The 284950-nt window shown below is 36.8% G+C and overlaps 3 protein-coding genes, 2 long non-coding RNA genes and 1 pseudogene across 24 annotated transcripts; 1 reads left to right on the top strand and 5 right to left on the bottom strand.

Moving 5' to 3' along the window:
• Nucleotides 1-45099: 45099 nt before the first annotated feature.
• On the bottom strand, nucleotides 45100-49133 carry LOC103101964 (uncharacterized). The gene is made up of 2 exons (XR_001622295.2): nucleotides 48425-49133; nucleotides 45100-46790 (listed from the first exon to the last, which is right to left on the bottom strand). It is a non-coding gene; the product is annotated as an uncharacterized LOC103101964 (long non-coding RNA).
• Nucleotides 49134-51602: 2469 nt separating this feature from the next.
• On the top strand, nucleotides 51603-210333 carry RB1 (RB transcriptional corepressor 1). 4 transcript variants are annotated; one of them, XM_016421935.2, is made up of 28 exons: nucleotides 52728-53094; nucleotides 58454-58580; nucleotides 79613-79728; nucleotides 81536-81655; nucleotides 83972-84010; nucleotides 89756-89823; nucleotides 93637-93747; nucleotides 99532-99680; nucleotides 102025-102102; nucleotides 103181-103279; nucleotides 105688-105797; nucleotides 107112-107189; nucleotides 108141-108228; nucleotides 113583-113699; nucleotides 114957-115013; nucleotides 117739-117770; nucleotides 117855-117931; nucleotides 120441-120637; nucleotides 176667-176788; nucleotides 186904-187049; nucleotides 187637-187782; nucleotides 189971-190075; nucleotides 196758-196871; nucleotides 196956-197119; nucleotides 199890-199920; nucleotides 204760-204902; nucleotides 205602-205651; nucleotides 208456-210333. In XM_016421935.2, the coding sequence occupies exons 1-28, from the start codon at nucleotides 52967-52969 to the stop codon at nucleotides 208527-208529; spliced, it is 2886 nt and encodes a 961-aa protein (XP_016277421.1). In that variant the 5' UTR covers nucleotides 52728-52966; the 3' UTR covers nucleotides 208530-210333. The 4 variants fall into 4 exon arrangements, with proteins under 4 accessions (XP_001368799.1, XP_016277421.1, XP_056650836.1 ...); XM_001368762.4 differs by lacking the exon at nucleotides 103181-103279 and having other exon boundaries at nucleotides 51603-53094; XM_056794858.1 differs by lacking the exon at nucleotides 93637-93747.
• On the bottom strand, nucleotides 81795-104881 carry LOC107649011 (uncharacterized). Its single transcript, XR_001622294.2, has 4 exons — nucleotides 104683-104881; nucleotides 99994-100082; nucleotides 82274-82350; nucleotides 81795-82182 (listed from the first exon to the last, which is right to left on the bottom strand). It is a non-coding gene; the product is annotated as an uncharacterized LOC107649011 (long non-coding RNA).
• LOC103095674 (nuclear transport factor 2-like) lies at nucleotides 108758-112238 on the bottom strand (annotated as a pseudogene).
• On the bottom strand, nucleotides 143508-213698 carry LPAR6 (lysophosphatidic acid receptor 6). Of its 2 annotated transcripts, none has more exons than XM_056794861.1 (2): nucleotides 213307-213698; nucleotides 143508-145121 (listed from the first exon to the last, which is right to left on the bottom strand). In XM_056794861.1, exon 2 carries the CDS (start codon nucleotides 144750-144752, stop codon nucleotides 143712-143714), a length of 1041 nt encoding a protein of 346 aa, XP_056650839.1. In that variant the 5' UTR covers nucleotides 144753-145121; nucleotides 213307-213698; the 3' UTR covers nucleotides 143508-143711. The 2 variants fall into 2 exon arrangements, with proteins under 2 accessions (XP_056650839.1, XP_007495486.1); XM_007495424.3 differs by lacking the exon at nucleotides 213307-213698 and adding an exon at nucleotides 145227-145544.
• Nucleotides 213699-219022: 5324 nt separating this feature from the next.
• On the bottom strand, nucleotides 219023-284174 carry RCBTB2 (RCC1 and BTB domain containing protein 2). Of its 16 annotated transcripts, none has more exons than XM_056794854.1 (15): nucleotides 283851-283976; nucleotides 268848-268956; nucleotides 263885-263949; nucleotides 255199-255357; nucleotides 254576-254726; nucleotides 249549-249715; nucleotides 247837-247995; nucleotides 247132-247239; nucleotides 244124-244266; nucleotides 241423-241613; nucleotides 238592-238718; nucleotides 237416-237555; nucleotides 235881-236011; nucleotides 233570-233619; nucleotides 227282-227312 (listed from the first exon to the last, which is right to left on the bottom strand). In XM_056794854.1, the coding sequence occupies exons 3-15, from the start codon at nucleotides 263924-263926 to the stop codon at nucleotides 227297-227299; spliced, it is 1584 nt and encodes a 527-aa protein (XP_056650832.1). In that variant the 5' UTR covers nucleotides 263927-263949; nucleotides 268848-268956; nucleotides 283851-283976; the 3' UTR covers nucleotides 227282-227296. The 16 variants fall into 16 exon arrangements, with proteins under 16 accessions (XP_056650827.1, XP_056650828.1, XP_056650829.1 ...); XM_056794845.1 differs by lacking the exons at nucleotides 227282-227312; nucleotides 283851-283976 and adding exons at nucleotides 228011-228389; nucleotides 284153-284174; XM_056794842.1 differs by lacking the exon at nucleotides 227282-227312 and adding an exon at nucleotides 228011-228389 and having other exon boundaries at nucleotides 283851-283978.
• Between the last annotated feature and the right edge of the window lie 776 nt (nucleotides 284175-284950).

Below are 284950 nucleotides of genomic sequence, written 5' to 3'. Positions count from 1 at the left end.
ATACCCATATATGCATGTGATGTGATGTCATGTGTTTTGCTTTTGCATTTCTATTCTCATTGTTCTTTCTCTCAGTGTGGATAGCATTCTTTCCCATAAGTCCTTCAGGAGTATCCTGGCCTGTTGCATGCTACTAGTAGCAAAGTCCATTACATTGGATTTTTCCACAGTGTTTTACTTTCTGTGTACAATGTTCTTCTGGTTCTGCTCATTTCATTCTGCATCAGTTCATTGAGGTTTTCCCAATTCATATGGAAAGTCTCCAGGTGATCATTCCTTACAGCACAATAGTATTCCATCATCAAAGGATACCACAATTTGTTCAGCCATTCCCCAGTCAAGGGACACTGTCATTTTCCAATTTTTTGCTACCACAAAGAGTGTGGCTATGAATATTTTTGTACAAACAGTTTTTCATTATCTCTTTGGGGTACAAAACTAGTAGTAGTATGGCTAGATCAAAGGACATGTATTCTTTTAAAGCCCTTTACACATAATTCCAAATTGCCTTCCAGAACAGCTGGATTAATTCACAACTCCACCAGCAATGCATTAGTCTCCTGATTTTGCCTCATCTCCTCCAACATTTATCATTTTCCTTTACTGTCATATTGGCCAATCTGATACGTGTGAGGTGGTACCTCAACATTGTTTTCATTTGCATCTCTCTAATTATGAGAGATTTCAAACACTTTCATATGCTTAATGATAGTTTTTATTTCTTTATCTGAAAGCTGCCTATTCATGTCCCTTGACCATTTGTTAATTGGGGAATAAATGGCTTGATATTTTGTACAATTGACTTAGCTCCTTATAAATTTGAGAAATGAGACCTTTGTCAGAGGTTTTTTTATAAAAATTTTCCCCCAATTTGTTGCTTTCCTTCTAATTTTGGTTGCATTGGTTTTATTTGTACAGAAACTTTTAAATTTAATATAATCAAAATTACTCATTTTACATTTTGTAGGGTATTCTTATCTCCTGCTTGGTCTTAAATTCCTTCCTTTCCCATAAATCTGACAGTTATACTATTCTGTGTTCACCTAATTTATGATTTCATGTAAGTCATTTACCCATTCTGAATTAATTTTGGTATGGGGTGTAAGTTGTTGATCTAAACCTAATTTCTCCCATACTGTTTGCCAACTGCTTTTTGGTGACTTAACAATTTTGAAAAGAACACTTCTTTGTTTAACTGAAGTACTTACTATTGCTTTATTAAAACACAAAAGGTAGATCAAGATAGTCTCTCAGAATTACCCCCTCACTGATGGAAGATTTTGAAAGATAGGACCATTATGATTCTTTTCTGTATTTTTATGTTGCTTTCCTTCAGGAACAAATTTAGAGCCCATCACTTCTTAATGTGCTCATGGGTGACTCCCTTGTAACTCTCTAAGTCTGAAAACAATTACTTTGGGAACGTATTTAGAGGCTCTAAAAGATGATAAGAGAATATAAATCATATCTGCAGAATCCCCAGCTTGGAAACCAAATACAGCCAGAAAGGCTATTTTATCTGACTTCTGACCCTTGCTTCGCTCAGTGTGTGCAATATAGGATTAGTATCAGGCCATCTAATCGTTTTGGAATTGGGAATTTTCAAGGCAGACTACACTCTCATAAAATGTAGAGCATGCTGACCTCTTTTTAACCTTCTGCCCCTTCCAAATTTCCTTCTAAATCTAAAATTCTATGATTCACGGGCAAGCTCCAAAATGAGCAAACCTGATATGAGTTTGGCCTCCTCTTTGCAAATTTAGAAATAAATTTAGAAATTGGCCTACAGGGATTACAAACCATGAGCTCCTCATTTAAGAAACATTATTCTAGTCCATTGTTCCAGTAAGATGGGCAGAATCTTATTCACATCACTCTACATACTTATCCTTGTAGTCATTTCTCTGAGAAAAAATGAGCTGTAGTGAATATTAGGCCAGTCTTGGGGACAGGAAAGCTTGGGGTTCAGGACGGCTTCTGGCACATACCAGCTGTGTGACTGTCAATACGTCACTTTGCCACTCTGCCTCCAGGAACTTTCTCAGTGGGATGGTGGAAGGAGTTTCCACACCAGAAATTCCCCTCTGATTAAAATTATGTCTGACACCAGGAAAATAAAAGCTATTCCAAGACATGAGTTGGTCCAGTTGTGGGTGTTATTAAAGGAAAGAGAAGCAAGTTCAGCCTCGTTCACTTGGTGTTTTGGTTCCATGGTGGTGCTGGGAATGGCACTAATGGGGAAGGCTCCGGTGGGGTCCCCTTGTGAGTCCTATTAGCATGTGAGCCCCATTAACCTCATCAGTTAGATCTCTGTCACCTCCACTACTGTGGCCATCAAACCTGTTATTATATATTCAAGATAAATACTCAGGTTCCATTGACCCAAATCTCTAAATGAATAGTCACTCTGAGATAATGACTTGGTCCTTAGATTCTTTAAGACAAAAGTGCATTATCGCATTTGAGCTTCACAACCTCCCTGTGAGGTACTTGGTGTTATTATCCCATTTGATAGCTGAGAAAACGCGGCCAGCGGGGCTAAGCGATTTGGCCAGATTCACCCAGTTCTGGATGGAGCCCGGGAGTCCCAACCCTGGTGGTCTGCCTCCAGGCCCTGGGTTCTTTCCATCAAGCCGGGAGCATTGTGGGAACTTGGATCCTTCCTGCCTAAATGACTGTGTGACTCTAATGGAGACGTCTCCCTGAGACGCTGGCTTGCAGCACAGAAGCAAGTTCCTGTTGCTTTCCCATGCCCTTAATATGGGAGCCTTTATCCCAAAGGCTGCCAGCTCTCTCCAGCAGTGTAGCAGATGCTGAGGATTCAGAGAGCATTTACAGCGCCCCATATGTGTTTCCAAAATCGTTTTATGTTGCTTATTTTTGCCAGGTCAGGCCTGCCTCTGATGGTCCCCGAGGCTCTTGTAATATGAGCTACAACTTCCCCAACTCCTGTTGTTACCGTTGCCCTTTAGAAAGTTCTCACCTTCTCCCGTCCTTGTGATTCTTTTGCATCATCACAAAATTAATCAATTTAAAGGACAGCTTTACTTTTCTTTGCAGCTCCTAGAATTGCACTTATGTGTGTGTGTATGTAGTAGGCATTCGGTGTAATTTACTCCAAATATAAACCTTGATTACATTTCATTTCAACTACTGCACAGTCATTAACTTATCTGAAAACTTGTCTTTTGAGACTCAAATAGTCTACTGATTCTTTAGATACTTTGGAATGTGAATTAATATTTCTAAGATTTCTGGGGAATAAATAATTCCAATAATTTATAAGGTTTTGTTCATATGAGATTCTGTACAACTACGTATGGGATTTGAAATGCACACCGAGAACTCCTCCTGGCACTCAGACAATCCTGATTGATAGTAGGAGAGATTACCACAAGAAAAAAAAATTCCAATAGATCCCAAATTTGAACATTAAGAAAGATTGATAACCGAAATTTTTCTCATTCCCTCTCTGTCCCTCTCTCCCTCCCTCCCTCCTTCCTTCCCTCCTTCCCTCTTTCATTCCTTCATTTCTTCCTTCCCTCCCTTCTTCCTTCTTTCCTTCCTTCCCTCTTTTCTTCCCCCTTCTCCTTCCCTCCTCTCCTTCCTTCCCTCTTTCATCCCTTCCTTCCTTTCCTCTTTCTTTCCTTCTCTCCCTCCTTCCTTCCTTCTCTCCCTCCCTCCATTCCTCTCTCTCTCCTCCTTTCTTTTCTTCCTTCTTCCCTCCTTCCTTCCCTCCCTCCTTTCTTCTTTCCCTGCTTCCCTCTTTCCTTCCCCCCTTTCTTCTTTCCTTCTCTCCTCCCTTTCCCCTCCCTCTCTCCCTGGCAGAGTCTTTCACAAGTCTGATCTCATTACTAATTGACACTGGACCTTCAACCTGCTCCATTTTTCTGATGTGGGCTAGTCAGAGGCCTGATTAGCTTAGGCGGCTTCTGCTCAGATCTCAGGAGATGAAGCGATCCATCAGCCTTGCTGACGGCGGGGTTTTAGAGGTTTGTGCCACCGAGCCCAATCTTGACAATTTCAGTGTCTGTCTCAGTGGACAGAATTTAGTGGCTTGTGGTTTGATAAATGATTTTATTTTTGCTATCTCCCTGAGATAGAGGCTCTCCCACACAGAAGCCCTTTGATTGATGATTTTATTATAAATTTAGCCATCAAGAGAAGCAAACAAAAGGGATGAGGACTGTGACCCCACTTGATACAAAGATCTCCTGGATGAGGAAACTTTCTGCCAATGAAGTTTGGCACCTCCTTGGCAACTGAGAGAGTTGACAGGAGCACTAAGAGGGTAAGTTACTCGCCTAGGGTCATGCAATAAATATGTGTCTGAGAGGGGGCTCCATTTTTCCTGGCTCCAAGACTGTTTCTCAAACAATTCTGCCATCGTATAAATCACTATCAAGTCTTGACTATTTACATCTTATTAAAAGAAAAAATCTATAGATTTATCAGAATGGCAGTAATAGTTGCTTCTGTATTACTAGATCATTTGCTACACATAGTAGTAAGTTCACCACTAAGCCTGCATACGTTACAGCAAGATTTGTATTAAAGCCAGCTCAGTGCTGTTTGCAAAAACCTTTTTTTTTTTAAACTGTTACTTTCCATCTTGGAATCAAATTTATTGGTGCCAAGACAGAAGAGCTGTAAGGGCTAGGCTAAGGGAATTAAATGACTTGCCCAGGGTTATACTGTCTGAGGTCAAATGTGAACCCAGGACCTCCCAGCTTTAGGTGTGGCTTTGGATCCATTGAGCTACCAAGTTGCCTCCAGTTAACAATAACCTTAAACAGATGTTAATTTTTCTGGCCATTGAAAATGAGTCAATAATAGTGATCCTGCAAGAGTTACTATATAGGAAACTAGGAAAATGCAAGGAGCAAAATACAGTTACTGTCACAGTTGGCTGGCAGAAAATCTGAAGCTTTGCTCTGTGAGCAGATAAGCTATTTGAATATAAAGTTGAGAACAGAATAAGTGAGGAAAGTCATAATTAGTCCTCATCAAGAAGCTGGGACTTGGAGCTGGATGAGATTCCAGAGACCCTGCCACCCATCTCCCTTAAAATCATAGATAAATGAGTGAAGGAATTTCAAGAATTTTTCTCATCCTTTTATTTGGCTGGAGGAAAGCTTATATAGAATTTAAATGACCTAAAATATCAATTGTCCATTTTAGTCATTGATTATTTATTACATGTCATATTGTGCTATCTGGATTACAAAAATGTGGACAGCATGGTCCTTTTCCTCTAGGAGCTTATTATTCAGGAGTTCTTTGCCTGGCCCCATGATCTTTTCCTCTCTTTCCATTTTGATGACTGAATTTCACTGTAATTAGCTTCCTTTGTAATCCCAGGCATTCTATGCAGTTAGAAACCTTCTGAGGAGTCCATAGGTTTCAATAGACTGCCAAGGGGGTCCATGAGACCAAAAAAGACAAAAAATGAAGAACCTCCAGTCTAGATAAATCATACATGCAAAAAATGACAGACATACCTTACTCCAAACATAACTCCCTCAACACTGTGAGCTCCCTTTGCCTGCCCTTTTCCTCATTAGAGCTCTTAGGAAAGAGAAAATCTTCCAACTGGAATGAGTAAGCAGCAGGAGGCAGCAGCAATGGGGAACACCTGTTTTGAGGTCAGTGTGTTTGTGAGGGCAAGATCTCTTGGGATTTGAAGGCACCACTGACTACTACATGTCCAATTACCATTTTCTGATTGGCCGGTGTATTAACGCCTGGGTAGCTGCTATCCATCATTCAGAGGTCAGAAGGGATTTGACTTCTTGTTACCTTCACTGGGTTCTTCCAAAGAGGTTTTTTACATGGGAGGATCCAACTAGAGTGCACTTAGTGACATTGCAAAATAATAATAGAACAAGATTGATTGGGTCTACCTTAGACAGTATTTTTGTACAGTTTAAGGCACTGAAAAAATGTCAAAGGAGTTGAGGTAAATACTAGAGTTGAGAAGTAGAAAAATAAAGGGGGCAGGGAACACTGGAGTGACGAAGGTGAAGGAGGTGGGATCTGTTCAATCTCTAAGGTTGGACATTAACAATTTTGAGGAAACTGTTGAAGGTTGAAAAAAATCCTTAACTCTGGAGAAATCTTTCCTCTCTCTATCCTTGTCAAGCCTAGTGGAAATTAATCCTATTTTTTTCCCATCTTCAGCCAAGTAATATAAAACCAGATGCTTCTATAAGATTTTGCCAAGAACATATCCAACAGTTCAGTAATACTTAGTATAGGCATCCATTACTTCAAAAGAAATGAAGAGCACTCAGTAAGAATCCAACTTATAAATAACCTTTAATCCTATTTTGTATTCTTTAGACTTTTCTTCTCCAAGGGAAGTAACCCCAGTTCCATCAAATTTGCCTTATCACTGCTTTTTTCCACCTCTCATCCAACTTTGCAATCAGTCTGTTTGTTGGACTGCCTGTTAGGGACAAACATATATTCTCCATCTATCCATTCAATAAACATTTATTAAGCCCCTCTTATATGAAAGGCATTTACTCTATCCCTCCACTGCATTCATCCATCTCTGGACCAGGAGGGCAGGAGTGGAATCACTAAAACAGACTCATTCCCTTGTCTTCTCTCCTGTTCTGTTTAGCTTCCACTAATAAGCCCCCACATTTTAAGTAGTTGAGCAAATAAATGCAGGTTACATTTGTGTTTAAATTTTTGCATTTGTTTCCTTTTGCAAGTTTACATTTCTTCATATTTTAAACCCCTACATTTTAATTCTTTCCTTTTATAAATGTAAATTCATTTACATCTAACTTAATATATGGAATATAAACACTGAACCCAGAATTCCATTATTTCATGACAAAAATGGGAGTTCAGATAATGAACACTTACTGAATATTCAATAGATGCAGCTAAGTAGCACAGGAGAGAAAGCACTGGCCCTGGACTCAGAAAGACCTGAGTTCAAATGTAGCCTCAGGTACTTACTAGCTGTGTATTCTGGGGAAGCCACTTCTTTTTCAGTTTTCTCATCTTAAAAATGGGAATTATAAAAGTACTAACATCCTAGTATTATTATGAGGCTCAAATGAGAAAATAATTTTAAAGTGCTTAGCACAATGTCTGGCACATAGGAAGCATATTCATGTTAGCCATTATTATTATTATTCTGACTTTGTAGCTTAATGGTAAGGAAATGAACAAATCTGGCTACATCAGTTAGAATAGGAAGGGCCAGATTCCATTTATCAACTGCTTTGAGTTTCTAAAAAAAAAAACAAAACGGTCGCTAATACAAGATTCTGCCAAGAACACATTTGACAGTTCAAAAGTATTTTGGAATTTTTTTCTATAACCGGCACTCTAAAACCATCTCCTAAATGATGTTCCTAATTACATTCAGATTCCAGGCCAAATCTAAACTCTTGAAGTTGGGGCAGCTGCTTATTTAAATCCCCTCCAAAACATAGACATGAAATGTAGATTATATCCATTGATATCCCTATTCTCTTAATTGTGGTTATCCATTAACCTAATTCTGCTTTGAGTTGAATAGAGATCTATGGAGATACCTCCTTTTTGTTCTCTTCCTCCTCCCTCTCCTGCAGCCCATCCCAATTTTCCCTTCTTCTTTCTTATTTAATTGACATGAGTATACTGAAAAATGTCTTCCCAAAATACCTGTTCAGATGCCATCTTGCCATGGCTATGATCCTGGCGATGACCCTAGAAGGCTATGTCAGGGGAATGAAAGTTGACAGGTTGTACCAATCTGGAAAGGCTTCAAGTCATCCTGGTGATAGATTCAACTTTCTTGGGATCAACCTAGGAGAATACCAAGAGGATTATCATCAAGGTTGACCATTAGGTATTGACTTATTTGGCCTTAAAAATCTATGAACCAAAGAAAAATAAAAAGTCACCCTCAGTCCTAAGTGGCTCTTTTCCACTTGCATAGTATCGGTGATGAACTAGCAGCAGAGGGTGCTAAGAATTATACTGTTTTGGGGTCATCTTCAAACATTTGTTTCACTGGTAACACTCTAAATGTGGACTCTTCATCTGACCGAGGCTACATTTCTTAGAGGTGCTGGAGCACCTCAGTATTGACATTTACACAAATGAAACCAGAAGACAGAAGGAAGTTGAAGCTCAATGGAAGAATGATTTGCTGTTCATGGTGCTGAGCACTCTAAAATGTGGCATCTTTGTCCAATATCCAATGAGTGCACCTATTACTGAAGGACCTGGATCACACTGATACTGACATTCTTGCTATAGATGTAACTAGAAGAAGGAAGTTGAAACTAAATGGAGGGGAGCAGCTCACAGGTATACCTTGAAGAGACAAAGAAAGGAATTATTTGAAAAGATTCCATCAAACCCTCAGAAGCTAAAAGAAGCACTCTTCATGCGGCACTTGGCCATGTATTGCAGTATTAGTGATAAATATTTGCAAAAAGATCACCTCAAAAATGATTTTAGTTCATGCTTCAACATTGGTTGCTAATGACAAGGTGGGAAAGGAATTCCATAAGAATTTGATAAGCCTCTCCTAATCAAACCAGCATGAACTCTGGTAATTTAGTAACCTAAATGCAAAGGTAGGGGAAGGTGAAAATGGGGAGAAATATATGGGAAAGTATGATTTATAACAAAGAAATGAGAAGTCAGAGACATTGATTGCACAGATGCCTCATGCTTCTATATCATAAACATTTTCTTTTATAAAAAAGAATTGATGAGTACCAAATAACAATAAAGCATGAAATAGATTTTATTATAAAGGAATAGACAAGATGATTTGATGTGGGAATTATCACTGAGTTTGCTATTTACGAACAGACAGATCACTGGCTCATCAAAGCTATTATAAAATTTTATCAAAAAGTAAATAATAAGAAAAAAGCATGGAGTGTAATTAAGATGAATGAACTCTGAATTATTTAAACAAGTATTTGAACATTTAAAAAGGGACACGGACAATAGAACTTACATTAATGCCAACTATAAGAATTTAATGCAAAAGTTAAACCAACGTAAATTAGTCATTATGACCAGAAAACCAAAAGAATCCAAAAAGTTCCTTAAGACAACAAATCTCTGACCTCTTTGCCAAAGGAAGAGAGATGGTTGATATAGGAAATGTCAGACTAGAACTTAAACTCTTCTGTAAAATCCTATGAAGAATAATTAGCTATTAAGCATTATTATCTCATAAAGCAGAGAGGAATAATGGTAGATAAAACTAATTTAAAGAAAGATACCTAACTATGTAAAGTCATCCCAAGGGGAAAAAATAAAAACTATACAGAAAAAAATAGAAAAGATTTACAAAGGCCATTTTATTATTATTGTCAATACTGAGCATTTATATAATGCTTTAAGATTTACAGAGTATTTTACAAATATCTCATTTTATTTTCACAACTCTGGAGAGTAGGGACTATTATAATTCCCATTTTACAGATAAGGAAACTAAGGAAGACAGAGGTTAAGTTGGCCTGAATCACCTAGCTAGTGCATATCTAAGACTGGATTTGGACTCAAGACTTCCTGATTCCAGTTCTAGCACTTTATCCAGCATGGAAGTACCACACTTGATCCCTAACAAAACAGTCACCAAGGTGTTTATAGAAGATGTAGAAATGACGCCAAGTAGAATGAAGATAGAAAAGGCAGCCAAATTGGATCAAATATACAGAGAGGAGATCTATGCTGGAGACAACACAATTGTGAAAGTATTCAGGGAAAGATATACAAGTTATCTAAAGGTAAGGAAAGTGCCAAAAACATGAAAAAAGTCTCAGACTTTGTTAATACTGAAAAAGGTGATAGATTCTACTGACATCATCTATCCATTAATTAAGGGTTTCTTCAAAGATGGTAGACTTGTGCAAACAATATTTACCAGTGGATCACATTTTTACAGAATCACAACTGAAAGATATAGAAAATATAATCCTATTGTTCTTCTTGATTTTTTTTAGAAAAACATTTGATTTAATATAGAGACTCTCATTTAACAAGATGCTTTCCATTCATGAGTTAATATACAAATTTCTCTATAGATGACATCCCATAGATCATTTTGTTGAGCAAGGTTTTGAGTCTTAATATTAAGTGCGGCTAACAAGTCTTCTATATAGGATAGATTTTGTTTAAGTTTTTAAAAAATGCAATAAACCCAAATCCATAAGCAATCAAGTAAACTCTCCTTCCCTAGGGGAGTCCTTCAGTACATCACTTAATAGTACTGGCCTGTGCAGACATGTCCCTTCACTCTCTCCCCCAATAAGGGGAAAACATACAGGTTACTAGATAGCCAAGCAACCTTCCTTGCTCTAGTGGGCTTCTGCTTCTCAGGGTGCTTACAAATCAATCCAGACTTACACTACCACTTTGGGGTTGATGGTCCCTTGTGAGGGACAATAGTTAGCTAATGAGTTAACCTACCTACCTAAAAGGTACTATGAATACAAAATTCAACTAGGTTTACTATTTGTTGATTATAAAAAAGCAATTCGCATTACCAGGAAAGAACAACATTTTCCATGTTGTGTTATTTCCTTGTTATGCTATTTTCCTTGTTATTTCCTTGCTCTTTTGTGACCTCAGCATCTTCCAGTTTGAGCCAGTTCCTGGACTTTATCCAGGAAGTCCTTTTGCCATGCCACTCTATGGCTGCCAACTCATACTTCTACCATCTTCTGTAGGAAGCCTTTCCCAACTCCTCTTAATTCTCCTGCCTTTCTTCTCCTAATTATTTCCTATTGACCCTATGTATAGCTCGTTTGTATAGAGTTGTCTGCTTCTTATCTCCTCCTTTAGACTGTGAGCTCCCCAAGGGCAGGGTCTAGTTTTTTGCCTTTTTTTGTATCCCCAACACACAGTAGGGGCTTAATAAATTCTTATTGCCTGGTGGATCTAGGATCTTCTTCCCATTCTTCTGCTTCTTCTGTCTGATATTTTCTCATGGGTAACAGTTTCCTGGCCACTGGTTGTATAGGTTTCTCTCCAGAAAACTGAATTATTGTATGTAGCCCTTCTCCTTTCTGTCTGACCTCAATCTTTATAATGATGATGATGATGATGACTTTAGCTAGCATATGTAGAGTGCTTCAAATTTTGCAAAGTGCTTTTACATATATTATTTTATTTGATCCTCAAAAACAATCTTCATTATCCCTATTTATCAGATGACATATCAAAGCTGAGACATTAAGTGACTTGCCAAGGGTCACATAGCAAGTAAGAATATGAATCAGGGTTAAAACTTAAGTCTTCTTTATTCCAAATCGAGTTAACAGGCTCTGGAGTCTTTGTGTAGTTCCTTTTAAAGGCCATAAGAGGCCAAGGCCAAGAGTGGGTATTTGAGACTACATTTCCATTAAATCTGATCTTGTTAGATTTGGCCCAAATCTTGTCTGTCAAGATCAGAGATTTAGAACTATAAGGGAATTTAGAGGTAATCTAATCCAGTCTTCTCATTTTATAGACTAACAAACAGGTTCAGAGAGATTATTTGCCTATAGTCACACAGTTAATATCAGAGGCATGGTTGGAACTAAAATCTGCCTGATTTAAAATCTGGCACTCTTTCTTTCATACTTTTTTACCATGCTGTCTCTCTCACATCGCTCCATTTTATCCATAAACATAGCATAAAAGGGTCTGTCACATGCCTGACTAAAATTCAAGTATACTATGTCTTTGACAGTCTCTTTATCTCTCATTCTAGTAAATTTATCAAAAGAAGAAAATGAAGTTAATATGGCCTGAGCTGTTTTTGGCAAAACCATTTTTCTCACTTTTTTTAACCCTTACCTTCTGTTTTAGAATTGATATTAAGTATTTGTTGGAAGGTAGAAAAAGGATAAGGGGTAGAAACTGGGATTAAATGATTTGCCCAGGTGCATACAGCAAGAAAGTATCTGATTCTAGATTTGAACCCAGGAACTCCCTTCTCCAGATGCCTAGCTGCCCTAGTCTTTACCACACCTCATGAAACATCTCTGGTTTTCAGCACTCCTGCTGGAGGAGGGATCTCTACTAGAATGCCTCTCTGTTAGGGCTAGGTTGCTTTTTCTTAAATGGAAAATAATTACTTGGTTCAGAGGACTAAAGGCTGAGACTATTGACTACTTCTTGACCTCCTGAATTAAAAAAAAAAGCCAGAAAGAGAACAAAAGCTCCTCCCTGATGCTTGAGCAGAGGACAAAGTATCTGCATTCAGCTGATTCAAGTCAATATTCCTGTCCAATGTCCTTACCCTATTATAGCTAAGTCTCTTTTTTGCTAATGATCAGATCATTTATGAATGTTTCATTTTCTTCCCACATCAAAACTAAGCTATCAAAGGCCTGGCCTGAATCAGGTCTTTCCTACATCTGTTCTTTTTTCTCTTTCTCTGCTTGGAGACCTAGAAGCTCCAGCAGGTAACCAGACAGTTAGGAAATAACACTTATTGGACCTTCTTTGTGTGCCGATTACTAGGAGGTACTGCCCTCAAAGAGTTAATGATGCCAGTGACTGTCTGCTTAAAGAGTATTCACTAACTGAATAAAAAATATCAAATTGGTATTTCAGTCTTTCCAGGAAGCCTTATTCCTTCTAATAGAAGTCAAGGTGTTGGCTGATTTTGGAAGTCATTCCTTTCTAAATTTCAGTAACACAACCTCAACTAAAATCAATCACAGCATATTCAAGATTTGACTGGGAATTTCCTGCCCAGTTTGGAGCTAAGATTTGGGGAAACACACCTTAGACTTCACCTCTCAAAAATGATTGAGGTGATTCTTGCTGGGTAATTTCTGAGAATGAGGTAACTCCCGATTTCTGGCCAGAAATGGTAAATAAGGCACACAGAGTGAGGTTCACTATTGTGAAAATTGGATTTAGCTATTTCCTGATTGTAACAATGAAGATACTTAGTTTAACAAAATCAGGAATGTCTTGGGAACTCTAAATTAAACCACCCTACTTAGACCGTACTTTAGGGGAAGATAAAGTTGTAATCTCCTGATTGAACAATGAAGGTACTTAGTTCTCACCTTATAGTGAAGCTAGAACTTTAAGCTCAATCTATTTTTAGATCTTAATACAAAAAGGTGTTAAGTAACTATAAAGGTTAAATTAATCACAAAAAGGTCAAGTAATTCACAAAAGGTGAACTTAACAAAGAAATGTTAAGTAACTCAAAAGATATAATCAAATCAAAGAAGATGAGAACTAAAAGTATGGGCAGTCCTGGAGAAAAGCCTTTGATATGATTGGTAGACATGAAAATTTAGAGGAGGAGACACCAGGGTGAAAGGTCTATATATTTGGGATTTTTGCTCTCTCCGACACCTTATTGGCGGTGGAGAGTTAGCTGAGAGTAGCAAGCTGAGCCTTCTGGCATCTTAGCATGGCTACAAGCTATTTGTCTGGTTCAGTGGTGAGTTTCTGGCTGAGTTTTCCTCCTTTACTTTCCAATTTTAACCTCTTAGAAGTCTCTAATCTTTTTCTGAGACCTAGAGATGGGGATTTTAAACTCCCCCTTGCATAGTCCAGGAAGGAGAATTCCTATGTCCTCTTTCCTCCTTCTCCTTAAATTTCTTCCTGTAAAATGGAGATTTGAACCCCAGATTTCAATTCCCAGAAGTCCTTGGTAGTTCCCAGAATTCCCCATAATATCACCCTGAGTCCTCACCTGAGTGCGAGAACACAATTTGTATTTAAACTGACTCTCCACCTACTTCGCCCTCTCCCTCTACTTCTGCTTCTAAGCACATGCAGCTCTCTACCTAGCAGGCAAAATGTGTAGAGTAAGTGGTTGTGCCTAGGCATGTGCTTTTCTTATTTTGTATTTTCTTTATTTCTTAATCTTTAATAAACCTCATAAAAATACAATACTTTTAATAGAGAAACTAATTTTAATCTTAACATTCCCTCTATATTAATTAAATTACCATAAATTTCCAGACTGACTTGGGTATTTTATTTGGTGACCAATTAAATCTAGATTTTAGTCACAATGCTAAAATCATCTTTATACTATGAGCAGTAACTGAGAACAATATAAACACTTTTTCACTGTGTAGGTTTGAATTTTGTCCACTGATTTCACCAATGTAAGGAACTTTTGGTATGGAAACTGTTGATGCACATCGGTAACTTTTTTGGAATTCACAGCTTTAGAGAATGGTCAAGAGATTAAATGACACCCAGCTAATTTGTACCAGAGAAAGGACTTCAACCTGCTGTTGCTTATGCCAACGCCATCATCTTTCTAACCTCTGTATCACACTCTCTTGGTAGAGATAAATAATAGAATTTGAGATACATAATAGTAGCATCAAGTCAATCATTCGTATTACCAGTGGATAGCAAGAGAGAATAAGGAAACACCAAAGCTGCAGCTATGTGGGGTAAGTCAGCTCTCCCACTCCCATGTTTCTTGATTCTCAGCTCTTGCAACCCCAGAGGCTACTAAGAATGGACTTCCTGGGTAAAAGGGTTCTATCTTTGGTTGAGTTGAGATTTGATTACACTCCCTAGTTGAAGAGCCCATTTATTTGTAAATTGATTGTCTACCCTAATCTGTATAAGATTCCATATTTCTCTTTTACTGATTGCTGAGATAAATATATTTACTGCTGATTGTTTAGGTAGATAAATGTTGTTAGCTATCCTTGATTATATTTTATAAAACAAGTTTTGGTGAAACAACCTAAAATAACCAGTTTAAGCTATTACCCTTCTATTGCCCATGGATTTAATTACCATTTTCTATATCCATGCTTGTCAAATCTACTCTCCTGCCTCAATCTCTCTGCTATTTTCTGGTCTCACATTTCCAACTGCCTTTCAGATATTTCAAAAGGGATGTTCTAGAGCTATTTAAAATTTAACATGTTCCCCAATTTTTCCCTTTAAGCTCCCTTCCAGACTTACCATCAAGTGCATGACATCTTCCCAGTCCCCAAGAATCACAACCCAGGTGTCATCCTGGACTCCTCCTTGTCTCTCACCCCACCATCTCTTATCTATTGCCAAGGCCTGCTGATTTCACCTTACAAATATGCCCCCCTTCCTTTCTCTGACACTGCCATTGCCCTAGATCAAGCCCTTATCAACCTTACATCTGGACTATTACAACAGCCTACTGGTTGGTCTGCTTGCCTCAAATCTTGCCACTTGGAAGAATGTCCCCATTCTGTCACCAATGTGATCATCATAAAGCACAGGTCTGATTATGTTTCCTCTCTACTCAATAAACTCCAGGGATTCCCTCTCACCTCCAAGATGGAATACAAAATTCTCTATATGGCATTTGGAGTCCTTTATAACCTAGCCCTCCTCCCCTACTTTTTCGGTCTACTTTCACCTTAGTCTTTGAAGTAGCTTATGCCTTTCTCAAACTTGAAAGGGAAAAAAAGCCTCAAGTCCCAGGCAGCAAAATATCCCAATAACAAGAGAACCTAAATGGGTGGGGATGGGAGATATTTATTTCTTAATGGAAATAGAGTTGTAGTTTTGCATATATAAGCTACACATTACACATAAAGCTGGAAAATTCAGATGACAAAATTTCCTTCTCTGATCTCTGTTCTCTATAGGAAAGTATGTCCTACTCCCAGAACCTTGAAATGAATTGAAGTAGAGGATGCCACACACCAAAATGTGAACTTGGAGGAATGGCTTTCATTTCAGTTCTGCTATCTGAACAACCATGGGGCTTCAAAACTGAAAGGCAATTCAAGGCAGTTTTGCTATTCATTAGTATTTCTGAGGAAGGAAGAGATTGTAGTAGAACAGTGGAAAGAGTCATGAATTTACAGTCAGAGGACTCAGGTTCAGATCCTATTTTTACCACTTATCTGGATGACTTTGAGTCAGTCACAACCTTTTTAGCCATCATTCCTCATCAATAAAATGAGGATGTTGTCCTAGATGACCTCTAAGGTCCTTCCTAGCTCTAAATCTATGAACTTATGAGTTTTGGATTTGTCTCTGGATTTCATATTGTCACCGTTCTCAATCACTGTGGTTGAGTGTTAATAAGAACAATTGTTCAATACAGTATTAATCTGTCTGCAGAGCAACAATAGTTTTAAGCATTGGACCAATACTCAGAGATGCTGTTCAGACCTAAAATTAAGTACCAATTATGTTCCTAATAAATTATTATTATGAATTTCAATTGCTTACAAACTTCTTTCCCTAGAACTGTACTGAATTTTAAAATAATCTTTTCATTATTGAGAAGGGTGGATACTTGCTTAAACAGATTCCAAAGAACTTCCGCCCATTGAAAAATACCCTGCCATCAAGTTTCCTACCATTGTGAAAGCTGAGGGCCAGGAGGGTTACTTTGGGTACAGGCAGAAAGCCCTTTGCTAGAATTTTGCTTTTTCTCTAGAGTGATTTTTATTAACTTACTATTCATTATGGAGAAAAGTCAGCACTAAATGAATGATAATTTTTAAAAAATTGAATCTTATAATCCTAAAGGAAAGATAGAGCCCTATTAAAACCCTCTCTTTTTAAAAAGTAAGCTTTTTATAGAAACAGTAATAGAAGAAAGCAAATGTGCAAAATCCATTAGGGAAAATTGAACTAAAATCTTTCAGGATGTTGTTAATTTAGAATGCAAACAATAAAGGTCAGAAATAAATGGCAGGAAACAGCCATTTAGCAATGAGATCTTGAACCATGTTTTGAAGACACAGATGATGTGCTTAACATCTAGTTTCCTACTATGTCTTATAAGGAGCCAACGCAAACATGACTTCTCCATTTCCGACATGAGCAAATTTAATGTTGTATTCCACTTCAGTGGCTCCCTGGCTGCCCTGTGATATATTTTTGGAAGATGATAATGAATGAACAGCTTTGTTATATCCTGCTACTTAGATTATAAGGACCATATTAGGGAAAGAAGGATAGCTGTGTCATCTGCCTTGTTTCTAATTATATTTCTAGGTTATAACAGAGATGCTAGGAATTAAAACTGTTACTCTATCACCATTTTTAGGGCTCCTGAGTGGTTGACAGTGACTTGAAAATAAGCATGCTCCTGTGGGCTAGAGATTTATTAATTGTCACCACATTTATCCTGTCTATTCAAAAAAGATGTGACTGACCCACCATCAATGAGGCATATGTTTCCAGTAGTAATTAATATCACTTATCACCTCTCTGACTCAGAGCCAGGGACATTTATTTTTAGATGTCATAAGATGTGTGTTGGATAGAGGAGAGGAAAGAGACAGAAAAATGAATTAACACAGAGCCCATATTCATTCTAATCCCTCTAGGTTTAGGGAACCACAGAAGCAAAAGTACCGAGGCAGGAAATCTGGATCATTGTTTTGGGGCATAAGTAATTGAAATTGGCCAAAGCATAAAGCATGTAAAGGGAGGTAATGTGAAATAATGATATAAAGGTAGATTATGAAGAATGTTTAATGTTGGTTTCTATTTGGTAAGCATTAGCACAATAGCAATATCACTGACCAAGGAGAGTAGGAAAGGGACCAGGAGCAGCCTCTATGGAGGGACAAATACGTTTTTTATTCAGCATTGATGTGCCAGGAATTATGCTAAGTGCCAGGAATACAAGGACAAAGAGAGAGAGAGAGAGAGAGAGAGAGAGAGAGAGAGAGAGAGAGAGAGAGAGAGAGAGAGAGAGAGAGAGAGAGAGTTGCTGATCTTGAAGAGCTTATATTCTAAAAGGGAAGACAACACATACAGAGGGGTGGATGACCAGGAGAGACTTTGCTTAAGGAAATCACAGAACTGGAAACTTGATCTAGAGCAGAGTCAATTGCTATGTTTCCCCCAGAAGCAATGCTATTATTGATTTGAACTTGTTCCTAGAGCACAAGGAATACAGGGCTAGAGTGAAATGTGGAATGGGGAGGAGGGAAGTATGTGTGAGGAGGCAGGCAGGCAGGCAGACAGAGAGACTAGATGGACTGCTAGATAGATGTGAAGGTAAGCATGGTCTGGACTCTATGGCCAGCTAGATATAGTAGGCTAAATGGACTAGACTGAATTCATTTAGTAACTAATCAAGATGGTTTTGCCCCAGATAGGAAAAGGGGGACAGAGAGGAAGAACAGAGTAGATGGAAATGTACAGCTAGTCACTATGACATTGAATATAATGGGATGAATTCACACATGAGAAGAAAATGAATAGTAGTAAGATGAAAAAAACAAAACAAAACCAGGACCTGACAATGTGTTGTTTATAAGAAACACGCTGAAAAGGAGAGAAACACATAGAGTGAAAGTGAGAGACTGGAGCAGGATCTACTATGTCTTAGCTGATCCAGAGAAGGTGGAGTTAGCAGTGATGATTTCAGACAGAAATGGGGATAAAATGCATATAATTGGAAGGGATGGGCAGGGTAACTATATTATGGGAGGGTAATATTATGGATAAATGAAGCATTATCAGCATTGGATCTGTGTGCACCAAGTATTATAGACTGCATCTAGATTTTTAGAGGAAAAAAACTAAATGAAATAGAGATGGAAATAGACAACAAAGTAATAATAGCAGAGAACTTTAATGTTCCCCTCTCAGAGCCAGACAAATCTAACCAAAAAATAAGAAAGAAGTTAAGGAGACGAATAGAGCCTTACATAAGTTAAATATGATAGATATCTAGAGCCCACACACATCTGCATGAGGGTAGCAGTAGATCTAAGCCTGAGCATACACATAATCCAAACATAGTTTCTGGTGAGATAACAATGGTTTAGGGAGCATAAATATTCTTCAAAAGTCTTACTTTAACATTCAACATACTTTGGATTCCAAATATATTGCATTCCAGAGGGCTTATAGCATTGGAACAAAAGATCCACTGAATATGATCAAATTGTAAAGGCTTGGTTTTGGAAAGCATATGATCCTGGCAACAGATGGTGTCTATTTTCTAAGGAGCAATCTAGCTAAATATAGACTGTGTAATTTATGTTAATTGAGAACCAAATGGGTTAAGTTGGTCAAATGCTGATAAGAACATGGAGAAATAGAGCTAATGTTATATTGTTAGAATGTCTGCGAATTAATTTATTAGAGAACAAGAGCAGTAAAACTGTTCATGCTTATTGATCTAGGGATTCTATTTCTAGAATTAGATTCTAAGGGTGTTACTGAGAAGGTAAAAAGCTGTACATGTGTGAAAATATTCATGGAAGTTTTCTTTTTAATAACAAAATAACTGGAAATAGCACAAATACAATGACTGGGACAAATGGCTGAATAGATTGATATTTGAATATAATGGATTGTATTACATTATTAGAAATGACAAATATTGGAAATATTTTTAAAATAAAGGAAATACAAAAAATGAAAAGGGACTAAAAGAAAATATGACTAATATATGATAATTATATTTCAAAAAATAACCACAAAATCAAGTGAAAAAGTATCAAAGTAAAACAAATCCAAAGGGAATGCAAAAGCAGAGGATGCTTATATTAGCACACATATAAAGTTTACATATTTTTAAACAAATTGTAAACAATGTGAAGCTTGTGGCTTTGCACATAATTTTTAATGCATTTTTATTTAAATGTTATTTGGTGGTGGTTATAGTTAGTAAGCACAACTTTTTTTAAATTGAAAAAATAAAAAAGAGCATATAGTTGCCAAAGAATTAAAAAAATAGAATTGGCCAAAAAGTAAAAAGAGACACAAACATTTACTAAAGAAAAGACCTACTTAGAAAGTGAAATTGGTTAAAGTGGGAGGGAGTACAAAATTCACTGAAGAAAATAACTTCTTAGAAAATAGAATTGGTCAAATGGAAAAAGAGGTATAAACATTCACTGAAGAAAACAATTTGTTAAAAATTAAAATGAGGGGCAGCTAGGTAGCACAGTGGATAGAACCAGAAGGACCTAGGTTCAAATCTAGCCTCAGACTTTTCCTATTTCTGTGACACTGGACAAGTCGTTTAATTCCAGTTGCCTAGCCCTTGTTGCTCTTCTGTCTTAAAATTGATACTAAGGCAGAAGGGTTTAAAAATAATTTTAGAGTTGGGAAAATGGATGCTAATGGCTCTATAAGACATCAAGAAACAACACAACAAAATCAAAAGAATGAAAAAATAGAAAAAAAGTGAAATATTTCAGTGAAAAACAACTAAATTGGAAGAAAAGATCAAGGATAATTTACAAATTATTGACCTACCTAAAAACCATGCTAAAAGAAAGAGCCTACATATCATATTTTTTTTAAATTATCAGAGGATTCTGCCCTGTTACCCTAGAACCAGAAGGTAAAATAGAAATTGAAAGGATACATAAATCATCCCCTTTAAGATCCCAAAATGAAAATTCCCAGGAATGTAGCAAAATTCCAAATTCTCAGGTCAGGGAAAAATATTACAAGTTAATAGATCCTGGAACCAAAACCCAAACTCTCCCTTTCAGTCTTAGACAAATGACCTACTACATTACCTCTCTTTCTCTCTCTCCCTTACCTTCCACTTTAGAATCAATACTATGGATTGGTTCCAAGGCAGAAAAGTGGTAAGGGCTAGGCAATGGGGGTTAAGTGACTTGTCTAAGGACACACAGCTAGGAAGTGTCTGAGACCAGATTTAAACCTAGGACCTCCTGTCTCCAGGCCTGGCCCTCAATCCACTGAGCTACCCAGCTTCCCCCCAACAATGTATGTGTGTTGTTATTATTGTTTTTTACTACAAACACACTTGAAATAGAGACACAGAGTAAAAATAAGGGCTATAGTAGAATCTATTATACTTCACCTGAGAGAGGAAAAAAGTTCGTATATCAATTATGATTTCAGATAAAGCAAACTCAAAAACTGACCTAATTAAAAGAGATAAGTAGAGAAACTACATTTTGCTAAAAAGCATCATAGACAATGAAGTAAACTTATATGAACCAATGATATAGCATCCAGATTCTTAAAGGAAACGTTAAATGAATTACAGGAGGAAACACAATAAAACTATACTGGAGGGGAACCTCAACTTTCCCCTCTTTGTACTATATAAATCTAAACATAAAATAAACAAGAGAGAAGTAAAAGGGATATATAGAATTTTAGAAAACTTAGATAAGATAGACCTCTGGAGAAAATTGAATGGGGATAGGAAGGAATGTTCTTTTTCACAGTTGTACATGGAAATTTCACAAAAACTGATCCTGTATTAGGCCATAAAACCTCACAACCAAATGCAGAAAAATTAGAAATATTAAATGCACTCTTTTCAGATCTTAATGCAATAATAATTACATTCAAAAAAGGCAACAGAAACATAAATGAAAAATTTAGTGGAAATTAAATAATCTAATCCTAAAGAATGAGTGGGTTAAAGAATAAATCATAGAAACAATCAATAATAATTTCATTAAAGAGAAAGACAGCAATAAGAAAACATACAAAAATTTATGGAATACAACTACAGCATTACTTAGGAGAAAATTTAAATGAAATAGAGAAAAAGTAGATCAAGGAATTTTAAAAAATAATGGAAAAAGAGCAAATAAAAACCCCTAATTAAACACCAAATTGAAAATCCCAGGAGAGATTAATAAAACTAAAAGTAAGAAAAATCATTTAAGTAAAACTAGGAGCTAATTTAGATTTTTAAAAATATTTTTCCAATTATATGTAAAAATAATTTTTAACTTTCGTTTTTTACAATTTTGAGTTCTGAATTCTCTCCCTCCCTCTCTCGCTACCCCTCTGATTGAGAAGGCAAACAGTTTGATAAAGGTTATACATAAGTAGTCATGCAAAACACATTTCCATATTAGGTTATGAATGAAAACACAGATCACAAGAAAACCACATAAGAAAAAGAAAGTGAAAAAAAAAGCAAGCTTCAAGCTGCATTAAGATTCCATCAGTTCTTTCTCTAGAGGTGGATAGTATTTTTCATCATTGGTTCTTCAAAATTATCTTGGATCTTTTTATTGCTGAGAATAGCTAAATCATTAATAGTTGATCCTTGCACAATATTGCTCTTACAATATACAATGTTCTCCTGCTTCTGCTCATTATACTTTGAATCACTTCATATAAGTCTTTCTGGGTTTTTCAGAAAGCATCCTGCTTGTCATTACGTATAGCACAATAATATTCCAACACAATCTTATAACCCAATTTGTTCAGTCATTCTCTATTTTATGTACATCCTCTCAATTGCCAGTTTTTTAGCACCACAAAAGAGCTGCTATAAATATTTTTGTACAAATAGTTCCTTCTCCCCACTGCACCCCTTTCAAAAAAATCTCCTTGAGATACATGTCTCATATGCTGGATCAAAGGGTAGACAATTTTGTAGAACCTTGGGCATAGTTCCACATTGCTCCCCAGAATGGTCATATCAGTTCACAACTTCACCAATAATAATACATTAGTGTTCCAACATCTCCTCCAACATTTATCATTTTCCTTGTCATATTAGCCCATCTGGTAGGTGTGAGGTGGAACCTCAGTTGCTTTAATTTACATTTCTCCACTCAACAGTGACTTGGAATATTTTTTCATGTGACTATAGATAATCTGTAAAACCTGTTAGCAGGTCTACAGACTTTGATTATCTGATTTTATTTCTATAATTCCAATGTGCCCAAAGTTGAAATGACAGGAAAAAAGAATCTTGTAGGTTTTCCCCCTACTCTTATAATTTCATCTGCTAAAAGCCTAAATGGGAAATTAGTCCTGCTTACTAGGACAACTGCTTCTTTCCCAGGCATACAGAATTCTTTGTAGCTTTTAAGCAGTTTTTCAGACTGGCTACATTTTCCTTTTCAAAATTATACAATTTACAAAGACACAAAAATACAGACAAAGAGCTAAGATAGACATATACTTGTTAGCCTTAATTTCCTCAATTTTCAATAGTGAAAAGACCCATAATGTGGTCAGAATAAATGAAAAGGAGAGTCCCTGGCTGATTCATACCACATGTTACATAACTCAGTTGCATGCTGTTTATTCATTCCCATAACTATCAGGAACATCCCCTAGTCCTTTGCTGGCAAAATTATATCCAAAGGGAACATATAGGTATCTTATTACTGTTGGAAACCATGTTATGTAGCAACTTCTGAAAACCCTCAACTTAATTTAAATCTGAAACATCCTAATCCTGAGACCACCCCAAATTTGGGGGCAAACTTATTGTAAATCTAAAGCACCCTCCTTTCAGGGGCCACTCCAAATATTGGGGCAAACTTACTCTAAAACTGAAACACCCCATTTCCAGGGGCCATCCCAAATTGCTTTCCAGATGTATAATTTGTATCCTTTTCAGTTGTATCAATTCACAACTTCACCAACGATGTATTAGTATCACAATTTTTCATATACTCTCCTACTTTTGTCACTTTCTTTCTTTTTTTTTTTGTCATATTAGCCAAACTGATCATTGTGAGGTGGTACCTCAGAGTTGTTTTAATTTGTATTTCTCTAATAAAAGTTTCGAGCATTTTTTTCATGTGACTAAAGAAAGTTTTAATTTCTTCATCTGAGAACTGCCTTTTCATATCTCTTGACCATTTATCAACTGAGGAATAACTGCTATTCTTTTAAATTTAACTCCATTGTCTAGATATTAAAGAAATGAGGGCTTTTGTCAGAGACATTGCCTATAAAAACACTTTGCCAGGTTGTTGTTTTCATTCTACTCTTGGTTGCATTAGTTTTGTTTGTGGAAATCCTTTTTAACCTAATGTAGTCAAAATTATCTATTGTGTATCTCATAATGTTTTCTACGTCTTATTTGGTCATAATTCCTCTCTTATCCATGGGTGTGACAGGTACACTATTTTGGGCTCCCCTAATTTGTTTATGGTATCATCCTTTATTTCAAAATTATGTATCCATTTTACTTTGTCTTGGTATATGGTGTGAGATGCTGGTCTATGATTAATTTCATCCCTATTGTTTTCCATCTTTCCTAGCAGTTTTTGTCAAATAGTGAGTTCTTCCAAAAGCCTAGATTTTAGGATTTGTCAGATACTAGGTTATTATGGTCATTTATCACTGTGTATTGGGCACCTTCTCTATTCCATTGTTCTACTATTCACTTTCTCAACCAGTACCAGATGGTTTTGATGGTTGCTTTATAATACAGTTTGAGATCCAGTATGATTAGGTCACCTTGATTCATATTTTTTAATTAATTCCCTTGAAAATTTTGGTCTTATGTTCATCCAGGTGAATTTTATTATTTTTTCTAGCACTATGAAATAATTTTTGGCTAGTTTGGTTTAGATAGAATTCTCATTTTTATTTTGTTGGCCAAGCCTATTCATGAGAATTTAGTGCTTTTCCCATTGTTTAGATATAATTTTATTAATGAGAAAAGTGTTTTGAGATTGAGTTTATATAGTCCCTGGGTTTGTCTTGGCAGTTATTCCCAGTTTTTTATATTGTCTACATTTATTTTGAATGGGATTTCTTTTTCTCTTTTTCTCTCTTTCTTGCTTTTGGGCTGCACTGGTGTAGAAATGAGGATATATGTGGGTTTGTTTTGTATCTTGCAACTTGCTAAAGTTATTGCTTTGATTAGTTCCTTGGATGATTCTCTCTGGAAAGAGTGGTAGCTTTATTTCTTTACTGTCTATTCTAAGTCCTTCAATTTCTTCTTCTCTTATTTTGCTATAGCAAGAATTTAGTACAATATTAAATAGGAGTAGTGGTGAGGGAAACTTGCTTCACTCCTAATCTTATTGGGAAGTGTAAGGGGTAAATTTAGGGGTTTTTGACTGAAATATAAATTTAGTTGGTTGCCAGGGATTAATTCAAATCCCAATAAAAATACTCAAGTCAGTTTGGGATTTTTATGGTGATTTAATTAATATAGAGGGAAGGAATTAAGAAGAAGAGAGAGGAAAAGCGTATAAGATTTCTCCAGGCTAGCCTAAACCAAGTGGGGTTCAGAGACCGTCTAGCCAAGAGGCCTCCTCTGAGATGAGGGGCCTCCTAGGAGGATGGCATTTTTTAGAAAAACTAATTGAAAAAAAAAGAATCAGCCTAAACTCTGTGAGAGTTCAGGGAAAATGCCTCATCTGAACTACGCTACTAAGCTTCTCCCAGTATTGTATCAAGGATGCTCACCGCCAAACCCGTACAATAGCTGCAGCCACACCAAGATGCCAAGACACCCAGGACACAGCCACCAGCACCTCTCTGCCACAAGAGCCAGAGCCACCTCTCTGTGAAAAGAGTCTGGAGAGAGGAAGTGACGTGAAATATATAGACCGTTTTTTACATCACTTCTGCGTCTCATATGTACCAATGGTAGCTTAAGCTTGACTTAGGATAGCCTAGGGGGTCTGTCAGTTGTTTCTGGTTTGTCATTTGCTAACACGTCTGTCATAGGCCATCCTTCTCAACACTTAATCCTTAAGTAGGGGGTGAAGGCATTCCTGTTTTGTTAGACTAAGCAGGGTGGAGTCAATATAAAATTCACAGAAGGTTTCTAGTTTATTCCCATTACTGACAGAGTTTATCGATGGTTTTAGGTAGATGCTATTTATCATTTTTAAAAATGTTCAAATTCATTTCAAAATTTTTAGTATTTTTTAAAATTTTATTAATTTTTTAAAGAATATTTTCCCATGGTTCCATGATTCATGTTCTCTCCTTCCCCTCTTCTCTCTACCTTCCCAGAGATGACAAACAATTCCACTTGTTTATATAGTTTTATTACTCAAAACCTATTTCTATATTATTTATCTTTTAAAAACCACAACCCCAAGTCATATGCCGATGTAACTGAGTGATAAATCATATGTTTTTCTTTTGTGTTTCTACTCCCATAATTCTTTCTCTAGATGTGGATATCATTCTTTTTCATAAGTTCCATGGTATTGCTCTTGATCATTACATTGCTATTGGTAGGAGAGTCTATTATATTTAATTGGTCCATAATGTTTCACTTTCTATGTACAATGTTATGGATCTGCTCATTTCAAGCCACTTGTAAAGGATAATTTTATAGTTGTGACTTAATATCTAAATTAATTATTGGTTATCATGGGATATCCCAAATAATAAAATACCCAAGTCAGCTGGAAATTATGGTGATTTTAATTAATATAGAGAGAAGGAATTAAGAAGAGAGAGGGAGAGGAAAGAGTTAATTTAAACTGCTCCGGCTCAGGCTGAGTCAAGCAGGAGTTAAAGGCCTTAGCCAAGGGGGCCTCCCTTGAGAGCCAAAGGAAAGGGAGTCAGTCTTATCATTCACTATGAGACCGTCTCAAGGAAGCTGTCTGAGGGAGCTCCTCCAGGCTTGAGTTCCAGGATCGAACTGGGCTGCTCACAGGAAGTGATCAGCCAGATCCACCTCTCTGGGGAAAGACACCAAAGAGAGGAAGTGACGTGCCCTATATAGATGGTTTTACATCACTTTCCTGCATCTCATCTGTATCAATGGTAGCTTAGCTTGACAGGACAGCCCAGGGTCTGTCAGCTGTTTCTGCACATGTCTGTTGAAGGCCATCCTCATAAATACTTAATTCTTCAGTATGGGTGCAGACATTCCTGACCTTGTTAGACTAAGTAGGGTGGAGCAATGTATAGTTCACAAGACATTCCTAATTCTGTTCGACCAAGTATCTCCATTGTTGCAATCAGGAAAGAGCTAAATCAAATCTCCTAAAGTATGGTCTGAATAGGGTGGAGTAGTTTTAAAGTTCACACACTTTAGTTCATTGAGGTCTTTCCAGTTCATATGGAAATCAAGCAATTCATCATTTCTTTCAGCACAGTAGTATTCCATCACCATAATATACCACAATTTCTTCTGCCATTTTTCCAATTTTCTGTCACAACAAAAAGTACAGCTATAAATATTTTTGTACAAACAATTTTTAATTTCTTTGGGGTACAAACCCAGTAGTGATATAGCTGGATTAAGGGGCATCTAATCTTTTAAAGCCCTTTGAGCATAATTCCAAATTGCCTTTCAGAATGGTTGGATCAATTCGCAACTCCACCAGCAATGCATTAGTGTCTGATTTTTGCCACATCCCTCCCAACATTTATTATTTTCTTTTACTGTCATATTGGCCAGTCTGCTAGGTTTAAGGTGGTACCTCAGAGTTGTTTTTATTTGCTTTTTTCTAATCAGGAGGAATTTGAAACACTTTTTCATGTGATTGTTTAGAGTTTTGATTTCTTCATCTGAAAACTGTCAATTCATATCATTTGATCATTTGTCAACTGGGGAATGGCTTGATTTTTTTGTAAATTTGAGTTAGTTCCTTATATAGTTGGGAAATTAAACCTTTGTTAAAGAGTTTTTTTATAAAGATTTTTCCCAGTTTGTTGCCTTCCTTCTAATTTTGGTTACATTGTTTTTATTTGTACAAAACCTTTTTAATTTGATGTAATAAAATCATTCATTTAAAATTTTTTAATGTTCTCTATCTCTTCCTTGGTCTTAAATTCCTTCCTTTCCCACAGATCTGACAGATATACTATTCTATGTTGACCTAATTTATTCATGATTTAATACCCTATATTTAAGTCATTTACCCATTTTGAATTTATCTTGGTATAGGCTGTGAGACATTGATCTAGATATGATTTTTCCCATATTGTTTTCCAATTTTCCCAGAAGTTTTTTGTCAAATAATGAGTTTTTGTCCCAAAAGCTGAGATCTTTGGGTTTATCGTATACTATCTTGCTGAAGACATTTACTCCAAGTCTATTCCAATGATCCACCCTCCTGTCTCTTAGCCAGTACCTTGTTTTGATGACCACTGCTTTATAGTACAGTTTAAGATCTGGTACTGCTGAAGCCCACATATTTCACATTTTTTTCCATTATTTCCCTTGATATTCTTGATCTTTTGTTCTTCCAGATGAACGTTGTTACAATTTTTTCTAATTCCATAAAAAATTTTTTTTGGTAGTTTGATAAATATGGCACTGAAAAAGTAAATTAATTTGGGTAGGGTTCTCATTTTCATTATAGCTCCTCCTACCCATGAGCACTTAATGTTTTTCCAATTATTTAGATCCAGTTTTAATTGTGTGAAAAGTATTTTATAGTTGTGATCATATAATTCCTGTGTTTGTCTTGATAGACAGATTCCTAAATATTTCATATTATCTTGAGTGATTTCAAATGGAGTTTCTCTTTTTAACTCCTGCTGTTGAGTTTTGTTGGAAATATATAGACATACTGATGATTTATGTGGGTTTATTTTGTATCCTACAACTTTGCTAAAGTTGTTAATTATTTTCACTAGCTTTTTAGTTGATTCTCTAGGATTCTTTAAGTAGACCATCATATCATCCACGAAGAGTGATAGTTTAGTCTCCTCATTGCCTACTTTAATAGCTTCAAATTCTTTTTCTTCTCTAATTGCTACCACTAGTTTCTAGTGCAATATTAAATAATAGAGGTGATGATGGGCATCCTCACTTCACTCTTGGTCTTATTGGGAAGGCTTTTCTAATTTGTTCCCATTGCAGATGATACTTGCTTTTGTTTTTAAATATATACTGTTAATTATTTTGAGGAGGAGCCTTTCTATTCCTATACTTTCTAGTGTTTTCAATAGGAATGGGTGTTGTGTTTTGTCAAAGGCTTTTCCTGTAACTATTGAGATAATCATGTGATTTCTGTTGGTTTGATTATTGATACAGTTAATTATGCTGATAGTTTTCCTAATATTAAACTATTCTTGCATTCCTGGCATAAATCCCACCTGATCATAATAAATAATCCTTGTGATAACTTGCTGAAGTCTTTTTTGTTAGTATTTTATTTAAGATTTTTGCATCTATGTTCATTAAGGAGATTGGTCTGTAGTTTTCTTTCTCTGTTTTTGGTCTGCCTAGCTTTGGAATCTGTACCATAATTTGTGTCATAAAAAGAATTTGGTAAGGTATTAGGATTTGTTCTTTAAATGTTTAACAGAATTCACTTATGAATCCATCTGACCCTGGGAATTTTTTTAGAAAGTTCCTTGATGGCTTGTTCAATTTCTTTTTCTGAGATGGGATTCTTTAAGTATTCTATTTCCTCTTTTGCTAATCTAGGCAATTTATATTTTTGTAAATATTCACCCATTTCACATAGATTGTCATATTTATTGCCATATAATTGGGCAAAATGGTTCTTAATAATTGCCTTAATATCCTCTTCATTAAGGTGAGATTACCCTTTTCTTCTTTGATACTGTTAAATTTGTTTCTCTTCTTTCTTTTTTTATTCTTTTTATTTTTATTAGATTATTTTTTCCCAAAGTATTAGCTCCTAGTTTTATTTATTAGTTCAATAGTTCTTTTACTTTCAATTTTATTAATTTCTACTTTAATTGTTAGGATTTCCAATTTAGTTTTTATCCGGGGATTTTTAATTCATTCTTTTTCTTATTTTTTAAGTTGCAAGTCTAATTTGTTAATCTCCTCCCTCTCTATTTTGTTGCTATAGGCACTAAGAGATATAAGTTTTTCCCTGAGTACTGATTTGGCTGTTTCCCATTAATTTTGATTTATTGTCTCCTAGTGTCATTCTCTTTAATGAAGTCTGTAATTGTTTCTATGATTTCTGTTTTGATCCACCAGTTTTGAAGAATCAGATTATTTAGTTTCCATTTAATTTTAAATTTGCTTTTCTATGGAACCCTGTTAATTATAATTTTTACAGAATTATGATCTGAAAAAGTTGCATTTATTATTTCTGCTTTTCTGCATTTATTTGTAATATTTCTATACCCTAGTATATGGTTGATCTTTGTATATTACCATGTACTGCTGAGAAAAAAGGTATATTCCTTTTTTATCCCTGTTTAATTTTCTCCAGATACCTATTAACTAATCTTTCTAACATTTCATTCACTTCTCTCACTTCTTTCTTATTTATTTTTTGGTTCAATGTACCTAGTTCTGAAAGGGGAAGGTTGAGATCCCCCACTAGTGTCTGCCTACTTTTCATATTGTTCTCTTCATGAAAGTTGCTTTACTCTCTCTCCTTATTGGTTCTTTCACTCCAGTATTTGTTTTGAGACATTATTTGAAGGTTGGTTGGATAGGATTCTCATCGTAGCCTGAGCTTTCCCTGCTTCTACGCCACCATCATGGCTCTTCCCCTATGCTAATAATTGGGATTCTGGCTTTTAATCCACTCTGCTGTTTTCTTCCATTTGATGGTTGAGTTCATCAAATTCATATTCACAATTATAGTTGCTGTATATTTCCCTCTGTATTATCCCCCCACCCCATTTATTTTGCTCTTTCTCTCCTTTTGGCCTTTCCCTGTTCTTAAATATTTTGCTTCTTAATACCGCCTCACCAGTTTACTCTCCCTTTTGTCTGTTCCACCTTGTATTATTCTAATTCCCCTTCTTACTTCCCTAGAGGGTGAAATAAGTTTCTATAGCTGAAGGAGTGTGGATGTTATTCTCACTTTGGACCAATTCTAATTAGAGTAAGGTTCAAGCATTGCCCACCACTCCCCCATTTCCCCCTTTACTTTATTGACTCTTATGTCCCTCCTCATTTGAGATAATTTACTTCCATCGTCTCTCCTCTTCTCTTTTCCCAGTGTGTTTCTCTTTCTTATCCTTTAATTTTTGTTCTTTGGATATCATCCCATCATCTTCATCTTACTTCCTATATTATGCTCCTATTCACTACCTCAGTTATGATAAAGTTCCTGATTATCTTCTGTATTTTAAGTATCCTAAGTACTATAGGTACTTCAAGTATCTACAGTATCATAGCTATCCTAAATATCTCAGTTATTACCTTCCTGTCTAGTAATGTAATCAGTTTGATTCAATTGATTCCCTTAAGTACCTTAAGTATATTAAGTATCTCTGTTAATATAGATAAGTGTCCTACTTATCAGTTTCTATGTAGGAATGTAATTAATTTAACCCCATTGAGTACCTTAAGTTTTTTCTTTTTTGTTTTTTACCTTTTTATGCTTCTCTGGAGTGTCAAATTTGATGGCTGAATTTTCTTTTCAGCTCTAGTCTTGTTATCAGAAAGCCCTCTAATTCATTAAATGAAATTTCTTCCCCTTGGTATTATCCTCCCTTTGGCTAGAGAGGTGATTCTTAGTTATAGTCCTAGATCCTCTGCCTTCCAGAATATCATATTCCATGCCATTGGTATGCCAGGCCATATTGTCCCCTCTTACCTCAATGAGGTGGGCCCTCCTTGCTATCCCTCTGTTCTGTTCTGGGCCAGAGCACTACTTTACCCTATATTCTGTTTTGTTTCCACCCATCCAGGATTTGTTTTGAGGCATTTGGGTTTTTTTGTTTGTTTGTTTGTTTGTTTTTTGGTGCTCATCTGAAGGTGTTTGCTGAGCTACAAGGATTCCTTACACCACCATCTTAACTCCCAAAAATAGAAGTCCTCAACAAACATCTTAAAGTGCTTCTGTGATGATCCCTTTACTCCAAAGAAATTGTCATTGTTCCAAACTTTACAAGATCATTTTTATGGGGCAGCTGGGTGGCTCAGTGGATTGAAAGTCAGGCCTAGAGATGGGAGGTCCTAGGTTCAAATCTGGCCTCAGACACTTCCCAGCTGTGTGACCCTGGGCAAGTCACTTAACCCCTATTGCCTAGCCCTTACCACTCTTCTGCTTTGGAACCAATACACAGTACTGATTCCAAGATGGAAGGTAAGAATTAAAAAAAAAAACACAAGATAATTTTAATGAAATTTTTTAAAAAGTCATCATTTGAGGGCAGCTATGTGCCTTAATGTGCATAGAGAGCCATATCCTGGGTTCAAATTTGACCTCAGACACTTACTAGCTGTATGACTGGGCAAGTCATTTAACCCCAATTACCCAGCCTTTTATTGCTCTTCTGCCTTAGAACCAATACTTAGCATTGATTCTAAGATTGAAAGTAAGGAGTTTTTCTTTTTGTTTTTTAATGTTGTTTTGTGGGACACAGATTGATTTGGTGCCCTATTCATACTTTTATTAAATGATATGGGATTATTTTGCAAGTCTGCTGCAAATAATTAAAAAATAAAAGTGATAAGATTCTCTTGATCATACTATTTCTGGCATTTAGTTCTATTTTCCCTGTAAAGAAGTAATTTTGTGATATATTAGCCATCACACTTGCAAGAATGAAACAGACCGCCATGGCATAGAATCTGAAAGAATGTGTTTGAATAAGGATTATTGTTGTTGCCAGCAGAGATTTCTGGATAAATGGAGTCAGGACAGGGTGCTTAAGTATCTTCTAAAGTCACAGTGAGTCTCCCCCTGCCAACTGCAAGGGCATAGAGATCTACAACTTCAGATCAGCTGGCAAGGGTGGAGAGTGACAGCTCCTCAGATGGCTAATGGAGGTTGTAATTGTTGTAATACCAGAGATGGGAGGCAACATTCTAAATGGGGTCCCAATACCAAAAGAAGAAAAGAAAAAGAGCTTACCAGGTTTCTCTTTTAAAAATAGAATATGACCTATTTATGATGCACATTAGAAATGTTTCAGCTTTCTCATTCTCAAGTCTTCTAGGTCAGTGATTGGTTAGATGGGAAGGCTACTGCAAAATCAGATCCTCTTTAGATGCAAAATTCTATTATTTATAGTCCTGGAAACTAGGGTGCTACAGGAAAAAAAAAACCCAACAACCTCAAAACCCAAAACTATTTCATTTAAACTGGGTTGAGTGTTACTATAATTTTGGAAATAAGGGGAGATTTTACCAGCAATTTAAGGATATAAGATAAAATATTGATGGGCAATAAAATGCATAGGGAAATAAGAAAACAAATGATTGAAAGATTCTTATGAATTTTCTTTCTTTTAACTTGTTTTTCTCATTAAGAGAAATTTCTCATTAAGAGAAATACTCAGTTAAAAAAGGATAGTAGAGGCTTTGCTCAAGAGTTTACATCTTTCCTTTGATATATTTCCTGGTAATGTGTCAATTTTTTCCCAAAAGTATAGCTTTTATAGTTTCAAGAATTTGAAATAACAGAAATATTCTTACAAATATTATGGAAAATAACATAGGAACTATAAACCAAATGTTTTAAAACACACAGGGTTAGTCTAAGTTTTACTGGCCTAACATTCATACAAAGCAGATTTTTACTTTATAATCAAATCATTTCTCTTTCCTCCCTCTCTCTCCTCCTTCTCCTTCAGTTTCTTTTGCCTCTTCTTCTCCTTAATCCCCTCTCCCTCTCCTTTTCCCCCCTCATTCTCAAAGAATATTGACCTGGGATATCCATCACCTGAAGAATAATAGATGAACAAATTATGGTATTTGAATGTAATTATACTATTACATGGTAAGAAATGACAAAAGTGATAAGTTTGGGACAACTTGAGAACATATATTAAATGATATAGAATGGAGTGAGCAGAACCCAATGAATAATTTATACAATGGCTATAAAATTTTAAAGAAAAATAACCTCAAAAGACTTTAGAAGTTTGAGGAATACAATGCTCAACTGTGATTCCAAAGAACCAGGTATGAAGCATATTACTAATGTCTTTTTTAAAAATCTCTTTCATCTTAGAATCAAAACACAATACTGTGTTTTGGTTTTAAGGCAAAAGAACTATACAATTTAGGCAATGGGAAGTTAAGTGACTTGCCCAGAGTCACACAGCCAGGACTTTCCATCTATAGGCCTGGCTTTCTGACTGTCCATAGATAACCCTCTACTCACTTCTTAAAAGAAAGGTGATGAACTAGGTGTGCAGAATGATATATACACTTTTGGAGAAGGACAATGTTTTCATTTGCTTTGTCTGACTATGCTTATTTATTACAAGAAGTGTTGTTGTTTTTTTAATTTTGGGACTGGGAAGCTTAGGGGGAATGCAAAGAAGAGAAATAATGATAAAATCATTAATGAATAATTTTTAATGCATAGAAGAGAAAAGGAGATTCTGAGGGAAACATAGGCAAAAAGAATATGACCATGATGAATGTGCTATTAAAAATATGATATTAAAATACTTCTGATTTTATATAAAGGAGATTCATGGCTTCATGTAGAATCTTTTTTCTGTTCTTGTTTAGATAAAGAAAAGCTCATTTTTGTTGGTCTTTGCTAAGTTTATAATAACAAAAATCATTTTTTAAAAATTAAAGTGGAACTGATGCAAAGTGAAGTGAGCAAAACCAGAAGAACACTGTACACAATAATAGTAATATTTTATGTGAACAATTATGAATTGTCTAGCTATTCTCAGCAATATAGAGATCCAAGATAATCCCAAAGACTGCTGATGAAAAATACCATCTGCCTCAAGGGAAAGAACTGATAGAACTGAATAAGGTCCAAAACATATTATGTTTAACTTTCTTCTTTTTTTTTTGTTGAAGATCTCTTTCACAAAAAAGACTAATATGGAAAGGTATTTACATGGTTGTACCTATAAAATCTATATTAGATTACTTACTTACCATCTCAGTAAAGTGGGAGGGGAGGAAGAGAATTTGGAATTCACAATTAAAAAAAATTAAATAAAATATAGTTATGCATATAGGTGGTGATGCTTTTTCATAAGACTTGGCTCTGAATAGCTTCATTTTTAAAAAAATCAAATTTCACCTTTGAAGGTAAAGATTTGGCACCATGGAGAATGTTCAAAATCATGTAGAGAAAGATTCCTGAAGATCATTCCAAATGAAGAGTAGCCTCAAGACACTACTGAATTTTTTTTAAACCCTTACCTTCAAGACTGTGTATTGGTTCTAAGGCAGAAGAGTGACAAGGGCTAGGCAATGGGGGTTAAGTGACTTGCCCAGGGTTATGCAGCTAGGAAATGTTTGGGGACTGATTTGAACCCAAGACCTCTGTGTCTGGCTCTCAATCTGCTGAGTGAGTCAGCTGCTTCCTATTAAATTTCTTAGGAAATTAATTTATTTGCCAGAGAAATCCAGTTTTAAAAAAATTTTAAGATGTTGTAGATTCATAGAATAACAAAATTTTAATGACAGAAGGGAGCTCAGACATCAACACTATCTGTGAAAATTGGAGCATTTGTCAGTTTCCAGTCCTAGGATACTTCTTTGATTTTCTGTGATTTTTTGAAGATGCCTGAGAGTAATAATCACACTTTCTAATTCTTTTAGAACAATAAGTTGTAGTTTGTCCAGGGATGATGACATGGCCTTATGAGAAGCTATTAGTTTTTTCTGACCATCTTGTCACTTGTCTTGGTCCCAATTCTCAAGGAATCCCAGAACTGGATGGAACTTAAAACATCAACAAGTTTAATCTGTACTTGAATAGGAATAGCGTTCATAATATCAGGGATATGTAGTCATCTGACTTCTGCTTGAATATCTTAATAGGAATCTAATACCTACAACTTTAGACAGCTCTAATTGTGAGACAATTTTTCCTTGAATTGAACCTCTAAGCAAGTTCCCTCTTCTGTACACATTATATTGTTTTTCCTAACTTGCAGCACCCAAAACTAACCATAATACTCCAGATTTGTTCTGACTTGGGCATTTAATGGAGGCATAATATCCAGAATAAGGTAGGTTCATAGTTCCATGGTACTCTGGCATTGACAGACTACAGTGTATTCAGGATAAAGAAACCAGAATGGTGAAAGAACATGAAAATATATCATTCCAAGATCAGGTGAAGAAACTGGTTTATTCTGGAGAAAAGAAGACAGGGAGAATATGAAAGTTCAGTTCAAGTATTTTCCTATTTTCCCAGTGAAAACCTATTCTTTTTAACCACTGAAATGGACAGAATTTTCAAGATAATAAATTTCTGCTAGGCATAAGAAAGGACTGCCTTACAATCGGAGATAGAATTAGAATGAGATTCCTTGGGAGTCAGCATTTCCCTCATTGGAGGTTTTTGTAAAATGTGGTCGGCCACTCATAGATGATGAAGCATTTATAATGACAAGTACTGTACTAAGTACTGAGGATATATGTAAAAGCAAACAAAATAATGCTATCCTCAAGGAGCTTACATCCTAATAGGGGAAAACAATAGATAAGGGAAAAGCATAGAAGAGAAAGAACAAAATTTGCCAGGAGACATGACAGGGAGAATGCAGGAAGTGGCATAGTAGCCTGCTTCCCAGCCAAATGAAGTTTTATGTGAAGTTCTTATTTAAGTTCAGATTATACTAAATTATATCTGAAGAGCCTTCAAAATCTGTGTGATTCTGTATTACCTGGAATCCAAGATAGGTGAAAAGATGGTCAGAGAGCACATTGCAACCCTTAAAAATTTGAGTAACAAAGCTTGGACAAACTACATTCCCAGGGACCAAAAGAGCTTGAGTGTGTAATTATTTAAATGCTATTGATTATCTTTGAAAAATTAAGAACATGGGGAAAATTCTCCAAAGAATTAGAGATGGACAAACATACCATTTTTTAAAAAGAGGAAACAGATTCTGTAAACTATGGGTAAGAAAATTTGACTTTGACTCTTGGCAAAATTCTAAAGAGTATCATTAAAAAGATGGCTTTTGACAAAGTAGAAGGTAACATGTGAACCCTAAGAGTCAGTATTGATTGGTTCATCAAGAAGTAATAATAAATATAAAATTCAGCAAATACTTATTAAGCTACCTGTTATTTTCAAGGAAGTGTGCTAGTTACTAGGGAACAAAGACAGTTGAGAAAAGTGATGTAGTTCATGATTTCAAGGATCTTACAATTTAATGGGTCTTGGAGACAGAAAGAAATGTGTAGAAAAAAGCTATACTATAAAGGAGAATACTTGAAGTGCAAAGGAGAAATACAGGAAAATATGTCTGAGAAAACTGAAGATAATTTTCTCCTAAATAGGTCAGAAAAGGCTTAATGAAAGAGGTGGCAACTTCTTTGGACTTTTTAATATTTAAAAAATAAGTTTAAATTGATGTCTTTTGTTTTTCTTAATATCATTGTTACCCCCAGCATCTCTCCCCCTCTCTGAGAGCCAGCCCATATAATAATATTTTTTGAAACAACAAAACAAAACAAAAACCAAAAAAAAAAAAAATCAACACAACTAATGTGTATTTTAGGAAACATGTATAATGTGTAATAGCTGTGGACTTCTCATCTCCATGAAGATAGAGGATGTTCTCTCATATCTTTTCATTTGAGTTATGCTTGATTTTGATAATTTTGTTATATTCAAATTTTATTTTTTGTATATGATCGTTCTTCCCATTTACATTATTATAGTTATTGTATATATTGCATTCTTATCTCTGCTTGCTTCACTATCAGTTCATGTAAATCTTTCCCTGCTTTTCTGTATTTGTCACATGTATTATTTCTTACTGCATAGTAATATGGTTATATTCATATATTACAATGTTCAGCTTCCATTTCCAAAATGACTTTGTTTCCTAAAGTGTTTGTGAAGATTGGATTTAGCTATCTCCTGATTGTAACAATGAAGGTACTTAGCTCTTCCTTTATAGTGCAGCTAGAATTATAATTCACAATCTATTTTTAAGATTTTTAATCAACAAAAAGGTGATAACTCAGTATTTTAAGTAGATCTACCCATTTTAACCACAAAAAGATTTTACGTAACTACAAAAGGTGAACTTACTAAAAAAAGATGTTAAGTAAACCAAAAAGATATAATCTAACCAAAGAAGGTGAGAACTAAAGAGTGGAAAGTCCTGGAGAAAAGTGTCTGCTGTGATTGGTAGATGAGGAATTTAGAAGAGGTGACACAAGAGAAAAAGATTTCTTTAAAAAGAAGATGAAAGGCCAGAAGAGGAGAGAGATTTGAGTTGGAGAGGGATCTCTTACTTAAAGTTGGACCTGGAGTAGAGACTGGAAGACAGACACCCAGACTTCTTTTCATTTAGACAGTCATCCTTGGTGAGTGAAAGGCTGACTTAGTGACCCCACCTTTCCACCTCCAGGAAAGGCCCATCATCTTGAGACTCTCTTCCCCTGGCTGGGGCTTAGAAATTTCTAACTGACTCAGAGGAAGCCAGTTTTCTCTCTCTCTCATTCCTTAATATCTTCCCTCTATTGTAAATAAACTACCATAAATTAATTTTACTTTAGTAATTCATTTGGAATTTAGAAATTTAAATTCCTGGAAACCACCTATTATATATTCAGAGTCCAACCACAAATAAAATTAACATGTTGCTATAAATATTTTGGTGTGTATGTGGACTTTCCTTTGATCAGTGCTTTTTTGAGGCATGAGTCCAGTAATAGAATCTCTGGTTCAAAGGGTATGGACATTTTAGTTACTTTATTTGCATAATTTCAAAATGGTTGTACTATTTCATTGCTCCACCAATAATATATTAGTGTATCTATCATTCCTTCAACATTTAGGATTGTTTTGTTGGAGCATCTTTGCCAATTTTCAGGGTATGAGGTGAAACCTCAGGATTTTTTAGATTTTCATTTCTAAAATTAATAGTAACTTAGAACTTTTTATGTGGTTGTGCATATTTTGTAATTTTTTGATAACTGCTCATAACCTTTGACCACTTATCTATTAGGGAATGGCTATTAGTTAAAGCTATATATATTGATATATATATTGATATATATATTTTGTTTATATACTTTACATAACAAAGAATTTATCAGAAATTTATTGGAGAAATTTGATATAATTTTTTTTTCTTTTTGACCACTTCCTTCTTATTCCAAGTGAATTAATTTTGTCTTGTGCAAAATCTTTTCAGTTTCATGCAATCAACATTACCTATTTTATTTTTTGTAATTGTCTCTATCTCTTGTTTGGTTAGGAATATATCTACTCATAGCTTTGAGAGGTGTATGATCTGCTTCTCTTGTAATTTTTTTATAGTATGATCCTTAATATTAAGGCCATGTATTCATTTAGAATATATTTTGGAACATGGTGTAAGTTGTCCTAGACTTTTTAGTTTCTCTAGCAGTTTTTAATCAAATAAGACATTTTTACCTAAGTAATTTGTGTTTTCTATTTTACAAAACACTTAAATTTTTTTAAACATTTACCTTCCATCTTAGAATCAATACTGTGTATTGGTTCCAAGTGTGAATCTTAAAACTGCTCAGACTAGGTACTTGGTCAGGAATGTATTGAGAACTTTAAAATTACTGCACCCTGCTCAGACAGTGCCTTAGGGGAAGATAAAGTTGAAAATTCCTGATTGAACAATGAAAAGTCCCCAACTCATACTTATAGTGAAGCAAAAACCCTAAGCTAGGTGGTCTATTTTTAGATCTAATACAAAAGGGTGCTAAGTACCTATAAAGGTTAAATTAATCACTAAAAGGTCAAGCAACTTACAAAAGGCAAGCTTAACAAATGAGATGTGAAATACTCAGAAGATATAATATACCCAGAGAAGGTGAGAACTAAAGAGTGATGAGAACTAAGAATGGGCAGTCCTGGGAAAAAGTATCTACTGTGATTGGTAGATGTGAAAATTTAGGGGAGGTGACATAAGAGAAAAATCTTTTTAAAAGGAAGCAAAGAAACAAGTTCAGGGCAATTGAATTGAGTTACAATTTGAATTCAGTTTGGAGGCTAATTTCTGTTCAAAGTGGAAGAACCTAGCTTGAAGATGATCTTGTGGTGAGTGATTAAGACTGACTTGCTCTCCCTTAAGGCTCAGGCCTAGGCCATTTGGCCTAGGCCCCTTCTACTATTCTCTCTCTCTCTCTCTCTTCATTTAATTCCTTCATTTATAGTAATTAAAATCTCCATAAAAACCCAGCTGACTTGGGTATTTTCATATTTGGGAATTTTCCCATGGCGACCACTTATTTTTTATTTAAATCAAGACACTAAAAATTATCTTTACAGTTTGGCTGAAACCTTTACAGTTTTGGCAATTCACAGTCTTGGAAACCCACATTTTCATGATTACACAAGGTAGAAAAGCAGTAAGAGCTAGGCAATGGGAATTAAGTGACTCACCCAGGGTTCACACAGCTGGGAAGTGTCTAAGGCCAGATTTAAACCCAGGAACTCCCATCTCTAGGCCTGGTTTTCAAATTATTGAGCCACCTACATGCCCCCTCAAGCATAGCTTGTTGAGTTTTATTGTTTCTGATTCTCTTGTCTAGTATATACCAATGATCTATATCTTTGTCTTTTAATCGATACCGGGTCATTTTGATAACTGCTGGTTTATAATATAATGTAAAGTCTAGAAGTGACTAATATTTTAGATCTTTTGTTTTTCCGAATGAATTTTGTTAATAATGTATGAAATTCTTTAAAGTATCCTCTTGGTCATTTGTTTGGTATCATATTAAAAGTATAAATTAGCTTTGGTAGTATTGTCATTTTTATTATATTGGCATGGCTAGCCAAGAGCATTGAATAGTCTTCCTTTTGATTCTTTATTTCTTTAAGGACCTCTTTGTAATTGAATCTTTACAAGTCTTTTATGTGCTTTGGTAGGTAGAACCCCAAATATTTTGCAGTTATTTGGAATGAAGTTTTTCTTTCTGTTATTGCTTAAGCTGTTATTAATATATATGTATATATATATATATGCTGTTGATTATTGAGGGCTTGTTTTACAGCTTGCAATTTTGTTTAAGTTATTGTCTTAATTAAAATATTTCCTGATTCCCTAGGTAATATTATGTGTCATATTATTATCATCCTATCATTAGTAAATAGGAACAGTTTTATCTTATGTCTTTTAACTTCTTTCTCTTGTCTTATTGCTATTCCTAGCATTTCCAGAACTATATCAAATCACTCCTATATATATTGGGAAAGGTTCTTGTGGATCACCATCGCACCTGATGATTGATTTTAGTTTTAGATAGGTGTTTTTTATGATGTCAAAAAAAGATCCTAATGCATATAGTTTATAGGGGTTTTTTTAAGTTTATTGAATTAATTAATTTAGAATATTTTTCCATGGTTACATGATTCATGTTCTTTCCCTCCACTCCCCCCATAACCAACATGCAATTCCACTGGGTTTTACTTGATCAAGACCTATTTCCATATTATTAATATTTGCACTAGTGTAACTGTTTAGAGTCTACATCCTGAATCATATCCCCATTGACTCATGTGATCAAGCAGGTGTTTTTCATCTGTGTTTCTACTCCCACAGTTCTTCCTCTGAATGTGGATAGTGTTATTTCTTATAAGTCCCTCAGAATTGTCCTAGATTATTGCATTGCTGCTAGTATAGAAGGACATTACATCCCATTGTGCCACAGTGTATCAGTCTCTGTGTATAATGTTCTCCTGGTTATGCTCCTTTTACTCTGAATCAATTCCTGGAGGTTGTTCCAGTTCACATGGAATTGCTCCAGTTCTTTATTCCTTTCAACACAATAGTATTCCATCACCAACAGATACCATAATTTGTTCAGTCATTCCCCAATTGAAGGGCACTCCCTCGCTTTTCAATTTTTTGCTACCACAAAGAGCGAGACTATAAATATTTTTGTACAACTCTTTTTTCTTATTATCTCTTTGGGGTATAAATCCAGTAGTGCGATGGCTAGATCAAAGGGGAGGCAGTCTTTTAGCACCCTTTGGGCATAGTTCCAAATTGCCAACGAGAATGGTTGGATCAATTCACAACTCCACCAGCAATTCATTAATGTCCCTATTTTGCCACAACCCCTACAACATTTATTATTTTCCTTTGCTGTCATGTTAGCCAATCTGTTAGGTGTAAGGTGGTATCTCAGAGTTGTTTTGATTTGCATTTTTCTGATTATATGAGATTTAGAACACTTTTTCATGTGCTTATTAATACTTTGGATTTCTTTATCTGAAAATTGCCTATTCATGTACCTTACCCATTTATTAATTGGGGAATGGCTTGATTTTTTGTACAATTAATTTAGCTCTTTATAAATTTGAATAATTAGACCTTTGCCAGAGGTTTTTGTCATGAAGATTGTTTCCCAATTTGTTGCTTCCCTTCTAATTTTGGTTGCATTGGTTTTGTTTGTACAAAACCTTTTTAATTTAATGTAATCAAAATTATTTATTTTATATTTTGTAATTTTTTCTAACTCTTGCTTGGTATTAAAAATCTTTCCTTTCCCAAAGATCTGATATGTATACTATTCTGTGCTCACCTAATTTACTTATAGTTTCCTTCTTTATATTCATGTCATTCACCCATTCTAAGTTTATCTTGGTATAGGATGTGAGATGTTGATCCAAACCCAATCTCTCCCATAGTGTCTTCCAATTTTCCCACCAGTTTTTATCAAATAGTTGGTTTTTGTCCCAAAAGCTGGGATCTTTGGGTTTATCATAGACTGTTTTACTGAGGTCACTTACCCCAATTCTATTTCACTGATCCTCCTGCTTGATCACATGAGTCAATGGGGATATGATTCAGGATGTAGACTCTAAACAGTTATACTAGTGCAAATATTAATAATATGGAAATAGGTCTTGATCAAATAAAACCCAGTGGAATTGCATGTTGGTTATGGGGGGAGTGAAGGGAAAGAACATGAATCATGTAACCATGGAAAAATATTCTAAATTAATTAATTCAATAAACTTAAAAAAAAACCCTATGAACTACCATACCATATTGTTTTGATGACCATTGCTTTATAGTATAGTTTGAGATATGGTACCGCGAGGCCCCCTTCCTTCACATATTTTTTTTTCCATTATATCCCTGGATATCCTTGATCTTTTGTTCTTCCAAATGAACTTTGTTATGGTTTTTTCTAATTCAGTAAAAAGGTTTTTTGGTAGTTTGATGGGTATGGCACTAAATAAACAAATAAGTTTGTCATTTTTATTATGTTAATTCGTCCAACCCATGAGCAGTTAATGTTTTTCCAATTATTTAGATCTAGTTTTAACTGTGTGAAAAGTGTTTTGTAGTTGTGTTCATATAGTTCCTGTGTTTGTCTTGGCAGATAGAGTCCTAAGTATTTTATACTGTCTAAGGTGATCTTTTTATAAATTTGGTCAATTTCAAACATTATTCCTTAGTTACAAAAATCATTTTCTATTCCTCCCACCCCTTCCCCAACCCCTCCCATAGCCAACATGCAGTTCCACTGGGTATCGCATGTGTTCTTGATCAGAACCCATTTCCATGTTTTTGGTATTTGCACTACGATGTTCATTTAGAGTCTACATCCCCAATCGTATCCCCTTTGACCCATGTCATTAAGCAGTTGTTTTTCTTTAATGTTTTTACTCCCACAGTTTTTCCTCTGAACGTGGATAGTGTTTTTTCTCCTATAACCCTCTGGGTTGTTCAGGATCACTGCATTACCACCAATGGAGGAGTCCATTACATTCAATTGTACCACAGTGTATCAGTCTCTGTGTACAATGTTCTCCTGGTTCTGTTCCTTTTGCTCTGTATCACTTCTTGGAGGTTGTTCCAGTTCCCATGGAATTTCTCCACTTTATTATTCCTTTGAGCACAATAATATTCCATCACCAACATATACCACAATTTGTTCAGCCATACCCCAGTTGAAGGGCATCCCCTCATTTTCCAATTTTTTGCCACCACAAAGAGCACAGCTGTGAATATTCTTGTACGTCTTTTTCCTTATTATTTCTTTGGGGTACAAACCCAGCAGTGCTATGGCTGGATCAAAGGGCAGACAGTCTTTTAGTACCCTTTGGGCATAGTTCCAAATTGCCCTCCAGAATGGTTGGATCAATTCATAACTCCAACAGCAATGAATTAATGTCCTGACTTTGCCACATCCCTTCCAGCATTCATTACTTTCCATAGCTGTCATGTTAGCCAATCTGCTGGGTGTGAGGTGGTACCTTAGAGTTGTTTTGATTTGCATCTCTCTGATTATTAGATAAGGTGATTTTAAATGGGATTTCTCTTTCAAATTCTTGTTGCTGAGATGTGTTGGAGATACATAGAAATGCTGATGACTTATGTGGGTTTATTTTGTATCCTACAACTTTGCTAAGGTTGGTGATTATTTCCACTAGCTTTTTAGTTGATTCCTCTAGGATTTTTTAAGTAGACCATCATATCATGTGCAAAGAGTGATAGCTTGGTCTCCTCATTGCCTATATTAATACCTTCAATTTCTTTTTCTTCTAGAATTGCTATAGCTAGTGTTTCTAGTACAATGTTAAATAATAGAGGTGATAATGGGCATTCTTGTTTCACTCCTGATTTTATTGGGAATGCTTCCAATTTATCCCCATTGCAGATGATGTTTGCTGATAGTTTTAGATATATACTGTTTATTATTTTTAGGAACAGCCCTTCTATTCCTATACTTCCTAGTGTTTTCAATAAGAATGAGCATTGTATTTTGTCAAAAGCTTTTTCTGCATCTATTGAGATAATCATGTAATTTCTATTGGTTTGGTTGTTGATATGGTCAATTATGTGAATTGTTTTCCTAAAATTAAACCATCCTTGCATTCCTGGTATAAATTCCACCTGTTCATAGTGAATACTCTTCATGATCACTAGCTGGAGTCTTTTTGCTAGTATTATATTTAAGTTTTTAACATCTATGTTCATTAAAGAGATTGGTCTGTAGTTTTCTTTCTCTGTTTTTGACCTGTCTGGCTTTGGAATCAGTACCATATTTGTGTCATATTTGTTTCATAAAAAGAATTTGGTAGAACTCCTTCTTTGCTTATTTTGTTGAATAGTTTGTATTGTATTGAGGTTAGTTGTTCTTTAAATATTTGACAGGATTCACTTGTGAATCCATTAGGCCCTGGGGATTTTTCTTAGGGAGTTCTCTAATGGCTTATTCAATTTCTTTTTCTGATGTGGGATTATTTAAGTATTCTATTTCTCCTTCTGTTAATCTAGGCAATTTATGTTTTTGTAAATAATCATCCACATCACCTTGATTGCCATATTTATTGCCATATAATTGGGCAAAATAGTTCTTAATAATTTCCTTAATTTCATCTTCATTAGAGGTGAGGTTGCCCTTTTCATCTTTGATACTGTTAATTTGGTTTTCTTCTTTAATTTGTAGGGTTTTAAGCATAAAAGAGTTCAGTATTTTGTTAAAGGCTTTTCTGTGTCTATTTAGATAATTGTGTGGTTCTAATCCTTTAAAGAAAGGGATGGACTTCATCAAATGTATGTGTGAGTTTAGGGGTAGAAGGATCCCATTCTAGGCACCGTTGATAGTATGATTAAAGGCATGTCTATAACAGAGGGAAGGACAAGAATGGGTGTTGGAAATTAATTGAGTTTATATGTTTTGAAAAGAACAAAATTGTTTTTAACATCTTTGACCTAATTTAGGGACAAGAAGGGAGAGGGAGAAAGAAGAGAGGGAAGATAAAGGTGAGAAGAGAAAGAGAAACAGAGAGAGTCTGTATCTTCTTTTTTTTTTTTTTGACACAAGTGATTCCCCAAGCCATATCTACTGCCTTCTGTGTTAGTTTTTTTCTTCCCTCTAAGTTTTTTTTTCTATCATAGTTTTTGTCCTTTCCAGTCCCTCTTATCATTGCAATGAATAAGGCTGTAAGATGTTTCAAAACCTTATCTGAGAAGTATGTACTGTCTATACATACTTATTAGTCTACATTAAATAATAGTTTGTGGCCCAGGGCTTCTTTTTTCTCATCTGTTTATTTTATATATTCTGATGGGAAATGTCTTGCAAAGGAGAGTTCATTTGCCTCACCTTGTGAGTTAATTGACCTCTCCTTCCCATGATTTTTCATAACAATAAATGACATTTATCCTAAATTTGTGAACTGTGGCTCCTTTTACCACAACACCCAGTGATACGCTTGGGGAAACAAACCCCCAAAAGATCAAAGACAAAGGGGAAAGTTCTGTATTTGGAAAAATATTATCAGGCACACTTTTTTGTGGTAGCAAAAAGTTGGAAATAAAGTAGGTGCCAATTCAGCTTGGACAAATTGTAGTATATGAATACAATGAAATAGTATAGGTACTTTAAAAAATAAAAAATTTAGGAAAACTTGGTAAGAATTATAGGAAGTAATACAAAGTGAAGAAAACTGAACTAACAGAACAATATAAACACTAACTACTGTAAACTGAAGAGAAAAAAATGACAAGAGACATCATAACACAGCTCATGGTAACTTTGGAAGACTGCAATCAGTTAGGAAGTTATTAAAATAGTCAAGGCCAGAAAAAATTAGGGCCTAAACTAGGATAGCTGCAGTGGGATTAGAAAGGAGAATTTATATGAAAAATAATGTTCTGTTATCATTTAGAGGACTTGACAGATGGGGTATAACGGACAATGAAGTGTCAGATAAGCTAGGTAACTATGACAAATTTTTTTTTGACTGATCACAAGATCATGGAAATGACACGGATTCAGTACAGCTCAATTTCAGTCAAGCATTGGTCATCTTGGCTGATTTAAACGATGGAATCCACCCTTGAAAACAGCCAATGTATAGCTTCCCCACACCTGGGTAAATTGTAGGGCCTTGAAAGAGTGCATTGTAGATGCCTAGGCACCCCCTCGTGAGCTTCCCCCTGCCCAGCTGTAGGTGGCAGTAAAGGGCAAGGCAAACAAGCCTCCCCTCCCCTCAGCCAGCTCTGTTAGCAACAAGGGGCTCCTCTTCCTCCAATCTGCTCTCAGAGGCAAAGCCTTTCCTCCAATCATCTCAGCTCCCAGAAGATGCCGAGTCTTCTTTCCTTCAGCTCATCGGGGAGGCAGGGCAGGCTCTAAGCTTTCCTCTCAACTCCCAGTTCTGTGGCTTTTTTTTTTTTAAATAAGCCATCTGCCCAGCAAGACTCAGCTGAGCTTAGCTGTCTTCAAGCATCAGGGGAAAAGTCTCCGTTCTACTTCTGTCTTCACTCTGCTGCTTCTGCTTTCTTGGCATCTGCCTTCTTCACTTCTTTGGTATTCTCCAACTTCTTCTGACGTTACTCTGCAAGAAAACAAGGTCTCCTTTGGTGAAGTGACTCACCTCTTGGTTAGGACAAGAAACAAAAATTCCCATTTTTATCAGACCTGCCACAAATAGACACTATATAATTGTCTCATAGTCATCAAAATGTTCCAGTTGTCTGGCTTTCCCAGATATCCACCCCAAAGTTCTTATAATAGATTTATGTAAATTCACTGCTGGGAAGTAAGACCTTTTGGCCATCTGTGCTTTCTGTAGTTTTTCTCTGAGGGCTTTTCCCCCTCAGTTCCTCATATAACTGTATCCATCCCACCCCACCCCCATATTTTCACTGAGTAGCTGCTTTCTTGAGGGTCCTTGTTTAACTGTTTCTTCCCCCTTCCACAAAAAGCAATAGCAACACACACACACTTGTGTGTACAACTCGAAGTTTCTAAGTTACAAATGTTAAGGCAATCTGCATCAGTGGTGGAAATTTCCATAAGAGCAAATCTTTCTACCTGTTAAGTCATAGGTCAAAACCAAACACAGCCCTGCTATAGCTAAAGAAATCTATATATGTAATATAATAGAAATTGCATGGTACAGTAGATAGGGGGCTATCACTGGGTTGGGAGAACCTATGTTCAAGTCCTATCTCTGATAAAAGCTAGTTTGGTGACCATGCACAAGAACAAGTCACCCTATTGAAACCTAGATAAATATCTAAGAAAATAAGCTTCCCCCCGAAATTTCCTCTCTACTTTGGCAGCAAAACTTTGTAGACCAGAATTCTCCATATCAATGAAGTCACTGGGCTGGACTAAAAATGTACACTTATGTAATAGACACACATATGTAAAGAGACAGACAGCATGGATAGGATAGAGTTCTAGCCTTTGAGCTAGAAAGTGCTGGATTCAAATTCTACTTTTGACAGATATATACTGGTTATATGAGCCTGGGCAAATTACTTAAACTCTCAGTCCTCTGGGTAATTCTCTAAGACTGTAAGTTGTAAAGAAGGGGCCAATTGGCATAAATATTTATTTGGAAGTTCAGATCCAAAGCATATATGTGTTCATCAATATCTGTGTGTGTCTGTGTGTGCTTTGAAAGGTTAAAAGAGCAAGCCACTTGAAGCTGGAGACCATGCCAGAATTTTCCAGAAGCTGGAGAGTGAGGAATGAAGTATGGGACAATCTTCTGAACCAGTCCTGCATCATACAGACTCATATACATCAGCCATGTGAAAGTGGGTTTGGAGGAAGCATGCTATATAGAGACAACATTAAGTCTGAATTCATTTTCCTCAACGACCAATATGGGGCAAAATATTTGTATTTCTGTTCTTACCATATATTTGTAGTCAATATCCCTTCATAAAAAATAATTGGTGTTAATTGGTTAAATGAGACTGGGGTTCTTCCAAATTCCCCTTATATCCAATGCCTTCCTTCCTTTTGTTAATTTTGTCCCATTTATCTTGAATATGGCTTGCTCTGTATATATGTTTTCATGTTAGTTTCTCCATTAGATTGTAAGCTCCTTGAAAGCAGAGACTGTCTTTTGCTTCTTTTTGTATCCTCAGCACTTAGCACAGTGCCTAGCACATAGTAAACAATTGATAATGGTTTATTGATTGATTGGTGGCTAACTTTGGGGGAGTAACATACCTGAATATGGGTTCAAGTCCACAGTATTGAAGAAGAGAACTTCATACTTTCTATAGGGAGAAAGAACTGTAAATACTTTCTTATACTTCTCTTAAAAGCTAGGAATATAACCATGCATTACCCTAAAAGGGGAAAAGCCTTAATAAGTCATTGTCTCTTAGCTCACTCAATTGACCTTTATATACATGCAACTGCAATTAGACTACAACTTCATTGAGGTAAAATATTTTTTAATCTTCTGAACTCTGATTTTCTAGCATAGCACTGGCAATACTGTAGATATATTGTATAATAATGATGATGGCTAGCATTTACATACTGCTTAAAAGTTTGGAAAGTGTTTTAAAGTGTGAGCTCAGTTGATCTTTACAACAACCCTGTGAGATATCAATTAGTCAATAAGCATTAATTAAGCATTTCATATATCCATTTATAGATGGAAATCTCAGGAAAAGCCTCCTGCTGAAAACGAAATTTTAGCTGAGGCTAGAAGCAAGTCAGAGAAGCTGCACAGAGATATGGGTGCTATTATTATCTCTATTTTACTGATGAGGAACCGAAAGCTCTGAAAGGTTGTGAGTTGCTCAAAGTCATGCAGCTCATTAGTGACTGAGACTAGATAAGACCACAGGGCTTTCTGACCCAGAGTACAATTCTTTATGCATTGAAAAAATCAGAATGTAACTCAAAGGGCAACATGGGAATTAGAACTCAGATTTCTTGACTCCTAAGCCAGTGCTCATCCTAGTATGACATGCTATATGTAGACTGGTTAGCTGAGTTGTGATCTATAAAATATGCAGCCTAGTTTGTGATTTCCTTCCAGTATGGAAACTTATTCCACTAACACCTCTGCAACCTATAGTCTAAGGTTGTCTGGGTACATAGGAAGGTTTCATGATTCACTGAATTATCCAAATAGGACTTGAACCTAGGTCTTTCTGACTAAAAAGAATAGTAAAAAGCTAGACTTTAATATGTATGTCTATAGAAATGGGAGTAATATATAATAAGGCAGGAAAGGCAAGTTGTAGAAGGGTTGTGAATATCTTTAAATATCATTATCCATTATCCTTTATTTACTACTTAGTGCCAGGCCACATCATGATCAAATCCCAGGACTGGGTTTTCTCCTCCACCCTGGCAGCCCAGCAACTTTTATTCTTATGTCTATAGAATGAGTTGCTCAAGGAATTAAAATTCTAAAAAAAGGGCGGGGAAAGAGAAACTAATGAAGCAGTCACCAAGAATAAGCAGAAAAGGACAGGAGATCTTGGCAAAACAGTAGGGAAAAAAAGATATTAACTTCCTTAAAAAAGAAATTTTGCCCTCAAGTAGACTTTCAGAACAAAGATAACATCCTTCATTCTCCAGAAACTACCAGTAAAATGTTCCTTGGATTTAAGGCAATAAATACTTTTGATGAAGTTGGGTGCTCAGAGCATAGCTACTACAGGGGGTTGGAACATTGCTTTCCTAAAAGCTCACAAGCCCCTACTAGTTTATTTCCCTACCATTGTTGTTATTTGATAGAAATATGTTAATAGTCAGAACCCTCAGGGAATTATGGGAAAGTACTCATGGAATATGCTGAGATTCTAATAAAACTTGCTTAGTGTTGGCAATGACAAGTCACAAATATAATGAAAAAACTTACCTTCTGAGTCGTAGGTTAAAGTCTCAGTTCTGTTGCTAGTTCTATGACCATGGGAAAGTCATTTAACCTCTGTTTTAACCTCTGTGGTCTTATTTCCTTATTTGTATAATGAATATAATACTAAGACAATTTACCTTACAGAACAGAAGTGAGACAAGTGCAGAAAGCTATATCTACAGGATTATTTCAATTTATGCCCATAGTATATGTTCTGGAGCTAATATCCCAACTCACATTCACACTGACAAGGTTGGGTGCTCAGCACATGCCTATACATTTAGGATGCTAAGGGTAACCCTGCAGGAACGGGGGGAGAAGGTTTGTTTTCCTAATGCTTTAGTTAACAAGCCCCTACTAGGTGTTTTCCTGTTATTATTATCAGTTAATATGAATTAATCAGCCAGACTTAATTAGGTGTCAGAATGAAGTATTTTACAAAGTGCCCCCCAAGATCTATGATACACTTCTCCACAAGTATAAAGATAGCTTAGTAGAAAGTGGTCTCAAGCTTAGAGCACCTACAATGGAGTCCTCATTGCTCCTGGAAATTCTTCTCTGCATGATAATACTCCAGGTAGCAGATGCCTTTTCTGATGGCCTTTTTAAAGAGCCAGGAAACCACATTCAATCTGTCTTTGGCTCCAGATGCAGAAATTACCATCAGCTGATCCTGGGGTGGTGAAAGGATACCAATGGGAAGTCCTTTGGACTTCTGGAGTTCATGAGATTTTTCCTCCAATCAGTCAAGGGTGGGGAAAGAATAGAAGACCAAGACTAATTAATATCCAGGCCCAGGGTTCTGCTCCTTTCTTTCTCCTCTCCTCTCCTTTCTTTTTTCATCTGATGACTACAAGAGCTATTTGTTGGTGGCAATTCTAATATGATTAACTAGAACTTTTTCCCAGAAGTGAAATATCAAGGGGCCAATGAATAGGGGTAGTAGAAGTGAAAGGTAAGATGAAGCAGGATGAAAAAAGAATGAGTTGATACTATTGGTTGCTGGAGGGTAGAAAGTATAGAGAGGAAGGACAATGACAGGACTGAATTTTCTAGTAGGAAAGGAAATCAAAATTCATCTAGTTCTATCCCATTCAGAAAACTTAGTGGTTAAATGACTTGCCAAAGGTCACACAATTTGGGCTATTTAGTAATTGTCAAGTTTTGAATTTTGGTTTCAGTCTCAATCCAGTGCACTTTTCACTACACTACACTGCCTCTCCAAAACCAGTCAGTGGTTTCTTATGTATTCCAGGAATAAATCCAAAGTCCTCAGGCTGGAGTTTATGGACTATCTATTTCTGCTAGGCCACGCACTGTTCCTATAAAACATTCAGACATTCCCACTATGCTTCCACAAAGTATCTTCTTTCCCCTTCTCCAACTAAATAAGTCCTACCTTTCAGGACCATGTAAAACCCTACTTCCTTCATAAGAAAATCCATGGCAACAGTTCTCTTTGATTTTTTACAACAGTTATTAGTCAGTTCTAACTCATTCTGGTACAGTACAAGGAAGTGAATTATTAATTTGTTTAATATGTCTTAGAATCATAGATTTAGAGCAGTAAGGACCAAGCATAAACCGTGAAAAAAAGGAGGGGGGGAGTTGCTCCAGGTACTGGGGTGGTTAAGTATCAAACTCAGGATTTGTCCAAACTACAAATCCTGAAAGGTTTTTGTATGAAAGTACTACCTCTTAGACCTCTCTCTGCACTCCTTTAAGTATTACTCAATTCAGGTGGAAGAAAGTGAAGGTTGTGTGCTGAGAAAGATTATGGCATCACTGATTCCTGGACCTAAGGCAGAAAGAGACATTAGGTTATCCAACCCCCAACCTCTTGTTTTACAGTTAAGGAAACTGAGGTGAGAAAGATGAATTTATTTCTCTAAGATCCCAGAAGTAGTAAGCATCAGAAGTGGAATTTGAACCTAAGATCTCAGAATCCTGGCATCGCTTTGCTTCCTAATAAAATAAATAGCTAACATTTATATAGCCCATACTGTGCCTGACATTGTGCTTAACGCTTTACAATTAATAATAATAAAAGTTAACATAATATTTACTATATGTCAAGCACTGTGCTAAGTAGTTTACAATTAATGATAAAAGTTAACACATATAGCACTAGCTATGAACTTTACAATTATTGTTTCATTTGAGACAACAGCCTTAAGAGGTAGATCCAAGTATTATCCCCATTTTACAGTTGAGGAAACAATGGTAGAGATGAAGTGACTTGCCCTGAGTCACACAGCCAGGATATGAGGCTGAAAATGGTGGTGAAGGAGAGGGTATCCCTCACAAGTTCATAGTCTCGGGTTCAGGACACGCATCCTGGGAAGGGCACTGGCATTGCAGATAACCAGATCCAAGGACCTCCCCGCCGGGTCAAGTGAAGCTCGGAGCTGGCTACTGGGGCTCAAGGCAGGCTGCCAGATCCATTCTCTCTGTCCCGCCGGGTAACTCAGCAGGGGACAGGACCGAAAGCCCATTAGGCACGGGGAGGGATGCGAGTCCGGCTAGCCGCAGACGGCAGACGTGGCCCCACCCTCCTCTTTCCCGGGCACCTTCTCTTTCGGTCTCCCCGGCTCAGCTAGCGGGCCCGGGAACTTGGCAAGACTTAATGCGCAGGAACGGAAGTGACGTTTTCCCGCGGTTGAGCGGGGAGCTTTTGGTGCCGGGCTAGGGGTAGAGGAGTGGGTGGAGACTTGGTTCTCCGGGTTGTTGGGTTATTTTCGGGGGAACGTTTAAAGTTTTCTAACGGGAGCCGAGAGAGGACTAGAGGAGTGTGGTGCGGCGCGTTCACGAGGAAAGAGCGCGTGTGCGCGTGCTCCCCTTCTCCCCTTGCCTCCCACCCCATCATCGCCCCTGCCCATCAGTCAGTCATGCCGCCCAAAGCCCCTCGGAAACCGGCTGCTTCGACCCCGGAGCCGCCGCCGCCACCGCCTTCCCCTCCCCCTCGCGAGGAGGAACCGGAGCCAGACAGTGGCCCAGGGGAGCTGCAACTTGTCAGGTGAGAGAATTAGGGCCTGAGCGACTCAGGGAAGGGGGGAGCCCATTGGACGCCGCGGCGTACAGGGAGGGGCCGGCTCCTCGGCGGCGCAGCACCCCGGGCCCGATGGGGGGCAGGCACCCAGAGGCGGTGGCCCTCCTCCACCCGCCCCCGGCCCGGCTGACAGCTGCGAACGTGGGTCTTCGGGCCACGGGAACAGGGTTTCTTGGGGGCTGACTTGGCCCCAGGTTGACAGGTGGGTGGGGCGGGCCAGGGTCCTGGGGAGAAGAAGTGACAGGTGGTGGCTTCTCTCCCTTTCCAGTTGTTGAGGAGAGGAAGACTACTAGGGTGGGTGAGGACGGTAACTGTACTTGGAGATCTCCGAGTGAAACTATGCTTAGTCGGGGAAAGAGAGACTTGTTTCCTCGCTAGAGTTGCCCAGGATTCTGTTGTTATTCAGTATGTTGGAGTTCGCTGATTTTGGGGGTCCGAGGCAATGCAACCTGATTTGATACTTCAAAAAACAAAAGAAAACACAACTCACAAACCTACATACAAATCGTGTATTTAACGCCTGGGTGTGTATATCATAACTTGCCACTTCCTGTATAATAAAGCTAATTTTTAAAAAAAGTATTGGTTCCTGTTTTGCAGGAGCTTACAGTGTGTGTGTGTGTGTGTACAGAGGGGGACAATTACTGTTGGAATTGAGGGCACAGTCATTTAATTGACTGCAGAGAATGAAGGTTCACACTTTTATAGTATTACAAAAACTGCGAAGAGACTGTGAGAAATGAACCCTGTCTGGTGTGTATTACAATGCTTTAAGATGTTTAGGAGGGAAATATAAAATTATTTGTGGTGATTTTGTAAGAAAATATCCTATTAACAGAATTTTCTTACTAGGTGCATTTTAAAAACCCTTGTGAAACACTTGCAATAATGTAATTTTCAGGGCAAGCACTTAAAAATAATGCTGGCAAGGATTGCCCTATTGATTTGGTCTTTATTTTTGTTTCCTTCCACAAATTTAGATGCAGCTTGTCCTTGTGTGTAGGTCTGCATCAGCATGTGAAAAATGATTTTGATTTTAAGTTCCTTGTGGGTAGAGACACTAATGTCCCATATCCTTAGTATAGTTTTGTAGAATGTTTAATAATGTCTTACTGATACTCACATGGAGTTGTTTACTTAGTGAAATCTTTATGTGAGCAACCCTAGTGGATACAGTAGAATATAACAGGGTCATATTTAGTATGTTACAACTTCTTAGTTGTTTTTTTCTTTGTATTTTTTCTTTATGATTGAGATTGAAAAGCCTATACTTAGTATTTTTATTCTTCAGTAAATCATCCAATAAACATTAATTCAGCACCAAACACTGTGCTATTATGCACTTGGAATACAAGAAAAGCAAAAGACAACCCCAGACTTCAAGGACCTCACCATCTAATGGGGAGAAAGCATGCAAATAGCTATGTACAAACAAGATCTACTTAGAATGGATTGGTGATAGTCAAGTGAAGTAAAGCACCAGTCTTAAAAGGGAATTGGGAAAAGCTTTTTTACAGAAGGTGGGAGGGATTTTGGCTAGGACTTGAAGGAAGCCAGGATTTGTTTTCATTTGAGGTTACAGCTTTGCTGAAGCACAATGGATGCTAATATATATATATATATATAGTTTTAAAAAACCACAGTATACAGTTATCATTGGGTCCTATGATGGAGTTAATATTTCGTTTATTTTTAATGGACTTAAATGTATGATCTTATACCCCAATTAAAAATATAAGAAGAAAGAATACAAGAAGGCAGATTTCAGGTTGTGATGTAACACAAAATGCCTTTCTTTATTTAGCTAGTCAAGCAGTTCTAGTGCTGTTCCTAACACTAGTAATTCCTATTTGTCATGGGCAGACAGCATACAATACAAAGGCACTACAAAAACTGCTGGGAGAACCAGAAAGCAGTTAGCAAAAAATTGGTTTTTAGACTAACAGCTTGCATCACATGCCACAATAAGATCAAGATGGAAAATGACTAAATATAAAAGTTCAGACAATAATAAAAATGAATAAAAGGAGATTATTTATCTTTCAGGAGAATACTTACCAACAAGTTATAGAAGAGATTACAAAAAATAAATGGAAGACTTCAGTTACATGAAATTAAAAACCTTTTGCACAAACAAAATCAGTGTATTTAGAATAAGATGGGAAATTGTCCTTTGGGGGAAAATCTTTGCATCAAATATTTTCTAAGCTACATAGAGAGTTATTTCGCAGTGTTTAAGTTGTGAAAGGATATGAACTAAAGATTCTCAAAAGAGGTACAAAATATTAATGACTATATTTAAGTTGCTCTGAATTAATAAAAGAGAAATCATTCAGAAAGCATTTTAGTAAGTTTGTTCATTATTATATGTGAGACATTATGCTAAGTACTGAAGAGAGGCAAAAGTGAAACACAAATGTAATTCAAAATAACTCTTGACATTTTACTTTCTGCCCAGTAAATTGTAAAAGATGAGAATGTATTGAAAGAAATTTGAGAAGAAGGTACTACACTATTGCTGGATCTGGGAATTGATCTGTTTATCACAGAAAACAATTTGTAATTATGCTAAGAAAGTGACTAAAAAGAAAGTGACTAAAAAAAGGAAAGTGACATAACCTTTGACCTAGAGATCCTGATGAAAGCATGTATCCTAAGGAGTAAAAGATAGATTGGATTACATATACCAGAATACTCATAGACGTACTTTTTTTGGTAGCAGAGAACTGAAAACCAAAGTCGATTCTCATCATAGCAAAACAAAGTATGAAAGTGATGGGATAGTAATACTTTATAAAAAGAGGCCAATATGAATCATTCAGAAGTAAACAGAACTGGAAGAAAACATGTGCAATAATTACAATAAAATGAAACAACTCTATGTAATTATATTCACTAAGCCTACCTACTGAGAATTCTACCCCTTCTTTGAAAAGGGGGGTAGAATGTTGCATAAACTGTTAGACACAATTAATGTGCTGGTTGATTTTGTTTAATTCCTTTTTTCCTTTTTAAAATTAATTACTAAATATCTGAAAAATTTTTATTATGTGCCAAGCATGTGAGAAAGGAATGCCTTTCAGGGTAGTGGGGAAGGGAGGAATATTTTGGAAATAATATATGCATCAAAAAAAATTTCTGTAATAATAAAAAGCTATCTTAAAAGCAATGCTTTTTGAGTGCCTTAAGAATTGATTGAGAATAAACAAGGTAATCACAAGCATCCAAGATGTAATTGTGAAATGGCTAAAAAGAATAGAACCTTTTTTCTCCCTATAAACTTATATTCTTTGAAAAGAATGAGAATGACAATAATAGTCTTGCTTTAAAGGATTCCTTCATATTTCAAGCCATTCAAAATTCAGTTTACCTTTATTCCTACTAATGTCATTATAATGGATAATTAAACTCTAAAATAGTTCTTTTTTTAACTTTAAAATTTCTTTTCAATTAAATGTAGAAACAGTTTTTGACAATTGTTACTTGACATTTTGTGATTCAGATTTTCTTCCTCCTTCCCCCACAAGGCATATAGTTTGATATAGATTTTAAGTGTTATCATATAATTATATTTCCATATTCCACATGCTGTGAAAGAAGCTACATATAAAATTTTTTAAAACTCGCGAAGGAAATAAAGTAAAAAATTACATGCTTTGATTTGCAGTCAGATCCTTAACAGTTCCTTCTTTGGCATTTTTCATCAGGAGTACCTTGAGGTTATTATCTTGGAACCTTGCTTTAAAGATAATAGTTTAATCCTTCATATTCAATTATCATACAGTATTTCTGTTTCTATATAAATTGTTCTTCTGGTTCTGCTCACTTAACTTTGCCTTAGTTCATATAAGTCTTTCCAGGTTTTTCTGAATTCATCTTGTTCATACGTTCCTTATGGAGCAATAGTATTCCATTACAACCATATATCACAACTTGTTCAACCATTCTCCATTTGATGGGCATCTCCTCAGTGTCCAGTTCATTGCCCCTACAAAAAGAGCTGCTAAGAATATTTTCGTACAAGTAGGTTCTTTATCCTTTCTCAGAACTCTTTGGGATACAGACCTCTTAGTGGTATTCTTGGATCAAAGGGTATGCATAGTTTTATGGCCCTTTAGTCATGGTTCATATTATAATTCAGGAGTTCTTAAACTGAGTTCTGCAAACTTGTTTTTTAAAAAATATATATTTTGATAGAAGTATTTAAACATAATTGGTTTCCCATATATAATTCTATATATTTTGTGAATTTAAATAAAAACATTCTTCTGAGATGGGATCCCTGGATTTTACCAGACTGTCAAGGAAGATTCTATGACACAAAAAAGTTAAGAACCCTAAAGTTAAAAACCCTAACTCTAAAGTTATCCACCCAAATGAAGCAGGTCTATTCTAACCATAGAGGGAAAATTTACTTTGAGACATAGTTCTGTGCCTTGACTCAGCTACATGAGCTGGCAGGGTCTCATTCTACTCCAGCAGCTTTGGTTTTGTCCTTGATACTAGAATACTGACTCAGATGAGTTAATTGGAGAAAAACTACCCTTCATTGTTAAGTAATCAAGTATTTTGACATGGATTTGAATCAGTCAGCAACAATATTTTAGCCATAGCTAGATTTGTACAAACACTTTAAAGGTTCCAGAGTATATTATTTATATATATATATATATATATGTATATATATATATATATATATCACACACACATACACATACATATACATATGTGTGTATGTATATATAAGTACAAGTAAATAAATGAAATAGAACAAATTGAGGGGAAAATAGAGTGATGAATGTAGCTTTGCAATACATATTAATTGGTCAAGTAAAAGCCCAAAAGTAGATTAATAGTATATTGCTCATTGAAGCATATGTACTTTTAAGTGAAAATTTTAAAATGAAATGGATTCTGTGTTGACAAATCACTCAAAGCTTGATTATAGTAATATTACTTGTAGTCTTTTTTCTTATTTCATCTTTGCTTCCCAAAATACTTCTTTTCTCAATGATGCTATTTGGTTATCTTAATACCTATATTGATGAACCATGCCAACAACTTTGCAGCATTGTAATATGTGATAAAGGAAAGATCAAAGAAAAAGAATGAAAATAAATGATATAACATTAAAATGCTTTTGTAAACCTTAAAGCATCATATAAATGCTATTATAGTATTATACAAAGCACAATTTTTTAGATAGTAGGAATGAAATTAATAATACTTATTTTATTTTTCAGTTTGTCAGTAGTTGTCTGAAAGAAATGCTTTATTTTATCATTAGTTTATTTCTCTGTGCCTTTTATATACTTATTTCTTTCAGGCTTGAATTTGAAGAAACAGAAGACCCTGATTTTACTACATTATGTCAGAAACTGAAGTTACCAAATCGGGTCAGGAAAGAGGCATGGGAGAATTGGGAAAAAGTTTCTTCTATGGATGGAGTTTTGGTGAGCATATTTCTCTTAATTTTAAGATTTTTTAAAAATCTGGTCACATATGTTGAATATAATGTTTTCTTTAGTGAGATGATAGGTGTTTCTAGCCTGTAGTGGAGAAAGTCCATAAAATAAGTCCTAAAAATTGGTACTTTTTTCTTTTCTTTTGACTATAATACCATAAAGAAGTGTTATTTTGTGTTCTGGGTTCTTTTGAAGGTACTGTTTTTAGGGTAATTAAAAATAATTTGTTGCTTTTTTTACATGTCACCAATTCCTATATAAAAACAAATTAATCTATAGCATTCTAAAGAATGGACCATATATGAAAATTAATTGCTAAAAGAAAAGTAATAGAATATGGGATGTTCCAAAATTCCATGTTAGACTTTTGGGAATGTGATCTTAGTATTATCAATAATAATTTCCAGTAAATGACTACATATTGCCACCTTTTGAACACTTTGTTTTAAAATTAGGTGTTCTCTGCAATTTTTATCAAGGAATTTTATCTCTTCTGCTCTAAAAGTTATAAATATCTAATGTTGGGGAACTGAGGAAAGGCTCTTGTGGTTCAGAAGTTATAGATGATCCCAGATCAAAAATACTTATTTGTACATTAGTCATTTGGAAGTAGTAAATAGTGTTTTTTATTCCCAGGATAACTTTCAAAAATCTGTTTAAAACGGTATGGATGAACCTTTTCTTTTTTTAAGTAGTCAACAAAAAATAAACACAGTGAAATCTTGTGTTCTTTTTAATTGTTAGTTGTATGATTGCTCTGTTATGGATTTCTTCTTACCTATCTGACCATCCTTTCTCAGTCTTCCTTATAGGGTCATTATCTATCTCCTTTCTATAGACATATGTGACTCTATCCCTTTGGTTCTGTCCTAAAATTCTCTTAGACTAGCCATGTTGTTAGAATGCTAAATGTATATTTGCCTAAAAGACTAGTTTATGGAGAACTCGTACAAGGGAAGTGTTTGAAGGTAGTCAGAAGAAGTGATACTCTCAAGGTCTCCCTGAAAACCTTTAGTATTGATTGTGACACATGGGAGACACTGGCAAAGGACTGTCCAGCATGTATGCCTATATCAAAGAAGGTGTTATGTTCTTTGAGCAATACAGATTTGCAATAACTCAAAAGAAATGTGAAATGCACAAATTTAGAGACATCTCCATCCTAAATCTTCTTATGGGCTATTTGTGCCTAACCTGTGGTAGTCTTCTAAGCTCATATTGGTCTGATCAGCCACAGTAGAGCATACTGTACACTGACCCTGATATAATGATGTCATTTTGGTCCTCTTCAAGTATGAAAGACAACAACCAACTAATCAATCCCCTGTAGATATGTGGCTCTATCTCTAGGGCCCTATTTTGGGACCTCTTGCCTCTCTCTTAACACTCTATGAAAAACCAAAACCAAAAAACAACAACAAACAAACAAACAGAAAAAACACTTTCCATGACCTCATCCATGCCCTAGGGTTCAACTATCTGCTTATGCAAATAGACTCCCAAATCCACATTTCCAGCTCTCCTCACTCTCCCAGTTCCAGTTTCATATCTCCATCTATCTTTTGAACATTTCAAATTCAGCATGTCCAAAACCAAACCCCCAAACCCATTTCTATTTCTGCCAGGCAGTAAATAAACATTTATTAATTAAGTTCTTATGTGCCAGGTATTATTGTGAAGATGCAAAGAAAGGTAAGAGACAGTCCCTTCTCATGAGCTCACAACCTAATGGAAGAGACAATAATAACTTATGTACAAACAAGTTACATACAGAATAAATTGGAAATAATTCACAGAGAGAAGGCACTAGAATTAAGACAGATCATGAATGGCTTCCTGTAAAAGATGGGATTTTAGTTGGAACCTAAGGAAACCCAGAGTATTCAAGGATAGGGGAATAACTAAGTGCCTAGAGTCTTTAGATGGAGTGTCTAGTTTGAGAAATAGCTTCCCCCCAAAAAGTGAAGGAAGGTGGCCTAGCAGTACCGGGTCTTAAAATGTACTGTAAAGCAATAATCATCAAAACAGCTCAGAACCACTTAAGAAATAGAATGATAGATCAGTGGAATCATTTAGAAACACAATATAGAGGGGTAAATGACCTTAGCAGCCTAGTGTTTGAAAAAACAGCTTTTGGGATAAGAACTCACTGTTTAAGAAAAAACTGGCAAAACTGGAAAACAGTATGATAGAAGCTAGGTGTAGACCAATATCTCATACCCTATATTAAGATAAAGTCAAAATGAGTATATAATTTAGATATAAAGAGTGATACCACAAACAAATTAGGGGGGAAATGGAATAAATCTGTCATATCTTTGAAGAAGGGAAGAATTTATGACCAAATAAGAGATAGAGAATATATTATAAGATGTAAATTAACAATTTTGATTTTATTAAATTAAAAAGCTTTTGTACAAACAAAATTAATATAAATGAGAATAGACAGGAAATAAATTAGAAAAAAATTTATAACAAATTTCTCTGATAAAGGTCTCATTTCTCAAATTTATAGAGAACTAAGTCAAATTTATAAGAATACAAGCCATTTCCCAATTGACAAATGGTCAAAGGGTATGAACAAGCAATTTTCAGGTGAAGAAATCAAAGCCATCAATAATCATATGAAAAAAAATGTTCTAAATCACTCTTGATAAGAGAAATGCAAATTAAAACAACACTGAGGTACCACCTCACACCTATCAGATTGGTCAATATGACAGTAAAGGAAAGTGATAAATGTTGGAGAATGTGTGGCAAAATTGGGGCACTAATGCATTGTTGGTGGAGTTGTGAACTGATCCAACCACTCTGGAGGGCAATTTGGAATGATGCCCAAAGAGCTATAAATTTGTGCATATCCTTTGATTCTGTAATTCCACTACTCAGTCTGTATCCCAAAAAGCTAATTTAAAAAGGGGGGGGGGAACCCACTTGTACAAAAAATATCTATAGTAACTCTTTTTGTGGGTAGTAAAGCATTAGAAACTAAGGGGATGTCCATTGATTGGGGCATGGCTGAACAAATTGTGGTACATGTTGGTGATGGAATACTAGTGTGCTATAAGAAATGATAAGCAAGATGATTTCAGAAAAGTCTGGAAAGATCTGCAGAATTGGGAGAACATTGTATACAGTAGCAATAATATTGTATGATGATCAACTGTGAAAACTTTGCTATTCTCAGCAAATGGTTAATCCTGAAAGATATGATAGGGAATGCTATCCACCTCCAGAGAAAGAACTTTTGGAGTCAGATTTGGGGATTTTGATTTTGTATAATTAATTGTGTGCTTATAATAATGACCAATATGGAAGTGTGTTTTGTATGATGATAAAAATGAAATTTTAAAAATAGTCAAAGAGCCTGAGCAAACAGATATGTAGGAGAACTGAAAGAAAGTAGTGTCTTAAAAACCTACAGAGAAGAGAGTCTTGGAAAGAAGGTGACTGATAGTGATTTTCTTAATCATCTTTTTCTACCCTGGTTCAAAAACATTTTAAATTTTGTCTAGGAGTTTGGCATGCTGTATTTCATATATCAAAATTGTGTTGCCTTCGGCATGAATTTCTTCTGATTTTTGCTTGGTTTAGTCAAGCTGCTCTTTCTGTTTCTTCTTTGTTGTCATTAAATCATGTCCAAATGTTGCCATTTCACCATTAGATATAGAGATATCTAATAGATAGAGATAGATAGGGAAGATAGACGGATAGAGAAAATAGGGAAGTTTTGACACATTTTTCATTTTTTATCTGTTGACTTTTTCAGGTTTCATTCTTAAATACTCTTGAGGTGACTTAGCTTAATGGGGGTCTTGCCAGCCTATAAATTTATTTCCCTTTTGCAATTTCTCACCATTTAACTAATTCATAATCTTTCACCATCCTTGGGCAAATCTCTATTTCTCTGGAGTCTCAGTTTTCTCTCATCTGTCAAATGAAGAGATTTGATTATATAACCTATAAAATCTTTTCCAATTCAAAATCTATGATCTGATGGAACTTGACATTTCTTAGGCAGGTTTATATCATAAGCTGATGTTTCCTTTGTATGCTATATCTTACTACTTAGCAAGAAAAAATATTTGCTTGGCCGATGCAGTTTTTATTTTCATTTGACTTCCTTGAAGTGATTTGATTTATGTAAGTTAAACTTCAGTTGAGGTTTAAATTGGTTTAAACGTAACTCATAGATTTTTATTTTTTATTTTAATAATAAATTTCCATCTAGGTTTTCCCAAGTTATATGATCCAAACCATCTCCCTCTCTTTCTCCCCCTTCCCCAAACCAGCAAGCAGTTTAATCTGGGTTATAAATGTATTATCACATAAAACACTTCCATATTATTCATTTTTGTAAGTGAATAATCTTATAAAACCAAAATCCTAAACACATGCCCAAATAAACAAGTGATAAGTCATATCTTTTCATTTGCATTCCTACTCCAACAGTTCTTTCTCTGGAGAAGGATAGCATTCTTTTTAATAAATCCCTCAGAATTGTCCAGGATCATTGTATTGCTGTTAGTAGCAAAGGCTTTCACATTTGATCATTCCACAATATTGCTGTTACTATGTACAATTTTTTTCTGTTTCTGCTTATTTCACTCTGTATCAGTTCATGTTGATCTTTCCAGTTCCTTTTGAAATCATCCTTTTCATCATTCCTTATAGCACAGTAGTATCCCATCACCACCATATACCATAATTTGGTCAGACATTCCCCAATTGAGGGACATCCCTTTAGTTTCCAATTCTTTGCCACTACAAAAAGCACAGCAATAAATATTTTTGTATAAATAGGCCCTTTCCCTTAACTCATAGTTTTTATATTAATGGTAATTTCTTATGAACATTTTATTTTTGAGGAACTCTTCCTTACAAATGGCTGCTGTTCTACCCTTACCACAAATCTTGCCATCTGGTGGCTTTAGATGGGAATTGTATGCTGGTTTACCAGAGGAGCTATTGCTTGGGGCGACTCTGCTTCCTTTAAAGCCATGGTCACTGCTTGTAGACCCTTCATCCCTTTATCTTCTTAGAGTCCGATCCAGAGACTCTTATCATTCTGGAAACTGGGAGGAAGGAAAACTTTTGTTCTTTTATAGGGTGTGCATAATTTTGTGGAATGTAGAAGTATTCTTTGACTAGAAGTGTGACCGTGCGCAGTCATGTAAAATATATTCCCATTAGTAAAAAACATGAAAAAAATATGCTTCAAGCTGCATCCACATCTTCATTAGTTCTTTCTTTGGAGGTAGATAGCATTTTTCAAAGTTGTCTAGGATTTTTGTATTGTTGAAAATAGCTAAGTTGTTCATAGTTAGTCATCATACAATACAGCTGCTGCTGTCTACCCTGTTCTCCTGGTTCTGCCCACTTCACTTCACCTTAGTTCATGTAAGTCTTTCTAAGTTTTTCTGAAACCATTCTGCTCATTGTTTTTAGTAGCACAATAATATTCCATCACAATCATACTCCTCAACTTGTTTATCCATTCCCCAATTGATGGGTAACCCCTAATTTTCCAATATTTATATTTTATGATAAAGCATATTCCTTTATGAGATCAGAATGTAGTGATATATTAAATAACACCATTTAGCTTGTGTTCCCTTTTTGCCTTATCTAAATATGTACATTTTAGAATCACATAGGAGATTGGAAAATATGTACATTTTAGAATCACATAGGAGATTGGAAGGGTTTTTTAAATAAGCCCTTACCTTCTGTATTAGAATCAATATGGTGTATTGGTTCTAAGGTAGAAGAGTGTTATGGGCTAGGCAATGGGGGTTAAGTGATTTGCCCAGGGTCACACAGCTATGATGTGTCTGAGGTCATATTTGAACCCAGGACCTCTTGTTTCTAGGCCTGGCTCTCCCCCAGAATAGAAACTAACTCTCTCTCCTTCTCTCTCTCTCTCCTTCTCTCTCTCTCTCTCTCTCTCTCTCTCTCTCTCTCTCTCTCTCTCTCTCTCTCTCTCTCTCTCTCTCTCTCCCCTCTCTTCCTCTTGCTCCCTCTCTCTCCCTCTTGCTCCCTCTCTCTCTCCCTTCCTCTTCCCCCTCTCCCCCTCCCCCCTCTCTCTCCCTCTCTCCCTCCCCCCCTCTATCTCCCTCTCTCTCCCTCTCTCCCCCTCTTCCTCTCCCTCTCCCCTAGCAAAGGTCCTAAACAAAGCTCATTGGATTGAACTGAAATGTCTGGAAAGGTACATTCAAGTTAAGCCTGACTATGAAGAACTTTAAATGCTAAGCCCAATATTTTGTGTATTTTATCCTAGAGGCAATAAGAGAACCACTGGAGCTTCTTGAGCAAGGAAGTAACATGTTTAGACTTTTGCTTAAGGAATATCTGTTGTCCATGGCACTTTTTCCCTCTAGCCTGTCATAACCTCCACAAATAATAATAGCTAACATTTATGTAATGCTTACTGTGTGCCAGGCACTATTCTAAGTGTTTTACAAATACTTTTTCATTTGATTCTTACAACAGCCCTGGAAGGTTGGTACTATTTTCATCCCCATTTTATAGATGAGGAAATGGAAACAGACAGAGAGAGATTAAGTAACTTGTCAAAACACCAGATTATAAACAGCTAGTAGTGTCAGATCATATTTGAACTCAGGTCTTCCTAACTCCATGCCCAACATTTCTATCCATTACCCCACCTAACTGTCTCTTAGGAAATATTTTGACCCTGTGGGAAAGTAACTCTATTAAAACAAATAGCTTCATAGCTCTTGCATTTACTTTTGGCTTGAGAATTGCCAGGCAGATAAACAATAAGAGCAAAGCTGAGTAGGATTTATTTTGAAATGAGAAAATATTATATATTGATAATCAAGAGCATTTTATACACCAGGTTTGTTGCATTTTGTAGATTAGATATCTAAAATACATTATTGTGATATAATTAGAAAAAACACTATCATTAGACATTATCTAGAAAACACTTAATATAGGAAAAAAATGTCCAAGAATCACAGATTTAGAGCTGGGACCTTAGAGAACATTTAATCCAACTCTTATTTTACAAATAACAAATAGACCCAGAGAGATCAAGTGACTTCCCCAGTGTCATACAAGTTAATAAATGATAAAAATAGTATTTGAATAAAAGTGCCTTTTCCACTGAACTATACTCTCCATTCAAGAAAAGTATCAGTTTTATTTTTTAGTAACCTGCTGCAAGGATAAATGACCCTATTCTCCAACAGGGCTTGATGCAGTTATTTAAAATGAGAAATTTTTAAAAGGGTGGTTCAGAGAAGATTGTCTGTCACTGGCCTAAAATCAACATGATTTTTATTTCAAGAATAATTAACTTCTAACCAAGAACAGAATTCAACCATTCTTGCTGATTCACTTATTGTACCAGAGATCCAATGCTTTGCACACGTTCTGATACGACAGTATTCCCAGTTAGTTGCCACAAAATGACTGAAGTACATTATAACTCCATGATGCAGAAGACATGCTTTAGGGTTCCACTGAAATCCAAGTTTGAATGATATATCATAGCTGAAAACAGCAAATCAAACAAAAAAACCCCCATTAATTGAATATGTAATTTGTGTTCCTTTTTTACTAGATGCTGTCAGGAGTTTAAATAAGTATAAGTTGCAACAATCTCCTAGGGCAGGCAAAAGATAAATAGACAAACTGCTAAATAACAATATCAGATCTATCATAATGCTGTGTTTATTAACTGCCAAATGAGTGGAACAGACAATAAACTCTATCTGATGAGGGTGAAATCAGTTTATGTAGGAGAGGTCAGGGTAGGCTTATAGAGGAAAAGATACAAGATGGACCTTAATTGAGAAATGAGGAGAGTGGTATTCTAGGTAGGGAAAACTGCATGATAAATGTAGAGAGAATGAAACAGTTCTAGGAAATTAATGGGAAACAAGGCAAATTGGTAAGCAGATAGTAGTAAGAGCCTCAGCTAGGATAGTCATAGTAAGAATTGGGGCAGGGAGTGCATAGCAAATTTTTCAAAGGAACCATCAGTAGGAAATTGTAAATCTTGAAATCTCTCAGACTGGTGAAAGTTAAAAATTTCCCCATCAGGGAATTCTTAATTGGAACAAATTCCCTACTGGAAACATTTCCCATTTTGATGTGAGAATTCGCCAGGATCAGAAATGGGAGGACCTCTACTCCACCCGTTAAGACTGCTTTAGGGGAGAAAACTCCTTGCTAAACAATGAAAGTACTTGGATCCATGCTTATGGTGGGGCAAGGAGTTCTTTGAGCCAGGCCTGTTTTTAGAATTGATACAATGAGATGCTAGGTACCTAAAAGGGTAGGGCAAGTTTTCTCTTGATGAGACTAGTTGACTCAGCTGTGTTTTCTCTCTTCAGACTTACTGAGGATCTTGGTCGACTTAGCAGGAATTTAGATGGGCAGTCCTTTGGAAAGCGTCTACAGTGATTGGTAGATGTAGGGACTTAGGGGAGGTGACATGGGAGAAAAACCCCTATATAAGAAAAAGCAGAATCTCTTGAGAGATAGATAGATCCTTTAGGAGGAATTCCTTTTGGAGGATCTCTGATGAGGACCGCTTGGGAAGAATCTCTTGAGAGAGGCTCTAGAGAAGGGAAGCTCTTGGAGGACAATCTCTAAGGAGGTCTCTCTGGAGCTCCTCTGAGGGGACTCTGTCCCTCTGGAGGCTTTGGAGAGAGGCCTTTTGGAACAGTCTCTGGCTGGAAGGCTCTCTGGTGAAGTCAGCTGAGATGGAGCTGGCCTGGTGTTACTAGAATCCTTGTTTAGTCAGACCTTGTGGTGAGTGTTAAAAAACTGATTTCTCTCTTAAGACTCAGGTCTAGGCCATATTGGCTTGAGGCCCTTCATTCTTATTCCTTTCTTACTCTCTCTCTCTTTCTTTGATTACTCATTGTATTGTTAATTAAAATCTCTATAAAACCCAATTGACTTGGGTATTTGAATAATTGGGAATATTTCCCTGGCGACCACCTTATATTTGATTTAAAAACCAAGACACTGTAGTGAAACATATTTTTTGCAGTCAAATTTACTCACCCTCCCTTATATCTATCACAATTTATATCTTCCACTATTTTAATCACTACAGTTTAAGACCTCAACCATTTTAAATCTCACAAAATTAGCCAGGCAGCTAGGTATCACAGTGGATAGAGCAACAGGTCTGAAGTTGGGAGTTCAGATTTGTTCCCAGACACTTCCAAACTATTCCCTAGACAAGTCACTTAACCCCAATTACCTAGCCCTTACTACTCTTCTGCTTTGGAATTGATACTAGGACAGAAGGGAAGGATTTTAGACAATAAAATAAAATAGGACTTTAGCCTGATTGGATATGAGGGCTCTGTGAGCAATTAAAAGATGAAAATTCCTCATCTGTAAAAAACAAAGGCATGAATCTCTTTAAGTTCCCTTCCAGCTCTGACATTCTAAGCAAAGATTCAGTATAGTTTCAACTTGTCCTTTAGGTATTTTCTGAATCTGAACTAGCCTCAAAGTCAAAACACCAGACTATAAACACTTAACCTAAATTTTTTAGACATTGTACATTAATAGGGACCCTCATGATAGCCTGAAGTCTGACAGCCCATTATAAACTCTTGGTAGAAGAGCCAGTTATTAACAGTTTGAGAATATGATTGTAATCAGCTCATACAAATATACCCAAAATCAAATTCTAGTTTTGCTATATTAACTCTTTTGAAGTTAATTTATCATGCTTGCTTGCTTGCTTTGCCTTTGGTATTAGAGGGAACCATCTTCATCAGTATGACTATAACCATAGGGATGATAGGTCTCATCCAGCTAAATCCTATCCAGTCCTACCCTTTCATTTTATAGAAAAGGAAACTGAAGTCTAGAGAAGTTAAGTGATTAGTCTAAGGTGACCCAAGTAATTCCTGTTCTGTAGTGCTTGGTATTCTGGATCTGAGTCCTGTTTGAAACCAGCTATTTAAGACTTAAATTACATATTAATTAATCAATAATCATTTACTGAGTGCCTACCATGTAGAAGACACAATCCTAGGTCCTGGGAATAGAAACACAAAGATTGAAGTAATTACTGTTCTCATGGAACTTTTATGTTCTCATAACAAACAGCCCTGTTTCTCTTTCTCTACCTTTTTATCTTACCAGCAGCTGCCTTTGTTAAAAAATGAGGTGACCTATTTCAGCTATTTGACTTATCTTTTGTTTTCTGATGTTCTCATCCTCACTACATTTTTGATGACCAGTAGTCATTTAGAAAATATGACATGAAATAAGTTTGAACAGCCAAAAGTTACAGTATAAGCAATTTTAATTGATGTTGGAGAGAGCATACTCAAGTGTGTACTCTTATCTACCATGCTGCATATTTACCTGGAATTGCTGAATTTATACAAAGCTGACGAGAGAAATTGAGAATACTTGCCAATAAAATCAGGAAAATATTAAAAACCTAAACTATTAATCCAAAATAATACAGTTCAAAGGGTTCTGATTTTACTTCATCTCTAAAATTTGGAGGTTGGACTAGATAAACTCTAAGGACCCTTCTAGTTTTAGGACTATGATTTTGTACTCCTATGAAGTATTATTCAGTCACATTGTCTAAAATTCCAATTAGACTGTATTCTTCTTCTTCCCATCCCATTATCTCCCCTCTCTTGTCTCTTTTGGTCACATTTCAAGGTGTACTACTCAAAAAGGGGATGTGGTAGAAAAGAAGAGAGCACAACTTTGTGTTCTTTGGGATGTGCTTTTGCCTGCTCCCAGGCTTGCTTCTGGACATTTCCCTTGCATACTAAATGTATGAGAAGAAAAAAATACCATATTTCTGTCTCCTACTTCAATGTAAATAGAAATGAGCCTGCTAAGAATGTATCGGAAATTCTCCCTTTTCCTTAGGTAGGGAAAATCTAGGAGTCAAAGCACATTCTTGCTCCCTCCATACCTATAAAAAATATGCTTCTATTTTAGAAGGAATTAAATCCTCTGATAAACTTGTATTAAGGGCCTATAACTCAATCATTTTTTTTTTTATGTTCCAGTCTTTTGGTTTGATCTGTATCAGGACTTCCTGTCCTAGAAACTCTTTGCCCACTGAGGCAGTGGCTTCAGACATTGTGAGAAGCTAAAGTGGCATAACTTGGGGCCCACTGATGTGTGTGTGTAAGAAGCAAAACTTGAATTCAGGTTTTCCTTCATTGCCAACCTATCTACTCTGCCATGGTACCTCATGACAGTTTTAATGGCTATGAGATTGTATAGTTTGTATACTCCAACATGATCACTTGTTAATTTTTTTTGTAAACCTTTCCTTCCATCTTAGAATATCAATTCTTAGAAGAAGGTAGGGTAGGGACTAGGAAATTAAAGTTAAATGACTTGTCCAGGACCATACAGCTAGAAAGTGTCTAAGTCTAGATTTAAACCCACATCCTCCCAACTTTAGGCCTTGTTCTCTTTTCACTATATGCCCTATCTGTCTCTTCACCTAATTTTAAGTGGATCTAATATTAAATGCATCTATTGAATGATTTCTACTCATTTATATATGCTATTGGCATAACCACTGGTAACTAATTTTTAAATATCATGAATGAACTTAAATTTTTTGAAAATTTGTGTTCTGTGATAGAAAAAGCATTCCTCCATTTTCATATGATGAATTCCAACTCCTTTCTCATATTAAAAAAATTCCAAAATCCCAAAGCATATTTTGATAGCTTTATTTTCATATGCCAAAGTGGATGTTTTTTATCAGGTAATTTAAGCAAATCTGATATTTTACCACTTGGTGGTGCTCCATGACAAATGAGTATATAGTAGAAGAAGTAGTAAGTAGTCACTAATTTGGGAGCATTGTTAATGTAGTTAATATGTACATAGCTCCATAGTCCATTTAGCTGATATTTTATTTTTTAAACAATTTTTATAGGTTTTATTTTTATAATATTTCTATTTCCTGTTATATACTCCCCCCCTTTGCCTTCCCAGAAAATAATCCCTTATAGCAAAAAACCATAAGATAATACAATTCAGCAAAACTAACCAACATATTGAAAAAGCTGACATTGCATATAATGTTCCACATTCATAGTCTCATATCTGCAAAAGAAGGGGAGGAAGCTTTTCCTATCTATTCTTTTTGCTCAGGTTTAGTCACTATAATTTTTTTAAATTAGATTTTATTTCTTTATCAGCAATAATCCAACTTCTCCTACTCCTAATGGAAAATGAAAGAATACTAAACAGGTATAGTCAAACAAAATAAGCAATTGTTTTTTCCACGTGGGTCATATCTAAAAGAAAAATACACAAAAGTATATGTGTGTACATATATGCATATACATATATATTTGTTTCATTCTGTACTTGTGAGTTCTTCTGTTCTCAATGAGGAAGCAGGTATTATGTTTCATCTTTAGTCCTTTGGAGTCATGGTTAGTCATTACAGTGATCAGAGTTCTAAGCCTTTCACATTTGTTTGTCTTTTTAGGATTGTGTTTTTGTATAAATTGTTCCCCTCATGCTATTAATTCGCTCTGTTCATACACATTTCCCCAGGTTTCTCTGAAGCTATCCTCATATCATTTCCTATAGCACAATAGAATTCTATCACATTTATATACCATAATTTATTCATCTATTCCCCAACTGATGGACATCCCCTTAGATTCCAATTAATTGCCATCTTAAAAAGAGCCATGTCTATATTTTTACATATTTACTTAGCATTTGTTTTGTATAGAATTCATCCTTCCCTTAATCTACCCTTGCTGTAATTCTCCCTTCTCCCTTTCCCCTCCTCTCTCAATATAGGATGAAATTAATTTTCGTATCCAACTCTGTCTACATTCTTTGACTAGTTCAGATGAAAGTGAGGTTCAAGTGTTATCTACTACCTCTAAACCCCACCTCCTCCATGTTTGTCTAGATATCCATGTGTTCTTTATTATGTGAGAGAATTTCCCATAACTTTCTTTCCCATTATTCCCCCCTCTCATCCCTATGTATTCCCCTGCCTCTCCTTTACCAGTCTTCTTTTAAGATTTTCAAGACATAACAGAGCTGCTACAGGATCTTCAGTCTAATAAAATTCCTTCTATGACCACCAATGATGATAGGTTTAAAAGGGACATATGCATCATCTCATATAAGAATATAAGCAATTTATCATTGTATATAGTCCTTTATCATTGGTCATTGATATTTACTTTTTTATATTTCTTTTAACTCCTATGCTTGAAATTCAGAGTTTCTCTGCAGCTCTGGTCTTTTTATTAGGAATGCTAGGAAATCCTCTATTTCATCAAAGATCTATTTTTTTCCCTGTAGCATTATACTGAGTTTTGCTGGTTGAGTTATTCTTGGCTCTAAGCCTATAGTTTTTTTTTTAAACCCTTACCTTCCATCTTGGAGTCAATACTGTGTATTGGCTCCAAGGCAGAAGAGTGGTAAGGGCTAGGCAATGGGGGTTAAGTGACTTGCCCAGGATCACACAGTTGGGAAGTGTCTGAGGCCAGGTTTGAACCTTGGACCTCTTGTCTCTAGACCTGGCTCTCAATCCACTGAGCTACCCAGCTGCCCCCTTGGAATTTCTTTAAGGATGTGATTGATGAAGTCTTACTCTTTCTACTTTGCTGTCTGGTTCTAAGAGTTCTAGGAAATTTTCTTTTCAGATTTCTTGAGTTAAAATGTCTGGCCCCATTTTTTTTAGCCATGACATTCATATAGCTCAGTGATTCTTAAGTTTTTCTCCTTGATCAATTTTGCAGATAAATTGTTTTTCCTGAGATACTTTATATTTTTTCTATTTTTTTAAAGAGTTTTGACTTTTGTTTTCGCATTTCTTATTGTCTCATGGCATCATTAGCTTCTATTTGGTCCATCCCATTTTTTTTAAACCTTACCTTCCATCTTAGAATCAATTCTGTGTATTGTTCTAAGGCAGAAGGGGGAAATGGGGGTTAAGTGACTTGCCCAGGGTCACACAGCTAGGAAGTGTCTGAGACCAGTTTTAAACCTAGGACCTCCCATCTCTAGACCTGGCTTTCAATTCACTGAGCCACCTAACTGACCCTCCCATCCTAATTTTCAGGAAGTTTGATACTTGGACAGTTTTGTATCTTTCATGCCAAACTGTTAATACCTTTTCAAGTTCTTTCTTCTATAGTCCTCATTTCTTTTAGAATTTTTTCCTCATTTCACTCATAAAAACATTTTAAACTAAAAAAAAATACTCTTCCTTTATGTTCCCTAAGAATTCTAGTTGACTTTGTGCTTAAACTATGGGTGGTTTTTGTTTGTTTGTTTATTTTTTAAGATTTTGTTTATAGATATGTTCTCTTCCAAGTTTGTGTCTTAAGTTTTCCTAACCCCATAATAGCTTTTTGTCATAGAATTCTTTTTTGTTTGCTTGTACTTCCAGCCTTTCTAATTTCATACTTAAAGTCTGGGCTTCTGCTATCTCTATAGGGAAGGTCTAGGCTGCTCTGGCAAAGCTCTTTCTTGAGCTCTCAGGGACAACTTAGAGACCTGCAAAGCTTTCAGTATTCTCAAAGAGGTCTGATCCAGAACAAAATCTGATTATTTTCTCCCTGGTCTGAGCTCTTAAGTTCTTGACCTGGGTTTAGGTCTGAGCTTTAAGTAGGCTGCTACTAGCCTTAGCCACCACTGGAAAACTGTAGTTTCAGAGTGACAGAACTGTATGCTCCCCTTTATTCTGGGATTCCTGCCATTCCTCTGCAGCCTTCAGTTTGAGCTAAAAGTTGGAACTGAGACCCTGCTCTGTTCCTAGGGTCTGAGCTATTACCTTTGATATTTATTTCTTAACTTTCTTCTTGCTGAGTACATAGGCTAGGGCCTGCAACTGTTCTTCATCTGAGAATGCTACCTCTAGGTATAATTCCTCTTTTCATTCTGTCCTAGATTTGTGACCTGAAGCTTGTTGAATAGCATAGTTTTTAGTTGGCAAACTCTTCCCACATCCTGTACAGCATAGCAGACTTTTTTCTGGTGCACAACCTCTTCTTGTACTAAAGTGCTCTGGCCAGACCCTATTCACAGACCTCTCTGTCTGAGATGGAAAAATGATTGTTTTTATTTTATTTTTCTTAGGTTTCCCTACTAGTATTGTGTCTGATACATTTTCTAGATCTGTTCATAGGAGTTTGTGGGGAATGCAGGGGTAGAAGTAGGGCAAGGAATATTGCTGTATTTCTTACTATTGCTCTGCCTTGTCATTATAATTTTGAAAAAATTCAGTTTTGATTGCTTTATTCTTGTTCTTTCCATTTTCATTTTTGTAATTTTATGCAGGTATCCCTTTCACATCATGGGGGTTTTGGAGCCCATCTGGAAAATATGTTTACATTTTTTGGCTTTCATGTTCTCTTTAAAAATTAACTTTTTACTTATTTTAACTTTAAAAAAGAAATTGTGCATATTTATGGTATTAAAAGATAAAGTATATTGATATTATACAATACTATAAATATATTTTATGCATTTCTGAGTTCCTAACCTTTTTTTCTTTCTGTTGGTCTTTATGTGTGTTCTGTGGCTTCTGCAAAACTCCCCCCAAAATCCCATTTAACTTCTTATGCTGATCCCCAATACATCAAAACTGCTATGGGGGAAGTTGTGATATAGAAGGGATACCTGTGTATTGTTTTCCTAATTTTGTTTACTTCACTTTCCTTCGATTCACTTAGTTCCACAATTCTGATTATTTCTTAGAGTATAGTAGAATTCTATTTTTCTGTTCTCCAGTTTGTTTAGCCATTTCCCACTTCCAACAAAGACATCTGTTTTACATGGGACTTTTATTTTTATTTTTGAATTCCTAGTGTGATGAATCAGAGGATATGGACATTTTAGTCACTTTCTTCAAATAGTTGAAGAGTGGTAGTCCCATTCACAGTTCCACAATAGTTATTTATAATGCCTCTTTTCCTACCATCCCACCAACACTTACTCTGCCATTTTTTTTGTCTCTTCCATTTTGTTGAATATGAGGTCAGTCATTCAGTCAACACGCATTTATTAAGCAGTTACTATGTGACATGCATTATTCTAAGCATTGGGAATAATAAAGAGAGGGGGGAACCAAGGCAACCTCTTTCATGAGATGTGTTTTGAGCTGTCTTGAAGCAAGCCAGGGAAGCAAGAGGAGAAATTTTGATTGCAGAGGCTTAAGAAGACAGTGAAATGAAAAGAAGTAGAGCCATCAAGGATAGATGACTTTCTCAAGGAATTTAGACATGAAGAGAAGGAAGGACACTGGATAATAACTGTTGAATACTGTACAATCAACAGGGTTTTTTTTTTACTTTTTTTTTTAGAATGAGGAAGAAATTGGTATAGTATAGACAGCAGAGAAGTAGCCAATAGATTGGGGGGGGGGGCAGGAATGAAGATAAGTGTAAGAATGTGTATAATAATGCAATCTCCTGGAGAAGTAGGTACAAATTGGGATCCAAGGCTCATAGGAGTTGACTTTAACAAGAAGACAGTTCATTTCTTCATCAGATACTAGAATGAAAGAGAAGATAGTGAGGAAAGATGTCTGAGTAATTTTAGTTGAGGTAGAGAGGAAAAGAGGAAGCTCTTCACAAGTGACTTCAGGTGTTTTTTTTTTGTCAAGTAAGAGGCAAGATTCTTAACAAAGAGCATATGCTGTGGTACACTTGAGGTGAAATAATGTTTAGAATAGCCAATGGGGAGAGTGGAATAGCAAATTGATTAGGAAATCATGGAATGCCTTACTGCAATGAAAACCAAGTTAAAATTGTCAATATAGTTTGTGTGCTTTAGTATTTTTTTTTTCAGCTCTATTAACTGACAACGAATTGGAGCAAAGTAGTCAGATGGTGGGCATAATCCAGGGTTGAGGTTTGGCAAGACATACTGATAGGATTAGGTAGCAAGGAATTTGTGAGAAGATAGCTTTCGCCTACTTTTCCAGCTTTATTTTTTTTTATTGCTTCCCATTATTCATTTTATGTTCCATTCCAAATGGGCTATTGAACCAGATATATTGTATCATGCTTTTCATATCTTTAAACAGGGATTCCATAGTATACTTCCTTCTCATCTATGACTGTCAAAATTCCTTTTTTTCCTTGAATGCTTAGCACAGATTTCCTCTATGAATCCTTCCTTGATTCCCTTTCTACTATATAGCCAAAATTCTTCTTTGCCTTCTCAAATTTTCTTATTGTATTTTGTCATAATCTTTTCTTTATCATCATTACTCTGTAGCTTGCCATATACTTATCTGTTTACTGATCATTTTTCTCCTAATAGAATCTATGGTTTTTGTGGGACTGTTATTTTTCATTTTTGTGTAACAAGTAGCTTGCTCAGTGTCTTTGCATGTAGTTGCATTTAGAAAATTTTTTTAAAAATTGAATAGTTTCAAGTGGTTAAATATAACAAGTTATATCTGGATAAAAATATGCTTATTTGGAAAGTGGCATAAAATGAACAAGAAGCAACAACTTTATAGAAAATAAGCATTTCTTAAATTTTATGTGCAAATAAATAAGTGAAAGAAAGTTTCACAAATATGGGAACTTTATAACATTCATTATTTTGTAGAAAACATTGTCATGTAATTAACTGATCTTTGGAATACAAACTACCTTTTTTAAATGGGGTATCTCTGAGGCAGATATAAATTTTAGCTTTACATACTGATCTGGGTAGTCATGGGTGTGTGTGTGTGTGTGTGTGTGTGTGTGTGTGTGTGTGTATGATAGCGCATTAATAGCAGAAGTATAGTCTTTTTCTTTCAGAATAATCATTTTGTCTTATGTGGAAAATTTCAGGCTAACAATTGCAATATAAGCCTTAGTTCTTTGATCTCTATCTAATGTTCTATTTAGGTTGGCCTCTCAAAAATGAGGATGACAGATCCCTGTTTTGGTTCATAGAATAAGAGAATAGATTGGAAAGAAAGCATCTACCTTGAAAACTAAACATCCCAAATTGCATTTCTTAATTCACTAAAAATATTTTGTTTCTCTGCAACTTACATGTTATCTATAAAGCTGATTTTCTTTTTGTTATAGGAAGACAGTATGGGTTATTATAAAAATCGCTAATTGAGAATTGCAGTAAGAGCTGAGTTCAAAACCCACTTCTAACACTTAATAGTTGTTTGATAGTTCCATTAATCTCATTGAACTCATTTTTTTCATCTCTAAAATGGAAATGATAATTCCTGAATTACCTACCTTACAAGATTGCTATGAGGATCAAATAAGATAATACATATAAAGTGTTTTGTAAGCTTTAGAGTTGTATATAATTATCTGCTAATGATATTTATTATTTGTTACAATGGAGGATTAGAAAAGAGGAACTTAATATTTTTATATAGACACATTTTTCAGGTAGGGAACAGAATTGTATAAGCTTTAATTTGATCTATTTTTCTATTTTAAATCAGTTGATAATTAGAAAAATAAATATGACAGCACAAAACAACTTTTTAAATCTTCTTGTCACATAATTTTGTATACTCACAAAACCTGAAGTCATAGGCATAGCCAGTGTTACAAATAGGGAATTAAGATAGTGTAATTTTATAGGTGTTGTAAACATCCCTCTGCTCAGTTACCCCTTCTGGAGGGAGGAGAATTATATTCAGAATGGAAAAAACAAAACAAAACATCTTAAATCATTCATTATTAGCCCTCACATCATGAGAATTGGGTTTTTTTTTAGGTTGCTTTCTATAGCATTACTAGTGAAAGAGTCTTTTTAAAGGAATAAATTAGAGAATAAATTAGTTATTTTAAAGCAATGTTAGTTTTTGTTTTTATATCACTTTTATTTTCATATGTGAAACAAGTTTTGATTAGATGAATCTACTGAAACATCTCTGAGTAGCCAAAAAACAGCATATCATTAAGTACCCAATAGATGGGCAGTGAGGGTGGGGTGGGAAGAAAAGGGTGGTTAGTATTGCACAAAGGGTGGAGAAGGAGCACTGTAAGGCAAGTGTTTACCTGAATATAAGAGTTTTCCAACTAGTACTATCCTTGATTACGTCTTTTCAAAGAAAAACCTGTTTCAAAGCATACTGACAAAAAAGCCAGTTAGAGGGCAGTCCCCTTTGGCATAAGAGTATACATACAAAACAAATGCATTCAACCCACACACTTCAAATCACCACATCCCAAAGTTCACTCTGGATCTTCTGGTGCAGCTTGTGGTCTATGGAGGCATCTTCATGGTGTCTTCTCCAAACAGTTCACTTTCTGCATTTGGAGAGGTAGCATGTTTCTTAACCTAAAATTACTCTCAAAAGGAATTTAAACTTTGCAATTTAAAATAATAATATTTTTACAAAAGCTAACATTTTCCTCTCACCTTTGCCAAATTTGGTTGCATTTAATGGTCATATTTGTTATTGTTCAGTCGTTTTGGTTGTGTCCAATTCTATATGACTTCATTTAGACAAGGATACTTGAATGTTTTGCCATTCCCTTTTCCAGCTCATTTTGTAGATGAGGAAACCGAGGTAAAAAGGGTTAAGTGACTTGCTCAAGGACTCACAGTAAAGTGCCTGAGCATAGGTTAAATTTAGAAAGAGGTCTTCCTTACTTTAGACGTGGTGTTCTATCCACTATACTATCTTGTTGTCCAGGAATATATCTAGTGATAAATAAAGCATTTGCTGTCATATTTAGAGGAAGAGACAATTTAGTGCTAATTATATTTGGAGTCAGAAGACTTGAATTTGAATTAGGGCTGAATTATTTACTAGTTGTGTGATGATTTATACACACCATCTTCTCTGAGCCTGAAATTCCTTCTTTTAATAATAGTATAATACTTGTACTGTGTTATTATGAGGATCAAGTGAGGTAATGTTTGAATAATCACTAATGCTTATATAATACTTTAGGATTTACAAAGCTCTTTATATCGATAAGTCTTATGTATTATTAGCATGGGGCAGGTAAGCATATAGTGGATAAAATGCTTGACTGCAGTCAAGAAGAGTTAGAAAGATCTGAATTAAAATATGACCGCACATACTCAGTAACTGTTTACCTTGGACAAGTCTCTTAACCTTATTTGCCTTGGTTTCCTCCTCTATAAAATTAAAATAATCTGGAGGAAAAAGTGGCAAACTGGTCTAGTACCTTTGCCAAGAAAACCCCAAATGGGATCACAAAGAGACTAAAATGACTAAAGTAACAACAAACAACAATTATTAGTATTATTTTACTGTTTTGGAAACTGAGGTTAGTGATTTGCCTTGAAGGTAAATAAGCCGTAGCTTGATTTTAAAAGTAGGTCTTCTGACTTCTAATATACCATGATGCTTTGTAGTCTTAAAGCAATACTACTACGTGGTGATATTACTAAATCTTTTTTCTTTGTAGATTTGTAGCTATTTAAAAATATTTGATTATTTGTATGGTATTCAAGTGTAGATAATTTATGCATAACTTCATTAAAATTGAATTATTGGTTAATGTTTTTAAAATGCATACTTTTTCTTATTTTTCATTTGCAAAACTAGTGGTTTCCTACTTAAAATTTTTGTTAATTTGTTTGCTTTTGCATTTTTCATATATTATAGATTAGATAAAATAGTTTTTTTTAATGAATTTTGGACTAGTTCAAAAAAATTCAAAATTAGATCAGAGAATGGGCTTGATTTCGGACAATGTATGAATTATGAATGTTCACATTTTGATGTTGACTATGACTGACACTGGATCATTTAATCAGACATTTACATCAAATATATGATCACATAATTTTCCATATTTTTATGATTGAATCTTTCTAATAATTTTGTTTTTAAAAAGTCAACTACTCTAGCAAAAAAACCAAATCACTTCAGTGTAGTATATGTGTGATTCATTGAGTCATGAAAATAGATGTTTAAGATTTCTTATTTTGATATTCTGAAAAAATAATCACTTTTATATCTATTTCTATTATAGTACTTCTAATTGGAGTATATTTAATTGATGAATTCTGTTTTTCTTCCATAGGAATATGATATTCAAAAGAAAAAGGAATTATGGGGAATCTGTATATTCACTGCAGCCATAGACCTGGATGAGATGCCATTCACCTTTACTGAGCTTCAGAAAAACATAGATATAAGGTACATTTTGTGATATCAGTTGAAATATTTGTCAAAGTAAACTGCAACATATAACTCATTTTTACTATATAAGTAAGAAACCAAACTGGGTAATAGTCTTTTACTAAGAAAATTCAAGTTGAGGGGCATCTGGGAAGCTTAGTGGATTGAGAGCCAGGCCTAGAGACAGAAGGTCCTATGTTCTTATCTGACCTAAGACACTTCCCAGCTGTGTGACCTTGGACAAATCATTTGACCCCCATTCTGCCTTAGAACCAGTACACAGTATTGATTCTAAGATGGAAGGTAAGGATTTAAAAAAAGAAAATTTTAAAAAAGCAAAAAGAAAATGCAACTTTGAAGAAAACCCATATGGTCCATGAAATCCTATTTTTTTAAATGAGCCTTAGATTACCACCTGATTTTAGATCATCTTTGTTTTCAGTGAAGTCTTGGATTTTAGAACAATTTCATATTTGATATGAATTGTTCAGACATACTTTTGGGTTAATCTAATTATTCAGTTTGTATCAGATTGATGATCCAGCTTTGTACTTGTTTTAGTTAAATAAAACAGTTGAAAATTCTACAATTCGAGGTAAGATTTTTGTTGTATTATTACTTACTAATCAAAGTTTATTGGTAGGAGTATTGTCTTTATTGGTATAAAATACAATCCTTTTATCTATTAGCAGTCTTCATGATTTACTATGGCCAAAATAATTGATCACCTGTGGCCAACTTTCTGTTGTCGATCTTCTTTGTTTAATTTGGAAATCCTCAGATGACAGATGTACATAGCTGGGCCCATTTTGATACTTTTAGCTTGAGGATCTGCCAAATATGGACTTTAATGACATAGTCTTTGAAAATGTATTTACATACTTTGAGGTATCAGTAGGATTTTTCATAGACCTTATAATGTGAGAAAATGGCTTCAATATATTTAACTAATTTATTAAATTAAATATAATTTACCAAATATTTTATAAGTCATTGTTTTAGTTTTGTTAATTAAAATAACCAGTTATAATTTTTTCCTGGTATAGCTTCACAACTAATATAAACATGTAACAGTTTGTGTATTCCAAGAGAATCCCTGTGGTCTAGTGGATAGAAAACTGGACCTGGAGCTTGGAAGACCTGGGTAAATGTCCAATCACTGACATAGACTGATCATGTGCCCTGGGAAAAGCCCTTACTCTCTCAGAGGTTGAGACATCTCTAAGGATAGATGTATATTTGGAGAGGCTAACTTGACTGGAGTTACCTTTTCTGGTGAAATCACCCCCTCTATCATGTTGTAAAAATGAAATGTGCATGTGAATTGTAAAAAAAAAAAGAAAGAAAGAAAAAAATATATATTAAGGTTATAGCAGATAACAAGAAATCAATTGGTATAAATGGGGGGGAGGGGAGTACTAACTTGAGCCCCTAAGTAGTGACCTAAAAAAATTAAATCTATTTTGTCAAACAATGAAATTAGGAGAATTTGATTTTGACTGGCTCAGCCCAACCTCTTCCATTATACCCAACTAATATTTTAAATAGTGAAACTATTTAGGACTTGAATTTTTTATTTCCTATAATGATCTGTTTTATTGATAACTATATTCCCTCACCCTATCAAATATGTAAAGAAAGCTATCTTACGATTTTTCTTCAAGGTCCAAATGATAACTACTGCAAAGGAATATAACTGACTTGTTTAGTAAAATTATAGCACACATTGTTTCAGACTGAAATGCTTTTACTTAAAAATAAACTACTACATTTTAGGACTATACTTAACATGTTAACTTAATTTTTCAAATTCTTTTCTTTGTAGTGTGCATAAATTTTATCATTTGCTAAGAGAAATTGATACCAGTACTAAAGTTGACAGTACTGTTTCCAGACTAATGAAGAAATATGATGTTTTATTTGCACTCTACGACAAACTGGAAAGGTAAAATGAAATTTTTATTTTTAAGAAATAAATCTTAGCTTTTACTATTAATATCTTAATAGTATACAACTTGGTTTAGTTAGCATGTTTTGAATACTTGCTATTTTAAATACTATTTTCTTTTTAGTACAACAAAGATCTTTTGATGTATGGTTTATTGTTAGCTTTTCATATGTTGTTGTGAATAAATGAATATGTTCTCCAGCTGATGCTTCCTTGTGCTCAGCAAATTCCTGTTTCTAAATGGAAAAGTATCATAGAATCTTAATTGTCTGGTCAGAACCATGAATAATCAGAACAAAAGCTGAGGTAAGGAGAGTTTTAGGGGATAGGGTTTATTTTTTATTTGCTCATCTTGTTCTTTCCCCTGTCATAGAATTGAGGAGGCAGTATTGTATCACTTCTCACATTAGAGACAGAAAAAGCAAGCAAAAAGTCATTTCCACATTTGAGTCATTCCTGTTCAGATTCTTGATTCTCTTCTAAATGCCAAAGATTATCTTTTAGTTGTATAAACACTCCTTTACCTGGATGAGGAGGGCACACAAGAGAAAAATAATCCTTTGGTGTTCTAGAGAAAATAACTTTGAGTATGACATTAAAAAAAAGCTCCCTTACCTCCAACTTTACTTCAGAGGTTTACTCTTGTTTTTCTTTCCTCCCCTCTCTTAAAGGCCTCATATATGATTGAAAATCTAAAAGGAAAAGTTTTTTTATTTAAAGTTGGGGGAAAACAAGTAATGAGATTTCTCTATAGCATTGCATATTTGATATCACCAAAACTTTCATATTTTTCATCACATGATCTAAAACTTTTAAATTAAAAAATATAGCAGCATTAAATATTGTACCACCAAGATTAGAATTAAAATTTTCTATTATTTTATTCCTGGAAACCAAGATTTTCAGTTTTCAAAATGTTTAATTTTTGGTGAGAATGAACTGAGGCTTGATCTGGATTTATTGGCCTCACTTTCATTTTGTCCCACTGTTATGGAACTTTCTACTTTCTTGTGATCAAAAGGATTTCAACTTATATATCCTACTTTAATCTTCCTCATTTCCTTTCCCTTATCAACTTCCTAAAGAGGTCTTTATAATTCTCCTTGGGACTATTAAGAAATATGCATATAAGGAAGTATTAAGAAAAAAAACTTTGTGTACTAGCACAATGTTTCTCCATCTCTATAACTTTAGTCTTTAACAACTAATTTCTAAAACTAAATAGGCCACCCATTTACTGAAAGGTATATAAGTTTGTGGGAAAGAAAAGAAACAAGTTAAGATAAAGGAGGAGGACAAAATGAAACCTATAGAGAATAACAAGAGTTTAGAAAGAACAAGATTTTAAGATGGGAAGAGCAATAAATATTGCTTAATATATATGTATTATAGCTAACTCTTGATTATGGACAGTAGTGGTATAGGTAAGCTAAAAGTAATTTACAATTAGATTTGGCATGTATGATATTGAATTTCCCTACCCCTAGTAGCTCAACCTTTTAACATACAAATTCATAGGTACATATATGTGTGTATATATGTACATATATACATACATACACATACACATAATTTCAATAAATAATTTTAGAATTACTCTGGATTATCTGAGCACATTTCAAATAATAGTTTAAAGGAGCAGACCAGAAGCCTGCCAACTGTTTGGGATGCAAAATCTTTAATAAATAATCCATATATACAATTGAGAGCAATTGAGAATTAGTGCCTTGGGGTAGGTTGGGTTAGTAAAAGTGTTTACTTTTCTACAAGACTGAATTTATTCTGCCTCATTTAACTTAGCATTTTCTGAAAAGCTACTGAGAGGATTAATCATTATGTAAACCCTGTTTGTTTCAAAGTGGTGTCTAATGCAACCATGCAAATGATCATAGTACAAGGAGAGTATTAGTGTACTCTAAAATTATGGAAAGAAATGTACATTTAGCTTTCTTTAAATTTTTAAGTACCTTGATATACATTATTATTATCATCATTATTTTGTTCTGAGTATATGATTTCATTGGTGTGGAGAACTCCTGATTTGGGAAAAATTCCTGTCTCTGAACCATAATTTCATTTTTCATTAGGGTGAAATTTCTGAAATTGGAAAAAAATGTTTTATAACTTTTATCTTCCTAAAAATGCATTTTCTTTAAAAAAAATCAAATGCACTTTGTTAATAAAATAACATTTTCTCAATAAAATAATGATGTTAAAGAAGTTTCAAAGATTAATACTAAAAAAAAACCCCAGACTAGAGAATTTTCAGTTTTAAGAAAATCTTAGCCTAAATTATGTATTCTTCCCTTTCAGGACATGTGGACTTATATATGTGGCTCAACCTAGTAGTCCGTAAGTGATTCAGAATGCTATTTTGATTTTTCTTTTTTCTTGTACTAGTCAAGTATATATTGATCCTAATTGTCTCCTTGGTTTAGAGGGTGGGGCTACACTTAAGAGTTCATGGATGATAAAGGTCATCTACCACATCATAAAGATTCTGTGGCTGTGGGCTCTGATATTAATCTTCCATGTGTTATTTGTATGTTAAACAGAATGTAGCAAATGGCTGAGGGCTGTTCATCATTCCAACTTGGAAAAACAGCTTAAATCAATTAATCAGTAAATGTTTATTGAGTTTTTTCACATGTTCAACTGATAAGCAACAGCAGCTATTTTATAAAATCATAGCACATACTTATCAAAAACAAACTAATTTAACCAATCATAATTAAATAAGTTGTTAACACACATGTTACCTAATGGGCATCTGCTGTTTTGGGTTTGAGGAATGGAAGATGGTAGAGTAACTCACACAAAGTTAGTTTTCACTTATATAACCATATTTATATTATATGATTATATTTATGAGAATGGTTATATAAATTAAAGTAATATAAGTCAAGTCTAATTTTTTCTTGGAACCAGTGTTCTAATAATAAAGGATCAGATTATTGGCAAATGAGAATGACTTGATGCCTAGATTTTTATGTAGTACTTATAAAAACTACATTTAACAAATTGTATCAATGCCATATATTTGAAAAAATTTTTAAGTGTATATAAAATATAAATCAATTAAGTAGGCATATATGAAATTAAATCAGGTCAGCATAATAACCAGCTATGTAAAATGTTATATGACATATCAACATATTTACAAAAAGTATTTATCTTTATAATTTTTGCCTTATTTTTCAATAAGAAATTTAGAAGATAAAGCTTCACCTAATCTTTGTAGATTATTGTTTTGTATTGTTTTTTAAGTTTCATTGAAGCCTTTTTTTAAAATCCCACAATCATTTCCATGTACCACCTCACATCCAGCAAGTTGACAAAAATGGAAAGCATTGATTATGTTTTAGGGCATAAACACTTCATCAAAACAAAGAAAGGCAAAAATATTAAACACATCACTTACTGATTACAATGAAATAAAAGTCATAATTTTTTAAAGAATGAGTAATTGGAAACGAATATAATCCCAAAGACCTGGATCAAAGAACAAATTGTAGAAACCATGGAAAATTTCATCAAAGAAAATAATAGTAATGACATTATAATAAATTGCATTCAACTAAAGCTTCTTTGGAGGAAATTTCAATTTTTAAATTCTTTCTTCAGTAAAAGAAAGACACATTGATGAGTTGGGCACACAAGTAAAAAACAGAAACAACAAATTAGAATCTTCAGCTAAGTAACAGCAAAAAAATTATGAAAAGAGGAAATTAATATAGTCTGAAATTAAAAAAAAATTGAATTGATAAATCTAGGAGCTGGTTTTTTTCTTTAAAAACACTAAGAAAATAAACAGCTAGTCAATTTTTTTAAATAGAGGAAAACCAAATTTTATCAGTATCAAAAAGGAAAATTCATAACAATTGAAGAGAAAATTATTATTTTATATAAATGTATAAAATAAATCTATTAAATTTTATTCAATTACATCCCAAAATATGGTAATTTAGGAGAAATAGATGAATACTTCAAAAATATAAAATGTCAAGATGAACAAAAGAAAAAAGTATATTATTTAACATACTAATGGAAAAAATTTGAGCAAGTCATAAATTAACTTTAAAAAAAAAAACAGAACAAAACTCTAGGACTAGATGGATTTTACAAGTGAGTTCTAACATTCAAAAAAACAATTCCAATATTACACAAATTATTTACAAAATAGGAAAAGAAGACATCCTTTCAGTCTCTTTTTGTAATGCAAATATGATATTAATAATTAAATCAGCCATATACTCCTAGTTGACCTGTGCCTCAAAGAGAAGGAAAAGATGAAAAGGTCCTATATATAAATAAATATTAATAGCTTCTCTTTCATAGACTAAAATCTGGAAATTAACAAGGTGTCCTACTTGAAGAATGATTAAACAAATTGCTGTATATGTATAATAAATAATATTGTGCTGTAAGAAATGATGAAATGGACAATTTGAGAGGAAACTTAGGGAGACCTCTATGATCTGATGCAGAGTGAAATGAACAGAAATAGAACATCATTTACATAATGACAATGTTATAAAGAAAAACAACTTTGAATGCCTTTGAATTTTGATCAATGCAGACCTATAGTTCAGAGGCCTAAAGATGAATCATGTCATCCACCTCCTGACAAAGAATTTATGGGTTTAAATTTCAGAATGATACATACATTTTTGGATATGCTCAATGTTAAAAATTGTTTTGCTAGACTATACAAGTTTATAATAAGGATTTTTTAAAACTGTCACATTGGAGAGAGGGGAATGGGATAGAGAACTTTTTAAAAAATTCTAACATAATAAAATACCCCCTTAATTTTTATTTTATTTTGTAATCCTAAATTTTAAAGGTGAAGCTTCATCAGAATCATAACCTTAGGGGAGATTTTTGTTTTGGCATATTTTTTTAGGTCTGTTGATGCCTTCTGTTTTTTATGCCATAGTCATTTCCTTTTGCCACCTCACACTCTACAAGTTGGCAGATAACAAAAGATGAGAACAGGCTTTGGAGAGTCAAGCCACCCTTCTTAATTGGGCTTTGAATTTTCTTCATTTTCTCCTCTAATGCCCCACCCTCTTTCAGATTTCTTTTGTGTATTATCTTCCCTCCTTAGTTTATAAGCTTTTTTTTTTTTTAAGACCAATATTTCACACCATTCACCAAGATAAAATCAAAATGGATACATGACCTAGTTAGAAAGGGAGATATTATAAATTAGAACAACAGGGAAAATATTACCTATCAGATTTGTGGATGAGAAGAATTTATGAATAAACAAGCTAATAACCGTTATAGGACATATAATGGGTCATTTTTTTTTACTTTTAAACATTTTATTTGGTAATTTTCAAACATTATTCATTGGAAACACAGATCATTTTCTTTTCCTCTCCTCCCCCCCTCCCCAACCCACTACCCGTCCCATAGTCAACGCGCGATTCCACTGGGTATCATATGTGTTCTTGATCCAAACCCATTTCCATGTTTTTGGTATTTGCATTAGGGTGTTCATTTAGAATCTCTCCTCAATCATATCCCCTCAACCCCTGTAGTCAAGCAGTTGCCTTTTCTCGGTGTTTTTACTCCCACAGTTTGTCCTCTGCTTGTGGATAGTGTTTTTTCTCCTAGATCCCTGCAGATTGTTCAGGGACATTGCATTGACACTAATGGAGAAGTTCATTACCTTCGATTGTACCACAGTGTATCAGTCTCTGTGTACAATGTTTTCCTGGTTCTGCTCCTTTCACTCTGCATCACTTCCTGGAGGTTGTTCCAGTCTCCATGGAATTCCTCCACTTTATTATTCCTTTTAGTACAATAGTATTCCATCACCAACATATACCACAATTTGTTCAGCCATTCCCCAATTGAAGGGCATCCCCTCATTTTCCAATTTTTGGCCACCACAAAGAGCGCAGCTATGAATATTCTTGTACAAGTCTTTTTCCTTATTATCTCTTTGGGGTACTATGCAGTGCTATGGCTAGATCAAAGGGTAGACAGTCCTTTATCGCCCTTTGGGTGTAGTTCCAAATTGCCCTCCAGAATGGCTGGATCAATTCACAACTCCACCAGCAATGAATTAATGTCCCTACTTTGCCAAGAATATAAGCTTCTTGAGGGATCCCAAGTGTAAACTTATCACAGTATTTGGCACATACTAGATCCTTAATATATGTTTATTGAATGTAATTGAATTGGTTTAGCTATTCTAGATATCAATTTGAAATTAGTCAGTAAAATAGAATTTCCACAGACTTTAATCCAGTGATCCCACTATTGGGTATATATACATACCTACATACAAATATATATTTTCATATACCAAGGAAGTTAAACTAAGTGGATATTCATTAATTGAGGAATGATTGACAAAACAGGAAAAGAATATAGCAGTGTATTATTGCACAATAAAAAATGATACATGAGGATTTCAGAGAAACATGGAAAGATGTGTATGAATCCATGAAGAATGAAATGAGCAGAACAATAAAGAACAAGACATATTCATAAACATTAATTAATTATTTACTTGCTAGGTATTAGATTCTTTGTTATGTGCTGGGGATACAAAAAACAGAGCAAAACATGCTCCCTGGTCTCAAGAATTGTTATGGGCAGTAAAATACATATAAGATGTGTATAGTGTAAATGAGAAGTACTGTCAAAAGGAAGACAAGGGAGAGAGTAAGGAAAGGCCTCTTAAAATGGGATTTTGAGTTTAGCCTTTAGGAAATTTAGAATTGAAGAATCAGGTGAAGGGGGAGTATAGTCCAAGGTTGGGGGAAAACCATCAAAAAGGTATGGAATCAAGAAATGTGTCATGTCATATCATGTGTGTGAAGAACAGGAAGATGGCCAGTATGAAGAATACCTGAATTTAAGATAAGTTTAAGAAGATTGGAAAGTCAGGAATGGGCCAGGTTGTGAAGGACTTTAACTGCCAAAAGATGATCTTATTTTATCCTGGAGCTAATAAAGAATCACTATTTATAGATTAAAGAATTGAATGATCCAAACTATGCTTTATAAAGAGAGATCCCTGGCAACTGAGTTGAGTGTAGAGAAAAAAGGTGAGGAAACCAACTAGAAGGCTATTATAGTAGTTGAAGTTCGATGTGATGAGGACCTGTACCAAGGTGAGGAAGATTGAGGAGAGATGAAAAGGTTTAGAATTGACATTATTTTAAATGAGAAAATGAATCACTTAAGAAGGTATAAAGGAATTGTTTTGCTGCAGTCAGGGTTTAGTAGAGATTATGTTACACAATTTTGTAGTGAACTAGTTAGCATAGTTTCATGATTTTCTTAAGTAGTTTATGAGTAAGAATTAAAACAGTACATGGTAGGAATAAGCAAAGTTTGGGGATCAGCAGGTTGAGATGGGCAATACTATAAGACGGTAGGCACTTACATGTAGAGGATAGTACAGCATTGAAATGGTTCACCAAGGGTACTGGTAGCAGGAGGAGGAAAGTGTAGTAGAAGTGATAGCTTGGGGTTTGGGGTGGGGGACAAAACCAAACCAAACAAAAACAAAAACAAACAACTGAGTAGTGGAGGGATTGGAGGCAATAGTGATGAGCAGGATTAGGCTAGGTAAGGTGAACTCTAAGTAATTGGAAAACTTACAGTTCCAGAGAAAAGATAATGAAATATATCCCTCTCTTTTAGACCTGGAGGCAGAGGGTTCCTTACTGGTTCCTAATAGACTTTGTTAGATATTTGTGCTTAAATCTTCTTGTCATAAGACTGAACTGGGGTAGGGAGAAGGTTTTTCCTCATAGAAATGACTGATGACAAAAGGCTTCAATAAAACTTCTTTTTTAAAAAAATTGCATAAAACCAAGGCAATATTTGAACATTGGATCCTCTTCCCTCCCCCTCTCTTGTGTAATTGTCTGCTAAGACTGAACTTTTGCCATAATACATGACTTCAGTTATCACAGAGTAAATATATATTTGCCACCAAGGACAATAAATGGTTTTCAAATTAATATGCCATATTGCATGCTTCCTACCCCTAGATTTGACTTTATATTATCATTAATACCTTTTATCATAAATTTTTCATTTTTTTTCCTGTGGTCTATTTACTAGGATATCTTCTGAAATAAATTCTATGTTGGTGCTAAAAGTTTCTTGGATCTTGTTTTTGTTGGCTAAAGGTAAATTTATTATATTTATTGAATGAGTTCTATATAAAGTGCCTAAAGAATTCTATAAATGTGAGCTATTATTATTTATCAAATGATTATATCTCATGAATCTCCTGTGCCATCTAGCTCAACCTCTACCTAAACAAGAATACCTTCCAAAACATTCTCAACAAAGGTGTTCAACTTTTGCTTAAGACCTTAATAAAGGAATGTATACTTTCCAAGTTATAATCCATTCTATTTAGATAGCTTCAATCATTAAGAAATTTTTTCCTTATGGCAAGCCCAAATCAACTTCCCTACAATTCCATCCTCTTCCTCAGTCAATTTCTTGTCTTTATAATACTTCAGGATAGCTTCATGTCATCTTTAAGTTTTCTCTTCTCTAGAATAAACATCCCTGGTTCCTTCAACCTCCTCACCACTTAATTGCCTTTTTAGGACATGCTTCAGCTTGTCAACATCCTCCCTAAAATGTGGTGACTCAGGAGTAAACTCAATTCTATAGATGTGTTCTGATTAAGCTAAAGTACAAGTTAACACCTTCTTCTTTCTTGGACTTTTGTTCTTCTTTTAATTCATCTTAGATTGCACTAATGTTTTTTTAGCTGCCATATTATATTTTTGACTCATATTATAACTCGTAGTCCCCCAAAACCCCTAATACTCTTTTAGATGAACTATTATCCAGCCACACACCTCTCGTATCTTATTCTTCTGGAGTTGATTTTTTGAAATCAACTGTAGAACTTAAATTTATTTCTGTCATTTATCCCATTCATTGGTATGGCCTTTTAAATCTTTTTGGACTTAACTCTGGTATCCATTATCTTGATTAACACTCATAGCTTTGTGTCATCTGCAAACTTGATAAGCATGCCATCTATACATTCATCAAAGTCATTGATAAAATCTTCGAATTGCAGTGGATTGAGAAATACCTGGAGTACCAACCTTGACTCCTCCCTACTTGTTGGGATTTAATTTGGCTAGTTACACAGCTAAGGGTACTATTATCTTGGCCTTTAACTCCCCACTAACATAGCATGCAAGACTGTCAGACTTTTTGCTGAAATATAGGTTCATTGTATCTATATGATTCTGTTGATCTAAAAGTCTAGTATCTTTCAAAAGAGGAAATGAGGTTAGTGGGCCTTGATCTTTTCTTCCTTGCTGAGCCAATATGGTGAAGTAGAAAGAACACTGAATTTGGAATCAGGATCTCTGAATTCTAATTCTGGCTCTGCCACTCATTATTTTTGTGACTGGGTTTAACTAAGTCTTGATTAGTGCAAATGACAAATCTTATGAAATAGTAAAATATTTAAAATTGTACCATTCAAAGTTTAAACTATAGTAGTTGATTCTATCCAAGGGAAAATATGCAGTGAAAAATTGAATATTGCGGATACTTACCTGGGCTTACTGTTCATGTCTCCTAAGCATTACTAGCTATATTTAAATTTCCTTTCTCTAGGCCTCTACTTCTTTATTTGTAAAATGAAGGGGCAGAGTTAGTTAATCTCTAAAGTTCTTTCTGGCTTTAAATCCATTATTTTTTGATTCAGTAACTTTTAATGAATTCTGCTTCCATTTCTAAATACTCACAACTGACTCTATTAATATTATTCCATATTTCAAGAAATATTAAACTGACACTTTGTACAGACAACCTTCTCTTCCTGGTGCTTCCCATTTAACTGGGCCAACACTTAAAATTCTCCAGTCTTGCAGTATCTCTCCCATTCACCATGATCTTTAAAAAACAAACAAACAAACAAAAAAGCCTGGCAATGTTTCAGTTATCTTATCTTCCAGTTCTTTCAATACCCTGGGATATAGTTCACTAGGGCTGAGTGATGTGAATCTGTGAAGAAGTTAGACATTTTCTTACTGTCTTCTTACTTATCTTGAATTTCAGTTTCAAGAGAGATCATTCTCCTTGAGAAAAAAAAAAAACAGAAACAAAATTTTAGTTTAGTCTTGCCTGTTCTTCAACGTTAGTGTTATTATTTCCCTATCCATAGTCCAGTAATATCTGGATTAATAGTATTCTCACATGTGGAAACTACACTTTTCTCATTATGTATTTTATTTTTTCTTTGAGCAATTTATGTAGACTTACTTAACTATAAATATCTAGGGCACTTTTTTGTCTGTGGAGCTATCATAAAGACTATCCAGAAGTATGATTTTGGACAAGTTGTTTAACTTCTTTGAGTCTCAATTTCCAAATCCCTAAAATATCACATTCTCCCTTTAATAGAATTGTTATATACAAAATTATTTAGAAATTTTAAAGAACTACTTAATTGTGAGTTTTTCAACTGTCATATATTGACTGATAGTACATCTTAATAGCCAAATTTGGGGTACATTGCAGTATATAGCATTTCCACACTCAGATTTTGAAAGCCTGTTTGAAATATATTTCAGATGCCCCCTGAAAGAGCACATTAGCTGTAAATGTATATGTGATTGCATATATACACAGACCTATGTAGATATGTGAAATATAATTTACCTTTTTACATAATAATAAACGTTCATCTACTGGAGGAGAGATGAGGGAATAATCATTTATATGATGCCTCTTACATGCCAGGCTCTATGCTAAGTGTTTTACAAATATTATCTCCTTTTATCCTTATAATTACTGTGCAAGGTAGGTGCTGTTATCCTCATTTTGCAGTTTAGGAAATGGAGGCAAACAGATATTGTGACTTCCCCAAAGTTACACTGCTATTGAGTGTATTAAGATGAATTTGAACTCGAGTCTTTCTGATACTAGACCCAGCTCTCTATCCCCTGCCCCATCTAGCTGCCTACCTAATAATACTTAATGCAATAAGTTATAACTTTCTGATCTTAATCACTAGACAATTAAAAATGTAAACTTTTATTTTCAGACCCTGAGAAAGTGAGTGTGTATGTGTGTTTGTGTGCATGTATGTGTTTGCATGTAACATATATAGACAGGATATTCCAAAAAGTCTTAGTGCAATTTTAAGCTTTAATAGGTTAAGATTTGCACCAAGGGGCAGCTGGGTGGCTCAGTGGATTGAGAACCAGGCCTAGAGACGGGAGGTCCTAGGTTCAAATCTGGCCTCAGACACTTCCCAGCTGTGTGACCCTGGGCAAGTCACTTGACCCCCATTGCCTAGCCCTTACCACTCTTCTGCCTTGGAGCCAATACACAGTATTGACTCCAAGACGGAAGGTAAGGGTTTTAAAAAAAAAGATTTGCACCAAGATTTTTTGGGATAGTACATAAAAATACTCATACTTATGTAGATGTCCATGTGTCACTCTGTATGCACATATGCATATGTGCATATTTTATAGATTACTCATATATACATAATTCCCATGGAAATATATATAATAAATACACATACTTATATGTCTTATTGTTATCTTAGAATGCAAGCTTTTGGGGTACAGAGGTTATTTTAGTTATTATACTTTTTATGTATAGTTTCCATATATACCATTGGAGACTGCATGATACAAAGGACCTCTGAGTCTGGAATCAGAAGATCTTAATTCAAATCATAATCCTGATACTTGCTACTTACTCTTGTGATCTTGGACAAGTCTCTGTGAACCTCAGTTTCCTTGTCTGTCAAATGAAGGAATTGAAGTAGATGGCTTTAAGGTCTTTTCCAGCTCTAAAACTATGATCTTATAAGTAGATACTTGAAATATATTTTGTCTGTTTTGAAATAAACATTCCTCTGGAGAGTTAATATACTAAATTTTTTACAACTTACTGATCTTTAATCACTAGACAATTTAAAAAGTGAACTTTTTTACTTCTAGGGGAAATATTACAGATGGAAGATGATCTGGTGATTTCATTTCAGTTAATGTTGTGTGTCCTTGACTATTTTATCAAACTCTCACCTCCTGCAGTGCTCAATGAGCCATATAGTAAGTATTCCCTGGATTTATTCATTGTATCTAAGTTCAGTTTACTGAATAGGTAATTTCCTGAATGATTATATCATTTTGTGAAATCTGAAATTCCGACTTCAAATTTTAAAACTTTATTTTATATTTGTATATATAAAATAATGTAATAGTTAATATATTATAATTAGCCTGGTGGAATGGGGCATGATGATACATTTATATAAATAATAACTTATCTGCTTTTTATTAGTGTAGTCGTATGTGACTGAATTTTATTTTTTTCACATTGAAATTTTTTTCTTAGCTTTATTTTATTCCAAAAACAAATTTACACATGTTTTCCAAAGTTACATGATTTGTATTGTCTCCCTCCCCTTTTCCCTGTCCCCTCCTAGAGTGGATAAGCAATTCTACTGGATTATAAATGTATTATCACTCAAAACATATTTCCATATGTGATAATTAAAATGTTTTGGGAGCAAGGGAAATATATAACAATTATGACCGCTGAAATATGTTTTCTACTGTGTCTTGGTTTTATATAAATATAAGATGGTTGCCAGGGAATATATTCCCAATTTATGAATATTCCCAAGCCAACTGGGTTTTATAGAGAAATTTAATTTATAATACAATGATTAATCAATAGAAAAAGAGAGAAAGTAAGAAAAGAATAAGAATGAATAAATCAGTCAGTTGGTTTTATCACTCACCCAAGATCTCTCTAGGTAAGGCTTCTCATGCCAACCTCAGGCTCCACCTTCAAGAGAGCCTCCTTTCAAGAAATGTTTCCAGAGAATTCTCCTCCTGACTCCTCCTGAGTTCTCCTTCCACAGCCTCCTTCAAGACCTCTCCAGGAGCTCTCCCTCCAGGACCTCTCTCCTCTCAGACTCCTTCAGAGCATCCCCCTCAGAGCAAAACCTCCAGGACCTCTCTCCTCTCAGCTCCTTCAGAGCAACCTCCTCCCAGAGCAAAAAACTCTCTCTCTCTCTCCTCAGACCCCGCTATCTTTAAGGAAACCATCTAAGTTCCCTCCCCTCAGTTCTCACATCTACCAATCACTGTTGATGTCCCCCCTGTGCCAATGGTGGCTCTAGTTTAACCCAGGACCACTCAGAGGTCTGTGGCTTTGCACATGTCTGTTGAAGGTCATATTCTCAAATAATTAAATCTTGATCTTCCTAAAGCAGCCCTTCCTAAATCCTGTTACTCTAAGTAGGGTGGAGATTGTATTTTCCAAGACCTGGTTCTGTCATTCCAAGTATCTCTATTGTATCAATTCTAAAATCAATCATGACTCAAAGAACTTCCTGTTCTATGCTTAAGCATAGGTCAAAGCCCTTTCCATTGTTTAGCAAAAGGTTTCTGTCCTAAAGTAGTCTTAAGTAGGGAGGAGAAAGATCCTCCCATGCCAAGGGGTTTCACATTCCAATAGAGTTCTTACTATCAGTAGGAAATTTTTTCCAGTATTAAATTTCCCAATGGGGAAATTTCCAACATTCATAAGTCTAAGAAATTTTAAGGTTTACACATATTATTCATTTTTGTAAGAGAATAATATTATAAAACCCAAACCCCAAATCATAAACCCAAATAAACAAGTGATTAATCATATGTTTTCATCTGCATTTCTATTCCCACAGTTGTTTCTCTAGATGTGGATGGCATTATTTTTCATAAGTCCCTCAGAATTGTCCTGGATCATTGTTTTACTGTTAGTAGCAAAGTCTATCACATTTGATCATGACTGGCTTTTCTGAGTATGAACTATTGTCCTTCACTTTAGTGAGTAATGAAGTTAATATATTTGAATAAAATAATATCCATTCTTAAACATTAAAAACATTTTGACCCAGTTTAAGTTGGATGAAATAAATTTGTATTGTTTTGAAGACATTTGTGAGACTTTCTCCAACTGTATTCAGCAGTTTGTGAGTATGAAAAGAGGAAGTAGCTGGGAGGAGTAATTCAGGACTGAAATATGGCAAGAAGAAAGTAGATTTAAGATATAGAGGCAAGAAATTCAAGAATAGTGTAAAGTTAAAATATCCAACTCTAAGATTGAGGTTGGTGAGAAAGGCAAGTGAAGTCAAAGCTGAAGAAACCACCTGAGAAAGTAATGAGAGGTAGAGAGATTCTCTTAACATATTCTCCATATTTTTTACTATTGTTAGATCTGTAACTCTTTTTTCACAGCCTCACTTTCTTTCTCATATTCTATAGAGAACAAGAATTGTAGAATAAGGCACAAATATACTAAATATATCATAGTTAGTATATTTACTATAATTTAATATGGTGGAGAGATGAAATATTGATTATAGGAAGAAAGGAAAATAAGAGGTTGAATAATAGGAAGTTATGATCAGATAGACTAAATTTCAGACTTTATAATTAGGAAGTGGAACATTTATGGGTAATGGTGAAATCTAATATGTTACTAGACCTATGTATATCTAAAGTAGATCATGGAATTTTAAAAAGCTGAAGAATAGGGAGGTTAGAGACTATCTTGAGGATATTCAGGTTCCCTAATGTAAGGAAAGGAGTTAATGAGGAAATATTGATGGTTAACCAAATCTTTAATTCTTTAAGAAAGAAGGGAGAATGATTTGGGATTCAGTATGTTAGAGTCATCAATATTTGGATTGGGTGGAAAATTTTGACTGAATGTTTTTTAAAAATCCTTACCTTCTGTCTTAGAATCAATACTAAGTATTAGTTCTAAGGCAAAAGAGCAGTAAGGGCTAGGCAATTGGGATTAAGTTATTTGCCCAGGGTCATACAGATAGGAAGTATCTTGAGGCCATATTTGAACTCCATATTTGGACCTCCCATCTCCAGGCTTCAATCCACTGAGCCACATGACTGCCCCAATTAAATGTTTTTCAAAGAGTGATGTAAGTAAAATTGGAATTTGAAAGTGACAGGGAGGAGTAAGGAATATTATGACTCCTTCTTTAGGACCAGTATGAGGGAGTTAAGGGTTGAACTATAGGAGAAGTTTTATAGCCAGTACTAAAGAAGATAGGCAAGAATGCAGTGTTGACAGGGGAACTAGATTTCAGTGAGGACTAGTAAATGGAAGGAATGTGAAAGAAATCGATCCAAGGAGAAATTTGTTCATTCTGGAATGGGCATAGTGGTCAGAATGGGGAGCATGGGAATGGGACATGGGGGAAATAGCATTAAGATGATAGGGATGAAAGAATGGGAGGAAGGGGCTAGAGATAATTTAATTCTAAATAACTCCTTTTCAATTCATAGGTAGAGAAAAAGGAGAAGCCAGTAAGGGTTATAATAGGTGGCAAATAAAGTCCACTATTTCCAGAGGATATTGCAAAGGGGGTTGCACTGTGTTGGGCTGGACCTAGATTGGCCTGACCTTTGACTACAGCTTCTCCTTTACTTTAGTGGCCAGGAGGAAGTAGAGAGGTGGTGATGGTTCTCTTGTCCACTTCCAATCTTCACTTCCCCTCCTCAGCTTCCATGGCCAGCCTTTCTGCTCAATTCACTACAGTATTGATCTACCATGATGGTTCTGTTGGGTATGATTGGTTCTGGGATTGGCTAGCTTGTTGTTGGTCCTGTTCATATTATAGGGTGGCTGGTGGAAAGTATAAGGAAGGGTGGGGGGAGATGGGGATAAGTAGTTCAGTGTTCCCTTCCCTGGCCAAGGACACTGTAAGCTGGACCTGGGCCTAAGTTTGGCCCTCACTTGCCAGCATATATTTTTTACATACTTATTATCTCTTCTATATTCTTTACATACCTAGTATCTCTTCTCCCTAAAGGGAAGAATTGTTTTCTTTTTTACTTGTGTGTAGTACAGTGCCTTGAACATAGGTACTTAACAAATTGATTAATTGATGAAAGATATTACTTGGTAAGACAAGGTAGACATTATTTTTGATTAACACTTTAAGATACTAGATAAGATGTTTCTCCTACTTTAAAACAATACATTTTGTACTAAGCATGTATATAATGTGAATCTACATTGTCATTTGAAGCACAAAAGTTTAATTGTTTTTTAGTTTCTCCAGGATTTTATTTCTTGATTGGATTCTCTTAACATATTCATATTTTTTTAGTATTGTTAGCTCTGTAACTCATTTCATGGACTTTCTTTCTCTTTCTCATATCCTACAGCGAGTCAGTATTAAAGAAGAACAAAGTACAAATATACTTAAGTATATAATATTTAATTAGTTTTATAGTTATAGATTCCTCCTTGTTCTAGCACATGGCTATGAGGATCAATTTATAGAATTGGCATGCCTTAACATATGAATACATATTATATTCATTAAGCCACATTCCACTTTCCTATCTTCATGGTGCTCAAAGATGTCACTCTTCCCTTATTCCTTTCTACATGTCATGCTAACATCAATCTTGGTTGCCCTGCCATAGTTGTTTTTCATTATATGGTCAATAATGCAGGCAACAGCTTATTCTAGTTACTGTTTATACTTAAATTCACATCTCTATCATTTGGCAGCAACTATAATAATTCTTCATTACTATCTCTTTCCTCCTCCCTTCTTTAGTTAATTCCATTTCTGAAATAACTACTCCTCACTCCTTACAATGTAGCCACATCTCCCACAAGCCAGCTATTAATGTAGAAATAAAAAAAGAGCTCCCTTGGCATTCCTAAAGTCACCTGAGATGTTATCAAACTTTTGTGTCCCTAGATCTGAGCTAGTTCTTGCCTAGGCATAAATTAATCCGCCCCATAGCCAGTTGAACCCCTCAACTCCAGTAAATTACATCCATACATCTGTTAGGATATCTCAGTTTCTCACCGGGAGGTTGGCTAACCATGTGATAATTTTGAGGAAGAGACTGTTTCACTAAACTCCAGTGAGGTATGGAGATGTCATGATTACTGTTGGTGGAGGGAAAACTCACACTAGTGAAATCATCTATCTTATGAAAAATACTTTAATTTATACAGGTAGCTACTATGTGTTTTTTTAATTTATCTAAATTGATCTATGTTGCCCAAATTTTAGGCAGTACCACTGAAATGAAATATTTTTCAAAGGAAAAAAAAAACACATAGATTTTAAAGGTCTCATTCAAGTTTATTCAAAGCTATATTTGGTGGGGCAGAAGTGTGGAGTATTTTTGGAGCAATAAAGCATTTTTTTTGTTATACACTTCCTGAAAGGTTATACTCTAGTAATGGATAGAACCCTGAATTCAGTCATGAAGACTTTGGTTCAGATCTGACACTTACGTGCAAGTGTTGTGACTTCAGCAAGTCACTTCACCTGTCTCAGCCTGTCTCCTCTTCAGGAAAATGAACACACTGCCCTTGATGGCCTCTAAGGTTCCTTTGAGTTCCAAATTATGATCCTGTGATCTTACTTTTTAACACTTGGTAAATTCTTATGGATTGTTTTTTATGTTCTTTAAGATAGAAAACCATCTTTAATATGTACACTGCCATACTATAAACTCACTGCCTGAATCATTTTGTAATCCAAATCCTTCCTTTTTTTTCTTTGTCAAACAACCAACTTGAGTATGGGACATTTTATTTGCATAACTTTGCCACTGGTTTAATCTAGGGCTCCCTGGGCTAGATATTGACCAAGGATGCTACTAGTGCCTAACTTGTAAGTTATGGTTAAAATTGGAAATAGCAAGTTTTATTATTGTGAGAAAGAATAGTTTGGAAATAGGACAATGTATCTAACCATCTTTCTGGTATGCTCTGTTATTATGTTAAATACTTCGTTACATAGAATAAGGAATGTATTAACATGTATGGCTATTTTGTTATTACAGAAACAGCAGTGAGTACATCATCTATTAATGGTTCACCTAGAACACCAAGGCGAGGTCAAAATAGGAGTGCACGGATAGCAAGACAACCAGAGACTGACACAAGAGTCATTGAAGTTCTTTGTAAAGAGCATGAATGTAATATAGATGAGGTAATTTTAGATCATTTTCTTTGAAAGTGAAATTGGATCTCCGTGCAAATTTTGGCTTACCATAGTTTTTGTATTATGCCTGTGATACACAAAATTATATTAAACTTTTTTAAAGAATAAATTTTTTTGGCATCTTTGGTTTTTAAATTCAATCCAATAAACATTTATTAAGTATTTACTATGTGCCAGGCACTGTGCTAAACAGTGGCAATACAACTAATTAAAAGAAAGATAATGGAGGAGATAACACACAAAAAGGAGGCAAGAAAGCAGGGTGAATGTGTGGAGGAATGGTACACCAGTAGATGGATACCTGTTTCTGGGGTATCTTGTTCTGTGGAGTTGAGGCCAGGCAGAGCAGCAGATGCAAAGTGCAGTGAGTTGAGAGTCCAGTTCGGTTTTCTATGAAGGAAAATATATAAGGGCCTTGTGTTAAATGTGATGTTCTACCCCTGTAGATTCCCACCTCAGCAAAGGAGAGGGGAAGGAAGTTATCTTCTTTTACTTCCTCTTGGTGGACATAGTTATAATTTTGTAACATTCAGTTTTGATTGATTTGTTGTTCTTTTCAGTTAAAATGTTATGGTCATTGTGTTTTGGGTCTTCTGTGCCCTATCAATGGGCATATACTTTGTTTCTTTACTTTTCTTTTTTTTTTTGAGTGAAGAATCATCAATATTCCAATATTCCCCAGACACAAATGGAGCAAAGTGGTAGATGGTGTTGATATGTGTCTTTTTTTTTTTTACTTTTAAACATTATTTTATTTGGTCATTTTCAAACATGTAAAGATCATTTTCTTTTCCTCCCTCCCCCCACCCCCCAATAGCCGATGTGCGATTCCACTGGGTATCACATGTGTCCTTGGTCCGAACCCATTTCTTTGTTTCTTTTCTGATAACAAAAAATATTCCTATAACTATTTTTTTCTATGTAGAATCTTCCTTTTTTTGTCATTGAATTCTATATGCCAAGTAGTGGAGTCACTGAATAGCCTTCCTGAACATCCTTACTTTTTACCTCTCCCCTCCCTGCCAGCCTCCATAGGAAGTCAGAGACACCCAAACTGAACCACAGGTTAATCCTAACAATCACACAGAAGTTTCTCTTCTGCCACTGAAACTCTTTTACACTCCATACCCCTTTTCATCCTCGAACCTGTTATAGCAGCCATTGATGCAGAAGGGTTTGAGAAGAGTAGAAGATTAATTTATCCATAAATACTTATTAATGTTTACTACCATGTGCCAGATATAAAACAAAAGAAAAAAAAACAACGAATTGCAGTCTAATGGGGAAGACAATATACAAAAGGAAGCTGAAAATTGAGGGCATTTGGTAAAGAAGAGGAGTATGATGAAGTCCAAAAGAGTACAAGGCCAGGGGAAATGAAGAGATGACTGACCTGGTCCCCTTCCTTAAAGGAAGCTTTAGAGTTCCTGGCTCTGCTCTCCAGTCAAAGGGGCAGAGAGGGGTGATGAAGTGTGAGTACCAAGGTTGATTGGTTCTTGCAAGATAGAGATATCCCAAAGATGAGCATCCTTAGCTTTTAAATTAATAAGGTTTTGGGGATAGATTAATTTAAATATGCTTTGCTTAGGCTACTAAATTTATCTATTTTCTGAGCAGACATCAAATGACCAGTGAGGAAAATGGACCAAAAACTTTTTGAGATTGTTGGGGGGAAACTAGTGTAAAAATTAAAAATTTCCAAACATAATTCATATACAAGTTTGGTTGTTGAGAATCAACAATAATTTATTATCATAGTATGAATGAATGACTAAAGCATTTATGAAGTGTCTACTATGTTCAAAGTGTTATGCTAAGCACTGAGGTTACAAATGGAAAAGTCAGGTAATCTTTGCTTTCAGGGAGCTCATGTTCCAATGAGGGAGATAACACACAGGGAAGGTCTCAACTATAAATCAGATGAAAAGGTCCCATGATCCTTAGGGTATAACAGTAAAGAAGATAGTAATGCCTCTGTTATTGTCATTTTTACTGATCAAATCATATCACATTCTAATGTTGAACTCTGACAATGCCAATTACTTTGGTGATAAGACCTTCCTTTTCTGGATTTTTAAAAGTAGCTATGGCTACAGCACCTTTAGGAACAGTTGCCACAGGGTACCACAGGGTAAGCTCTAAGCTTACCACTCCAAGCTCCACTATTTAGTATTAGCTAAAATGTGTATTTATTAACTAAATATGTTGATAGTTATCCTTTGATTCTAGTGTTTCAGATGTTAATATAAATGCTAAAATTGAAGCAAATGAGAAGTGAGTAATTACATTTTTAAAAGTTTTCATGATAATGTTTTAACTTAATTTCTTTCAGGTAAAAAATGTTTATTTAAAAAACTTTCTACCCTTCTTGAAGTCTCTTGGTATTTCAGCTTCTAATGGACTACCAGAGGTAAGCTAAAAGATTTTTTTTTCCAAAATGTGAATATACCCTTGTGATTTATTATAGTTTCCCAAAATTCTTGAATATACTTTGCAATATGTTATAACTTATAGCGAAGTAAGGGAGTTTTATCTGGAGGAATGTTTAATATACATTGTGAAAAAAGCCCTTTTAACTATACGTCATAAATAAGAATTATGCTATGTTTGTAAATTTCCTTGGTATGGGGACAACTAGTCTAAAAAGTAGGAGAACCCTTTGGGATAGATGTTTTGGATGGACTTTGGGATAGAGGTAAATCTCAGGCAGAATTTTGAAGCATGAGCAGGAAGATCTGATTTGGTGGCATTAGTTTTGGGAAGTAGCTTTAGGAGGTGGAAGCAGATAGGCAATCTAGAAAAGTTGTAGAAAGAAGTATTGATTGATGAACACTTAGCTCAACAATGATTTTGAATAAAGTGATAGGGGAAGGAGGGGGAAGTGGAGGGTGGTAGGGTGTGGGTGGGGTTATGGGGTCCAGCGAGTCCTTTGTGGTAATATTGTTACTTACTTTAGAATAACTATTTCCATTAAATTTTTTGAAGGAGAAAGAGGGTTCTGGTAAATTACCTTATGATTTTAAACTTTAATATTTTGGTTATTACAGCTTTATTGTAATTCAGAGCTATATTGAGAATCACAGCCAAAATCATTCTCATTTTGTGGAATGATATTTTTGATTTTATAATTTTGATAATGAAATGTGGAGTATGTAACACATAAAGCAATTTAGGAAGTTATTCTAAATCTTAGGTCAATTGAAGACTATTTATTAAATATAGTCTTTTAATACAATTTATATGTTGAAAACAATGTACTAGTTGTTTTGAAGAAATTTTAGTAGGTAAATAATGATTAAGTTAAACTTTTAATTGATTAGTAAAAGCAGTGGGGAAAGGTGAAGTGAATTACTTGAGGTTGTGGCATAGAATCGTGGGAAAAAGGAAGAGTTAAACTTGTTAGATGGTGATTGATGTGTCTGGGTAATTTTTCCATGTTCAGTTTTAAATTTGTGATTAATAATTGCTATACACAAACTGCTCTACAGATGCGGCAGAGCTTCAGTACAAGTAGTAGCATATCCTCTAGGGAGGCAGGGAAAGGAGAGGAAGTAAGGGAAGGAAGCACAAGTGCCATCCCATCTGAGGTATTGCAATAGTAATAATATCTCTTTGAAGAAACAGATGGCCAAATGTGCTATACATGTTTAATGTATATTTTAAATACTAACATGAATATGGTGATCTAAAAATAATTTTCAGAATGCTACATCATGAATTTTTTGATCCCTTGAATTTCTGAAGCTGATTGATTACATGGGATTTTGCTTATCCCTCCAAATGCCAAGACCTGGAAACATTTCTGAATGTCTGCTTAGCACACTTAAAATGACCATAATTCTCACTTTAGTGACCTTTTTCTTAAGCTTAATTTTTTTAATGTGATTTAAAAGTTTGGTTTAATAAAACTGTCCTTTTTTTCATTTATGTAATTATACATCATGCAGAAAGTAGCATGGATAATGCCATTACTGTGGATGGTAATAAACCTGTAGCTAACTTTATAAACAGAAATGATAGCTTAAATTTTGAAATAAAAATTATTCTAAGGAGATATTTCTGCCACATTTATAAATGTTAAGTTTCCATCTTAAATCAACATGCCACAGCATTTTATTTTTTAATTGCCATAGAATGGAAGAGCTTTACTGGGAAATTACATGAATTGGGAAGAGACAGGTTATTTCTTGTTCCTCTCAAAAAAATATTAGAAACATGTCTAATTCTTAGCACAGGGTCAGGCACTTAGTAGTGCTATATAAATGCTTATTTCCTACCCTTACCTCCACCCTAACTCCCTTAACCATCATCACTTAACTACTTTGGGCTACAGTTTCCTCATCTGCAACATGAAGAAAGATTGGAATCAAAGAGCTGAAAAGATAAAATGAACTTTGATTCTATGATCCTAATCTCAGCTGGGCCTTTAAGGTAGTTAGGCAAACATCATATTCCTCCCTAATGGATTTGCTCTACTATTCTCTATGGCAACTGTTCTAAATTTTCCTAGTCCTCTTCAAACTTTCCATAGTACAAATTCTCATCTCTCAGCTGAGGACCTTGCCTCATATGAGGCCCCCATATATGGGGGAAGATGTGAGAGTACATATGCACTCAAGGATCCCCACACACTTTTCCAGAAAATTGAATCCATTTATTTTCACTCTCTTACTTCCAATTTCTCCCTAACTTCTTCTCAGTTTACTACAATCATGTCCATGTCTCCCCAATTCTTAAAAATCCCTCAATTGATCTTAATCTCCCCACTATATGTCACCTAAACTCTTCAAGAGAATTATCTATACTAGGTGAATCTAGTTTCACTTTCTTCTTATCCTTAGTAACATGACTTCTAACTCAATCATGCAGATGAAACTGCCCTCTCCCCCTCTCCAAAGTTGTTAGTGATCTCTTAATTGCCAAATCTAATGGTGTTTTTGCAGTCCTGATCCTTTTTTACCTGTCTGTAGCACTTAATAGTGTTGGTTACCTTCTCCTGGATACTCATTTTTCTCGCTAGGTTTTCATGATACTTCTTTCTTCTGGTTCTCCTTGATCTGTCCTATCACTCCTTCTCAGTCTCTGTTAATTCTTCTTCCATGTCATTCTTAGTAATTACGGATTTCTCTCAAGGTTTCCCTGGGATACTCTTCATGTTTTGCTTTATAATACTGACTCCATGAGCTCATGATCTTCCATGGGTTCAATTATCATCCAGTACATGTGATTCTCAAGTCTAGATATCCACCCTCGTCTCTCTGAGCTACAATCACACATCTCTATCTGCTTCTTGGACATTTTGAACTGGATGTCCCATAGATATCTTCAAACAGAACTCATTATCTTTCTTCCTCAAAAATTTTCCCTTCTAAGCTTCTCTATTACTACACAGAATCACTGCCATCTCTCTATACACAATACTAGAACCCTAATTTAGGCCTTTATCATTTTTCTCCTACTGTAGTAGTCTTCTAACTTATCTCCATGACTCAAGTCTCTCCTCACTCCAATCTACTCAACAACCATCTCTCTCTTTCAGAGAGGGAAGAAGGGAGGTAGACAGAGACAATATGGATCATATGACCTTGGAAAACTTACATGGAAATTTGTTATTTTAATTAAAAAAAAACAAAAAAGTATATCATTTATAAGAGTTAGGTTATTGAATTCATAGGGTCTTGTTTACTGGATTTTGGCTTTTTTTTTGAGACGAAACAAAAAGCAAAATCTACTGGGATATATATTATTGACTGCCTTCAAGTTAATTAGCTAACATGTCAGCAAAGACTTGCCTAAAAAACTTGGTTATATATTTTAAATATAATTTTTTGCAAGTTATCTTTAGATCAACCATATTTATACTGCATGGATTTCTAATGTATAATATTAAATTAGGTGTACATTTAATTATTGTTAAAATTCTTAAATCTGTGCTTCCATTTTTAATAGTTATAATTCACCTAAAATACTGTTAATTTTCTTCTTTTTTTTTGAGGTTGAAAATCTCTCTAGACAATATGAAGAAATTTACCTTAAAAACAAAGATATGGATGCAAGACTATTTCTGGATCATGATAAAACTCTTCAAGCTGATTCTATTTATAGGTAATATATAACATATATTGCAATTCTGTTTGTGAAAGGCACATATTTAATTTATTGATATTTTTTAGATACCTTAAAAGGGTGACATTAGTAACTCCTAAAGATGACAATATGCTATTTTTATTGGCATATGTTTTAGTAAGCAATTTAGATAGAAATATTATTTATAATAACTTACCCCCAAAAACCCACCCATTAACAGATGTTCCAAAGGAAGGCTGTTGTTATATATATATTTTTTTAACAATTGAAGTCCTCCTTTCCACCTTTCCTCTCCTTTTCATTTATAGGATTATATTAGGCCTAGAGAGAGATGGCTTCTATTTACATAAATCAAACATATCAACAGCTTTCCTTTCATATGTTTTTCAATGTTTGCAGTTTTAGTTTTGTTTTTAGACACTAATGAAAACATTCTTCCTTCTTTTTCCTTCTGTGGTCACTTTTTAAATTTAAAAGCCTCATCAAAGAAAATCAAGTTTTTAAAAATAACAATGTTTAGTATGGAATTCTTGAAAATATTTTGAATATTTGTATATATGATATCTTAAATATTTTTATTTTGTTATCATATTGCACTTTAGCATCTCTGTTCATTTTTATATGAAATTCTATCTCTAATGAGTCTGTGGAATGATATTGTTTTATACTGAGTGCCCCAAAAATCTAGTGCAGTTAAATTTGGAATATCACCCAAGTTAAAACATAATTATTTCTTTGCAAGTTCTCCTATGCCTTAAGTAAGAATGACATCATGATAGAAGATAAGCTTTTATATCTTTTGAACTTCAGTTTGCTTTAATAGTACTATTAGAAAGAAAATAAATCTGATGCTTAATTTTTTTAGAAGATTATTGTTATATCTGCATTTCATGTGCCTAGTGAAATATTTTCTTGACATACACATGTAAATAAAACTACTAAAAATCAGAGATCATAATCCTTTTTTAGGCAGGTTTTTTGTTCATGTTTTATTGATTTGTTAAAAATATCAGTCACTTCTCAATACAGCTTCTTCTTCAACCTCCACTTACACACATCTAGTAGAATCCTTGCAACCACGAGAAAGTTAATCAAAGCAAACTGATGTAGTAAATGTGTCTAATGTTAAATTCAGGCAGATTATTCTTGGGGCCACATGCTATCACTTGCTTTGAGGTCTTCTTTGTATAATTCAGTTAAACAATAAATACAAGATGAATGAAAAAGTTATGTTTTTTTGACCTATATGGAACAACTTGTAAGTTTCAGCACTTCAGTCCTTTTCAGGGCCAAGGACTTTGTGTTAAATAGTGATGTTTTATCCTTTTATAGTTTTGAAGTGGAGAGGACACCAAGGAAAAATCATCCTGATGAAGAGATGCCTTTAATTCCTCCACAGACTCCTGTTAGGTACAGGTCTTCTCTTTTTAAAATTTCTTACTGGTATTCTTTATGTAGTGTTTAATTTTCTTATTGGTGCTTAAATGCTTGTGATATAGTGGAAAATGATGTGAGAATCCAAAGAACTGGTTTATAGGTTACACCTATAAACTTAGGTTGCCAATAAACTTAACTGTATGGCTCAGGACAGGTCACTTAATTTATCCAGCACTATTCTTACTTTTTTAAAACAAAATATTGATGTTTTCTAATGTACCTTCTAGTTAAACATTTTCTTATCCTTTATCAATATGCATTCTTTTACTCAACTGTTCTCCTATCTACAATTTTCAAACTATTTTTAATATACATCGCTAGAATGTTTTAGAGTTCTTAAAGTGTTTGCCATATACATTATCTCAAAAATAGAAACAATATGAAGTAAAATCAAAGCTATGAGGCATTTGAGGGGATCAATTTTAAGTGATAAAAGCTGAAATTATCTAGGATATTAACATTTGCATATTTCCTTATGTATTCATTTTGAAAGTCTCTAGTAAGGGGAATTCTGCCACTAAACTACTTTAATAAAGTAGCTTCTAATCTTTATTGAAAGTTGTTCATGTTTAAATGGTGCCATTTTATGATGCCAGTTAGTTAATTTCCCCAAAAATCAAATGCCTTTATTTTTAAAAATTTAAGTTAAATTTATTTGTGACATAGTTTTATTAATAAACTAATTATGCATTTAGAAATATACTAATGTATATATCTTTGAGATATGGATATCCAAATTATTTATCTTTTAAACAGTGATTATTCATGCAATTCATTGTGGAGTGTGTATTTTAGGAAGCTGATAGAAGAAAAATGGAGACAGTGAGTTTGAATGTCAGGTTTAGTTTGTTAGATAAGTAACTTTTCTTTTCCTTTTACTATTTCTTTAGGTTTTAGCATATTTACTTTTTATTTTTCCTTCAGGGCTGTCATGAATACTATACAACAGTTGGTGATGATACTGAATTCAGCAAGTGATCAACCATCAGAAAATCTTAACTCTTATTTCAATGTAAGATTTCTTTTTTCCTTGAGCCAAAATATATAGAATGGTGGACAGTGCATTCACTCTATTTTGATGGCAGTGTGTGAAGCAACATTTATTTAAGATATTTTATGAAGAAATCTGATCTGGAAGTTAGACCATTAGATATTGAGGATTTTCAAGATTTGTTTGTCACTATTTTTAAATTACTATGTAACATTATTCAAGTCATAGTTAATAAATCCTTAATTTCGAATTAAAGAATATTCCCTAGATAATTAATAATTATTCCCAGATTCCCTGACTATTAAGAACATTCTGACTTTTTTTTTTTGGTTAAGAAAATTTTCATGGTTTTATTGTATAATGAGGCATTGGATCATCTGAACAAATCTAGTGTCTGACTATACACACAGCTTCTGCTTTGTCCTTTGTTTCTTTGGCTTACTAGAGCAACTTGTCAATACATTTTTTTAAAAAAGGCAACTTTTTGTATTACTTAGTCATTCAAAGGCATGTGCTGGTACAACACAAACTTCTCCTGTCAGATGCATCTAATCTAATATCCAAACATCATTCACTCAAACAGTGATGCCGCCACTACCATGGTGTCCATCCACCAAGGCCCTCCAGACTTGTGTATGATATTTGGAGTATTCTGAGGTGGGTGGGAAGAGGAAGTGTGAATAATATTAGGAAGAGGAGAGAGAAGGAAAAATAGCGTGGGTGCCTTGGGAAGAGGAGGTTCAGCTGAAATTGTGCAGCACTAGCCTGAACATGTCATTGGTGCAAACCCAAGCGTCATTGATGTTATTTAGTAGAAATATCTAATAGAATCCCATGATGGGGTCTTCATCAGCCTTTAGCTGTCCCACCACCATACTGAGAAAATAGCTGTCAGGGGTGGGCTGGTGGTCTTGAGCTATGATGCCTTGTTGTATTTTCTGAAATGGAAAGCTAGACAGTTTCTCTATGATGGCTGCTTTGCCTTGGCATTACTGCCCTTCCATGTAAGGAAAGATGCATTAATGTATATTGCTCCTAATTGGGTTCTGTCATTATCAAATATCTGGTAGTAATGTTGCACAAAGCTGGAAACAATCTGCTCCCAAATCGGTTGTCTCCCATTCTGGACCTTCACCTAGCAGCAGAAACTGTAAAATGAAGGGGTTGAATTAGAAGATGTTTAAGCTTCCTTCTGGCTCTTAAGCTCTGTAATTAATATTGGGTTCCTGGGGCTAATGCTGGGGATTGAAGCTAGATAGGTTGGCATGATGGCAGTGGCAGAGGCAGTAGCAACCAAGTGCAGTGCCAGATCAATTGTCCCCCACCCATCCACCTTCCCTCTCAACATTCTGACATTTAATTCACATTTTTTCTTTTTAAAAAACATTTTTAATTTTAAAAAGCCCTTTTTTAAATTACATGTAGAAACAATTTTTTTTAGCTGACATTTTTCAGTTCAGATATTCTCTCCCTCCCTCTCTCCTACCTACTCCCCAAGGTGGTAAATGATCTGATATAGTTTATACCAGTGCTTTCATGTAATACATATTTTCATATTCCCCACATTGTGACAAAAAACACATATCACACATACAATAAAAAACTCAAGAAGGAAATCAAATGAAAGATGGTGTGCTTTGATTTGCAGTCAGATTCCAACAGTTCCTTCTTTGCTTGTAGATGGCAATTTTTTTTCGTGAGTCCTTTGAGGTTATTTTGGGACTTTGTTTTGCTGATAATAGTGTAATCCTTCACAACTGATCATCTTACAATATTTCTGTTACTATATACGCTGTTCTGGTTCTGCTCACTTCATTTTACATCAGTTTATGTGAGCCTTTCTAGATTTTTCTAAATTCTTCAAGTTCATTATTTCCCATTTCACAATAGTATTCCTTTAAGAACCATATACCACAATCAATGGACGGACATCCCCTCAGTTTCCAGCTCTTTGTCATTACAAAAAGAACTGCTCAAAATACTTTTGTACAAGAAGGTCTTCTTTCCCTAACTCTGATCTCTTTGAGATACAGAACTGGAAAGTGATATTGCTGGGTCAGAGAGTATACATAGTATTATGGCTTTTGGGGTGTGGTTCCATATTGCTCCAGAATGGTTATATCAGTTCACAGTTCCACCAGCAGTGTATTAGTATCCCAATTTTCCAACATCCTCTCCAACATTTGTCATTTTTCATTTTGGTTGTATTAGCCAATCTGATAGGTGTGACATGGTATCTCAGACTTGTTTTATTTTTCATTTCTCTAATCAATAGTTATTTGGAGCATTTTTTCATATAACTATATATAATTTTAATTTATTCCCCTGAGAATTGCCTGTTCATATCCTTTGACAATTTATCAATTAGGGAATGTTTTGTGTCCTTATAAATTTGACTCCATTCTCTAATTATTTGAAAAATGGCACCTTTGTCAGAGATAGCACTTGCTATTAAAATTTTTTTTGTTGGAACTTTTTTTATTTCAAAATTTACAAAACCAAATAAAACAAGCATTTACATATACAAAGAAAAACTACAAAAATGAAATCACAAATCTCTTCATGTGTTTTGGGTTCCTTTTCTTCATAATACATAATCAGTTCTGTTCACAAGTGCCCCAGTCCCTCCTCAAATCACCTGGGAGACCAACATGTTCATATAAATTGTTTCATGTTTCAGTTCACTTTCTGGAGATAACATTCATAGTTTATTATTCCAGTATTAATTCTGTACCTGTGTACTGTTGTCCTTGTTCTCCCTTTTCACTGTTCATTATATCTCATGCAGTTCTTCCCAATTTTTTTTAATCAGTCTGCTTGTTGCTTCTCATGGTGCTGTAGTATTCCATTATAATTATATACAACAGTTTGTTTAGCCATTCCCCAGTTGATGGGCATCCCTTCAGTTCCTAGTTTTTTGTCATCACAAAGATAACTGCTATAAATATTTTTGAACATATGGGTTCTTTTCCCTTTTGCCTAATCATTGTGGGAAACAGGTCTGGCAATTCTAAGGGTATACACAATTTTATAATTCTCTGGGTGTAATTCCAAATTCCTCTCCAAAATGGTTGGATTAATTCATACTTCTACTAAGTATTAATATATATTTTTTTCTAGATCCCTCCAACATTTGTCATTTTGACCTTTCTGTCATTCTAGCCAGTCTCATGAGTGTAAGATATCTCAGAGTTGTTTTGGCTTGCATTTGTCTAATCTGTAGTGATTTAGAACATTTTTTCATATAGCTATCTATGGCTTTCATTTCTTTATCTGAAAATCTTTAATATCTTTTGCCCATTTATCAATTGGGGGATGGCTCTTATTCTTATAAATCTGACAAAGTTCTCTACATATTTTAGATATGAGACCTCTATATGAGAGAGGCTGTCTAAATTTTTTTTTCAAATTTTCTGTTTTCCTTCTAATCTTGACAGTATTTGTTTTATTTGTACAAAAATTTTTCAACTTGTTGTACTCAAAATTATCATTTTACATTTCATAATGCTTTCATCTCTTTTTGACTCATAAATTCCTCTCCAATCCATAAATCTGATAGATAGTATGTTCTTTGTTTTTCTAATTTATTTGTGGTATTATTTTATTTCTATTTTAATCTTTTCTTAGTGAGTAGTGCAGGATATTGATTTATACTTAGTTTCTGTCAAACTAGCTTCTAGTTATCCCAGTTGTTATTAATTTTTTAACTCAATAAAATAATTTCATGGTAATTTAATTAGGATATATTAGGTAGGTTTGTCATTTTAATTATATTGGCTCTGCTCATTGATAACAATTATTTCTCTAATCATTTATATATGACTTTGTGTAGAGCATGTTTTATAATTATATTCATGTGCTATGAAAGTTTTTCCCATTTTTGTTTCCCTTCTAATTTTGGTTATATTGGAGTTTTTTGTACAAAACTTTTAAAATTTTATATAATTAAAATTATCCATTTCATTTTTTGTTATGTTCTTTATGTCTTATTTGGTCATAAATTCTTCTCTTACCCTTAAGTCTGACCACATTTTTTCTTAAACTGCCCCAAAAGTATACTGCACTTGTTTTAGCACTATAAATGGAATGTAGATACTTTATTTTATCCTATAAAAAAGTGAATTTTTTTTAAAAACAAAAATTCAATATTAAAGTCTCTTGATCTGATTTTTCTGTTTTGATCTTTGAGATAAATTATATAAAAATATCTGTTTTATTGTTTGATCCCTTCCCCATTTTGTGTTTCTTCTTATTTTTTTGTTAAAACCCTTACCTTCTGTCTTAGAGTCAATACTGTGTATTGGTTCTAAGGCAGAAGAGTGGTAAGGGCTAGGCAATCCAGGGTTACACAGCTAGGAAGTGTCTGAGGTCACATTTGAACCCAGGACCTCTTGTTTCTAGGCCTGGCTCTCAATCCACTGAGCCACCTAGCTGCCCCCCATTTTGTGCTTATTGACAAAGATGATGAAATGGTTAAATGACTCATAAATCCAACAAATATTAAATGCCAACTGTATTCAGCATTTAGAAAAGATACAGCCCTCTACCTTTGTAACCTAATTCCCTCATAACTCATAATTCCCCTCCTTCCTAGTTGTCTTAGACCACTAATTCCCTCATAACTCATAATTCCCCTCCTTCCTAGTTGTCTTAGACCACCCCCTCCTTATTGATCCAGTGTCACTGGCCTCCTTGTTGTTCCTTAGACAGGAAGATACTCCATCTCTGGCCACAGGGCGTTTTCACTGGCTGCCTTTCATTCCTGGAATGTTTTCCCTCATCTCCACCTTCCAGTTTCTCTGGCTTCTTTCAAATCCCACCTAAAATGTCACTTTGTACAGGAAGGATTTCCTAGTCCCTCTTAATTCTAGCACCTTCTCTTGGTTAATTATTTCTTATTTATCCTGTATAGAGTTTGTTCCTATGTACTTTTTTTCACATTGTTTCCCTGATTAGATTGTGAACTCCATGAGGGCAATGACTATCTGTTGCCTTTCTTTGCATCCTCAGCATTTAACAAAGAACCTGGCACATAGAAGTCACTTAATAAATACTTAACTGACTTCCCCTATAGAGCTGAAAAAAATTCTAGATTGGGAAAAGCTACTAAGATAATTTAATTTTCATTTATTTTTGTAGGCTAAAGTACAATTCAGTTAAAAATACTTTCAGTGTCCCAAATCATTTTTGATGGAATTATTGATTTATCAGGTGCTATTTTCTTTATATCCTCTATCATCTAGGTCATTGGTATTATTTAAATTTACTCAATTTACATACTTAGAAATATTACGTAGTTTTTCTAAAAGAGCTTCTTCATCTTCAGAAAGCATGAAAAAAATTGAAGATATTTTTTCTTTTGTTTTCTTTTAAAGAATTGCACAGTCAATCCTAAAGAAAGTATCTTGAAAAGAGTAGAGAATATTGGACGCATCTTTAAAGAAAAATTTGCTGAAGCTGTGGGACAAGGGTGTGCAGAAATTGGGTCACAGGTAACAATGCAATTTGTCTTTTTGTCCTCACTACCTAACAGAATGCCTACCACACTGTAGGTATTTAATAAATGCTTAATGATTAGTTAATACTATCAATATAGCTTATTAATCTATTTTTCTTTTATTAAAGAAGCATAATGTACATATCAAATCTATATCAGATTCTCAAGAAGGAGGGAGCAGTTTGGGGGAGTGAAGAAAAGATAGTGAGGAGGAGCAAAAGAATTTGGAACCCAAAATTTAAAGAAAAAACGAATATTAAGAAACTATATGTGTAACTGGGAAAAATATTTTTTTAAAAATATGTGTAATTTAAAGTAATTCTCAGTTATCTTCCTCTCTTGACCTCTGCTGACTAAAGGCTTTAATCAGGAAATCAGAGAGTTGGAATCCAGTATATTTGTCTGTTTTGGACCTGTGCAGATGTCATAAAAATCTAGGCTATAAGTCAGGAAATTTGAATTCTAGGCATTACTTCAACATTAATTAGTTTTGTGATTGAACATTTCTTAAGTGCACTGAGATTCATTTTCTTCCTTTATCAAATGAGGGTTGCAGTTATACAGGACTGTTTGGTGGAACAAGATACATGCTCTTAAAATCTTTTGGAAAGCATGAAGTGCAATCTGTATGTAAGAGGCCATGATTTCAAAGTTGTGAGATTTGATTATATTTTCTGTCCCTTACTCTTTTTACAAAATAATAATGTTAAATCCTCTGAGGTGGAAACGTATGGTATTTATGTTTACTTTTTAAAATAATGAGATATGCTGTGTGTTTTTCTGTCCCATAATAAACTTGGCTACTCTCAACCAATTCATCTGGTTAAATCATGGTATTAATTAGGGAAAAAAATACACCCAGGTTCAAACTTTATATGTGTTAATTGATTCTGATCTGTTTCATAACCAACACCTGCTCTCCTCATCCTACCCACTTGTTTTGTAAGTGACTACTTGGTAGATTGAGTAAGAGAACAGAAAACTATGAGTACAAATCTACTAATACTAGTGATAGCACAATAAAATATACTCTATTGGTGTTGGGTTCAAAATATAATTTTTGTATATGAAAAACACTGCGTTATTTTTTAGTTTTTTCGGCTTTTTAGCTTTCATGACCAATTGGCAGCTCTGTTTCTGTGAGTGGTCTTCAGTGATTTCCAAAATAAGATTAAGTGCAATCATTTCTGTGTTATTTATGAAGCAGTGGTATCTTATACTTTTTTATGTTTGTGTGTATGTTTTTTAAAAGCGATACAAACTTGGAGTGCGATTATACTACAGAGTAATGGAATCTATGCTCAAATCAGTAAGTAAAAACTAATGTATTAGAATTGAAATCTATGCTATCTGATATTATTCTCTCCTGACGCTGTCTATAATTTACTTGCTGCTCTCTCACCATTCTCAAAAAACTTTTGTTTGCCTTTTTCTCTTTACTTCTGTCATCATACTTAGAGATTTCATCATTCATGATAACACTTCTTCAAAGACATAGTTCTACATAGTTCCCTGATCTGTTTAACTCCCATGACCTCTCTTTTCTCTTTCAGAGACCTAAAAGGTAGACATAGTTACACCTCAACATTTAAGATTGTTCCATTTTCAAGACTGTGAACTTTGAAGTTCTCTTTGAACTTTTGCCTCTCGTGTCACTTAACTTTTCCAAATCTACTTTTGCACCCATACTGTGGTGTTTGGCCTTTTATTCTCTCCTCTCTTACCATCATTGTTCCACTCTTATTGAATGTTAAAGTGCTAATGTGGTTTGTTTGTTTTTTAAAAAGAGCTAATTAAACATTTTATCTCTAGAGAAGTTACTTCTGAGTTACTGGCAAGAATTCAGTTGAGTTCAGCAAGAATAATAAAGTCTTGAAGATCTTACTTTTGGAAAGTTTGGATGAAAGGGAAACATTTTACAGTGACTGGAATATATTAGAATTGTATTTTTGAAGCAATCTAATAACTTACTGATACTCAAAAGTACCAGCTTTTTCTCTCTTCTCTAAGTGAAAATTAAATGATTCTCGAAGAACATCTCTGTATTTTGTTTAGCAGAGAGAATATAGTGTTCCTTAAAAGGCAAATGAACCATGACCCATTTTATGTTGTAAAATAGAAGAATGTGTTACAAGGGAAAGGGGAGAACTTGGACCTGATTAAAATATGAGCCTGTTCCTGAAGAGGTAGAAGCTGGACTTTCTAAGGAACAAGGTGCAAAAAAAGATAATGTGGTATCAGGTAAATAGATCATCCGTGAAAGGTCAGAGGAAGAATAGAACAGTTGATATCTTGCTTAGGAAGTACAACATTTTATTTGTCAGCTTAACATTTGAGAGATCTTCCTGCTGCCTTCCTGGGCATGCACTCAATCACTAAGCATCTATTAAGTGCCTCCTATGTGCCAAGCATTGTGCTGAGTGCTGGGGATAAAAATAAAGTCAAAAACAGTGCAGGATACAGCGGAAAATATTTCTCACCATCTTATTGTACAAAATGACTACTGCCTCTTTTTGGTGGTTCTTCTAAGCATTCATGATATTACTAAAAGGAACCTAGAAATAACTGCTAGGAAATTTAAAATATTAGGTAAGAAACAGAAGACCTTTTGTTATTCAGAAAAATAAGTAGATTTGAGAAGTAAACAAGTGACCAAGAGCATGTTGTCTGAAGGTGTGATTTGGAATTCTGGACCACGTTAAAATAAAAGAACAGCAGATTCCTAGCTAGGGATAGATTTGGAAAATCTAATCAAAAGGAGTTTAAAATGAAAAAGAAGGAGGTAAAAAGCTGCCTTTTGTATATCCATGATGTTAGACACCATGGAAAATAGTTACTATAAAACTAATGTTCTTTGTTTATGGTTGATTCTATATATGGATGGATGGATCCACTATAATCTGCAAAGATTTGACACCATCTACTACCTGGTCCAGACTGAATAGATTTGAGCCTCAGTCCTTCCAAAGGGGTGAGGTGAAGACAAGACTTCTGGTTTTCTTTTCTTATATTTGGTAAATTTCAGTGGCTAGACAAATATATTTGCTTAGAAATCTATCCAATAACGTAAACACATTTCTAAAAATTAACTCATTCTCCTCCCTACAAAAACTGCCTTACTCTTGGTTTCAGAGAGCACTGCCATTGTAATTGTCCCCTAGGTTCTAAGCCTTGAAGTCTTTTTTTAACTCTTCTTTTTCCTTTATCCCACACAATCATTCTCTTGACCTGTTGAGATTTCTCTCATTCATCTCTCTTTATTCTCACTGCAGACACCCTAGTTAAGGCATTCAGTGTCTCTGTAAAAGCCTCCTCACTGGTTATTCTTCTTGTATCTCTTCTCACTAGTCTACCTTTCACAACACTAACTTCTTAGTTTGTTTTTTTAGAACACTACTCCAGTGATGTCACTCTTCTATCCAAAAACATTTACTACTAAAATAGAATATAAGGATCTTATTCTCATTTATAAAGCACATGGCCTTTCGAACCCAATCTAAAGTTTCAACCTTATTGAACTCTACTTCTGTCATACACTCTCTATTGCAGCCAGACTGTACTAATTACTACCCTCTCATTTTTGTCCTGGTCTTTCCAATTGCTATGCCTTTGTCCATAGCATACTCCATCTCTGGAACACACTTTTTCCCCTTTACCCTCTATTCTTAGTCCCTACCCTCTACCCCTTTTGTATCTTTTCCATTGAGACTCAAGTGTCAACTCCCTTAGTTCACCCAGACAGAAGTAATTGTTTCCTCTTCAAAATTCCTATGGTATTTTGTGTAGCCCCCCCCCCCCTTTTTTATCTTATCACAATTTCTCTTGCAATAATTATTTTTGTATTTGTCTAATTTGTTTTTAAACTCTTTTGGACCAAGCAGTACATCTTATTTCATTTTTATATTTTCCTGCCCCTGGCAGAATGCCTTAACTCATAGGTGCTTAATAAATATTTATTAAAATAAATATCATTCAATACTATAGTGTAAAAAATTCCAATTTACATTGTTTTTTTTTTTGTTTGTTTGTTTTAGGAAGAAGAGCGTTTATCTATTCACAACTTCAGGTGATTTTCCTTAACTTTAGTTCAAACTTTCCCCTTTTCTTGTTAAACAAAAAGGAATGTTTTCATCACTTTCTTTTTTTTCAGCAAACTTCTGAATGACAAAATCTTCCATACATCTCTATTGGCTTGTGCTGTCGAGGTTGTAATGGCCACATATGGCAGTAAGTCTAATTTGTAATTATTTTGTTTGTAATTAGTTGTTTCTTATTGACAGGTTAATATTTTAAGCCTATACTTATGAATAATACCTGAATAGAAAATGTATTTAAGAGACTAATGGTCTGAATTATTTAAGTATACTTTGGGCTCCTAAGAACAGGCATGCTGAATTTATGAGTTAGTAGTTTTTTAACTCCTTGAAAGACCTTTGACAATGCAAAGTCTAAAATAACTCAAGTCAAACCAGGCTGTTTGCTTTGGAAGAAGCTCCATGCAGTTTCTGTAGGAGGAGGTAGCCTTCATATGACATGGTAGGAGGCAAAATTCTTCAATATTATCAGTGAAATTAGAATTGTTTTCCAAATTTTTATTATTTTATTCATGCTCTACCTAAGAATGTTTTTCATTCTTTTTTCCTTGCTGATGTCTTTGTAGCTTTTGACATTGTTGATAGCTCCCTCCTTTTAGAACAGGGGTTCCTCATATTTTTTTGTCATATACAATTTTGCTAGTATAGTAAAGTATATTTTCTTTCTCAGAATGTTTTTAAATGCTTTAAATTCACAGGATTACAAAGGAATATAGTTAGTAAAGCATATTTTCTTTCTCAGAATGTCTTTAAATGCTTTAAATTCACAGGATTACAAAGGAATGTAGTTATAACAGTATATTTAAAAAATAATTTCACAAACCCCAAGTTAAGAACCTCTCTTCTAAATAATCTCTTTATTGGGTTTTCATAAACCTAATTTCTCTGACTTTTCTTTTTGCCAGCGTGTTGACTGCTTCTTTTCAGTTTCCTTTGCAGGTTCATCATTCATGTCTCTATCTTCCTTTTTTGAGGGTGTACCTTAGAACTCTTGTCTTGAGCCCTCTTCTCTTTCTATACTTTATTCTTTGTTATCTCAACTCTCAAGAATTCAGTTATCTCTATGCATCTGATCCCTAAATTTATGCCTGGCTCTCATTTCTCTTCTGAGCTCCTGTTCTTCACTGAGTGCCTCTCTACCTAAATGTCCCTTAGACAGTTCAAACTCAACCTATTTAAAAGGAAACTTTTCCATTCCTTTCTTTCTCCTTTTCCTCTGCCACCCTGAATCTCTCTCTCTTCAAATTTTTCTCTTTCTGATGAAGGCACCAATATTTTTCTATTAATGCAGGTTTATATAACCTCAGAGTCATCTTGGTTCTGTGATGTTGTTTACCTTCTTTATCCTCTCTTCTTTCTAACCAGTTGCCAAATATTATTAATTATACTTCCACAGTATATCTTGAATCTGTCAACTTCTCTCTCTCCTCACAATATAACCACCCCATTTTAGACTGTCTTTATCTCTTTCCTAGATTGTTGTAATTATCTTTTTAGTCGTTTCTCTCCATCTAGCTCCCTCCCCTCTCCACTCCATCCACACAATTGTTCAGTTCATCTTCCCAAAGCACATGACCTTGTGACTTGCTTTTCTTTTCCCACTCTCTGAAAAATTACTTTGTGCTTTTTTTTGGGTCCAAGCTTTTTATTTCATTGGTTTAGGGACCTCCAAACAATGAACCTAAGATAGCCAAGTAGTACAGTGCAAAGAAAGCAGGTCTTGGAGTCAGGAAGACTTCTGTTCAATTCAAGTTTAGATACTGTGCCCCTGAGCATGTTACTTCACCTCTGTTTGCCTAAGTTTCCTCACTTGTATGATCCTTCTAGCTCTAAATCCACGTTTTTGTTACACACACACACACACACACACACACACACACACACACTCTTTGTATATACATAGCTCTGTACATGTTATTTCTCCATGGTAATCTCTTATTAGCACATAGCACAGTGCCTGACACGTAGTAGATATCCAACAAATGCTTACTAAATTTGTTTGACAGTTTTGCTGAATTAAATTTTTTTAGTTTATATTATTCAACCAGCCTTATCTTATTTTACTTTTCCTCATGTAGTTCCAGGCAACTTGAACTACTTTGTCTTCCCTTGACCATGTTTTCCTGCATTTGTATCTTTGTTCACATTATTCTTTGTGCCTGGAATGACCTTCTTCCATCTCTGCTTGTTTAAATCCTGTCTATTTCAAATGTGACCTATAGCTAGAAGTGAGCTCTCTCTTCCTTGAGTTCTTATTAACATATTATTTTCCTTTTCTTCTGAAATTGCTTCTCTTTTTCATAATAATTGCATAATGATCTAATCTCTCCTAGGTACTAGATAATGTAATAAACAGCAGATATTTTAATCAATTCTTTGAATGAATTATTCCTAATGAATGAATTGGAATTTTTAGGTGATGGTGCCAAGAAATAACTCAAGGCCTATATATAAGTTTTAGTGATTCTCAAACTTTATTAACACTGGACTCCTAATTTTCACATTTTTATTTTAATAGAATTTTGCTACTTGATTTCCTAGGGCAATAAATAAATACCTTAATCTAGTATAGACTAGGTTTTGAGCCTAAGGTTTATTTTAACAATTCACATATAAATCTAGTTTTTTTCTTTTACTTTTAGGGAATACATACCAGAGCCATGATTCTGGAACAGATTTGTCTTTTCCATGGATTTTGAATGTACTTGATTTAAAAGCATTTGATTTTTACAAAGTGATTGAAAGCTTTATCAAGGCAGAAGCAAGTTTGACAAGGGAAATGATAAAACACTTAGAACGTTGTGAACATCGGATCATGGAATCACTAGCATGGCAATCAGTAAGTACTCAGTTTAAATAGTTAAGATGTTTAAATTTATGAGTGTGTATGAGTGAAACAATACAACTGAGACACTTTAACACTCTTAACCCTTAGAATAAATCTACAATTGCTTGATTAGTATGAATTCAGCATATAATTTAGGGTTATAATAGCTCATGGGGGATTACTGTGAATTCCTTCATACTTTGGCTTCTGAGGGCATCTTGGTTCAAAAAAATGTTTTTATGTATTTTAATACTCAATACAGGTCATGTAAGCATGCCATACTAAATTGAAAAAGAAAAATTTTTATTTAAGTGTTCAAATATGTTTGATTATGTAATAAGACTATCTGATTTGTAATAAATAATGTTTTATTTTGAAATTTCAAAGAATTCTTAATTTTTCAGGAAAATGGCATAAATTTTCAGATTCCTCCTTGTTATAAGAGCTTTTCTTAGTACTTGAATGACTAGAGCAGACACTGGCAATCTTTTTAGATATGACTGTGTCTTATAAGACAAGAAGAAAATTTGGTAGGATTCAGATTAGAAGCTGTTAGAATGCATATTTCTCTAATGTTGAAGATAGTTTAAAAAATCTTTGTACTTAATTATCTTAACTTTGTGAGAAAGCTCCTTTTAAAAAATTAACTAGTTAATTAATTTATTAATTTAGAATATTTTCCCATAGTTACATGATTCACGTTCTTGTGAGAAAGCTCCTTAAGGGAATAAACGACATATTTCACATGGCACATTTATATCTTTAATTATTGATGCCTGAGGAAAAGAAAGAAAAGTCTTTGCAAAATGGAAGGAAGAGAAAAAACAATGGAAAAACAAAGTCACAATGGCAAAAGAGTATATTCTTGGGCTACTATGCCCAGCCTTGACCTCAAATGATTATGAAGGCATAGTAAGTTTCCTGATTTGGAACTCTTTCCTGTGGATATTTTCTTAGAAACAGTATTCTCCTTTTATTACTATAGTGTCTCCTACTTAGTTATGCTGATAACAGCACTTTCAAACCAGTCTTGTTGAATATAAAAACAAATTACAAGTGATGAGAATTTAGATATAGACTTTAAAAAATAGGAAATTAACCTGTAATTTCATTGATAAAAAGAATTTCTGAATGAGAAAATTCTTTGTACTAGTTTACAGGTCAATATCTTTTCTGAAACTTATATAGTCTTAGATATTTGCTTTGACCACTGAGAGATTAAGTGACTAGTATATCAGAGGCAGCACTGAACCCATATCTTCTTGGCTCCAAGGCCAGCTCTCTAAATACTGTATTATTATACTCCTCTCAAAGCTTTAAAGGTGAGTGATTATAGGTATCTAGTTGTGAGCACAACATTAATGTCTATTCAACTTATAACACACGTCTTACTGAATTTCCTTTGTCTCAATGTCCCTGTTCAGTCCCCAAATCCAGCTATACCTAGTTCATGATCCTTTTACTCTGATAGTGTTATCTCTTCTTGAAACTAAGCTTCTCTGCTGTAGCTACAGTAAATGTCTTCTGAGTATTACTATATGACCACATTGAGGATTACTATGCTTAGACAAGTTTAGTTTCCATAGTTACCAATACTGGTTTCTCTTCAGTATCTGCTACTTTAAAAAACCTTCTCTTTCTCTGTGCACTGTCTGTATACCAGATGTCCGAGTTTCTCTTTGATCTCTTATGTTTGCCCATACTTTTTCTCTTTTGAAGAAATTATAGATATTTCATGTTTGCCCATTAAAAATGAACTTTTCTTCTATGACTTGGAAGAGAAAGTTCTTAATCCATACTGCACATAGAGGTGCAAAGTATTAAATGGATTATATGAAATTGAAGTATTTTTGCACAAATAAAGTCAATCAACTAGGACAAAAAAGGAAACAAGCAATTGAGGAAAAAAGACTTTGCTTTCAATATCTCTGATAAAGGACTAATATCTTAAGATATGCAGGGAATTACTAATACCAGTCATTCCCCACTGGATCTGTGGTCAAAAGATATGAATAAACAGTTCTCAAAAAAAGAGTTGCAAACTATTGATAGTGAAATTAAAAACTGCTTCAAATCACTTAATAATTAGAAAAAAGTAGATTTATTGTTGTTATTATTCAGTCCTTTCAATCATGTCTGACTCTTCATGATCCCATTTGTGGTTTTCTTGGCAAATGTACTAGAGTGATTTGTCATTTCCTTCTCTAACTCATTCAGTAATGAGGAAACTAAGTCAAACAAGGTTAAGGGTTAAATGACTTGCCCAGGGGGAGACAATTACTGTCTGAATCTGGATTTGAATTTAGATCTTCCTGATCCAGGCCCAGCACTCCTTCTTTTGTGCCATCTAACTGATCTAAAAATGAATCAGAAAAGTTTTGATGTTTCACACTCATCATGCCTATCAAACTGGCTGAGGATGTGTGGAAATGGTCTGTGTTGGAGTGACTATGGAAAGATAAATGCACTAATGCACTGTTGGTGAGGCTATGAATTGGTCTAATCATTCTGGAAACAAATTTGGAATTATGCTGAGGTGACTAAAATACCTGTACTTCATTGACTAAGAGTTCCCACTGCTAGGCTTTTGCTCCAAGGAACTAAAAAGAGGAGAAGCAAAGATCTCATATAAAACAAAGTATTTATAGCAACATTTTTTTTGGTTTTGTTTTGTTTTTTTGTGGTAGCAAAAATCTGAAAGCAGAATAGATGTCCATTGACTCAACAAAGGAATGACTCAAAAAATTATTGTACAGATTATATTTGAATATTAATAAGAAATTTTGAATATGAAGAATTCAGAGAAGCATTGGCTTATATGAACTGATGCTAGAGTGAAGTAAACAGAACTAGTAATATACATGTTGATTAGAACAATGTAAATAGAACCCCAAAAAGTGAGTGCTAAGTCATTATTTTTAACCTTATTCCCTAAGAAGATGTAAGTGTTCATAAAGAGAAATTTTCCTGTAAATACTACCTTGGCTGCATCTTATAGGTTTTGGTATGTTGTTTTATTGTTATCATTATTTTTATTGAAATTATTGTTTCTAAGATTTTTTTCTCTGACTCATTCTAATTTTAATCTATGTTTCAAAGGTCTTTTACTGAACATAATTTTTATTACATTTTGGTCAGAAAAAGAAATCCTTTCTATTTCTGCTTTTCTGCATTTGTTTGCAAGGTTTTTATGCTCACATGGTCAGTTTTTGTGAAGATATGCAGAGCTGAGAAATAGGCACACACTTTTCTATTCTCATTAATTATTCTCTAGAAGCCTATCATCTCTCACTTTTCAAAAATTCTTTTCATTTCCTTAACTTCCTTCTTGTTTATTTTGCAGTTAAATTTACATAGGTCTGAGAGGGAAGGGGTAAATTGAGGCTCTTTATCACTACAGCTGTACTATTTCCTCTTCTAACTCATTTAACTTTTCCTTTAAGAATTTGGATGCTATGTCTTTTGGTGCAAATATTTCTGATGTTGATATTAATTTATTGTTTATGGCATTTTTAGCAAAATATAATTTCCCTGTTTATCTCTTTTAAATAAGACTGGTTTTGCTTTGGCTTTGCCTGAAATCATGATTCTACTCCTGCCTTTTTTTACTTCAGTTGACCCATAATAGATTTTACTCCAGCTCCTTATTTTAACTCTATATCTCTCTGTTTCAAGTATGTTTCCCAAAAACAATATGTTGTTGGATTCTAGTTTCCAGTCTATTCTACTATGCTTTTTGGTTTTATGAATGAGTTCAGCCTATTTATATTCACAGTTAGGATTGATAACTGTGTATTTATTTTCCTTCCATCCTACTATCTTATCATTTTCTTTTTCATCCTGTCCCCTCCATCTCTTTTGTTTCTGACTACTGCCTCACTTCATTATTCTCTTTCTTATTTTTGACCCCATCCTTCTGAATTTCCCTTAATTTTCCTCCTCCTACTTTTGTTATTTAAGATTAATTTCTATATCTATGAAGTGTGTGTGTATGTGTAATTGTATTCTTCTGTCCTTGAACCAGCTGAGAGAGAATTGCAAGTGTTACCTGCTTGTCTATCCTCCCTCCCTCAAAAGTATAAATTCTTCCTTGTGCATCCCATTTATGTGAGATAATTTCCCCCAAATGTTGTGTGAGTCCAACTGTGAGGCCAGAGTTCTTGAATTCTTTCCTTCTCGCTACTTTCAGTATTTTCTCCTTGATCTGTGAGCTATTGATTTTGGCTATTGTATTTACAGGTTTTCATTTTGGAGTTTTTCTTAGGAGGTAATCAGTGGATTCTTTTGATGTCTATGTTGCCCTTCAGTTCTAAGATCTCTAAGTAGTTTTCCTTTATAATTTCTCAAAATATGATGTCTAGGCTCTTTTTTGTTCAGAGCTTTTAGTACTTCTTAAATTACCTACTTCTCCTCCATCATTTTTCTAAGTCAGTTATTTTTCCTTTGAGATATCTCATGATTTCTTTTTTTTTTTCATTTGGCTTGGTTTTATTATTTCTTGATGTCTCATGGAGTTATTAGTTTTCATTTGACCACTTCTAATTTTTAAGAAGTTATTTTCTTCAGTAAGTTTTATACCTCTTTTTACCAAGCTGTAAATTTTTTTCTTAACTTTGCTGCCTCGTCATTTCCTTTCCCATTTTTTCCCTTCACTGCTCTGTTTAAAAAAAAAATGCTTGTCCCCTTTTAAAAGAAATCTCTTTCTTTAGATCTTCTGGAAATTCTTGTTGGACTTGTGTCCAGTCAGCATTTTTCTTTGAGGCTTGCTTAAACATGTTTTCAGGTCATTGTCTCCTGTGTTTGTCTTGAGCTTTTCTCTCATCACAAAAGCTCATTGTCGTTAGTTCCTTTTTTTTTTGCTCCTTCTCTACCTTACTCCTTGACTTTAGTTTTTCTATTAGTGTTAAACTCTTTTTAGCAGATTGAGAATAAATTGAACTGCTGACTACCCTTTGGTCTTGGTCACCTTTCCTGGTTTTTCCATTATAGACTTATGTGCTGGCCTAATGGTTAGAACTAAGTAACTGTTCTGCTCCTATGCCCAGAGTCATGAGGCTCACTTTCTGGCATTTGTTTTGGGCTTAGTATTCAACTAGGACCCCACCCTTAGTCTTTAGCCTCCTGGGTGTTCTGGATCTGTAACCCAGCACTGTCAGTGTGCAATGGCTGCCAAACAGTACTCATTCTGTTCCCAGCACAAGTTTAAGAGGTCCTTCGGTCTCTTCCTGCCATGATATTCTAACTCAAGGTGCTCAAATGCTCCCTTAACTTTCACTGCTGCCACCATGCCATGCTTGTGACCTACCTCCACCCTAGTTTCTACAGTCCTTTTTATGTGCTCTAAGTTGTTCTCTTCTGAAAACATGACTCATTGTGACTTTTTCTTGACTTTCCTGATAAGAACTTGTTTTCTAGGTTGTCGGGAAGAGGTATATTGGGGAAGTTAGGCAAAAAAAAAAAGATTCTTTTCACTCTGCCTACTTCCTTCCTTTCTTTATAAAAGTAGGGAACCTTTAATAAGGTGTATTTTTAATACTGCCTTTAAGGTTAGATTAGATAATATGTTGGTTAGTTTTATTGAACTGCCTGTAAAACATATTCTTTATTACAAAGGATGGCTCCTTGAATAGGGATTAGAAAAGAAATATATTCAGAAATTAAGGTAATATGAAAGCAAAATATTATCAGTAATTAAAAACTTTTAAATAAACATTAATTACCTAAGTTGTAGGCATTTTATGGTACATATAATGTATATTACATGTGTCTTTAAGCAATAGCTTGATGTAGTGCTTAGAGTCCTATACTTGAAATCAGGAACACTGGGTTCACATTCTGCCTTTGTGACCTTGGAGAAGACCCTTTATTTACTTCTTAGTGCTTCAGGAAACTCCTCACAACTTATTTACTAAGTTGCAGAAGAGATGTCATCTCTATTGGTAAAAGTAGTTTCCCACACTTAAGAAAATCACAGACCTTTTTTATAGTCTAAAGTTCATACAGAAACACATAACATATTAGGATAATTTCTATGAAGAAGGCAGCTATTTATTATGTATATATACTGGAAAGGAAATTCACAAATTCCTGCTCAGATGCCTTTTATTGGCATAGAGGTAAACTTGTATTCTCAAAAAGTATAAAAATAGATAGTAAATTCTTGAAGATTTTGTTATGCTGGAAAGGCTGAGAGTTCAGAACTAATATATTCTTGGAAACTCATGTTATGACCAATTGTCTTTGTGGCTTCCTTCCTCTTCTCTATTGATCTTGACAGAATAATGTAGAGGGTGATAGGGATTACAATTTTTAGACCTACTATAAACAATAAACTAGCTCTTATACTCTAAATTTGATATTGTCCACTGACCAATGAGTAGATATATTATCTAAAGAAATTAATATTTCTCTCATATCTGAGTATAGTTTTCAGTCAATCAATCAATAAGCCTTTATTAAGTATCTATTGCCAGGCAGTGTATTAGGTACTAGGAGTTACAAAAAGAGTGCATTCTATGCATGGGGAAAAGCTATACAAAAGCACAAAATCAGAGATGAAATATCATTTAGGAGAAACAGTAAAAAATTATTTAGCAGATAGATTTCATGAAAGAGAATAACATGCAATTTAGCCTGTAAAGATAAGTTGGAGTATGACGTTGTTAAGGATGTTAAATGTCAAACAGAAGGTTTTTTATTTGTTCTAGCGATGGAAGGTAGCTTGTGGAGTGTGCTTTAGAAATACCACTTTGGCAGCTATGTGAAAGATGATTTTAAAACTACTCCACCCTACTCAGACCGTACTTTAGAAGATTTGATTTAGCTATTTCCTGATTTGTAACAATGGAGATACTTGGTCTAACAGAATCAGGTCTTGGGAACTCTACATTGCTCCACCCTACTTAGTTTAACAAGGTCAGGAATGTCTGCACCCGTACTCAAGGATTAAGTATCAAGAAGATGGCCTTCAACAGACGTGCAGAAATAGCTGACAGACCCCTGGGCTGTCCTAAGTCAAGCTAAGCTAACATTGGTACAGATGAGATGCAGGAAAGTGATGTAAAACCGTCTATATAGGGCACATCACTTCCTCTCTTCGACCTTTTCTGGATGGTAGCGTGCTAAGCATTCTGACATCTTGGCATGGTGGCAACTATTTGGGTTTTGGTGGTGAGTTTACCCTTGAACTAATTCAGGTTCGGGCATCTTGTGTGAGCCCTCTTGGAGTTCAGGCTGATTCTTTCCTATTTACTCTCCAAAACCTTACCTTCCTAAAGCTTCTAATCTTCCCCCTGGCACAAGTCAGGCGGGAGAAATTCTACACCCTTTCCTTCTCCCTTCTTAATTTCTTTCCACTATATTAATTAAATCACCATAAATTTCCAGCTGACTTGGGTATTGGGGGGGGGTGATATCCATGGTGACCAATAATTAATATAGTTTAGGTCACAACGCTAAAATTATCCTTTATAAAGATAACGTTAAGTTTTGAGCCAAGGTAACTGAAAGGTTGGTAATATTCTTAACAGAGAAAGGGAATTTCAGAAGAATGACAGATTTTCAAGGGAAAGATAATGAGTTCTGTTTTAAACATGTTGAGTTTGAGATACTTGTAAAACATACAAATGGAAATAGACAATTGGTAGGGTAAGAGATATACTGCAGAGATTAGGACTAGGGAACAGTTAGGTGGCTCAGTGGATTAAGAGTAAGACCCAGAGACCAGAAGTCCTGGGTTCAAATGTGATCTCAGGTATTTCCTTAACCCTCATTGCCTAGCCTTTACCAGGCTTTTGCCTTGAAACCAATACACAGTACTGATTCTAAGATAAAAGATAAAGCTTGAGAGAGAGAGAGAGAGAGAGAGAGAGACAAGGGCTAGATTTCTGAACATGAGTTATCTTCATAAAATTGATAAAAACCTTACTGAAGAAAATAACTCCTTAAAAATTAAAACTGACCAAATGGAAACTAATGACACTATGAGATATCAAAATATAATAAACCAACTCCAAAGACTGAAAAAATAAAAGTATATGTTAGCTATCTTATAGGGAAAAAAATCGACCTTGAACAAAGCTATCTAACACACACTTAGATGGGTCAGGAGATAAACAATGATCCATCAAGAGTGGAATTAAACAGATAAAAGAAATAATAAGAGAAAGCAGTGTAATGAAAACCTAAAGAGGAGAGAATATCTATGAGAAGAGAGTTGTTAACAGTATCAAATACTATAGAGGCCTTGGGAAAGGATATATCAAAAAAGTATATATAGTCCATACCCTGAAGGAGCTTGCATCTTAATGAATGAGACAAGGTAAAATTAATAAGCATATGCAAGGTGTAAACAAAGTAGCTGGAAGGTAGTCTCTGAGGGAAGGCTATAGTAGTGGAGAGGTGTTTTGGTATCTTCCAAGTATTTCCAAGGAAAAACTGAAGATAAAAAATAGTTGGAAAGTAGTTAGTTAATAAAAGTTAAGGCTACTGTAATAAACTCTTCTCTCCATCAAAGAAAACAAAGGCTATCACCTTTGGACTCTACTGTCATAGACCCCAAAGTACTATATGAGGAAGTAGAAATAGCAGCATACTATTTTATAGATTAAAAAAGGATGCTAGACTAGAGAAATATGCTTATTCTTTAATGGTCTTATAAGAAGGTCTTATATATCCATTTGCCAACAGTTAGCTGAGCTCTGTATTTTCCATCTTGTTTATATTTCTATTGGATTTATCCATTTCTGATACAGAGGCATATAGATACTTGTTATGCACTCTATAGATACTAGTCCAGTATCTGAAATTATGTCTTATATTTGCCTTTCCCTTGTGTACCTAGCTAGCATGTAATTTAATTACTTGCCTGAATCTTGCATGCTTTGTCTTCAATTTTATAGTACATTTATATGAAAAAAATAGGCTACAAGTAGTTCATAATTTTAAATTAAGAGATTCATGGAACAATTTTCCAATTATAGTAGACAACTTAAAATTCTTTAGGTTTCTTGCTGCCTAACTTGTAAACAAAAATCAGAACTTCTTCAATTTTCTTTTGAAATATCACACTTGACAGGAAATGAACACAAAGAGGAGAAAAGCCTCTGGCTCCGAAAAGGATGTCTGGTGTGTGTTTGTGTCCTGGTGTTTCATTAACCTCACATACTTCACATGAAAGCGTTAGTTTTTAACTTTAAAAAGATGTCCAAAACAGTCAAGGTCTCAAGAGAGTAAAATGACTTGAAAGACAGTGATACAGGCACACTTGCTAGTCTTTACATGCTTAAGCACTCTATGTAGTAAAATCCTCACATTTTGTTTAAACAACTAACACTCTCATAAATGAAATAGTGTATTTAATTTTCAAAAGCACATAAAGAATTACATAAAATAATAGTAAGTTGAAAGAAATTGTCTATATGTTGAGAGTCAAGAGTTCTAAGTTCTGGTGTCAGTTTTGAAATTAATGACCAGTATGACCTTTGCAAGATGATCTCTGACAAGATATATCTTCCTACAAACCTGAAGAAATGAATTTTATAATTTTTATAATGCTTTCCTAAGATATATTGCACTTTTATCTTTCTATATTCTGTGAAGTAATGAAACCTTATTTATTATACCTCACTTTTGTGGATACAGTATTGTCATTTTGGAACTTTTGCAATAAACATTTACTCATTTCCCACTAAATATAAACATCCTGTTTCTTCAAGGCCTTACTCAATCTCCACTAGGAACATATTCTTTATAATTTCAACCAATATTACTTCTCTCTTTCTGTAGCACTTATAGTCAAGTATATGGTACTGACAACATAGAAGTCATTCTACCTTGTATTGTCTACTATAGGCACTTAATAAATGCTTGCTTGTTCATTTTCTAATTGTTACATTTGTAAGTCTTGTCTTTTACTAATATCATAATGTACTTGAGGGCTTTGGCCTTGTCATTTTATAATATTTCTGCATACCCTAAAATATGAGGTACAAAATTGGTACTAAAAAAGATTTGGTAAACTGAATTAATATGTAACTCATGTAAATGTAGTTCTGTTTCAGGTGCCATGTATTATCTCAGTATTTGTACATATATATACATATACATATGTGCACATGTACATGAAATGCATTTTGACCATGTTAAATCATTTTTACTTAGGCCTTAAGTTTCTTAAAGAAGTGATTATGTCCTTAACGTTTTTTTCATATTATGTGCTAATAAAAGTCCAATAAATAATGGGGGGGTTTCTCCTTTTAGAAGGCCAATTCTATTTGACCTCTAAAGATAATAGAGTGAGATAGAAAATATGTATTTTTAATATGATGAAATGTAACCCAGTAACTATGATATATTAAAATTACCTGTTCTTTAAAATATGGTAAAAGATAAACCATTAAGCTCATTCTTTGTGATGTTCCTATTAAAATTATATTAGTTGAAGTCCCATAGTATTTAACAATGGTAATTAGTTATTTCAGTGTCAGTATTTAAGATTCAAATCTCTTTGCAAAAAAAAGGTAGATATGAAATTTCTTTAAAAGATTCATTAAATTTTAAAATCTTCCTCTTTTTACTCATGTCTTTCCTGCTATTTTTAATAACATCTGAAGATTCATATTTTCTTTAGCAAATATCTGACTTTAGTGTCATTGCTTATATTCTTAAACATTGTAAAATTAAAATAATATATATTGATGTCATATCTCTTTAAAAATAATTTAATGAAAATGTGTAGTAATCCTAAAAATTAGAACTGTGGCATCCCAGAACTTAGGGCTAAAATAGACTAATTGATCAGTTTCTCCTCTGTTAATTCACTTTATTGAATCTCATTTTGCTTTCTCTTTGATTAGGGTGAGCTTTTCTCACATCTTTTTGTTAATTTTAATGCTTGTTTGACATACTCTTTTTTTCATGACTGTTGACAAGTATTCCTTTTTCCATTTGCTCATTTGAGGTTGTTTCTGGGACAGATGATCAAATTTAAGCTAAAGTACTCTGTACTTTAAACTTGTACTATTGGGTATGAACAGCTTCATCCCTGAATGTAACATTCTATTACTACTGGGAGAAGAGAAATAGGAGATTGTTTTGAGGAAGGAAAAAGCAAGGGTTCAGGGTGCTTAAAATAATCTGCCACTTAATTTCCTGAGTGGTAACAACACCACAGATTGTTGGTAGGAACTAACAGCCTGCATAAACTCATAAAATTTAGATCTGGAAAGCATGTTAGAAATCTAATCTAGCCCTTTTATCCTTTTAGGAAAAGAAGCTAAGGACTAGAGGAGTTAAATGACTTACCCAAAGTCACAAATAGATTCAGAATCTGAATTTATAGTTATATTCTTCACACATTTAGCTTGTGTGAATGAGAATTTAACAAAGTAAAAATGTCTCCAAAAATCACCATTGCTTATTTATTCTAACAGCACAAGATTAGACATTTGAGTTACCATGTGAACAGAAAAGAGCTAGAATTAGGGCAGCTAGGTAGTGCAGTGGAGAGTGCACTAGACCTGGAGTCAAGAAGATTGGAGTTCAAATCTGACCTCAAATACTAGCAGAGTGACCTTGAGCAAGTCTGCTTAAACCTTTTTTGCTGCAGTTCCTCATCTGCAAAATGAACTAGAGAAGGAAATAGCATACTCCCCTTTCTGCCAAGAAAATCGTAAATGGGCTCATGAAGAGCTGGACATGGATGAAACAACTTAATAACACAGAGCAAAGAATAATATCTTCACTATTATTACTTACATTGCAATCAGAAGTAAAATCTCAATAATCTGAATAGAAAGGCATCTAGTTTATCTAAAGATCCTCAAATATATTTCAACAAATGGTTATCCACTGCTAGAAGACCTCCAGTAATGTGGAAGCTACTCCTTTGAATGCATCTCATTACGCTTTTGGACAGCTCTATAATTAGTGACAGTTTTTCCTTATCTAGTGTTTAAATCTACTTGCCTGCAAATTTCATTAAATGTTTCCAGTTCTCTCTTTGGGATCAGTTCAAACAAATATCCACTTTCTCCATGACAGCCTTTCATATATTTCATACATTGTGTGAGTGTGTGTTTATATATCCCAGATATTGGTCTGTGCCATTAAAGTCCTATATATCTGGCTTTGTCCAACTACCTCTGTGAGTCAAAGCCTAATTATTTAAGGACTTCTTGACCTTTTGAGTTGATATACAGAGTCTAGGAGTCAAAGTCTGCCATGTCTTTGAACATCTGGAAGCCATAAAAGTCTAGGGAGAGAAAAGGAGAAATTATAAGAAAGGGTGATTTAAGAATAAGAGAAGTCTACAGTAGTGTGTCCATAGATTTCTAGTATGGAATGAATTTATATAACATGAACTTAAGTACAAACTTTTGTGCTTCTTCAATTCATTAGTGCTTTTTTCTGCCTTGCTTTATATTCTGCATGTACTCCTAGGAGAAAGTAAGTACCTTGAGGGCACGGATCTGTCTTTGTGTTTGTATCCTAGTGCCAAACAGGGATGTTCGAGCTGAATTGAATTGTCCTTATTTTGCAGATAGAAACTGAAGCATGGAGGAGTTAAGTAATTTACCCAGAAATATTGAGTGGCAGAGGATAGATAAATAAACCTTTAGTAAAAGTTTTTGTTTCCTGAAATGCTATTAATTAGAATGCACTATCACTACCTATGTGCACCTAAGTCATAATTTTTCATATAGATGACAGGGCAGTTCTTTGAACTCCTGAAATGACTTCTGAGTCATCACAATTAAATGTTCAGTATAATTTTCATGTTAGTTGAACACTTAATTATATTATTTCTTATTTTCAATTTTGCAAATCTTATCTCTCAAGCAAATTTTCAGCTTCTCAAAGTTAAGCCCTTGTCTTGTGTTTTTTCTGTATCTCCTGCCACATTTATTGTGGCACTAGAATCATAGGGATAGGTTAGAGAAGACTAGACTTGTGAGTTCCATTCTGGGAATTTCAGAAATTCCCAGCAAAGGAAACTCCTACCAATGCTGATGTAGTTGTAGAGAGTTGCCTTAGGCAACATTAGTCTCCAAAACTAGGGCTGCCTAACTCTCTAGAGTTAGGCAGGCAGGCAACGATCATTTATTAAGCACTTACTACTTGCAGGTACTGTGTTAATAAGTGCTGGAGATTCAAAGAAAAGCAGAAGTAGTCCCTGCCTTTAAGGAGCTCATGATCAAAGGGAACAGAAAACATCTAAATAACTAAGTTACGAACAAGATGTATACAAAAAGTGTATAGAAAGAAATCTGAGAGGGGAATGCACTATGGGTACAGCTAGGGGCCTTGGAAAGGGCTTCTGTACAACATGGAATTTGAATTGTAATTTGAAGAGAGCTAGAAAACTAAGATGGAGGTGAGAAGACAGAGCCTTTGGGGCATGGGAGGCAGGGACTGCAATGGCATGGAAATGGAAGGTAGAATATTGTGTGCAAAGAACACCAAGTGGGCCCAGTGTGACACACACACACAGTATGTGGAGAGGAGATACAAACAAGAAGATTGGAAAGATAAGGAAGAGACAGGTTATGAAAAGCTTTAAATACTAAACAGATTTTCTCTTTGATTCTGAAGGTAATGGAGAGCCATTGGAATTCATTGAGCAGGAGAATGACATGAACAGACCTATGCTTTAGAAAAATCATTTTGACAGATTAGTGGAAAATTAATTAAAGTTGTAAGAGACCAATTAGAAGGCTATTGAAATATTGAGAGATGATGCAGGCTTGAATTAGAGTGACAGCTATGTGAGTGGAGAAAAGGGAGTGTGTATGAGAAATGTTGTAAAGGCAAAAATGGCATGATCTGTCAACAGACCTGTTATGTAGGGTGAGGGACAGTGACTAGTTTTGGCAACTTGTGGTGGGGTGGATAGAATCCTGGGCCTGGAATCAGGAAGATATGAATTCAAATATAGCCTTAAACACTAGCTGTGTGAGCCTCAGTTTCCTCAGCTATAAAATGGAGCTAAATATAAATGCTTATTCCCCCCTAATTGAGGATGGCACCAAGGTTGGTATTTTGAGTGTTGCAGCCTATCCTAATAGGTGTGTGCATATTCAAAAGTGTGGGAAAGATAGGTCCAAATCCCATTCTCACTATGATAACCAATCAAGCAAGCGCAGGTGTTAGCAACAATCATTTGAATGACTAGAAGGATGGTGGTATTCTGGAAAATAATGGAAGTCTGAAAGAGGAAAAGGACAGCATGGGGGAGATGGGAGTAAAGGGTGCCATGGATAGGGGTGGGGTAGAATGAGTTCTGTTTTAGACATGTTGTGTTTGAGGTACCCATGGAACTTCCACTTTGAAATGGCCAAAAAGCACTGGGTGATTTATAATGGTTAACTTGGCAGAGAAACTAGGGTTGTTTCGATAGATCTGGGAATCATCTGCATAGAAATGATGATAATAGAGTCCATGAGAGATGATGAAATCACCAGCTAGTATAGATCAACCAGGAGCAAATAGACTCAACTCTAGCCTCCACAAAACTAGCTGCCAACATGATTTTCATAAAGTACAGATATTATTATCTTACTTTGTAAACTCTTGTGACTCCTCTTTAGGACTGTTATTTCATCTTTATGTCATCATTTTAAATTTTTATTTTTATAAGTTTTATAATGTACATAATTGTTAGTATGGTAGTACAAGCATAAACTTATAAATATCGCTAAAATTTTTTTTTACTGTTCAGAATGTATGATCCAAACCACTTTGACACCACTAGCTTAAAGCACCAATAGGTTATGTGACTTTACCAGGACCACCTAGTTAATTATGTCAGAGACAGATTTTGAAAGCAGGGCTTCCTGGCTCTGAGGCAGCTGCTATATCCACTTTATATTTATTCTGTTTCTAGTAGAACACATAGAAGGTGCTTGATGATTGTGTTGCTTCATTGAACTGTGCACTGATTGTTGTGAAAATTGGTGGATATATTTTATCTCAAGCAAAATACTTGGGTAACCAGAATACTCTATTGCTTGACCATGCCAGATAATTGTTCTTGCTTTAAAACACACACCTCTCCTTTTCCGTGTCAAGTCCAACTTAAACTATTTCTAATGTTTGAACCTCAAGCTATTTTTAATGCCTCTTCCTTCAGTAGGCATCTTCCCCTGTTTTAAAAAAAAATTAAAGAAAGAAAAGGAAAGGATGTACCCCCAAAGGAGATCTGGGCTTTTAGTATGGAGAGTATCACACCCCAAAGCCGCAACCCTCTGTAATCTTTCAGAATATTTTGTGACATAACTTTTTTATATTGTCAGAATATACTGTACTGGACAGAGCTAATGAGCCATCTACTCATTCATGTTACACATATCCCCACTCACCTTATACATATACTGCTCTTAACACACACAGAAACTCCACCTTCTCTTGTGTACCTGCCCTTTTAGACATAAGTTGGCAGACGAGGAGTTAAGATATTCAGTATATCAAATGATGGCTTTGAGAATGGTACAAAAAAAAAAACTTGAACCACAAACCATTTTCATACTTATGACATTTAAATATCTTTCCTAGAATATGCATATTTTATAAAAGTCTTACGTGCATTGCCCTAATCACTCTCTTTCTTTCCATGTTTTTCTGTTTCCCTCACTACTTTGTAAATTCCTTGAGAACAGAAATTTTAGACCTTGTTTTACATGTTAGCATTTCTCCCCTATTACTTAATTTATTCAATTTTTACTTTAACTTTCTACGCCCAATTCATTTTGGTAGAACTTTTAGTCTTTGATTCTTTGTTAATATCTTAATGGGGAAATATGGAAGAAAAAGGATGTCCTTTCTTATTTGTTGCCATTCATAAAACATTGGTGCTCACTTTTCATTTGGAGGATTTTATATTGCAGTTCTCAACAAGTCATAACACAACCTGGAAGAAAGGAGGGTTAATTTGTCATTCAAGTTCAGACAAGAAAGAAGATGTCATTTGCAAATTAAAGCTAAGAAGAAGCCAATTGTACCCCAATTAGTGTGGTTTCTTAGTTGGTCTAGTAGAACAAGAAAATATTAACAAATTTGACAAAGCATTTTAATGCTTTTGGGGGGCAGTTTACTTCATAACTACTTAAGTCAATTTATCCTTAAATAAAGTACATCGCTATCTGCCCTTTCAAAACATTTTTTAGAGAAATGAATAAAGCCAAATCTCTTACAAGAACTACAAGTATGTGCAAGTCGAATATGTAGCTTTATTCATATAATAATTTGTTTTTGCCATTTTTCACATTTCTCATACCTGGCCAACTACCAAAGGGTAATTTTAGTGCCTTCCTGTCAGTGCTGATTTTAGTTCAAGATAAGGAATTGTAAAATAGGAAACAGCTGTATTTGTGTTTTTCTTAGACCTTCTAAAATGGGTCAGGCTCTGTTAATCCTGCTACCTTTCTATGATGTCTAGATGGATTATTCAAAAGCCCTGATACGGGCTATCTTCCCAAGATCTAAACTGTGTTAAGAAATCCTTCTAACTCTAACCTAAATGTGCCTTGCTACCTTATTTTAAGTTCATTTCCTCCAAGGAGAATCCAATTATTATAATCTTTCCCAATAACTGTCAAGGTAAGTTATTTGAAGTCTTTCTTTAGACAAAGGTTTAATTTTCTACCATTTTGGTAATTTTAGTTCTCTGAACCTATTTCCTCAGTTGCCTATATCCTGTTTTTCTTTTCATGGATGTCATTAAGGAAAAGATACTCTGATTTTCTTGGTTTATTTAGATAAAAAGTTAGAAAAGCAAAGAAATGAGACTTATCCATTATTGTTTGGTTAATCAGTGGTTGATTGAAATGAATAGAAACAAATGTATGCCTATATCTCTGGTCTATCCATTAGATTTACTTGGGATGAGATAACTTTTGAATTATCCTACTATACTTTGTGAACTATCTTACTATACTTCCTATAATTTGTGAATTTTCTTCATAATAGAAATATTTAACTTATTTGAAGACCACAGAGTTAAAATTAAGGTCTCATCTGATGGAACCATATAATCAACAAGGATCTGTCCCAAAATAAAATTTTATAAGGTTCAGACTGAAATAATTGGAGGTAATCATAGGTAAATGAGTGGCAAGAAGTGTGACAAAGATATAAAAGTAGCATCAGAACATTTAGTAATTATTTATGAGGGATCAATTTTGTTTTTTTCCTGAAGGTAAAAAGTTGTGCTTTATTATTTATGTAAGCACACCACACACATTTTTCCATTTCAGGTTAACACTCAAGTAATAAACTTTTATTCTATAGGAATCTTTATAAGACCATATAATAAAAATAAAAAAATTTTTAAGCAATTTGCTAAACTGGTTATTAGCTATTGGATTTCACATGAGCCACTGTGATAATATTTTTGTGCAATTCTATTAGTGGAATTTCAGCTGTTAATATATGAAAATGCTTTTTTTTTTTTGTTTGCAAGTATTCTATGTAGGATTTATTGTAAAGGCCTTTTATGAATTGACTTTTGTCATTAGGAAAAATCTTTCCTTGATTCTAAATTTTAATTGTACCACTGGAGGGAGTACCTGCATCAATGACACATATATCTTCAAAACATTGATTGCTTCGATCTGTCAAAGAATTAAAAGTAATCATTTGGTAGTTTATTTTTCATCTATCAATGATATACTACTTTTTTGAAATGTTTGATTAGCATACTGAACCCAAGGAATTCTTTTCTAGCTTTCATGTACAAATAATTATAACTAGCACATAACAATTGACCCCTTTTCTCTGAACATACCTCTACCACTCTCCACCCCTAGTATATAATTAGAGAGAAGTTTTGGATCAATCTATCAAACCCCTTGATTCTAATTAAAACTTATATCATCTCTAATTCTTTCAAAGTTATCTATCTTTACTATATTGTTAATATTTAATAAGTTCTATTTCTGTCCACTTCACTCTTCATCAGTTCATATAAATCTTTCTAGGCTTTTCTCTGAAACTATCTTCTTCATTTCTTATAGCACAATAGTATTCTATCATACTTATATACTATAATTTGTTTCTCTCTTCTCCAGTTTATGGGCATCCTCTCAGATACCTATTTTTTTTTACCAGTTCTAAGAGTTAGAAGTAGTTATACATCCTTAGTTAGAATTTGTTCATTTTAGGGATTATTCATCCCTTAATTTAATCCCCTTTTAATTCTCCTTTTTCTCTTTGTTGTTTGGGGAAGGTTTCATATACCTCTTGTGCCAAGCTGTTAATTTAATTCCCTTTCCCATTCTTCTGTAGTTCTCATTTCCTGTTAGCTCTCTATTCTTTTATAAAGCTATTACATGTCTTTCAGGAATTCTAGTTGAATCTGTAGCCAAGTTTCATTTTTCTTTGAGGCTGTCTAAAGAGCAGTTTGTGGTGACTAAAAGCATCTTTATTTTCTTAAGCCCACTGGACATGGAAATTGACTCTCTACAATTTTTATGTAGATTTCCCCATAAGGATAATGTCTGGCACATTTTCTAGATTTGGAGGAACTGTCATTCTAGCATCTTCCACCATTTTGATTTCATCTTCCCATAAAAGCCCCACTGATACTGCTCTTTGAACCTGCTTTTCTATATATATATATATATACTTCTTAGGCCTGCTGTACTACAAAACATCTCCCCAAGCCTAGGATAGCTCTCTCTAAATCTGTGACAGAACTGGGTATAACAGGAGATAAAGTTGCCAGTTATTACACGTTTATGATGCTCATTTGGTCTGGAAGAATAATTTACATTAGTGTACTGACTCAAACTAACATCTTCCCCTTTCAAGTCCAGATAATTCATAATCCAGTAGGCAAGTGTACCAAGATTCCAAAGTAAAGTATCAACTTTCTCTAACCCTGCTGTAGTCCTTTCCCCATATATTTTCATTTGGATATAGGGAAGAAGCCAGGAGAAAGTTAAATTATGGAGGGTCAAGTCTGCATCTCTGCCAATTCCACGGATCCTTTCCTCCCTCCAATTTTGTGGCAAACATCTATGAGTAATTGATTATGGAGGTAAAAAATATAGCTCACTCTCCTCTCCCACTGACCTTTGACACAGTGGAGATTGGGTGGGAAGGGGAAGATCCAGAAAAATTAGGCATTTTCATTTTTTACAGCATTGTAGCTATTTTTCTGCCTCTCCCTGAGCCGTTTTGGAACAATGCCTCCAAAGCCCAGGGACCCAGTACCAAAAGAAAAGAGATCTAAAGTGCATAGATGAGTCTGCCCTTGTTACGTCTCTTCCAGGGGATCCCAGTGGTCTTAAGTTTCTATCCATAAGTACTCTCTCCTTTCTCTATACCCTAGTTGCCTTCTTTGACTTTAATTTTTTTTTACTTTGACTTTTATATAATCTGTTAAGGACTGTAAAATTTAAAAATTATATCTCTAGTAATAAAAATAAATATTATATTTTATGAGGTTTGTTAAATATTAATTAGAAATCAAGGAATAAAGAAGATACAAAGTAATAATTCATGTGCCCATGGCTGATTAGCCAATTCAGAACCCCTGGCTTAGTTTACTTACTACATCATTGTAAAATGGAAGAGGCCAGGTAGGCGTTACTGCCAGATTAAATACTAATTGTGATCTTGCCCAGGTGGAGTCTCGGGTGAGATTATAGGGAATTCTGGGAAGTACCAAGGACTTCTGGAGATTGAAGTCTAGGGTTCAAATCTCCATTTTATAGTACCTAATATTTACCAGGGACTGTCCTAATTTTTTTTTTCTAAATTAAAAAAAAAAAACCTTTTCAAAAATTATTTATATTGCTGACAGCTGTTAAAATTTTGAAAAATAAAATGGGATCCAGGCCCATATTGATCTCCCTTATGGCAGTGTGTAGAATGGGCTCAAGTAAGGAATAAGTGGAGGCAAGACAGAATTAGGGGGGAGTACAGTGATGAGTAGGGCCTAAACAAGTATGGCAATGGTAATAGAAAACTGATCATCAATAAGCATTTATTTTGTGATTTGGTAAAATTGTATTGTCCAAAATTAGAATTTTTCATGAAAAATCTGTCCCTGATTACCATGTGAAATTGAGAATTGGTTATATCTAGATTCTTTAAAATTAGAAAAGCATGTTTTGAAGTTTTAGATCTATGACTTTCATTCTTCAATGAGATGAAGGATCTGATATTTCTCATATTAATATTCTTCTACATTACCTTCAGTTTTGATTATGTCTGGAGAGTGATTAGAAACTTTGTAATTTGTGTTCTAGTATTTTTCTTATGCTTATCTTTATACATTGTCATCAATTTAGTAACATTTATGTTATTAAATATCTGTGACCATATTTTCTTTTTTGAAGGGGAAGAGGGACCAGACTGTGATATGATGGTGGAAGAATCTTGGTCAAAGCAGGCTCCACATTTTGGGGTATTTGAGTGCTTGTGACTCACTAAGGATCTCCCAACCAGTTTGCGCAGAAGTGAGATTTGAATCTCTATGTATTACTGATGAAAAGAGGCCATGCCTCTATCAATTACAATAACAGAATACATTTTCTCAAAGAAATATTAGAAATGGTTTCTCAAAAGCCTAATTTATCTCATAATGAATCTGAAGCATATTTATATTGCTATAATACTTTATAGATTAGTAAATTTTCCTCCCATTTGCCCCTGTGTAGCCTATTCGATTGTAAGATCCCAGTTACTTTTTGTAATATTATTGCTTTTGGGAAATATATTCAAAATTCCAATCCAAGCTAGTTATGACATAGCCTTGATCCAAGTAGGAAGACCTAGTTTCAAGATCCATCTCTGACATCTAAAAGATATACAGGTGAAGGGTATTAAAAAATACTCAGGGCATATAACTTATAATAGCATTATTTTCTTTCATAGTATAAAATTACCAATAGTAAAACTGATTTATTGTTTTATTATGTCTTGATGTCTGGCTAATGTATTATGAAAATGAAATTTACCCAGGGTTTAAAGACTCCAGACTTGAAACCTATCTCATTATCTATAACTCAGTAAATAATTATATAAGATTTTTGACCCAGTTATCTTCTTAGAGCAAAGTTAAATAAAACTTTCTGAATTAAGCTCCAGATACAAGCAATTTATGCCAATTGTTTCATTTTCATCTTTCTAGGGGAAAAGGAGGTCAGTTACCCCAATAATTTTTAAAAATACAGAAAGCACTTCTAAGTCTTCAAGACAAAATATTTTGGTGAATTAAAAGGAGAAAGTATCTTTAAAACAGATCGACTGGTATAGTTTCATAGGTGTTTGTTGTTTTTTAAGACAAAAAACTTGTTTCAAAGGTGTATTTGTTTTCTAATTTTTGTTTCCTGAAACATAGCATTTAGCAATCTTAAACACAGTAATCTGGTTAGTTCCAGAGTTGACCTTATTGGCCAACAAGTTCAACCCAAACTTGAAAAAGAATCTTGACTACTCTCTAGATGACAAATAATATCTAGGCGTCACTTGAAGGCCTCATATGATGGTAGAATTAAATATTTGCCAGTGTAGTTCATTTCATTATTGGATAGAAAACAAGTTATAAGTGCAGTGACACTTCACAGTTAAAGGACCACATTTATCTTCAAAAAGCAAACCCCCCAAAATGACCGTAACATTGCATTTAGAGTTGAAAAAAAAATGTTTAAATATAAATTAGATGTTCTAATCAAATTCCCTTATTTTATAGATGAGGAAACTGAGCCCTAGAAAAATTTTACATAATGAATGAATTGTTCTAGAACAGAGATTAGAATTTAGATCTTAAAAGCTCTTTCCATAGATAGCATCGGCTTGTAAGGTACTTTGGGAAAATGCCTTCATTTGATTTGTTTTGTTCAGAAATCAGGATTTGTACACTAAGGAAAATGATTAACATGTTAGCCAATATAGCACAGCCATATGAACATAGAAGCACTTAGTGATGTTTCCATCCTTCTCACTAGACTGCTTGTCTAGCAGATGTTTGTTTTAGTTATCAAAAATGCTTGGAGAAGCCAGGCTAATAAGTAGCAAGATTTAGAAGTATTTGCAATGTGGTGAATTTATCTCCATAATATAGTAACAATAAAATACTTTGAAAGCTGAGCTTAATAAAGTGTTACAGCATTATATTAAATGTGTATTCATGTAACCAGAAGCTCACTATGTTTTCTATTACCTAAAAAAAGTAAGCAATTTGCTTGAAGTTTTGTTTCAAAAGTCACAGAACAAAACTGAAAGTAACAAAGATTTTAGAAGAATTTTGCTACAGTGACAAGTATCCTTTGTTAGAGGAGCATAAACAGTCTCCCATATGATTGTTTTTCTTATATAAAATATAAATTGTGATGCTAACAAAAGCATCTTTTAAATATTTTGATTTGTGAAGAAATATTTTGTGGATGCTTCCCTGCACCTCCATTTTGGATGCTATTTACTCTTGAATATATTTTCCCCCTTAAGAAACTTTATACCTTATAGTTATTATCAAATTTAAAAATGTTTAATTTGGCCAAAAGAACATTTTAAAACCACATAGCACTTTTTTGTATGTGAAATGAAGATACGGTCATACTATTTTTGACTTCAGTTTTTAGTTCTACAGTTCCTTAATAAGGTTGAACCATAAACAGTTATCATATCTTCATGCAACTATAAATTTTCTGTAAATTTTTTGTTAAAAATATAAATATAAAATATAAATAAATAAGTTCTAATATTATGGTAAGATATTATGAGACATTGTTCTAAGATAATTAAGCCAAATGACTTGTTAAACCCCTTTGGACTTGTATGAATTAAGAATGATTGCTTTCTTGAGGATGTTTTAATTTTAAGAGCAGGTCCTGAAACCAAGATAGCTTAGAAAAAATAGATCATCAAATGCAGAAGCTACCAAGAGTAGAATATACTTTTAATACTTAATACATATTTTCTGTAGTTTTTTTAATGCTAACAACTTTAGATATTTAAAACATTACTTATGTTTTAAATATCTCTATCAACTGGAGAAAATAGTTTATACAAGAAAAATACTTTTCACAGTTGTAGAGGTTCCAGTCCAGATAAGTCCTCGTAGTCTAATATTTCATGTATTTTATATTGTAGATTCGTTATCCAATATTTTACTTTTCAAAGTCTGCAGATTGTGCTGAATAAAATTCTCTGTTCCTTGAATTTCAGAGAATTTGTAATCACTCTTCCTGGCAGACCAGGTCTTCATTTTTATTGAATTTTGAATAGTGTCCGATGTAAAATAGTAAATTATAGGGTCAAAGCAACAGTTTGAAACTGCAATACAGAGAGTAATTGGATACATAGTTCTGACTGCAGCCACCACTGAACAGTTAACAAATGTTTGTGTTCTCATAAGAGAATAGAGTATCAAATTTATGTTATATGGTACAAAGCAGAAACAGAATATGACCAAATGAACAAAAATCATCTTCAAGACCTTCGTTTTGTTTATTTTGCTTCTACCCAGAGTAACTGGCTTATTTAAAGTCTTTAAAACCATACTGGAACAGGTCACATTTAAGATGAGTGGAATAAAAAACCCCACCGTTTCGATGAAAATTACAATCCTTGAGAGATAGGTTTTCCACGTGGCTTCCGGGAAATTTTCAAAGCACCACGCTTCTTCAGTCGAATTGTTGCCCCGGGAGTGGGTAGATCGAAAAAAGACTGCTGGTGCGCTGCCACCTATCACAGTCAGCCACACTGAAAAACAAACGATTTTCGCGTTTTTCTTGGTTCGGATTGTCTTGGAACGAAATGGGTAGAGAATAGCCAAAAAACGATCAACACTGATACAAGTTAAGAACAGGATGCTTCCGTACATATTGGTATAGAATAGCATGACGGAAATTTTGCAAAGTACATCCCCAAAAGGCCAGTTGCGGGTTGCAAAGTAAAAAATCCGGAAGGGCAGAGTAAATACAAAAAGCAAATCCGACAGCGCCAAATTAATCATATACGTGGTTGTTTCGTTCCGCACTTTGAGCGTGCATAAGAAAATGTACATGGCCACACAGTTGGAGATTAGCCCCAGCACAAAAACCATGCTGAACATGCACCCATATAAAGTATACTTAAAGGAGTCATCCGAGTAACAGTGGGAGCTGTTAATGCTTACCATTCTAAAGGTGCTTTCTGTTTACTAGGTAGAATTCCCAGCCGCTGTGGGCTCCTTTTCCTATTCAGATGGTGATCACTTTATAACCTGCGATTTACTTGCAAATGCAAATGATCTTTGGTTGGCCTCATAAGTATTTCCTTTTTCTTGGAAATCTCCAAAAGAAACAAGAAATTGGGCAGTAAAGCTGCAGCGGGGTTCCTCAGTGTGGGGAAAGCATTCTTTTCTTCCAGGAGTTACCACAAAACTCAGGGATCCAGGACTGGCTAGTTGAAAGAACCCTTTTTTTTAGATAGCAAGCGAAGCCATTCTTCAGGAGCATGAATTTCGAGTAAACCGCCTCGGTTTGCCTCGATTGGAAATCTGGTGTTTCTAGAGGCAAAACAAAATTTCAAAGTTCATTTTAGCAAAAAGAAAGTTCAACTGAAAAAGTTACTTACAGCAGGTTTACAACTGAAGTGCTTTAAATATTCTTACTTGGTCTCTTTTGCTTCTTACTCCTTTTAAATCAGTTTTCCTTCTCTAACTCTCTGGCTGGTGGGTCGACCTCAGAAAGTAGAAAGCAAAGGGAGTCAAGAGACCAAATTCCCCAGCCTTGCTTGTTCAGCTGAATTGAGAAGTTTTCTCCAGGCGCCTGCAGCATTGTGTGTGTGTGTGTGTGTGTGTGCAGGCTTTGCTTTCTCAGAACAGCAAAGGAAGGCTTGCTAGGTTTGTAGTATGACATCACAGGAAGAAGAGGCTGGGTTTGGACAAAGACTGGTTTCAGCCACCAGTGTTTGCCTTTTCTTTAATCTGATAGCGTGTCTGCTAAGAATATACCTTGGAGGTTTGCAAATGGTCACTGGCTCCCCTGTGAAGGCAATTCTTTTACATTTTTACTTGCGGAAATGCCTTCTACCGTCCAGGCCTATATTGCCTTTGTGTCTGTTTCTATTGGGGATTTTTTCCCCCTTTTGAGTAATAGTTAAAATTTGGTGAAAAACCAATCTCTCACAATCTCAGCATAAATTTGAGAAGTTAAGTTTAAATCCTGTAGCAGTTTTCATTACATATTTTCATGTTTTCAAATTGAAATGGGCAGTGAACCACTTCATTTTTATTCAGATGTGTCTCTACCAATTCATAGAAAAGCTTAGATTGCTCAATGACTGCAAACATAAAAAAGGTCAAAATTTAAGTTTCGAGCATATCTGTTAGAGATTATCTGTAGTTAATGCCTTTACTTCTGTTTCTCAAGTGTAGATAAAATTCACTGACCAGAGATTGTTGAGATGGAGGCAGTTCCACATTATTGCAATAAGTTTAATGCTGGGAAAGAATTTTCTAATATAGCCTCTTATCACGTTTGAAATAAGGCTCATATTTAGTTTAAAGATGTTATATGAGCTTGTTCACGTACTTTCATCAAAAAAGAACTGAATGCTTGTTAGTAATGGAATTTGTGTTTGTTAACTTTTTAGTTCATAATTTCCCTTCTTTTCTCCATTTTTTGACTTGTTATATTTCCTTTCTTATGAACTGTTATTTGAGAATTTAAAAGGTTTTTTACAATTTTGAAAAAATGTGTGAATGTAGATATATTTGTAGTGGAAAAAAAACATAGAAAGTCTAAAGAGCTCAGATCCAGAAAATAGATGATTTAGGAGAATGCTTTATCTTGAAATGGAGTTTCCTTAGATATTAACATTTTCCATTTTTTCCCCTATTTTTTCTATTCATTTTCCATTTTTTTTTTACTATTAAGAATTGACATTTTTCCATTGCAATTTGGCAGAGTTTTAATTGGGAAAGAAGGGACTTGCATTTTTGGTGAATTTCAAAGGGAATCCTGAAAGATCAGGATCAGATTCTTTTTATGTAAATTAATCAATATTAAAACAAAGTTGATTTCTGGGACATTGTTTATTTTTGGAATACCAATAGACCCTCTTTTTTACCCAGAGACTAAAGTATTACTTAAAACAGTATCTTTAATTGTTTACTAAAATATCCTGCTTCTGTACCATGCTTTTACTTCCTACCTACAGAGTGCTAGTACTGGGATTACTGAAACGAAAAAACAACCTATCTAGGGAGTTTGCAATGGGGATAGGAAGGAGGGTTAACTGTGAACACAGAAAAATAAATACAAAAGTAATTGTGGGGGGAGGTGAGGAGGATCAGTACTTGTCTCCTTTAGGAGGTAGCACTTGAGCCTAGTCCTTTTAGAAATCTGGAAATAGGGGTAGGGAGGCAGCTCATTGGATTGAGAGTACATTCAAATGTGACTTCAGAAGACACTTATTAGCTGTGTCTCCCGGGGAAAGTCACTTAACCACAGTTGACTAGCTCTCACTGAATTAATTAAGTATTAATTCTAAGATGGAAGGTGAGGTTGTTTTTGGTGGTGGTGGTGGTGGTGGTGGTGGTGGTGGTTTAAAGAAAGAAAAGAAAGCTGGAGATCCAAATCCTGAGTAAGGAGAGAGCACATTCCAGGCATGGGGTTTGAATGACCTATACAAGTAATATGGAGATGTGAAATGAATTCTGTGAGGAGCTATAGATAGGCCAATTTGGCTGGAATGTAGAGTACATGAAGGGAAAGCAGTTGTGTGGGATAAACCTGGAGACATAGATTGAATACATATTGTGAAGGACTTGAAATTTCAGAGGAGTTTGTGTCTCTTGGTGGCACACTGGAAGGCTAATTGAAAATATCAGCTTCTAGCAATTTGAAGTTGCTTTACAAATTAGATTATACATGTAGTCAACAAAATAATGGTCTAAACCTCAATGCAAGGCATCACTAGGGATAAAAACAAAAAGAAAAAAAATTCTGCCTTCAAAGAGCTTATATCCTACTGGAGGGATACAACGTGAACACAGACAAAAGTATAAAATAATTTTAAAAGGTGGAGAACACTGTAAACTCTAGCTATCAGGAAGCTTTCCCATAAGCAGTAACATCTGAGGTTGGCCTTAAGGAAAGCTAAGGATTCTAAGAGACAGAAGCCAGAAGAAAATGTATTACATAAATGTGGACTGGTGCAAAGGCATGGAGAAAAGATGGAATGCTAATAAGTTCAGCAAGTAGGCCATTTTGGTTAGAAAATAAAGTTTTTTTAATAATATGAATTCAATTTGGAAAATAATGCTGGAGCCAGACTGTGATGCATTCAAATACAGCATTCAAAAAAGCCTTCAGAGGCAATAGGAGCCATCGCAGATTCAGGGGTCTACCATGTAGATGCCAAAATCATATACATGGCCTTTAAAAAACATATGAGATTTCTTGAACGATGTTTATATCAGCGATTCATTATGGATCTGTATTATCTCTTTGGGCAACCAAGTTACGTTGGTGACAAATATAAGACTAGAAGTCATCTCAAATCCTCATGAAATTCTGTCTAGCTATGGATCTCTCTCACCTTGTATTTGTGCAGTTGATTTTTGAACTTATGTGCAGGACCTGATAATGATACTGATTAAATATCGTAATATGCCAATTTAAAAAATTTTATGCTGCCCTGAAAATCTACCTTATTCAGTGGTGAGGGGATAATAACTTTTTTAAAAAATAATGAGTTGTTTTGAGTATTGGAAGAAAAGCATTAATCAATAAATATTTATTAAGTGCCTACTATGTACAAGACACTGTACTAAATGATAGGGAGAGAAAAAGAGGCAAAAGATAGTCCCTATCCTTGAGTTCACTGGCTAATGAGGAAGACAATATACAAATATATATACACAGTAAGCTATATTCAGATAAATGGAGGATAATTAATAAATAGAAGGCACTGGAATTGAGAATATTTAGGGAAAGGGTTTTAGTTGGGATATAAAGGAACCTCCACAAAGGTCATTAGTTTGGAGTCAGGGAGGGTGAGCATTTCCAGGCATGAGGGACACTAGAGCTAAGAGATGGAGCATCTTGTTTGTGGGACAGCCAAGTGGCCAGTGTCATGTAGTAAGAAAGAAGGTGTTAAAAGATTGGAAATTTAGGTGGGGGCTAGATTATGAAGAGCTTTGAATGCCAAATAGAGTATTTCAGATTTGTTCCTGGAGACAATAGAAAGCCACTGGAGTACTGAGTAGAGAATGACATCATCAGACCTTCCCTTTAGGAAAATTACTTTGGTGGCCGAATGGAGGATGTATTCAAGTGAGGAGGAACTTGAGGCAGGCTGACCTGCTAACAGGTTGCTACCTAATCCAGATGTGAGGTAATGAAGGTTTACGTTAATGGTGATTGTGTCAGAGGGCAGAAGGGGGCACATTTGAGAGATGTTATTAAGGTGAAATTGACAGGCCTTGGTTACAGATTGGCTATAAGAGGTAAGAGATAGTGAGGAGCCATGGATGAAATCTTAGGGTGGCAAGCTTAAATTATTGGGATAATGATATTTTTCTTTACATTAAAAGAGAAGGTAACAGGTGGGAAAGATAGAGTTCAGATTTAGACTTAATGAGTTGAAGATGTCTACGATACAACCTGTTTTAGATAGCCAAAAGGAAGTTGGAGATGTCAGATTTGAAATCTGGGAGCAGGATAGGTAGTTTTGAGAATTCATCATCATAGAGACAATAATTAAATCAACAAACTAATGAAGATCACCAAGTCAAGTTGTATAGAGGGAGAAGAGGGCCTAGGATAGAATTCCAAAAGATACCTATGTTTAGAGGACATGATCTGGAGGAGGATCCAGCAAGGAAGATAGAGAACTAGTAGCATAGGTAGGAGAAGAACCAGGAGAGTGGGATTGCAAAAATCTAGAGAGAAGAGCCTGTCTAGGAAAAGAGAGTGATCAACAGTGTAAAGGCTTCAGAGAATTCAAGGAGAATGAATATTTAAAAAAAAAAGGCCACTGGATTTGACAACTAAGAAATAATTTTTTTTAATATTTTATTTGATCATTTCCAAGCATTATTCATTAAAGACATAGATCATTTTCTTTTCCTCCCCCCCACCCCCCATAGCCGACGCGTAAATCCACTGGGCATTACATGTTTTAAGAAATAATTTATAAGGTTGGAAGCCAGATTGTAAGAGATAAAGTGGAGGCACATAGAATTGGTAGATTTATTATGTTTTGTTAGAATTATCACTTAGTAGAAGGTGATTGAAATGAACATTAAATTGGTGCTTGTCTATATGCCACTTTAAATTATTTTACACATTCTTAAACTTTTCTTAAACTGTCATTCAGCATTTATTAAGTGCCTACTATATCCCAGGCACTATACTCTACTTTGTGCTGAGGATATAAAGAAAAGCAAAAAAAGGAGCTCCCAGTCTAATGTAGGAGACCAGATGCAAACAACTATGTACAAACAAGATATATATAAAATAAAACTGGAAGGTAATCTCAGAGGGAAGGCATAAGATTAAGGACTAGGAAAGACTTTTGTAAAAGGTGAGACTTGATCTAGATTTAATTGTGTGGAAAGCGTTTTTTAGTTTTGTTCATATAATTCCTATGTTTGTCTTGGCAAATAGATCCCTAAATATTTTATATTGCCTAGGGTGATTTAAATGGAATTTCTCTTTCTAACTTTTGCTGATGAGTTGTGTTAGAAATATATAGAAATGCTAATGACTTATGTGGGTTTATTTTGTATCCTGCAACTTTGCTAAAGTTGTTGATTATTTCCACTAGCTTTTTAGTTGATTCTCTAGGAATCTTTAAGTAGACCATCATATCATCCGCAAAGAGTGATAGCTTGGTCTCCTCATTGTCTATTTTAATCCCTTATTTTTCTTCTCTAATTGCTACTGCTAGTGTTTCTAGTACAATGTTAAATAAAAAGGTGATAATGATCATCCTTGCTTCACTCCTGATCTTATTGGGAAGGCTTCTAACATCCCGACTGCAGATGATACTTGCTGATGGTTTTAGATATAGAATGTTTATTATTATTTAGGAAAGGCCCATCTATTCCTATACTCTCTGGTGTTTTCTATAGGAATGAGTGTTGTATTTTGTCAAAGGCTTTTTCTGCAAGTATGGAGATAATCATGTGATTTCTGTTGCTTTGGTTGTTGATATGGTCAATTATGTGAATGGTTTTCCTGATATTGAACCATCCTTGCACTCCATGAATAAATCCCAAAAGGTGAGACTTGAAGCCAGAAAAACCAAGAGGTGGAGAGGAAAAGAAAGAACATTCCAGGCATGCTGGGAAGCCAGTGAAAACACCTGGTGTTTTTCAGGAATGAATAATATAGATTGAGAGGATGTGGTTTCCTGGAAAAGGAATTGGCTTTGTAGTCAGGAGTCACATTACTTATGTGACCTTGGACAAGTTATTTTAACTTTCAGGATTTCTGGTTTTACATCTGTAAAAATGAGGTCATTTAGCTAGGTAACACCAAAAGTTCCTTTTAATATTAAAAGTTCAGTGTTATGTGTACATGTTCTATCCACAGGTTTTATCCCTATAACTATCTTGATGTCTGAGAATTCCATAGTATTTGGAGTGTATGATTAGTTTGTGAACTTTTTATTTTTTTCCTTACAACTTGTACCTCTGTCATATGAGGTCACATGTCACATGAGGAGCTTCCTCTACTAACTGGTATTGGCATTCACTTTTTGCAGTTTAGAGCCACAGAGTGTTGCCAGGGGTTAACTGACTTATCCCCTAATTGCACAGAATTTCATTAGATCCAAGATTTGAACCATGTCTTTCTGACTTCTTAGCCAGCTATCTATCTAAAATTCCATGATGCCTACCTCAAAAATCTACTCTTACTCTACTTTGAATTTTCAAGAATGTCCCATTGGGGAGGCAGCTGGGTAGCTCAGTGGATTGAGAGCCAGGCCTAGAGACGGGAGGTCCTAGGTTCAAATCTGGCCTCAGCCACTTCCTAGCTGTGTGACCCTGGGCAAGTCACTTGACCCCCATTGCCTAACCCTTACCACTCTTCTGCCTTGGAGCCAATACACAGTATTGACTCCAAGACAGAAGGCAAGGGTTTAAAAATAAAAAATTTAAAAAAATTAAAAAAAAAAGAATGTCCCATTGGAATACTTTATTCACATGTAACAATGCCAATGTAATACCAGTCCTGAAAATTCCTACCAAGATGGAAAATCTACTAGTATGGGCCTGATAACAGACAACCAAGGACCAACCTCACTAGCTATAGTAGCAAAATTGGTTACCAGAAAATTGGCTTCCACATGATTAAATTTTGGGGGGACCACAGCAACTCATTAAAATTATCATTTAGAGATGTTGTGATTTATATTGGTGAAAATATTGCCTATGTTGATTTATTTATAATCATGGATCTTTTGAAACAGAAGTGTGTGTAAATATAACTTTAAGGAAACATATTATTCACACAAAGGCTAGAATATTGTCCCTTCTCTTTTTTCTATTAAGGGGCTTCTCTGCTTTACTCTAGGCAGACAATCTGACTGCTTTTAGTCCTGGAGGGTTAGAGGGGGACTCATAAAGAAAGTGAAACTAAGCTTACTTTTTTCACATTGTTCAGGTCATTAACCTCTCCCCACCATCCTGGAAACTCAAGAGAAAAATATACTTGTTTCTTTGGTTATAGTTCACATCTAGAACTTCCCCAAGAAGTAGGACAAAATGAATGTACAATATGAATTAGGTATTGTAATGGTACAGGTATTTATTTCCTACACCTAAAGAGAATGCTAAACGGAGAGCACTGATACACATTGGGCAAAAATAAACTGAAAACAGGATTCACTAATTTAACTTAAAACCACTGTAACAATTTGCTGGTAGACTGAAAGTTAAGCCAAATCAGACCAAAAAAAAAAAAGCATTATAGGAGGGCTAAATAGATATTTTGCCTCTCACCTCAGCTCTATATTATCCAAACATCTAGTACATGTCTGCTGGTAAAACACTTGAGCTTGGACCATTCCTTTCCAAATGCAAAATTTCTCCTATTGCCAAGGAACTCCTTATATTGGATCTAGGAACTCTCAAATGCATATGGTTACATCCAGATTGATCTTGGGATAGATATTTACCCAGTGTTGGGGGGGAAAAAACAATAAGAAGCAGAAAAGGCTGTCAGGAATCCATGAGCAAGCTTGCCAAGTCAGGGTGTGTTCTTTAAGTGTCACATGCTCACAACCTTATGGAGGTTATGGTGGGAGAATAAGACAAGTTACCCCATCTAGTCCTCCCCTTAGGAAGTAAATCAGAATTATTCTAACATTACTCATAGCTGGAAAGGAAGAAATCAAGGGTGAGAGTGTTCCATTTTAAATATCCAGGAAATTATCACTTCTTTTGACCCATAAGAGGACTCTGTCATCGCAAACTTCAAGGCCCTTAGCCTTGTGTCAGATAGATTCATAGCCAGCGTGGGATTGACCATAAGTGGGAAGGGCATTTATGAGCATATTCCATGAAATGCCCCTTATTATACTAAAACAACCACTAAATTGGTATATTGACTTAGAGGCATTCAAAATAAATTAAAGCTTCCTTATACCAGAATGTAACTTTCAATTTATAATAGTCTTAATAGAAGAATAAGAAAGGCTGTTTCAAACATTATTTCTTTGAGTCTTCTTAGGCTACATTTCATCTCAGTTTAAAAGAAACTGTAATAATAAAACCTTTAGAGCCTAAAAAATGAACTTTTTTATTGGCGTAGGTTAAATCAGTTTATTTCATTTAAAAAGTTTTTCTCATGAGAAGAAAAAAGATTTATCGCTTCTTAAACTTTCCTAGCCTGGAATACTTGCTAATGCTACTTAGATGATTTCTTGGTATCCTCTGAAAGTGATTGAGCTCCCTTTATTGGTGACCCAGCCCTTTACTAAGCTTCACAGGGCATGAGTCATTTACCAAAGTTCAAAGAAGGCATAAATTATACTGTATTTACTTTCATTTCAGCACAGAGTTAAGGAGGTATGGTTTGAAGGATTCATGCTGACTATAGTAAAGTGAAATGGGTGGAAAAGGTTGTAAAGAAATGTTAGGCAAAGTGTACAAAAGCAAAAAAATGTGGGTGGGGGTTTTAATATAGGTAAAGGATTTAATATTTCCAGTAAAATTTGTACTTTTTTTGTGAAATGTAAATGAAATCCATACTCTTCATCTTGGCATCTGAAGTTTCCTATAACCTGTTTGTTAGCTAACTTTATGGCCTATTATTGAACCAGAGCTTGCAACTTGAATATTATCTGTCTGTATATTTTATATTCTCATGTCAACAAATTGGACTCTCCTAGATTCTGTCATTTCACATTGCCCTAAAACTATTTCCCATTTTGTCATTGTTGTTGACTCATTATGCTCTGCCCTTTTCTTTCAATAAAATGTCTTCTAGTTCTATACTCTCCATCAAAATATTTGCCAATAGTTTCCACTTAGGGGAAGAGAGTAGAAGGCAATATGGGAAAAGAAGAGATGGTTTAGTGGATACATGTCAACTGACTCCAAATATTGGAAGAACAGTAATTTTGAAGAGTAATCAGATTCCTTTTGCTCGGGCCTTCAACATTCAAGCTATCAATGAAAGCTACTATTGGCTCAACTGAAAGGAAAAATCTCCCCGAATGAGAAGTTTACAAAAGATGAATTGATTAGAAAAGTACTGAGATCCCTGTTACTGGAGAGTTTTTAGAAGAATCTGGTTATTTTAGAAGGAAACTTATGTTTTAGGTATAGATTAGAACAGATAATCTCTGAACTCCTTTAAGTTCTAAAATTCTACTATTTTGGTATTACAAAGAAGCATCTTATCTATAATCTTTTGATTTATAATTTTGTGCAAAAGGGCTGTTTAACCAATCCTTAGCTTTTTCTAGGTTATAGCATATTAAATGACAAGGCAATGATTTATTGAGAGCAAGAGCAAGAAGTAGTATCTGATGAGGTTAGAAAATTGGAATAGAGAAAGAAATCAGAACTATAGAAGTACAACTTGAATCCACTGAATAACTTTCTTACTTAACCTAAATAACCCTGGATTTGATTCTGATAGCACAATAAAACATGGAATCATAGAATAATTTATTATTAGAACTAAAAGATACTTTAGGTATCTAGTTCAACCTCCTTGTTTAATAGCTTAGTAAATTGAGGCCCAGAAATTTTATGATTGGCTAAAGGTTTGAAGGGCAAGTTAGTGACAGAATTGGGCCTAGAACTCCAATTCCCTTACTTTCCAGGTTTTTTTCCATTATCTTTGAAGTGATTTCATATCCTTTTTATAAGATTCTCCCCTCACTACCAAAAGTACTAATTTTTTTCATACCTTAAGACTTAATTTTTCCTATAACTACTCACTTCTTCATTTTCATTTTAGGAAAATTAAATTCTTTCTTAGCTGAAAATTCTTCTTCATTACTTTCTTTTAAAAATTCTTTTTCCTGTTGATATTTTTTCTCTCAATATTTTCAGTTTTCTCCAAACCTTCACTGAGCTGATAACAACAGTATCTTCCTTAAGATTACAAGCATGATCATAAGTTGTTTAAGAATCTTCTAGTGAGGGAAAAGGGCCTATTTTTACAAAAATATTTGTTGCAGCTCTTTTTTGTAGCAAAGAATTAGAAATTAAGGAGTTGTCCATCAATTGGAGAATGGCTGAATAAGTTGTGGTATATGATAGTTAATGGAATACTATTGTGCTATAAGAAGTGATAAGCAGGAGGGCAGCTAGGTGGCTCAGTGGATTGAGAGTCAGGCCCAGAGACGGGAGGTCCAAGGTTCAAATCTGACCTCAAACATTTCCTAGCTGTGTGACCCTGGGCAAGTCACTTAACCCCCATTGCCTAACCCTTACCACTCTTCTGCTTTGGAACCAATACACATTATTGTATAATTATATAATTAATATACATGTACAGTTCTTCTGTGTGTGTATTATAAATTCTGATACTACTTTTCTTGTGTTTATAAATTCACTGTGATTTTATCATTCTTTAAGTTCAGAGTGAGCTTGTACAGAGTGTGCTACCATCAGTTTAATCTAATAAATACTTATTAAATATATGCCTTTGACCTAGTAATTCTTAAATTCTTAAAGTGTTTAACATATTGTTTTACCTGTAGATGCACGATAAATTGGATTTCCAGAAAGTTAAATATAGGAATCTTTGGAAAGAATTTGATAACTGAAAGGAGAGTAGACTGGAGTGGGGAGAAATTGGAAGCAAAGAAATCAATCAGAAACCTATTGCATTAGCCCAGTCATGAGATGATAAGGATTTTCATGACAGGTGGCAAGGAGACATAAAAGGAGAAATGTCAAGTAGGTTAAAAATGACAGAACTTGTCAGCAGATTAGATATTAGGGTCAAAAGTTGATGATGAGTCAAATATAAAACTTTGTAAGCCTGGATGACTAGGAGGAGGATGGAGGTGTCCGTGAGAGTAATAGGGAAGTTGAGAAGGGGAAAGAGATTGAGGGAAAAGATATTATTTCAGTTTTGGATATGTTGAGTTTAAGATAGGAAAAAAAAAAAAGAGTCAGAAGATCCAGTTCTGGTCCTGCCACTAATTAACTTTGTGACCTTAGGCAAGTTATTTCTCTTTTGTGGGCTTCATTTTACTTATCTTTATGATAAGCAGATTGGATAGCATTATCTCTAAGATCCTTTTGAGCTCTGAAAATCTGTGATTCTAATGAAGAAGAGAATCTCCACCATCAATTAGTTATTTCACCATTACATTGTCATCTAAGTCTGGAAATAACTAGTCTTGCTCTAGGTGCTAACAAGTGACACAATTTATTATTCTGTAATTATATAGGTGGGTGTGAGGAGCATGCATTTTGTCTAGTGGAGTTTAAATTCCTTTGAATATAGTTATGATAATGTCAACTAGAAGATGATGATTAAGTTAATTAATGGCTACATCCTCTGTTTACCTAAATTTTAAAACTGCTAACACCCATCCTTGTATTGAAAGGAAAGCTTTTTTGTGTCTTTAAAGCAAAGTTCTTCAAAAGCCTCATTTATAAATAAGTCCTAGAGAGGTCCTAGGTCCTCTCCCAGGTCTTTGGACACTCATCCCATATTAATAAAATCCCATATTAATAAAAAGCACTTACAAATAATTTGTTTCTATGATATGTCCATGTTAACTTGGGTTTTTTAAAGAACCCTTAAAGTATGCTCTTGGCAATAATGAGAGACCAGTTTGTACCCAGCCTTTCCCCTGAGTGTGCTACAAGAGCTTTTCTGACCCTGTACTCTCCCTTCCTAGCCATGTGACCTTGGGCAAGTCAGTTAAAGCCAATTACCTAGTCCTTTCCACTCTTCTGCCTTGAAAGTGATATCAGCTCTAAGACAAAAGATAAGGTTTTTGAAAATAACTCATTTATCTTAAATACCAACTTATATGTTATAAACATGAAATAAATCATATAGTTTTGCTTCAATGATTGATTATAGATTTAGACCTGGAAGGGATCTTAAAGGTCATCTATTTCAAATCTCATTCTACATACAATGAAACTGGGACCCAGAGAAGCTCAGTGATTGCTTACTTACTTAAACACAAGTAGTAACAAAGCTGAGCTTCTAATTTGAGTCCTCTGACTCTTATAGGATCTGTCACTTTTTCCACTGTGCTAACTGAAATACCAATTAAGTTGTTTTTGGTTTATTTTTGTTTCAAGGAGGATGAAGAAAATGCTTTGAAAATTCTGAAACTTCTACTGAAGAACTAGAAATTCTTCCGTTTAGATATTCTTCCAACTCCTCAAATTTTACATGCCCCAACCAAGCAGATCCTCCTCTTCCTCACTCCCAGTAAATCTGTTCCTCCATCTGTCTTTACTATTTTTGTGACACCACAATTCAGTTTACCTGTCTTTATAACCTAGATATCCTATTTCATGAATATTTTTCCTTTGTTCCATATCTAGTCAGTCATAAGAATTTGTGGATTTTAATTCTGCCACATTTCTATAATCTATACTCTATTATCAATATACACGATTACCACCCTAGTATGGGCTTTCATTACCACCTGTGTGGACTATAGAAGTTAGCCTTTTTATAGACATTCTAGCCTCCATCTAATCATTCATGTCACTCTCAGAAATCTTCAGTGGTTTACTAGCTTCCAAATAGAGTTCTCAGCTTGGCATTCAAAAAGTTTTTGCACTGCAGTGCTATCCAACTTTTATAACCTTATTTCTTATGACTTTCTTGCTTAAAATCTATCTCAACTCAAACTTTCTGAACTTGCATTGTGTACTCAGCCTGCTTACCTTTGCTAACAGTGTTCCCTGTGCTTGTAATTCTTTTCTTCTTCATCTTTGCCTGATGAATCTGCCTATCTCTTAAAGGACAGTTCACATGCCAGCTGCTCCAGGAAGTCTTCTCTGATTCCACTTCCCTCCCAAATGATAATGACCTTTTCATTAGTTTTTCACATTCTATTTTATTTTATAATTCTCTAGTATACTTATGTAGCTGTGCAAGTAAGCTATTTGTATTAATGTCTTATTCCCCTAAGAAACTTCCATGCAGTCAGGCAATCGGCTAGCATTTTAAAAAAGCTCACTATGTACTAAAACTGGAAATTAAAATGCAAGAAAAAAATAGTCCCTGCCCTCAAAGGGCTTGCATTCTAATGGGAAGCTGAAAAATTAAGTTTTACAAATTAAGATAACAAAAGATCATAAGTACCTTGGAGATGAGAAGCTTTTTAAACTAAATTTTGTATCTGACACAATAGGCATTTATTATTTTTTACATAGTGTGTATTGTACTATACAAAGTTCTTTCAATGAGAGCTATCCCCTGTTGCCTGTAGGACTTCCTCAAAATATATTATCCCTTGTCAGTGTAGCAAACAACCAGTATCAAAGTCACCATTTTTAAAAACAAATATTATATGATTCTCTACAATCATATGAGTAACTAACCTTCCATTTGCAAATATAATTATAGCCCTTTTGATAAGCAAAAGTTAACTTATAATATATCAATAAGGAAATATTTTAAATGTTAATTTACAGCAAGCCAGAAATTAACTGACAGAAAAAAAAATAGTAGGAAGGAAATCAAGTTAGAGTGAGAGACCAATAAGTATGAACCAGAATAAGTGACTAGGAGTATGGGGACAGGGAAAAGAAAGAAAAAGAACATTTTAATCATAGGAAGAGGTAAAAAGGATTTACTCAGATTTAGCTTAGATTTCAGGGCGTAGAGAGAGAGATTGCTTTTAAGAACCTTTAGATGAAACAACATGGAATAAGCTCTAGTGGCAATTTCTATGGTTGGGTGGTTGAACCAAGTGCCCAACTAGAAAGAAACCCCATGCTTTACTCCCCCTCCCCCAGTTCCTAAGAACTAAGGGTAGTAGCCAATGTGGGAATAAAACAAGTTGGACCTGAGAGCTCAGTTATGTACTTTTAAATTGATAATATGTATATAATTTGTATCCCAAAATTCTTTACACTGTAATAAAGTGATCTTGTATTCTTATGGCTGGGTGAGCATAGGTTCTATAGAAAGAAGTACAGAGGACTTGAAGGGAAAAACTAGTCTCAAGTATATAATAAAAATTTATCCTTTGGATAGAAACCAATGATAAATATGGGGAATATTCTCAGTGAGAAAATTTCTGGTTGTTTCATCACATCATCCTGGAGGGATTTAGAATATATGCCCTATAACTGACCTTGGGAAAATGTGGTTCTTTTTTTTAATCATTAAATACTTGAAAATTTAAATATGTAATATCCAAAGAGCAAGAAATAGATGTATAAGTATAATACAATATTTGCTATTACTATTTCTGATAGCCATGAGATTTGTCAGTATAAAAATTATCCCCTCTTTTCTCAGTTTTATTCCTATGTTCTTTTAATGCACATTTTTAAAAATTGCTTATTAGCTCATCATATAAAGAAGATCATTGAGACAGATTTTCTTTGTTCATAATAAGGACAATCCCAACCCCAACCCCTACATATACCTTGTGTCTACCTCCTTTGAAAAGTTGTCTACATATTTTAATGATTCTTTGGTTCAGAGAATATTTTATTTTGAGCAAATCTTACTTCTTAATATAATGAGGAAAGGTCACAAAAGAAGACTAATTTTTTCCGTTCATGTTGAAAATATTAAAAATGGCAGAAAAAGATTTCTCATTCATATAGTATACTATATGAATATGTATGATAATAGAAATTTTTGGGTGTGTTTCAAATGCTAGTGACATAGACTATGCAATGGAAATTAAAAAGATATTTATGTCTACCAGAGTTGCTTTTTGCACAGCAAATATGTTGCTGCTCTGGTACTTAATAGTATTTTAGGCTTCCTGTGACCAAAGTCCAAGAAAACAATGGCAGTTCCTGCCTTTGTCCTACCCCATTAGTTATTTTGTCTTCCTTTCTATTATTAGTTTTCAAAAGGGACTAGAGATCTATTTTTTATTGAGATAATCAATGGTAAACATTCACTGCCTCCTAAATTCAAAACATTTAGTTAAATGCTGGAGAGATACATAACACATACATACATACATATAATAGCTACATATTATATATGTTATCTGTGATAGGGGTTTACCTCATGGCCAACTTTTCATCTTTCTTTAGAGAAATTTTCATTTATTTAATAGAATTTATCCTGAATTTGCTGACAGTAAAGGCTCTGGTTTACTTCATAAGATTAAATGGTAAAAGAATGAATTGTTTTAGAGATTATACTGACAGTTAATTAGAATAGATAAATACTGACATGAAATAGCTTGCCTAGGTAAAACAGACTATTGCCAAGAAACCAATATTAAAAAAATTTTAAGAAAAAACGATTCAAGTTTTTCTTTTTAAAATTGAGATAGTTAGGCACATTTTTCTTTGTAATTTCTTCAATTACATATTATTTAATTCATAAATTCTTTAATGCTTTGAGCAAGGAAGCATATTACATGTGAACATGCAGCTCAATAGTTTTTCCCTTCTCACTATATCTAAATTATTAAAAAACAAAGAAAAAATGTTTCAATATATGATATAATGAAACCTTTCAGGTTTTATTGTAAACTTGGGACTTTAGCTTACTTTTACTTTTGGAGTAGATATCCTAGAAACTCTTGCCTCTGACCTGAAATCATGTAGCCATTTCCCCTGTTTAATCCTAATCCATTTAATTATTAGCATAAAGACTGTTATCTACTATCCAGACTCCAGTGTGAGTGAAGAACACTAGCTCAGCTGAGGGGAGAGAAACTGATTTCTCTCTCTTCCACTAGGGAAGAAGAATATTTCAAATCACCATTATTAGAAGAAAGGGAAAGAGAAGGTTTAGTGAGGAGACATTTCTGAAGAGGACTGAAGGAGGGAACAAACCCATCTCCCCCTCCTTCTACCTCCTGGGGCAAATAACATCTACTCCTCACATCCTTTGTCTTTAACTGGAGGGGCTCCATTCTCTCTCTCTTTAATACCATCCAATCAACCCCTCCATAACCCCTTAATCTTTCTCTCATAACATTATAACTATATCACACGCTTTAAAACCATCAACTATTTTCTCTGTTCTTTGTCCCTCATTGCCAAGCATCACAAGAGATGCTACAGAAATATGTTAATTTAGTTCACTTCAAATTCATGTTATGCAACCCTTTCTTGACCCTCTGACTGATACAGGGTTTTTAATTCATTTACTCATGTCTTATCAACTCACAAGCAAATTACTTGAATCCTTGACTCTATCTACTTTCTCATTCCCCTTTCAGATGATTTAGTCTCCTATTTAACTGAGAAGATGATATATTTTCAGCATGAATTCCTTCAACCAGCTTCCTTCACATTTGCAAATATCTGTTTCTCTTCATCTGTCCTCTTTCTCTTTTGTCTCAGGACAAGAAAGCCCTTCTTATTGCCAAAATTAACTTCCCTTTCCTTCTATTCTGTCCTACCTTTTCCTGGCCCATCATTTATATCCCGTTTCTCCTTCATCTTTATTATCTCCCTCCTTACTGCCTTCTTTGACTCCTTGCAAACATGTTCAAACTCCAATCCTAGACACACACACAAACAGCAAAAAAAGAAAGTCAAATCTTTCTTTGAGCTACTATCCTATTTCTATCCTTTTTAGAGCTAGACTTCCAGAAATCTCTTCAATCTTTGCTTCTAGTGAGTTCTCTTTTGGATTTGTTAAGTCTGAGATGTCCAAGAACTATCCAGTTGGAAATATCCAATAGGCAATTGGTGATGCGAGACGGGAGCTCGGAAAAATGACTAGGGCTAGACAACTTTATATATCTGAAAGTCATCTGAATAGAAGAAATGATTAAATAAAACAATAAAAGCTGATGAAGGCACCAAGATTGTATAGAAATAGAGAGAGTGGGACTGAAGATAGAATCATAGATAATGCCAACAGTTATGGTATGGGATATAGATGATGATCTAGTAAAGGAGATAGTTCAGACAAATAGGAGGAAAACCAAGAGAGAGCAGTGGCATGAAAACCTACAGGAATATCGGTGATGAGAAAGGCGATCATCACTGAATGAAATGAGGGAAGTCAGGAAAAATGAGAATTGATATAAAGGTCCTTATTGAAATAAAGGTCCTTACCTTTACATTTGCCAGCTAAAAGTTCATTGTTGACTTTGAAGAGAATAGTCTCAGTTGAGTGATTGAGATAAAAAGACAGGCTATGGAAAAGTTGGGTAGGAAAAATAGAGTCAATGAGTATAGATGGCTTTTTCTATGATTTTGGCTTTGAAAGGAGGAAGAAAGTTATATAATGAACTTCAAAGATCTGGGCATATTTATAGGCAGTAATGAAGCTAGATGGCACAGTGGATGGAGATCTGGGCCTCTAGTAAGGTAGGCACATCTTCCTGAATTCAAATCTGGCATCAGATACTAGCTACATAACACTGGACAGGTCCCTTAGCTGTGTTTGCCTCAGTTTCCTCATCTGTAAAATGACCTAGAAAAGGAAATGGCAAACCATTCCAGTATCTATATCTTTGCCAAGAAAACCCCAATTGAGGTCACAAAGAGTTGGACACAACTGAAATGACTGAACAACAATAATGAAAGAACTAGGAGTTAGGGATATGTAGATTATAGAGAGAGAAGATGATCATGAGGACAAACTTATGGAGGGAATAGTATCAGAGTCGTATATAGACAGGGTTGGTCTAGTGAAAAAGACCATTTCTTCCTCAGAAACTAGAATAGGGTGAAGAAAATGGTGAATAATGTACAGTTAAATATAATGTTATTTGGGAGGAAAGAAAGAAGAAGCAGCTGGAAGAATCAGAGAAGACTGATTCAAGATGATACTTGAGCTATAGAATGAAGGAAAGGCAACCTGTGAGGTAAAAGGACTATATTCCATGTAGAGCCACATAGGATATCCAGTACAAAGACCAGAAATGGAAGATGGAGTGTTGTATGAGGAATAGCCAAAAATTCCATTTTGGAGAATTGGAACATGTAAGAAGGGCATAATGTTTAATGAATGATGTGTCAAATCTAGGTGATGAAGGGCTCTAAAAGTTTAATGATGACGACACATGTAAAACCCAGTGGAATTGCGCATCGATTACCAGAGAGGGGTGAGGGGAGGGAAAGAATGTGAATCTTGTAACCATAGAAAAATATTCTAAATTAAATCAAATTTTACAAAAGAAAAAAATAAATTTAAGTTTAATGATGCAGTTTATGTTTTATCCTAGAGATATTAAGAAGTCACTAGAGTTTATTGAATAGGATAGTCATGTGGTTATCTGCACTTAAGGGAAATCATTTTGGAATTAGTGGTAGAGTAATCAGTTAGGAGTTTATTATAATAATGTAGGTGATAAGAGATAGAATGGTATATGTGTGAGTAGAGAGAAGGGATGTGGGGAGGTAGAAATGACAAGATTTGACTAGTGACTGGATATGTGGGCAGAGGGAAAGTAAAGAGATAAAAATAATGCTGAGATCACAAACCTGGGAGACTGAAGGATGATGCATTCAGCAGAAATAGGGGATAGTTTAGAAGAGAGGAGTTTTTAGGGAACAAATGAATTTAGTTTTATACATCCTGAATCTGATATCTACTTTGAAGTATTCCTTAGGCAATTGGTAATGTTGGGTTGAAACTGAAAGAGGGGATTGAGAATAGATATCTGTGATCCATTTTCATAGAGATAACAGTTAAAGACATGAGAGTTAGTGAGGTTGCCAGTGGTGAGAGTATAGAGGGAGAAGAAAAGAAGGCTTAGGACAGAACTTTGTGGGGAGGGAGAGAAATACACACAGAGAAAATAATAAACAAGCAAGGCTCATCAGGCAGGATCAGACAGGTAGGAAGTAAACTAAACTATCAGTGATCAGAAGTAGGAGGAGAACCAGGAGAGAGTAATGTCATGAAAATCCAAATAGAAGAGAGGATCCAGGAGGAAAGGGTAGTCAGTTGTGTTAAATGTAGTATATTGTTTAAAAAGGATGAGAAGTGAGAAAAGACTTAACAGGTTTAACTATCACTATACTGATAATTAACACAAAAATGGAAATTTTTAAAAGATGAGATAAAGATTAAATAATATTTGAATTTGGAGGATAAGGAGTCATGGGAGCTTCTTAAGGATTAACATGGTCAGTGAAACTGGATGCAATATATAGGAGATTTAAGGAGAGACAGTGAAGATAGTCAATTAGGGAAGAGCAAAAGGATTGCTTTTCTACAATAAGGACCTAGTTGGTTCTAGTGAACTAAAATACTAAGTTTGTATGGCTTCCTTTGTTGTTGTTTATCTGCATGTGAATAGGAGCAGAGAATGTAAATTGTGGGTATAATTGAGAATTAGAATTTGGCAAAGTATAAGTCAAGCATTAGGTATAAGGTAGATCAAGAAGGCATGGGATTTGAGAGTAGAGGATAGGGTATAGTTGAACTCATTAATTTTAAAGTTGGAGTGGGAAATGAAGAAAGTTAAGCCAGAACATGGGTGATGACCATATGGAACACTGAGGGATGAAAGGACTGGTCAACACAAGGAGGATGAAGAATAGTTTTGGAGAAGGAATGAAACACAGGTAGAGCTAGAAGGGATAAGAGATTATGGTCAGAGAAATTTCATGGTTTTTGTTCATAGAAATAGAACACTTGTAGGTTGTGATGAGCATATATATCAGCATCACTGCATGTCGCTAAATTGGAATGAAAGTGTAGATAATGATAAAAATCTTTTTTCTGTTTTTTATTATATCCGTACCACCATCAAAAACATTTAAACAAATACATAAAAATGTGCAAAACCACAAACTCCACATTGTTTACAGTTTGTTTAAGAATATGTAAATTATATGTTTGCTAATATAAACATCATCTCCTTTTGAGTTCCCTTTCGATTTGTGGATTTTGATACTTTTTTCTCTTGATTTTATGACTTTTAAAAAATACAGTCATAGTATGTATTTTTCTTCTTCTCTTTTCTATTCTTCATATATTTCCATTGCTTTCTTTATTTTTCCACTATTTGTCATTTCTACATACATTATATAATCCATTACATTCAAATATCACAACTTTTTTAGCCATTTCTTCCAATTATTGCATATGTGTTATTTTGTCATTACAAACAAAGCTTTCACAAATATCATCATAGTACACAGCTTTTTATTCTCTCAATAATGCCCTAATTGCTTTAGCAATATGTTAGGCCTATTTCTCCATGTTCCTATCAGCATTTAATTTGATCAGCTTAACCCATCTGATTCTCAGTGTTTAACATACATTACCAGGGCCGAATTTAAATAGATTGGTCCTTAGGCAGCAGATACAATCTATTACCAGGACCAAACTCTTTCCAAAACCAAGTCTTTCCAGCTTGGTCAGACTCAGTAGAACTTTTGTTCCAATGCCACAACCCTTCAGGAAAGCAGGATTACCTCTGTAATATGATAAGTGTGAAAGTAAGGCTTTTGAAGAATATTTATGCTCTCTAAACCATTGTTGTCCCACCAGAAACTATATTTGGATTATGTGTATGCTCAGGCTTACATCTACTACTAGCTTCATGCAAGTATGTGGAGGTTCTCTAGATATCTATCATATTTAACTATCTAAGATACTATTAATCTTCTTCTTTCTTATTTTTTTTGTTATAGTTATCTAGTTCTTAGAAGGGAAAATTAAAGTTCCCCTGCTATTATAATTTTGTTATCTATTTTCATCTGTATCTCATTACTTTTCCCTTGGAAATTCTGGATTCTATAACACTCGGTACATACAGGTCCAATATTGATAGTGTTTCATTATTCATAGTAACCCAAAACATACTATAGTTACCCTGCTCATCCCTTCCAGTTATTTCCATTTTAGTCCCAACTCTGTTTGAGATCATGACTATTGCTCCAGTCCCTCACCTTCACTCTATATGTGTCACTCTTTTTCAGTGTTTTTCTTGTAAACAATACATTAAAAAACTATTTTTTAGGGGGCAGCTGGGTAGCTCAGTGGATTGAGAGCCAGGCCTGGAGATGGGAGGTCCTAGGTTCAAATCTGGCCTCAGACACTTCCCAGCTATGTGACCCTGGGCAAGTCACTTGACCCCCATTGCCTAGCCCTTACCACTCTTCTTACCACTCTTACACAGTATTGACTCCAAGACGGAAGGTAAGGGTTTTAAAAAAACAAACAAACTATTTTTTATTTTAAAAATATTTTTCCATGTTTCACATGGTATATTTTCTTTTCCTCCCTTCTCCTGAAGCCAACAAGCAGTTCCCCTGGGTTATACAAATGTTACAACTTGATACCTGCCTTATTATTCATTTTTTCAATAGAGCAATCTTTTGAAATCATGTACCCATATAAACAAAAAACTTCTGAAAACATGTTCTAGCACTTATAGCAGATCAAGTTGAAGCTGCCCTGAGCTTATCCTTTTCTCCCTCAATACCTCCCTTCAAGAAACAGGAAACAGCAGGAGTTATTTATGGGAAAAAGCATACTTTTTAATTTGTCCTTCCTTAAAAAAGGCTAAAATAAGGTTTACCTTCTAAACTATTTATTTCAAATGAACAGCTTTATAGTATAAAAATAACTGCAGACTATTCAGCCATGTACAGTTCTTTTGAAATTTTGAGAAGGGAGAGATTTTTATGAGCAGAAAAGCATTGAATACTTGAAGTATAGAAGGAAGTGGAAAGTGGATGTTTGAAACAATAAAAATTTTACTAAACCTTTTTTTACGATGTTTTATTAAATTAATAATTTTGCTTAGAGCTCTATCTACATCTACATGTACCCAGACAATAAATGTTTGCAGAGGTATTTTTGTCCTCTATCTCATTTGAAGGTTACATAACATTAGTCATGAGCATTATATCATATTCATGATATCAAGCTTTGCATAATTTATAAAATATAAAAACTTAAAAACATAATAAAACTAACTTATTATATGCACTATATATAACATAAAAGAATAAAAGAAATTTCATTCCCAGAGAATTTATTTAGATATATCATAGGTTGATGATCCAGCATCAGATTCCAAATTATAGTTCTCAAGTTTCATCACAAGAATAATTACTTGTGGGTATTAATGACATTTTCCTCCAAACAAATTAGCTCTCCATTATGTAGGTACAAGATCAATGGCTATTAGGAGAAAATAGGACATGAGAAGAAAAAATAAATATTAATAATTTTAATGAAAAATTACATAGAATATTTACTTTAGATTTTTTTTCCCCTGATTGGAATCATAATGAGCCAAATTTGTCTTAAGTTTATGAAACAGTCCCTGAGGCAGTGAGGTAATACTGGATTCTGAATCAGAAAGACCTGAATTCAAATACAATGTCATGTAGTTAATAGCAGTGTGACTTTGGACAAGTCATTTAACCCCTGTTTGCCTCTGTTTCTTCCTCTGTAAAAGGGAGATAATAATAGCACCTACTGCCCAGGTTGATTGTGAGTATCAAATGAGATAATAACTGTAAAGAAATTCACAATTTCTGGAGCATAGTAAGTGATATATAAATGTTAGCTATTGTTATTATTAAATCAGAGCTAATTTTTTTTATATTTTGAAAACCTACATTGAATAAACAAATAAGCACTTTTATGGGAGGAAAAGGTTGAAAACAGTGAGAACTTATTGATTGAGGTAGTGAAATTCAATGGAATATTATGCTGTAAGAAATAATGACTATGGGAACTTCTTAGAATATGAACTAATTCAGCAAACATTAAATGCCTACAGTGTGTCAGGCACTGTGCTAAATGCCAGAGATACAAAGAAATGAAAACAGACCTCAAAATCCAATTTCAAGGAGCTCACAGTCCCAGGGGAGACAACACGCAAACAACTATGTACAAACAAAATACATAGAGGAGAAACTAGAGATAATCAACAGAGGAAAGGTACTAGAATTAAGGGGAATCAGGAAAGACTTTTTGTAGAAGGTAGGAATATTGATTGGTATTAAGAATAGTGGCAAATTACTTAAAATAATGAAATAAGTTTTCTTACATTAAGGTCACTAGAGTCAACTCTCAAAAGGCAAATATCAGCAGGTAAAATCTAATTCTTAGATGCAAAATTCTCTTCTTATAACAAGTAAAAGTGAGGAAATGGTTTAGGGGAAAATTAATTTTACTTTGTTCATTTCAGAAAGGGATGTAGTTTTCCTCAGGTGTCTGGGCAAATAAATAATCATTAATATCAATAAATATATATTGAACAACCACAAGAATTATTTGGTTAAATCGTACAAAATGACAGAATTTTAGAAACAGAAGGGTCCCTAATAGCCATCTATCAACTCAACAAATCTGATAAGTAATTATGTATTCTCTGCTTGAAGACAGACCTCTAAGGAAGAGTAACTGCTAGCCCTCCTTCTCCCCTCCCTAGGTATCACAAGCTTTTCCTGGCATCAAACTTAATTTTATTCTTTGCAATTTCCATCCACTGCTCCTGATTTTGTTCTTTGGGGCCAACCACCTCCCCCTTTCCCCAATCCAATATCCTTTTCATATAACCCTTTAAATACTTGAAGACTATACTATTATGATGCTCCTCTTGAGTCTCTTCTTCTCTGGATTAAACATTCCCACTTCCTTCAACTGATCTTAATATGACACAGATTCAAAATTCTTTACCATTTTGGTTGCCCTTTAATTTATGAATGTCATTCTTAAATTGTAGTTCCAGAACTTAACTCCATGTGTTTGACTAGGGCAGAGTGTAGTAGAACTGTCACTTCCTTATTCTTGGAAGCCTCTTAATATGATCTAGTATTACGGTACTTTTCAAGGTTGATACCTTTTTTTGATTCATATCAATGTTAAAGGTCACTAAACCAACATAATCAGAAATCAGAAAAACAGTGTCTAACAGCACTTTTTCCCATTTTCCTTACATATGCATAGACACAGACACGAATATAATAAACATTAATGTTTGTTGAATTTAATTTAACTTAGCAAAAATCCACCACCACCCTTCATATCTTTAGTCTCTCTAACTTCCCTTTAAATACTTTCATCCAGTCATTTCCTCACATAGTGTTTGTTTCTCATGGTATTAGTTCCTCTTATAGTTTTTAGTTCCTTTTTACATTATTAGTCTACACTGATTTTACTTATATACATTCTTTGTCTGCTTCCTTGTATGTTGTTTCACCTACCCAGTTAGCGTAAAATTATATTATTTTTTATTTGTACTTCCCTATAGTGTTTCACATGACGCTCTTTAAATAGCTCATGTCCAACATTGTTGGTGGTAAGTACTAGGGATAAAAAAGAAAGTCCCTGCTCTCAGGGAACGCATAATTGAACTGGGGAAATAACATGCAACCATGTCACAAATATGTTACAGCCAAATACATATTGGGGCTAATCAGCAGAGGAAATGCACTAGAATTAAAGGGGATCAAGAAAGATGTCCTGTACATGGTGTAATAGAGGCTCCTTCACTTAGGATATTTAAGGTAAGGGAAGTGCTGGAACAATATTTAAGGTAAGGGAAGTGCTGGAAAGGTGACACTAGGTAATAAGGTTAGAGGAGAAACTGGGATTCTCACTCCTTCCCCACCCACCACTTCCTGTCCCTTTCTTCAAAGTTCTTAAGCTTTGAAGAGCTTCAAAAGCTCTTCAGTTAACAGCAACTTTCAATAGACTAATTTCACACTATAGTACTTTCAAAAGGGAATTTATTTTAAAGGAAGGAAGTTAGGGAGATGGGATAGGGCAGAGGGAATTTATGGTTTCCCTAATCTATTATAAAGTTCAATATAAGGAAGTAAGGTTGATTTGTCTCTGAGGGGATATTATTAATAAATTGAAAGAGATCGTCAGAGCTATGCCCCAATCTTTTCCAAGGTTAAGTTATTAGCCAAGGTTTCAGAGCAGTCACCCGCTACTAGCTCCTTTCTCTCCCAGTCCAGGAGAGCAGAAGTGAAGTTTCAGATCTTGACTTTAACTGTCTCCCTGACCAAATTCTTCTCTGGAATCTTCCCTTCTCTCCTTGATTGACAGTCCTTCAAGCTTCCATTCCTTGCAACTGCTTGCAAGTCCCTCTGTTGTGGTAATCAATTTCTCACAATGGTGGGATTTTGAGGAATCCAGGAGACAGATGAAAAGAGAGAACATTCCATACATGAGAAAGAGCCAATGAAAATACCTAGTTGAGGGGGATGATGACATATATAGTTCAAAAAGCAGCAGGGGGGCCACTATCACAGAATATAGAGAAGAATTGGGATTATAAGAAGACTAAACAGACTAGTAGAGGGGAATCAGGTTCTAAAGGGCTTTAAATGCCAAAGAGAAGAATTTATATTTGGTTCTAGAAATGATAGGGAGCCACTGTTCTTTAAGTTTATTGAGTAGTAGGAGTGATATGGTCAAACTTATGTTTTAGGAAGATGTTTGACAATTGAATGGAGGATGGACTGAAGTTTAGAGACCAATGAGAAAGCTACTACATATATATTAGTGAGAAATGATGAGAACCTGTATCAGAATGAATTTATTCAATTGTATAATGCAGTATATAGAGGTAATTTGCACAACATCCTAGTAAATTTCTAAAATTTGCTGATGAAATCTTTAATTTGTGTAAAATCCTGAACGCTTATCTTGCCAGTACAAAAACAATTAGTTAAAATGGTGAATTAACTTCTTTTCCTTGTTGGGTCAAAAGGGTTCATTAGAATAGAATATTACAGTATTTAATGTCACTTACTGTATTTTGTTGGGGAGATAAAACTAGGCTGATTAGGGTTTTGTGGATAGATGACATGTTTCTTAAAATACCTATCCCTCTGCCCAAATTTCCTTATATTCCAGCTGCCTAACTAAAGCCCAAGGCTCAGAAGATTTAAATGGACAAGCACATCACACAGCAGCTAAAGATAGAGAACAAGACTGTACTATGTAAAAATTAAATTAAATCTTAATAAAATATTATATTTTAGGGGTTTATTAAATGATCGTTAGAAATCAAGGAATAAAGAGGATACAAAATAAAAACTACATGCTTATGACTGGTTAGCCATTGTCAAAATCCCCACCGTACCATGCCACCATAATTGCTGCATCATGCCAAAAAGGAGGCAGAGCCTCAATGCCCACTCATTTTATCCTCTGTTTACAGGAAATACGTAATGACAGTAAGTCAGTGGGCTCTGGGGATATGTAGTTCTTTTTTTAGAATAACAGATTTTTCAATTATACATTCCCCCAGAGGGCCAAGGAAGACTAGTCTCTCTGATGGGTCTTATAAAGATACCAACTTTGAAATTATAATAATTTGAGGATAAGAGGAAAAGAGAACAAAACCAATAATTGCTAGGCCCCATTAACAAAAAGCCAGTTAGGAGGTAGTCCCCTTTGGCATAAGAATATACATACAAAACAAATGCATTCAACCCCAAACAGTTCAAATCACCACATCCCAAAGTTCACTCTGGATCTTCTGGTGCTGCATGGAGAGGTAGCATGTTTCTTAACCTAAAATTACTCTCAAAAAGAATTTAAACTTTGCAATTTAGAATAATTACACATTCCCTCCTGAAGAGGGTGTTGAAAAACACAGGGATCACTTAGGAATGCATGGCTGAGTTATGCGGTGTATGAATCAATTGGCAAGAGAAATAAAAAATATTTTTAAAAAATCCAAATACAGGAAAGATAACTTCTGGATGAAATACAGACTATCAAAGTCTTATGTGTAAAAATTTTAAGTAAAATAAAATAAACCTATAACAGGTCCTTGAATCAGAGCCCAATTAAAGTGATTTCTATCCCACAAGTCTATAGGACAAAATGCTGTAATATTTCACTTACCCATTGCAGCCAAGACTACATGAAGTTGCCATACTATGAAAGACAGAATAGGGACTAGATTATAGAAGCCAAATTTGAGATACTTGGTAGAATGTGGGACAAGATAGACCTGCCTCTGAAATATATCAAAACAGCCACAACTTCGAACCCAAACAATCTTCAAGTCCTCTTGGCTCAAAATTTCATCAATCCCATTGGGATTGGTTGGTCTCTTTGACCTTGTGCTCAATTGGTACTATGAAGTTTAGCTTTGTGCTTCTTTGGCACTGTGAAATGGCTCTTTTTGTATTCTCTTGTCCTGGAATCAGACAGAATCATTAAGCAAAGTCCCATCATTTTTATAGTTTAAAGCTTTTGGGGTATGTTTTAACATCAGGGCAAATGTATCTTAAACTTATATTACTGCAAAATCAAAAAAGTTAAAGAAAATCTTAATACTGGTGACATGTGCTTCAAATACAAAAAGGAGAGAAAAAATAACACTGAAATAGTATATTGCACATGCAAACAAAAATAATAATAAAAAAGTTTTAAAAATAAAAAATATATAGCTTATAATCATTGACACACTGTGTTAGCTAAGAAAAGGTAGAGTATAAAGGTTTCTCATCAAAAATGAGATCCATTTCCTCTCCAAACCTGGCCATGATCCACTGTGAGTGCAAGTAAATGATTTTCACAAAGTAACAGTTTTTTATAAAGAACAGTAGTAAAGCATGTAGTGCACATTCAAAAACTATCAAAATCCCCAAAGGTATAATAGCCCATTTAATGACAATAGCAAATAAACCCACTATCATATTTTACATGAATCTGCTGTATGACATTTTAAGAAAATGGATACTTGTCACAAGTTTTTCAGGTGTAGAAATGTTTCAAGCTTGGCTGAGATATTTTAAAAAATCTGTTACTGCCATCATTACAAAAATGTGGCAGAGGAGTCTAGAAAAATGAAAACCTCTGTACTGTTTATATTGAGTCTAAAAAAGTATCACCAAGAATCTAGACATCATTCTGGCGAAAGGGTATAGTAGGCTGAGGAGTTATAAATGAGAGATGCCCCTCTTTTGGGAGCCATTCAGGGGTACCATGCCCGGGGATCAACTTCCCAGCTCCTTTGGTATAAGGCTGTAATGTCCCATCAGGAGGTGGGGATTATAATTGTACTTCACTTCAGCTACTAAAATGGACCTTACCTCTTGATACAAATAACTTAGAGGCAGGCAAAATGATCAGAATTGAGAAAAAAAATCTAAAATTCATGTTTGAAGCCCCCTTAAAATCAATTTGAGATATTTAGCTCATTAAATTTTCCAAAGGTTGTTATACAATTGTAACCAATTTTTGATGAAGTCCATCCATCCTCTATGGGACAATTTACAAAATCAAAATAGGGAGAGAAAAAAAAACTGTTTTTTATATGGGCTTATTCAATATTTGTTCAGTATAGTTATAGGAAAAGCAACAGAATGTAAACTGATTCAGTGTAACAGAATAGTATTGAATACATTAATATATGAAATTAAAACAACAAAATTAAATCTTAAAACAATCAGCAAAATACAAGATACAGAGACTTTCATTAAAAAAATGGAGTCTGAAAAAGCTTAAAATTTCATTTAAGGTTACTTTTTCTATCTGTTCAGATTCCTATTGTCAGCGCTCTTGGATCTCCCATTGTGAGGGAGAACATGGGTTTTAGGAATCTCAAGTTGGGCAAGCCCAAATGACAAAGAGTTGCAGGGAGATGAATTTCTCCCCTGAATCTCAGGTAAGATAAGTAAAAAGATCAGTGCACTCATGAAAAAACAGACTAAAGCTGGAAGCTATTTGAAATAGGTAATGCACTGCTCTTTCATAAAATATGCCATGCTTGTAATCAGCTTCCTAATTGGGAGAGTAACTTCCTTCTCCCTGTCTCCCCTGAGGTAAAATGCTAGTTTCCCCAGAGGGAGTTAGGAGGCTAATCATTGCCTAAGGAAAAAGACACCCCAGGTTTTTACCAGTTGGTTTACGATTCTGAAGACAGTGGTAGCTATCAGCAGCCTGGGACCTGGGGCTGAGGCTAGATGAGCGATCTGGGTCGGAGGCCAGAGATCAGGAGCAGAGTTTGGGCCTGGGGCTGGGTGAGTGATCTGGGTCAAGAAGGTCAGGAGTGGATGGCTGGGACAACCCAGGAGGCAGGAGTGAGCAGCAGGAGCAGGGGAAAGAGTAGAAGCAAGCTGCTAGGGTTTAGCAGCAGGAATGAGGGGAATCAGGAGAAGTGGCTTATCTCTTCTCTGATAAGAGTCCCCTGACTAAAAATAGCTCGGTCAGTAAGGAGAGCAAGCAAACGGGCAAAAAGTAGGAAAAGAAAAAGGAAGCAGCTCTGGTAGAGAGTTTTGAGTTTTCTCAGAGTTTGTGAGGGTGGGTGGGTGGGTGGGTGAAAAGCCTTGGCAGGAGAAATGTGGCTTAAAATTTATCTAGGCTATCTTTGAAAAAAAATTGAGTTTTTCTCATCTCTTCTGGTTGCCAGCTGTAAAAATTAAAATTAATCTCAAATAATAAAAATACTCTATTTTAGGAGGTTTATTAAATGATCACTAGAAATCAAGGAATAAAGAGGATACAAAATAAAAACCACATGCTCATGGCTAGTTAGCCATTTTCAAAATCCCCACCTTACCACACCACCATGATTGTTGCATTATGCCAAAGAGAAGGCAGAGCCTGAACACCCACTCACTTTATCCTTTGTCTACAGGAATTATGTAATGACAAGAAGTCAGTGGGCTCTCTGGATGTGTAGTTCTTTTTTAGAGTAACAGATTTTCAATTCTACAACTCACACTTATAGGCAATTGATTGTATTCAGCATATAAATTCTATTCAATGTTTGCTCTTATTGTTTTGTATATATCTTTTCTTTTAAAAAAAAAACCTGTAAATTTCCTAGGGCATGTTGGTAAACCTATGACACATGTGCCAGAAGAGGCTGTTCCCCCTATTCTGTTGTATGCTTCTTTTTTTGTTACCCATAGCAGTTAGCAAATTCCTAGATAAAAAGTAGTTCGTCATTGAATACTTGTAAAAGTGGGACCAACAGTGAAAGCCCAGGGCTGACTTGCCAAATATTGCACTTGTGAAGGATTGTCAACACTGCAGTAACATCATTTAGTCTATATTCTTTTCTCTAGAGCAGGTTAAAATGTTAATGCTTTTGATCAGAGGTCATTACCAAGTCTTTCTCTAAATAAACCTATATTTATATGATCTCAGCCACCCAGGTTTTTAAAATGACTAAATATATCCATGGAAAACAGTTCTATATTATAAAGAATTCGGAGGAATTTGAGAAGACTTGTATGAAAGAATATAGTATGAAGTAAGCAAAAACAGAACAATATACACAGTGACCATGGTCATTTAAAGTAAAACAACAGGATGAGCTAGGTGGCTCAATGGATAGAGAATAAGGCTTAGAGATGGAAGGTTCTGGGTTCAAATTTAGTCTCAGACACTTCCTAGCTGTGTGACTCTGGACAAGTCATTTAACCCCCATTCTACTCTTTTGCCTTGGAACCAGTTCTTAGTATTGATTCTAAAACAGAAGGTAAGGTTTAGAAAATAAATAATGTAAACAAAAATAAAATTCCTCAGAAATGAGTATAAATATTTATATATATATATATAAATGAAGAATATATATCCATCCTCTTTGGAGAAAGCCAGGGAATCTCAAGCTTGGTGGCACATGCCTACGATCTCTGCTTCTGAGGAAGGTACTGCTGAAAGTGATTGTTTGTTCACACTTAAGTCCAGTACTAATGTAGTGGGCTCTTTGGAGTACATTGGAGGGCCACTGAAATGCCTAATTAGGGTCAGAAATACTGAGCATATTAAAGCTTCTTTGCCAGTTACTATTGAGACCTTTATATTTCTAACTTAAGCAAGTGACCCAGTATGGGGGAGGAAGGGAGCAAGGGAAAGGAAGAAAGAGGGAGAGGGAAAAGGAGAAAAAGGGAGAGAACCACAGGTATGGAATAAGAACTATGCAGTCAGAAACAATCTGTGCAGGGTGGTTTTGCTTACCTGTATTTTGTGAAGAATTAGTGAGAAAGAAGTTAGTGTACAGGATATAGACATAAGGAAATAGGGATACTAAGCAGTAATAACTGCCATGGGCCATGTCATATTTAATGGCACAGAGGTTCCATTGAATTTAAAATATCCTAATTATGATTTGATTCTTTCCTATGGTTTCCTTTCCTTGGTGGTTTGCTCTGAACTTTCCCCTTTTTACAATAAACACAAGCAATTGACTCCTAAGTACAGTTTCTGCTGAGTGGTATTTATAGTCTTCATCAAAATGGGAACAATGTTAGACAGATGGTGTATAGAAACTAGCTGCTTTTGGGGAGTAAGATACCTGGGAATTAACACTACTTTTGCAGGTGACTGCTACATGTGATGCTTTACATACTGTCTGGAGACCGCTGCTAGGCTCTTGAAAGAGACTTGGTACTCAGTCGATTTGGTAGTCCAAGTTAATCCAGGTAGTTGACTGGATTTACTCATCCTCAACCCCTAAATAAAGTATAATTTTGTTGTTCAAGAATATTCTATTAATATATTTTGATGTAATGTCATTTTCTTTCATATAGGATTCACCTTTATTTGATCTCATTAAACAATCGAAGGAACGAGAGGGATCAGTTGATCACCTCCTTGAACCTACTTCTACTCTTAATATGCCTCTCCAACATAATCACACTGCTGCAGATCTGTAAGTAAATTATATGTTGGGACATCCATTAATAGGTTCATTAAGAACAAGTTATGCCACACCAATCTGATTTCCTTTTCTTTGATAGTTACATACCTGTATAGATTGGGAAAAGCACCAAAAAACTTATTAGCACAGCAAGGAATACTCTGAGATTTCATGTTATTCTAAAGACAAAGATCGATTAATATTGAATAGTTAATATGGTTCAAAGCATTTGGAACTGGTTGAATAATAGAACCTAAAGTAATGATTTATGGATCAGTGGCATTCCCCAGGGATTTGCCCTGATCTGTTTTGTGTTATTTAACATTTTGATCAATGTTTTGGGCAAAGGCAGCCCTTCTCTTTGGTCATTTTACCTTCCATGGGTGTTTTCAGTCTACTTCATGACAGACCCACATCCTTTTCTAATCATTTATTTTCTGAATCATGTCTATTATGAATTTATTTACATGATATCATAATTGAGAATATACTTAAGCCTACTTATACCCACCCTATAAAATGAGGATTTAGTTGGACTAAATGACATGAGGTCCTTTCTAGCTCTAGAGCTATGATCCTATTCCTTTCTTCACTGATCTATGAGTCACCTACATTTTTGATTCTTTGAATAGTATAGGGTTCCATGTTATATAGCATCCACACAGCTGTTTAGCTTAGAAGAATATTAGTATTCAAAAGTGATGAGCTTTCGTAACAGGTAGTTGCTTAGGATTGATAAAAGTACTATACAGGTTTTCAAATGCAATTTATCTTGTCATTTCTGCTATAAAATGTTGGCCTAGCTCATTTTATAAGCACACATTTATACAAAGTTCATCTATCCAAAATAATACTTAAGATAAATGGATTGATAGCTTTGTATTTCCCATTTCAACTATATGCAATGGTATGAACAATAGGCATTTATCATTCATTTGGTCTTGATATATATTGTTAAGCTGATCTCTTTTGAGTGGACCTAGCTTTTGTTCAGGAGATTCTTTAGTACCCTAGGCCTTGATGCTGTTGGCATAAAGTGCTTTCAGTATCATTTGCAAATAGAAGAATCCAGAAGAACTCATTGTCTATAAAGCATGAACCACAGAGGAAGCTAGGTAACTCCACAGATATAGCATTAGTCCTGGAGTCAAGAACTTATTCTTCAGTTGTTTAAGTTGTGTCTATTCTTTATGACCCCATTTGGAGTTTTTTCTTGGCAAAGACACTGGAGTGGTTTGCCATTTCCTTCTCTCTGGCTCATTTGACAGATGAAGAAAATAAGAGAAACAGGGAAGTGTCTAAAACCAAATTAGAATTCTGGAAGATAAGTCTTGCTGATTTCAGCCTTGATACTCAACCCATTGTACCACCTAGCAGCCTCAAAGACTCTTCATGACCTCAATTGGAGTTTTCTTTAGTAAAGATACTGGAGTAGTTTGACATTACCTTCTCCTCCTCATTTTACAGATAAAGAACTAAGGGAAACGGTAAAGTGACTTGCCCAGAATCACAAAGCTAGTATATATCGGAGGGTGGATTTGAACTCACATCTTCCTGATTCTAGGCCCAGTTCTCTGTCCACTGTGCCACCTAGCTGCCTAGAGGCAAGAAGACCTATATTCAAATTTGACCTTATACACTCCTAGATGTGTGATCCTAGGCAAGTCACTTAATCTCTGTCTAGCTCAATTCCTTCAACTGTAAAATAGGGCTAGAGCCTATCCCCAGCAGAATCTATACCTTAATATCTCCTATTTCCCACAGTTATTGTGGAGACCAAATGAGATATTTGTAAAATGCTTAGTATGGATGTTGGCACATAATAAGTGCTTTATTTATTAATACTTGTGTCTTTTTTTCTTCTTGACTTGGAATCCTCCCCAAAAGGGCTATGAGTAGATTTCAGGTGGTTCATGAATTTGGATGGAAAAAAAAATATCGTCATTCATCTCTATCAGAACAGTAACATTTCTTTCAATTATGAAATTAATTAGGGGGAAAACACTTTTCTAAAAAAGAAGTCCATAGGCTTCACAAGGATACCAAAGGGGTCCTTAACACACACAAAAAAGTTAAATACTCTTGATATGTGAGAAATTCTTCTTTTATTTGGACTTTGCATAGTATAGTATATGACAGAAAAGAATAGCTTTGGCATATGAGATTTCAAATCTCATTTGATATTGATAGAGGTTTATTAGACAAATATATCTCTGAGTTTGCACATATCAAGGAATCTTGAATAATATTAACAAAAGCACAAGACACACTTTGTTAGAGGAGAATTTTTAAGATTAAATTTTGCTCTACCCATTCATGGAGGTAAGAGGTCCACAGGTATTACACATTACCTATTTTTGGACTTTTTCAATATATTGATCAGTTGTGCGGATTTTTTTTCCTCTTAAAATATTATTTTGACTTACGAGAAAGACCACTACCCACATTCAGAGAAAGAACTGTGGGAGTAGAAACACAGAAGAAAAACATATGATTGATCATATGGCTCAATGAGTATATGATTGGGGGTGTTGACTTTGAATTATCACTGTATTGCAAATATTAATGATATGGAAATAGATTTTGAACAATGATACATATAAAACCCAGTAGAATTGCTCATTGGCTCCAGGAGGGGAGAGGAAGTGAACATGAATCATGAAACCAAGGGAAAATATTCTAAGTTAATTAAATAAATAAAATTTTGAAAAGAGAGAAAAAATATTATTTTGTTATAAGAGATGGCTTTGGAGGAGGGGAAGGGAGAGGGAGAGAGATACTTGGGATAACCATGAGGATGTAAGAAGATATCAATAAAAACTTAGATTTTTTTTTTTAAAAAGAATTTTTCTATACCAACTCAGATGCTTTTTTATAATCAGCCAACAACAGATTTCATTTTTATGCTTTTTAGTCAATTGTGTGACTGAAGATGTGATTTATCATAGGAAATAATTTGTGAAAGTCCACTTATTCTCTTGTTATCAAATATAAACCAGTTGCATATTTTGAAAAATAATTCTTGTAAAATTCCTTCGTATGATCTTGGTCTATTCTTCTTAACCTTATTTTCTTAAGTGCCATTTCTCTACATAATATAAACAATTAGGGATTTCACTTTCCTAGGTGATAAAAATAATACCTAGCATTTATATAGCACTTTAAAGTTTACAATTCCCTTTATATATGTTATCCCATTTAATCATTATAGCAAGTGCCCTCAGAACTGTTCAATTTCGCATCTGTTAACTATTCTCCCAAGTTTCATCTATAAATGCTTTTAGAAGGCTTAATTGAGTCTCAGACCACATTTTCTCCAGAGTTTGCTCTTTTGCTTTCTCTTCAATGCTTAATGAGAAAATACTAATAATTTTTTATCATTGTTTTCTTTAACATTTTGGAAATAAGTTTATTTTCTAAATCATGTTTCTTTTTGGATCTCTTGGCCTCTCTTGGCAAATTGATCACATTTCTTTGCTAAAGCAATTATTAGCCTATTTTTGTCCTTTCATTGTGGTGATTGCTTTACATCAGTTGAATTCTGAAGGATAGAAAATAGAAATGATGTCTTTCTCTTTATCCATTTTGAATAGGTCAGATTGGAACTGTTATAATTACATATCATGTCGTTTTTCATTCTTTCAGTTCTATTTTAGTGTCAGTTTTTGAACTGTTTTAATTAGCCAGACATCTAATTGCACACTAACAAATGATGAAGAAATGACCACATCAAGCAATAAACATTTATTAAGCCCCTACTATGTCCCAGGTACCATCCTAAGAGCTGGGAATGCAAAAAAGAATCAAAAGGCAGTACCTGCCCCCAATGACCTTAAAATCAAATGGGAGAGACAACGTACAAAAAAATGGCTATATACAAGATAAATAGGAAATTATTAACATAGGGAAGTCATTGGAATTAGGAGAGGTTGGAAGATTCCTGTAAAAAGTGGTACTTTAGTTGGGAGGAGGTCAGTAGTTGGAACTGAGGAGACAGTGTTCCAGGCATAGCAGATACCTAGAGAAAATGTCTGGAGCCAAGAAATGAAATGTCTTATTTGTGGAACAGCTAAAAGTATTGTCACTGGATCAAAAAGTGCATGTTGAAGAATAAGATGTAAAAAGTCTGGAAAGTTAGAAGGAGGATTTGAATACCAAACAAAAGCATTTTGTATTTGCTCCTGAAGGCAACAGAAAGCATTTTTTTGTAATTGTAAATAATCTGAGTGGAAACTATGTCTGGTTGCTGTAACTGGATACTCTAGCTGCTAGAGAGCTGCTAGTAGGGGGACACCTAAGGCTGCTTAGTTATAATAGAGATAGATGAGAGATACTGAGAGAAGGAGAGATACTGCCACAGGGGAATGCTCTGGGGTTTGCTTATTGATCTCTACTGATGACTAATAGATCAATATATTTCCTAACCTCCTCCTCCCTTCATTCCCTCCCTTCTTCCACCCTCTTCCTCCCAGTTTCTTCTGAAGCTTGTTTCGCCACTCCCCCCTGAGTGAACTATGATATTTATGAGGAAAAGCTTCTTTCTTTCTTTTCTCAGGTAAGGGGTTTATTGGGATAACAGGACAAGGAAACTGAGGTGAGAGGGATGAGGGTTTCCCTAATCTAAAATGAGGATTATGAGGGTTTGGGAAGTCACAGCTGTGACAGGGGGACAGTCAGAGAGATGGAGGATAACTGTTAAGTCTTCTTTTCTTCTTTCAATTCACAAAGCCACCAACGTCTCTCAGCCTAATTTCAGAAGCCTCCCCTCAAGGGTCCTTCAGCCTGGGACAGAAGCTAATAGAATTAGTTCAGCTTCTTCCCCTTTCAGCCAGGCTTGCCTCCCTTGGTCAGCAAAAACCCAGAGCCAAAGTCTCCTCAGTTCATCTCCCCTGGCCACCTCCAACTGCCTCTCCTGGGAACATTCCGTTTGGAATCTTTGTCTTGACTGACAGACAGGTCCCCAACCTTGTTTCTTGCATGACCTGGCTTACAAGTCCTCTCTCTCTTCATGCCTCTTCCACATTAATGTTGGTCAGTTTTCATTTTCTTTGGCCATTTCCCTCTTTTTTTTGAATAAGATACTCATGAAATACATTTGTAAATATTCTGAGTAGCAGTTTTTTATGTATTTCCTTTCTTAATAATTAACTTTACTTTCTAGCATATTTTTTGTCAACTTCCCTATTTTTACCTTCACATTGAAGTTCCAAGGATCTGTGTGTGTATGTAGAAAATTTTCTGTAACATACTTTGCAGAATATGTTGGCACATAAACTATAGTTAGTGGCCTTTTTGCTTATTTTCATCATTAGGACCCCAAAGTGAAATAAAATATCCCATGAAATTCTGTTTCTCTACTTCAAAGAAGGCCTAAGCCATCTTTCTGTTTAACTCCAGCTTCCTTGTCTTGCTAGTTATAACAAACAAGTCAGTTTTGCTATGGTTAAATTCTTTTAGTAATATCTTGACTTCTTGAATGTTCACAGGGATTTTAAATTTAAAGTACCAAGAATTAAATTAATCTTTATAAATAGTATAGAAGCTGTGAAATTTTTAGTATTCTCCTTCCCCTTTTCTATCACTGCCTTCATCACCCAAGCCTGAGAACCATTTTTACTTTGTTGTTGTTTCAATGTGATTTGGCAGCCAAAAAAGGTAATATAACCTTAGTTGCAATAATAGTGTTAAAAATGTAAGTGTGATAAGCTAATTGTAATCTTCCCTATTCATATCTTAATAAATACTTATAGATGGATTTGATAATAAAGTACCTACTTAGTAAAAAAAAAGTACCCACTTAGTACATGCCAGGCACCATGCTAGGTATTTGAGATAAAAGTACAAAAACTGAAATAATCTCTACTTGGAAAAAAAACATATATACTAATGAAGGAAATAAGTACATAACTTATACATAATTCTTCTCTTCCCCTCTATTCTTCTTTTGAGACCATCTAAACATAATAGAATTTTATACCTTAGATTTTCATTCAATTAAATTATAACTTAGATTTTCATTCAATTAAATTCTTTCTAAAATCCTAGTCATGATAAATTTTTGAGGGATTATATGTATTATCTCTACATATAAGAATATAAACAGTCTTTTTTAGTCCTCTATGATTTCTCAACTCATTTTTACATTTCCATGTTCCTGTCACATTCTGTGTTTGACTGTCAAATTTTCTGCTTAGCTGTGGTATTTTCACAATCTTTTATTTAATTAAATATCCTTTGCCTTCTGAAAAATCATATTCCAAATTCTCATTTCTTTATAATGAGCTACTAAATATTATGTGATGCTGACTATGGCACAACAGATCTTGAATTCTTTCTGTCCTGACTGCTTTCAGTATTATCGCCTTCGCTTGACAGTGCTGAATTTTGGTTATGATATTCCTAGGAGTTTTCATTTTGGAGTTTCTTTAAAGAGAATACCACTAGATTCTCTCAATTTATACTTTGTCCTCCAGATTTGGGGGTAATTTTGCTTATTAATTTCTTGAATTATGATATTGGGGGGGTACCCCACCATGGCTTTCAAGTAGTCTAATAATGCTTAAACTATTTCCCCTGATCTATTTTCCAGATCACTTGTTTTTCTTAAGGGATGTCTCACATTTTCTTCTATTTTTTTAATCTTTTGACTTTCTTTTATCACTTCTTGATGTCTCATGGAGTCATTAGCTTCTGTGTGGCCAATTATTTTTAAGGCTATTTTCTTAAGTAAGGTTTTGTACATCTTTTACCAAGTTATAAACTCTCTTTGCTGCTTAGCTCAAGTCACTTTCTTCTTTGTGTCTTCTAAACTTGGGTCTTCAAGAAAAAGTTTCAATGGAGTAGAATAGGTGGGAATTGAGTTTGAAAAGAAAGCCCAGTTAAAAGAGAGAAAATAATTTGCTTTTTTGAAATTTGTGATCTGGGCTTTATTAGCATTTCCTCTTAACCATTCAGGTTACCCAGTGAAATAGAAAAGGTAAACTGAAGAAACTGTTTCTTGTTATTGTAAATAACTATGGCTGTGACTATAGAGAGCTGCTAAGGGAACCTGAAACTGCTTGGTTGTAATGGAGGTAGGAATGAGAGAATGCTGAGGGATGCTAGTACAGGGATGCTGCCACACAGGGAAACTGCTGATACACATGGGAACTGCTCTGGGGAATGTTCTGGGGTTTGCCTACTGATCCCTACTGATGGTTGATGGATCAGTGTATCTTTCTAACCTCCTCCCCCTTCACTCCCTCCCTTCTCCAACCCATTCCTTCCTTCCTGCCTCCCTATCAGCTCCCAGTTCTTCTTTAAGCCTTTGGCTTCTTCCCTCTCCCCTTGACTAAACTATAAAGATACTCTTTTCTTTACATTTTTACAAGTCAAGGGGTTTATTGGGATAACAGGATAACTGGGATAAGAAGGATGAGGATGTCCCTAATCTAAAATGAGGAGGAATTTGAGGGTTTGAGAAAGTAGTCCAGTCACAAACTGTGACTCTAAGACAGTTAGAGAGATGGAGGACAACAGCTGTTTAAAATCTTCTTTCTTCTTCTTCACAAAGTCAGCAAGGTCTCTCAGCTTAACCCCACAGAGAAACAAAGTTCAAAATCTCTCCTTCAGCCTGGCTTTCCTCCAACTTTTGGTCAGTAAAATCTCAGAGAGACAGAATCAGATCCTCCTTTGGTCAAATAACTCAAAGTCAAGCCAAGCCCCCCCAAGGGTCCTTCCTCCAGCTTCAACCCCAGAAAGAAACCAAAGTCCCAAAGTTTCTCCTCTGGTCAGCTTCAACTGCCCAGAGTGACAGATAGACAGCGACAAAGTCAAAGCCAAGTTTTTGTTTCTTCTCTCTGTGGCCAGAAACCCCCAACTGCCACTCCTGGAAACATTCCATTTGGAACCTTCTTCTTGATTGACAGCTAGGTCCCCAGCCTTAGTTCTTGCATCTTGGCTTACAAGTCCTCTCTCTCTCTCTCTCCATGCCTCTATCACACCAGCTTGTGTAAAGATAATTTAGGGTTGTGACTTAAATCTAGATTTAATTGATCGCCAAAGAAAAATCTCAAAATACCCAAGTCAGTCTGGAAATTTATGGTAATTTAATTAATATAGAGGGAAGGAATTTAAGGAGAAGGAGAGAAGAGGATATAGGATTTCTCCTGCCTGGACTGTGCCAGGGGAGTTTAAAATCCCACCTCTAGGTCTCTGAAGATTAGAGGCTTCTAAGAGGATAAAATTGGAAAATAAAGGAGGAAAACTCAGCCAGAAACTCACCACCAAACCAGACAATAGCTTGTAGCCATGCTAAAATACCGAAAGGCCCAGCACGCTGCTGTCAGCCAACTCTTCCATTGCCAAATGTGCCAAAGAGAGGAAGTGACCCAAATATATAGATCTTTCACCCTTGTGTCTCTTCCTCTAAATTTTCACATCTACCAATTACATCAAAGGCTTTTCTCCAGGACTGCCCATACTTTTAGTTCTCATCTTCTTTAATTAGATTATATCTTTAGAGTTAATTAACACTTCTTTGTTAAGTTCACCTTTTGTGAATTACTTAACCTTTTTGTGATTAATTTAACCTTTATAGTTTCTTAGCACCTTTTTGTATTAAGATATTAAAATAGACTTAGTTTAAAGTTCTAGCTTCACTATAAGTTAAGAGTTAAGTACCTTCATTGTTCAATCAGGAGATTACAACTTTATCTTCCCCTAAAGTATGGTCTAAGTAGGGTGGAGTAATTTAAAGTTCCCAAGACATGCCTGATTTTGTTAAACTAAGTATCTTCATTGTTACAATCAGGAAATAGCTAAATTTAATCTTTACACTTGGTAGATTTAGATCTATTATGTAGAAATAAGAAATAATCTCTGAGAAACTTCCATATCAACTTAATTGATACCATAATACATTAGTCACATAAATATTCTGTAATATAGAACAAGGAAAATTGCTTGAAAATGTCAGTCCCCAGATATTTAATGAGTCTCTGATAGGATGGACTAAATAGTAGAGAGAGAGTTAATGAAGCTTCTTGGAAAGGTTAGCTTGAGCATTGCTAAAGCTAAGAGGATGTGGTTCCATGTGTAACTTTATTCTCATTTGTTTATGATAGCATGTAATCATAGCATAATTACTCCCTAAGTTAATGGCAATTTATGAATAGAGAAGAAACTATAGGTTTGAGCAACCTAGTAATGGTAAACAGGTAAATGTTGAGGGAGCAAAGGAAAAAAACCTTTGTTAGATCACCATGGTAATGGTTTCTTTTTCCTTTTTACTAATTTACTTTCCTTTCTAAGAAGTTAAATATGGTACAGAAGCTCACATAAATGTTTAGCACATGCTTCCACATTCTAATTCTTTTTACAGAACTAACACTCATCAGAAAGTGACTCCTCATTGCCCAATATGTGCAATACAAAATATTGGACTAGCCAAAGTTTATAAAGAGAACATATTGATATTCTGATATGTCCCCTACCATGTTTACTACACATACCTGGGTCTAGTTTGTGAAATATTGTTAAATAATATTAATATTATAAGAAATTAGATAAATTAGAATACTAATGATATTTCTTAATATTAATTACTAATATCCATTATTTTATCTCCTTCAGATCCCCCCAACTATACAACTAAGTTGGCTATGTGCTAATATATAGATTTATTTATTTTATCTTGGCTATGAATTATAGCATAATCATGGTTAAAAGTATTTGAAGCTTTTTAATAATATTTTTTAAAAGAAGGCATTTTATTGTTAGAGAAATTAGATAGTACTTTATTTGGTACCAAATAAGTGATTTTTTTTTAAGTTCACACTACTTATTAGGTTTTCAATCAGTGATAATTAGTGGGATTTGAATATAACGTGTGTAGTTTTTTTTCCATAAGAAACTGATATCCAGAATTCATCATATACCATGATAAAAAATGTAACAGTAGAACATGAATGGATTAATTTTCCTATTAGTATTATCCTTTTGAGCTTATGTTTAAATGAGCTATTCAATTGGGCTACTAACAAATGACTAGATGAATGGTGGCTGTGTTTTATTTATGTGAATCACTTCTCAAATGTTCTTTCTTATTAGTATATTTTGAGTTAATTTTATCTTTTGCATATATGTAGGTATCTTTCTCCTGTAAGATCTCCCAAGAAAAAAGGATCAACTGCTCGAATAAATTCTACTTCAAGTGCAGAGCCACAGACAACACCAGCGTCTCAAACTCAGAAGGCACCAAAATCTACCTCCCTTTCACTCTTTTACAAAAAAGGTCCATAGATACTCCATCACCATCATCATCACAGTTTCAAATTTATTGAATATCCACATGATGTATTAGTGTAAAGAGAGTCATGATGGGTTATTTATGTGCAAAGCTTTAAGGTCTTCAGGGGGAAAAGTGGAAACTCCAAATTGGTTTTCTGCCTTTTTAAAAAAGTTGAAATTAAAAAAAAAGAAATCAATTAATCAATAAATACATATACTTATATTTCTGTTAGGGATACACTAAATTTATTAATTTTATTAATGATAGCATAGGACTTTGAGCTAGAAAGATCTGGGTAAAGTCCTGTCTCTGACATTTTAGTAGCCCTGTGACATATATTGATTTTTGAAATTTAATTTAATAAATGCTTGACCCAACAAGTATTACTGAGTTCTGTCCATGTGCTAATTTGTTGTTCTAAGGATGGGAAGATTTGTTTACCAGAAAGTTAACTCTAGAGGAATTGCTATAATTAAATTGAACATCATTGTGGCTTTAAGAATTTAGTGTAAGAAAGAAAATCAGTAGTAAGTCAAAGTTAACAAATAATTTTAATAGACTTTATCCCTTTCCCTTCCTCCAATCACTAGTGTATCGTCTGGCATATCTCCGGCTGAATACCCTATGTTCACGACTTCTGTCAGATCACCCAGAACTGGAGCACATCATTTGGACCCTTTTCCAACACACACTGCAAAATGAGTATGAACTCATGAGGGATAGGCATTTGGACCAGGTAAAAAAATCTCTCAATTAGAAATTTTCTTTTCATCTAATAAAAATTTATTTATTAATCAAGTTATAAATATAGGCTTTAGATTCAAAGGAAAAAATAGATTAATGTAGTAAAACAAAAAATGTTCAGTTGTATACTTATTACTTTTATTTTGCCTTAATTGATGAAAATCAAATATATATTTCAAAAATCAATTTGTAATTACTGAAATGTTTATTTCTTATTTTAAAATATCAGTGATAGCAGAACTCCTTTGTAGTGCTACTTGCTGTTGGGAAATGCTTAATATTATACCATAGTATGGACTAAACTTTACATACATGGAGCACAATATGACTCTCACTGTAGCATAGAGCTTCATAATAGAGTTTTACTTAATTTTATTTCTGTAGGTACCATTTTTAATATTAAATATTCATGAAATATATACTTAAACTGGAAATATTGTCACTTTATTCAGTCTTTGAAAACATTAACTCTTCAAGTTGTTCTTTTCCATAAAATAAAATTAGCATACAGTAAATGAAAGTTTTCGATTCTTTAGAATATTTGTTGATGAAGGGAGATGTCAGTTGTAAAGACATAATAATCAGTGTCCACAGAATAAGTAGCTTTTTACTTTTAAGGATAAAAAAGGATAAAGATTAATGAAAATATATTAGAAAATAAATGAAACCAAAGATAAATATAACTACAAATTTATTTTTAACCAAACTTTACAAAAGGTCTAATTAATCTTAACATACCAAGACCTTGTATGATTATTTCAATTATGTTATCATTGTTTAAGATAGTTTACAGTTCGTTTTAAAATTTCTCAGATTTGGCTAGAGTAAAAGACATAAACAAGATTATTGCAAAAAATATAGGCACTAAGGTGGGGGAAAGATTCATAATTAGCATAAAGCCCTGAAGTCCATAATTAAGAAAGCATGGGTAATTTAAATAACATAATTTCCAAGCTTTATTTTACCTTGTAAGGGTTAAAATAGGGGTTTTGACAAAATAAGAGAGCAGCTTTTAATAATTTATGATTTAATGAGAATATAGTAGAGGTATAAATTAATATTATCCCTTTAAGCCAGAAAAAAAGAAAGCTTCTAGCAGCTTTTAACAATTAATAATTTAGTTTAATTAAAACAGAGATAGTAAAAGAATATAGGAAGATAGAAAAGAAGAAAGAGATTACTAATCTTATACCCTATAAATATACCTAAAATTCCTAATACTACCTCTAAGGACAGCTTCTTCTTGTCTGGCAGACACCAGGCCTAATCTAACCTACTCTGTCTATAAATTATTCACTAACTACCTAACTCCCTAAAATAATAGATAGCTACCACTCATTCACTCCTTCAGTCAGTTTTCTATAGCAGCCCAAATTGTTAGTAGCCAACAGCAGATTCTTGCCTATGAGACAGACCTTCTGCTCTCTAATAGAGCCCAGAGACAAAAAGCCTTAAAGGCTAAAGCCAAAAACGTTCTCAGTAAGCTCAGGCCCACCTTTATATACCAGCAACTAAACGCCAACTCAGAATACCAACAATTAACCCCAACAACCAACTCACACCCAGCAGCCAACTTCCCCACAACTACCAGACCTAACTTGTCAGCAACTGATTCCCCTGTCAGCAATCACAGTCTGCAACTCATGCTCACCCATCAGAGGACTCCCCAGTTCCTACTTCCTGTCACTGTGGGCTGGTTAATCCCTGCACATCTCTATGGTAAGAGGACCTCCAGGTCCCCCGTTAAAGAAATTCTTCTTACAACCTAATAGTTTCAACTACTTTCCCACCTGACTTTTTTGGGGGAGAGGGAAGCAGAATTTTCAAGTAGAAAAATTGACTAAAATAAATTTGGCCTTTTCTTTGGTAAATAATTTGAGAAGCAAAGGTTACACCCCTTTTACGAACCTTATAATTAGTCCTTAAATAATTGAGTTGACCCTGTGTTTCATTGTGGAAGCATATGAAGTAAGTTTTCATAATAAAGGCTTTGAGATGAAGCCAATGATAGTGATGTTTTGAACTTTGTATTCCCTTTATTGAAAGTGATTGTACTATAAGGATATAGATTTCCAGTTCTCTGAGTCAGGTAGGAAGAATGCTGGGCACTTTTTAGACCTGAAAACTATGAAAACTATGAAGTAAAATTCTGATTGTTTTTCCTTTGCTCTTATTAATAGATTATGATGTGTTCCATGTATGGCATATGCAAAGTGAAGAATATAGATCTGAAATTCAAAATCATTGTTACAGCCTACAAGGACCTTACCCATGCCATTCAAGAGGTAGGTAAATTATTTCAGTGTGGTTCTTTAATCCACATAATTTTAATCATTTGATAGACAATTTTATTAGATAAACCCAAAACGTACATATCTGATTACAAATTGATTTTTTTTGTTTTATATGTTGCATTAATTTCTTTTATATTCTTTTTTATTTTTTATTTAATTAATTTTGAATATTTTTTCATTGTTACATGATTCATGTTCTTTCCCTCCCCCCACCCTTACCTCACCATAGCCGATGCACAATTCCACTGGGTTTTACATGTAAAGATAATTTTAACGTTGTGACTTAAAATCTAAATTTAATTTGGTCACCAGAGAAAATCCCAAATAATAAAATACCCAAGTCAGCTGGAAATTTTATGGTGATTTAATTGATATAGTGCTAGTACCGGTCAGGAAGATTAGGAGATCTAGAAAGTAAGGTTTTGAGTGGGAAGTGGGAAGGAATTAGCCTGACCTCCAAAAGGGCTCAGCCAAGATGCTCGAACCTGAATTAGCTCAAGGACAAACTCACTGCCAAACCCAAATAACTGCCACCACTCCAAAATGTCCGAATGCCTAACATGCTGCCAGCCAGAGTCGCCTCTCCGGGGAAAAAGAGTGAAGAGAGCCAGTGATGTGCCTTATATAGACGGTTTTACATCACTTTCCTGTGTCTCATCTGTACCAATCATAGCTTAGCTTCACTTAGGACAGCCCAGGGGTCTGTCCGCTTTTTCTGCACATGTCTGTGGAAGGTCATTTTTCTCAGATACTTAATCCTTGAGTTTGGTGCAGACCTTCCTAATCTTGTTAAACTAAGGAGGGTGAAGAAATGTAGAGTTCCCAAAACCTGATTCTGTTAATCCAAGTATCTCTATTGTTATTGATCAGGAAATAGCTAAATCAGATCTTCTAAAGTACAGTCTGATTAGGGTGGAATAGTTTTAAGATTCACATACATGACAAATTGATTTTTAACCAAACATTCCAAAATGTGTTACATTTTGGATATCCAAAATGTCCATTTAGATCATTTTTATAAATCTAAAAAATGCCACTTAATTTCACATTATTAGATCATTTACTTAACTAAATATGAATCTGGAAAAAACGAAGTGGCATTTAAAGTTTTAAACTAAGTTTTAAAAGTAACAAAAGATTACTACACTATCTTAAGGAAACAGGTATTAAATTTTGTTTAACAGAGTAAAATTTGCTTCAAAAAGTAAGATGTGTATGGGGCAGCGAGGAGTCTCAGTAGAAAGAGAGCCAATCCTGGAGATAGGCGGTCCTGGCTTCAAATGTGGCCTCAGAGACATTTAGCTATGTGACCCTGAACAAATCATTTGTCCCCAATTCCCTATCCTTTTTCCACTCTTCTGTCTTGGAACCAATAGTGTACAATAGTGTACTGATTCTAAGATATAAGATATGGGTTTAAAAAAATAAAAGGTAAGAAATGTGGTTCAGTTATTTTTCTTCCTGTATGAAAAATTTTTTAATCTATATAAATGAAGTCTTATCAGTAAACACTAAAAACTTATTTTTGAAACATAAAAAACCCTGGTCCTCCTTTTTAAAAGTACCCCGATAAATCAAATAAACTTGATGTTTACATTTGGACTCTGGATGATGAAGTTTAAGTGACTGTCATGATGTTTTTTTGCATAGCTCTGACCTCTCTATAGCATAATGATCTACCTTCTGGGATGTGAGCCTTTCTCATCTTTCCGGTCACACCTCTGTGACCAGCCTGGCTGACTGACTTCTTCTATGCTTGCTGTGTAATCTAGATGACATGGCTCTTCATTTTTCCTACTATAGCCATAGTCTATTCCAAGGAGAATTTGAGAATTGGGGTATGCTAGGGTGTTTTTTTTAGACTTTATCTTCTTTGAACCTTTCTCCATTTATTGATTGATCTCTTGATCTTTCCTGATAATCTCTCAGCTTTCAAGTATTGATTGCCTTTCTACCTGATTTGACTGTCCCTTCTTGGTATCCTTTAGTGATATATTTTCCTTCTCCCATTTCCTAACACTCTTTTCTGAATTTTCTCTCAGTATACTTATTTCCTTGACAATTTCATTTATTTCCATAGGTCAGTTCTCCCCTTATTCAGGTGTCTAACAAATCTATATATCCAGTCCTAATCTTTTATCCAATTTCATCAATTCAATTCAACTATTATTAATTGCTACATGCAAGTACTGTGCTAAGCTACAGTGATACAATCAAAAAGGGAAATAGCCCATGCCATTAAGGAATCTACATTACACTATATACTAAATGTGTGATCAGTTGAGGAGGGGAAATTCTTTAAAAGCCCTGGGCATCAAAATAGGCATTATTCTCACAGGAACCTTGTGAAATGATTTAATTTAATAATGTATAATGAGGAAGCTGAGACAATGAAAAGTTAAAACAATTTTATTAAGGCTACATAGCTAATATAAGACAGAATAGGGACTTAAATCAAGCTCTTTCTGACTTCAGTGCAAAGCTGCCCTGCTTCTAACAATTACAATGGTAATATAAGAAATATCACTACAAGTTGTAACAATATTTTAGCATCGACTGAATACCTGGAAGATCGGGATGGATAACAGAAAAATCATAATGTCTAGTGCATACTTGGTGACTATAATTTTTCATTAGAAACTCCAAATATTTAATAAACTAACAAATTACAGGGCCCACCCACCCACCCACTACAAATACAGATCCCAAAGTAGTCTTGAGAATTCAACAAATAAAATGTACTGGAAAGAGAGCATTGTCACAGACAAAATTATTTCCCATAATTGCCCATGTATTTATAACATTGGTCAAAATAAATTTAAGAATGTCTTTTTAATAGATTTAAACTTCCTAAATAATTTTCAAGCCACATGGAATGGAATACTTTTGACAATATATAAATATAGTAGAAGAAATCAGAATAATATGAGAACAGGGTGAGGTACATACACATCATGCCTACCATCCTTTCTGCTCTGGGGGTTGTCACAAAGACTTTTCAGTGAGCCTACAAAAAACTGCCTTTACATCTCAATACTTCTATGTAATTATAAAATGCAGATGTTTTATTTTCTTATACAGTAGTTTGCAGAATATTAAATATTAAAGAATAGTTGGATGTGGGATTACCTAAATATTATTTTTATTTGAAATCCATTTAAAAAGACAAGAACAAGATTAATTATAATTAACATTTAATATTGTGCTTTAGGGTTCACAAAGAATTTTACGTGTTTTCTTGCAATAGCCTTATGAGGTAAATGCTATTATTCCTCATTTTAACATGAGGAAAGATGACTTGCATAGGCCCACACAGCTAGCAAGCATGTGAGACAGGTTTTGAACTCAGCTTTTTCTGGCTCCAAATCTTGTATGCTGTCCATTGTACTGCTTAACTTCCTCTAATAATAATAGTAACCACAACATCCTCAAAATCAAATATATTATCCAAATTGTGGGTCAGAAGGGACTTGGTCGTGGTAGAGGGAACAATTACCAAGTTGGAGAATGCTACGGAGGGTGATACACTGTGATGACTCTGGGTGTCCTGAGACTACTTGTGCTATCTGTGAAAGCCTAGAAGGAACACTGAAGAGATGGCTGTTGGACTTTGGAGACACCACTGTCCTGGCCAGTGTAATGAAACTGTTCTTATGAATCTAAGAGTGTATAGATAATGGCCTAGATTCCAGCTGTCCCTACAGGAAATTACCAAGACCTGCATGATAAAGAAGATAGTGGAATGAATAGTTTTTTGTGTTCTGAGCCCATAAAAAGACAAGATAAATAGAAACAGTTTAGGAAAGTATTTACTAAAACAGGCTACCACAAATGTTAACTAAGAAGGCTGAAGATATAGACTTTGATTGTGGGCCAATCATAATAACATTGGTTACAGTTTTAGTTGAGGGCTTTGTACCACTTTTTGTCAGTAGTCATTCAGCTCCAAGTCATGGCAGCGTGTTGCCTACCTCTACAGGGCAATATTTAAAAATAACTTCAGCCCTAAGCCTAGATTAAATGAAATAAAAAATGTAAATGGGGAGCTTCTAAAATCTGAAGAGGAAAAAGCTGAAAATCCTGAGATGATTAAAAATCTTCACTTAATGCAAATTCCAGAAGTGATCTCTAAGAACAAAATGAAAGGCAAAACCAGTACCAGTATCTCCAAACTCTTGAAAAGGGGATAAACATTCTTGGGCCAGAATTACAAAAGACCTTTTTGAGTCTGAGTGAATAAATTCCAACCAGCAAGACCAATTACATAATAATAGTGTAATCAAAAATGTTGGTGTTTACCATGATTAGTTACAAGATCAAATATAGTCAGCTATTTAGCACTTAAAGCTCTTCTTAAGCTGGTTCCTTCCCACCTTTCCAGCCTTCTTTTACCTGAGTCCTTTCCATACAACTCTACTGCCTGCTTGCTATTCCTCCCACATCATTCAGACTCTCATCCCTGTGCCTCTCCACTCCTCCATGTCTCGAATGCTCTTCCTCCTAGCTGGTGTACCTCTTCCTTTCTCTGGCTTCCTCCAGGACTCTGCTCAAATCCTGCCTTGCTTTCAAGAAGCTCTCATTCTAATAAAGGGAGATGACTCAGATAGGAAGTTTTAGTTTGAGGCCAGATGCAAAGGAGTACTTAAGGTGCAGCAGTAAAATGGTAATGTTTCTTCTTTATTATTCTTTCCCTTGATAAAAGCCATATTCATTTCTGATGTGGAACCATTTCAAGGTGCCAGGGACTTTGGGAACAAGACACTTTTTTTTTCCCTGAATCACCAGTAACTATGACTGCTGAATTGGCAGGGGCTACAGCAGCTGCAAAAACAGTTGCCAGGTCACGTCTCCACAAGAGTTGATTCTCTGGAAGATGGCTTACCGGGGCAAGGCTATAAACAGGGCCAGTTGGGGTGGGGGTGGAGGGATAGGGCACTGTTATTCCCAGGACTCTTGGGTCAGGGGTCCTGATTGCCTCACTGTTTCAACAACATTGGCAGTTGGTGGGGATGTCTGGCCCCTTCTCCACGGGGGTCACTTCCTGGATGATGCCTGTGGGGGGTTGGGCTGAAAGCAGAGTTGGGAGTCTGGAGGTCTGTTGTTATTCCCAGGACTCTTGAGCTTATTTACCCATCAGTGGCAGTTTGTAAGTGCTTAGTGGTAACACTGGGGGCAATGTGAAGTCTACATTCTCCACATGTTAATTCTCCTTGATAGTGACTATAGGATCCATGCTAGAAGCAGGCTGCTGTTCTTGGGACTACTGCTATTCCCAGGGCTCTTGAGCTCATGGCCCCAAGCCTCTCCATTAAGTCTGAATCATTAGTCAAGTGGTGGTGGTGGTTTAGCTCACCCTGAATACCTGCCTTGGGCTTCCTTGCCTGGCATCCTATCCAAATAGCCACACTTCTCACCCACTTTACTCTCTCCTAGGACTCCATTTAACTTCTGTGTAGGCAGGCCTCACATCTGTATATTTAACCTTTCCCCAAGCCTGCTCCTGTCACTCCACCTGATTTCTGGACGTCTCCAACTGGACATTCTTTTGGCATCTCCAGCTCAGTATGTCCCACACTGGGATCACATTAGCCTTTCCCAAATCCTCTATTTCTTTTTATGCTACTGTTCTCTGAGTCACCCAAGTTGGAAACTATCTTGTTTCTAATCTTCATCTCCTATATAAGATCACTGAATAGATCAAATCCTACATCAGTTTACTACCTCTGCGAGCAAATCTCTTAACCTACCTGGACCTCAGTTTCCTCATCTGTACCTCAAGCTCTATGTGATCCTTTGATCTGCTGAATTTGCTTCTATAATATCTCATACCATTGGTCCTCTGTCCTCTATTTATATTCCCTTTCCCAGTTTATGGCCTCAGTACTTCTGACCAAACTATTTTTTTGAATCTCTATTGATTTCCTTATCTGTAACCTTTCCTGTCTCTGATATATCCTTAAATTATTTTCTAACATACTCTTCTTAGGTACAGATCTAACCATGTCTCTCTCCTCAAAAAACTTTCAAAGGTTCTTTTTCACCTATAGAATAAATGCAAATTCCTTTAAAGCCTTCCACATTATATCTCCAGTCTGCCTTTCCCATCTTATTTCACATGATTGTCCTTCCCATCTTATTGCTGTATTTTGGACAAGCTAGATTGCTAACTGTTTTCTTAGCCTCCTAACTCCAAAGTTTGTGTAAGCCATCCCTCATACCTAGAAACATACTCCCTTCCTATCTCTCTCTGCCTGTTGAATGCCTTCTCTTCCTTTAGGGCCTACCTAACTCACAGGGCCTGCCTCCTCTGTGAAGCCTCTCCTAATGCACATGGCTGGTCACAATCTCACCTCAATTTTATATACTTTTTCAAGAGCTTTCCTTGCCTTTATCACATTGTACCTTGTATCAAACTGGTTTGTGTATGTTTATTATTTTCATCTCACTCCCAAGTCCATGAGATTAAAACTTCTTCATAACAGAGATCGGGTAATTTTTATCTTTGCATCCCTACAAGAAATTCTTTGAACATTAGAGGAGCTGTTTAAATATTTGTTGGAAATATTTTTTTTATTTGAAGAGCACATTACACTTTTAAATATTTGAATAATCATATGAATTAGGAGAAAAGAAGATATTGAGGTGAATCTCCAGCATAATTTTTTCTCCACAGACTTTCAAACGTGTTTTGATCAGAGAAGGACAATACGATTCCATCATAGTCTTCTACAATTTGGTCTTCATGCAGAAACTAAAAACGAATATTCTGCAGTACGCTTCCAACAGGGTATGTAGAGAATCTCTTATGTATTTGTGTCACAATTTCTAATTTCAAAAATGTTAAAACTTTTATTTATTTTTCCTGTCATAGCCCCCAACCTTGTCACCGATACCTCATATTCCTCGGAGTCCTTATAAGTTTTCTAGTTCTCCTTTACGTGTTCCTGGAGGGAATATTTATATATCACCTTTGAAGAGCCCATACAAATTTTCAGAAGGCCTACCAACTCCCACAAAAATGACTCCAAGATCAAGGTTAGTACCAGTTTTCTCTTTGAAAGTGGCAAAGAACAATAAATTGAAATTATTTTGATTCAAGATTTAAAAGTCCTTTTAAGAAAAAGCCAGAACCTCTTATCTAAAATTTACCATCCATTTAAGAAAAGTCTTTAGGCTTATGAATAAAAAAGATAATATGTTAAAAAATAAGCCTGCAAATTCCACAATCCCTATCCTTTCCTGCCTTTTTTTAGACACAAAGTTAGGTTCTCAGTTTGGTTTTAAGTCTTTGAAGCACTTTATATTTACTGGAACCCAGATACTCAATGAAGTACAGTTTTGTTTTGTTTTTCATCTTTTAACCATTCTCTCATTTCTTCCAATGTCATGAACACTTTTTGTGGGCCTTGACCACTCTTCCATACTAGAAAAGCAATATCCCATTAAGGGGCTGAGAGTGCGAACTTGTTAGAACACACGATAACAAATTGAGACTTGAAGCTGTTATTTCTAGTTTTCCCATGCTCTCCTTATATTCCCTTGGGTGGGTCTCTACTTCAAAAGCTTGTTGTGCATCAGGAAGCTGATGTTTTTGAAGCTCTTTTAGATGCTCAGATGAAAGGTACAGTGTAACAGCAAATTATTATACTATCATCCACATCAATCACAAATGCTTCTTAGCTTTGATGTCCTCCATTTGCCTTATTACATGGTGTCATAGGCTATTTGAAACTTGTTGTACTTGTGTGTAAAGTAGGAAGATTAACTCAGGAGAAGTATAGTGTTCTGGTCATGTTAGAAGTGACCAGCCAATCAGATTGTACTTAATAGATAGGGAAACAACCAGGGAGGGAAGAAATCTCTTCTCTTTTCTGGTACCAGACACAAAATATTGTGCATGTTAGTGACCTTTTTTACACTTACAAAAAGTAATTTTTGCCACACAAATATGTTATCTTTGATTAAGTAGAGAAATATTTACCAACAGGTACAGAGGAAGACTTTCCAGATGAGGAGTCACAAGACTTAGTTTGAATCGTAGTTCTGTTTGCTACTGACTTTGTGACTTGGAACAAGTAATTTCACTCACTAGTCCTCAGTTTCCTTGTCTCTAGAATGAGAAGACTAGACTAAAAGACTCTCAGTTTAACTTATATCTAAGTTCTTTAAATACCCTCTGTAATTTTAACCTTAAGCAAGACATTCAGCTTCTACCTTAATTTCTACATCTGTGAAGGGTCCTATTTAATATACACAAGTATATTTCCAGGAGGCAGGGAGTAAAAATGGTGATTAATTTTTGTCAAAAATGTTTGTCAAAAAAGAGTTGTTTCTGTTTAAACACTAATTTTTTAGGGCATAATTAATGTGATAGCATTATTCTTTTCTTTTCTTTGTCTATACTAGTATTTTTATATACAGTATATAATTTATTTAGTTAGTTTTCATTTAGCTGCCCTAATAGCATTGATATTTCCTCCCTTATGTTGTAATATATAAAATATAAATATAAAAAATATGAAATAATAGATTTTAGGATGAGGAAGTACCTTCAAAATCACCTGATCCAACTCCCTCAAATTACTTAATGAGACCAGAGTAAATATCTTGTCCAAGGTCACCCAACTAATTAATGTAAAACTTGGGACTAAAACTCAGATCTTCCTGATACCTAGTCCAGTGCCCTTTTTATTTTTATCATACTGTCTTCCTAAAAGACAGGAACTTTGTCTCATTAGTTAGAACCTTATGCAAATTAGTTCTAAGTAAATGATTTTAAATGATGGTAGTGATTCATTCTGTGCTAATGATGGTATCTATTTTGCTTTCCTTGGTAAAATAAAATGTCCACTTAAAGGTCTTCTGAGGGGGGCCTGAGTTACCCACTTCATCTCCCACTACTCTCTCAGGGAGCCTTCTCTGGTAATAATGATTTTTTAAAAAATCAAAATCAAACCCATTGACTCAACTCAACAACATATGCAATATCATGCTGGGTTAGTCTTTCTTTATAGTTTCCCTCATGAGAATGTAGTGCCTTAAGTTTGTCATTCTGATCATGAACCATTTTACTAGTGAAATAAATAGGAAAGTACTGTTTGAAAAAGATACAATAAAGAACTAAAGACCTCTTACCATATTTAGTTTTTATTATAGTTACAATACCTGCTGGAAAGGAACAAGTATATCCCTGAGTACAAAAAACTATAGTTACATATGACTTGATAGAAATAAATGTGGATGATTTATTAAAAGAAATTCTTTTTGTTCTTTGACTCTTTGTTCATATAAAATGTGGTATACTTTTCTTACATTTTTTTCCCATCTCTGTAAATAATTAGCATGATAGATAGTGTTGGCCCTAGAGCCAGAAAAATAACTGAGCATGAATAGCATGAACCGGCAGAGTCTTACCCTTAGTGCCGTTAGGCAAATCTTTTAGCCTGAGACTGTTTCCTCACCTGTTAAGTTAGGATAAATAAGATGTAAGGATCAAATGAGATAATGTATAAGAAATGCTATGCAAACTTTAATGCACTACGTGTTAGCCATTATTATTTTTCATGTCCTTATAAAATAGTAGCTTAAAATAACTACCATTAAAAAAATTAAAGCATCATCATAATATGGAAGGAAATTAGGCACTAGTTTACTTTTATACATAATGAGAATAGCATTTCAGTGATGTAAGAGATAGTCTTCATTTTTATCAATTTAATCTTTAGAATAACATGTACATATTTAAATGTCATTTTTTGTATATGTTCTTAAGCTAATTAACTTGTGTTTCATTTTATCTTAACAGAATATTGGTTTCAATTGGTGAATCATTTGGCGTGAGTATTTTATTTGCATAAAATTGTATTTTTCTTTTAAAATGGTAAATTCAATTTTAATTTTAAATTTTAAATTCTCCTATAACCTGAGCAAAAAAGTTCAAGATTTTGCTGCACTGTTTTGAATCTAAAAATAATTTATGTTAATCTGACAATTGTAATCTAGATTACCAGAGATGAGATTTCTCAAATTTCACTGATATGCCAAAATGTGCAGTCCATGTAGACAGTACCATCTTGCTTTTATTTTTCTTTAATTTATTTACAATTTATATTTTTTCTATTTTCTCAATTAAAAAAAGAAAAAACATCAGTTCATAAAAGATTGCTAGATTTCTTGGAAACTATCCTCTTTATTATTTCTTACAACATGATGGTATTACATTGTGGTCATAGCCATACTTGTTCAGTCATTCCTCAATTGACTTGAACAACCTTTAGATTTCTCTCCCTTGTTATTCAAGCTTTTCAGAAGTCTTTTTGGTGTCTTCTAGTTCATACCAAGTTCTTAAATCTTAGGTTCTAACCTTCGTACTCCCTACCTTTCTCTATTCCTTTTTAGAAAATTTAGTAGATAAAAGAATAACAAAATTAATAAATCAGGAGGTCCTAGAAGTAAGCTATTCCTTGACTTTACCCAAAGCATTAATCCAGATTAGACCATCACAGATTAGTAGTCATCTAGACCTCTAATGACTTAGAAGCCCCTAAAATCCGCATGGTACCTAATACCATTTTTTGATACTTCTATTTAGCAATACATTTTCCTTCTGCTTTCCTGTTTCTACTATGCATTGATCTTTGTCCTGCTTTCTGGAGCCTGTTAAAATAAGTTGTCAGCCTTCTATATTATCCCTGCAGTAGCTGAAAATAGCTATTATGTCTGCTCTAAGTTGACTTCCTTTTTAGAAACAGGCTATGGCATACTACCTCTTCTCTCTCTGAATTCTTTGAAATCTACCCTCCTAAGGCACAAGATACTAGTCAAACTATCGTTGGCACTTGTGTTCTTATTTATCATAAGTTTGAATCCTGGTAATTTCACTTCCTGAAGCAGTTCTTCATTGCTGATCAGAATCAGGTTCAGAATAAAAGTTCCTGTTATTGCTTTCTCTACTTTCTGAAGAATTAAATTATTACTGAGGCAAGTCAAGAGTTCACCAGATATTCTGCATCTAGTTCTAATAGATACCTGAATTGTTGAAATAGATAGGGGAAATCAGGGAAAAGAGATAAAGGGAACAATTGCCTATGGCTGCCATCACTTAAGTGTCAAATCAGACAATTCTCTCTGTTTCCTAGGAACAAAGCTTTCAGCTCCACTTATTATGTATGTCTAAAGCCTTTGCCAGCTCCATACCCTCACATGCCTTCCCTCAGATGGACTAGCACCTCTGAAGTATAGCCCTTTTCAAGCAGATCATCCACCCACCTTTTTTCCCAGTTCTCACCTGTGGCTCCAAGAAACTATAACTTGCACAGTGGCTACACCCCAGTACAACTTTCTTGGCAGTTAGGCTAAATCCAGTTGAGGGTAGCTAGCAGGTCTTAAACTCATGGGTAAATTAGGGGAATGTCTACCTTAAGCATGTGAAGACTTCCTCCAGTAGAATGGGAGGATGAGAACAGTTTGTTCCAACAGCCATGGAGGTGGCTGAAATAGATAATATGGGACACCTAGAGCTTGGTTACTCTAAAAGTTGCCATCAAAGTGGCTAAGGTTATCCACTACATCCTGAGCTATCTCTAGTCCCTGACTTTTGTCTTGCCACTGGACTTCATTGACTGGAAGAGAGAATGAAGCAGATGACTTTTGTACAACTCTGCCTCACTCAAATCCAATTCTCACACAACTCAAGACATCTCACTGTGATGTCATTGGTCCTTTTTGAAAACAAAGGGTCAAACTACAACAGTGATAGGGAGATAGTTGGGCTAGCAAACAAGAATTAGTTTGTGAAAAGAGGTCAATTCACCTATCAAGAAGAGATATAAAAATTCCACTTAAAATAACTGTAGATAGTAAAAAATATTTGTGAGTCTGCCTACCAAGACAAACCCAGAAACTATTTGAACACAATTACAAAGCACTTTTCATACAAATAAAATCAGATCTAAACAACTAGAGAAATATTCATTGCTCATGAGTAGGCCAAACCAATATAATAAAAATGACAATTCTATATAAATTAATTCAGTGCCATACCAATCATACTACCAAATAATTATTTTATAGAACTTGAAAAAGTAACAAAATTCATCTAGAAGAACAAAAGTCAAGAATATCAAGGGAATAAATTGTTAAAAATGTGAAGGTAGTTGGCCTATCACTACCAAGTTTCAATAAAGAAATTAAGGAGGTGAATATAAAAGTTAGATTTGGGGGCAGCTAGGCAACTCAGTAAATAGAAAGCCAGGCCTACAGACTGGTGAGTTCAACTGGCTTCAGTCACTTACTTCCTGGTTATGTGACCCTGGGCAAGGCACTTAAACCCAATTGCCTAGCCCTTAGTGCTCTTCTGCCTTAGAATCAGTGATTCTAAGATGGAAGAGAGAGAGGGATTTTTAAAAAAAAAAGAAAAATTAGATTTGATAGACCTCAGGAGAAAACTGAATGAGAATAAAAAGGAACATACCTTTTTTTTCTACAATATATGGCAGCTTCACAAAAACTGACCAAATAATACAACATAAAAGCCTCACAACCAAATGCAAGAAAGCAGAAATATATGCATTCAATAAAATTGTACTCAACAAAGGGCTTAAAATTGCTCAACAAAGAGCTATGAAAAAAAGATTAATAATTAGAAACTAAATAACCTTATCCTAAAAAATGAATGGATCAAAGAAAAAAGTAATAATTTCATTAAAGAGAAAGATATCAAGTAGGCAGCATGCCAAAATTTTGGAGATATACTCAAAGCAGGACTTAGGGAAAAATTTATATCTTTAAAATACTTACATCAATAAAATAGAGAAAGAGCAGGCCGGTGAATTGGACATGCAACTAAAAAAAAAAACTAGAAGAAGAAATTAAAATTTCCCAATTAAACATCAAATTAGAAATCCTGAAAAATCAGAGATTAATAAAATTGAGAGTAAGAAAATCATTGAACTAATTAATAAGACAAAGAGCTAGTTTTAAAAAAATAAACCATTGCTTAATTTGATCAAACAAAAGAAAGAAAAAATTACTAGTATTAAAAATGAAAAAGGTGAATTCATAACCAGTGAAGAGGAAATTAAAGCAATTATTAGGCAATACTTTGCCCAATTATATGCCAACACATCTACCATCTAAGTGAAATAGGTGGATATTTTTTTAAAATATCAATTGCCCAGATTAGCAGAAGAGGAAATACAATCCTTAAACAACTCCATTTTAGAGAAAGGAATTTAACAAACCATCAATGAATTCCTTAAGAAAAAAGGCCCCAGGGCCAGATAGATTGACAAATGAATTTCTATCAAACACTTAAAGAACAGTTAATTCCAGTATTATATAAAATATTTGGGAAAATAACTGAAGAAAGAATTCTACCAACTTCATTTTGTGACACAAATGTGGAACTGATACCTAAACCAGAAAGAAAAAAAGAGAAAGAAAACTATGGGTCAATCTCCCTAAATGAATATCAATGCAAGAATTTTAAATTAAATACCAGCCAAGGAGATTACACTTATTTATCACAAGGATCATATACTATTTTCAATATTAAGGAAACTATCAGCATCATTGACCATATCAATAACAAAACCAACAGAAAGCATAAGATTATCTCAATAGATGCAGAAAAAGCTTTTGACAAAGTACAACATCCATTCCTATTAAAGACACTAGAGAACATTACAATGGAACATTCCTTAAAATGTTAAATTGTATCTTTCTAAACTAATCAGCAAGTTTTATCTGTAATAGACAAAAACTAGAATGCTTCCCAATAGGAGTGAAGCAAGGTTGCCCATAATCGCCACTGTATTTACCCCTTCTCCAGTGTGTCAAGCACAATGTTATATACATAGTAGGTGTTAATACAGACAGTAAATATTGTATGTGAGTAGGAAAATTCCATGTCCTTACCCATTCTCTTTTTTTCTTGTATCTGTCCAAAACAGAATAAGTTATTTCCCCCCAGTCTACATCCCCTGTGGCCCTCTCCCTTCTCCAAACTTCTGTATTTTGTGCTCCTAGACTGTTAGCCTTCACTCTTCTTCCATCTCTCACAAACAGTCACATAAGTAATGATTACTTACTTGATGACTAATGTCATATGTTGCAGAGAGGTCAAAAAAGATGAGACTTGTAAAGAGACCATTAGATCTAGCAACTTAGATTTTTATATCCCTAGCTCCTCAGCACAGTGCCTGGCACATAATAGGAGCAGATAACTGTGATAATAATGAAAATAAAGTCTACTTTAAGACAGATAGTTCCTACTTAAGCTTAAATCTATATCATGTTAGGAAGATACCTTGTTTTAAGACTTAACACAAGGAAAGATTCAGAAAAAGAATGGAGTCAATCAATGAGATGTATTTAGAATTAGTAGTCCAAAGCAAGAGCTTCTTGGGTGGAGATGGTTTAGAGAGGTAAAAGTAGGGGGTTTGAGATGCAGTTTCATGTACTAATATGCCATAACTTTGACAGGCTCTTCATATTGATCAGTTGGTAAAATAATAGCAAATCAAAATACATAGATACTTCTGATTATTTTTTCAAGCTGAACAATTGAACTTGTTCCATACTGCAGATAAAGCTTTGCTGCCTTGAGAAGTGCTAGAGCTGGGATTCCTTTGGTTTTAAAAGAATAAACCTTTTAGTAATTTTGTAATTTCCAGACTTCTGAGAAGTTTCAGAAAATTAACCAAATGGTGTGTAGCAGCGACCGTTTGCTCAAAAGAAGTGCTGAAGGAAGCAATCCTCCTAAGCCACTGAAAAAACTACGCTTTGATATTGAAGGATCAGATGAAGCAGATGGAAGGTATGAGCTTTTCTATTAAAATCACACTGCTGTTGTGGAAGTATCTACACCAGGGGTTTAGAACCAGGAGTGCTGAAGTCTGGGCTCTGCTATTGACTAGATTCTGTGATCCTAAGCAAGGCACTTGAATTTTCTGTGCCTCCGTTTCCTCATCTAATGAGAAAATAGCCCTTCTTTTATTTCATAGGACTGTTGTAGGATCAAATGGAATTTTAGATGAAGGAGCTTTGGAAAACTGAATTACGAATGGTGTCATCACCTTTTGCCAGAGTTTTATCAAAGAAACAGGATATTTAATTATAGATATTACTGCAATTTTATAATAGTTCATTATTATTAAACAATAAAGCCCTGAATCTTGAGAAAGCTGAACTAATATTTTAATGAAAATTGCCCAAAATTATGTAGCACCATAATTTATGGAACATTTTATTTTATTTACTTCAATAAGCTTATAAAATCAATTAATTCACTAAAGTAATAGTAGTATGAAATAAATGGTTAAAACTATAAATAATGGAGTGTGAGAGTTACTGGATTAAGAATTATAAGAAGTCTAGGTTTAAGGCCTGGTCTGTCCTTGGCTTTCTCTATGATTCCAAAAGCATTACCGTATCTCCAAAGCACTTAAATGTGATTTATTACAAATGTGCACATACATGCAAGGTAAATGTTTGTTTGTTTGTTTTTTTCCTGCAGCAAACATCTCCCTGGGGAATCCAAATTTCAACAGAAACTTGCAGAAATGAGTAAGTATATATAATTTCTTTGTAGATGTTAAAGAGATGCAAATAGAGATTAGAAAATCTAGTTTAGAAATTCACATGTATAAAAAGAAAAATGACAAGGTGCTTCAACAGCCAATTGTTGGAATATCTACTGTTTCAATTTCAAGTAATACAGAAATTTGGAAAAAATGATGCTGCCGCTGACATTAAGGAATTTGTACCGTGCGTGTGATAGTGACAAAGAAGAGTACCAGACAACTCAAGTTCTCTTTATGACAATGTTCACTATGAAATTTCTTACACAAGAGAACTCACCCTATTATACTTAAAATCATATTCAGTTTATAAAACTTTGTTTTTACACTTTTCAGAATTCTATCTGTTGCGAAATCAGGTATTCTTTTTTTTTTTAAACCCTTACCTTCTGTCTTGGAGTCAATACTGTGTATTGGCTCCAAGGCAGAAGAGTGGTAAGAGCTAGGCAATGGGGGTCAAGTGACTTGCCCAGGGTCACACAACTGGGAGGTATTCTTATAGGAGAAAAGTGATCATTATTCTGTGTGCCTTTTTTTAATTAAAAATTTTCCAGTCAATGAAAAACAGCTCATCTCTCTCTCACATCCTTTTCATTCCCATTTAAAAAAAAAAAAGGAAAAGCAAAACTTTTATTATAAATATGTATAGTCAAGCAGAACAGATTACTACATTGGCCATTTCCAAAAACTGTTTCAGTCTGCACTCGGAGTCCATTGCCTTTTCTTCAGGACGTGAATGACATGTTTCTTCATGAGCCCTCTTAAGTTTTGTTGGCCACGCGCTCATCAGAGTCCCTAAATCTTTCAGAACTGTTTTTTTTTTTTACAATATTGTTATTGTACAAATTGTTCTCCTGATTTTGCCTACTTCACACTGCATCATTTCCCAGAAGCTTTCCTTCATTTCTCCAAAACCAACCCCTTCTTTTTGCTTTTTCCAAAAGTCTTTCATGCAGGATTATTAATAAAGTACAGTATTGCTTAGCTACATATTAACTCTACATGGCTCTAGTTAGGAAATACTTTAAGATAACAGAATTGTATTTCTTAGAACATTTCTAAGGGTGTTGCAAGATGTTTGGTATGATATGTGTTATTGTAGTTGCTAAATTCTTTATTTAGAATTTAAAGATTTATTCTTCAATTATGACATTCAACAATATTTATCATATGAAATGCCATATGTAAAGCCCTTGGAAGAAGAAATATTAAAATAATCCTTTAAATTTGAAAAGTTATTTATCTTCTAAATTAGTCTTAAACTTCTTTACTACCTAAAAAGGAACTACAAAAAAAATGTGGAATTTTTTTAGAGACTGAATTGAAATCTATCAATTTCAAAACCATTCTTTCCATTAATTTATGGAAAAAGATTTTGCAAACAATTCACTTTTATCTCTTTTAGTATTTTATGTTGATTCACTTTGAGAATTTTCTAAACTCTCAAGTAATTATCTGTTGGGTTTTTTTAAAGATAGATATGAGGTCATTTAATAAAAACACAATTTATAATGTTATGAATTTTGGACTCTACAAATATGCCGTTAAAAAAACAAAAAATACTCTGTGAAAGTCTGTATGTGTTCTGCAAGTTGAACTAAGAATAGTGAATTTGTTTCCTGGTGACCCATTTAGAGATGAGTAACAAGCTTCTCTCTTTAGGAAGGAGTTCAAAGGCTTTGTGCTCTGAGCCTAACTAAGCCACAGAAAAATTCTAGAGGAGCAGCAGGCTTAACCCCTGAGGCTCAGAAACTCCTGTGACTCTTCAGTCTTCTCAAAACCCTCTGAATCCAAAAAAGGTTATCTATCCCAAGATATGCTGAGGCCCCAGGGCTGGGAGAGGAAGGGAGAAAAAGACCTCCACTAAAAAGTGGCTAATCCATTTTACTTACTTTTCCAAAAAAACTAACAAAGGACCAATCAGTTAATAAGAATTCTTAATTAACTCTTGATATTTTCCACTTTTTTTCTTTTACTGTTTTAATTATTGGATTTAAATAACTCTTTGTGACATGACAGCTCTCTTTGCTGTACTAGGATTACAGTCAAAGAACACAGGCAAAAGAACAGCTAGCCATGTCTTGGTAAAATCTACATAGATATTAGAAGGGCAGAGAGTCAGGACTAGCTGAAGAGTTCACAACAGCTCAGGGGTGGTTTCAGGTCAAGCCAAGCAGTTCTTAAGGAACCAGGGGCTGTGGTTTATGACATGAGGCTTACATTGTCAGTTCATAGCTGGTTTCTCCAGCAGATTAGAGTATTGAACACACAAGGAAAAAGAGTAATTTGGTCTGATCTTTAGCATTCTCTATTACATTTCATACTTTTGTGTAACAAAAAAAACAAGCAAACAGAGCTTAACCGTTTGAGGCAGTGGTACATTCTCAAATCTAGCATTGCCTCACTCTATTAAATACCTAGTGGTTATTTTTTTAGTCTATTTACTTCTGTATTTGTTTCCTTAGAGACAGTTGTGATTCATAGATAGAACTCTCACTAAGTAAGGCTTCAAGTGAGGAAAAACTTGGGTTCAGATCCCACTTCTAACTACTATCTACATGACCTTGGGCAAGTCATTTAACATATCCCTCTCAAGCAGCTTCCTAGGATTTTTCTAAGAGTCATAGATGGCCTAGGGAGTTCTGACACCAGGAATTTGTATAATAAAATCTTTTGGTATTTTGGTCTTTTGGGGGCTGGGTCATTATGAATCCATATTATATTGAAATGTATTCCCCATCAGACTTTTAACTATTAACAGTCTTAATGATTTTTGTTGTCTTTCTTTAGCATCTACTCGTACAAGAATGCAAAAGCAGAAAATGAACGATAGCATGGATACGTCAAGCAAGGAGGAAAAGTGAACATCTTTTCAGGACCTTGCTCAGCACTGTATACACCTCCTGTCTTCATTCCTTGCCTTTCCTTTACCAAATGGCACATTGCCTAGTTCCTATTTGCTATCATTTGTAGTATATAAATTTCAGCTTGAGGAAGAGATCTTTGGAGGTATGCATTTTGTTGTGTGTGTGAGATCCCCAAGTTATTTACAGTGTTGTCATAGTACATACACTGCTTTTATACAAGATGTGATGTCTCGTGTAGATAATGCCACTTTAGATTATCCCAATTTCTAAAGTATAAAGAAAATGTAATACTTTGCAGATTGGGCATAAAGACAGTACAGACAGCATGTATATGATGTATGCCACTTTCATTAATTTATATATTTTTTATTTAATGTTAGCACATTGGGAAGATTTTCCCACCCTCCAAATGCAGATTGGTTGATTCCCCCTTCATTTTTGCTATCCTGAACTCTTTGGCTAAAATAGGCAATTACTTGAAAATTACTTGAAAAAAAGATACTGATTTTTCTACACATAAGAGTTTATTTTACTCTTGGAATCTGATACACTGTTTGCTTATTTTGCATATCTTGTAACATAAGTACAAGCAGAAAGTAAAGTATAAACTCCTGATGCTACTGTACTACTGATAATGGTTCCATACCTCAGTGCCAGGAAACATTTCTTCTTGCTTCTGTCCTCCATCATACATACATGCATTTTGAAGTCTAAATTTGGGCATATGACATCATCATTGGTTCTCATACCAACCAAGTTCCTGAATATACAAAGTACCAGTCCGAGTACTTGAAAAGAGCCTTAAGTTTTACTGTGTCCCTCTAAAATACAGTCCAAGTGCACTTTTAATCTTTCTCTGGGTTCTAACAAATCACGATAGAAATGAAGTGTGCTACCAACACTGATGACATTGTTAGCTGAGATATGATTAAGCAAAGGATCATAAGATAATCATTCTTCCATCAAGCTTCAAATAAGGAAGGAAGGCTTAAGTATTCTCTAGAATGACTATTAAACTTCATCCATGCTTTAGATTTTCATCTTTTAAAACAGCTCTTCTTTTTGCAAGCCAACATGGCCTAACGCTCCCTTTTGCATTTCACAAAACACACTTCATCCTAAAATTATAGCTAAACAGATGTTCTTGAGGATAGCCTTCTTGAACGTTAAGTATTCATGTATGGAGGTGAACTTTATGCAGCTGCTCCAATTCAAGCATCTACATTTAATGGGAAAATGCTTTTTGGAGCACCCAAAGGTGTATTTAAGAAATATGTGGGTAACTTATTTAGAAAGAGAATTAAAAATAGGTGATATTTAAAGTTAGCATCATCTAGCTTTTGACAGAAATCACTTTTAGTCAAATATATATGCCCTGAGCCTTTTTTTCTTTTAATTCACTTACCCTAATTTGGAGCTTTTTGTTAGGAAATGAAATTTTATTTCACCGTAAGTTAAATTTTAAACTTTTGTGTTCTGTTTGACCACTTTCCTGCTATACTTACAAAAATTAGTATATATGAGTCTCTCATTTTTACATGGATTTCACAAAGACCATTTTACATTCTAAGTCAAAGATTTACATACGCTTTTGCTATATTTACATTAGGATTAATGTCAAAGATTTAGGAACTTAAAAGGTGTATATTGTAAAGTTCCTAAATGGGCCAGCAAGTATTTTTTATTGATGACTTGCTACATTTTTGTTCATATGGATTAAAGAGTGTACATTTGAAAGTGTATGTTGCTATTTTCTATAATTTCTAGCTCCTTTAAAAATAAAATAGCTATTGAGACTTAATAGTGTCCTCTTTAGTGTTCCATATGTATGTAATATTCAGATAAGATGATGCATTAGTATTTGAGATGAATGAGAATTTCCAGTCTTCCGAATTAAAATTTTTTTTTTAATTTTCTTTCCTTAAAAAAAAATTTTTTTAGGGGGCAGCTGGGTAGCTCAGTGGATTGAGAACCAGGCCTAGAGACGGGAGGTCCTAGGTTCAAATCTGGCCTCAGCCACTTCCTAGCTGTGTGACCCTGGGCAAGTCACTTGACCCCCATTGCCTAGCCCTTACCACTCTTCTGCCTTGGAGCCAATACACAGTATTGACTCCAAGACGGAAGGTAAGGGTTTTTTATTAAAAAAAAAATTTTTTTTAATAAATCATTTGTCTCTGAAACTAAGAAATGAAAGTAGAGAAAAGGGTAAAGAGAAGTTATAGGCTTGAAGTCTGATGAACATGTGGCAGAAGCAGTTAGGTAAGTCAATAGAGCCCTGGACTTGAAATCAGGTACACATTCAAATTTTACCTCAGGAACTTAGCAACTGTATCACCCTGGGCAAGTCATTTAACCTCTGCCCGTTTTAGCTCCCTCAACTATAAAATGGAGATAAAAGACCTACCTCCCATAGCTGTGAAAATAAAATGAGATATGTTTGTTAAACATTTTGTAAACTTTAAAAAGTTGTGTTATTTTAGCTTCTAACAGAATGATAAACTTAAATGAAAGCAGACAAGCAGTAAGGTAAAAGTTCTAACTCTTAAGTTAGAATTCCTGGCCTGGAATGTTATGCTATGAGGAAACAAAATGGTCTCCCTGCTCTCTTAAAAGTCTAGCTCAGGGGGGCAGCTGGGTAGCTCAGTGGATTGAGAGCCAGGCCTAGAGATGGGAGGTCCTGAGTTCAAATGTGGCCTCAGCTACATCCCAGCTATGTGACCCTGGGCAAGTCACTAACCCTCATTGACCAGCCCTGACCACTCTTCTGCCTTGGAGCCAATACACTGTATTGACTCCAAGACCGAAGGTAAGGGTTTAAAAAAATAAAAAAAGTCTAGCCCAACCTGCATAAAGTAAGAGTTGATCCTACCATACCTATGGCTTGCTGTTAAAGTATAAAATTTTCAAGAGGCCTTCACCATTAAAATAACCCTAAGCCTACCTACCCTGGCATGATCAAGAGGAGTTTAATACAAATATAAGGACACAAAACAACATACAAAAATCTTCCCAAGACAGCAATGAGGAGTAAAGTCAAGGACAGTTCAGACAAGTTTTCCATAATTCAGAGCAGTTCTGATGGCCAGGAGCAAAATCATGTGTCCCACTGAAGGACAGACCTCTTGTGTCCGTGACCCCTTAGCTAGGACAGGGACCAGGGAGTCACTGCCTTTGTGCTATCACCACAAACATCAGCCAGACACTCCCAACAAAAGGAACTTGTAGAGGCTTCCCTTTGGCGATGAGGGGTTGGGGGAGGGTGTAGAAACTTCATTTCTCTTTTATCCAAGTGCTCGGATCATAACCAGGTAATAATAGGGACTATCATGGCTTAGTACAGTATTTTGCATATAGTGAGTGCTTAATAAATGCCTTTTTTCCCATTCATTCAGGTAAATTTAAGTGACCTTTTTTTCAAAATAAGTTCCCTCTTACTGTTATAACAAACAATTTCATTGCCCCATGATACCTGAAAAGAAAGCCCCCTGTCCTAATGGCACTCTGTTCCCTCAAACCCATTCTGGGAAGGAACTTTCTGAACCATTCTGGGGAGAATTCAAGGGACCTCCTCCTTTTCCCCTGCCTGTATGGAACCCTGAGAAGGCAAGCACCTTGGCACAGAGCTCGGACAAAAGAAGAGCTAGGAAGGAGCCATCAGGCCCGACATGGATTGGGAGTCCTCCTCATGGTTGGATCCAAGGCCCGGTTGTAGTAAGGCGGGTTTATCCCAGAAGGGTCCTGGGAATAGAAACTCCAGCCCAGATAGCCAAGCACCATAACAGAGCGGTGGCTTCGCAGTCTGTTCCAGGCTCTGTGATGCCAGCTGCATGAGAAGCAGAGGAAGCACAGAAAAGCCAACGGAATGCAGCAGGCGTAGGCCTGACCCTTCACAGTAAAATGGAGGCCTTGATTAGCAGTACAAGGGGACCCTGAGGGTCTGATGGTACTTTGTTTTCTTTTTCAGTAGCAAACCTACCTGGCATCCCACATCTTAAATACAGAGAGAACAAGGGGCGGTATGATCAATTTGTCAATCAACAGACATAGATCAAAAACTATATGGAATCAATCATATTGACCAAAGCAGCAAATTTGAAATCAAGACATTGAATTCAAATCCTGACAGTACCCCTTAGCCCGACTTTGGAATTCCCGGCTGTAGACCTGTTTCCTCACGTGTAAAATGATGGGTCAGGCTGGACGACCACTAAAGGTTCTCCTAAATCTGGTTCTATGATTCTTCTAAGAAGACGATTAAATGAGCAGGAAGAGCAGCCCTTCCTAATCTAGGGTCCGCAGACCCCCACCCCCACCCCCAGGATCTCTGGATGGATTTCAGAGGTTCTATGAGGCTATGTGAAACAATTACATGTTCATTTTCATTCACGCGAAAGTGAAAGTGTTGTGAGCGCAGGGAAGAGTCTTTACCAGATGGCCAAAGGGGCCCGTGACACAGAAAGACAGCCGGAAGGTGCTCATAGGCCCTCCGCGCTGAGGGATGAGTCAGGCCTTCCCTGGCCTCAAAGAGCTCCCATCTGAGGGAGAGGCCATACCGGGGGAAGGCCTCAGCTTCAGGTGGGTCGGAGGAATCCCGGGGAGCCCCCGGGGCTCCAGCAAAGCAGGCTGCTATGTCTCCTCTCCTATGCCCTTTCCACCCACAACCCTATCCCCACGTCCGGTGTCGTGCACGCTGGTGGCACGAGGGCTCCTGTGTAAGACTTCCGTTCCTCTGGGTCACCTGTAGCTGCTGCTGCTAAGGACGGGAGGTTCTTACCTGCGGACACAACTGCCAGGCCCCGCTCCACAGGCACGTCCTCCAAGAAGACCCCGCAGAGCCTGGAGGGGAACCGGATCCCGCTGGGGGGGAGTCACGTGATCCCAAATCACAGTAAGGGGGGAGGCGGGCCTCCTCACCACACCACTCCCCTTAACAAAGGCTGTGGGCGGGGAGCCGGAAGGCAGGCACTGCCATTCCTGACGCCTTTAAGGTCAGGCTCCCAATGTGGGTGTCTAAGGAGTCGTGATCTTCCCTTCGTGATGGCTTGCCCGACCCTGGAGCGTCTGCTGGCTCCTTCTACACAGGAGTCGCTTCCTCGGGCAATACCCAGGCACTGGTCTGGAACAAGGACCAGGGGGTGGAGAAACACGGCCACGCCCAGGGAAGGACAATCCCTCAGAGGGCTGCAGGGCCACCGCTGGAGCCCTACCAATGACCCTATGTGGTGGGAGGCAGCAGAAAAATTCTTCCAGGCCCCAGAAGGCTCTGGGGAGCCTAGAGCATTGCCCAGGAACCAATATAAATAAAAATGTCATGTCTTTCCCTCAAGTCATGCAACTTGACTGCCTGGAGGTCTTGCCAGGACCCCCTCCTATCAGGTGTTCCTGGTTGGCTTAATAGCTGCTGGGGTCCAGTTCTATAGACCTTTCTCAGGGCTTCCGGGAAAACAAGCAGAAGAATGCTGTTCAACAACTGGATCTTCAGAGGCAGGAGCACTTGGACTCATCCTCCAGCAATGTGGAAACCCCTTGGTAAGGGTATTCACACCCCAAGGGCCTCTGGGAAGCATTATCTTGGGGGTGACAATGGAACCCGGCCACCTTCCCTCTTGTAGAGAGCCCACTTTGTACTAAGAACTCGGTGCAGACTTGCATCATCCATCCAGCTGCACCAAGCACCCAGGAACACGGAAGCACATCTCAAACACAGTAGAGCACAAGAGCACTTCCGGAAGCTTCCAGCGCCCACAGCTCCATGGCCATTGGTCAAGCTGTCCTCATGGAATGCCTAAGGTTTTGAGCCTGATCTTTTTTTAACAGAGACCTCCAAGAACCCGGGGCTCCCATGGGATTATAAGGGCTCCAGGGGAGACACTCCTTTCAAGCTTTCCAAGGTTATAAATCTCTTAATCCCCATTCAAAAGGAAATAAATTTAACCAGTAACTCTAAATAGGGGCCATCAAAACACCCAGATCAGCGATATTAGTTCTTTGACACCTAAAAAGCACAATAAATCTCTGGGTTCCTCTTTAGTTTGAGGGACAGCAAGAATCAGTACCTTTTTATGGACTATATCTGTTATCTTTTGGGGTTTCGCTTAACATTTAACTGAACCAATTGACCCCTGAATTTTCTTAGAATGAATTTCTCACCCTTCCCCTTCCATGTGAACCACCCCCCTGCCTACCTCTCTGCCACAGTCCACCTTGTGTCATTCTATCCTGCCTAATAATATGATAATACAGGCATAAATGTCCTCAGTAAATGGGGTCTCTATCACCAAATTGTAGCAATCTGAAGGAGAATCAAATAAAATCCTGAGGAAAAGTAATGAAAATATCCTGAGCGCCTCAGGTGAAAACTGCTTCTGCCTGGGGTCCCCTACATGGTTAGAGAAGATACTGGGGAGCTCTGTAAGCCCACAGCACAGAGAACAGCACCGGGCCCCTGGCCTACCAAGCTAATGAGGTTGGGAATAGCTACATCATATCCCTTACTAAAGAGAAATGGCTTTCGTCCCATTCTGGGACATTGTTTTGTTTCACATTAACTATACTGGATGGTTCTGGCCTCTCCAAGAACTTCCAGTTAGCCCTTACCTATCCAGGCAAAGAAGCTATTGTACATGTCTGAATAGGCCCAGCCTCCCCAGGACATGACCAGAAGAGATTTGTCCTGGTCAGTCACAAAGGAGATCCAAAGAGATCTTCTCCCCACCTCCAGCCAGCCAGGAGTGCTCCTTCCCTTGGTGGTGTGCCCCTTAAACCAGCCAATAGATACTGGAGAATGAATGCTTCTCGTGGTGCCCTGATAATGGGAACTGTCATGGCTGCCAGGATCTAGCAGCCGCCTAGGTCTGCCCCATCCCGTCTTGGCTCTTTCCAAGTGACAGGAACTCAGGACAGCCACCCCTTGTTCCCAGTTTCCCTGACCCACTCAACCTTCACCTCTGTGGTCCTAATGAAAAAACAGCCTAGGGGGTAGGGGGAGCTTGGCTTTCACCCTAGGGGGGAACATTCCAAAGTCTTTCCATCTGGACCCAAAAACCTAGAGGGTGCTTTATAACCCGCTGGCTGCTAATTAGCACTTAGCACAGTGCCTGGTGCATGGCAGACACTTAATTGAAATCGATTGGCTTTCAAGGATGCCCTCAGTTGTGTCAGAGAAAGACCCTTAGGGCCCCGGGCCCAGATGTCCCAGTATCATTTCAGTAACAGGCCCATGACCACCCGTTATCCACACAGTTCTGAAAGCTTTACCCAAACTGGCTTGAAAGAGGGGGTATCATCCCAGTCTCCCCACTTACTTACTTTAGCCAGCTTGTTCTCCCTCCCATCATCCTCACACCACCTATTTGTCCTATGGCCTAGGCTAGCTAGACAGCTTATCAACCTTATCTTTGCCGCCCCAAAGGCAGGATTTGACTATCTGAAATAGGTTAGCAGAAGGAGTGGGAGAGTGGGACAGAGACAGAAATAGAGAAAGAGGGGGAGAAAAAGAGAGAGGGAGAAGAGAGCGAGAGGGAGAGAGAGGAAGAAAGGAAGAGAGGGAGAGGAAAAGAAGGGGGAGAGAGAGAGGAAGAGAGAAAGAGAGGGAGAGAGAGAGAATAAGAATTTTGGTTCCTCTCGATATTCTCTACTGGGTGACTAGAGGGAATGTATTTTGAGGGACAAAAGAAAATCCCCATCTGGGGCCACAAATTAATTCAACTGATTTTGCAAAATAGATGATCTGTAAACTCTCATGGATGGAGATAGAATTCCACCACCCCTATGAGACCATTCCCTCCTGAGCCACTGTTCTTGGGATCCCCAGCTTGCTGTCTGCAGCTCTTGCTACTCCAGAAGAGCCTTAAGATTGAGGGCCCTGCTACTCTCTAATGTCCCATTACTGAGTCACTTCCCTCTCCAGAAGGCAGTCTTGGGGATGGAGTAAGTGTAGGCCTCAAGAATTTTTTAACCACCAGCTCTAATACCCATTTATGATTTTATAGCCTTAATTTCTACAGAGCTCAAGGCATTCTCCAATACAGAGAATGTGGTCAGGAAGCATGCTTTCCACCTCTAGATTTTTAGTGCTCATTATCTATTAGCATTTAACTCCATTTAAAAACAAACAAACCCATTAAAAGGCCCTCTTTGATCAAGACACACTTTTTAAAGCTTAAAATCTTATTTTTCTCTTTCTCTGGTTGCCTAATTAAGAGAATGATGACTTTTAATTCTCCTTTTCTTGGTGACCCTACCTTTCCATTGATTTGAGTCAGGGAATAGTTTTGGTATTCAGTTACTCAAAAAAGCATTGTACAGACCCACATCATAAATAGGTACTTTCTCTTTATTCCAAAAAGGGTTTCCCATATCCTTTAAATAATGTTTTGGCCACTGGGAAATAAATTTGGCTTTTAACTTTCCTGTCACCCAGGGCTGCAGCTAGGTGGAGAGAGTGCTAGATCTGGAATCGGGAAAAATGGAGTTCAAATCTGGCCTTACTTACTAGCTGTGTGACCCTGGTCAAGTGATTCATTCTCTGCCTGCCTCAGTTTCCTTAACTGTAAAAAGGGAATAATGATAGTAACTACCTCCCAGGGGTTTTGTGAGGATCAAATGAGACATCTATAAAGCTCTTAGCAGAAAGCCTGGCACATGGCACCTTCTGATGCTTAATAAATGTATTCCCTTTTCTTTCCTCCACACTATCCTGCCTCACTAAAAAAAAACCAATAAATTTCACCACAAAGCAAGAGCAAAACAAAACCCCCTTCTACTAGCGTCAAATACTGGAAGCCAAATCTAAAGGAGATTCAGACTTTAAAATGCATTGAGCTGTCCCTGAAGCCAAAAGCTACAATTAAAAACTCCTTTACCAAACTGAGATTAAGTGAATCAATCAAAAAGAGAGAAAGTTTAAAATAAGACAAAGCTGCTCCTGAAGAAATGGGAAAAATAGGTTCCCTGGAGAGGACACAAGAGGCAAAGTGGAGGTTTTAACTCCAATTCCCTGTGGGTGGCCCTCAAGAAGCTCTGAAACAAAATGGGCTCCCTGCCCACCCTCTTTTTAATCTGCTTTTTTCATTTTAATTTTTTAATGTCCATTTAATTAGCCCTCCCCTTCCCCCAAAAAAGAATATTTCCATCTACAAAGCAGAACAGATGAAAAGGATTATATGCAGACCCAGGAGTCACTATTGTCCATCACCTGCTTTCTTTGCCCATGCCCACACCTCTTAAAAGAACTAGCCCAACTGAAACATTAATCTTTTTTTAAGGAAAAAACTAGTGAAGAGGCAGAAAATCCAAGGAAAAGGGCAGAAAGATCCATTGTTTTTTTTCAGGAGCCTCATTCATGAACTTCAGTCTCTCCTTTCCCATAGTTGTTAAAATGGCTCAGCCTTCTCCCTGCTTTCTCCCCACCATTATGGTTTCAAGAGGAACATTTCTCTTTCTCTTTTGAATGTCCTAGCAAAGTAGTACTGGCAACCAGTCTGAGACAAAGGTTGGTAGAAGAGAATTGGGGCCTTCTAATTAGCTTCCTCTTTTTTTAATCCTTACCTCCTGCAATAGTACCAATTTTTTTTTTAACCCTTACCTTCCATCTTGGAGTCAATACTGTGTATTGGTTCCAAGACAGAAGAGCTGGAAGGGCTAGGCATTGGGGGTTAAGTGACTTGCCCAGGGTCACACAGCTGGGAAGTGTCCGAGGGCACATTTGAACCCAGGACCTTCTATCTCTCAATCCACTGAGCTACCCAGCTGCCCCCAGTAGTACCTTTTCTAAAACTAAGCAAATAGGGTCACACAGCTGGAAGTGTGAGGCCCTCCAGGCCGGGCACTGTGTCCACTGGGCCATCTGGCTGCCCTGGGCTTCACCTTCTTTAGCCCCATGTGGAAAAGAGAAGGGAGGCACCAAGGGGAAGGTCTGCGGTAGATGCCCAAGACGTATCTGCCTGCTGCATAAAAGGTGGAAACTGAAGGCAATTCCCATGGAGAGCAACGGTTTCTTTGATGAATGACCCATCGATCATTTCTAAAAACCACAAAAACTGATCTATGAATTTAAGAAATTAAGGAATGAGATCTAAATACATGTGCATGTAAAGCGTCCCCAAAATGTTAGTACCAGACCTCACTAGCGTAAAAACGGAAGATGCACTTATGTGTATGTATATACGTTATATGTATATATAAATAATAAACACATATACACACAGGCGCACACCTTCATATACTGGGCGTGTTTATACGCAGATCTTGTGCTTAAAAGCCTGGATAAAGACTGACCCTCGATCTCAAGCAGTTCCGCACCAGAATTCAGAAATTTGGTCAAGCAGAAATCAAGAGGTCGAGATTGACCGCAGCAGACGAGAGACCATCAACAATGCAGGGAACGAGGTTTAGTCTTTTTGCTGAGCCATGCATTTGCGGTACAGTGTGGCGATTCTCTGAGACTCCCTGCTATTGGAATAATCACTTTAAAAAAGAAAACACAAACATCATATACCAGATGGATTTATTTGCATGTAAGAGGCAAAGAACTGCTAGTATTTTTCACTTTTCCTCTTGTTGGGCAAAAAGACATTTGTTCTACGATTATCTGTAGATAAGCACTTCCTTATCCCACACTGGATCCGCAGAGGTGGCGATTTCTAGTTCTAAAATGTTTCCCTTTACAGAATGTGGCCCTGGGATCTGTACTGTTTTCTATTTCTTTGTTAGCTTCCATTCGAGTTTTACTGCTCCAATTAGATCACTTGAACTGGAACCTGAACATCTACCGTGTCAATCGTTTCCATTAAAATGAGTCCTGGGTCCTTTTCCGCCTTTGGCTGAAAGTTCCCGTCTAATTTCTGGTTCCAGCACGACTGACCCGTTTCAGAGTAACCCCGAAGTCTTAAAGAATATACAAAATAGCCGTCACTATGCTGGGAAGAACACCCTGTGAACCCAAAGGGAAGCCAAGGAGGCTCTAGTGATGTAAGGCAGATGAGCTCCAAATGACACGCACTCAGAATCAAGGCTCCATGTTAATAACTCCATAGGAAAAGTTCACGACCCCGTTTAAAAAAAATAGCTACGGACTAAAAGCGGCCCCTGGGCCTCCGCGTCTGGCACTGGCACCGCCTTTATGAGGCCAATGAGTGTTCGCGAATTAGTCACTAGGGCTCAGCAGGCTGTCCCAGAGTAACCCCGCTCCTGACCAGAACTGTGCACATACGGACACTTTCTACTTGTTCCAGACCGGCTTTTTTCATTCTGAGCGACTCTAAAGCCGCATCAGAACCCCAGCTTTGGGCCTCATGTGCAGGGAAAGCGAGCCGCTCTGTGCCACTAAGCTATCCCCAGGATGCCAATCTGGAGAATGGATCATCCCACAGTCCCAGGGCCTGAGGCTGCGGTTGCCAAGAACCAGTAAAGGTGTTCTGTCTGCAGTGACTCGAAAAGGAAAGAGGAAAAGCTCCTAAGGGGTGGCATGTCGAGCCAGAGCCTGGGGCCGACGTGGTAGCACTGACTCATTTTCAACTTTCTCTGTAAACTTTGGACTCTGGGCAATAGATAGAAAAGAGTTGACTCCCACTTCAGTCCTCGGAAGATGGGAACTCTGCTAGGGGTAACTGAGGGAGCCATTACTTAAGTGAAAGCTGTTCTTCTCAAGCTTTTGGACAGGAATTGGAAGGAACCAGAGTGTTCCTTTCTTGGCTGTAGCTGCTGATTAATTTTTAAAGGCTCCAACTCGGCTTGCCTTACTGATGAAGTTCTTCAGAAGGTCATGGTCCATTTCTGCAAAGCCTGAAGTTTGTGTAACTACAGTCAAATGATTGATGCAAAATCGGAAGCAGAATTCCTCTAAATCCTAGGGGAGAAAAATAGGATTTCGTATCGATCATTTGCAATACAATGAAATTCAACATCATTATTCCTAAAAAGAGGAAAAAGGAAAAAAAAGAGATTATAACTACTCAGAGAAAAGGCTGTTAATACTTTGGAGGTGGTTCTCACACTCCTTATTTATTCATTCACCCATTTATTCATTCCTTCAATACCACGCGTTGAATTTTATGCAGTGTTCAAGGCATTGTGCCAAGGGTCGAGGGAGAGACTAAGATAAATAAAATATGATGCCTGCTCCTGAGAAGCTGAAGGAGACATAAGAGATGTCCACAAATAACTATTGAAAATTAGTATAAGTAATTTTGACTGATAAATTAGTATTATAAATAAGACGGGCATAAACAAAAGAACATGAAAATTTGTATAAAGGAGAGAGCACTTCCAGTTGGAAGGATTAAAGAAGGCTTCTTGAAGGAGGTAGCATTTCAGATCTGTGGAATTTCTGGACTATACCTATAAATTACACTGGTATGGAAAATTCCCAGTGAAGATGTCAATCTAAATATGTTCTGCAACTTATCATTTTAGACAGCTGACTGAGGCATTGTGAGGTTAAGTCACAGAATCGGTAGTTTCAGAGGTAGAACTTGAATCTATTTTTTCTTCGCTCTTGAAAACAGAATTTTGGTTAAGCCTTGAAAAATAAGGAGGATTTCAACAGGCTATGATATAAAGAAAAAGTATCTTGAGCCTATGTGTAATGTGAATGATGTGAGCAAAGTCATGGAGGCAGTTAAGAGTAGGCATGTCCAGGGAATTACCAGAGTCCTTTAAATTGAGTGTAAAGTATGTGAAAAAAAAAAGTGTGACAGAAGGCTTGCAAGGAACTACAGGACAAAATTGTAAAGGGCCTTGAATATTAATATAAGTTTTGACTTTTCTGAGACAGCAAATAAGAAACCAGTAACTCCCTTCTCTCTGCCATCCACTGAAGATTTTTGAAAAATGAGAACTCAAAGCTGTATATTTAAATAGATCGATCTGGAATCTCAGTGGTTTGGAGAGGGAAGAAAACAGAGTCAAGGAGACTGGTTAGGAAGTTATTGGAATAGTTGAGATGAGAAATAATAAAGTTCTCAACTAGGGTATTAGCAATAGAAACGGAAAGGAAAAGATGGCTGCATGGGATATTGTGCAAGTAGAACCAGCAAGATTTGGCAGAAGAAGCATCATATACACATGATATGGCACTTAAATATTAAATTCAATTACAATTTGTGAATTGCCTGTGATGTACAATGGCAGTTAGGTGGCACAGTAAATGGGATGCAAAGCTGAGTCAGGAAGACCAGAGTTCACCATCCAGCTTCAAAAATGTCCTAGCCGTGTGACCTTGAGCAAGTCACTTAACCTGCCACTGACAGGAAATGGCAAACCACTCCAGGGTGTATACCAAGAAAACCCCAGGACAGAGGTCTGGGGTTGTGAAGAGCTGGACACAACTGAACAGTGACGACGATGATGTAGGAGGCACTGGGCTGCTCTCTTCTCACTGAGGAGTTCCTTTGGGGGCTTCCATTTTTGAGAGAGGCCTCCCTTCTGTGCATCTGACTTTCTGAACTTGAGCACCATCCTACAAGGAGGGCACACATGCATCCTCTCCTCTATTCGCTACCCCTTCCTGGCCCCACACTTTTCAGTTCCCTTCGGCTGGTTGTCTTCCCCCAAAAGAATATAACCTCCCTGAGGGCAGGGACTTTCTTCTTGGTTGTATTTGTAGCGCAGAGTCTAGTACAGAGTCAGTGCTTAATAAACGCTTGTGCCTTGACTGGAGCTGCAAAGACCAAAAACGATCTTAACTTCTTCTGGAGCGGCCCTCCGTGGAAAGCAAAGCAGCTGACAAGTTCATCGCTTACTTTAAGGATTACTTCATTCTTCAAATGATGGAGCACCCAATGGAGGGAAGTACTATTCTAGACTGGATTAATGAGAAAGAACCCATTGTTGACATTTAAGAGACACAAGTTTTAGGAGGAAGTGACTGTTGCATCTTAAAATTGTGCAACAGAAAAAGGGAGGGGGGACCTAGCCCAAGTTGTAGAACCCCAACAAGCCCGCTGATAAGAAAGTTACCACGCATACCAAAATATTCACAGCAGAACTTTCGGAGATAGCAAAGAACTGAAAATGAAGTAGATGTCCACGGATTGCAGAAATTGCTTAACAAACTGGTCCCTAAAGGTAATGGAATATCATTCAGTTGCTTCAGTCATGTCTGACTCTGTGACCCCATCTGGGATTTTCTGGGCAAAGATATTGGAACGGTTTGTCATTTTCTTCTCTAGTTCATTTTACAGATGAGGAACCTGAGGCAATTTAGGGTGAAGTGACTTGCTCAGGGTTACACCGCTAGAAGGTGTCTAAGGCTGGATTTGAACTTAAATCTTTCTAACTCCGGGTCCAGCACTCTATCTACAGTGCCACCTCGCTGCCCTGTGGAATATAAGAAATGGATGTGATGAATAGAGAGAAGCACGGAAGGATCTAAATAAACTGGCTCAGAGTCAAATAATAATAATACGGGCCAAGAAAACCATATACACAGTAGCTATAATATAAATAGAAACACACATACACACGCACGCACGTGCACACACACACACACACACACACACACACACACACACACACACACACACGCGCGCGCGCACACACAAAATCAAAAGCCAAAGTATAGAGAATAAGCCTGGCTTGAAAGCTATGCGAGATGCTCTCATCCCACAGCTCTGCAGAGCGGGGAGGTCCCCAAGGGTAGCGCCCTGCACATAGTCTCAGACTCTCTGACTGGAAGGATCAGTCAGACTGAGCCTTTCCTCTTCTTTTTCTTAACAGTTGTTCTATGAATGCTCTCGTAGGACAGAACTGGGCTCAGCCCCTGAAGTTGCACCGTCCGGTAGGTGAGCTAGATGGCTGGGGAAAGCTCCTCACACAGAGAGCTTGCAAAGGCAGAAGCAGACCCTTCCCGAGACAGTGAGAGGCCCCTCCCTGCAGGTCAAACAAAGATGTTTGAGTGTCCGTTTCTGGGACAATAGTGCAAAGAAGATGCCTCTTTAGATAGGAGGCAGCCTCAATGCCTGCTTCGGTCCCCTGCAACTCTGGAAGTCTGCAAGTCTTGTTTGTGTGACAAGGGAGAGCCGGAACCTGCTGAAGGGGGCTCCCATCAAAGCTGGGCGACTGGAAAGTGGAGAGTAAAGCATTTGGCACAAAGTTGAGTTCAACTAGAAGGTACCCATCAGGCAGCTGGAAATTGTAAAGGGTGAATATTATGGTTGAGGCTGAAAAATCTAAATTTAACAGACCTGATTCTGTCATTCCAAGTATCTCTATTGTTATTGATCAGGAAATAGCTAAATCAGATCTTCTAAAAAATGGTCTGATTAGGGTGGAATAGTTTTGAAATTCACAAAATTCAGATTTGGAGTTTAGGGCAAAAGAGCTTGATTTGGAAATCCAATATACAGAATTGACCATTTAAACAGTGTCTGAAGACATAGAGAGAAAGAATGCAGAGGGGAAAGAAAATAAAAAGAACGGTAAAAAGCTTTGGGAAATGCCTTACGTGGGGGAGGGAGGTAGCATAAGGAAAAAGAGTCAGGAGTCATCAGGGAAGAGGGAAAAGAATTATGTGAATGCAACATCATGGAAAGCGTAGGAGGAAAGAGTATGAGAATTGAGGCAACAGGGATCCAGGAGAAATTAAACAGTCTAACGAATCCATGATAGAGAAACAGATAGGATCCTAGATTTGGAGGGAGTCAGGTGCAGAGAAGACATCAGAGATGAGCCTCCCCACTCACACACACTCACAGAGGAGCGAGGCTACATCCTGAAAGGGAATCAAACTTGGGGATTGGAAGGGAACTTACGAGGTCACTGAGGCCAACCCCATGGTTTTACAGAGAAACTGAGACGTAGAATTAGGTGGTACCCCAGGACCACACAGCTAGTACATCTCTGAGATAGGATTTGAATTCAAGATTTCCTGATTTCAGGTCCAGCCCTCTACCCTACCATACTGGCTCTCCAACACTGAGGGACTTGCCCAAGGCCATGTAAGTATTATAAAAGGAAAAGCAGGATACAGGAATGTGAAGATCAAAGCAAGTGACAGGAAGACTAAGAAAAGGCCTCTGGATTTTTAAATTAGGTCTCAGTGGGGATAAGAATCAGAAGGAAAGAGAGAGGGAAAGAGGGAAGGAAGGAGAGAAAGCACAGTGTTCGCATAATTATGCAGACAAGGGGTGGATGAATGAATGAATGGTAAAAGTGGACTGTGGTCTGCTACTTTTCCAACTCCGGCACTAAATGGAAAAGGATAGACAATAGCTTGAGTGAAGAGCAGGGCCTATAGAATCTCTTTGAGGAAGGAGAGAGATGAACATGTTTTTGTAAAGAAGGTGAGATGGCCAATGGAGGAAGCACAGGAACTGTGAAAGAGAGAGTGTGGAGAAGGCAGTTTTGGAGTTTTGGAGAGGGACAGAGATCAAGAGATGGAAGAAGGGGTCAGTTCTGGAAAAGAATGGTGGAGTCTGGGCTAAGATCATTTTTGAGATGGAGAGAGAAGCATTCACAGTTTCACGTTAAGTGGTTTTGGTTTTCTCACTAGAGTGAAGTAATCCAGACCAGCACAGAAGGATGTGGGTAGATGGCATCTGAAGCCATATCAGCACAGAAAAGCAGTGACCATTTCCATTAGAAAACTGAATAAACAAATTAATGTTTATGAAGTGCAAAGTACTATGCCAAGTGTGAGTGGCACAAATAAAGAAGACAATCCTTGCTCTTTAGCATCAAACATACGAAGGAGACAACATACACAGGAGGTTTCAGCTGGAAATCATGAATCTGCTCAATGAAGATTTAACACACAGGGGTAATAACTGTAGCATGCCATGTGAAAAAGTCCTGAGATTATTAATGGATCAAAAGTCCAACAGTGTGCCTCGGCAAGGAAAACTGTGAATACAACCTTTGGATGTGTTAAAAAAAAAAAACAGCATCAAAAAGGAGGGCAAATATGACATCTAGGCAGGACTTGACTCTATTCACATCAGAACTGGAATCTTCTGTTTAGTTCTAGAGCCACAATTTAGGAAGGACACTGTGAATACACTCTAAGAAAGGAAATCAGGATGGTGAGGGATGGAAACCCATTGGTTCAAGTAGGCGAAAAAACTTCAGATGATTAGCCTGGAAAGGAGAATTGGGGGGGGGAGGGGGGGGGAGACAGGGGCAGCGGCACACAATGGTTGCTTTCAAGAATCTAAAAAGTCTGCTGTGCACAAAAGATCAAACTTGTTCAGACAGACACAGAGGGCAGAATCAGGAGTCAAATTTTACAGAGACACATTTTAGCTCAACTCCAGAAAAACTGCCTAAACAACTGGAGCAGTCCAAAAGAGGAAGTAAAGGTGAGAATATTATAGAGGGGGTTGTGTTAGCAGACTTCTGCTGTCTTTTCCAATCTTAAGAACCTGTAAAAGCAGGAAGTGTGTTTTGCCACAAGTGGGACGTTCCATTTACCTTAGTGAAAAGCTTCTGAGAATAGCAGGGAAAAATAGAAGACTGAGGGATATGGCTATGTAGTCGGGATTCCTTCTTACAAGCTTATAGCAATATATCTATATATGTTCATATCTATCTATCTGCCTGTCTATCCTTTGAAGAAGAAAGAGCAAATGCAATCTTTGGAAAGGATAAGATCAGAAGACATTCTTCCTCATATCATTAATCACCAATGTCACTTAAAATTGGATCAAATGAGATACGGTAAGTAACCATGTTTTGCAAACCCGAGAATGCAATATAAATGGCAGCTATTGTTGTTATTATTGCTGTTGTTAGACAATGCTCTTAGAAATCATTGCATTTCTAGTTCTCTTGCACCATAAATGCCACTCACATTTTAATGTTTTTATGAAAAGAAAAAAATTACATTAATTCTTTTGTTAGATAGATATTTATCAGGAAGTAGTTGGTTATCAGTATTTCTGGAGCTACGTTCTTGAAACCCTTAGGTATCAAGAAATAATTCAACAGATTCCAGGAAGAAAAATGTTTTAAGGGTAGATAAATTCACAAACCTGTCCACTTTGCTGTCTGTGCCAGATTACATATAGGAAGTATATTCAACAAATATGGAAAATCAAAGAACAGAAAACTATTGTAGATTGCTCAGAATTTTCAGTTGACTAAAAAGCTGGTTTCTTATTGGTCTGGAATCAGTGAATGAACTTGTCTAGTCATGTATGGAATGCAATCAGTTTGTATCAGAAAATTATAACTGGAATCAGAGGCTTGACTTTTAATAGCAAAAATGGAAAGGGGAAAAAAAGATGGCATACCTCACTTCAATGGACAAACATTCTGAAAGTCCACTGATTTCAGGAATCCAAACATCAGATCTGAGTTAAGAGATCAAGCTGTGGGGCTATACTAGGTCAGTGATGTCGCACTCAGCTAGAAATGGATCACTAGGGATTGTGTAGAGTTTTATACCTTTGAACTAAATGATCTCTAAGGTTCCTTCCAACTCTAGGAGCAGGAGATGGGGCTAGTAAAGCCTCACACTGATCCTCAAAGACTTCCAAAAAAAGTTTATTTTGTACTTATTTCATTTATCGGGAGTCAAAATGGAGGAATAACTAGGGCAGAAGCTTGCCATTTCAACAAGAAAATCCTCTCCGACCAAGAGTAAAATATCACCATGGAATGAATACAGGAGTGAAAGAACCAACAAAGAGACAAGAGGGAAACAATATTCAAAAAAAGAAAAAAAATCATAGAAACAATTACAGATTTCATTTAAAAGAATGACAATGAGGAGACATCATACCAAAACCCATGGGATACAGCCAAAGCAGTACTCAGAGGAAAATTTATATCGCCGAGTTCCTTTACCAACAAAATAGAGAGGACAGAGATCACTGAATTAGGCTTGCAACTTAAAAGAACAAATTAAAAATCCCCAGATACAAACTAAGTTGGAAATCATTTATCTTGTAATATTAAATATGTGTTGATATCTTCAAAAATAAGTAACTGGCATCCATAATATTCTTAGGGTTTTTAGTTTGTTTTTACTGATTTTTTTCTTTTAACACTCCCCTTTATGGATAATTAGGTAAAAATTCTAAGTTTGAAGAGATAGAAAGTCAGAACTAATGAATAAACAAGTATCTACAAATCTAGACAAAGTGTGAAATTCCAAATAAACACAGGGATCCTGACACACAGTATACTATTACTAAATATTTTAAATGAGTTACATGAATCTGGCAAAATCATAAGAGCATTTAGAAACAAAACACTTTAATTGATCTACAACAGTAATGGCAAACCTTTTAAAGAGGGAGTGTTAGGCCCCAACCCATGTGTCGTGCCCCACCCCTACCTTTATCCCACACAAGAGGGAGAAAGCACTCCAATTGGACTGTTGGGTGGAGGGGTGGATGAAGTGAGGAATGTCCTCAGCCCAGGTGGAGAGGGGGAGGGGAGTGTGTGCTCCCATTGGGCTGCTGGGCAGAGGGGTGGGGGATGTGAAAAAAATGTTATCAGGTATAGTGGAGAAGGGGAGGGGAGCACCCCCACCAGAGTCTCTCTGCCTTTCTAGTAACGAGCTGGGGGGTAGAGAGGGCAGCCACATGCCCACAGAGAGGGCTCTATGTGCCATCTTTGGCATCCATTCCATAGGTTTGCCATCACTGATCTATGATCTCATCAATCTAGATACTCTGGGAATCTCAATGCACCTATGCCTGCCCAACTTAGGTGACTCCTGTCACTAGCCTCCCCATGATCTGCTACAACATACTAAGGATCTTTCTATTTATATCTGTTGTTTGGAAGTGGTGAAAGATGTAGGTTGCCCATTGGCTACTTGCCCGTCCCTTTGCTTTGTGACCGTCCCATCTTTTAATCCAGCCAGGTCTCTCTGATGGCATCCATTCACAATGATTTTCACCCTCAAATCTTCAAAGATAGAGCTATCCCATTAATGATAGTGACATAATCTCACCAGAATGATTAAGATAGTAAGAAAACAGATAAGTTTCAGCAAGAAGCTTGTTTTTTTTTTAAAAGAACTGTAACATTTCCCAAAGCAATCTATCCCAATTTCCTCCTGCTACTCAATTATGGGTCCAGCTCATTGTCCATTTTCAGTGACTGTCAAAGATACTTATACCCTGGGACTAGACTATACAACTGCATGTTAAGAGGCTAACCAACAGGCTTTATCCATTCAATTTTTCCTATGTGGGTAGATAGACTGAACTCTTTTAAGTGACTATGCTTCCCAAAAGGGCAGCAAGGTGGCACAGAGAATAAAGTACTTGGGTCTGGAGTCAGAAAGTCCTAAATTTAAATCTAGCCAAAGACACCAGCCAGCTCTGTGACCCCGGGCAAGTCCTTTAACCTGTTTGCCTCAGTTTCCTCATCAGTAAAATGGGGATAATTGTACCTACTTCACAGGGTTTTTGTGAGAATCAATTGAGATTATATTTGCAAAAGCATTTAGCACACTGCTTGGCCTATATTAGGTCTTAAGAAATGTTTCTTCCCTTCCCTCCCCCTCCTTTTCATTAAGTCCAAAATGTTCTAGGGTTTGATGCAATTAGTACAGTGTCACCTACAAACAGAAGTACTAGGTTTCAATACCAACAAATACCTCATCTTCAATTTAGCCCCAGCACTGGTCATCTCCCATTGTAGCAAGAAACACCTCTGATAAGCCTACATTTTGTGTCTTACTTGCCACTAACAATCAGAGAAGGTTGTCTACCAATTATCTCTATTCTTTATATATATTACAAGATTTAATATTGTATCTACTGTTCATTTATTTACTATTTTAATTAATTAATAATTTCATATATTAAGATTATAACATATTAATATGCCACCGTATATATTAAATTATTTTGATTATTATTTTAGTCATTAATATTTTAAAATAAATTTTCATATTGAATATTTTAATCTCTGTTCTTATATATTTGAATTGGAGGAGAGCCTAAATCAAAAGCTTTCCATAATTAACAAACCAACATAAGTGCTACAAGAACTGGTCTTCTCAATACCTTCAATCAGCTGCATAACTGTGAAAATATTAGTTTTTATAGAATATCAATTATGAAAGATTTCTTGCTCCCTTTGCATACATTCATCAAGTGACCTCAATGTGTGTGTTATTCTTGTAAAACTATTTTAGAGATGGAAAAGTCAGTATGAGTTGATAATTATCATTATTTTCATGTTCCCTTTTTTTAAAAACCTCCTCTCTTTAAGAAAATTTGACACTATCTCTCAAAATTCGGCCACTTCCGGGATGGACTTTCTCCACATATACTTGGTCTAGAGAAGCTGCTCTTCTCATCTTTATTTTCTTCACTGCCATTTCCGTAGCTTCATGTTGTCCATTTGGGCCTGGAGTGTTTGGAGTCCAAATGTGGTATCCTTGATGGTGAAAAAATTTTGTTACAAAAGTCTATATAGAACTTTTCTACTTTTACCCATTTTTGTCATCCTTTCGGTTTCTTTTGGCCCACATAATACTCATGGATATCATTACCAAGTCTCTACTGAAATAACATATTTTGCCTGCCATGTTCTCCATTAGTTACTATCTTTATTGCATTATGGTTTGTCAGCTACCTTCATCTTTAAATACCCTTCAGATGTCTTGGTTTAGATTGTTCTTTCACCAAACTTTTTAAACTTGTTTTCTCTTAATTGCTTCTTGCTATTTATTAATAAGGTTCATCATTTTCTACCATTCTTTTCCATGAAATTTTCATTTGGCAAGCAGATAAAGTCTTACTGGCTGAGGGGGTTTCTAGGCTCTTGTTCTCATTGTGGAAGTTGATGTAAATTGCTTAAGTTTATTTAGGCAATGGCTAGAATGTGTGTCCATGTACATTTCACTATGTATTCCCCATTTCTGAGGGCTAGCAACTTGTTTAAATTGGTTAAATTAGAATTGTTTTAATTGGGTGCTAGGTTTATTTTCTCATTTTTAATCTTCTAAGTTTGCATTAATTTTGATCTCTGCTCCAACACAGTTAGCTGAGTCCAGAGAATTAATCCAGTATCAGGAATAAATAATTTCTGGTTAAATAATAATTAATTTTTGTCCTATGATTTGGTTCTTACCATGTTCAGAACTTCTTGATTCTTTTCTCAGATAAAGTGTTCATGATACACATAAGTGAGACTCATGTGTGGTATGTATATTAAAATGTTGGTCTTTCTAGTTTCTAAATCTTTTTTTCTGACAGATTTTTTCACTTTCCTCCTCATGCCCTTTTTGGCACTGCAATCAATTGTTGAGTGTCTAAATTTAATAAGGAACATTTTGGAGAGTTCTTGAGAGGATTTCCCTTTTCCTCTCATTTTCTGTGACAAATATTGGTACATAAGGTGCAATGCTTTTCTAATCATATTTTTGCAAGTGCTCATGTTGAGCACTGCAATGTGAGATGACCAAATGTCCCATGAAATGTTTTTGTTGCTTCTGATTCATGATAAAATCAAGTCCATTAAGCCTTTCCTGTACCAATGGGGCAAATATTAACTGCAAATATCTTTTATCTTCTAGTTTAGTAAGAATTTCAAGATTAAAACCAGACAACAAATAAATAAAATTCTTGTAATTTTTACTAAACATTTTTTAAAAAGGAATTGTCCTTGCTGTGTTTATTAGTTTCTCCCTTACTTCTATCTACCTCTGCCTCCTTTAGTACCTTGAACTAACTTCTCCATCTCTTATCATCAGTGTCTTCTTGAACAAAATGGAACAAACATTTTATACATGGCCAATATGGGAATTTGTTTAACTTAATTATGTATGTTTGTTAGAAAGGCTGTGTAGGCTTTTTCCTCCCACTGAGGGGAAAGGCAAGAAAGAGAGGGGGAAAAAAGGCTTGTTCATTAAAATAAAGTTAGCAACAACTAAAAATGTTTTCCTCTCTTACTAGTTTCTCTCCTTCCATACATAAACATGCTCAGCTCTCTCCAATCTAAAAAAATTAAAATTCTCTCCTTTTTATTCCTATCCCTAAAGATAATGTTGTCCCATATCACTTCTTTACTCTTTTTTTTTTAAGCCCTTGCCTTCTGTCTTAAAATAATACTGTGTATTGATTCCAAGGCAGAAGAGTAGTAAGGGCTAGGCAACTGGGGTTAAGTGACATACCCAGGATCACACAGCGAGGAAGTATCTGAGGCCAAATTTGAACCCAGGACCTACTGGCCTGTATCTCAATCCAATTAGCCACCTAGCTGCCCTCCCTTCACTCTTAAAAGTTCTAGAAAAAGTAGTATATATCTGTTTTTCCCTCACCTCCCACTCAATCCCCAAATTCTTGTCATCTGTCTCCAAGGTCAACAGTGCCCTCTTGCTTGTCAAGTCTAAAAATTTTTTCTCAGTCTTCATCTTCCCTGATGCTTCTGCAGCATTAGACAGCCTTTGCCACCACTTCCATCTCTACATCCCTCTTCCCTTGATCCCAGGATACTGTCCATCCCCAGTTCCTCTATGGAGTTGATTATTCTTTTGTAATCAAGATTCCCAGATCCATTTAATTCTTCTCATTCCCTACCTGTGTGTGCCTCCCAAAAGTTTTGTATGTTCTCAACCCTCTTTTCTGTCTCAATACTCCTTCGCTCCTATGGCTACATTCACTGCTGTACAGATGCTCCCTGATTCTATATAGCCTGCTCTGATTCCCCTGCCTGCACCTCAAACTCACCACTTCCCAAATGGAATTCTCACATTAATCTAATAATTGGGAAAGTGACTTCCTGGATGCAAAGTTTATGGGAACCTGTACCTGTGAAAAAGGTGGATGAGATTTATTAAGCACTGTTGTAAGGAAAATAAGAATTTGCTGAAGAAAATGATATTTCGTGATTTGTTGGACCTGATCACATGGTTTCAGAAATGGTGAGCTCTGAAATCATCTTTGTGTCTTGTCAATTGTACCTCTGGGACAGCTCGCACATGTCTCCTCTCTTCTCTACCACTTATGTTCTCTCCTCTAATATAGGCCTCCCTCAGCATGTCTTGCATAGACTATCCTATAATAGCTTTCAGATATTCTCCTTTTCTCCAATTTCTTCTGTTTCTCCCTTGACAAATCCATCCTTCCAACTAATCATATCATTTATCTGCTTAAAACTTTTATTGCCTGTAAAATAAAACACAAAGTCCTTGGCTAAGTGCTTAAGGTCTGCCATAATCTGCTTTTAAACTACCTTTCTGGGCTCTCATTTTACATCCTCTCCCCATCAACCCCTTTCTCCAGGATAGCTCTGCAAATAGTCAATGAATCAACACTACCATTCCTGGAAAGGTCACATTCAGTTATTTCCCCTATGATCCAAATCACCATTCCCTCTGAATTTCTCGTCTAAAGCTCTTCTCAATGGCCACTAATCCTATTTATGTTGCCTTCCCCTATTAGAATGTAAGCATCTTGAGGACAAGAACTATCTTGGGGGGGAGAGGAGGACAATACAATACAAATGTATTCTCAGGACTTGAATTATGTCTGGCCCCAGGAAAAGGACTTAATAAATGGTTATTCATTCATTTAAATTCTTTTATGTTCCAATCAAAAATTCTAGTTGCCCTCTAAACTTGAAAGGCCATAATCTACTTCATTTCTATCTGCTGAAATCCTTTTCTTTCTTAACTGTGGGAGTAGAAACACAGAAGAAAAACAACTGCTTGATCACATGGGTCAAGAGGAATATGACTGGGGATGTAGATTCTAAACGATCACCCTAGTACAAACATGGAAATAGGTTTTGATCAAAGACACATGTAATACCCAGTGGAATTGCATGTTGGCTATGAGAAAGGGGAGGGGAAGGGGAGGAAAAGAATATGATTCTTGTAACCAAGGGAAAATGTTCTAAATTGACTAATTAAATAAAATTTCCAAAAAAAAAAAAATCCTTTTCTTTCTTCAAGGAGAAGCTTATGCTATTTATGGATCATTCCCTAAATTATTATGGTTTCTCCTTCCTCAAATTTTCTTAAGAGAACTTTGGCACTCTCTTTTATCTTTATCACACTTTAGTTTATATGAATCTGTATATATCACATCCCCCCTCATTACATTGTTTTCATTTCTGCCACTTACTACCTCTCTGATACTGGGCAAGTGACAATCTCTCTGGGGCTCATTTTCTTTATCTGTAAAATATAAATATAATAAAAGTATATTTTATAAATATATTTTATTTATGCATATAAATATATTTAATAAAACATAAATATAATAAAAATATGAAATTTTAATTTTTAAAAGGGGGGGTTAAACCGTATGACCTTTAAGGTCCTTTTCAGCTTTAAATCTGATCTTGCAATTGTAAGCCCTTTAAAGGTCAAAACTATCTTTTTATCTCTAGCACCTAATAGAATATGCTTGGTATAAACTTTCTAAGTATTTACCAAATTGAAACAATCCAAATTAAATATAAATTTATGTAAGGTAAGAGGAAAATGAACACTGTAAAGTATCTTATAAATTAAGATACTGCTTCCAATAATGCTTGCAAATTAAAAACAAAACAGAACAACACATAACAAGCAATCACACATACACATACCTCTCTCGCTAAAAAAAATTTTTTTAAATATTGTTAGATTTGGAATAATATTGGTTGAAAAACACATTTTTTTCAGTCTGGAAAATTAGTCTTATGTTATTTGGCATCTATATTTTAAGATACTTGTAAAAGACTTTAACATAAGGGTTTTGTCAAAATTTTGTTAAACAAGGGTCTGGCCATTTTTGAACAGCTTGAGAACCACCATGTGGAATTACTGGGTCCAGAATTTGTTAGAATGATATCAACAAACTGATCTGGACATAGAATCAAAGCAATTGTAATGAAATTCTGCAAACTAGTGGAGCCCAAGCCTAACACTGCACCAAAGTAATACAGACAATGGCCAATAGCCTAAGACAAAATAGGATGCAACTAGCAGAGACCCACCATTGGTGAACACATCAGTTAAAATTCAGATTATGTAGTAGTACTATTACAAAGGGAAATAGGTTACCAAATCGATAAAACCCAGTACCTTTTATAATTTATAGGCGAAGAAACTAACCATTTTTCTAAATATTTCAAGACTTTTAAATTTAAGCAATTTGTGGAAATGCTTCACTTTGGGGCCGTTCTGATAATCATAGAGATAAAAGATTTTATTTTAAATGAAAAAATGCTTAGAGAAGACAACTGAAATTTTATAAAAGACTACAAGTAAAGATGACAATTTCCCTAGTCTTTGCTTTTAGGCCTTGGATATCATATGTGCCTAGGCCACAGTGCTGAAATGTGGGCAAATTCTGTCTCTCTACAGCTGATGCTGAGCATAGTTTGAAGCAACTCCCCAGACTCTCCACATAGTTAGGGTTTTTGGGAAAATCTCCCCTCATTTCCTTGTATTTACTTTTTATATGTGTCCATATACATACATACATGTCTGGCATGTATGTATGTATATAAAGTATACATTTTTGTAGACCTAGATATAGATATAGATATAGATATACTGTGGCGGGTAATTAATAATAACTGAGGAAACAATCTGAGCATAAGCAATTTATTGGCTATGCAGACGGAACAAATGGGTCAATGGAGTCCCCAGTCAGTCCAAAGACCCTGAGTACAGAGTAAAGCAGTTTTTTATACATGAAAAACAATCAAAATATGTTGATTAATTATAAAAACAATTAAAAGGATACAAAGTTAAGTAATCTAATTTCTAACAGGAGGAAAGATTAGGGGATATCCAAATTGGGAAGGGAAAAGAGTAAGTTTCGGTCGAGTTGGGAGGGGGACGACTGGTTTCGGAGTCCTCTATTCATAAAACGAAAAGATGTTGATTAATTGCATCCACCTGCATGTATGAAACAATAGATGGCTTATATAATCTAGTTTCCCATGGATGAATAACAGAAAAAAAACAACAAGATGGGGATGAATCTATGAAGCAGCACAAGATGGAGTCAGTGTTCATAAGGCACAATCTGATTGGTTCTCTTGATTCCCAACTAAATCAACTCCATTTTGTAACTGACCGTCCCTTTATCTCACCGAAACCCACACAGATATTTTCTACAGACATATTTTTGTACGTAAGCTTTTCCCCAATACCATGTAAAACCCTTATGGGCAAGGACTGTTTCATGCCCAGCACAGTGCTTGAGAGAAAACAGGCACTGAATAAGCATGCTTAACAATTAACTAGTCATTGTTCCAAAATCAGCAACAAAAATAACTCGCATTCACATGTAAGCCTCTATGGTTACAAAGCACTTCCCACAGACTGTCTCGGGTGACCTGCTCTCAGCAGCCCCAGGAGGTAGGTACAAGATCAGGGGGGGATTCCACTGAGCTGGGACGGCCCCCTCCAAAAGCCTTCCCCAAAATCTCTCTTCTTACCTGGGCTTCGTATTTCACGGCGGCTGAAAGCAGAGCAATGGCATTGTCCTCACAGATCCCTTGCTTGATAGTTTGCTGACAGAGCTTTTTCAATCGGTTATCTCTATAAAAAGTAGCCAGATCCAGCAGCCCTAGGGAAGGGGAGAGTATTTATTAGGAAGGGTTCATCTGAAACAGCAAGCCACTGCAACTGCCCCTGCTGGGGGGATGTGCATTTGTGTACAGTTATGTGTGAAACCTGCTACAAAAGCAAAAGAAATGGTGGGCAGACTTGAGCTAGACTTATTGCTGAGATTGGTTTTATGCAAGCAAAGGTTAGAAGTGACCAAAATATAGTGGACTAAAGAACAAATAAGCCAAAAAAAATAGATGAGTGGAATAGGCTAGAGAAGCAAGATTTAAAAACAAAAAGGTTGAGTGGGTCAAAATTCTATAAACCCAAGAACACTAGATCCTGGGGTAAGAGATCATTTTTTTTAGCAAGACCTGACAAAAGCAAAAGTCATTTTAGAGGAAAACAGGTTTAGATCAGAATCTTAAGCCATTTGCCATATATAAATAGATAAATGACTTAAGTGCGAATAGTTTCTCCATAAAAATTTTAGAGAAAAAATGCTAAGATCTTACACAATTGTAAGATCAAGGAAAATATGTAGACATGAGATAGAGAAGATTATAAAAGATAAATAGACAATTTTGATCAGATAAAAATTTTAAACCTTTGCATAAAATTAAAGCAAGAAAAATTAGAAACAGGTTAATTAGAAAAAATCTCAATATTAAAATACCAAAATCTAGTGCCAAAAATGTATAGCTAATTAAAACACATCTGTAAGATTGAGCCATTCCTTTACAAATAGTTAAGTAATATACAAACTACTTTAATAATAAGAAATACAAAAAGTATAGACTATCATAAACTATATGAAAAAGCTCAAAAGTGCTAATAATTAGATCATCAAAAATTACAACAACTTTTAGGAATACTTTCACATCAATTAGTCATCTGATAGACAAAGATAGAAAATATTTGTGCTAGAGAAATTGTAGGAAGACAGGCTAATACTAATTCATGCTTGTTGTGAAGTGGTCCATCTGTTCTAAAAAATACTTTGGAATTAAGCAAGAAAAGTTACAGGACTGTTTATACAAATAAACTTAAGACCTATATACATAATTAAAAGACCTATCCAGAAATGTCCATAACAACATTATTTATATAATAAGAAGACATGTCTAAGTACAAAGAAATGACTAAACAAAACATGGTACGTGAAGAACATCAACTATTATTATGCCCTAAGTAATGACAAATTTGGAGACATATGAGAAGGCATCTGAAGTGAAACAAAGTAAAAAAAGCATAGGCAAATAACTATAACCACATACATTAAGACGACTCTCAGAACCACCAAAATTTGGTCACATATAATGGATAGCATTGGCGCAAACCTATTCATGGTGAGCCAAGTGAAATAAGGCACAAATCACTGGACATTCCTATCATTCCATGCTCTGACTCTCGTGATAATTACCTATCGCATCCTCTGGGCAGAGGTTGATAGAGTCTGTGTACAGGTACTCCAGAAAGGCTCGGTAAACAGGATAGGAAAATTCGTCCATTTCTACAATGTCATCCTCATTGCCATTCAATACAGAACGAAAATGTTCACACCTGAAAAAAGAAGCCCAGAGCGACGTTCTTTGCAACCAAAGCAATCAATGAACAATTCAATGTTTGTCAAGCATCTGCTAGGTTCTACCCATGATGCCAGGCCCTGGGAAACACAGACAGAAAATGAGATCACACTAGCCACCCTCCAGGAACTTATATTCTAGGAGAGGTGAAATGGGGACCAAATGAGTGACATCCATTGGGAACAGTTGAAAACGTTTTGGTGTATGATGATAAATACTAACAATAGTATGAGTAACAGGCAACATTTTAAGGTCTGTCATCTGCTAAATACCTAAAATGTTAAAATTATCTAAGTATTATTACAAATATTATCTCACTTGATCCTCCAATAATCCTGAGTTATGTGCTAATTACCTCTTTTTTTACAGATGAAGAAACTAAGGTAAATAGAGGTGAAGTGAATTTGCCCAGTTAGTGTTTGAAGCTAGATTTGAACTTGGGTCATTCTAATATCCTTTTGTACCACAAACTGATGAATCTAAAGAATTCAGGGAAATAAGATTTGCATGAACTGATGAAGAATGAAATAAGCAGAATCAAGACAATAATAACCAACATATATATGGCCTTTGAAGTTTCAGAAATACTTTAACTATATCTCATTTAATTATTATGACAAGGTAAAGATGACACACTATAGAAAACATTTGCCTCTGCCACTCGCTCTTTCCTCTACGATTACCCACTGAGCACCTACTATGTGCCAGACATTCAATGAGGCAATGGGGAAACAAATTCAAGAAATGCAACAATCCTTACTAGAAATGAGCTGACATTTGGTCACTCAAACACAGCCTGCCATGCCTTGTTCTCTCCATGCTTCCTGCGTGCGTACATTGTGCCTTCTCCCTCCTATCCCGTAGGGTCCGTGCCAGCAGGGCTGCATCTTACCCAGTGCATTGAGACCTCGGGGCGCCCCCACAGCACCCTGGACAGTGCCTGAGGGCTCTCAACGGGGGTCCCCAAATGAATGAGCTGTTTCCAGACCAGGCAGCACACATGTATTCCTTACCTAATTTTGAGAAGAACCTTATGCACGTAAATATATTTTCCATCCACCAGAAACTTCAAGTCCGCAGTCTCAGGGTTATCAAACTCTTTCTTTAGTGACTGTGCGACTGTAAGGTGGTCGTCCGGCTCTAAGACAACAAGAGACGTGATGAGAATGATCCAGTGCTACTCCTCATTCACAATAAACAGATTCTTTGGGGGATTTCTCTACATGTGCAATGGGCAAGACCCTCCTCGCCTATGCCCCAAAGCCACTACACACTCTCACTCATGATCCTAAACAGGTCCCAACTTCCTGAACTTTTTCTAAACCCTTACCTGCCATCTTAGAATCAATACTACATGTTGGTTCCAAGGCAGAAGAGTGGAAAGGGCTAGGCAATGGGAGTTAAGTGACTTCTCCAGGTCACACAGCTAGGAAGTGTCTGAGAGTCACATTTGAACCTCCTGTGCCTAGGCCTGGCTTTCAATCCATTGAACCACCTCATTGCCCCTTTCAACAAACTTTTTATGCTACACTTCAAATGTACAAGATGAAATCTCTTAGTATGAATGAAGAAATGGTGTGAAAGAGTAGAAAAAAGCACTTGGACTTAGAGACAGAAGACCAGAGTTTTCCTATAGATTCCAGAGCCCAAAAGTTGCAAGTCACCTCTCTGTACCACAATTACTCCTAGGGATATTATTTATATTATCTCCTTCAAAGGATTATTTCAAAGAAAGTGTTTTATAAATTATATAATGTTTTAAGGCTTACAAAGAACTTAAAAATTTTATCTCGTTTGATCAACCTTGAGAAGTGTTATTATTATTCCCACTTTACAGTGGAGGAAACGGAGGCAGAGAGAGGCTAAGTGCCCAGGATCACCCAGATATGAAATGTCTGAGGCAGGTTTTGAACCCCAACCTTTCAGACTCCAGGCCCAAGGCTCTATCCACAGAGCTACCTAATTGTGTAGTAATAAATAAATGGTAGTTTTAATAATAATCTCCTAAATTATTTGCAAACCAATGCTAGTTACCATTATCATCATCATCATCATTATATGTTTCATCCTGGTGAGAGGACGACTTTAGATTCTAGAAGGCCATATCAGAAGAGCATGAATTCTGGTAGATTCTATCAACCTGGAAAGGCTTGGGTCCAATGACAAACCACCGGTATGTGTGTCACTTGAGAAACCTGGCCCCAGGAGTTGCAAAGTGATAAATTTTTCTGGTCAGATCTACTATCAAAGGCCATCTCCCAAGGTGAAGAAAGTTCGGTATCTGCACTATGGATATGGGAATACCTCTACACTAATAATAATAAAAGTACTGCATATTAATATCTTATTGTTAATGAAATAGGTAATTTGATTTTAATATATTTGTCATGTTGTTTTATCAATAATAAAAGGATGCTCTTTTCTTTTAGCCTGTGAATTTTAGATATTCTCCACCCTGCTTAGTCTTTAGAAATTCTAGCCACCAGGAATGTTCACACCCCTACTTAAGGATTAAGTGTTGAGGAGGATGGCCTATGACCGACATGTGCTAACAAGTGACAAATCAGAAAACAACTGACAGTCCCCTAAGTCAAGCTTAAACTACCACTGGTACATATGAGACGCAGGAAGTGATATAAAGAACTGTCTATATATTAGTGTGACTTCCTCTCTCTGGGCTCTCTCTTGTGGAGACATTGGGCTTTGCCGAGTTTAAGGCGGCGTGCTTGTTGTCTTGGCGGTATGGCATTTGCAGCTTGCCGATGAGGTGACTGGGAGAAGCTTTTAGCATACTTGGTGAGTGGTTAAGCTGATTACTCTTTTCCTTTCCCCTAAAGCACTATCCTCCTAGGAGACCCCTCATCTTGGAGGAGACCTTATGGTTGGTAGCTGAGCTAGATTGAGAAGGCCCCTTGGCCAAGGCCTCTGAACTCCTGCCTGGCTCAGCCCAGGCTGGAGCAGTTTAAATTCTCTTTCCTCTCTCTCTCTTCTTAATTTCTTCCTTCTATTGTAATTAAAACCACTCTAAAATCCCAAACTGATTTAAGTAATTTATTGGGATTGAATTAATCCCTGGCAACCACTAGTATAATATAATCAGTCAATAACCCCTAAATTTTACCCTTACAAGCCTAGCTGCAGACTATTTGTTTTGAAACACTTTTTCAAAAGAACCAATCAGTAGAAGCAGGTCCTCTTCACAAGTGCTACATGCTTCCCAGGACCGCCCCACCAGCACTATCTTGCAATATCCATGACATGGGATCACCTCATCATTCCTTCACCTTCTGGCTAAGATTGAGCCATGTGGACAATAGTCCAAGGTGCAAAGTGGTAAGTGATGATGGCCCTGGCTAGTACCAGAGTCTCAGAAGTTTGTTGACTATCCCATCATCCCGAGGGAACTGACCTGGCAGCGTGGTTTTACCTAATGCTGAGTTTTTGCAGAACTACTTAGCAATGTTAGACAGGGAAAGCCTGCATCATTTGGGGGCCCATCGGACAAATTCCCCTCACTCCTGGAAAGGTCTAAAGCAGGAGGCTTCAGTCTGGTAAAGCCTTGGGACTCCGAAGAATAATGTTTTAAAATGTATAAAATAAGCTATACAGGCTTACAAAAGAAATCAATGACGCTGAAACAGTTACCCAAATATTTTTTTAAAACAAGTTCATGTGTCCCGGAAGCAGGCTTTTTCCTTTACAGACGCATGGCTCAGCCAGCCCCCCCCCCCCCATTCCCATTATCTTTCTCAGAAAAATTTATTGCCTCCTTTCATGGCTGTCCTTCACTCAAAGGGCCCCCTCGATGCCCCCTGCAGTCCCTCAGATGCCACCCCGCACTCACCAACAGAGAGGAGGCGCCACGACACAGCTGGGGTGGCGAAGCAGGCAAACACGTCGTCTGTGCAGGAGAAGTGCGTGAGGTGTGGGATGGTCACGGACTGGCCCCGGCACTGGCCCCACATGTAGATGTGGCCACTCTGGGTCTTGGCCGCAGAGGTGTGGGCAGAGTGGCAGGCAGCGACCTCAATCACTCTGCATCGTGAAGAGACACGAGGAGGCCGGTTAGCTGCGGATGGCCATCTCATCCGGGCCCACCGACCCCTCCGCCAGCCTCAGCCTGACCCCAACAGCCTCGCGAGCCCTTCGCTGGACATGCCCAGACACAACACCTTTCCAAATCTACCTCCTAATTAAACCAAAACCCACAACACAGAAGGAAGGACTTCTAAGTGTTTCTTAAAACTCCACCTGTTCAGCGTCTATGAAATGTCCACTACAGCAGGGCCCGTGCCTAGCCTGTACACACCCTACACAGCAGCCGTATACACAGAGTACAGGGGCCGCGCCTGGGGTAGATGTGTGTGGGTGGGGGTGGGGGTGGGGGGGGTCTTGTGTGTGAAGGGGCGCCCAGCAGCCCTCTGAAGAAAGCCAGGGATTCCGGGGGTCAGGGGACACAGGCAAAGGCGGCAAGGGGGGAACCTGTTTTGCTTGACCGCGCCATTTGTTATAAGGGTTTTATTTGTCTCTTCCTTCCCCCAAAAAGGTGAGGAGGAAATGCTTACTAATCGAAAATGTTTCAAAATTAGAAATAAGCCATTGAAAAAGATGTTCCACAAACTCTCATTTAAAAACTGCCTCTTTATTATTATTTTTTTTAAATAACCACTTCATTTCTAGGGGGAAATGAAGAGTCTTGCAGGTAGACGCACCTGCATGCTGGAGATCCCTGAGCCTCCCGTCTTGGGCAGAGGAGTGAGGCCGCCTGAGGCCAGCATAAAAAGCCCCAGGTGACTTGACCATTCCCCAGAGCATCCCTACAGAGACTGCAGAGCTCTGCTCATTTACTGGCAGTCTCCTCTCTATAATAATCCACCAACAAGCAGGAGGGCAACTCCTCAGCTTCCTGCTCGGGCCGCATAGAGTCGGGCCCACGTTTTCTGCTCTGTATCCCTGGCGCTCAGCCCAGCGCCTGCCCCAAAGCAGCGTGGCTGCCCTCCCCGCGTCTCACTTCCGGTCCCTTGGCCCCGTGCTTTCAGCCAGCCCAGCTTCTTTCTGGTAACTCTAATTCCATGCAGCTTGTCACCACAGCCTGGGAGGCTTCCCTGCCTCAGGGGGAGCAGGGTAAGGAACAATAGGCAAACGGCCATGGAAACAGGAGATCAGACAGGATAACTGGGAGGTAAAGTTTAGAAGAGCTCTTTGTGGGAGCAAAAAACTAGAAAGGGGGGGGGGGCACCTATTGCTTGGGGAACATTTTGAGTCAATTATGGCGCATCAGTGTAACGAGATACCCGAGGCAGACTTGGAGAAACCCGGGAAGAAATGCTCTGATGCGGAGCCGAGGGAGCACAACCAGAACAACGGACAGAATAAAATAATGCGGTAACAGCTCTGAAAGACTGAGGGATGCTAACCAACGCCGTGGCCCGGCGGGTGCAGAGGCTGCTGGATGCGTTTTACTGGGTACAATTGTCACAAAGATTTTGTTTTTCTTTTTCTTTTTCTTCCTTTCCAATGGAGTAGGAAGAGGTGGAAAAAAAAGAAAGTGGATTTATATTCACTGAAAAAAAAAGAGCAAATTAAAAGAATGAGGTTCTGAGGCCAGCCCTGCCTCTGCCCAGGCCCAAAGCTGCCACTGCCCACGCCAACAGAATTGACAGTCACGATTCCTTAACACAAATTGTCTGTTTTCCCTGTCAGTCTTAATGGTCTCCAAAGGAAACTGTCATAGGAAACTGCTAAATGCTCACACAACACACCCCAAAACAAGCTTATTATCTTTCAACTAAAACTGCTCCTTTTCCTGAATTTTCCATTTTCTTTGTTTCTTAAACCCTTACTTTCCATCATAGACTCAACACTATATATATTGATTCCAGGGCAGAAGATTGGGAAGGGCTAGGCAATGGCGGTTAAGTGACTTGCCCAGGGTCACATAGCGAGGAGGCATCTAAGACAGAATCCAAATCCAGGCCTCCTGTCTCCAGGCCTGAGTATCCAGTGAGCATTTCCATTTCTCTTGTGGGTTCTCTGTCTCTGCAGGCCCCCAGATTCCTGGGTTTCGGTCTCCACTGCCCACTCACTCACCTCCCCCTCCAGTCTGTCACAAATCTGTCTTCAGGGCAAGTCTAGTCATGTGACCCCACCCATCCCCCAACATTACACGGGACCCAGCTCCATCCCACAGATGCTCTCCTAGCTCAGGGGTAAAACATAAATTCCTTTGTTGGTCACTCTCTAGGCCATTCCACCATCCAATCAAACTGTCCCTCGCCCATACCTCATCTCCTGCCTCCACACTTTTGTACGGGTGCACCATGTCCGCGGGCAACACATCTCTCAGCACTCTAGTCTAAGTTACGAATGACTCCGTGGATGGAGGGAGTTCCCTACACTGACTGAATCACGCATCCAGAGTCCCCACGCCCTCCTGCCCCTCAAAGGCAAGACTATAATCACAAGAGGGAGATTCCCCCCACGGGCCGCCCATCTGCCCCTCCCCTGGGAGCCGCCGCGCCATCACTAGAAAATGCAAGCATTACCTGTCCTTTTCCACGTTGACCAGAGTCGGGTAAGACTGGTTGCTTTTATTGCCGGTGCCCAGCTGGCCGTACGAGTTGGCTCCCCACGCGTACAGCTGGCCTTCGTCCGTCAGCACTAAGGTGTGTGCGTAGCCGCAGACGATCTGCAAAGAGAGAAACGTCGGCTCAGGGCCGCAAACACAGAAGCAAAGCGGGCCTCCTCGGAATGAACCAAAAAGGAAGAGACCTCGTGGCAAAGTCCCCAGCAGCTCTCGAGCTGTGCAGGGCCCACACCTCCACCGCCCATCCCAAATCCAAAGGAAAGAGTGTTCCAACTCCAGCGATTTCATTCTCCTTGGCTACCACTGAAATAAAAGTAAGCCGAGGCAAAGGTCAGTTTGCTGAGAAGTACGATTGTGCCGCCAGTAGAGAGGGTTTCAGCCTCCCACAGAAGCAACGACGACCCCAGAATGCCGGATGGGGAAACAGTAGGACGGGTTACAAAGCCTGAGGCATCGGCGCCGGGAAGAACAACAAACTGTTATACAGTCTAAAGCATCACCGTGGGAGGAACAATCTGAGCGGCTGGGAACTGGGTCTGAGGGGCCGGCCCCTGTTTGAGCGTCCTCACCGACAGGGAGCGAGAGGGGCCCGGCCAGACTCCTTGTTGCTCGCCTGCATCCTTCAAGGACGACAGGCTTTCTGGAGGCCGGAACAGAATAGCGACTAGCAGAAGTGACCTTCCACACTCAACGCAGAGGCCAGGAGGAACTTCCAGGAAGGCCGATTTCCCCAACGTAACTCGAGAAGCGTGAGTCAGGCAGTGACAAAAACGTCAGCAGTGATACAGAATGAAACGAATAGCAAAACAGAATCGACTTGTATTTTCCCAATGTTCACATCTTACTCATTTATAAAAAGATAATTCGGGGTTCATCTATGTCTAGAAAGATTCCCAATATGTGACTCGGCTCCGCAATACTTCCTCAGGGTCTACTCTGCCCAAGGCTGAGAGGTCATGCTGTGCACTGGAAAAGAGGACTTGACTGGTCAAAGCCTTTCAGAGCCATCCAAAGAAGACGAGTTAGTGCTCGCCCTGGGGACGACGCTGCCTCTAGGGGAAACATAGCTATGGGGTATTTGGAAACCCACTTATTCCTTCTAAGCAACAAGGGAAGAACATAACTGGGTTTTTCCAATGCTTTTGGCAACCCTGTAGCTTATAAAGGCAAAAATATTTTTAAAAAAAGGCTGCCCCAATCTTATACCTAGCTAACATGGCGGTGACTCTAGTCAAGAGAGATTATGAAGCAAGAAACTGCTAGAATTAATGGAACACGCATTAAACAGCAGACCGGCATGACAGTCAGGCATACCTGCTGGGTTCAATTCCTGCTTCTGACAAATATAATAGCTAGTTATAGGACCATGCACAAACCTCTTAAATTCTCAATATTCCAATGACTCTCTAAGACTATGTTACAAATGAGTTGTCCATCTGCACCAGTGGAGGGAGTTTCCACACCAGGCAGCTACCACACTGAAGAAAGCACAAGTCCAAACTGAAAAAAAAATATACAAGTCACTATGCCAGCTGCCAAAGATATAAAGACAAAACCAAGGTGGTACCTGACCTCATTCACCAATATGGAAAAAGATCATTGGACAGGGTAGAAAATATTACCAACGTGGGGGTGTAGAGTAGAAATTAAGGAAGGACTTCACGGAGGAGGTGGCACCTGGGCTAGTCCTTGAAGGAAGCAAGGGATTCTCAAAGGCAGAGATCAAGAGCTTCGTTACGGGGACAGCTAATGTTCCAATCTGACTAGAATACTGTGTAAAGGAAAAATGCAAAACAAGTCTAGAAAAGTGGATGGAAAACACCTTCAGGAGAGTTTTAAATACCAGGCTGAGGCGTTTGCATTTGGGCTAAAGATGAAGCCGCCAGCATGTCTGAGCAGAGGAGGGACGTGGCCCAGGCTGGGCGGCTTGAAGATGGGAGGCCAATCAGGCGGCTCTCCTGCGGATCCTGTTCAAAGATGATGAAGGCCTCCCCTGAGGCGGCAGCCACGAGAGTGGAAAGAGCATGCAGAAACCAGGAAGGCCAAATGGCAGACCCGAGCAGCTGCCCGGACAGGCGGGTGAGGGAAGGAGCACTCATGAAGCAGGCCCCGTGCTGGGAGCCCTCCGGGGAGCAGAGGGAGGGGACGTCCTCGGCAGAAACAGCTCAGGACTGAAGCCTGGCAGGAGAGGAGACCCAGCCCCGGCAGGGGCTCACACAAATGGCTCCAGGGGTGAGAGTGCTCAGAACGAGTGACGGGGGCTCTTCGCTGCCCCTTTTGGTTTGAGAGGAAGGCCCCAAGAACAACAGGTTTTGTGGCTGCTATGCTGCGGGAAGACAGTCTGAGCTCTCACTGAACCAGGCAGGATCTCGCCGGGATGAGCCCAGGAGCCTGCAGGGGGCAGGGAAGAGGAACGGTCGCTGCGGGCGTCACACAGTCCCCTAAGGGCGCCGGACAGCTGTGTGGCAGCACAAACTAGTCCTGGGCGCTGCTGTCCGCTATGTGAGAGGCAGACAATAAAGGCCACAGGGCGAGAGAAAGGGATTCGAGGGCGGAGGACGGTGATGACCCGGGACAACGCGGCGCTCTGAAGGACCGCCAGGGCAGCGCCAGGACAAAGAAGAGAATGAAAAGGAGTAAGACAAAGGGAGGGACGGAGTGGAGAGGATGAGGAAGGAGAGGAAGATCAGAGCTCCAGCTCACGGAGGACCTGTACAAGGTTTGCTCATTCCCGGGGGAGGCTGAGCACAGATAGTGGTCTTGGGAGCTGATGAACCGGCAAGGCAGCCTCCATCCTGAAGTCTGAGGACGAGATATGAGATCTCTTTGGGAAGGAGAGCAGACAGGGCGGAGGCTGGGGAGGAAGGAGGAGGCCAGAATGGCACTGAGACCCCGCTATTAGAACCTCGCTTGCTACATGTTGTTTCTTTGCTGTTAGAGGGCTGAGACACGATCCAATGACCATACCTTGTGCACCCGAATGCCTTGTAAAGCGGCTATTCTACAGGGCGTCGCCTGATTGCCGCTGCTGCCCAGTCCGAGCTGCCCGTTTCCATTGTATCCCCAGACGTAAACCTTGAAAGAGACCAAAAAAGTCAACACACATGTAAGTGCCTACTCCAGACACAGTGCTGCTAGGACAGAAGCACAAGCAAAAGCAGTCCATGCCCTCGAGAACGAACAACGTAGTGGAGGAGACAACAGACAAATGATGTAGGAACAGACATTCAGGAAATCGGAGATAACAAACATGAAAGGGCCCAGAAAAGGCTTCTAGCAGAACACGGGACGTTAGCCAAGGAAGCTGGGAGGCAGAGATGGGGAGGGAGAGAATTCAAGGCATGGGATACAGCCAGAGAAAATGCCCAGAGCCAAGCCATGGGAGTGTGCTGTGTGAAGAAGAGCCTGCAGGCCAACATTACGAGAGAACAGAGCATGGGGGGCTGGGGGACAAGACTGGAAAGAGAGGAAGGGGCCAGATGGTACAAAGCTGGGGGATTTGAACCCAGGCTGTAAACTTCTATAAGAAACAACCACCAAAGCCCCAGATGATACAAACCATGCTGTTTGCTGAAGACCTTAATGTAACACAGATAATATGCTTTTTTAAATAAAACAAGTCTCAAACTACCAACATGTTCCACAAAATTAGAAACCTCCTGCTTTACTTACCTCACCACTCTCCACCACAGCCATGGAGCACATCTGGCCACACGCTATGGTGGTGACCATCTTGTTCTGTAAGCAGCCAGTAACTTTTCGAGGAATGGGTTGGTTGGCTGTGGAGCCAGAGCCAACCTGTCCTGAGTTATTATAACCCCAGGCAAACACCTATGGGAGAAGAAAGCAGTCTCTTAACCACACTAGAGCAAGAACTCAAATGAACAATGAAATCTTTGCTAAATAATAGTAATGACACCCTTCTAGAGTCCTTTTACAATCACCGCAACTCCATGAGGTAAATCTTTTATAGATGAGGAAACCAAGGCAAGAATTGAATAAATGACCAGCAAAAGGTCACAAGAAAGCTGATGAAGTGGACTATTCCTAGATCCGGACATCTGATTGCGAGTGTTTTTTAAATTCATTCTCACACACACAAAATGCCATACTGCCTGTCTCTCATATATATAAGTGTATGTCTATGTATGTATGGGTATGTTGATTTAATAAACATCTGATCAGCATTTTCTATTTAAGAAAATTTTGTGTAAAACACCAGAAAATGACATATTTGGCCAAAAACTTTTTCCCACTGAAAAATCCTCTTATATTTATGTATGTCTGTATGTGTCAGTAAAAGACATTTGTTCCTAGTGTTTTTTTGCACTTCACTGTCACAATATAGAAATAATATCAGATAAATCACAAAATATTATAGGTAGTTATGTGGACAAGAGAGATACAGAAGGCACTGTAAGAACTGGATTTTACAATGAAATCTCATGCAAGAAGGAAATGGAACTTTGGCTGCCAACAGGGGATGGGACTGGAACTTCCAACTAACAAAAGCAGATGGACAGTTGGGAAGAAAGTTCTTGTCCCTTCTGAACTGGGAGGGGAAGGAGCAACTTCACTGAGCTTAGCCTGCTATAATCCCTCATTGATATGAAAAGACCCAGATTAGCTATCTTTCCTTATAAATAGTGGACAGACTTTTTCCCTTTAGGGAAGGCAAGAGACTATCCACCTAGAAGATTTTCCTTCAAATCTGTATCTCTATATCAGGAAATTACACCAGCCTGACTCCACAACAGTCTTCTGGGACTTGGGTCCCCAGACCTGAGCCCTTAACCCCTGAAAGGGATTTAGGTTGAAAATAGAATAGGGATTTCCTGTTCCCCTCTTCCCTAACCTATCAATCCTGAATCTCCAACCAATAAATAGATTTTATAACTTACAGAAGAACTAACCATTTCATTCTTCAAATGTACTGAAGGAATCAAGAGAATATGAATCCAGGAAAGCAAACAGAAATCAGGGACTGCAGGGGATTTTCTCTTTACCTTTCAGCTCTGAATATTGATCCAACTTAATCTTTTCTGGGGCAGCTCTGCCTGGGAGAGGAAGTGGTGTGTCTCTTAGAGACCTGTCAAGCTTTGGTTGGTTCCTGATTCCCCTCTAGTACAGTTATCTACCTTATTGTTAAAGTAGAATTAAAGCCTAAGGAATATTAATAGATGAGGAGAAGGATAAGATCAAATCTCAAAGGAAGAATCAGCAGGGGAGACAGGCTGAAGGGACTTAAATGCCAACTTTTAAATCCCTAAATTGTTACTACAACCACATAACCAGTTTTTGGGAGAAAGAAGGATCACAAGAATCTCGTTAATCTTCTTCTTATGGAAAAATAAGAAGATATATACTTAGTGGAGCATTTTTACCTCGCCATCAGATGTCAGTACCAAGGAATGGTGAGATCCACAGGCCACTTCAATGATTTTCCTGTTTCCAATATTGGTAGAGATATGAATGGGTATTAAACCATGATTAGTTGTTCCATTGCCCAACTGGCCATAAGTATTATGGCCCCAGGTATACACTTCTCCTTCTGAAAATTAAAAACACAAACAGAAAAATAAAGTTTCAATGGAAATTATCTTCAACTATATACCACAATGATTTAACAAATGAAATTGAGTTAGAATATCAATTTCCCCAATTTCCCCAGTAATTCCAGACTGCAAAAGATATTAGAAAAATCGAAACTTTGGTTTGCATGCCTAAGAAAAAAGATGAATCTTCAAAGCAGAAAGCTGAGAGGAAGCCTTAAAAAATTGGAGGTCTAATTTCTAGTGATTTTATTTATTTATTTTTTTTGTGAAGAGGAGGTGGGTCCAGATCTATGATTTCATCCAAGTGATAAACTCTTAATTCAACATATCTATGTTATGTAGTCTTAGAAGGATGACTAGGGCACTGAGAAGTTAAATGGCCCCCATGGACTCACAGCTTGTATACATCAGAGGCAACATATGAACCAAGATCTTCTTGACCCAGAGGCCAGCCCTCTACCTACTAGGTAAAGACACAGCAATATGTTATGCTAAATTCCAAATAATACTAAGGCCAACATTAGGCAAGTATTATCAGAAACATCAATAATCATCATCATATTCATTTAATGCTTTATAAATCGCTTTTCTTACAACAACACTGTGAAAAAGATGAGAGTAACTATTTCCTGTGGAGAGCCATCAAGCTCACACTGTCTGACATGGTCACACATGAGTTCCAGAGTTGCAAAGCGACTTTCTGGAAAAATAAGGCACCCACGGAAACCCCCTCTGTGTGACATCTTTCTCTAATGGAATTGTTATGATTATTGTTCCCTCCCCAATACAGGAGAAATAATATGAAAGCAAAGGGTTAACACACCTATATCCCACCTTAATCCCCCCAGATTATTACCCTAAAAGATTACATTCGCAGAATTAAAACCTAAAGATCACTACCCATTATGCCCCTCCTTTCCCTCTTCACAGAGTTACATTCACTCTCATTACAAGCCAGGCAAGCCAAGAACATCAATCATCTTCAAGCCCAGGTTGACAGGACACACTTCGCTGGTTTGTTATGTTACAATAGCCAGAGCAACATCTCCAAGTACCCGAGTGAAACACAAGAAAAATGTCACTTGAAAATTGAGGAAAACCCAAAATCTGGTCTGTTATTAAAATGCCCTCTAACCATGTACCTAACTACAAAATGTTTTGTTATCCATCCCCTAAGTAATTGAGATTGATTGTGAAAGCTGACCAAAAGTAACAATGATTCTCTTTAGGTCAGGGAGAACTAACCTCTAGATCACCCTGTCTAAGTCATTCATCTATAGCAACAATATTTTGTTGACTAGCTCCTTAGACTACGTATCTGTTGTTAAGTACTATGGAAACATGTATGTTGAGAATGAATCTGTGTGCCAAGTAGATGTGTGATCATGAGGGTATAAAATAAAGCCAGGCCTCAGACAAGGCAGAGCAGTTTTTTCTGTGAAACCTGTGCTGCGAGTTGAATGCGAAAGCTGTGTCCTATCCATCATTCCACCGACACCATCCCACCTCCAAGATCCCATCCCCTATGGGAGGCTGGCCCACCCCACAGCAATTTCCATTTTACATATGAGGAAACTGAGGTTCAATTTCTTTGCATACCTATTATGTGATGAAGTAATAGCTAATATCTGATAGAAAGCATAGCCAGCTTTCCTGAGATTATTTTGTTCATAGCGTTCTGGAACTGGAATGGGCCTTTGAGGTCACTTTATCTAGCCTACACACATCTGATGATCAGGAAACCAAAGTGCAAACAAATGAAGTGAGCTGCTGAGTGTCAAATAGGAACTGAAACTAGAACCTACGTCTTCTGACTCTCAGGCCAGCACTACTTCCAGTGTGTATTTCACTCCCTTTAAAGGAATTCATCTTGAGAAGAATGTAAAGAAAGGGGCTTAATGGTAGAGAGAAGCTTTATTCATATTCTTAGAGAGCTATGGAGAGTTGTCTTAGTACTTAGAATGTTGATTTGTTTTCCTAAGAGAGTATTTATATGGATAATATTAAGATTATCTGGCTAATTCTAACACTGTTCAGAGACTGGATTTTAGCCATAACATGTAAAAATTAAATTGTTTAAGAATACAATAAAAAGTAATTTTATTTTCTTTTAAAAAACTCAAATTGGTTACTAGACCACAATAGCCACTTAAAAAGATTCCTCAGGAGAGGAGGTGGGGTATCCCTCCTGTAAATCTGGAGTTAAAAAGAAGTTCTGTTAATGCTGAAAAACAATTTTTACACTGACACTACTTTGTCTTCCGTTCTCAGATCCTGGAGAGGTTAACCCATCATATGTAATAGAAATAATAATCTGTCAAACTATTTCTGGTTGTAATAAATGGGTACACTCTGGCAGTGACTAGAGAGATGTTAGGGGACACCTGAGAGTGCCTATTTGTTATGGAGATAGAAATACTTCTGAGAGATAGACAGATAGAGAGATGCTACTAGAGGGGGATACTCTGGGGTGGCCTATTGATCACTACTGATGGCTAATAGATCAAGATATTTCCTACCCTTCTCCTCCCTTCACCTCCCAGTTTCCACCCACACCCTTCTGCCTCCCTTTCCCCTCCCCTGGTCTTAGTCAGCCACCTTTTAAGAAACTCAGGGGAACTATGAGATTTCAGAGAAATATTCTTTACTCTTCTTTTCTCAAGTAAGGGGGTTTATTGGGAACAACAGGATGAAGAACTCAGGTAAGATAAGGTGAGAGGGATGAGGTTGTCCCTAATCTATAAGGAAGATTAGGAGGATTTTGGGAATGTCAGTCCTGTCACAACTGTGATATAAAAGTCTGTCAGGGAGATGGAGGACAACTGTTAAATCTTCTTTCTTCTTCCAATTACACAAAACCACCATCAAAAGTTAATTTCTTCATAGCCTAATTCCAGAAGCCCTTCCCCCCCCCCCCAAGGGTCCTTCAGCCTGGGACAGAAGCAAACAGGGATCAGTTCTCAGCTTCTTCCCCCTTCAGCCAGAAGCCAAGGAAGACTCTCTCCAAAACCAAGAGAAATAGTTCAAAGCTAGAAATGCCACCTTCTTCTCCACCACTCTGTCAGAACCACCAAAGTCTCTCTCTGCCTAGATCAGAAAAAGCCAGTCTCTCCCTTGGTCAGAAAACCCCAGAGAAGAAGTCTCTTAGTTCATCTCCTCTGGTCAGGCTCCAACTGCCTTTCCTGGGAACATTCCATTTGGAATCTTCACCTTGATTGACAGATCAGGTCCCCAGCTTTCTATCTTGCATGCATGAAAATGTTCTCTTCCTTCATGCCTCTTCAACACATGGAGATAGTGGCCCTGGCCCTGGTGAGTTCTACACCTTGTAACACCCATTCTCTGAGCCTTCATTACTTCAGTCATAAAATGATGGAATCCTTTTCGGCTCTCTGAGATGACTGTGAACCTTATTAATAATATTTAGAAAATGAAACTTTAGAGCCTCATATGATCCTTATGTTCATGAAACTTGACATAGGAGTACTTTCAATCCCTGGCCCTGTGACAAATTAAGTCTGGTATTTCTTGATTTATACTTAACAGAAACAGAAAACCCAACAATTCATGTAGAACTGTATCCAACATTTAATATCTGTTGCTCTCCCACCAGCCCCAATTCCTCTAGCTTAAATAACTCCTACACTCAATTCAATCCTGCAAACAGTTATCAGGCATTTGAAACACCCAAGGCAACATGCTAAGTGCTGGGGATACTAAGACAAAAATGAAGCCATCCCTGCCCTCCAGAGGCTCACATCTGATACTCCTCCATCTCTCTCCCAACTAATTTTCTCATGTTTAGTCCTCTTCATTACTCTTCTGTGTATCCCTTCTAAGTCCTTGTAATGACCATCCTGCCCCCAGAAAAGGGAGAACGGAATGCTTTCCTCCTTTCAGGAGAGGTGAGGGATGGAGGGTGTAGACTACTGAATATCCTCTCAGACAATCTTTTTGTTGGCTTTGCTTCACTATTTTTCTTTGTTATAAGGAAAGGTTCATCACAGGTGGGTTGGGAGACATATCTAGAAATGACTGGTCTCAAAAGCAAAATAATATGCCATGTTACTGGTTATAGTATTTGTTATCCTAACTGCATTTTTAAGGGCCATATTTTGAAAATAAAAATTGGTAAAAACCCTAAAACATATGATCTGAGTAAAAATATCCTCATTCCTATGACAGAGATGATACAATCCTCTTAAAGGGCTGACTTACCTCATCTGACTCATCTCTCAAATTTGGGGAAGTAAAACAGATTTTGTCAAATGCTATTTCTAGGTTTTTCTAAGATTCTGAGGTTAGCAGTCTATTCTGGCCAGTTGTGTAAACAGCTCTAGTGTCTCCAGGAAGTCAGTGAATGGATGCCACTGGGAGGAACAACTCTAAGTGTTTTAAGAGGCCTCCTCCTACCTAAGCAGAAATTACCTTTTCAGATGGACTGCCCTGGTGTACCCTCACCTGCATTCCACTCACGCCCCTCTGTCCTCACAGAAGCACCACAGCTCAGCAGAGGCAGAGCCAACATCTGCCTGCAACTGTTCAAAATATCAACTGTTCCATTCCTAGTCAGGCAAAAGATTTAGAATTTGGGGGCAGGAGGAGCTGGGTGGCTCAGTAGATGGGAGGCCCTGGGTTCAAGTCTGGCCTCAGACACTTCCCAGTTGTATGACCCTGGGCAAGTCCTTGTCCTCACTACTCATCTGCCCTGTTACCATCCACAGTCCTGATTCTAAGACAGAAGATAAGGGTTTAAAGGTGGACACATTGGCTGACCATTGACACAGCACTCACTCCCCGCAGGGGGAACAAGGGATAGAGCAAACACTCAGCGGTGGTGTCTGCACCCATATTACCATCTGTTGCAATGACGACGTGAGGGCCGCTTCCATAGCTCAAGCAGACTATTTTTTTGCCGCATAAGTGATCAATCCGCCGTGGTTCGATGGAGTGCAGAATATCTCCTGTGCCCAAGCAGCCGCTACAGTTGGTGCCGAGCACAAAGACCTGTGGGAAAGCAAACGTCAGCTTCAAGGAGTCTCACGGTGAAAGGTGCATAAAGTAGAAGCAAAGTGTACACAGCAGCTAGAATCGGGGCATGGGGGGGGGGGGGGGGCAGATGAGGGGGATGCCAATCCAAGTGTGATCAATTGCTGCCTGGGTGACCTTGGCTTCCTCATCTGTAAAATGGGGATGGGCTAGATGGTGTCTAAAGCCCGTGTCACTTCTAAGTCTAGGATGTTATTATGATTTCCTTCCTAAAGCATGAGCAAGACCTCATAGAGGAAGCTAAAGATGACTATTACATACCAAATGACAGTTCTCTTCCCCTATACCAGACCTACCTCCGACTCATTTTATCTCAATTCCTACCTCTCCAGGGTCTGGAGATCACCAAAAATGACCTCAGCCAATTAATTACAACATGAAGACTCATGACTGAAAATATGGACAGTGGTGGGTTTGCGCAGAAGATTACCTCATCATTTTCGGTAGAGTACAGAACTTCATTTCCAGCACTGCCAAAGACACAGGCCTGACGAATTAACTTCAATTCATCTGGAGAGCAAAGGGCAAAAATTGGCCACTTCCCCACATCTAACATCTTCAAAGAAGCCAAAAACCCATCCTCTGCTACCTGAGAAGAAAGGAGGAAGAAATGATTAAGAATACTTACGCAGAAGCTGGTTTTTCTTTGCCCCCATAACACTGTTTCCATGACTCTACAATGGCTCCTGCAGCACTGGAGTGACTTTAAAAGGCTTTCTCCCACAGGAGGAACGCTCCCCGCAAACAAAACGCCCACCTGCCTGCCTCACAAAGAGAGCATCAAGACCTTTGGGCAGAATCACACAAATCGGTCTCCTTGTTTTTGCAGCAGATCATTCGAGGCTGGGTATTGGGGAGCAAACTATTTAGCTGTGTTTAAATGTTGAAAAGGCTTTAGACATCGCTCCACTCACCAGGCTGGCTGTGAATACAAACACAGCAGAAGAACACCGTCCCAGAGACAGCCTATATGCCGTGAACTGATGCTTTAGAGTAAAACCAAAGGGGAGGAAAGGTCATAACCAAAATCAGAGCTCAGGAAAAAAAAAAAAAGCAGGCCTGAAGACGATTCCAGGAAAGTCATCCAAAGTTCCAGCTTTCTATTTGAAAGCTCAGAGCTTTTGTTTTCTTCTGACTCAACAGAGCCAACACAAGAGGACACTCTGATCGAATGTCATCAGGTTGCCAGGATCAGCATCCATGGGGAGCCTTCTGAGTCAAGTCAAGGCAGGAAGCACTGATTAAGCACCTGCTATGTGCCACACATTGTGCCTTCTAAGCCCTGAGGATTCAAAGAAAGGCAAACATAGGTCCTGCCCTCAAGGAGGCCACGATCTAATGAGGGAGGCAATACACATAAGACGCTATATAAGTGCTTTAAAAATATCATCTCGTTTGATTCCCACAATAACCCTGAGAGGTGGGCACTATTATTGTCCTCGTTTTGCAATTGAGGAACTGAAGCAGGCAGACAGTAAGTGGCTTGCCCAGGCCAGTACCTGCATGACATCAAACTGTATGAGCTCTATCCAAATGGCACCATCAAGTGGCTTCTACAGAGAATGTTAGCACTAAGGGGAATGGGAAAAGGCTTCTTGCAGAAGGTAAGATTTTAGCAGACTTCAAGGAAGCCAAGAAAGCCAAAAGGTGGGAAATTTAGGAAAGACATAATTCCTGGCAGGAGAGACAGTAAAAATATACTAAGGTGGCTAACAGGAGGCCCAGGACTGTTGATTCAACTCTCTTAAAGTCACAGAATACGACCCAAAGTGAATACAAAAATGGCAGGTCCTTTGGCGGTTTTCCTTCATGCTCAAAGAGGACCAAAAATGAGATCTCCACATCGGGGTCAGACTGGCGAAGGCTCCATCCCGGCCAGCTCCGGCAGAGCCCAAAGGTACACTTGGCCTAGAGATGTCTCTAAATGTGGACATCTATTTCTTCTGAGCAAAAGGGATTCTGCTTTGCTCACAGAACACAGCGCCTTATTTGATGCAGGCAGGCAACAGCAGACAGTCCTGTGCCAGCATCTCCCACCGAGCCCAATCAGTACCCAAGATCTCCAGAGAGGCCTTTAAAGTATCCTTGTCCTGCTTGCTTGGTGCGAGATCTCCATAAAACAGACTCTGAGGCAAACACACATCTGGCATTACAATCCCACAGCAAGCCCATCAGAGTTCCACTCTTTGCAGGAGAGTCTGAAGGCCTGGCAGGGGAGTGCTAGACCGGACCCCATTGTCGGGTCCCTTAGCTTGCCAGGAGACCTATAGAATCTTCCAAAGAGAAGCCATTCCCTTTCCCGATGGGGCTCTGGTGTCCTGTCCAGATTTCCCAGGCACACGATGAGGTCGGCACAGCACTCTGTGGAATATCCATGTGGTGGGTGGCCTCCTACCCCTTCTCTCCCACCCTGGCCATCAGAGCCCCCCAAACACTGAGCTGCCTCGAGCAAGGCATCCCTCAACCTCATCCTCTAGGTGGTCATCCCCAGAAAGTATGCTGCTGAGGGAAATGAGATGAGCCATAGTATTCAACATCTCCCCATTTGCAGGGTCCTTTATGAAGAGGCAAAGACAGATAAGTCAGAGTCAAAGCAAGATGGAATGACCAATTCAACTCAGTGCGAATCCTTCTGTCCCGGGCACCATGCTAGCTGCTAGGCATACAAAGATGGAACAGTCCTTGCCTTCAAGAAGCTTACATTCAACCAAGGAGAAACAACACATAATGAAAAAAGGAAATATTTATATGCAAAACAATTATTGGAAGAGTGAAAAGCTACCAACTGGAGGATCAAGAAAGACCTCATATAGGAAAGGGCACTTGGGAGACCCTGAAAAGGAGCTAAAGGACAGGCAAGGGATGGGAAAAGCATGCCAGGAAGGGGAAGGCAGTCTGTTCAAAGGCATTGAAGTGAATGGCCACTGGCTAAAACAGAGGTGGGGAATGACAGGAAATCAATCTGGAAAGAGGAATAAGTTCAGAGTCAGATCGTGAAGACATTAAATGACAATTTCAAGCCATTCAAGCTTCTTGAGCAAAGGGGTAACTAAGTGGAAAGAAAGGCGCATATAAGAAATACCATCTTTAGGAACTCCGAAGAGCAACAGCATACTCTGTGACGAAGAAAATTTGCTGAGAAAGTCCATCATCATTGCTGACCAAAGTTATCAAGATTTGGGTTGTGGTTCGAGGAGCCCTAAGCATTTACACAGGGTCCTCCTCAAGAGGAAGGTTCTCCATGGCCAGAGACTAGGTGATACACCAGCTTGGATCCCAGGTCCCCAGCAGGCCATTAGGGTACAGAAACAACACCTGGAGTCACCAAGCTGCAGTGAGAAGAACCCAAGACTCTGGCTATGACAGCCAGGAACCTCTCTGGGCTTCATGTTACTCCTCTGTAATAAGGACAAGAGCTCAGCTTGATGAACCCTGAGGTCAGAAATGCAGGACTCTATGACACTAGCCTGAGGGGTGCCTACCCTTACCTGTACATGGGGCTTAGCTTGTCCCCCAACAATTTTCCTGCAGGTTCCCATATGAGGTTTCTTAGAACAGGAATGGGGGGAGGGAGAGGAAGGGAACAACTTTGAACAATGGGATCATTTTGCTACAATCACTGGACATTTAGGCCAATCAACAATTGTGGCTGAGTGATCACAAAGTGCCCTTACTGATCAAAGGGGGGTAGTGCAGAGCCAGCACTGGGAGCTGCTCCCTTCTTCCTCTTCCCAGCACCCTAGGACACTTTTTGCATAATGCAGGCCTCTCACATAATGCAGACCTCAAAGACAGTTTGAATTTGCCCTCTGGGCACTCGGAACCAGGCTTGTGTGGTGGATATCTTTGTCAGTCTAATCATTAGATTAGGCCACATGTAGTCCCCTGAGGCCATTTTATCCAGCAGAAGGGGCACCTCTAATTGGTGGTCAGGGAGAGGAGCACTGTATATGGCAGCGCTCACGTATAGTGCTACTTCCGGTGATGTAATCCTTTGCATGGCACCTGGTTCTGAGCAAAGGATTATGTGGCTGCACACAGCATAGTGAGCAGTGATCTGGGGGGAGGGGAGGCGGTGATGGTCCTGTGCAAGGTGTGACAGGCCCATCACAGCCAGCGCTGCAGCCTCCATTATCCCAGACAGCGTATACAGATTTGTTCATAGTTTTTTTAATAGTCCGGCTCTCCAATGGTCTGAGGGACAGTGAACTGGCCCCCTGTGTAAAAAGTTTGGGGACCCCTGGTTTAATGAAACCAACAGGCCCTCCTTCTCAGGACAAGGCTTTTTAAGTATAAAAAATAAAATACATAGGATTATACTGACATGTACTTGTATTGAAGTACAACTCTCAAAATATTTTTGAAAGTAAAGTCAGATGTCAAGTTAAGAACCCCTATGCCCATGGAATGTAGCAGATCAGAAAGTCAAACTGGGAAGAGAACAGCACCTATCAGACTTGTACCTATAAGTACTTTAGATCCCAATGGCCAGACCACATGATTTTAGAATGGCCAAGCCTTCAAGGTGATAGAACTGGGTTTCAAAGCATATCCCTGGGGCTTTTGATTTTGCTGGGATGGGCTAATAATAGACAATGAGGGCTTTGAGTTCATAAATGTGTGTGCAACAGAAGGGAATACAGGAACCATTATCATAAAATATTATCAATTACTTTTCACACAAGTCTTTGGATGTACAATTTGACTCCTGGAAAACTCTTACCTGGACCACCTGGAATAACCACCCCTCAAATTCTTGAGATTTTAATTTTCTTCAAGTTTACCACCAGCCTCAATCCCATCCCACTAATCATCTCAATCTACCTAAAACTTTGTTTGAGTGGTAGTTGATGTGGCAGGGGCAGCCAAGTTCCGAATTCCAAGAAACTATTCAGTTTCTCAAGGTCCCTGGTATTTCTCGATCATCTTTTCCAAACTATAGAAATGTGCTCTACTCTTCCTACTCATTTGCATTTGTATATAACAATTAACTTAAAAAGGACCCAGGGCTGAGTCCAGGACAATGCCATTTAGTGTTGGCAGCATCAAAGACCCACCTTCAGGTTTCTCACCTGGCATGGCATCTACTCCAACTTGCGTTTGAGCTCTTCTCCCTGCATTTACTCAAACTGGAAGAAGAGGTAAGGGAAATGTAAAGAGAAAGTGGCAAAAGAAGTCTCCATCCATCATGTATATGAACCAGGAAGAGCAATGGCCAAAGAATCCTTTAAGACCTTTCCATAGGCAATTGACCATCTTGATTAGTCAAGTTCTCAATTTAGGTTTTGGAACTAGGGACCTTTGGGGAGCGTGCTAGATTTTTCCACACTTTCAGTTTTCTTGACTTGAATCTGCAAAATGTTTCTTGTCAAGCTCTGTAGTTATCTACCCTGATATCTCTATTAGCCATTCTACTCTCAAACTAAAGGGATGCTTATATAATGGAGAGTTGGCATGTGAGCTAAGGGACATTTGTACATCAAAGGAGGAGTTCTTGAGTCTCATAGCATGTTAATGTTCATTGGACATCAGCTGGTTGCTCAAATTTAGTCATGAGGCACAGCAGAGGCAATCAAGTGCCCTGGCTGACTGCACTGACAGGGACAAGATGGGGATGTTGACCCTCCAAATAGTCTAAGCTTGCTTCCTGCCACTGTATTCAGAGATCATTTCAGTGTGGAATTCTTTGGAATGAGTTTCTGCAAGGCAAGGAATAAGTGATCTTCTAGGCATAGTCATTTCTCAAGGAATTTCAACTGCTCGGTTCACAGAGGAAAACCCATTCTTACTACTGTCAACAGTCAGGAACCAACATGTAATGACATTTACTTGGTCACAAATTACTGCAGAATTCTGGCATGGAGTGCAGCCCTTTCTGAAGACAAGGGATTACAGCCTAAACACACCAATTTGTCCAAAACAACCGAGGATGGGCAGTGGGACTTAAAAGAGAATAAGTCTAGGCACCCAGGCACCCAGGACCAGTGAATAGCATCCAGGGCAGTCCCTTGAGCACAGAACACCTACACCAGAACAGTTTACTACAGCAGTGGGCAAAGGGAGCTCTCAATTTTCAACATGTAGATCACCACAGGCCAATTGCTATATGGTCCCAAAGCAGAAGGGCTTCAGCTTAACCCTTCTGATACATCTGGGCACCTGCCCAGTAAATGCAAATGACAGTCATTTTAATGACAGCCTAAGCAAGTCACAATTCATTATGCTGTGAATTCCCCAAGGGCAGGGCCTGCCTTTTACCTCCTTGGGTGTTCCCAGGTCTTTATTTAGCACAGGATCTGGCACATAGTAAATATTTATTGACCAATTAATCAAGATAAATCTTTTATTTTTAAAAATCAGAGAAAAATAATTTTTATTTCTTATCCTCAGATTTAAATTATCTGAACCATTGTAAATCCAGTAAAGAGGCTTCTGGTGAAGAGTATACCAATTCAGAGAATAAGTGTTCTTCAACTTTGTCTACGGCACTAAAATATAAGTGATATCTAGTCACGAAGCTGAAATGGGACTTGAACACATGCCATGCTGATACTGAGGCCAGCCTTAATGGATCTCTTTACCTCATTTTTCTCCTCTCCTCCACATGACTATAAATGTGATAGTAATAGAACACAGCTCTGACCACATCTTGTTCAAGAAACTCCAAAACTGGCTCCCAAATGTCTCTAGGATGAAATGTAAATTCCATTGTTTGGCATTTAATCCCTTCACAATTTGACTCTGACTTTCTTTTCCAAGTTTATAATATGTTACTCACTTACATAAATGCTACAGTCCAGGAAGCCACACTCACCTCCTTCCTGTTCTCTGTCTAGGTTACTCCATCCACACGTGCCAGAGGAGGCGCTCAGGGTGTAGGCACGCACACCATCACCCCAGCACAGAGTTCACCAGAATTCCTTATGAGTAAGCCAGAGGGTCGCAGAGCAAGGCTGCTTCCCTCCCCCTCTCCACTCACCTGAGGACATCACGCCCACCTCCACCCCCCCAAAAAAAGGTTCACCATCACAGTCCTGGACAGGCTGCACAGGCTGCACCATTTATCCTCTGGTTCTACTCCAAACTCTCTCTCTCTGTGTTTCTAAACCACCAGAAGTACTCTGTACTTATTCTGTACATGTATTTTGTATTTGTATCTATACAGTGGAATGCGTAAGATATGGAGAACAAGTGAGTCTGGTACTGTATATCTTAAAAACTGCTCAGACTGTACTTTAGAAGATCTGATTAAGCTATTCTACATTTTTAACAATGGAGGTACTTGATCAGGAATGTATTGAGAACTTTTAAAATTACTCCACCCTACTCAGACAGTGCCTTAGGGGAAGATAAAGTTGCAAACTCCTGATTGAACAATGAAAAGTCCCCAACTCATATCTTATAGTAAAGCTAGAACCTTAAGCTAGGTGGTTTATTTTTAGATCTAATACAAAAGGGTGCTAAGTACCTATAAAGGTTAAATTAGTACCTAAAAGGTCAAGCAACTTACAAAAGGCAAGCTTAACAAAAGAGGTGTGAAGTACTCAGAAGATATAATCTAACCAGAGAAGGTGAGAACCAAAGAAGATGAGAACTAAGAATGGGCAGTCCTGGGAAAAAGCATCTACTGTGATTGGTAGATATGAAAATTTAGGGGAGGTGACATAAGAGAAAATTTCTTTAAAAGGAGAAGTCAGTTCAGGTAATGCAGTTTGCATTGGAAGTCAGTTCGGAATTGAGTTAGAGTTCGGTAGTGGGAGTTTGGAGTTGAAGTGGAGGACTGGAGCTTGCTTGGAGATGATCTTCTGGTGAGTGATAAAGACTGACTTGCTCTCCCTTAGGCTCAGAATCCCAGATGACTTGGGTATTTTCATATTTGGGAATTTCCCATGGCGACCACTTATTTTAGATTTTAAGTCAAAACACTAAAAATTATTTTTACCAGTTTGGCCAAAACCTTTAAGCTTTGGCCTTTACAATTTTTAACATTTAAAGTACCCAAGAAGACCAGCTCAGATGCCACCTCTGACACCTCACAGGGACCCTGGGCAAGTCCATGAATTGCTCCAGTTACAGATCAAGTGCAGATGCCAATGAAATCACAGACCTGGACCAAGAAAAGGCAAACCTCAATATTTCATATTTCCCATTTACTTCTCTTTGCTCCTATTGATTCCCTTTGCTCGTGAGAGAAGTTAAGCTCCTTATGGGCGAGGACTATTTCAATTTTGGCAGCATCCCTGAAACCTAGCACGGTGCCGAGCATAAATATTATGAAAGGTTCTTAATAAATGTTTGCTGACTTGATTTGCCGTAACAGTCACTTATGTGTTGAATAGGAATGCATGTATGAATGGAGGACAGATTGCAATACGCATTATTAGAAGGAATACACACATTACTGACATAACAGAACCATTTAGGCATATGAGTAATGCAGAAATGATGTGGATAGAAGTTTTATGGGTTCTTGTTAAAAAACTAAGCTAAAAATTGCTATAAGAAATGAGAGGAAAATAATGATAGTCAATGAAAGAATATAGAATTTAGTATCAAATTAGTTCCTGATGACAGCTCATCAAAAAGACAAGAAACTATGTAGTTATATGCTTTTTCACACATGGCTAATGGTGGCTAAGATGAACTAAAATTCAAGAGCAATAGCTGGTCAAGTTTCAACATACTTGCTATGTTTTCAGAGATATGACTTGTCCTATAACAAGGTCAAATGGTAATAATAAAGGTGTGTTACTTATTTGTTTGTTTTTAAATTCTTACTTCCATCTTAGAATGAATGAAATACTATGTATTGGTTCTAAGACGGAATAGTGGTAAGGGCTAGGCAATAGAGATTAAGTGACTAGCCCAGGGTCACACAGGTAGGGAGTGTCTGAGGCTAGATTTGAAAAACTGTCTCTAAATCTGGCTCTCAATCCACTGAGCCACCTAGATGTACCATGAAGCTATGTTATGACAGAATTGTATTATATTAATGGAAAAATGTATAGATCCATTGCTGTTAATTTATTTGAAAGCAATAAGAACACTAAGCTTTACTGAAAGAAATTAAACAACATAGCAAACATGCCTCAAGGGAGCAGAATGTTCTGTCTAACCTGGGCACTTGCTCCAGAAGAAAGAGAATGCTTGGCTTCCATGTGGCCTTGGTTCTTTGCAATCCCTGAAGGAAAAATGCATAGTAAAAATCAGCACCCTTCATGTTTCATGGAACCTATTAGACCAAAACCATGCCATTCTTAGCTAAAAGAACTGAGTGGAATTCAGCTCAAAAATGGAAGAGAGATGAGCAAGAAGCTAGAAGGAAAATATCAGTTTGGGGTAAGGTACTTCAAGGTTGAAATGCAGGGACTATGAGTATTCTGGAACTACTCTCTGGTCCCTCAAAGAAATCCTCATTATATACTTGAAGAAAGTTTGCACTTTCCTTATGAACTTCAAGGAGCATTGTTTTTCTCTCTGAGAGGAGACATGGTGGGCTCTAGGGACAAGGTCTATTTTCAAACCCACGGAATATATTGATTTGTTTCACTTGACTATGGAGTGGGTGAGGTAAAGTCATTATAAAGTGGCTGTGGTTTTTTTAAAAGGAAAAAGACATCAATAAGATATTTTAAAAGAATTTTTTTTAAAACAGCATTGAGTCCTATGAAAAAACTAGAACAAAGATTTTGCATTTCAGATTCATCTTTCAATGGACAAAGAAAATAAATTTCACACCTTGATGAACTATTATTGTCATCATTATGATATCCTATGCAACTGGAAAGTCTAATGAGTTCTCAACTTTATTGAGACAGGTTTTGTCGAGTTAGAAAATAAAGATGTAATGAATGAAAATGACAAATGAGTAGCAATGACCATAATGGATAATATGATCTGAAACAGCATCCTATCCCATATCCAAAATTCCTTCTCCCAATATCTTGGGCAATTAGATAAATAGGTCTTATTGGAAAATACTCATAATTTACATAATGAAAAATACAGTTAAGACTCTGGCCCCACACTTACAGGTGAAATAAGCGAAACATTAGTTATTACTCTCTAAAAGACAGGATTATGACAACTTACCAATATTGGTTTCCTAATATAGTAAGTTGTGTCCAATTAACTGGCTTATAGTCTAAATTTTAAATTCCAAAGTCAGAAAATTCAATATGACAAATCCCACAACAGTTAGAACTCCATTTGCAATATAATATATTGTAATATAAATACATCAGAATATTTAATAAATGGATTACTAACCTAAAGAAATATATATTCTGGCAGTATCTCTGCAAAACATGCATTACCTTTGAGACACTACTTGGTTTCTTCAGCTGAAAAAGAGGAATCTTGGAATTTAAGGTATGATGACATATCAAGTCTCATCATTGCTATTACTGAGCTAAAGTATTTTAAATGAATTGAAGCCATTATTCCTACTTTATGCATAAAAGCCCAAGTAAGGCCTTTTTCCTTTAAAAAGCATCCTTTAGAATTGCCTACTATTGACACTTATAGAGCTTTCTTATGACAATATTTTGTCTATAATTTCTACAGTATGGGCAAGCTATCCACTGATGCAACACAAAATCCCTCCATGTTTCATAGCTAATTTAAAATTTTTGTTTTTATTCTGAACTTACCAAATATCAAATAAAATGGATGTTTCCACATATTAGACCCATGACTGCAAATCTGTGATAGGTACAACTTACTTTTTAAATTATATCATAAATTCAACTTGTTGCTTTCAAAGTTGTCCTGCTTGCTTCGTTCTGGCCTTCCTTCGATTCAGAAAATAGTTTTGTGATGACAGAAATAAGGTAGACAGAGGTTTAAAATTTCTGAGCTTTCCCCATTTATCCACAGACCATACCAACCAGCTAACAAAGTGAGTAGAAATGGCTGCAATTCTGCCCATGGGAGGGATGACCTAGGTGTGTCTTCTTCCTTCACTGTTGGGTTTCCCCAGCAAAGGCAGCCGATCCCAATGGCCAGACATGATCATGGGAAGGTGGGATGAGGTGCCTCGGCTTCCCCCATTCAGAAAATGGGAACAATCCTACACACACACACACACACACACAAACACACCCCAGTGGACCAGTGAAGTGATAAAAGGTAGATAACAGTACAGTGAAGATACAAATTACAATTATAGAATTGAGATTCAAATGACCCAAATAAAGAGTAGAAGGTAATTCTAGGTGGCTGACTCACCATGGGGTCTGTAGTCAGGAAGACCCAAGTTCAAATCCCACCTCAGACACTCTAGCTATGAGGCCCTGGGCAAATCAACTTGACAGGTTTGCAAACCACTCCAGTATCTCTGCCAAGAAAACACCATGGAAGGTACTGACATGCCACAATCCACAGGGCCAAAAGTGGAAGAATAAACAACAATAATTACGAAACAAAAGCTTGACCTTTATGGAATTTTCTCTGGAATGTAGGTTAGGGACAGTTACAGGAGTAAGAAGTTTAGACTCCCATGGAGAGAAGAGAATATTAAAATCTATAGCAGTTTAAGTCTTAAAAAATAGAATTAAATTTAATTTACAATTTTATAGTCTTCATGCTCTGGCATACCAAAAAATAAAAATAAATAAATAATGGAAATAATCCTTTGGTCAGCATCCTGGGGATGAATTCTGTCTCTTGCATGATTGAGTTTTGAGGAATGGATCTATCACTGGGCCCATACAAGAAGCCTTTTTGTGCTGATAGGACAAGACTTCTGGTCCCTTGTCACTGGCTCTGATAATCCAGGCTCGCCTTCACCATGGGAAAATCTAGGAGGAGGCTTTGATGGAAACTTATGCCACGAGGACGGAGACTATGCCCTAACCCTAAAACAGTCAATCTCTGTGCAAGTTCTGGATCCCCTTCTGCAACATGCGTTGGTGCTCGGGTTTACCCTGGGTTCTAACTCTGTTCCTACTACCTAGATTGACCCACACCTCCCCTGCAGGGACTTGGTCTTGCCCAGCTTCTCTTCCTGTCTTTGCACTTTTTAGATCCACTCCTACTTCTTCATGTGGTACAACAAACATGGTAGCTACAAAGTCACTGATGGAAAAAATACTTTATGGAAATTGTGACAGATCTTTTCCATTTTCGATTTGTTCATCATTCTCCTTCCAATTTCATTCTTTGAAACTTTAGGGACTATTTGGTTTAATTGGTTTTCTCTCCAGGCTTTTTGAAACCTTGTTTTTTTTTCCCCCTTTTCTGCTTCTTGCTCTTTTATGAGATGATAGCATTCATCACCTTCCACCATCTTCCTGGGTATGATTTTATAAACATGTTTAAATTCTAAACTGGTATTTACATTGGTTGCCATATCTTCACTTGGCAAAGAGACCAAACATGTGCTGACAAAGGAAGTTTCTTGGCACTTTTGGTCTTCCAGTTGTTGCACCAATTTAGATGAATAATAATAGCTAACATTTATATGAAGCCTACTATGTGCCAGGCACTGTACTAAGTCCATTATAATTATCATCTTATTTGATCCTCTTAAAAACCCTGCGTAGATGCTATTATTATCCCCATTTTACAAATGAAGAAACTGAGACAAAGGATAAATGACTTGCCTAGAGTCTCTTAGCTAATAAATGTTTGAAGATGGATTTGAACTCAGATCTTACTGACTCTTGCCCCAAACTCTACGCACTGTGCTACCTAACTGCCCCAAGATTCACTAAACATCCTTAGAAAATGGTGATAGCCTGTTATTCTATCCATTTCTCATTTTTCAGCATTAACAGCTTAGATATGTCTTATAGATTGGAATGGAGATATCTCAATTTATGCTGTTTCTTTTTTTGCGATTTTTCCTCTATTTTGTTATTAATTTTGATCTATGCTCCAACAAGTCCAACAATGTGATCACAGACAGACAAAAGACTCATCAATAACAGAAATCAGGATGGCTGTACAGAGTCAGCATCATTCTGCGATGTTATGTGAGGCTCACCGCACCGCAGCCTCCAACCTGTGGGCTGGAAGCAATGTGGCAAAGTCTGTAGGGAAAGGGGATCGGCTCCCAAAGCAGACACTGAGTTAATTCAGGTTCTGTGCGCATTAACACTACACCTTGGAGAAAGTTCTCTCTCTCTCTGATCCTGGTGCTCCCTGTTGTGAGACTCGTCAATGTTCTCCAAGGCATGTCCAAATTCTTTCATCTGACACTCTAGAACCTCTGAGCACTGGACCCAGCCAGCCAGTCTGGCTTTATCTCCTACTCCTCCCCAACCAGCGCACTATTCTGGAGTTAGTCCCGCACCCTGGAGGGCAGACGGATGGCAGAGTAGAAAGGGTGCTGGGCCTGGAGTCAGGAAGACGCCTCTTCTGATACTTACCTGTGACCGTGGGCAAGTCATTTCATTTTGCTCCAGTTTCCTAAAATGATCTGGAGAAGAAAATGGCAAATCTCTCCAGTATCTTTGCCAAGAAAAGTCCAAATGGGGTCAACAAAGAGTTGGAGACAATCGAAAACAACTGAACAACATTTCAACCTTGACACATTTGCTCCTAATATTCTCCGTCCCCAGAATGAACCCTATGTCAATCTCCGCATGAACGCCTGTCACATCCTGTTAACTGTAGGGTGTGAGTGCTAAAAGATACCAGACATCAAGGTCAATCTACTCATTCTGCACAGGAGGAAGCCAAGGCCCGGACAAGGGAAATGGCTTTAAAATGGCACCCCTGGAAGCCAGCAGAGCCAGGCCCCAGAGGCCGGGTACGAGGACCCCATATCTTAAGTGTTTACTATGCCACCAACCTTAGTATATTTTAAAACATAATTCTGAGAAGGGACCCAGAGCTTTCACCAGACTGCCAAAGGGGTCCATGGCACGAGAGAGGTTAAGAATCCGTCTCTTAACAGGTCTCAATCCATCATAAGCACATGCAGTGAATAAATTGGTGTGACACACATCTGTGCTATATTTAAAAAAACGCAACACATTAAAATAGGAGTTCTAGTGGATTTGAAAGACAGAATCCAAATTTTTTTTTCAGTATTTACTACTGAATTTACTACTGAATTTTACCCTGACATACCTGAATACTTCTAAAGCCTTAGGGTCTAGCGTCCATCCATTCGTGATCTTGTGCTTTCTCCGCCTTTGTGAAGTTTTCGTCCCAATCAAGGTGAATGTGGCTGAAAACACTGTGAGAGTAGGGAAAAAAGTGTTACTCACAATTTCAACAAATGAAACTGGGAAAGTGTAGCATCCCAAGCATATTCACATCTATGAACTATAATGACTGTATGGCGACCGTGTCTCCAAGCATAAGGTTTTACCGATGAGGCTTGTGACTGTAACCTTGAACTGGCCATGAGGCCCTTGGCTAAGACAAACTCATTAACATGCTCGGACTCAATTCCCCGGGAAAGCGCGGGTTTGCAATGTACACGCCCAAAGGTGTTCCCTCTACCTTGCCACCCAATCTTAAGTGTCTATACTTTGTGATGTGGTTACTACGTGCTTGGGAGTACCGCCCAAGCAGGACAGGATTAAATTCAGAGGCAAACCCATGAACTTCCTCTTGGCCTTTCTCCCTTCCATGGAGCTCCACTGGGCTCCTTATTGACTATGTCTCTCTCTCCTCTTAACCTTCTCCTTCCCCAAGGCTGTAACCATCTCTCCTGATTCCCTATCTTAATCTCCTCCTCCACCTCGTGTTCCTTTGTACTCATACTTTCCTATCAAAGGGAGTATCATAGGGACTGCCTGCCCTATTCAAACACTGGCTTGTCTTTCATTTCCACCCTGGTTCTCTGTTCCTATCTCTCCTCGGGTCCCATCACAAAGGGGAGCCCCTTCCCTCGTGGGACCCTGCTGGTCAGGGAAGTCCATTAGGGAAAACCCCACAGAAAGCTAGTTACAAGGTCTAAATGCAAATCCATTTACTAAAATGACAGCATGGACTGGAACTCATAATTAATACAGAATTTGAATGCAAAAAATACAAAAAAGCCTTTTTTATAATCCTGCAAAAGACCAAAACCTCATAACAATTACCTTGCTTTAACATAAATTTCAGGGAAAATCTATGAATACATGAGAGTCCAAAAAATGTTTATGTGTGTATATGTATGAAAAACTTTCTTCATGTTTTCTTCTATACCTTGAAAAAAGTTCATGTAATCCCACATACATATATATCTACACATACACACATCTATACATACACACACATATATACTACACTTTTAAGAAAGCTGGGCATTTTAATATCAAACATCCAAGTTTGGCTTGCAAGTTTATTCAATGTATTTTGATTTTATGTGTTAACTGCCACTGAAGCCCAATTGTGAGCCCTCCACGAGATATTGATTCTCAAAGGGTAGGCCAAGGTCTGGCAGGTCCTAGCAGGCAGGAAAGGCAAGTGTCGGCTTCTTTCTGCTCTCTGGGGTTCACTGGCTAACTTTGGAGTTATTTCACCTGAAGTCTGACCATGGGCTGATAAGATTTTCTCAGCTACAGTTCCTGAATAAAACATGGAAAAGTTGCCATTTACTTTGGTGGGAGAAGTATCCCCAATGATGAAATCATAGATTCTTAAAATATTAAAGTATGGCTGTTAAACCATGATGGAGTTTTCAAATTGTTTATTATAATTAGGGTATCTTGATTATTACTATTATTTACTATGACCTAGCTTTTAAGGTCACTGTACTTGCAAATAAAAACACTATGCTCCAAGTCATTTTAAAGTTTCTTCAAAAGAGGAATGTCAAACATGTAATATCCAAAAGAATTGCTCACTGGCTATTAGAGGGGGATGGGAGGAGGGGAGGGAAAGATCTTGAATCATGTAACCATGGAAAAATATTCTAAATTAAATAAATAAATAAACTTGATTTAAAAAAAGGAATGTCAAGTTTTACAAGTTGGGAATTATAGGTATGGAACACTGCATATAAAAATCAGATTTTTTTCAAAAAGTTGCTTAGGTTTGCTGAAATTATTTTTTTCTTCTTTGTTATAAAAAGACTGTTCCTTGGGAGGGGGAAGAAGAAGGGATACATTGGGAATTGTAGATGATATAACCCAAAACGTATCACTAAAAAGTATGATTTTTGTTTTTAATTATGCAGAAAGAGACAGTGCAGTACAGTAGACAGAGCATAATACTTGGAGTCAGGCACGTCCTAGCTGTGTGGCCCCAGACAGGTCCCTGAACCTGTCAGTGTCTTGGGAAACTTTTTAAGATTTATAAAGTGCAAAGAAGCTGCTGATCTGCCTTAGTAGAGAAGGTTTCTCCCCAAGTGCTCCTTACAATAATGAAACAATAATTATAAAAAATTATACAACCTACCTTCTAAGGTTTTGTGATAAAAATGCTTTGGACTTCACCTTTGCTAGGTAACTATATTATTAAAACATGATACATGAGATGTTGGACGCAAGGTCTCAATTTCCTCATTCACAAAATAGCTTACATCTATTGCAGTCCTTTGAGGACAGAGGCTATATTGCTTTTCATTTTTAAGTGAAATTTAAAATTTCACAGCCAAACATTATGCCTTGCAATTAATAAAGATCTGTTGAATTGAGGGGGGTATTTATTTTTCAATTTACAAAATGGTCCTCACAAGGCCTATGAGGAAGATCATAACAATATTATCATAACCTTAAAACTTATGTATACAGTGCTCTAAAATTCAGAAAGTACATTCTATGCAATAGCTCTCTGAGGTAGAGAGTATAAAATACTCTTATTCTTGTTTTCCAGATGAGGAAACTAGGTCTCAGAGGAGCTAAACAGCTTGCCCAGTGTCACACTGCCAATAACAGGGGAGCCAAGACGATGAACGATGAAGCAGAGCTTTTGACTCCAAGCTCAGGGCCCTTCACCATACTCTAAGCCAGGCAAGCCGCTCCATGTCCTCATCGCTCCATGTAATTTGAGGTTGTTACACTAGATCGGTGGTTCTCAAAATTTTTGCTCACAGCACAGTTCCTTGACAGGGGTGGGTTTTGGCACATTCCTGGTCACACAGTTATAAGTGAGTAGTTCTATACAAATCCCCATACTCTTAACCAGAACTCACTGAGAACTGAACTAAATAATCTTGGTGACTCCTTCCAACTTTTAATCTATGGATCCCTGAGTACTGGGATCCCTTTCTTCTCTGAAATTTGATGACATACATGCAAAGAGCATTTCAACCAGAGAAAATGAGGGAAAAAAATTTTTTTTCAGTTATTCCATTTTCCAAACTATTTCAGATTGGATGCAAGTTTTACCAAGAATTATTTTAATTGGCAAGCAAAGAATGTGTATGTGTGAGAGAAAGAAAGAGAGAGACAAACAAAGAGAAAGTCAGAGAAGAGACAGAGAAACAAAGAGAAAGAGACAGAAGGGGGAGAAAGGGAAAAAGAGACAGAGAAAGAGAGAAAATTGAAACTCCCTGCATTTGGAGTCCAAGAAGCTACTTTCAAATCCCACTCTCCTCCTTTATAAGACTTTGGCCAAGCCACTTCGTTTTCATCTGGCAGTGCCTAAGCCAAAAGTCAAACTCAAGTCTCATGACTTCAAATTCCAACCTCTCCTTGATACAGAGAATTTTACTACAAGACATTTTCCATTCTGGGTCAGTCATACCAGATGTTTAGATTCTGTTTGCAGTCTGATAAGAAATGTGAATTTTATCTCTAACATGAAGGTGATCTTTAAAATGATCTTTAAAATGCCGTAAGTTTGTAAATTCCATGATTTTGTTTTCTTCCATGAATAAATGATAATCAATCCAGTAAGGAATATGTGATGAATAGAGTAATAATGAAAGAAGCATGCAGTTATAAGTTATAAAAAGATGCTGGGATTTTCATGCACCAGTCTTCAAATTTACCCATATAAAATTTATGTTAAGTCCATCTGAAATGTAATCTATTGGAAAAAACTTTCAACAAGAAATCAGAATACTAGTTCATTTTCCTGGTACTAAATGAATGTTGAATAATGATTATAGCAGTAACCAATACAGAAGAATATTATATAAATAACAATGCTTTTATTTTTATCTGTAAAATTGGAAAGTAGCATCAATGCCACAGAAAATGAGAATAAGATAATATAGGTGAAATATTTAGCATTTTATTGAAGAAAGATCAGGGGATATGGAGTCAGAAAATCTAAATTCAAATCTCAAATTTGTGACTTCAAAGGATAGTCATTTGTTAAATTCCATACTTTAACACATTTCAGCAAGCATTTATTAAGGGTTTATAAACTATGTGTTAGGCACTGTGCTAATAAGCATTGGATATACAAAAAAGGCAAAAACAGCCTCTGTTTTCATAATACTCTATTGGGGATAACAATATATACATAAATAAATACAGGCAAAAATAAATAAAGGCAGAACAGATGAAAGGGAATCCTAGAGGCACTAAAAGCTGGGGGAAAACTAGGAGAGGCTTTCTGCTAGAGTTGAGTCTTGAAAGAAGCTCAAGATTCTACAATGGAGAGGTGAGGCCTTAAGGCACAGTTTGTAAAAGTACAGAGCTACAGAGAGGAGCAGAGTATAATATGTGAGGAACAGAAAGGAGGGCAGCATGGCCACAATGCAGAGAAGAGAAAGGAAGAGAAAAAGCATTTAAATAGCACTTACTATGTGCCAGGCACTGTGCTAAGTGCTTTACAATTCTTATATCATTCAACCCTCCCAACAACCCTGGGAGGTAGATGCAATTATTATCTTTACTTTACAGATGAGGAAACTGAGACAAACAGATTAAGTGACTTACCCAGGCTCACACAGCTAGTAAGCGTCTAAAGCCAGTTCTGAGGTCAGGTCTTTTTGACTTGAGGCCCAGTGTTCTAGCCACTGTACTCCTAACTGTGAGACGACCTCTAAGACCCATTCCAGCTCTGAATATGTGATTTTATGATTCTAATTGAATAGATAATGCTAAATAAATAGGCAACTGGTTAATTTATCATATTAAAATGGCACTAAATTTTTCCCCTTTTTCCTGATTCATTTTAAGGAAAAAAAATGCTTCAGAAATACTGCAGTTTGACAGACTGTAAGACAGCTTGCACAATCACTTTTTACATAAGGCAAGAATGGCATTTTTGTGGACAAGATAGTTAAGTACCATCTCCATTCCCCATCCCCTGCCTCCACCCAATCCATCCCAAGGCTCCAACTCCAGTACCACTTATCAAATCCCCTTTGTAATGCTAGTGCCACAGGACTGGCTCACTAACAAGATAAGCTACACAGCATCTGAATTGTTCAAGAAAACCATTCACTCCCAAAGCATATAGAGTACAGCCAACATCTGAATATTACAACTGGGGCGCTCCAAAGAGCACTCTGGCTCTGCAAGACCCTGTATGACCCCCCTTAGCCCGCCCCAGCGGCCTTTTCACACCTGCTTTCTCCCCGGATTCAAATCTATGTAATAAGAGGCCAGTTAGGATGGAATTCTATAGGCCTGACCCATGCCCGGCCACACCAAACCCAGCTAAGAGAAAGGTGGGCTGAGGCAGATCTGTCCTTTGAGCCTGGGAAGAAAGGAACCTCTGATCTCCAGGCCTGGAGGCCCCCTCAGAAGCTTCACAGCCCCCCCCCCCCATGTCCCCTGAGGTCTCGCACACAGGTCCAAGGAGAGCAATCCCTGCAAGGATCATGACTCCTCCGATTGTGCTCCAAACAAGGGACGTCCAATTCAGGCTTGCTCGCAGGGCAGAAGCCGCCCTGGGCTCACACATACTTTTTGGGGATACTCCTGTCCCACTGGTGTGTTAGTAAATGGGCCCGGCGAATCACAGTCCTAAGATAAAGTTCTGTTCAAGAAACTCCACAGAGCCAGGTCACTGGGGCCCATAACAGGGCTGCTGCCAAACATCTCTGCTTTTTCCTTTCTTTTTCTTTTTTGGCCAGACCTGGGGCTTCATTGGTTTCAAAAACGGGCTCCTACTATACAATTCTAGTTCTAAAAGAGTTGCCTAGGACATGCAGACATGGCCAGGCCAATAGATGCAGGAGGGGCAAGGTTTTAAAGCTGGGTCTTCCTGAATCTGAGGCCAACTCTATCTAATCTTTCTTTTTAAGTAAATATGCCCTGAATAAACAGTAGGTCAGATTCTCCAATAATCCCTCTGGCCTGACTGGCTATGGGTAACTGGGTCTCAATGTGGGAAATAGATGATCCTCCATATACATTAGAATGGCAGCACAGATGGGACCAATGGGACAATGGGACCAATAAGCCAGAAAGCTAGACGTTTTCTTTGATCCTTACAACCTATCAAAATGCTACAAAATATTAATTACATGCAAGAGGTAAAGTAATTGCAGCCGACTCCACAACCTGAGACACCAAGAACTCTTAGCAAGATGCCCTGATGAATCTGTAGCAGCAAAGGCCAATTCTCACCACTAACAGGCTCCCTCAGCACCTTCTGACCTACCAGTCCATATGTTTTGGGGTGACACGCCAGAAAACCCTGGGGCTTGTGGTCTGGGATCCACTCAGCAATTTCCTTGTTGCAATTCTCAGTCTTGGCCAATACATACCCTGCTTCTGCCCTCACTCACCTCACCATTCAGGGGTAACAAGCAACAGAATTCCACTCTGATTTGCCCCCTCCTCTTATTAGTAGGTGAAAGCAGAGGAAAGTGGAAGTTTGTTTTTGCCTAGGGGGGCAACAATGCCCAGCCAGAGAACTAAGGAAGAGAGGAAGCTGGGGTAGAACACCAGCACGTGTGTATGGAAATGGGATTGGGGGGGAGGGGGGGAGGTCCAGTAAGCCTGAAAGAAAAGTTCAGCTCTATCCCCCCAGAAGTTGTCTGGGATGGGTCTAAGGCCAGTAAAAATTGAGTTCCCTTGCATGGAAAGAAGCTGAGGCAGTGTTAAAGTCTAGCCCTTAGGGGATCTGCCATCAAAAGGGAAAGAGTGCCAATGTGAGCAACAGGGAAATTATAAGGAAAAAAAGACTGAAATTATCAAGGTTCTCAGGAAGAAGAAACTCAGTTGAAAACCTTGAATACAAGCATATATGACAACATGGAAAATATTAACAACAGAAATGAAGATGACCTCCAAGACACCTAAACAAGTACAAGCATTTCTGAATAAATATTGTAAGACAAAGGAAAATGAATTGGCACTTGATGAGGAACAGGACCTTGTAGATTTTGAAGTTGAAAGGTCTAAGACAGAAATAAGAATCATGAAAGCAATGTTTGTGGCCTACACAGCAGAAATAATTATCAGAACATTAAAAATTTAATCCAAGAGGGTGAATCTTTCCAAAGAAACAAAATAGAGAATAAATGCTTGGGAATACCAATAAATGAAGTGGAAAACAACATGGAAGAAAAGAAGCAAAACACAATCATATTAAAAGAAAATGTGATCTCTTTGCAAGCAAACATTGATTTCAAAGACAGAAGGGGTAGAAACAACTTAAAGATCTTAGATCTCCCTGAAGAACATGACAAATCAAAAAACCATAATGTGAGAAAAAATAGAAGAAAACTGATCAGAACTTTTGAACTCATAGAAACAAATTGCTCATCAAAAGAATTCAAAGATGACCTCTTAGAAATTAAAAACACCTGTGCGGCAAATTCTATGATATAGTGTTTAAACTTAACAAATAACAAATTTTATAAGCAACCAGTAAAAAGATCTTCAAGTATAAAAGAAAGGAAAGGAAAATAACACAAGACTCTTCTGCACCCATCAGTAACTAAAGAAGGCAATGGATTGTCATCTGAAGAGCAAAGGAGCTTAAGATGCCAACTAAAGTGACATACCCTACAAACCTAAACCTAATCATCAACCAAAAAGAAGACATTCAATGAGACATTTAAAGCATTCCTACAAAATTCCTACACACACACACACACACACACACACAATATGTCAGCACATTATTTCCTTTGCACACACTCCAGAATGATGAAACAGGAATTATTTTAGCCCAACATTCCTCACATAGATTTAGAACTAAAAGGACTATATCCATTGCACTTAAGGATCAAATTGTTTCTCCACTTTCCACTGAATCAGATGCTTTACAGTCAACTAGGAACTGGAAATGACTTTGTTGAGAACATGCAGGATCATAGCCTTACACTGTCAAGGACTAGAAAGAAACTTAACATCTAATCAATCCTCCCCCCCAACAACCCTGCTTTACAACAATTGTCTGGAAAGAACAGAGGAATTATTAGTCTCATTCATCAGAAGGAAAATAAGGTTCAGGGAGGTTGAGGCACTTCTATTTGGTCATAAAAAGCTAACATGCCAAAGCAGAGATTTGAACTCTGATCTTTATAACTACAAAGCCAGGACTTGTTCTGCTATGTTCTAGGGCCCAGTCAGAGAAGGAGGAAAGCGGAATAAAAATAGATGAGCAGGAAGAGCCCAGTTCAGCTGGAATCAGCTGGAAAGTCTGGTATGCACAGTATGAGATTAAAGTGGCAGACAGTTTGGAACCAGGTGCTTGGTATAAGGCCTTGGATGCCTGGTCTTGCATGAAAAGATGGTTATTCTTTTTGCCAAATGTGCTCTCTCCACACTCACCTCTTAATACCATCCTCTATCAGCTTTGCCAGAACATTTTAATCCTCCTTTCTTGTTCTCTTTCTTCTCTTCTTCTCTCTTTCTTTCTTTCTTTCTCCTTTTATCTCTTTCCTTTTCCCCTTTCCCTTCAGTCCAGCCCTCAGTCTCTCTCACTTCCCATCTCCCTTTCCCTCATTTTTTCCCTTTCTTTTCCCTCTCCCCACCTCTAGGACACAATTTAATCTTTCCCAACAATTGGATCCTTTCCAGCTGCTTCACCCACATGTCCATGCTCCCCCATTCTAAAAACAATCAAAAATCTCACATGATTAGCCATCTACAATAAGTGCTTCCACTGACTACCCTATATTTGCCTCTAAATCCTTTGCAAAGTCTTCCCACTGACGCATCTTCTCCCAAGTCACTGGGGATCTCCTAACTGCCAAACCTCATGGCCTTTCCTTGATCTGCATTCTTCTTGCCTTCTCCCCAGCTGCAGCCTTTCTCAGTCAGTCTCCTCCTCCCACATGCTTTCTCTTCTGAAGGCTTTCTTACAGGCTCTTTCCCGGCTCTCCTCTTACCCCTCTGACAACTTTCTCCATCTCCTTTGCAGGATGTTCTTTCAGGTCATACCCAGATCTGTGAGGCTTCCCCAAGGCCCCGCCCTGGGCCTTCTCCTCTACTTCTAGATGCTCCTCTTGGTGATCTCATCGGTTGCCAACATTCAGCTCTCCCTGCCTCGCAGAGGGTTCCCAGGCCGCTCTCTCCACCCCATGTCTCTCTCCAGGCCCAGTCACCATGTCCTCTGGGGCATGTCTAGCTGGGCATCCTTTAGACATTTAACTCAACAGATCCAACACAGACTTCACTGTATTTCCCCCAAAGCTCTCCTCCGTGCCAACGTTCCTATTTCTGTGACCAGCCCCAGCATCCTTCCAGGCACCCTGGGCCACCTCCAGAGTCATCTTTGCATCGCTCCCTGCCCTCGCCCACATCTTCCATCTGTGTCGATGCCTGCCATTTTTACCTTCCCCAGGGCCCCCTTCCCTCCACCCCCTCTCCCTGGCCGTTCACTCCCCTCCAGACTCTCCAAAGTCTACTCCAGCACTGATTCAGGTACTCCCTACCACGAGGCACACAGAATTCCAGAGGGGCACTATGACCTCTAGCTCCACTACTGAAGAACCCTTCATCTGGCCTTCCCCAACCTGTTCCTGGTTCCTTCCTGCCTTTGCAGCCTTTGTCCATTTTACTTCACTCCAAATATGCTATGACAGATTAGATAGCTAGATGCACAGTTTATTAAATGCTTACTCTGTGCTAGGCACAGTGATGAACACCAAGGACAGATGCACAAGACAGTCCTTGCCCCAAGTGTACAAGCCAGTGGGGGAGGAAATGGGGCATACAGCCCCGAGCAGAAGGGAGAAGGCCTGGGGGCTAGCAGGGAGGGGGCAGAGGCTGGCAGCTCAGGGGCCTCCCACCCCCCTGCTGCTCAGGGCCTTTGTCCTGCCTGCACAGTGCTCCCTCCTCTCCCAGGATGTCCGGCCTTTCCCTGTCAGATCCCCAAACCCAGATATACATGCATGTGGGGGTCCCCGGGGCCACGAGGGGTCAAAGCTGTCTTTGCTCTTCTTTGTACCGCTGGGCTCAGCATGGTGACTGGCACTGGCACGCCGTCGCAGCAAGCGGGTCTCCAGAATGGGAAGAGACACTATGAGGATGTCCGTGGGACAGACAACCAGGAGAACGCTCAAAGAACCAAGTGACTTCCTCAGGGTCCCTCGGTCAGGAAGGAGGCCGAAGGTGGGCTTTGAACACTGGTCCTCGGGGCTGCCCACATTTCTGGGGGAGGGCTGAGCCAGAGGAAGATGTCATTGGGAAACATCGAATGCAGTAACACACACGGTACATTCTAAAAGCAAGTCAGCAGCCCAGGAGACCCTTCTGGAGGGTTCCATGGCCCCATTCCTGGCTCACTCCAGAGGACACCCCAATGCCTTGGCAGGCTACTCATTTACCACAGGGCCTTTTCTAACACAGAGAGAAAGCTGGCGTAGTCTCCACTTCTAAAGGGAAAAGAAAGTAGAGGCAGGACCTGGATTCGAGTCTAGCTTCTCACCGCAGGTAAATCACTGAAGCTCTAGAAAGCAGCCCAGAAAGGGGCTGCTCACTCCCTGAGGAAGGAGATTGCTTCCCCTTCCAGGCTACTATATCAATAAAATCACAGATCCCTTCCTTGTCGACAACCTAAAAGAAAATAAGACAACAAGCAACACTTTCAACCAGGGCGCAGGGAGGTAGACTGGTGGGGAAAGTGGCAGGCCTGGAGTCAGGAGGGCCTGGGTTCAGAGGCTTGGCCTCAGACTCTTCCTCCTTGTGTGACCCTGGCGAGTCACTTTTTTGGATTGCCTGGCCCTTGCCCATTGATGCTAAGACAGGAGGTAAGGGTTTAAAAAACAAAATCAACCAGCCTAAAAGAACAGACTGTAGATCCTATCTTGAAATGTCCAAAGCCTCCTAGAAGGGACAGAACTTGGAGAGGAGCTCTAAGCATAAGGGCCCAGGGAAGAGGCAAAAGTAGCAGGAGTGGGCCCCTGTCAAGGAGGGGCGATCTAGGACAGGGCACCCTGTTCAAGGGGAAGGCAGAATACTGTGGGAGAAGTGCCCTTGAGAGATAAGCTACACAAATGGTGAAACTGTAGGAGGAAAGCCACTCGTAGCCTTGGGCAAGACTCCCTAGGGAGAGGCATCCTCTGGGAACCAAGATAAGGGGGGTGGGGAGTAGGGGAGGGGTTCAGATCTCTGACCCACAAAGAGCTCAGGAGAAGGTACCCTGTGCTCCTCTGAGGGGACAGGGTCAAAATGTCCAAGGGGACGCAGAGGGAGTCTCTCTCCTCTCAGCCACAGAATAAAGTTAAGTTGGCTGCCCTCTGCCTCATGGCGGGCTCCTGAATCCAGAACCTCAGGGGAGAGCGGCTCAGCCACCAGACTGCAAGGGGCTCTCCTGACTGTCTGAGAGAACTGGGGCTCCTGTGGGAGGTCTCAGATCCCAGGGCTTAGCCCTGCCAAAGGGCAGCAGTACAACGATTACTCCCCAGGGAAAGCTGGCAGCACAATTGGCCTCTGGCCTGTCAGTCACTGTAGTAAAAGGGCTTCTCCAGGCTCCTAGGATGGTTGCGTCCACAAAGCAACCTCTCTGACCCTCTTCTGCACATCATAAGGGCCCTAACACGGTCCCTGTCTCCCAGGGCTAGAGGACTTTCCTTTTTAAAATCTCCTTTGTGTTTAGGAAATAATACTGACTCCAAGGACATAAGTCCACCACCTAACCAGCCAGGAGAGCATTAAAACTGACAGGATCTGTAAGATTCCCAAAGGATACAGATCTCTGCCAAACAATTCAGTCATTCATTTACTAAATAATGTACTATATGCAAATAGTACCTACTATGAACAAAGTAGCCTTTGCTTAAATTTATTAGATTAGTGAAATATACAATATATTGTAATATAATCGTAACTTAGTCTTGACTCAAACTCTAGAACTTTTTACCACCAAATATCTTCCATGAGATGTTCTTTTTGGATGACCTTTAACTTTCAGAATAATAAGATTAAAGACATATTAAAGGTACATTCCAACACTGAATTAACACTACTAGTAATAATTAACACTAATAATAATAATACTATTAGACCTTCAACCTCCTGGGCACAGATTTTCACATTAATGGGATAGGCTTAGCTCTGGGAACTGGACACCTGCTCTCTCTGACTAATGAACGCTAACAGATCATGGCAGCCTTACAGTGAAGGAAACTAAATCTCCCTTACAGAAATGGCAAGATAACTACTCTTCTGAAGGCAGTCTCATGTGGCAGTCTATTTTCAGCCTCTAAAACTAACCCTTGATGTCAGCAACTTTGCTAACTCCCTTCCTGGTGTCAAATCTCCTCTTTCCTGGATAATTTTATGATTTGTAGTCATGCAACTCCAGTAAAACCTGATTGGGGTTTTTTTAAAAAACAGTATTTCTTGGGGCCATTTTAATTTACTTTTAGATAGGTGATGAAATTAAAAAAAAAAACACAATCTCCTGGGAGATACAAAGAAAGGGTCCCAGTTCTCTCATCTGATTGCTATAGACAATAGCTTTTTGACACCTGGGAAACCCAATGGATGTGACAAATCCAATTTATTGTCAAAGTTTTCCATTCTTTTAGAATCTTCCAATCTAAACATCCTCAATTAAGGACTTAAGAAGGCATGATAGATAGATGGGACTTCTAAGAGAGATCATTAAATGAAATCTACAAATAGCACCTTAATGACCAGTTCTTTCTCTACTTAATTTCAAATATGACTTTTTTTCTCATATTTATGAACCTCATGAGTCATCCAAGCATTTGTAATATACAAAATGTACATTTAAAAGTAATCTGAGAGGGAAATAATCTCTACCATTATTAAAGTTAGTGTTTGAAGTACAGCAAATTGTCTCCAATAGTTTATTCTGAGAATTTATACAGGATCACAGATTTAGGAAGAGACTTTTTATATACAGCTTGCTCTTTTCTTTTCAAATATGCCACCCCTGTGCTCTGTAGTTACCTATCAGTTTAACTAGTTACTTAGTCATTTCCAATTCTCTGTACAAGCTACAGATGAATTATTAAATCCTGAATAGTATGCACTCTAATATATGAAAATCCATGCTATGAATGGCAGTAACAGTTGCTAGGGCAGTCCTGGTGAGCCCTTCTAAGTTTCACTCCCCGCCCCTCCCCCCAGGAAAGAATTATTGAAGCATGAGAACATTTTCCATGAATTACAGAGCAGAGCAGTTAGTTTTAAAAACCATTTCCCATGTTACTCAGACAACTTCAGTCTATACCTTCTTCCTAGCATGTAAAATACTTTCTTCTTTCCTTAGGATGTTAAACCTCAACCTATTATTTCAAATGTTTTCATTTTAAATGTTTCACAAAACGTTTTTACTTCAACATAAATGTTTAGATGGGGCTTGCATTGCCACTTTCAAAAGTAAAAGAACTGGTATCACCTGGCTGAAACTCAAACCTTAGAACTAGAGATGCATTATGATTTTCATTTCTTCTCATGACCCTCTATTTCTATATTAAAATATTATACTAGGTTGCACATTATAGTGGAATTGAACTATAGCATTCCACCCTAAACTGTTCTATACCATTCTCTACTCAGAATAAAGTAGCTCTAGATTGCAAATGCTGCTCCATACCACTGAACTAATAGAAGAGGTAATCTACATAATAAATTAAATTAAGACTTACATAAATTATTATGCTCTGACAAAAGATAACTCAATTACATATAGTATAATTAAGACATGTAATAAAATTATCTGCAATAAAATCGTAATATACCCTTTATAGTATTACAATGTAAGTTTACATGTAATAAAATTGAAGTTTTTTAAAGGAAAAAAACTTCACTAGAACTAAAGTTAACTATGTGGCTCCAAAACTGTTCATATTTCCAAAACTGCAACTCAACTTGAATACCATTTTAACTTTTAAAAATTTTTGCAAAGAAAAAAAGCCACAATTCTATCATTTACTAAACCCATCCCCAAAACTGGCCAGGCAAGAAAAAGTACAGGCCACTGGAAAGTTTGCAGCTTTAAAGTTCAGCACTTCCAAGGCTGAGTGGGACATTACATCCTTTATCCAGATGAAAAAAAAAAATTGGGGTTTTATCCCTGCATAGTTCCAGATGAGCTTTTTGTAGCTTGCTCCTACTATTATTCCCTTAATGTCACTGGATACCAGAACCAAAGGAAGAAGTATTTAGGAAGCATAACAAAAAGCAAATACGGAACCAGAGTACAGACAGGTTCTTAGCAGAGAACGTGTAAACAAGACGGAGGGGGGGGGGAGTTTGGGGGAGCGGAGACACTGACCTGAACTGGAACAGAGCTCGAGGTTGGCGAAGGGAAAACACAGGGACATGCCGGGGGGTAGGAAGTAGGCGGGGGAGGGGCGGATCCCCACGTCAATCTCTCTCTTCTTAGACCCTAGGAAAATCCCTTAGCCAATCCCGTCCCAGCTCAGCACAGGCCCCGCCCCTCTGGGAAAGTGGTGAAAGATCAAGGAGATTCCTGGCGTCCGTATCCTCGCCCCGCCCCGCCCCGCCCCCATCCCCTTCCCTGGAGCTTCAGGGCGATTGGCACCGCAGAGACGCGCGTGCGCGCTCACCCCCTCGGAGCGGGATCGCGCGCGCGCGCATGCTGGCGGCGACATTCCCCTTCCCGCCCGCCAGCTAGCCTTTAGAGTAGACAGAGTAGGTAGTACGGGGGAAGGGTGACCGTCGCGAAGCGTCCTATCCTTCTCAGCTATGCCGCTGCCTTAGGTCGGCTGGAGCTGTACCCGCGGGAAGGAAAGAGGGTCTGGGCAGCACGCCCCCCATCCCCAGTTAAGGAAACCTTGAACAGCCTCCGCGCTGGCCCACCCCACCCCCATCGCGGCCATCGCGCCTCTCTTACCTTTCCCCGGGCACCCGGGACGCGTCCGGTTCTGCCCAGAGTTGGCGCCTCCCCCTAAAACTTGCTCCGGCCCTCGGCGAGAAGGGCGCCTCAGATCTCTGCGGAGGGGAGGGGGACGGGCCGCCCATCACGGTGGCTGAGGAGCCTCCCCGCCCCCCGCCCCTCCCCCAGCTCCGTGCCCCTCCCCCTTCCCCCCTAGGCCCCTTCCCAGCCCCAGCATTAGAGAGAAAGGCTGGTTGGGGGAGGCGCCCTGTAGCCTCTTGTCCCCTGCTCGGTCCTAATTGCCCAGGCCCCCCGCCCACCTTTGTCCAGAAACTGGAGGCGGTGAGCTCTCGCTGCAGATCCTTGGAGATTTGATTCAACCTCTGCTATCCTGGTGCGGAGGAGGGAGGGCAAAAACGGAGTACAAGTGGAGGACTTTTCCCCACACTCCTTCCCGCTTCTTGGAAGTTCCCCTTCAATGGCCCCCCCTCTCCTCCCCGTAAAGCACAAACCTTTCCCACTTCGGGATCAGTGGTGTCCCCCTCCTTCCAAGAGCTTAAGTTATTCCCGCAGGGGTTACCCCCTGCTTTTAGCTAATTGTTACGGGGCTGGAACATCCAGCCAGCCCATATTCGGATCAGGCCTAAGGAAAAAACAAGCGGGATGAGGGCTGGCGCGTGCTTCGGGTGACCTGGGTCGCTCCTAGGTCCGTACGTACTGCTTTCAGCTTTATTAGTGTTCTGCTTACTTCTTTCATTGTCCCATTGCTCCCAGCCCCTGGACTTTAATAGTGATTTTGTAAAGTGCTTTTTCTGAGTTGTTAAATGAGGTAGGTTTGTTTCCTTTTGTTGTTTTATGGCAGTGTAAAGAACTATAGAGGCACCTGGGTAGTACAATGGGTAGACTGCAGCCATGAAGAGCTCAAATCCATCGTAGAACACTAGCAGTGTGACCTTTCTCGAGACACTAACTTCTCATCTGTAAAATGAGTTGAAGAAGGAAACTCTTCATCAAGAAAACCTCACGTGGGATCATAAAGAGTCAGATATGACCGAACAACAACAACAAAAAAATTGTAGCCCAAGAGCAAAAACAAACTGGAAAATTGAGATTTCAGT

Source organism: Monodelphis domestica, chromosome 4, assembly GCF_027887165.1.
Source record: "Monodelphis domestica isolate mMonDom1 chromosome 4, mMonDom1.pri, whole genome shotgun sequence".
NCBI classification, from domain to species: domain Eukaryota; kingdom Metazoa; phylum Chordata; class Mammalia; order Didelphimorphia; family Didelphidae; genus Monodelphis; species Monodelphis domestica.
The sequence above is the reverse complement of the archived record's forward strand: the minus strand, read 5'-3'. Positions and strand labels throughout refer to the sequence as shown.

Bases quoted from the DNA above. Each gene is read 5' to 3' on its own strand.
- RCBTB2 (XM_056794845.1), bottom strand. From the start codon at position 263,926: ATGGAAGCCAAGCATTCTCTTTCTTCTGGAGCAAGTGCCCAG. The intron at 254,727-255,198 runs GTAATCTTCTGC...GCTTTCCCACAG, and splicing joins ACTCTACCGAAAATGATGAG to GTCTTTGTGCTCGGCACCAA. The intron at 236,012-237,415 runs GTAATTATCACG...CCCCTTCCCTAG, and splicing joins CTGCCCAGAGGATGCGATAG to GGCTGCTGGATCTGGCTACT.
- LPAR6 (XM_056794861.1), bottom strand. From the start codon at position 144,752: ATGGTAAGCATTAACAGCTCCCACTGTTACTCGGATGACTCCTTTAAG.
- RB1 (XM_016421935.2), top strand. From the start codon at position 52,967: ATGCCGCCCAAAGCCCCTCGGAAACCGGCTGCTTCGACCCCGGAGCCG. The intron at 113,700-114,956 runs GTAACAATGCAA...GTTTTTTAAAAG, and splicing joins GTGCAGAAATTGGGTCACAG to CGATACAAACTTGGAGTGCG. The intron at 120,638-176,666 runs GTAAGTACTCAG...TCTTTCATATAG, and splicing joins AATCACTAGCATGGCAATCA to GATTCACCTTTATTTGATCT.